The sequence below is a fragment of the Aythya marila genome, assembly GCF_965140915.1.
Source record: "Aythya marila genome assembly, chromosome: 3".
NCBI lineage: Eukaryota > Metazoa > Chordata > Aves > Anseriformes > Anatidae > Aythya > Aythya marila.
In genome coordinates, this window is record NC_139044.1 from 92849870 (window position 1) to 93078839 (window position 228970).

The 228970-nt window shown below is 39.3% G+C and overlaps 1 protein-coding gene across 1 annotated transcript; it reads right to left on the reverse strand.

Moving 5' to 3' along the window:
* Positions 1–121423: 121423 nt before the first annotated feature.
* PRIM2 (DNA primase subunit 2) lies at positions 121424–228384 on the reverse strand. Its single transcript, XM_082756528.1, has 14 exons — positions 228352–228384; positions 228012–228183; positions 227201–227304; positions 226820–226899; positions 223915–224035; positions 206311–206406; positions 205316–205453; positions 173323–173390; positions 165968–166040; positions 164820–165005; positions 144624–144750; positions 142877–142959; positions 128468–128536; positions 121424–121940 (listed from the first exon to the last, which is right to left on the reverse strand). The coding sequence occupies exons 2-14, from the start codon at positions 228163–228165 to the stop codon at positions 121713–121715; spliced, it is 1527 nt and encodes a 508-aa protein (XP_082612654.1). The 5' UTR covers positions 228166–228183; positions 228352–228384; the 3' UTR covers positions 121424–121712.
* Between the last annotated feature and the right edge of the window lie 586 nt (positions 228385–228970).

The window sequence follows — 228970 nt, forward strand, 5'->3', positions numbered from 1 at the left end:
GATATAACATATAGGAAGGCATAAATGCCTGTCCTAAATCCTTGTTCAAATATGTATTTGAAGAGAGAAGGTGGTCAAGGTATAAAAATACAACTCAGAAAAGGCAGGACTAGGAGAGAAACGTGAAATATTTCTTTCCAGTCCAAGCTAACCAGCAAGCAAGTTAAAGCTTGGTGAGACACCTGTGTGACAACCCTTTTTACAAGAAATATATTGGAGGATTTATCTAGAATTGGATGGAAAGCAGAAGGTGTGAGCACCCTTTAGCGTGTTTGAGTTTTCTTCTTTTCCTTCATTTCTGTGGACATATGTATTCCATTAACAGAACTGAAGTTTCCAGGGATGGGAAGTCCATGATTAATTTCTAATTTCTAATTTCTAATTTCTAAAGCTTTCATTTTTAAGAATTTACTAACTGAAAGTCTTGAACAAAAGCTCTTGTTGTCTTTTTTGAGATGCTTTTCCAACTATTCTTCATTAAATGATGTGCCGAGCATTGTCTGTATAGCTGCTTTTGGAGAAAACAAGGTTGCCAGGGCTATAAACCTAGAAATGTATCTCTTGCCATGTTAAATGTCCTTACAGCCTTACTTACCTGAGATACATTTAATCACTTCTAAGCCAATACTTCTCTGAAGCGGAGGACTGTCCAAAAATAAGCTAAAGAAAGTGGTGTAAACTGTTCTTTTACAAGGTTTGGGAATCTTTTTGAGCTACTAGTGTTATGGCTCATCATAAATAATGGTGATCAGTTAGAAACCAGACACTAAATGTAGCTGATCCAATCCCTGCTTCCCAAGGGTAGAATTGATCTTACCTGATATTAGCCTTATAAACATCAGGCATCATGTCTAAACTATCAGTTTAGGCTTCCTCTGTAGTCTGAGAGATGTGCTTTCAATGCATGATTCATCCTACCAGTTTTAATATGAATGAATGGAGAAGCACCTATCTTGCTCCTCTTCAAAGACAGGAGTTAATTCCAGTGTCTGTGCTTCTAACTTTTTGTAGATAAAAATCAGGTTGGATAAATCTAAGTCTGACAGATTCATGAACACCTTTAAAAGGATTTTTTCCTTCTAAGTACAGAAGGGCTGGATGTCTGAATCAGATAGTAAATCAGAAGCAAGGTATTTTTTAGAAGTGTAAATCACATCAACACACAGGGGTTTCATGAGAAGTTACACTAGCTAAATCCTATTAAAACAAATGAAAAAATAAATAAAAATAATCAAATAGTTTATTGAATACATTAAATTAGACTGAATGTAAGTGATTGAAATAAAGTTTAATGTATAATCTTAAACACATCTAGATACATAATGTGCATGTGTGTATAAGCAGATACGTCTATGATATCTTTGCATACAGTCAGTAAAAATAGGAGGCAAATCTAATGACAGAAGGTAAACATGCACTATGGATATTGTTTTAAAGTTGTTCCCTTGACTATTAAACATAAAATGTTTTGCTCCTCTGTATGGGAAGGCACACATCTGAAAAAGCTGTATTAATATTTCAGCTTCATTTTGAAAACTGGTATATGTGATTATACTGTGAGTTTTCATTTCCATAAAAAAATGGGCACCTAGAACTGTCACTACTTTGAAGAAGAAGAAATAATGCCTTCCCTTAATTAAAGTAACTCATATACAGCTATGCCTTTTTCCTTAAGTATATTGTTTTAATATAAAACTGATTTTCTCAACTCTATAGATGGGGCCAAGGCTTTCCCCTGAGCTCAGGTTAGCAATTTGAAAATCATTCAACATGACAGTTTGAACAAATTTAAAAGTAGAAGAACAGAAACACTCTTGTTCATCTCAGCAGAATTATTTATGTCAGAGCCAAAAACAGTTAATTTGCTGTTCAACAGAAAGATCTTTTATTTGTTTGTTTGTCACAATAGCCTAGTAAGTGTGACAAAGGGGATGAAAAAGAATAAATAAACAGATGGGTTATACTGAAATTAAGGTCACTGTGCATGAATTCAGAAGTAATGTGATCAAGAACCATGCAAAGACATGATTAAATTACAAGAGTACAGCTCTCACAAACATGTGGAAACAATACTTTTATCACACATTTTAACCAATCAGTTCTAGCTTTACACAGAAGGCTCAGACCTTAACTCATTAACACCTTAAATTGTTTTTAAAAGTATAAAACTAAAACAGACAAGGGTTAGAGAAGACATTTTTACTTAAACTAATTCCACAATTGTAGTGATGAAGACTTTGCAACTGGTTTTGGTTGATCTTTCACTACTATATGTGGCAAACAGAAAGTAATAACAAATAAATAAAATAAAATCCTCCTCTTAATTTCACATGAACAAAGGTCTGTCTTACCAGGCTGCCAAATAAGGATTTGCACCACCCACCAAGCAAATGAGTCCAGCCAAGAATAGTTATTATTTGTAACCAAATGCATCCGAAGGACTGACAGATTAGTTATCAAATTTCAAGTGCTTTGTCTAAAGCAGACAGGCTTGTTGGAACTGAACAACAAAGAAATGCTGGCCATTTTTTTCCTCAGAATTCCCAGGGCTTCCTAACTTTGGTTATAGCACAAAATAAGCTTCTAGTGGACACAAAAAAAGCAAGCAAGAATAGTAATTCTTGAAAAACTAAAGGAAATGGTATGCTTCATATCTAATTCAGGTTGTATTAGTATCTTGTAAGAAGATTTATCACCAATAGATCAATAGTTCTTTTACTGCTATTAATAGTTTAAACTTTAAGAAAACATTCTGAAATATTAATCAAGCACTGGAATAACTTGACATTTCAGTAGGGATATTCCATACCTGAAGTCGGCTGGGGGGGGGGGGGTGCAGAGTGGTATTTTTATATTTCTAGGAACAGGCAAAACATAAGTCTGTCAGGAAAGGCTTAAATAGAAGGTTTAAATAGTCCTGGTTCAGCTATGACCCAGGGGAAGGAATAGTGACTTTCTTTTAGATCCTATTTTCTGTAAGAAATTCATCCTAAAACTAGTTTTTCTTCACTTTAAGTAGTTTTCTAGGGATAGTAATGGCAAATAAGTGATTCTTCAGCATCTTTTCCTTGTTAAAATTTGTTTCATTGATGACAAGAGGTGAAATGGATTTCTGTTGTGAAAAGACAATATTACTAATCCAATTCTCAAAATCTACCATATATGTAAAATAAGATGATTACAGTAGCTTGTAGTCAAGAACACTTTGTTCACCTCCTTGTTGCTACAACATATCTCTTTTCAATTTTGGTTACCTTTTTTTTTTTTTCTTTTTTGTTTAATTTTCAGTTTTGTTTAACAGCAGCTACAACACAATAATATTGGCTGCAGAAGATTCATGAACCTTTTAAAATTAGTATATATTTGAGGGAAATGTTCCAAATTTATATTGTGGCATTACCAAATAAGATTATGTAATACTTCCATTGCTTTTGAAATTAATTTTCCTTATGTAAATTAAATCTTATAGATAAATATGCTGTTCAATGAAACAGACGGAATGTAGCCCCTTTAAGGCATAGATTTACACTTTTCTACTGAACAGATGAGATATTGATCCAAACACTTAGTTATTATTATTTCTGCTAGTCAGAGTCAAAGATGCCCCATTTCACTAGACAAAAATATGGCTGCAGATGCACAACAACAGGGAAAATGAATAAGTTGAAGATGGGGATTTTGATTTATGAAATAGTACAACAGACATAAAATGAGAATAAAAGATTACAAAAAGGAAGAAATAAATGCTTAATGGGGAACAGGTGGAGTGGAACACAGACCAATAGCTGAAAAATAACCCTTGATTGTTATACTGGAGGACAGAATCAGACTCAGCCAACCCAACTACCCTTCTTACTCCACAGTATTGGGCACATATCCTTAAAATTTAATACCATGGAACATGACCAATGAAGACTGAAAAATACAGGCCAACTTTAATAGGGTTTTCTTGTTTTCTGTAGCCCAAAGTGCCAGTAAAAGAAAAAAAGAAAGGCAACTAGATACTTAGAAAAACAAGCGAAAGAATACTAAACAGCAGGGGAGCACGTATCCTACTAATTTTCTTGACTTCCATATTATCCTTAACTCTTTTCTCCTTAACTCTTTTCCTTTTTCATTTTCTTTTTCCTTTCCTTTTTCATTTTCTTTTTCCTTCCTTCCTTTTTTTCCCTCTTTTTTCTTTCTCTTTTCTTTCTCTTTTCTTTCTCCTTTCCTTTCCTTTCCTTTCCTTTCCTTTCCTTTCCTTTCCTTTCCTTTCCTTTCCTTTCCTTTCCTTTCCTTTCCTTTCCTTTCCTTTCCTTTCCTTTCCTTTCCTTCCTTCTTTCCTTTTTGCTGCAACATGGTTTAATTTTTCAATTCAAAGAGTTATTGGTATAAAGCATGCCTCATTAGTTTCTGGGAGGTAGCTAGTCTTCATTAATTCAGTTCTCACTTCATTTGCTTTGCATACAGTCATAATTAGCTTCAGAATAACTTAGGTAACTTCAGCAGATTTATAGCCTCAGTTTATTCTGTGTTTGGGTTTTTCCTGTTTCAGTGTGTTGTATGGGTTTTAAAAAATCAAGAACAGCAACGGTTGCTTCAGGGAATAATTTCATGTTACAATTTTTAGAGCAACAATCTCTCAGCTACATAAATAGTTCAAACATTAAATCTTACACAGACTCAGATGATTTTTTCTTTAAAATGCACAGAAATTCCTATTCTGCATGTATTCTTTTCCATGTATACCAGTCTCTTTACATGGTCTACATGGCAGCAGAGGAACCCACCCACACTGTTCAGAAGGAATCATGTCAGTCATTTATTGATGTCCTTATAACTAAAAGAGGATATGGTTTATTTACTAGGGATGTACTGCTGTAGTAAGAATATATGCACAGCACCACTTTTAGTTCCAACTGGTTTACATATGCTGATAAGACACCATTCCTATTTTAAGAAAAGCAAAGAAGAAACAGCTGAAGAGAACACAGCCACGCTGTCTCCTGACCCCTGTGTAAGGTTGATAGGAAGTGTGTCAGTATGTCAGTATAACTAGTACATCAGCCCACCTCCCGGCTGAACTGATGGTCTCTTTCTTCTTGAGGCAATGCCTTATTCCACTAGAGTGGGCCATATTGACTGAGAGAAAGGGAAATAAATCCTTCAGAGAAGTCCCAGAACTTTTATATAAAATGTCACTGTCTTGGCACAAGTGCCAAGGTAACACCACAAGAAAGATGGAAATCTTCCAGAAGAAGGCACAGTAACTACCAGAGCTATTCCTAGAAATTTCTGATGCTGTAAAGGAGCTTCAATTAAAAACACATGTGGAAGAAATCAGGAGTCTAGTTCCCAAAAGACACGATTTGAGAACTGAGCCATTCAGAGCAGAGTACAAGGGAAGAAGTTATAAATACAGTAGATTGAGAATAATGCTGAAAAGGCTGTTGTTTTCCTCACTTAAATAAAAGTCACCCTCAAAGCTCTGGAACGTGTGTGTATTCACTGTGTGCATGTATTGTGCTATCTGGAAAGTCCACCAAAAACTCCAGTATTTGCCAAAGAAAACCAGAAACCTATGAGTTAATGCTCCATAGCTATTATGAATTTTTCTTCCTTAAAAAGCCAGTTCACATACTCTGAAAGAAAGTGGGATTCTGAGGAGGTTTTACCAATAAGCTGCAAGTTCAGTTCATAGTAAGAGAGAAGTAAAGTGGTACTGTAAATGTTAATAACCTGCCAAAGTCTTATTAATTGCTCCATGTGGAGTGCTAAGTCATGGCTTCTCTGTGGCAGTCCATATGCTGGAGATACATTAACTTCCAGAATAGTTCTCCCTGATGGTCAGCCAACATGTGAGCAGGCAACAGGGCCAGGCTGATGGTGTTCCCGGCACACTCCACACAACTCTAAGAAATTTGTTTTATTTGCTCTGCAGCACCATGTTCACTTTCCTCAAGGGTTGGACTCTCAGGGATGTCATCAGTCCACACCTCTGGCACTTGGCAAGCCAAAGCCCAGCACTTAGTGATATCCTTATATCTGTCATAAAACCCTTGGTGATTTCATCCTTCGTGTTCACGAGGATGATTAAATGACAACTTTTCAGCAGCAGGCCACCTTGCAGAGCAAATTGCTGACTAGGATCCAAACATGCAGCAAATTGAGCTGATTTAGTATGTGAAAGACTAATGCTCCTGGCAAAGTCTCATAAGCAGAAAATGTGTTGGAGCAGCTTATTGCGCCCATCAGATTTCAGACAGTTCCTGGTACCTGGAGGGAAACAAGGGCAAACTGTTTTCAGTAAACTCTGAGTAACCTGTCCCAGATGACTGGGTCTGTGATATCCTTACCATACAAAAGTAAAATAAATGTTTATTATATTTGACCTGCAACCTTGCAAGAACAAAATGGAGTCGAGCTGTTTAATCAAGGAGATGGGTAGATGATACAGTTTGTGATCTGGTTTGATGTAGAAATCTCAGAACTTGCTTGCCTGGTTAAGTGCAAGTAATCTTTGTATCTGCACATATCCCTTCCCTGCAGAGGGACTCTTTATCAAGGAGTGTAGTGATAGGACAAGGGGTAATAGCTTTACACTAAAAGAGGGTAGGTATCGATTAAGTATTAGGAAGAAGTGCTTTACTGAGAGGGTGGTGAGGCCCTGGCACAGGCTGCCCAGAGAAGCTGTGGATGCCCCATCCCTGGAAGTGTTCAAGGCCAGGCTGGATGGGGCTTTGAGCAATCTGTTCTGTTGAGAAGTGTCCCAGCCCATGTCAGGGAGGTTGGAATTAGATGACCTTTAAGGTGCCTTCGAACCCAAACCATTCTCTGATTTTATTATACATTTTTCTTATTTGTCAGATAGGTTGTTTTTTAAATATCTGGTGGCCAGGTTCTCTTATCAACATTGTACCATAGAACTCATTCTGATTTCATTCCCCTTTTGCCATAGCCTTTTGTGCTACAATCTCACTCAGCCACCAGGCCTGACTCCCCTTACCCTGGGGTGAGGTACAGGTTCCTTTAGCCAGCAGGTACGAGAGTACCTACTCAGCTGTGGGAGCAGTATCCTAATACTGGAAGGTGGCTGGCAATGGTGCTTCTCAGATTTCTAAGTGCCCAACACCACAAAATATTCAGAAGGAAATCAAGGTGCCCTTCTTAGCCTCTAAAAACTCCATGTGATATGCCTACTCATAATATGAAAGCCCTATAAAAATAACAAAAGTGTTACTAAAAGAAAATTAAAGAGGGGTGAATTAAAGGGTACATACAAACACACTAATGTATATAAAACATCAGATTGCAGTCCTGTCCTGACATATACATGTATGTGAGAACAGCAGAGCAGTGACAGTCCTTGTGAAAAATACTGCTCAGTTCAGTACTGAGTAATTCTGAGCAAATTACATTCAGTAATGTCTGTTTAAAATACGTCCTTAACTAATGGACATACTACCGGTAATGTCTCTGTCTGTTTAAGGTATGGGGAATACAGGGTTATCGTTTTTTGAGCCTGAGAACTGTTACTCCGGGTCTATAAGGAAAAGCTGCAGGGTAGCTGTTCTAGAATATCAAGAGAGTTCACCACAGGGACATTGCTGTTTTCCCAAATAAATGTCATGTTCTGCACAGGGTGGGGTGGAGCGCAGTCGGGAGGCAGGCGGGGAGACAGAGACAGAGTGCAGGGTTCTTTCTGGATATTAAAAGAAAGGCCCAACAATAAATAGCATATTTAAATAGCTGCTTTAAGAAGACAGAATAAAAAGAGGACTACAGAGAGCAAGTAAATCTTATGTCCATTCAAATTCTGGGAAGTTGTGCTTGGTCTGTGCAGCATGCTGTGGAAAATCCATCTGGGTTTCATCCGGTACTGCATGGAAGCAGGGGTCCCAGCATCTCTATTCCTCTTTCTATTAGATTTTCTTTAATATGCCATTTGTTGTTGGGCCTTTCTTACTGACATCTGCAAAAAGCCCTGCACCATCTCCCCACTACCCTCCCGCATCTCTGCCCCCAGCGCACAACATGCATCCAGACAACAGTTATTACAGAATAGCCGTGGCACTTTAAATTCATAGCCTAACTTAATGATTTCCCTATGCAGCAAGACGCATCTCACTGACAAACATGACACACAGTCAGAGGCTGCTGCTTACTGCAGAAAAGAAATGCCTGAAAACAATTTGAGAAACTTTAATTCCTGGGCCTGCAGAAGCTGGAACAGCCCTTTGTCAGTTTTCAGGGTGATGATCTTGCTTTTATCATCCCAATTATCCACTGCATAAATGGAGAGGTCTTGGGTGAAGTACCTAAGGTTGCCCATGCCTCATTCTAGCATGGAACCTTTCTTCTACAAACACTAAAAGAGATCATGATAGACCTGGCAGAATATGGGGACTAATTGCTAAAATAATCCATATTTTAAACAGGGGAAAGTTCTGAAAAGTTGTTGTTAATATGTGAAAAATACTATTCCTCCCTGCCTAATGCATCAATACAGTATCTGCTTCACATGTTTTCTAGTTAGAATACAGCAATGAGATGTACAAAGTCATCAACAAATATTTTTATGTGGATTTTCTCCAATTTTCCTTTTCTAATTTTTTGCCATTTAAAGATTCAGTCAAAAGACTTTAAAAGTTTGCTATAATAAGGCAAAGACTACTGAAACAGAATGTAGGTTCAACTTTAAAAGACTGTCTCTTAGTTTTTGAGAGATGCAACAAATTGCTTTAAAAAAATTACAAGCAATGCTGTGAAAGTTCCAACATCTGGAAAAGTATTTTTGTTGCTCACCGACATGAATAGTCTCTAATTATACTGAGCATCTCTACACCAAGAAGCAGGGTTTATCAGCACCAGACGCAGGGCCGCAATCAAATGTGCACTGTGAATTCTAGCTCCCAGAACTTAAAGATGCATTGAAAAGTTATAATGAAGTGTACAATTGGGAACATTTATTAGTGATTTTGTCCCAGTATGAGCCAAGCAATTGTCTGAAATCATTGGAAGCTGGTCTGTTGGCTATTCAAGGTCTAGACTGAAGAGCTGATTGAGCTTGCATATAATTTTTTAACTCCTTATGCTTTCTGACTTCAAACCAATAGGGATGTGTGCTGTATGATTGAGAGGAACTTCGACTAAGTGCATTCAAAATCTGCCATTATATCTTTATATAGTCCAGCTTTTGAACACTTCAGGCTTGATTTCCTGTTCTAAGTGGAAGGCAGCAACAAGACTGGAGGGCCTGGGGCCATTTCTGTTGCTCATTGTCATAATACAGCATGAAGCCAAGACATTTCAGCAATAAACTTGGGCCCAGATCCCTGTGGCCTCTCAAATCTTTTTTAGCCAGTCACTGTCAGCAGAAACACACCAACCATATCCTTACATCTATTTCACAAAGGTGTCTGAAAGAGCTTGAAATCTTTGCACTGCTTTTAGCCACTTAAGCATACAAATTTCCTGATGGCCATAACCATTTCATGTGTCCCTCTGTAGTTGTTATAAAGGTTTATTATGTGATGAAGAAGTGCAATATTATTGCAGTTCATTTGTCAATTGAAGGCATCAGTCTAAGCACTGTCACTTTTTAAGAAATCAGCTTTTAAGAAAAAGTCTCTTGTCATTAATAAACAGGTTTTCATGTAAGAGGAAGATGGAGATAACATTTCAGACACAGAATCACAGAATCACAGAATTTCTAGGTTGGAAGAGACCTCAAGATCATCGAGTCCAACCTCTGACATAACGCTAGCAGTCCCCACTAAACCATATCCCTAAGCTCTACATCTAAACGTCTTTTGAAGACCTCCAGGGATGGTGACTCCACCACTTCCCTGGGCAGCCTGTTCCAATGCCTAACAACCCTTTCAGTGAAGAAGTTCTTCCTAACATCTAACCTAAAACTCCCCTGGCTCAACTTAAGCCCATTCCCCCTCGTCCTGTCACCAGGCACGTGGGAGAACAGACCAACCCCCACCTCGCTACAGCCTCCCTTGAGGTACCTATAGAGAGCGATAAGGTCGCCCCTGAGCCTCCTCTTCTCCAGGCTGAACTCCAGCTCCCTCAGCCGCTCCTCGTAGGACTTGTTCTCCAGGCCCCTCACCAGCTTTGTCTCCCTTCTCTGGACCCGCTCAAGCACCTCCATGTCCTTCTTGTAGCGAGGGGCCCAAAACTGAACACAGTACTCGAGGTGCGGCCTCACCAGAGCTGAGTACAGGGGGACGATCACCTCCCTAGCCCTGCTGGTCACACTGTTCCTGTTTATCACCATCCAGTTTATCTAAGAAAAAGTAACCAGAAATTTGCTTGAATACCAAAAGAAATTGATTATACTGGAATACAAATTACCCAATACTGTTCAAAATTTCATGGGGAAAGGGGTGAAGTAGAGCACCAAGGACTATTATCTAAAAGGCAATTAAATTTCTGGATTTTTAAAAAATGACTACAAAAAAAATCAGCTCTGTGACCTATCCCTAATACAGAGACCATCTAACAGATATATTGCCAATAAGTGTTTTGCCACCTTTTTGAAGCTGATGCCCGTAGTTGCTCTCCACTGTAAGAAATGCTGGCTTGCCTCCCAGCCATGCAAACTAAATCATCGTTGCAGCTCCAGACGGTGGGAGGAATAATGCTGAACCTCCCACCCAAGGAGGGTGAGCTGGGATGGACCTAAAGGACCCTTAGCAAATGGACATCAGACTGCAGCTTTCTGGTTATTAAGCGCAAAGAAAGAAGGGGGTGAGGGACCCTGTGAATGAATTTGGAGAAAGAATAAGGGTTACCCATGCTGTCAAAATGGGCATAGGTAGATAATGGAGAGGCCACCTAGTATGTAACCTTCCAGTTGTGATGAGTTCTTTGGGTTAAGTGAATTGAAATAGAGAATAGTCTACCAAAAACCTAAAACAGGCTCTTAAAGTGCCATCCATTGACCAGAAAACCTTTCCTCCCCTCTGTGCCATTCCAGATGCAGAACTGATCTGTCCTGACAGCGGGGCTCCTAGCAAATGCCTGTAGATCCCATACCAGCACCAAAGCCACTGATCACCATCTCCCAAAGCCTTGCAAGTGATCCCCCTTCTAGAAGAGCAGGCAGAACATAGCCTTTATAAAACCAGCACCAAAAACCAAATAATAAATTGATATTCTTTCGGTCTGAAATTAAAACCAATTGCAGAATGGCAGAAATTTATGTTTTAAATTAGACTTGAATTGCTTTCAGCAAAAAGACATTTGAAAGCATCATGAGCAGACTGAAGGTTCCCAAGAAATGGCAGCTGCCAACTTCAGTAATCCTCGAATTGCTGCAGAGAACAAAAGAGCTTATCCCATTTGCCTGTGGAATTTGCCTGTGGAATTTGCCTATGGAAAGTCACTGCAGTCCAAAGTGGCTGGATGTGTGAGAAGCACATATTTTTAAATGAGTGTTAAGTGGGTCAAATTATAGACATGAAAAAAGCTTGATATTTCAAAGAACATGGAAATCTACCAGTGCAACTGAATGCAGCCTGTAGTACAAAACTGCAGATTTTTGTTCTACCAGGATTCAGTTTTATGAGTGCTTAATCAGTCACCCTAACAGTAAGACAAAGCTGTGAGCTGCCTTGCTTGCTCACCGGAGTGTGTTGTTGGCATTATCCTTTAACGACACAACAAATTTCATAGATGAATTCTGCTGCAAAAGCACTTTCTCTCATTTTCACCTTAAAAATAAAACTGTACAGTAATTAACTTCACAGTAGTTTCATTTGGCAAAGTAATACTGTACATGGAATAAAATATTCATTAATAATTGACTATGAAAACTGTAGTTAAAGTATGTGCAGCTAATTTAATAGCTAGCAGCTATGAGAATTCAGAGGGCATGGTTCTTTGCATAAACAAAATATTTCAAGCCAATACTGTTTGAGAGTGATTTTGTAAAGAATAGCTGTAGTAAAACTGCAAAGGGTCCACTACAAAAAGGGGTAGAGAGAAAATTACTGGGGATTCAGAGAGTACTATGTAGCATGCAGATTTTTTATCCATAATACACAAAACTTCTGAGAATAAGATCCTTGATAATGTCTCCAAAAATTAGTAGTATATTTCATTTCTTCAAAAGATTTCCAAAGAACAGCCATGGTTTCTTTTCAGTGAGGGCTCAAATTACAAGGAAACAATACTGCATTAACCATAATGAAATTTGATAGCAACCCATGATGACATGGTGGAATATAGAATGAAGCCACTGAAAAGTGTGCATTGAATCAAGACTTCTGTTTCCAAGTTAACACTTAGACTTATCTTTTTACACTGTCTTTCCAGTCCATTAAATCCAATTTGCTATTCCTTAATGGGAAACAAAACACATTCCTACTTACCACATTTGATTGTGATATGTTCTCTCTCACTCTCTCTTCTTTATTGTGAGTATCGAAATTTGCAAAGTAATTTTACTGGCTGTATTGGGTTTATGCAGCAAGGTTTTGGTAGTGGAGGGCTGCAGGAGCGGTCTCTGTGAGAAGAGTCCAGCAGCTGCCCCATATTAGATAAGGGTCAGTGACAGATGGTTGCAAAGGGACCCGCTGCTGTCCAGAGCAAAGCAAATAAGTACAGTTGTTTTTGCCTCTGTGAGAGCAGATTTAAGAAAGGGGAAGGAAAAAACAAATGCTGTTTGACTGCAGCTGGGAGAGTAAGGAGTGAGAACCAGCCCTGCAGTCTCCAAGGTCAGTGCAGAAGAAGGGCAGGAGGTGCTCCAGGCATGCAGTAGAAGTTTCAACACTTTCAACAGATTAAACAGACAGGATCCTGTTTGTCCTTAATAGTAGACACCATAGTTCAAGTCTAAGCTCCCACGGTAGTCTGTGGACATCTCCTATACAATTTGAACTCAAGATATTCTATAATTCTATAAAATTGCCTGAAGAGTTTCTGAGCTGACCAGCCCCAAGGAGATCTGTTCAGCTGACCACACAAATTCTTCCCACCTTGTCCAAAAACTGCACAGACTGATAAAGTTACACAAGACCTATAAGAGAGTCATGCAATTAAATGGTCACCTGTGTGTTCACAGATGCCACATGACACCCAATATATTTGCACAGGCTGAATGGACATGATGTAGGTCTCACAGGAGATCTTTGCCTCCTGGAGAGGCAGCTCAAGCCTGGGCAGCAAACCTCACATATCTAACCAGAACCAGCTGCTAAAACAAGGTAACTGAATCTCATAATAGATTGACACAGAGAAGGAGCTTAGACAGATGGAGTGCTTGTAGACACCTAAATTTAGATGTCTTATTTTGAATTAAATCCCACCACAAAAGCCTGCACGTGAAAACCAACTTCCCCAAATTTCAAACCAGATAAAGGGTTCTGGGTCACTTAACCACAGGAGAACCAAATAAGCAAACAAACAGTGTTCATGTTGAATAACTTTAAATCTCATATCCCAAACTTGCCTCTAGCCTTCAGGCCAAGTGTATATCCTATCAAGGACAATCACACCTGTCCCCAACTGTGCATCTAACATTTCTCAACTGGAGATACATGAAATCTTTTTACTTTATTTAACTCTGGAAAAAAGAAGTGAGCTTGATCTCTTGCTGGAACAAAAACCAAACACATCCTTTTATTTTTATTTTTCCTAGTTGTTTCAAGACTTCCAACTGCAAAAAGAGAGAAAAAAAAATCTACCCTCATGCAGTAAAAATAGATTCTGATTACTGAAATGGAAAGTTTGGCAACTGGCATTGAAAGGACTGTCTATTCAAATTCTTCTTCAGACAGCATTTCCAGTTACGAGGGCAGAAAATACTGCATGTAGGCATTTATAACTCTTCCATGCCATCATTATAATCACATTTCTCATTTACATCCTGTAAATTGAAACCAATTACAAAACTCACTAAAGGAAATACAAATATATACTCGTTGTTTGGGGTATCTATGAACTTACATAATTATCTTTCATCACATACACAGAGTCTTGATACAATTTCAAACATAAAGTAAAAAAACACTGTGGAGGTAAGTATTGTCTCAGAGACATTTAATAGCAGAAGAACAGAAGCTCATTAACAGTACCTGCAGCATACAACAATTTTGGAGAGTTAAATTTCCTATTGGAAATATGGGATGAATGTAGAGAACCAGTTTCATCATTACACTGACTTTTAACTAGGATCCTTATTCTTGGAAACTATCTACAGTTTTTTAAAGGTTTTAACTAGCCAGGGTATCTGTCACTTTCAAAAGAAAATTAAAGTTTCATAATAGGAGAAAACTAGAAGAATCATCTGCATTTTTAATATATTCATCACCTGCAAATTGCCAAATAGTTTATCATCCAGTGAGAAAAGGGGAAAAAGTCTCGTTCTTAAAACCAAATAGTTAAAGCAGAATAAAAAGAGCAGGAACTAGGCAGTCAGCCATAGCCTGATGCTTATGTAGCTTGCTACCAAGAAAAAGCTAATGCTACTCTGGTGAAAGATTCCCAATGATAAAGAGGTGATCTTCCTAACATCTCATAAACCCAGTACAAATCAGCAGCTTAGCAATGAAGAGTCCATGCAGTGGAAAGTTTTGATTTCTAAAGAGTAACCGTTGAATTTCATCCAGCTGGAGGTAGAGCTGCACAAAAGCAAGCTTCACTCCATTCACATGGGAAGTAGCATTATTTTGCTCCAAAGAGAAAAGCAGAGAGGATTTACTCCAGAGGAAATTAATATGTGAACTAGCAGGGCAAGCTGCCCGTCCAGGAGGCACAAGCATGGATGGTCCACATTTGCACCTCTGTTAGAAAACAGTTACTGGACATTACAGGAGAATTTCCAAGAGCTGAGATGAGACCATAACACATTGTTAAAGTTGACCAAGAGGAAAATAAAACAGTAGATTTAGTTTTCTTTCTTTATCAAAGTTACCTGATTTTTTTTTTTTTTTTTTTTTTTTGGCCGACTTCTCTTTGTTTATTCCCAAAACAAACAGCACTCTAATTACATCAAAAGAAAGAAAGGGGGAAAAAAAAAAAAAAAAAAAAAGAAAGAAAGAAAGAAAAAAAAAAAAAAGATAATGGATTATAAATGAAAGAGAACAGGATTAAAGTCCATTGCATAGCAAAAGCAGACAACCTGCCTAGCAGCAGGAGGTGATTCTATCAAGTGCAAAGATAACATTTATTCAGACTTTTATTCAGACGTATCTAAGGAAAGCTTTCATTTACTTTCAAGCTCCCAAAATAAAATTATTCACTATTTAAACAAGAGAGCTGATCAAGAGATTCCAAACTTCTAAACGTGATGGACTAGCAAAGATCTAACATTTGAAATTGCCAACTACACAAGGATTTTTGGTAGCATTTCAAAAGTTTCTGTTATACTTTATACACAAATTATTTTGTATATTTTAAACCTCCAGTCTTAAATGCAGCAATTTTTCTATGAGCTTAGCATAAAATAAAATCACATTTATAATTTGAGTGAGGGTCTTGGGATTCAGTGTTTCCAGGTACTCCTGTATCCCCAAAATCAGGTCAACTACTTCAGTTGTTTAGATACAGTCTCATCTTCCTTTCTCTATACTTTCCAGTAATGTCAATTTTTATCTTCTCTATTAACTAACACATTCTATAAATAATTGTGTCTATGAAACCCCTTATGATCTTGGGTTGAAATGCGTTCTCACTGTCACTTTCACTTGTGCATACTCTCTCTTTATGTATATGGATTTACGTGATTATTTTGCCTGAGAAGAGAACAGTTGGCCTTCAGGTGTTTGGCTCTCTTGAAAATGTATTTCCATGCTTCATAACCATGTAAAGTAGTTTTGTTTGCATATTCTCCTCTCAATTTGATTTTATTGAGACCAGAGGAATAGAATATGCAATACCAAGCTGCTTTCCTGATCCTTTTCCCTTTTTAAAAGGAGGACTTGTTTCTTCTCATTGCTATAGTTACTCAGCACAGTACATATGCCCTTTCAATTCTGAGTGTTGCTAAACTCTGAACAAAATGTGGTGGGGCTTTATCCTGTCAAATGCCATTCAAAAATAGCTCAGTATACAAATAACCTGTTACTGTGTGTCTACATTACTGGAAAGTCTATGTGTCGTGTGGATGGAGAGGCTTAAACCAAACAAGCTAAAACTAACATCTTCAAAGCTAAGTGGCCAATCATCACTCAATGTTATTTGATACTGAGATCATCCATGGGCCTCTCTGTGTATCCAGTGTACTGCACAGCAGCTAAAGAATCCCACTGTACACACAGGTGAACAAACAGACACAAACATAATGCCAGTTTCTTTTCTGTTTTATTAACAGAGCCTCTCCTGATGCTCGAGACCAGATTTCCTGACTGGTCAAAGGCAAGGCAGAAACACACAGAAGTCAATCAGCAGAGGTATTTTCTGGGATACAGAATATTCCCTCAGCCGAATATATCCAGATGGTCATTTAATACTCCATGCCAGTTCTATTCTTCCTGACTAAATCATTTCTTTACTTTCTTTGCTGTGCTGGCCTACTTCTGAGACAGAAGATGGTGCCCAGCCCTGCACAGAAATATCTGACTTCTGGGTAGACACTGGCTGGCCATCCATAAACATTTGGCAGAAGCAAGGTTCAGAGCAATTTGGGCTTCTCTTTGGAAGTGGATAGCATGGGGCCTTCCCAATCCATTTCCCTCCCTAATTTCTGCTATGCATAGGACTGATCAGGGACTACCTCCCTAGCTATAGGCATCTCTCTGTGCAGTACATCAATTCTCTGAAAGGATATAGTCCTTTTCAGAAGTTTGTCCTTCAGGGACACAGGGATGAACATGGTCATAAATGTACTACTGGGGTGTCAAGATGGGCAGGCCTGACACTAATCTCATACTGGAAATAATGTCCCTAACTACTCCACAGTCACTGCCCCATAGAAGAGGTGTGGCCAGCTTGGGTGAGCCCCTGCTGCTAGTGTCCTGTGGGCAGTGCAGCAAAATGGTGTAAGCTGAAACAAGTGGGCACTGCCATTCCTATGTCAGTGGGAGATTGGTCTTTGAGCACCTTTTATATTACACAGGTCTGCCCATACCTAGGGTTACTGTGAAAAGAACAGGGTAATTTCATGCACAATATATATCCACCATAATACTGTACATGTGAAAAACAAAATCCTGATTACCCACACACATCAAATTTGCATTTTGGGGCATGCAGAGATGAGCAGAAGCCAGGAACAGTTACTACTACTAGAAGGTTTCCAGACACTAATTTAGATTCGTAAGGAAGTTTTTGACATCCCAATGACAGCCTGCTTTTTGTCTTTTAATATTTCCCAACATGTTATTAAGACACTTTTTAATAGCAAGCTTCGCTGAAATTCTTGCAAGTCCCTATATTAATTATTGATACATCATAAAAATGGATATGGTGGGTATCAATATCTGCAGGTTTCCTGAAACAAGTGTGCTCTAGGCTCCCTGTCATCTCAGTGCAGCAAGAATGACATCTCCCCTGAGGGTCTAGAAAACAGTAAAAAATGCCACTGCTGAAGATGTGATCAATACATTTCTAAATCCTCAAAGGAATTCTTGTATGATTTATCCCAGATGGGCACAAAGTCTGTTTTATGTAGTTCATAAAGAACTTGGCCTTTTGAGGAAGCAGGATATCTGAATTTGTTACACAATGTTATCAAAGATCCACAGAAGTTCTGATGTGCTAGTAAACATTGGCATTTAATCTGTGTATTTCATCTTTTTATGTCTCTGCTATCATGTTTATCAATCATGTCCTAATTACCATGGCAAGGTTTCTCACAGTACACATTCTGCTGCCTTTAACTTTAGACTTGTAGCTTTTGCACTTGATTCAAAGCTTCTTTTAATACTGCTAATCTCCTGTGTTTGCAAAATACAAGCATCATGGGTACTAAATTTCAATCCTGTCAGGAATTCTGGTCTCATACATTTTCTTTTGAATGAATTCTGGTGTTCTTGTGCTGGTAAATGGAAAAGAGCAGAGGAATCACTGGATTAAAAACTTGTCTCTTTGATATGATCAGGTCAGGGTAAATTTTGGAAGACTGTGCCATCTGCAACTACTCGGTAACTTCAGTCAATCTTCACTGTCAATCTACTCACCATTTATCTTCTAGATGTCTCCTCCACTAAGATGCAAGCACAGCTTTCTTGCTTCCTTCTTTTATTACACACTACCACAACAGATGCCAACAATGCATTGTCTATTCGTTCATCTTATGCCATCCTTGGTCTTCCTCCCAGTACAGTTCTTGTTTTTGAAAATCTTTGAATGTGCCCCACTTGACATACTTTTCCTTCTTCAAACAGAAATTACATTAGCTATACTTGAGAAAGACATTTGTGATGACCATCATCTCATCTCCCTCTTGTGTTTTGTGAGGTTTTACTTCTGCATCTCTATTCTTAAGTGTTGGTTAATAGCTTTCATATAAGTCTTATTCTCTAAACTTCCTTTGTGGGACAGAGGATGTGGAGCAGTATACCTCCTCTCCTAAACTTTGATCTATGTAATTTGCATCTGGTACTACTCTACACTTTCCCAGATGAGCCTTAGGATTTTAACTTTCTTTCCTGCTGCCTGAAGAAGACAGGTGTGCACCCTATATATACCATGTTTCACGTTTATGTGTCATAAAGAAGTTATATAAACAATCTGCTGGCTAGGCACTTACAGACCCTGTCTGCCCTTTCTGGGAATGAGACTGCCTGTACTAACAACATCAAAGCAATGAAAACAACATCATTAAAAACAGTTTGGGGAAAAACAAAGGAGTACAGTTCCACACAAAAAAAAAAAAAAATTCCTCTCTGGCACTCCCAGTTTTAATTCCTCAGTACTCCAGTATTGAGTGTAATATAATTTTATTCTTCCATCTGTCTATGTATAGTATATGTGAAGCTGGGGACAACTTAGAGTGACTAAATCAATTTTGAAGTAGTACAGATGCATCTATAGGTGAGAGAATACTAACATATTCACCCCCTTGAGGTGTTCTAAGAAGCAGGTTTCTTCCATGCTTCAAGAGCCATTATTGAATATGGGGTGGTCTTCTGAAGTCCTGGCACCAAAAATGTGTTTTATTCTATGACAGAAAACAGCAAACATGAAAAGGCTATTTGAAGGCCTTGGGGATTTCTAAGCTTGGTATTATTTCACATTGTCAGCAAAGTTAAACTAAATGTTTCTTTTATAAAGTCCTAACCTCAGTTAAAACAGCAGCTTCTAATTGTGGGGGTTTGACACATAAATGACAAAACGTGATCCAGCTCATTTAACAATAAAAACAATATTGAGAGCTAAAATGATCACTATATTGGATATATTCATCCATCACTGTTCATTCAGTAATGTTTGATTAATTTCCCTGGCTATAAGTGGGACTTATTACTCCTCTGTTATGCACAAATGTTATAATTTGGAGGATAACTTATTGCAAACCTCAGTATCTGTGTGTTCCCTTGGAGAAATCCCAGGCAAACTAATGATTTTAATTTCAGACTCTCATTTCACTCTGCACTTTTCATTGCTGTGAGGGCTTTGTGATGATCTCAAAATGTTTACCCAAGCAAAACAAAACTGAAATTCACCTAAGGTACCCAGAAATCTACTGCAGTAGTATACTTGGAAAAAGTGTGTTATTTTGTTTGGTATTGTTGGCTTAATGAAATGCGAATGTGTAACCTATTTTATTTATTTATTTATTACCTTCATGTAAACCTACATTATCAATACTGACACAAAAGCAATATATTTTCAGGTCCAGAAGTAAAACAGTCCTCTTCCTGTAGCTAATTAAAGTCAGCTTAATGTCCTTTTCTTAAGCCATGATCTGTAGTAGGTTGTCCTATGGAATAAAATTTGTCACGTGTTTCATTACATGCAGCTGTCATTTATATTTCATCTTGTTATCTTCATAAATAAGCTGTCTTGCACATCATAAATATGTTACCATAAATAAAGATGTGAAAATTACCATAAAAGACGAATAACTCCCTTATATGGAATATGTGAACTTTTTATGAAATAATTTATCTGAGCTCTTTTTAATGTTGATAACTTCAGAAACAAAATGCATCACTTGCAAAATAATATATAAAGAGTAACAAAATGTCCTGTGTACCAACTCCAGCATGTGTATGGAAGAAAGGAGGGACACTAAAGTGAAAACTGAGAAAGGAGACAGCAGCATGTAAGTATTCTGGTCAAAATCAGCCATTAAAACCACTACTGAAAATAGTGTTGTTTTGTTTTCCCTCCAGTGTCAAATCTCACTCCTGAAATGTGCCATCTTCTAGGTAGCACAAGTTGTAAAACCTATACACAATAATTTTCTTGGCAGTCACAATTTAGTGATCTATTAAAATCTATTAAAGACTTATCTTTAGGCTCCAGTTCCCTGAATCCGTCAATCAGAGCTAAAGCAATAAAAGCTTGCTGAGGGCAGAGGCTTTGGGACTCATTTTCAGAACAGCTGAGCACCCTCAGCCATCAAAGTCACAGCTGCAGGTACCCAGCACAGTAAAAAAATAAAATAAAAATAAATAGAAGAAGACCTCTATTCTGTCTGCTGGTTTCTTTCTCCCGCACTGTCACTGAATAGAGAAAAACTTCTTTTGTTCCTCTCCCAATAAATCAACTCTCACATTTCCATAACTAATCTCACATTAGCTTGTTAAACTCAGAATCAGTCACTGAGCAGTAGCAACATATTTTGCTTGATCACACCAAAGAACTTGCAAATACTAAGGTAGACAGGGCAAGAGCTAGGAGTAGCCATTAAAATTATGTCATTGTGAAAAGGGGAGATCAGGTGAAGCTGGACAGTCTCCTTGTTTTGCCACTGAACCTACAGACTATTGAGTTAAAACCTTCATAGGGAATACTTGACAATAACTCATGAAGAAACTGTGTTTATCAGAAATGAAACAGATTTTATTTTACTGCATGGACTAAATTTGCATTAGGAAGAGTTGGAATGACAATATTTGGATTTGCATTTCAAATGTGCCTTTCACTTCTCCATAGATTTAGAACTGTTTATACCTAGGGTTATGGCTTAAACCAGTTTCGAGATATGAATCATGCCTGAAATTCAGATCCAGAACTAAGAACTGCAGTTCAGAGCTTGAAAATGCCCAGATGTTGGTTTTTTTTTGTTCAGTCATTTGGAGTACATACATGATTGCACATCATCCCAGCTAGGAACCTAGCTGAATGTATTTCCTCCTGCTCCAGGTGCTACACTGAGTTGAATATGTGTTCTGGTTAACTAGAAAACTTTCCCATACACATTGTGATGGGATTGCCAGAACTTCTGAGATGAAAGTCTCTGTTTTTGTTACGTTAAAAAAAAAAAAAAAATCTAGTTCTTTCTGTTGTGTAAGAAAGTTTGAAAAGTTTTTAAATGAAACTTCAGAACACTCTAATGTTTTAGAAACATCAGTACAAATAAATGGAACTCTAGGCTTATTATTACTTTTTACTATTATTTTGTTTTTGTTTTTTTAAACTTGTTAAAATTCATCTGGGAAATCTGTTTCACTGTTTGTACAAGATTGGTAATTCACAAGATTGGTAATAATGAAAAATACACAGAGGCTTCTTCATGCCAGTGAGTGGGAATACCAGGAGAGATACAGAAGATATTTACAGAAGATATTTTTGGATATTTTTGATACCTCTTAGCTAGGTAGTATAAATTGCCACTGGGAAGACAGCTGCTATGACCTGCCTTCACTATGTTTTATTTTCCTTTCAGAGCAGAAAAGAAGGCACACATGGTAGGCCTGTATAAACAGTGCAGCTTGCACCATGTATGTGAGTCCTAAAGTCCTAGTTAAAGACTGGCTAGAAGACAGCTAGCAGGGAGAGGGCTGTAAAGGGACATAAAGCCACTATTAATTTGTTACTGGTCAGCTGAACTATGGACACAACGAACTCAAAGACCAGAAATTGTTCAGTCAAATGACTGAACAATTGTTCATACCAAATGCTAGGGTGACAAGAAGGGTGAAGTAAATCCTGTGGAGAAGAAGACGTGATTTAGTTGGCAACAATAAATCCAAGAACAACACTTCATATTATTGGAATGTTAGAATCACAAGGGAAGGTCTGGAAAAGAGAGGTGAGTAGGTGGTATGGTGTGCTACATGGCAGAGAAAACATTTCTTGTGGAATAAATGAGGACTCTGCGCAGCAGGTTCTGCACATAGTGTTATACAGATCAACATGCTCCTAAACGCCAAGAGAGTCTAATAACGGGGTGTGATACAGACAAGCAAATCAGCTTGGCAAAGAGAATATGTCAGCCTCCTGTAATGAGATAAAATAAAAGCTGTATGTACAGGAGATTTGGTTGGGCAGGAGGCTGCCAGTGGCAAATGGGATTAGAGGTTCTGGCTGATTCAGATGATGATCAGCAAACACAAACTCTACCGCAGAAGTTACACAAGTTCACTTTGTTTTGGGAGAAGTTATGGGTAAAGGGATGAATTAATCACTTGTCTGTGATAGGGGCAGACGCCTATTGCTAGCTGTCAAACTGCATTAAAGTTACCTGGGGTTCAGCTGTCTCTTTGCTAGGTTCTACTCTGAGTCCTGAAATTATTCCAGAATACTGTCAGCTTGTTTAAACAATAATCAAGAGATAGGGCATTCATGTTCGGTGAAATTAAAGTTGTTGCTTATTTTGTTAATCTTAACCCAGCATGGCAAAAGATGGGTGGCCTTCAGGAACACGGTCTGCAGAACAACCTGATAAATCCTGTACAGTCTGCCGCAGCTGAGTTGTGCCTCTGTTAAATCTTTTCAGTATCACATGGAGCACATAGGCAGAATGCATGCCACTGCACAAAATGCCTGAAAACAGAAATATAAAAAATCTATTTAAAAATGCAATTGCTTGTAATGAAACCAGAAAAAAAAAAAAAAAAAAAAAAAAAAAAAAAAAAAGTAGAGGCAGTGTGCAGAGCTGTCAGCACCAGATAAACCCCAGGGATACTCTTGGGAGAAATATCTTTGTAATGACAGGCCTGACAAACCTATGACACATCCCAAAATCTTTATATGCTGTCAATGTAAGTGAACAGGGCTTGAATCTCACTGCACCACCCTTGTACACTCCCTCCTGGCACTGGCAGAGCCTGAGAGGCAGCTGGGGCTTGGCTCACTGTCATACGACGTGGAGAACCTTCTCTAGCCCTGGCCAGGGACAACCTGAAACTGTGTTGAGGTAAAAATGCTCATTTATTAATCCAGAAAGTCTATGGTGTGCACGTTCACAAATATTAATTAAGTACTCACAATTTGCTGTTTGGGACGGTCTCCTAGATTTCACTGTCCTGGTTTATGCAGAATTAAAAGCCTCATTCCCAAGCAACATTTTTAGGGGGACATTTACATTAACTGGATTTTGTCTGTGTATGTGTATTTCCATAATATGTGGTCACGACATTCTTTTTTATTTTTATTATTATTATTATTTTATTATTATTTCTGCTATTCAGATTGCATGGGATGTGGCTATGCAAACCGTGGAAGCCATAAACCATATAATCCTAAACCACATGGATTTTCATTTTGCCAACCGTACTCTTTAGAACCATCTCCAGGCAGGAATTTGCAAAGAATGTTCTGTGCTTGGTTATTCTGTCACAAGATAGATATGGCTTGAGTTTTGAAAACATGCTAAACTTATTTTCTTATTCCCTTTTCCTTTAATGTGGCCAAGGAAGAATTGCCCCCACAAGAAGCAGAAGCATGAAAGTCAAAAGCCATCAGTAACAGGCACAGACAGGGAAAAAAAAAATCATCTGCCTATTGGGAGGTTCTGGGAGAGGCTGGAGAGTTTGCACAGCAAGTCACAGTCATTAACTCCTTCCTCTGCTATGAGTACATTTGAGGAAACTGTAAGAACTGTGTCAAGGTCACGTTTACCCTGTTCTAATGAAGCAATGTATAAATCACAAATTGTTAACCATCCGCTGGGAATAAAAGTGTAATTTTTTTTTCTTAACAGCTAAGTAATTAAAAAGGCAAATGTGTTCCATATTGAAAGAATGTTACTATATTAGATAAGGGAATGGCCCATGACCATGTGACACTATTAATATGACCAAAAATGATCTGGTCTCTGAAATTACTTTATTTCCCTTAGCAGACTATTAATTTCAGGTTAGTAATTTAAATTGCATTAGTGTCTGACTGCTTAAAAGTGGCATTTCATTTCATTTTCAAAGTTGTTCCTCTTTTAATTCCTTCTCCTTCTACCCACAGGGTTCTGTTTATTTTAATTGGGAGTTACTTATGCCAGATTGTGTACCAACTCTCCATGACATTTTTTAAATAAGCTGTTCTTTTCAAACCCACCATACTGCGGAAAGAATCACTAGAAGTAACAAAGAGAATTTGAAATCCAATCTCACTTGAATGGAGAGTCTCTCTCTTCAAGCTGCAAAATGACCTAATAATTTCATAGACACTGTCTGCTTTTGCTTGATTCTGTCACCTTTCCTCATAGTTATTAGCAATGTCTTTTGCAAGGAGTGCTGGTAAAATCAGTGAAGGAGGCAAATAATACATTTTAGTTAAGTCATCTATTTTATACAATGGAGAAAACATAAGATGGCTACTTTCTCCAATGTGGAAATACAATATGAGACAATAATTAAGTGCTCCTATTCTATTAGTTTTGTCACAAAATTACAAAATACATTTACCTCTTTCCCATTAAAGGCAATATTTGCATTACAATTCAATTCTTCCTTTGCCACAGCATGTTTCCTTGGTAACCAAAAAACTTCCCCACAAGCTTCAATGAATGACGAGCAACACAACCAATTACTTTACAGTGATGTTTACTGAACAAGCAGCGCTTACCACCAGTAACCACACAGTGGTATCTAAGATACCGTAGTATTTCTTAATCAAGTGATAGGTGCTGATCATGTAAAAACAATGTGGAAGGGGAGAGAAAGAGAAAACTGACAAAGATTTGTAATCAGCGCTGAATGGGGAACATTTTGCTACTATACAGATAAAACAAAATCTGTCTTGACTTCCTAGGAAAGCTGATCTGGAAGAGAAAAATACCTGGGAATTTTTGCCAAAGAAGTGACTTTATCCCATCTTCAGTTTTGAATGAGGTGCTTATATTGGTACCCACCAGGTGTGCATTCTTGTATGGAAAACAGCAAATGTGTCAGCAGTGTATCTTTCTAGTGGATGAAATGTGACCTGCAGTTTTGTACTCCAATGTGTTTACATCTGAGTTAAATGGATACTGCTGGCCTACCTTAATAAAACAACCAACCAAAGGGTTAGCTCCCACTGTAACCACTGCCTGCATGCTCTAATGTACACCGTACAAGGTGCTTGATGAATCACAAGAAGTTAGAGACAGCCGGCTAAGGCAATGTCTTCTGACAGAGATTTCTTCAGGATAAAAGACCTCACTCAAGTAAAAGTGAGTTAAAAGGAGACAGAAGTGTGTAGGTATATGATCATAAATTAATCTTGTATGATTCAACAGCAGCACTGATCACTAAGATGCCATCCTTGTTACTCAGACCTTAGTCTTAACAGACACAATAAGGAGGAAAATCAGAATAGAGACACAGCAAAAATTGTTGTCTTCCAGGAGGAAGACTTTCCATTGCGATTGAATCCTGATGTATTCAAGATACTATCCAGGCTGGTAACAGAGGATTTTTTTCACCTTATACACGAAGTCTATTTGCATTTCAGGTTTGTTCATTCATTTGTTTTCAAGACAAAGTGCATAAGAGCCATTTAAAAATAATAGAAGTAATACCTTACAAAATAGCACTTTGATGTTCTTTAATATTTAGTATATAATTAATAAAGAAAACTGATGAATCCATAGGATTTGTGGAAACTTGTGTTCAGATACTCTAAATACACTTTAGCTCATGGCAACTGCAAGGTAACAGGTACCAGATTTTTCTGAAGAAAGATGTAAGTTCCATAGGAATCAAAGAAAAGAATGTGTTGCTTTTCCAACACCTGCAGTGTTTCCAGTTAAATCACAACCTCTGTTATGCCTCTTATTATAGCATTACTAAAAATAGTATTGATGAAAAATTATAGTACCGTTTTTTCCTGGCATATAATAGAATATATACTAAAGAATACCTACTGATTTTAAAAATTAGTACAAACACGTTGAATCAATTCTCCTCATAAATGCATGCAGTGGCATGATATGCCACTGCAGCTTTACTTACAGTTCTGAAGATTCTCAGTGATAATGGTAAGACTTAGCTAACTGGAAAAGACAGAAAAAAATCCTGTAATCAGCTTACTGTGATTAAATATCCATATAAGAAGTAAACAAATTCTTCTCTTTAAGAACAGCTTTAAATTGGATACACTACAGATCACATAACATCTGGAATTCTTCATTGATAAATGAAGCACTAAGCATATCCATAAAACATGCTCCTTTGATGAATTCAGATGCACGTACTGCATCTCAACACTCTGCTTTTGTTTGAAGGAACGTAATAACAGAAACTCGCCATTATGTCATGTGCATGTTACACAGTCCTAAAGAGACTAAAATACTGTACAGAAATGCAGAACAAACAACCCAAGACATCATATTTTGGTAACTTTTAGAAAGAATATGAGTAAGAATAAATTTGTTTTGCAACCCCAGATCTAAGTCATAGTACCTCCAATGCTAACTACATGTTCTTCTTATTTCAATAGAAGGAGAGGACTGGTATTATGGCAAGGCCATGACTGTGAGAATTTTTTGGTTGTTAACTGCTGTTAAAAATGTGATCTAAACAATAAATGAAATACGGTGCTGAATGCCCAGGTCTGGAGGCTCCAAGAAGTATTTCCAAGACTAAAATTGCTCCTTTTAGCAATGGATGGGGATCTGACACATAAACCTTTCATAAACCCTGAAAATCACCAAGTCTGGAGCTATCGAAGAGAAGTAGTTCTGTTTTCTAGCTGGTTTCTTACTTCTTAAAGGAAGTATCTTTGGTATTTTGCCTGCACAAAATTATACATAGCTCTTAATTATGTGCTTTAGAGGCCCCTGAGAAAATGGTTAAACTTAGCCAAAGCTATTAAGCATTAGTGGCTATTAAAGGCTGGTGAGTATTGCAGAGAGTTATTAGTTTCCTTGTGATCCTGTAACAAGTTTTTCACAGTGGCTGGCTTCTTTTGGTGAGTTCTTCTGTAGCTGTATTACTTATAATCAGAAACTCGACAAAGTGCTGCAGCGTCTAAAGGCTGGAGTGGGCTGGCATCATCTGTTCCTGACGACAGACAGGGGGAAATCAAACACCATATGCTTTAATCTGCAAAACGCCTACTTCCAAATCCAAGTGCCCCATAAAATTATCTTCCTGCAGAATTCAAAGTCATTTGCAAATCTGCTTCTGTTAAACAAGCTCAGAAATAAGATTAATGGAGTAATGAAATTAACTCTGCACCAAACCAGCTTTATCTTCTGACTCTTTCAGCAGGTTCTGAATTTCCGTGACTCCTTTACAATCACATTTTTGCAGGACTCTAGTCAAAATTGTTTATCATCTTTCCCGCAGTAAATACAGGTTCTCTCTTGCTATAGTAGCATAGCTCTGTTTGTGACATCTGGAGATTAGACAAAGTCAAACATCATTAAAAACAGAAAAAAATGCTTAGCTTCATTCTTTCATTGTTTCTTTAATTAATTCATGTCAATTGGTTTGAACATTTTAAACATATCCAAACAAATTCACAGATACCTTGGAAAAGTGATGCTTTTATGTCATATCACCAGGTTTTGTTATTAGCATCACTCTTGTTCTAATTACCAAATGTACGAACACTGCATGCTGCAGCCCCGCTGAGATCCTCTGCAGTGCCTAGAGGTGATACTACAGGAGAGACACAACTCGCTTGTATACTGTACCCACGTGATCTTTTATCGCTCCTCCGGTAATGAAGACTCAGTAGTAAATCAATTAAAAGTGTTAAAGCTACTGGTAGACTAGCAGGTAAATACTGACAATGTGGCAAATTGAGAATCTTGTTTTGGTATCAAGGCAAGAAGGATGGTTTAATGGAGGTGTAACGGAGGGCTGAAAGCTCTGTGTAGATACCCAAGGACAAAGCCACCCTCGGAGCACAGCACACAGGGATGCTAATTGGCTGTTGTGAGAATGCAGAAGGGAAGAACACCGAGTATGTGCTGCATTTCTTCAGCTGAGGAATGAGCAAATGCAGACTTCTGTGAAATTAATATATATGTGTGTTTCTTATTGTATTTTTTGTGGCAGTGTATTTTTCTTTTTTATTTTAACTAGATTTGCTTGAAAAGCTCATAATATTGGGGGGGGGGGGGGGGGAGGGGAGAGGGTGAAGCCAGAAAAACTTTTTGTTCAAGCTACATTATCCAGAACATTTTGTAGCTTTCCAAAATGGTTTATACAGGACAATACCGACCCAGGGATATATGGTTATTCCTTTTCTCAGACTGACACAAAAGCCTTCAGTTGGAAGGAAATTGTGCTGTGACTCATATGCCATCGAGTGACTATTTGTGAAATACAAAGGGTTCCATATATGATAATAAAAGAGAATAGAAAATTTTAAAACAAACAATTTTTATGGCATTATCAGCCCATCAGGAAGTGATTCAACTCCAGGAAGTCTTCATTTTTTATTTTGAAATCCGAATTCCTCTCTGCCAAACCCTGGTCAGGTTCATCTTTCATTTCTGTTGCAGCCGACTCAGGTGCCTGTGATGTGTTACACAACTGTTTCCCTTAAACCAAACTGAGCTTTGTTATCAGAGCTATGTGCAGAAACACTACTTCAGCCTAAAATTGAATGAAAATCTATTTTCAGCTTTTATATTGAGTACATTTACTTCTCCACTAGGATAAGAAGACTTATCAGAGGCACACAGTGCTTAAAAGAATTATTGATTTTTAGAAATTAAAGCCAGTTTCACATAGCTCTGGGCTTCAATGAGTCACAAAAGCCCATCAACAGTTAGCTCAGATCGTTTTTGTTCCTGGAAGACAGCGATAGGCTCTTGTGAACTGACAGGTGCAAATGTATGCAGTGAGAAAACTTCTGAAGTAATTTTTGAAGTGGGACTCTAAGCAGAAAGAGGTTGATTTTAACTAACCTACAACCAGCTCAGTACAGAGACAAATTTATATTGAAATGAGGTCATAACATGAGGGATGGCTGAGATTCAAACCTGTCGATGTTCATGCTAGATGTTTATCTGAACCTCTGGAGTCTTCAAAGCTGTGCTTTAAATTTTTTTTTCATGAGAACTGGCATTTTTCTCTTCTTGTGACACTTTCACCTCATAGTAATGCAAAAAATAAATAAATAGATAAAATCCTAGAGCAGAATCTCTAGGTCAGCACTTCTTCGACTTGATTATTTCAAGACATGTGAAGATCAAAAAGGTAGAAATACGATTTAAAAATGAAAGGAAAATATCTTAAGGAAATAAGATAATACATGTCTTAAGAACTGTGATAAGTTGTTTTGTATGTTTCTATCACATGATGACTCAATGTATTTCTTTAGCAGATGTTCAGTTACGGATGACTGTCTAGAAAAAACACTACTTTTCTCACACAAAACTTGTATCAGACCCTGCTAGAATTCGGACATATTGAAATATGGAAAATGTCTGTTTTCATACTCAATATGTGAGTAAGCAAAATGTTGTAATTACTATCATTAAAATTAAGTTATTTCTCAGACATAAGCCTCTGATTCCCAGTATCCCATCCTATATCAAAAAATCATCAGGTATTCTGGCACCACTGAAATGCACAAAGGTCCCTGACAAAGAGCAATGAAGAACTCAAGAACTCACAGGTGTTTATCTCTTCCTGTAATTTCTTCATTGCTATTTACCTCCCACCAGCAACAGTAGGCAATGTTTAGCAGTATTTGACAGTTTGGTCAGTGTTTCCCAAGCTGTGGGAAAAGTAGCAGGGTCCACAGTTTCATCTGTCATGAGTTAATGATGCATGTCTCCTGCCCAACTCTAGTGTCGAGCTCTTCCCCCTTTCCAGTTTGAGAATGTCCATAAGATCTAAAAAATGGGTTGAGTTTTCCCTTTCACTCATTATAATATTTTTTCTTGTCATAAATATTGTCTTCACAAGATCCAGATGTCATAGGATTCTGTTCTCAGCACACACACCTTTCCAGGCATTTCATACTCATGGGTGCTTTGTATGGTTAGGGCTGCTGTTGGTACCAGGCAGGGCCATTCCAGCAGATAGCAGTACCATAGGATAATTAAGGTGTGGAGGGACCTCAGGAGGTCTCTCCCACAGCTCTAAGCAAGATCAGCTATGGGGTTTCTCAGGGTTTCATCCAGTTGTGTCTTGAAAACCTCCAGGGACAGAAACTGCACTACCTCTCTGACCAACCTGCTCTATCACATAGCTGTCCTCATGGTGAATAATCTTTTCCTTTCTTTTATTTATTTTTATTATTTTGATATTTTAGTATTTTTTGTTGTTGTTTTCTTTGTTCTTAATCTGGCTCTCTCATATCCATTTATACCTCCTATCTTTCATCCTCTTGCCGCACAATGCTGTGAAGAGCCTGTCTCTGTCTTCTGTTGTTCTGCACCATCCTTGAGCCTTTGGACTTCCGGAATTTCTGCCATTTGTCCATAAAGCTTTGCTTAGGGTTCATTCATTTCTCATTACTTCTTTCTAAAGGCTGTTTCTCTTTTATTGTTGATCAAAGGAGGATATTTTTTCCCTCTGCCTTGCTGCACATACCAGTAAGTCGTATAATTTTTGTTGGGTCAAGGAAACAACCTTCTTCCTACCGTGGAAAAGTAAATTCTTAAATGTTTCTTCTCTACTACCAAGCCAAGAATTTTAGTTTGGAGTACCAAACAACTTTGGAGAAGTGCTGAGAACTCCTAGGCCCCATAAGATGAGGAACAATTTATTCTCATATCAAGTAGAAAGGTGCTTGGGTATGCTTCATTTTGCAGTTGCAAGAGACCTGCTGATGAGTTGAACTATGAATATAGGAGCCATCTTCATGCTTAATGTGCACAAGATGTTACTGGACTTCTTTCATTTGCAAACTTTTCATCATAACAGCACTATTGAACCTTTTAGTTTAGGATTAGAAATCCTAAACATGTAGCTGATGCTAATTCTCCTACTTCTCAGTTAGATGGGCTCAAAGCACATTCAGATTTTAATAACAGTTCATCTGAGAAGTGTTAAGATGCTTGCCTCATTTCTATGATGTTTCTTACCCTCGTTTTTGAGCTCCAGTCCCATGAGTCAAAATCACACCATTTAAAAACTCAAAAGCAAGCAATTACAGTTTAATCCTTAAATAATCTGTATAACAAAGGGATCTAGGACCATCTATAAAATGACACTTGAGGATTAGCTGATCCAGGTTATACACACTATTTTCAAAAACTCTCTTTCAGACCATATGCGTGATTTGCACACCAGTGTAAATCATTGCTTTCTCAGCAGTAACATTCCTGTAAACTGGTATTAATGTCAAATTTATACTCATAAAAGCATGCAAACTTAAAGAATAAATGACAGGCATTGATTTAATTTCTTATCATGCATATATTTGCATAGTATTTACAGATTAATAAATGAGGCATACCTCATGTGTAAATCAATATCTGCCCTCCCTGTACAGTGCAAACTTCATTATTCATGGTCTTACACTATGTTGAGTAAAATTTTAAAGATACATGTAAAACTGTTGTGGATTGCTTTGAAGGACATAGGCAAGGTCATTATCCTAGAAAGAGAGAACATAGATGCAGAGTATTTTATGAGTTCCACTCTGTTCTTTTATCCAGTCTTTCACATTCTTTTCACTGTTTCCAACCCTGTCAAACAGAGGTGAGAGCATCTCAAAGGGTCATTGTGAGGTGTTACTAGTAAATGTTTGTAAATGTCTGAGAAAATGATAATTATTTTACAGACATGAATGCCTTCTAATTTATAGTGTCATTAAGCCATTTCCTAACCTTGTAAATGCATATGAAGTGATTGCTTACATTTCAATGAAAGGGAATTGCATGAAAAGCAAAGGACAGCCTTTGTTTCCCATCTTCCCATAGAACTTTATCACTGTACATTGGTATCACATGATTCGTTTATGATTAATGTTATAGATTAAGACAGCATAATTTCAGCCCTATTCACTCCCTTTACTCAGACAAGACACTTTATGGAAGACATTCCCTGTATAGTGAAACAAGTTTCATAAGCTCATCTCTGAAAAACATATTGAGGACAAATAGGGTAAGGAGGCAGGGAGACGGAAGAACGTTGATACACTCAGCAAAACACAGCAACTGTTATGTCCCCAGAGGAACACTGCCAGCAACAAGAAGCTTCATCAACGTTTAGGTCATATTGGCATAACTACCACTGACTAACACTAGTCAGCTGTGTGGTGTAATGGGCACTGGACCAAGGCTATCCCAACTAAGAGATGGAACAGAATTCACCATGGCAACACTAAGTGTGCCTTTAGTCCCTATCCTGTTTGACCAGGCAGAAAAAATATAGGAGTTTTGGATATATATAGAAGTTTTCTGACCAAAACTACAGGAGCTTCATAGCTCCCTAACACCACAGACATTGTTTGAGCATCAGATGCTCCTTTCTTTCTTCCATGCTGAAATTCTTCATGTGTATTCCCCTCATGTTTCTCTCTCTCAGAGACAACCTCCACCCCAAAACTTATATATTCCCTACTAAGAAACTGGTACATCCCTAGCATTTTTTATGTCATGTGCCATACTGGCTAAACCAAACCATCTGATTTTCCCCATGCTTCCTATCCCATTACAATCCTAGTCTCCCCTCTGTTAGCTTAATCTGACTAAAGCTTGCACCAATTAAACACAAAGGCCCAGTAAGGACCAGAGGTAAAACAACAGGGAGAGGAACCCAGTGACCTGAGCAGTGGAAACTGGATTTTGCAGGGTCAGCTGCACGTGGGGCTACCAGAGGAAAAGGATTAACCCACTGTCTCAGGTAGGAAATTCACTGAGATGAGTCAGGCAAAGAAACTGCCTCCCAGGAGCACCATGCAAACAGAAAGGGATCATTGCCTGCTGGAGTATAGGACTTAGGGGATACAGGAGAATCTGGGATAGGAAAGGGAGACTTCTGAAACTGTGTAAAACGTACTACAGCATGTTTTAAGTCAATTGTGGCACTAATGGAGATGGTTTAGTGATGGGACTTGGTAGGTCAGGTTGATGGTTGGAGTTGATGGTCTTAAAGGTCTTTTCCAACCTAGATGATTCTAATATTCTGTGGTTATGGGATGTCTAGGGGAAAGACCACAGGCAGGGAAAGAAGGGTTGAGGTGAACCACAGAGAAAGAATCATGGGGTAGCAGTGAGTAGTGGGGACAAAAGAAGCCAGTCACAAAAAACAGCTGCTGATCAGTGCACATGACCGAGCCCTGTCCTTAGTCATGGTAGTCTCTCCTTTTTCCTTACTAAATCCCTTTTTCCAATTATCTTCCATATGGCTGCACTCTCTCTTGTAATCCTAACTGAGTGTTTCCTAACAACCTTCAAATCAGAGTGGCCATTGAGCAGGGTATGAGGTACAAGGGACCACAAGCCTAGCAAGCTCAGAGGTCTTGGGGTGAGCAACTGAAGGATGCCAGGGCCTGGGCACCAGCTTCTGAGTATACTGAGCATTTAAAAATGGCTTTTGGATAAACCCATAGCATTTCAGTGTGTGCGAAAGCACTGCTCTTTGTGGTAATTTCCATGGCCAACCATATTAGTAATGTGTATGTATGCTTCATTACTGGCTGAACTTACAGACAGGAATGGCAGCAGTCTGGCTCTGCTGAACTGGGCCAGCAGGTATCGCCTCAGTTCCCACTGTCACTGTCACTGGATTTGTCTCCGGTGGACCAGTAGGCATAAATCTCCTTAAGGCAAAAATCTCATAAATCTCCTAGATATTAAGCTGACCATACCCAGTGACCTCCAGCACCTTCCCCGTATGAAAAGGATGAATATTCTCTTCCCTGATCAACACATCAAGCGTCTACATGACCCCAGATTCTTGTGGGAAATAGCAAGTCATTCCAGTCTCTCCTTCCCACACTATGATCACATGGATCCTTTCTTCCTCCATAACTATGATTTTTGTGTTACCTTTGTAAGAGAGATGGAAAGAGCTGAGGTTAGGAATATCATCATGCCATGTCACATAATATGTTCCCACCAATCTACAAACACTATTGAACATTCTGTGCCCAGAACCTAAAATCCTGCACATACCATGTTTAAATTGTTCTGTTTTCCAAATCTTCAGTAAAACTGTCAGAAGCCAGCCCTCTGTATCTGGGCTAGTTCCTGTTATATTGTATGAATCAAAGATGTATTGCTTCCAAGCAGAGAAATGCTATCACATTGAACCTAGAATTCATTTTGCTTTTCCATAACTGAACAAAATGAAAGATGACAAATCTTTGGAGCTGAATTCTGGAGAAAAAAAAAAAAAAAAAAAAAGAGAGAGAGAGAGAGAAAGAAAAAAAAAAAAGAGTACAGAAGAGGTCATAGAGTCTTCTTTTGGGAACTCGTCTCTCACCTGAAAATGGAAGCTGGGAAGCAGGAGAGGATGCTGAAAGGGTAGGTTGGTCAGTTGCTAGAGAAAATGCAGAGGAAGCTGTGAGCCCTTATTGCTCAAGCCAAGCACAGAGAGCCAATGCTATGAATTTATGAAGATAAAATGGGACCAGAAAAACCTTCACCATGCCCTGCCTGATCCTATAAACCCTGGCACGTTGCACCACACAATCTAATCTTTTATAGTTGACAGCACTATTGGTTCTTCATAATATGAAAGAAAATAAATCCTCAAGAAAAAAAAAAAAAAAAAAAGCTCACATAAAAGCATGGTTTAACTTTTGTTTTACTTCTCAAACACCTTTTGCTCTCCCTGACTGATCTTAGCTTGATCAAATGGAAAACAAATCTCCACAGAAATAACACAGCTGTCTTTCTGGGCTCTCAGATCATTTGGAGGAAAGGAGAGGGCACTCAGAACTTACAAGTGTTGTTTTCTGGTTTTCTTCCCTCCTTCTCAATATCCCCCAAAACAAAGATTGGAAATGGTGGTGAAGCACTTAAAGGCAGGAAGGGCAAAACCTTCAAGTTTCTTAGCAAAGTAGAAAAGTAAAAAGAAGCTTAAAGAATACTAGCGGTAGCAGCAGCAGGGAGACTGAACCATAAAGCTTTCAAAAATATCTAAACATAAATTTTCAAGCATGCCTAATTTTAATATTCAGCCTTCAAAGGATATGGGCACAAACTGGAACACAAGAGGCCAAACTGGAACACAAGAGGCTATGTCTAAATATTGTGAAGCACAACTTTACTCTGCAGGTGATGGAGCACTGGCACAGGCTGCCCACAGGGGCTGCAGCATCTCCTCCTTGAAGATCTTCAAAAACCACCTGGACATGTGCCTGGGTGCCCCACTCTGGGTGCTTGAGCAGGGATTGGACCAGATGCCTCCCTTCCCACCTCAGCCATTCTATGGTTCTGTGAAATTTTGAGGCCACGAGGTGGGGAACAAACACAGTAAGAGAGCTCAGAGTTCTTCTGTCATTTATACGGGAGAGAATCAAGAATGAAAAACAAAAGGAGCAAGACAGCAGCCACGCTGTCTTACAGCAGCCTTAAGCATCTACAACTGTGCAAATGTAGGAGGTTGACCAAGGGACAGGGAAACAGGATGGCAACACTGCCCGTTTGATCTTATCATATTTCTCATACAGTATGATTGAAAACTACAAAAGCATATGGAAAATCTCTCTTTTGGGGGATATACTAGGCTGTGCATTGACAGAAACCTGAGACAGGAACTCTAAAACATATCACTAGAAAACAAGGGGATAAAAGGACAATAGGAGAGCATTGTCAGCGTCAAAGTAAAAGCAAGGTTAGGACCTAGGCACCTGCAGGAATAAAAAAATATTAACTCACTGCAGCCTACACAAGTGTACAACCAGCCTTGTAGGATACCACCAGCACTCAATTGCAACAGAGAGGTGAGTGGTGAGGTACAGAGCCTGACTGATCCTGTTCCAGCTGAGGTGTCATAAGGCTCTCAGAGGAAAAAAAAAGATTTCTTTTTATCCCTTGTTTCTAATGGCTATTTTTGTTATTGTTCTTCAGCAGCAAAAACAAAAACACTGAAAAACTGTACTGAACAGCAAACTAAAACATGCCTACGGCAAGAGACAGCTTTTTAAACTTCCGTCTCACTAGTGTCTGTCTATATGAATAATGCCACCGTGTCACTGCCTTTCCTGCATTCTGTTGCAGTATATTCTTTCCCCACTTTTATTATGCTATTCTATTTCAACTTGATGAATTATCTATATTACATTTTTTTGAGAAACATTCCCTCTAGGGATGGACATACTTAGTTTAGAAAGTTTCCATCATAAAAAAAGGAAAAGAAAAGGAGAAAAGAAAAAGAAATTTCCACATCTCCACTGTTTCTAAGCTACCCTTGGGAGCTGGACATAATTATCCACATTCTGCCATTGCCAGCCAATTCTTAGCAAAATCAGTGTATTTATGGGGGTAAAAAAAAATTAAAAAATCAGTGGTACTGAGAAGTGATGCTCAGGCAAGCCCAGACAGAAGGAAAAAGGAATTTGTTAGCAGAGAGCAAAAATGGGAAGCTGAAAACACAAGATGGGGGCCCAGTTAAATATTTTCATTGGCATTAGGATCGTTTTTGTCTTCTGTTCTCCATTGTCCCACAAGTGATGTGCTTACCCAGTCAATCAAAGACAACAGTTTCAGTAACATCCTCTTTGAAAGTGGTGCAAAATAGCTTTGAGTTCAAAATCTGTGACTCTGTGAATATAGTTTTCACTTTGTCCTTCTCAGTAACATCAGGAAAAGTACCTGCTAAGTCACTTCTTTTTTCTTTTTTTTTTCTTTTTTTTGGGTACATTTCCTAACAGATTTGGTTACATTTCTGCATTCCAGCAGAATCCACAAGCCAGGCACACATTGTTTGCTTTGTTTGCCATTGTTACAGCAGCCTATACTTTCATGTGAATATGGAAACCCATTCTCATGGTGTCAGCCTTCAATAGAAATTCAATGGGAACATGTAAGCTTCTGTTCTGTTGGGTTACTGCAGACACACTTTTATGCTCAGAGACTTGTTTTGTCACTGTTGTAGTTTTGGACAAGGAGATCCTGTCGACTTTTTTTATATGGGAGAAAGAAACAAAAAAAAAAAAAAAGTCATTTTTGGAAAATAAGTTCCACCAGCTGAGCTGGGTTTCAAATCTGTAACTAATATGCTACTGTGAAAATCTTTATAGGACTAACAGACTAATTAGCCCTTAAGGAACTGTAAGCCAACTTTCCTACATAGGATGATGCCAGGGCAAAGCCTTCTTCTCACCTTTTTCACTTACAGCTTTTTAATAATTCTTAATAATTAACTTTCACAAGTGCCTGTTTGTTTAGAACTAGAAAATGACTTCCTATGCATGTGCATGTTCAGTTAAAATCCAAAATATTCTGCAAACAATCTTCAAAATTCCACATATTGCACAAAAACATTACTTGTTTAATGCCACAAATTATTCCTTGTCAAAGATACAGCTCATTGCTATATGTTTCCTACCTAAAGGGAATGATCCACCTAGAGAGCCCAGTAGCTAAACAAGTCTGCGTGACTTAAACTGAAATGAGGTAGCAGGAGAGGTCCTGCAAACATTTCTTACTGAAGACCAATATGATAAGTTTTAGACTTGTAATCTAGCTATAATTTTGTCTCACCAGTTATTATATTCCTGCCAACCTTTCCTTTTGTTTTTCATTTCCCATGCTCTTCTGGAGAAATGGTATGGGTTTCTATTCACTTCTAAATAGATCTACTGAGTTCTCCATGGATTTGTGACATTCACAGGTATGTTTCTGCAGAGGCCATATGTTCTTGTTGCCCAGTTGCAATTTGGCTACAATAACGCTGAGACAAACATGGTTTCTCAAATGGCTTCTGTCTAAAAAGCAGAGCACGTGGAGATTTACTACTGTCTCATTGAGAAAAGATGCTCGTGTGTGTCCCAGCTACATTTATTGCTTCTGACAAGATTGGAGATGCAGATCACTTCTAGGATGTTATGATGGACCACAGAAAGGTCTAAAGCAGGGGAAAAATAGTCTTCACATCCTGTGGTTTCCTATCAATGAGGCATGTCCTGAATTACTGGGCACAATATGTTTTAACATAGGACAGAAAAAAAAAAAGCTCCATCAGCAGTTCCACCCCTGTTTTTCAGGGCCCCAAAATATGATACTCTCTCATGATCAAAAATAATAATAATAAAAAAAATATATAAAAGTAAAGTTATTCTTAGGTCCCTGCTATTTATCGACATTCATATGATTATGATCTGCTAAAGCACCTACCCCTATCCTATGAAGAAAGGCTGAGAGAGCCAGGGATGTTCAGCCTGAAAAAGAGAAAGACCCAGGGTGACCTTATTGCAGCTTTTAAATAATTAAAGGGGGGTTATAAAATAGAATAGAGCAGCTTTTTTCTTCGACAGATAATAGGACAAGGGGGAATAGTTTTAAACTAAAAAGGGGGAGATTTAGATTAGATGTTACGAGGAAATTCTTCACTCAGTGTGAGGCACTGGCACAGGTTGCCAAGAGAAGCTGGGGAAGCCCCGTCCCTGGGGGTGTTCAAGGCCAGGCTGGGTGAGGCCCTGGGCAACCTGATCTAGTGGGTGGCATCCCTGCCTATGGCAGGGGGAGTTGGGATTAGATGATCTTTAAGGTACCTTCCAACTGAAGTCATTCTATGGTTCTATGATTCATGGCCTTGAAAAGACATTTGCATTTAAGAAGAGGACTTTACTGCTTGACCTAGGAATTTCTTTGATGTAATCCCACACATTCCACATATTCAGAATATATATATTTATATTCAATTTTACTGAATAAATAACTGTAAACAGGCTGTTTCCCGGATGACTCCTGATGCGTATCACAATAGAGAGTTCATCGTCTACAGATCTTTTCCTCCCTTCTTTTAAAGTCACATTTTGAACTCCTTTTTCTGGTCTTTAACTGAAAAAGACTAAACTTAGTCTTTTTGTTTAGTTTTAACTAAAAAACTTTATACACAGGGCATCAAGGCACAGAAGCCCTTTGGCTGACACAAGATCTGTGCTCAGAGCTCACCATGCAATTCGATAAACTAGGCAGTAGTCCCTACTATGTATAGTTTGGGAACACAGACCTCATGGTAATGGCCATTAGCATCTAGATTAAAATTGTATAAAAGGCCATCCTTATAGGACAGTCACTGGAGGATGCCCCACTGTTCTTCACACCATACTGCTTAGTCCTTACCTGAAAGTTGTTTCTATTATGAGCATTTTTGCCATCTCCCCAAACAGTAGCTTTGGATGGATTTTTCCTGTATATTGAAAACACAGCCTATCATGACGTATATAAGCAAAGCAGTTCAACAAATTCAAAAAACATACCGTTGTCCAGGTTCACATCTTTCTTGAACATACAACAATCATTAGTTTCTTTGCATGGCAGGGGAGGAAGTGATACATTTTGGAAGTTCATACAACAGAATTCATTACTACATTTCAATGTTTTTTTGCACGTTCTCTTGGGATGACAAATTATTATTTCATTTAATGTGCTTATTCTTTACTGCCTTAAAAGAAATATCATATTCTTAGCTGAGAGTTTCATTACACATAAACTTGACTCTTTTGGTCTAAGTACCCTTATATTTCACAGAGGGGAAAAAGAATGTTTGGAGGCACCTTGTAACTCAGTTATTTTTTTCTTGACTAGGTGTCTCATTACAGATCAGAAGTCAAAATATGTTTTAACTCTGACTGCGATAGGTCTGTTCTTAGATGGAAGGCTACTCACTTCAGTCCTACTGACAGTCCTGGAGTGCAATTCCACCATTCCCCCCCTAAAAGAGAGATAGATTTTATTGTAATTATTGGGAAAGAACCCTAAAGAATCACTATTCACAGTCACTCTTCTAATTGCACCTTGCCAAAAGCAAGAACAGCCTGGAGGTATGGCTTTGCAGTGGGCTAGGTGAAGTTAGGTCCTCAAATTAACAGCTACCTGTAGGCTTACTTGAGGAGGCTCTATTCTCTGAGGCCATCTTTGCTCACTTAGAATTTTTAAGGAGATTCAGAGTCAAGCTTTACAGACTGAGACTAGAGAAGGATGCTGCAGCCCATTCCTAGTGGGAGCTCTACGCCTTTCAATTTCATACTTTATTCTTTGCTTGAAAAAGCCCAGCTCTGATGACCTCCGATTATATTGCACAGCCATTTCTTTTCCCATAACTTTGTACATAGTAGAATAGAGGAGACTAAAAGTTTTCAAAGGAATGATTTTTAAACAGGAAAATGTCTTTCAGTGCTGCACTTATGTGTTCTATATTATGTCCAAAGTTCTGGATGCATATGCAGAAAAATTCTTTTTAGCGTTCCTAATAAATTTTAATAGATACACAAAATAGATACACTTCATGATGAATAGCAAATTCCAAAGTAAACATGAATTTTAAAGTTATATTTCCTTTTCAATAAATGACCATCTCACAATATCATTGAAATGCATAATGGTCAACTAATGACTATTTCACAGTACTGCATTCAAACAGCAAAATGTGAAGAAAAAAAAATATATATATATATTTACAAGTTCCTAGAAGATATATTTTTCAAAGCCTTATCATCTTAACAAGAAATTTCATCCACACTGAAAGAGAAAAGGGGGAAATAGCTTAATACACAGGGTACTTTTCTGTAATATGATTTCTCAGCAGTCTCTTGGTCAAAAGAAATTAGAGGCACTAAATTTTATGAATTTCTTGAGAGCCTTTAACATGTTGTTCCAATTATTAAAGGTGCTAGGCCAAAATAATATGGATTACCTTTATCTTTTAAAGGTCCCTGAAAAACATTCAAGTATCTGATGTAGTCTTGAAGAAGGTAAAGTATGACTGTCTCCCGTAACCAAATTTGTCCCCTTTCGACTCTATATTCAGTAGCTACATCTGTTCTCTTTTGACCCATGATAAGGTAATAAACTCCCAGATCTCAGTGTGGCCTGTACTGGCTGAAATTATTGCAGTTTTGCAGTAAAGTAATTTTTCTAGTGAAACAACACTGCAGACTTAAAACACACAGAGCATATAAACCAAAGTTAATTGGGCATGTAATGGTTCTTGAGCCATAAGGTTAAGTAGTGAAAAACAAGGAGATAAACAAATCCCATACACCAGACTACAGTGGATGCCATGTTGCAGTTGATGTAATACACTGCTCAGCTTTCCTTCAGAATGAAAGAAGTGTTAAGGAGTGAAGTGGAGCAAATAATGCCATACGTTAACTGAAACAATAGTCATCGTATTAATTCAGTAAAGTGCTGTATCAGAGCAGCCCTTCTCATCTTGTTGGAATTTATCACAGAACTGTTTCACAGTTAGAAAATACCAGATTTAGTTCCTAACAAGAAGAGACATTAATCCTCGTGAAAAAAACCTGACCAAGCTCTCTATAGAAATAACACATTTTGCAATTATGATGCTGCACCACCAACTTTGATTTTAAGAGGTTGGTTACAACAGAGGTTCTTTCTGCACATAACACTATTTCCAGAACCAGCTATTCTGAATGCAGGAGCACAGTCTACTGCTAGCAGAACAAGGTATCACAGTTGTGGAGGTGTTTTTGTCTGTTACCATTTGCTTCTTTGCAAGGTTTAGGTTTTTATACACTACCAAAACAGTCCAAAAAGCCCAATCTAATTCATCAATTTTACTTATTTTTCCAAGGCATTTTCAGTTTCACTTTCTTCTACTAAAGCTATTATTTTGCTTTTATAACTGAAAGATATTCTTTAAGCACAGAAGAGTTTTACTGCTTCTTGGTAATACATATTTAGACTTCACATTGCTTTGGTTTAGGAGGTTTTGTAGGTATACATTTTCTAAGCATCTAAATATCTAAAATCTGCTTTCAGAGATTAAGGCAACTGGTCGACAGATACTGCCTTTTAGCCACCTTTCATCTAGGATTGGATTTTCTTGCTCAGCTTTAAACAGAAAACAACTTCTTATGCTTTAATGCTTACGTTTGTCAATTAAAACAATATAGTAACTGTTATAACCTCAACTACAACAACAGCAAACATTCCTTCTGTGTATCAAACCCAGGAATTTTTCAGTAATGTGAGACGATGTAATAGGTCGAATCATTCCAGAATGAAAATAATGATTTCATGCTACAGACAAGTGATGCTGATGAAGCAGTCACTAATCTTGAAAATTTAAGCCAAGCTGGAAATGCTTTCTAGACCTCTAGCATAAGCCATTTAAGGCTATATAGAGAGTGATTTATACTTTCATATAAAAATGCTGCTTGTAGCTATCACCTTCCCTTCTCTGCAGATTATTTTTATGCAGCTTGACACAGAGTGACATAAGTACTGTATTCTAGAAATGTGGATATATGCATTCTACTATATAAATGTGAGGAAAGGGAAAATCCAAACAGCCCTTAGCAAGCAGAGTGAGCAGGCATTCTACATAAAATGGCAGGAGATGCTGTCTTAGCTATTTCAAAATTCAGAAAAGGGGGAAAAGAAATTAGTAAAGGTGTCATGCAAAATATTCCAATGCCTGAAATTCCATAAAAGCCTCAAATTTCCAAACTAAAATTTTACACACACATGCACACTTTTTTACTGCTTAGAAATTCTGTCATTTTGCTGGACTGGTTGTTCCCTTCTCCTTTGGAGGGAATTTCCTCCAAAGTAGATATTCTTGAATCCAAAACCAAAAGGGACTTGATGTAATAAATACACAGTAAGTTTATTTATTAACTGTGTTGCTGAACATAATTATTAAAAGTGGGTAAAAGAAAGAAAAATAGTGGTGCCTTACTTTCCTTTTGCTGTAGCTCCAGGATTGGGACACCTTCCAGAACGAGAGAGAAGAGAAACCCCCATGAGGGCCACTAGCCTAATGGGGTGTTGGTCATAACTCCCTTACAGAAAAGCTACACGCTTCTGTGCAGAAAAACCTGCTTAAAACTAAAGGTGTTTTTCATGCCTCATTCACAGCACAATGCAAAGAGTTGCCTAACAATAGGGAGAGCTGGAGAGAGGGTTTCTCATTTTTGAGGGCGCACCAGGAAAGTGATCCTGCTTTCAAGTCTATACTCCCAGAAATGTTCATTCTGGGATGAAATAGAGGAATAATGTAGTTGGAAAGGCTTGAAGTTGTTTTTTCTCAAAGATAAATTAGGCATCTAAAGATCTCATCCAGTGCTAAAATGGTCTCTCTTACTCTCAGTTAGATGCAGTAGGGTCTTTTTTTCAAGTTATTTAATATCATATCCTTCTTTTAAAGTTACAGCTTCTAACTGCAGATAGCAGACACTATCAGAAATCATAAGAGCAGAGGGCTGAAAAGCACTTAAACCCAACATGATATTTTGAAGCATTCCTAGACCATCCCTAGCAGATGTTTGTTTCAGCTGTTCTTCAAATCCCAAATTCCACAAGCTCCTTAGCATAGCCTCTTCCAGATTTTCACAATTTTAACAATGAGAAAGCTTTTCTTAATATGCAGTTAAACCTCCTTTCTTCCAAATACAATTGATTTCTCTTTTTTGTGTTCCCAGTGACAACAGGGAACATTTGATCACAGGCATCATTATAAATACATTTAACATACCAGAAAATGTCTCTAGCCCCTCCTTCATCTTCTCACTTTTGATTTAAAAAAATAAATAAATAAATAAACAAACAAAAACTGCAGTTCCTTCAACCTTGTTTTGTTGCTTGGGTTTCACAAATCTCTCATAATTGCTAATGCTCTTTCTCTCTTTCACTCCAATTTGTTTACATCTTTCTTGAGGTTCACTGCACAACACTGGACACAGTTCTCCAGATAACCTCACTAGTGCCAAGTAGAGTGAAATAATTACCTCCCCTGTCTGACATAACCTCTTCTTTATAATAACTCCAGAATAAGGTTAAGTTTCTGGCAACAGCTTTGTTTCTCAGCCTTATTTGTATGCATCTCACATTATAATCCCCTGCCGTTATGAGAAGTACCATTGTCTACTTATTTTCACCCTTTAAGTGTTTTAATATCTCCCTCTGAAGAAGAATATCTTGCATTTGCCCTTATTTCATATTGGTAATACCACAGTATTGATTCAAACTATGAGCTCAGATGAAGGATTTTGTTGATGCCATTTTGATCCCTTTTCATATAACAATTTGGATGAAGATTTCATATATTTCTGTATTTCCTGTATATTCTTGGCATGATCAAGATCTAATCATCACATTTTCTTACTTCCCTCACACTCTTCACCCAACCAACCAACATTTTCATTCTCTCAGCATTTTTTCTAATTCTTGTTCTCTTTTACTAGGAAGAAATCAGAGGACTATTAATAATTTTTTCCTACCTTGGAAGGAAGGAAGGTCACCCTTGAAAATATAAATGTTACAAAAGGTACCTGAAATAAAACAGAAAATAACAATTTGCACCAAAAATGGAAATATATATAAACTGTGACTCAAAACTATTCCATTGATATACATTATTACCCAAAATTGATATACATTATTACCTGAAATGAGAGACTTTGTAGGTTAATTTGTATCACAGGTCTACTTAATGTAATATAGATGATGTTATATTGCTCATCAAGGAAGATGTCAATGAGCATATATGTCAATGAGCAAACTAAATGATTCAACAACAAAACTGACCCATTGGAAAGAGTTTTTTGAAGAAGAAAAGACCATAGATGCTCTAATGATTGACTTTTCCCTACAGAGCCAAGCCAGGAGGAACTGACAGAGAATTTATTTTGAAAATTTGCATTTTGATTATTCTTTTGACAATTGTTTTGAAATTAAATGGCACAGAAAGACGTTAGGAGTTTCTAACTAATGGGGAGAAATGGTTGCAAATACCAAGGGAAAAGATGTCTAGAAAAAATGTGAGAGTGAGTTAAGAGGAAAGGAGAACATGTGAATAAAAATAGTGGCACTTAAGAAGACAGCCTTCAACATATTGAGGCAATTTCAAGATAAAACATCCTGGGAGGATAATCATGGTGCAAAGTTGTTACAGAGACTGTGTTCCTTAAAGAAACTATATTAACAGCAAATATGCAAACAATCCCACCACAGAGGAAAGGAAGTATAGCCAAGAGACTGACATTGCTAAATGTCAAGAGCTCTACGGACTTCAAACACAAGGAGAAGATATACAGGAACAGTAATGAGGTCAGCTTAAAAAATCAATCAATCAATAAATAAATAAATAAATAAAAGAAAATTACACCATAAGCAGGGACTGTCCATGTCCCCAGACTTAGCCATTTTTCTATTCTGAACATCTTTCTTACCTAGAAGTTTTCTATACCAATCTGGATTTCCCTTACTGCATTTTTATGTTTTCCTTGTCCAACATGAAAAAACACTTTTTTACATCTTTTATTTTACAACTTTTTTTTTCTGTACCCCAAACCTTTTAGCTTGCTCCCTTTCATCTTCTCTTCTAATCCTTAGATTAAGGCTTTGCATTTTCAACATGGCATCACAACTTCATTCAGTTCAAGAGTTGCTATTCTTTATATTGTTTTAACCTTATTCAGTTTCTGATCCATATCTTTTCTGCTTTTTCTTTTTTTTTTTTCATTAAACATATATATGGAAACTCTACACAAATCACAAAATTGCGTATTTTGTCCTGAGTGTTTCCTTTGTGACATTTGGGAGTTTTGGAAGCATTAATTATGATTTCACCACAATACAATTATGAGATATATGATATTCTTTTTTCACTCAGTACTTGGGAACTTGAGGCATAGATATTCAAGTGAAAGTAGTTAAAGTTTTCATTGATTACTGATGCCCATGTTTACCAACATAGGAGAGTGACCCTTCATATTTCCTATGTGCTCAAAGCATAGTTCCACCAGGCATAGCTGGAGATGTTAAGTATTATCTGCTTTAGCAAATTTGTCCTACTGTGTAACACACTGAGAATGTATTCATGGCCTAAAGATTTAACTGACTTACCCAGCACTACATGGCTATGCTCCAGCAGTGAAAGGAATAAAACCTAGTTTTCCAAAACAGCACTCTAATTCCTTTAAATATTAATCAATGGCTCTTTAAGCAAAGGTCATATCACAGTGTATAGAAGGAGATCAAAATTTGCATGGGTAATCATAACCCTGGTTTTTGTATTCTGCTGTTGTAACTTCTACAGTATCCTAAAGAGTAGTCAGATGTTCTTGCTGTGCTCACTTCTAATACTTAATTTAGGATTCTGATTTTGGTTTAAAAGTCAGATATCCCAAGAAATTGAAATCTCTGTGTTCTGAACAACAGATAAAATTCTCAGGCTCCCCAGTATAGTTATCTTTGTATTGTATCCAGATAAGATTCAGTGTTGGACTGGTGGAGGATTTTCGTGATGTAAAATGTCCATGCTGTTCACATACCATGATGCCAAGGAGAGTCAGATTAGTAACAGAGCATGTCACTGGGGAGCAGATTCCTGACTCTGGAGTCAGAGAAATAATTTGCTTGTAGCTATGGAAGGGCACATTTCTTCCTACCAGGAAATTTAAACACAGACAGACAGATTCACAAAACCTGCTTATCACATGTGGTTCACAGCCAGTCCAGCGTATCTGCCAGCTTGTCCCTCCCCACGCTGTACTAAATGGGAAAAAATATAAACATAATGGATTTAGCAAACCCATCCTACCCACACTATGCAAAAGAGGGGGCATCTATAAGGAAGCAGTCAGCGTGCTATAGGGGACAGGCCATGCTTCATGCTTCTGGCTGTGTCTGAAGGGAGATGGCTTGGCCAGGAGTCCAGACCCCATCAACAGCCAAGGAGACACGGCATGTGGCACAGCAAGGCAAGGCTATTATCAAAGGCCTGGCGAAAGCTTAGGAAATCAGGGTCTGTCTATGGTAAAAAAATAAAAATCAAAATAAGAATAAATAAAAGAAAAGGTACTACAAGAAGTGCAAAGAGGCAGGAACAACTGGTGCTAGGCAGATCGGGAATAACAGCCAAAATAAAGCGAGTTTTGAAGCTGGAAGAGGAACAAGGCCTAGAGAGATGGGCTGGAGACAAGCTCAATAGCAGGGCTGGAGACAGCTCCCAAGGTCTGAGGGTGTTTCCTCCATGCACACACACTTACCTGCCAACAACCCATCACCAGGAGGAGTCATGGCTGGAGGACAGCACCCCCCAAGGCAGGCATCGTGGGCAGGAGCTCCCACCTACAGGGAACCAGCTTCTGAAACCATCCCCTCTAGATGGCTTTCATCTCACAGCATGTCAAATACCCAGCATCACACAGAGAGCAAAATTCATATTTGATGAGGACTTAGGCCCAAATACAAAAATGATCAACTGCATCAGTATGATGCATGCGTACCTCAAACACATCAAAAGTAAAAAACATGTCATAAATATGAGAAGAATAATTTCACTAGTTACAGGGATTACTTTTTTTTTTTTTTTTTTTGCTTTTAAAGAAGTATTAATTCCCTCATTCCTTTACCTTTTTTATGTCAAAACTGACACGGTAAAAGTGTTATTGAATCCTGGCAAAAACATCAGAAAAAGAATGAAAATGAGTAGAATTTTGATAATAGCAGCATCTGATCCCCAACATCACAGGAGAGTCAGGGAAGTAACTACAGTGCTGGAAAGATACTTTATATGAAAAGAATACCTTTTTTTTTTTTAGATCTAAGCCTTGCAACATCAAATAGAAGGAAATAACTTGTGTATGGCAAGGAAGCCTGTGTGGATGACAGAAAAATATCTTCACACATATTCCCAGCTAAATTCCAGCAGGAGCAGACACACTCTTTGTGAATCGTGAACAGGGTACAAAAAGAGAGCAAAGCACTTGAAATAAACTCAGTGCTACAGTCAGGACTCGAGTCCTGTACTCAGACTTGGCACTTTGTTTTCTGGTCTTGGTTCCACAGATTGACTGTTCCTCTGTAAAACAGACGCCTCAAAGGAGAGCTGTGCCACTCTGTACACTGTGTTTATGCTAGCAAGCTGAACAATCCCAGCAAATACAACCAGGCACTCAATTATCTCTCCAGGGAATTGTTAGCACTGGCACAGATCTGGTCTCTGCTTCCAGATGATTTCTGGGCTTAATCAGGAATTAGAAGAGGCCAAAAACCTTGCTCAATAGGCATGCTGGGCATCAGAGGAAAGATTTTAGTAGTGCGTTATTAGCAGGTCATTTCAAGTCAGTTGGTCTCAGTGCCAGACAACACTCTTGAACACATCTAATTTGTTAGTATAGGCACAGCCTGAGTGTCTGTAAACTGCTTTGATGCAGAATTCAAGGAAGCTGTGTGTACAAATCCACAGGCATCAGTAAGGCTGCAATCAGGCAGCCTCCAGTGACTCCAGTATGGGCAACCTCAGCATTCCCCAATGTGCCCCCACGGAAGGATGTGCCAAAGCAAACTGTCACAGTATTAATAGCCCATTTCAGGACAAAGTCATCCAGATTCATTTCAGCTGCCTTCACCCATGAGTTAAACTAATCTAGCTGGTTTTAAACTCATCTGTATTAGGAGCAGCTGAGCTACCATGGGCATTACATTCACTGCAAGAGAAAAATAAACCCCAGAGGACAGATTAAAAAGGCATCATGAGGACAGAAGTTTCTGACTCTTCTCACTACATGAGAGGACACCCACCTATGCTCTAAGATGGATCTGTCCAATGGCCAGAATAGAGCAGCAGCATACCTCTTCATAATTGTATGTTTTTCTAATAAAAGCTCTTCTTCAGGATAAAGAATTGAACTGAAGCAGGAAGTGGCAAAATTGATGTTACTGTATTTTTGTGCTGTAGTTGCAAAGTGGGTAAAGTACTTAAAAGAGAAACAAAGGTGAATATTAGCTGATTGCCTTGGGTAAAGTTAAGGGCATGCAAATTCGCATACAGCTTGATCATACCACAGAATCAGAGAATTATTTAGGTTGGAAAATACCCTTAAGATTGCCAAGTCCAACCACCAGCCTGACTCTACCAAGTCCACCACTAAACTATGTCCCCAAGCGCCATGTCCACACATCTCTTAGATACCTCCAGGGACAGCGGCTCCACCTCTTCCCTGGGCAGCCTGTTCCAATCCTAACCACCCTTTCTGTGAAGAAATCTTTCCTGATATCCGATCTAAACCACCCCAAGAGCAACTTGAGATTGTTTCCTCACATCCTATCACTTGTCACCTGAGAAAAGAGATCAACACCTTCTTCCCTGCAATCCCCATTCACGTAGTGGTAGACAGTGGGGAGGTCTGCCCTCAGCCTAAACAAACCCAGTTCCCTCAGCTGCTTTTCCTATGTCTATCTATTATAAAATTTGAAAAAACAGCATTTTAATATTTTTCACTAATTATTTGGACTTTCCCTATGTTTTAGGCATAACAGAGAAATAACTGAAAATTACAGAAATCCAAAATACATTACTTCTACAGTAATGTACACAGACAATGCAAAACAATGAACGTTGGAAGCTTTGCAAGTCTTTTTACATTGATTCTATTTCCATCCTTCTTGGCACACCACTGAAAAATAAAATCTTGTCATCACAAAATGAGTTTGCAGATTTACAGACCTGATTCAGACTCCTTTTATAAATGTCAAGGGAGAATTATACACTTCAACTGGTTTCTCCAACATCATTTTCAGTCAGATATTTTCAATCTGTAGAGCCCTAAAAACTTTTCAGAGAAATGTGAAGAACCTTGTAGAGCAAATCTAACCCTATTCTGGCTTGTTTTTCATGCATTTTCCAGATTCTTTTAGACACAGGCAACTCATCATCAGGTTTTAGGTTGCAAATCAATGATCAAATGGAAACCAAAGTGTGTCACCTTCCCATTTTACCATAAAAGAAAATTATTTAGGAAAATTTCAACAGCCAAAACAGCAGCTGTAAGTCAGCTGGGATCAGGATGGACCCAATCCATTCACTGCTTCACAACACTTTTGAATGACCAAAAGCATGAAATGTTCATGTGGTGTAATACAGATTGATTGAGTAATGTAATACAGATTGAGATAGGAGGGACACCTCCTACCAGATCAGGTTGCTCAAAGCCCCATCCAACCTGGCCTTGAGCACTTCCAGCGATGGGTCATCCACAGCTTCTCTGGGCAACCAGAAACCAACACGGAAGTCATTGCCTATGGGAATTCTCCACAGGATGGTAGAGCTGCAGGATTTACTCAGCAGAGCTGGGAAGGAGGCATTTGGGTTGTCTTTAAGCTGTGCATCATTTCAGCTTTATGAATGAGAAGCTGATATTTCTATAATGCAATTGGTGTAGGGCATCATAATTTCCTATTATACTCATAATTTCATATTATACTCAATTCTATATCTACATTCTACATTAAAAGGTGGCTTTCCTCCTCCATTCATATTTTCTCCAAAGAAATTATACTATTTTTCAGTGCTTTTTAATTCTTCCAGATGTTTTTTGGGGAGACCAGAAAACTGACCATGGCTCTTTCTGTTTATGTATGCATCCTTTTCACTCCTACAGCCTCCTACTGTGAGGTTTTATTTCGCAGAATTGAAAATGTCTGATGTCCTCCTTTCTCCAACCCATGGTTTCCCATCAAGATAAGTCCACTTTATCCACTTCAATCATTCCTGGCATGTACCTTCCTGTCCCTTCCCTATGTAGTGAAATACTACCTCTCTCACAAGAGTGATATATTCTTAGGGTTCCTCAGACAAGCAGCTCCTCTGCATGTTATTCCCCATTGTCAGGCTGGCCACAATCCGTGTCTATCTCTGGCAGACAGCCATGACTGTCCCCACACCTTCTTCTTAGCCCTCTAGTTCTTCAGGTTGCTGTCTGCCCTTTATATCTTTGCAGTGAAGAATATTGCCATCATCTCTCACAACCAAATGTACCCAGTTCAACCTCCAGAGTTCTCTATAAATACAATCCAAAGGGAAACAAAAAAAAAAAAAAAAAGTATCCTGCACATTTACAGCAATATGTAATTTGCAAGAAGAGACATTATAAGCACATTGTTTTAAATATAGAGCCTGATGTTCTTCTTGACTATAGAATACATTAATACTACAGAGCAGCAGGCAACACTGTAGGAAATAATGTCACAGTGTTGTAGGAACTGTGTAGGAAGTCGCAATGCAGCACCTTTCAGGAGGGGGAGGGGATTCTATTTTTAAACAAAACCAATTTTAGTCCTTCATACTCAACTTCTCACATCCGCATACCCACAACTCCAAAATGTGTGAGCCCAAGCCATCTGTCCAGCATGCAGGCAAGAGACCATGCACGTGCAGGTGCTGTGTCTAGGAGTCCTTGCAGTGAAGTGGGGATGAGGGACAGACAAGGGTTGAATCCTTCTCACATCTGGGCTTCATTTATGCTGGTGACCAGATGCTGGCTTTAGATATACCTTTTTGTGCACATTAGGAACTGGTGGTTTCTTCATCCCGATCTCCACCTCCCTGAGTAAAGAGAATTTGCTCTTTGCCCTTTGTTTCCCAGTCTTGGTGGGAAGCTGCAGACAGACGTGTGCAAGGATCTTGCTGAGCATCAACTCATGCCATTCTCACAGCCCTTCTCCTGACTTTCCCTCAGTGTCTCCATGCCCAGATATTCCCAGTCTTAATATTTCTGTAATAATTCTCTATAATGTCATCTACAAGAGAAAGCTTCTAGGATTCCAGGTTGCACTGCACATGTGGAATAGGGATGAGAGTTCAAGAATGGCTATTTCTTCAGAAGAAGATGCCTAAAATACCTATTTGGCATGTAGGTTGGATCGAATTTGTACCCAAGGACTAATATAATAATAGAGAACTCTGTCCTGTGAATCTCATATGCTTATTGCATTATTGCAAACAACCCGCTATGAGTAGCTGGAAACTGCAGAAATGCAGAATCAGTTTTTCTCTCGCTACTCTCAAGGTTCATTTATGGCTCTCAGAGCCTCTGTAAAACCTCATCGAGGGCAATGCATTACTTTTAAATAAATCGATTGTTAGGAAGTTTCCAGAAATAATCATAATTACTTTAGTACTGAGTAAGACAGAAGTTCCTATTAAAACACTTCCAAGCAATTCTTTCCACAGAAGACCAAACACATTGGCAAATAGGAGATTGCTGATAGGAAACAGTTATGCTTACAGGTCTCGTTATGTGCTTACAGCAATCAACCTAACACAGAAATTGTGAGCAAAATAGGAAACAGTCTTCTACAGTAACCATATGAATGCTAGAAATAAAAATTAGACCACGGATGACTACATTTTTCTGGCTTGCTCCAGATCCCCACTCCAGGAGACATCCTCAATTCCTGCACTCAAACTCAGTCTCCTGGACTATCAAGCCACCTGATACGCCCTAAACACTACCTTGAGATGCCAGAGATTTCCTCCTTCCTAATCCCTAACTTTCTCTTCCAAATATTAGCAACAGTCCTGCCATAAAATTGAAACTCACATTAGTGGGTATTACTTCCTTCTCACATATTGCTCATTTCAGACCTTGGCTTCTTAGAAGGAAAAAAAAAAAAAAAAACTTCTTTGCCACAGAGAAGTAATTGATTTCATTGCACCAGTGAAAATTATTCCTTTTTTCCTTTAGTTTGTTATTTCAATTACATTGATAGAAGAGCTTCTGACAAAAAAAAAATATATATAGTATTAATGCCTCTAAAAATTCAGCATTGAGTGCATTGGTGGATACCTCAGATTTCTGTGGAGCTGGTGCTGCTAATAACAGTAATAATGGGGAGGTGTGTGATGCTCCCACGGGAGAAAATGCTTCCCCAGGCTCCCAGACAAGCTCATTTGTGCAGGTGCATTTCCATTCTCTCTGCTTTGTCATCCTGAAACAGAAACCCTGCAGTGAGCTACCCTGGCAAAACAGCATTTGTTGGAAGTGAAGGACCATCCACCATCCATGAAGAAGAGAAAAGAATTTTATCTAAATATGTCAGTGGCTCCATGCATAGCCAGGGGATTGCCTGCATTCAACCCTCAATATGAATTTCATGCTGAGGTTTGGCAATCGGAGTGGTTCACATCGTGATTTAGACAGCTAAGGTCACTGTGGGGCTAGGAGGTAGCCTATGCCCACATTTCTGATTTCAGACCTTTACAAAAATATTTTTAAAAGGAATTGTAGTGAAATTTTAATAAAAAATGCCTAAACACATACAGTGGGATCCCTAGAGACCAGCACCCTGCTCAGCTTCCCACCTAAGAACAACTATCACTATGTGAAGCAGGCATTGTGCTAAAATAATGCTTCCTGTGTAAACTGAAATGGCCCGCAACACACCAGCCTCATTTAGTAAACGCTTCTTATATGTAATACAATAAAATATAATGGAAATAGTATCTAATTAACTTAATATAGAAGTCATCATGACTTTTTTACAATAAAGTTCTAAGGAAGGCACAATTTTTAACACAGCAGTATAATTATTAGACTATTTCCAACAACTGCATTTCACAGCTGCATACACATTTATTCGTATATATATAACTTACGCTTATGTATGATGTGCTGCAAGTTTATGCAAGAGAAAACATTTTAGTCAGAAAGAGCTGTGTCAGATGATCTCATATATTTGGTGGTAAAAGATCTGCTGAAGAAGTCTGTTCTCCAGATTACAAACTGGGAACCTGTCCCATGAAAGTGTTTCTGGCAAACAATTTGCAGTAATGGCATCCAACAACATGTTGCCATCCAGCTATGCAAAATCAGATGTCTGTGCACATCAAGGAGGACTAGAAGAAATGGCCCTTCAATCCTGATTTGAGTAAATACCTTAGATTTTTATGCAGTGAATCATCACTCCAGCCCTGCAAAAGGAAAGCATCTGCGGAGTTTAAGTTTTTAAACACTGTGCACGTGAAGTTTTCATCTGTATTGTACGTTTGTGCTTTTTTTCAGATGTTTTGTAACACACCTGGAAATGAAGACATTTTTGTTTCTGCACAGAACAGGGCTGCAGAGCAAGATTGCATCTGCCAGAAATGACATATCTGTACCTCCGTGCAATGCACTGACTGCTTGACAAACAGAAGCCATCCCTATAGTGTCATGAGTCCGTACAGGTGTGATGGAGTGCCACTCTTCATGCAGAGCTCTGATTTATCTGACTGCTGTGAAAAACACGCCCGGGTAGCAAGGCAATTTCCGGGCAGCCACCAAGGAGGAGCACACGTCATTCCAGCTGGGAACAACGTCAATGAAATTTCTGCTTGTGGCAGTGCCGCTGCCCACCTGCCCTGCTCACGTCACACTGACCAAAATGCAGGGGAGAAGGAGCCTAAAGGGAAGCTGGCTTCACTCCCCATGGGCACAGCTGGGTGTTTTGCATCCTTGGCAGTCTGTATTAAAATTGTCTTGCAGTCTGGGTAGCTGTGTTTTTAATGTGTACAAACAAGAAGAAACATTTGTATGGACCTGAAGATGAGCACTTTTAAAGGAAGGCATTTTATCAGAGCATCCTGACTGGGAGGGGATCCTAGTTTAAGCTGTTGAATATTTTAATAACGTCACCCTCGGGAGCAAAACATAGAGCTGACATTATTACGTGGGCTGGCTAGAAACCATTACAAGGATGGAAAATTTTCTCTCATATTATTCACTGAAACAATAAAAATGACAACAGCAAAAGTCACCTTTTTTTGCTGTAGATTCCTGGATGAGCTTTGTCAGAACTCGTGGTCAGAAATATATGACAATTTAGCATTGCAACGAACAGATGAAAAAAAAAAAAAAATACATTGCCTTTGCTCACATTTGTTTGCTTGCACTGAAATGGCAGCAAGTGTAAGAAGGAAATTCCAAGAACACTTCAAACTTGGCCAGGAGTTGACTTCAAACTTGACAGACATTGCTGCAGGATTTTTCTTTCTCCCTCTGGACCAACCAGGCATGAAGGGTGCTCAGCACCTTGCAGGAGCAAAGCTTTTCCTTCCTTTTCTTGCCATGTGTCTCTTCCTTTCAGTCTCTGCTGCCTCCATGCCTTCTCCTTGCTACGTCCTTATTCCTGACAGCATGACCGCTCTATTTAGATACATGTTCCAGTGCACATTGTAGGCAACCCCACTCTCACTCTAGCTATCGGTTTTCTTGTCAAAACACGTACACTTCACATTTTCTGTAGCTTTTGTCTAAGCACAGCAGTGCTCCCATGTTCAAGTGCCTCTCTCTATATCCTTTCCTGCAACCCTGCCCGGCTGCTAGAGCACTCGCAGCTCTCCTGGTGGGGACTGAGGAGCTTGGGGATATGGTGCTTCAAACATGTGCTGCTGGCTGTTATGTTTCTTACTCATGGTGAGCCCACAAGGTCAGGCAGGGGACACATGCCCAGGAGGAAGCATGTGTAGGATGATTCCCTGCGCTGTGTCAGTGCTTTTTATTAGTTACATGATATGATTAACAAAATTGCAGGTTGTCTGATGGGCAGCTCTAAATTAATCTTAACTTTTGGGTTGTATCAAGACACATATGCATATTTCTACTTCTTGTCTTTGAATAAAAAATGTGGAGAAAAATCAGATATCCATGAGAACCTAGCACATTTCTGTCAACCCATTCCACACGATCTGAAAAATATCATTACCATCTTAAAACACCTGTGCAATGACATAAAGTTCACGGTGTCAAGAACCATGCAAGTGTAAACCATCTTTCTCCACAGCTGCCACCTTGTGTTAGGAGAGCAAAGTCTCTTAGAACAGCTGGCAGCAGAAATATTTTTGGTCTCAAGTGTGCACAAGGCCACCTGCTTGTCCTCTAAACCAGTAGGGCAAAAACAATGCTGTGCCTCCTCGTGGCACTGGAAAGTGTGGTGGAGCGAGCAGGAAATCCTGAGCTGTAACTAATCCGACACAGCAATTGATTCATTATGTGGCCTTAGGCAAATCCCTGCGCTCCTCTGCTTTCATTTCCCCATCCGTAAAGTGAGAACAGTAGCGCACGCTTCGCAGGGAAGCTGCGACTGAGGGCTGCAGTGATGCCAGTGCCTCACAGCCGCTTCTGCCAAGGGAACTTTAGCCTGCCCACACAGAAAACAAAGCCAGTTCATTCCCATGGTGCAGGCTCAGTGGAGCAAAAACAGAAGTGTGTGGAGGAAATTACCAAATTAGAGAGCAGAAAGCAGAGCCTGGAAAACAGAGGCTGAAAAGACATTGCATTCAAAGAGGCACCAGCTCCTTTGGGAATCACTGAGCCTCCTCTGGCAACTCATAATTTCTGCTTTTTCTAACTCCTTTTAGAAGTTTTGGCAAAGTCCATGAGGTGGAAAATTTACCTGAGGTTGAATTTAAAAGCCATTTGTTGTGACTGTGATTCTGAAATCTAAAAGAAACTTTTTATGCACATATTAGAGCCAACATTATCAAATCCATAAACAATATTAATTTTCTGTGTATGACATGTTTCTCTTCTGACTGGCTCTTACTATCACCAAGCAGCCTTCATTTGTATAGAGTAGTGCAAAATGCAAGGGGTATTATCGAGAAGAAAAACACCAACAATTCAGGCACTCTATCAAAGGCTGTCATATATTAATCGAGGCTCAACCACGGCAAACAACAACATGTGCCAATGCCAGCAATGGGGGGGAAGATGCATTTACAAGATAAAGCTCAGCCTCCTCCATGCTAAAGCACCCACCAGAACAGATGAAGGCTGTGCATGACTGCTGCTGGGAAGGTTTACCTACAGCCCCAAGAGCGGGCCGTAATTGAAAATGTTTGTCCCATTCTCCGTCCCTGTGCGACAGGACAGCTGTGATATGTCCTCTGACTCTGCCATCCTCTGCCAAGTCAATCCTCTCATTAGCTTCCTTAAACACCACCTGTCCCTGTTGAGAAATTGCTCTGAAGCAACATCAAAGTGTCAAACTCGGTTCTTATTGGGAAGCTAGCTGCAAGCTTCACGGATGTAAGAGCAAGATGAGCAGCCTGAGCATTGACACGTATTTTGGCCATTCCCTGGACATTAATGACGTGATCTTATAGAACTAAAAACTATCAGGGCACTTATTTTTATGCTGGTTATTGGAGGAAAGGCTGAAATGCATTGTTGTGAATTATTCCCAACAGCTTGTCCACCATTTACACAGACACAGGATTTAATCAGTGAAGGAAAGATTTTCAGACAAATGTTTTGCACATAACTGTCCACTTTATAGGGAGTCATGAAAGTTGTATTTGATCTGATCCATTTTCCTCCTTCTCGGGTACCTCTTTACAGGCAGCCTGGATCCCTGTCAATGGCTTAAGAATGATCTTCTGCACTTGCCTGACACATATTGTCATTACTCAACTGATTCCCACAGATTTATGTTAATTACAGCCATTAATCTGCCAGTGCCTCTACAAGCCCATGTTCCTGCCTTCAGTATGTCATCCCTTTTATTTACATAGTCATCAGCTTTTTTTCTGCATAGCTGAGTCACCACTCCCCATAGAGTGACGACACTTCGTGTTTCTTTGAACTCTCTTGCTGACATCTATTCTGTACCTGCTGGATGAGTTTTGAGATGAGGGCTGCTGTGACCTTCTCTGGAGATCTATGCAAAACCCTCTGACTCTTTTTTCAGCCAAGATGGATCCATTGGCAGAGCAAGGTGGGGGGCATGCACCTCGAATTCCTGGCTATAACACTGCACAGAACAAGCCTTCGCAGGAATCCTACCACATTAAAATTGCTTTCTTATAGTAGAGAATTGCATAGTAAGTGTCCACAGCCCCACAGATACAGGCCTGGGCACTGCACTCACCTAGAGACATTAGGAGACAATTACCGTGCAAAGCAGGGAATTGCAATCTGACAGCACAGAAGTTTAATCATAGATGGTGCTATCTGTGTTAGAATGGATGGCACAGCATCATCCACTGCAGTGTCTGCAAACACAAACCCCAGCCTAGGTTAAATAGTCCTTCTCCTGTAATCTTCCCTGCAGTGGGATCTCCATGTTAGCTTGTGACAGGAATATGAGAGAAAGGGTGAGAGAAGGAGACAGCTATTTTCCTTCCATTCTATTTGATGCATAGAGTGTAGTTTTTCCTATTCTGTGTCAATAATTCATCACAATTGCATGCAGTGCCTCCAAGATCCACTTGCAGCTCGTAGAGCCCTGCAATGCGTCCTTGCAGTTTCACAGCAAATCCTCCTTTTGAATCCACAACACTGCTTCCCAATTCCCACACTGAGGGCTAAGGATGGAGCAGCAGATCACCCTGACCCCCTGCTCCTGCGTGGGCTCTTCTACACAGGCTGCAGCTCCAGCCCAGGGCCTGCTCCTGTGGGGGCTCTCCATGGGCTGCAGCCTCCTCCAGGCCACATCCACCTGCTCCACTGGGGGCTCCTCCACAGGCTGCAGCGTGGAGATCTGCTCCATGTGGGACCCATGGGCTGCAGGGGGACAGCCTGCTCCACCAGGGGCCTCTCCACAGGCCACAGGGGAACTGCTGCTGCGTGCCTGGAGCACCTCCTGCCCTCCTTCTGCACTGACCCTGGGGTCTGCAGGGCTGCTTCTCACTCCTCACTCACCTGCTGTTGTTGCACAGCAGCTTTTTTTTTTCCCTTTCTTCAATCTGCTAATCTGCTCTCCCAGAGGCCCACCGAACATCACTCCCTGGCTCAGCTCTGGCCAGCAGCAGGTCTCTTTTGGAGCTGTCTGGAGCTGCCTCTGATCTGACATGGGGCAGCTTCTGGGCTCTGCTCACAGAGGCCACCCCTACCCTGCTACCAAAACTTCCAAAACCTGGCTGTGTAAACCCAGTACAACCCAGCAGGCTCAAACTGCAGGAAAAGCTTCTTCATCTGCAGCTGGGGTTTGAGGACAGGCACTGCAGTACATGAGGATCTTCTAAAAGGTTAAGCAATTTATTTTTCCTGTCCATGAAAGTACTTGGGCTTTGGGAGTAATTCCCATCTCCCCCTCTGCTTCTGTGCAGCCCTGATACACATTAAAGTACTAACACATGGCTAATGCCGTTGCTAGCCTGGCTTATAGCTCTCTGCCTGTTTTTCCAGTTTCTAAGCATTAACCATCTTGGAGAAATGTGCCAAAGAAGTATTTGAAACACATTCAAAAATAAACAGCTGGAGCAATAAAGGGGTGGATGCACAGGGGCTACCCATTACAGTCCCTCCTACAAAATGCCTTGAAAACAAAGAAGATTAAGTTGATGGGCAATTACTTTAAAACTAAGATGCAGAAGGAGGTGAGGAAACCAGCGCATTCATTAAAACTGTGCAGGTAGCAGCAGGCTATTGTCAGCACCTAAATCATGATCTTTAGTACAGCAGTGACTAATGGCTTCATTTTGCCACAAGGACACAGTCAATAGCAAGGTGCTGTTGTACTACCATGAATACCATAGGATGGGTGCTGTGGTTCACAAGATGGTTTTTCCTTCCTAGCTCCCAGAGGAAAGGGGTTTACTGCTGGAGTGTATTTGTGCCAAAGTATCATACCCATGTTAGTCAGAAAGTAGTGGAAAAGCAATGTAATTCTGCCCATTCCTCTTCCCTTGCCCACTTGTTCCCAAAGGATAGGAAAAAAAGCAAAATGTTTTCCTGATTATCCCTGTCTAGCCAGACACATTTTCCCAAATAACAACATATGAAGTCTGCAAGGCAGGTAGCCCATAGGCACAAATCCAGATCTCTGATGCCTGAGCTGTCTAATGCTGTTCTGAAGGAAGAGACTTGCAACTCAGGTAGGATGTTGATAAAATATTACCATCATTCCTCCTGAAAGTGGATCAATTTATCACAATGTTGTTGGCTTTTATTCCAGAAATTCCAGATATAAAGTGAAAAATATCATGGTACTACATAATTTGTGGTAATAAATTAATATAATTACAGATTTAAAACCACCTATAAAATGCTCTTCCTGAGGAGAAAACAGGTATTTTTCTGCTGTTATGATATTCCTGGCAGTTGATAGAAATGCAAAGTTAAACAACAGAACCACCTTTAATTTCACAGTCTGTGATTCTTTCATAAAACTTTTAAAGATCAATTATGTCCCATCAATGCAGAAGTCAGGCTGAACTAAGTGATTTATGCACAAATAGCCTCATACAGGCAATGGGGAGAATGAGCGGTTCATCTGTTAAATGTGTATTCAAGGAACTGTTATTTTTGGCACCTTACTGTACCTTACCATTTCATCAATCTTTCCAATTCTTCATATTTCTATCGTGGCGGCATCTTGTTGTACACATAGCTCTGTGCAACCTTCAGAAAACATACGCAGCTGAATAAAACAGAAATTGAAATCAGGGAGCAATTGTTTACCGACGGGAGCGTGCAATATCCCAAACACAAAGTGAAAGAGGTGAATTAACATTTTTCAAGGCCACCTTCATTTTTTAGGTTTGTTTAATCATAAGAAAAGATGAATTTGCTTCCATTTCCTCTGGACAATAGAGGAAGTGTTTGGATTCCAGCAGAAGCTGGAAACATGGCTGGGCTTGACTTTTGAAGAAATGACATAGCAATAGCTTGTTGGGCCTTTAATTGAAATGGAAGGCTTGCCTAAAAACTAAAGGAACTCTTCCTCATCTGGAGCAGGGCTAAGGACCTGATACCCTGCTACCAACACTCAATCAAGTTTCTGAACACCAGTTCTCCAGCCAGCTCAGAGAAGCTGGAAATATCAACTAGCTAGTAAACAGTGTTAAGGCTTGTGTGCTCTGGTGAGAGCTGAAGAGAAGTGTGTTTGTCTTATTTTTGCTTCTATGGTCCATAGGAATTAGTAATTTTATCACCAGGTACCTCTCAGCACTGCCACAAGACAGCAGGCAGTGCCCATGTTAATGGAGCACACACAGGACCTGGCATTTCCCTTTCACAGTTTCATGCTGCAAAGGTAAGGTCAGGAGAAGAGTGGAGGGGCAGGATTTCTCCCAGACAGTGGCACAGCAGAGCCCTGTCCCTTTATAATGAAAAGCTATTTGTTGTCTATTCAGAGAAGTCAAAAACTATCGAAGCAAATTCCTGGCATATGCTGACACCTCTGTGAGTCTGAGAAATGGTCTACAAAGTCAGTATGGAACCAGAGATCTTCAGAAGTGTTTGGGGAGTAAAGCAGTACTCAGCCCAAATTCTAAAGGAACAAAGAAATCCTACCACAGAGAGAAGAAGGCAGCAATATCTATTCAGACAATATCTAACAGAGCACAGCAGCAACATTTGGAAATCCTTTTCACATTAAGGCTATGATCATCCAGTGGAGTAAATGAGTTGAGGTGCCTCTTTAAAAACCTCCCTGTAAAATATATAATTAGAGGACATTACAGCAATGAGAGCCTTATTTCACATCTAAACCTATTATCTACAGGACAGAGTTACAACAGAGTCATACCAAAAAAAAAAAAAAAAAACACTCCCTGGAAAACAGGAAAGCATAGATTTTTCTACCAGCATTGGGATGACCACGGGGCAGAGCATGAGAGAATCTAGAAAATATATTTCAGTTTGGGCCTGATTTATTATTATTTGTTTGTGGCTGAGCCCCTAAGCACTGCAGAAGGAAGACCTTTTGGGCTGCTTCCTACTGTGCAGGTGGATGGTGGATGGATGTCTCTGCCCTCAGACCAGCTCAGCGCTCCCTCTCATTCATAATGGTACCTGGGTGGGGAGACCAGAATTGACTATTTCAGTGGAAAAAAAAAAAATTAAAAAAAGGCATCCATAAAGGCTTACAGTCCTGTATAATACAGCAGTCACCAGCTCATAGAAGGAGAATGAAAGAAGCGGGGCCTGAAAATGGGAGCACGGCCTATTTTCAGAGGCACTTCCTCTGTCATGTCCTTACATGCTCTGAGCACACGGTACTCCCAGAACTTCATGTTTTATTGATCATCCCATTCTCAAGTTTAGCTAATGGATGGTACCAGTTATTCAACGTGTTGGTAGGGGAGAGATATTAATCATGCTTGAACGCAAATATGACTCACAAGACCATACTATTTGCAGATTTTATGCTCCAGCTAGAGCACTATAGACCACAATCCAAATACAGAAGGGATTATGAAAAACAGAGTAGAATGACTGACTCAACATGGCTTTGTATCCAGTAATGATTTATTTTCATTCAAAATGAGAACATAACACAGCCAAATGAAAGCTGTGGTTTTCATCCACTTTCCATTGGCATGAGTGAGGCATCTATCCAGCAGATCACTTAGGAGCACATTTTACTTTCAGCACACAAGCAGTGTAATGCCACTTTTACCACCCAACAGGGAAGCAAGAGCTTCTGCTTTGCTGGGCTGGGTCCTGAATAACCACTTAGCACACAAGACAAGGGAAAATACAGTATTTTCTCCTAGGTAGCCATTTGAACCTCTTCTTTGAGCAAACAGAGCACAAACTGAAAGTTCAGCCTAGCTGGCAGGAAAGCTCATTTTGTTAGTAATGGGAATTTAATCTATAGTAGGAATCACAGGCAGGGGGGAAGCAGGGACAAAATAATTTCAAACAAACCCACCTGAACACATGATCACAGCTCTCCGAGAGGCACCTTGCTTCGAGGTTCCTGGCAGTGATTAGAAAGGTTTTATTATTTTCCAGTGGAGAATAGCAGGCACAGGAAGGAAAGGGAAACCTTCTACTCTTCAGCCTGGAAGGGGTTGCAGCAAGCAGCTATGGGCAGCTGCAGCACAGCCACCCTTAACAGAGGCTACTTTGTGCAAATGAGCAGGCTGGGGGTGGAAATGAGTTTCTGTGAGGTAAGGGTATTAATCCTCTTCCTTCCTGGAAGGGATGAAGCAGGATCATATCTGAGGATGGTCAATAGTACCTACGGTGAAGAAGATGTAAGAGGCTTGAAGTCTCCGTGAATGTCACATTGCTTTTGTTACTATATAGTAATATAACAGGCAGGTTTTTTTCCCATTTCTCTGCTAGGCTGGGTTTCTTCCTGAGCTTACTCTTCCTTTCAGAATTTTGTCTCGCTGCCGCTCTGTTTTTCTTTGTAAAGGAGAAGAGCATCACCATCTCCTGTGGCTTAGGAAGGACTGTAAAACCCCTGATTTGAAAGGACCTCTGGGCCTGCCGCCTGGCTGCATCAGGCAGCAAAGGATTCACGTACTATTGAATTACGGTATTCTCTGGCCAAAGGAAGCAGCAAGGGAACACCACACTTGCTGGATGCTAGCACAGCTGCCAAAGCACCTTTTCACAGATTTTAAACATCAGCTCTCTCTCCTGCAGCAGCCAGGTTGCATAAACAGCACATGTGGTGCCTGAGCTTTCAAGCTGGCATCCACATCCTGAAAGCACTTATCGTGTCTTCTGGTGGTATTAGCCTAAAAGTGTATGTAAATGTGTATATAGATTCTTTCATTACTGAATTATGTCAGGCACACATACAGAAATGCAATCATCCCTTTTGCATGGTAGGCATGTTTACCTCACAACACAGACACCTGTAAAGTCCTGTGGAACATTATATTAATATTATATACTGGAGAACAGAATTGGGTTTTGTAGTACTTAAACATAAAATATTTATAGTTTTTCATTTTGTAATTATAGGTGCCTAGACTTTAGAAAATATTGCAGGTATACACACAAATATGACTCTTGGTGCATATTTACAACATCACATGAGTATGTATACTGCACATATAAAATCACAGGCAATATACATATATACATTCTCTGTAACATGAATATGTTATTATTTGAGAAGAGAATATAACAGCATGTTTCCAGGGAAATTATAGCTAGGGTCTTTAAGCACATCACTCCCCTGCTCATATGGAAAGTGTTTGAGGTAGCGGGGTAATGACAGTATGCTGAGACCTCACACTTGCATGCAAGACAGAAGTTTGCAACGATATCTAGGAGGACATACATTTTTCTCAGGCTTCTAGTGACTGCTGAGGAGCAGTCCCTCTCACAGAGCTGAAGCACTGCCAAGACACTGGTGACTCCAATCTTTCTTCTCAGCACATTCTTCCACCAAAATGAAGAAGGCAGCATTTTGAAGACAGCAATTAAACATTTCAAAAGCAGCAGTGATTCTACTCCTTCTCTTCCTCCTTTGACAACCATACACACAAACAAACACACATGCAGATTATCTCCCCTTATATTTATGAATATATTTCTTTAACACATGTACATACATGCTCAACATAGAGGGGCTTTATGGGAGTTAAGGACAAATGGTGAAAAGCATGTAAAAACATACACAGTTCTACATATGCACAGATTAGGACTGATTGCTATTCACAAGCAAATCAAATGCAAGTGAATGCAGAAAAGAGCACAAGGCTGTGTCTTTTACCTATTTTATTTATTTATAACATTTATGGAGGGTTTTGCCAAGCTAATTCTCAGTCGTTACTTGCCATTTTACAAGCATGTTTAACATCTGCCGTGTCAGGTAAATGTGTAGCTATTTACTCCTCTGTAGAGATGGTGCTGATTGCATAAAGGAGCAGGTGTATTTCTTGGGTAATGCAGCTGAAACAGAAATATTTTGTCCCAGGGGAAACCAGCCATGATGTATGAAATGTGCTGAGGACACAGGACGCAGTGCTTACTAGAAAAACCTCAACAAATTTCCCTGCAAGGTGCACATCAGGAGCATCGCCACCAGGTACTCGAACACGCCGTAATGAAATTACTGCACTGACAACAGCAGACTCAGTTCTTCAGATGGGGAGGCCAACAGTGAATTCCCTTCTCAGCATGAGAGTAACAAAGCCTTTTCTCCCTCTCACTCTCTGTCAGGCACACACACACACACACTTTGCAGACAACAGCCCCTTATATGCTGCTCTTTTCTTTTGGGAACGCAGACGTCCTGAATCTGCAAGTGTGTGCAGCTGGAAAGAAGCCAGCTGTACAGCTTCATCGCTGCCATGGTTGTGAACCAAGTTAACACCTATCACCTTCTGCTCCTGTGTTGGTACTGCCATTTGCTCTATAGGCTCTTCTCCCATGTTTGACCTCAGGTTACAGCCCCTACTCATCACTCTGTCTGCCTTGATGTTGTTCCTTTAAAAAACAAAGTTCTTCTCCCCCATGATAGGTGTTCAACTCCCCTTTCTCTGTTTTAGCTTGGCTTAGCTTTCTATTCATTTAGCCAGAAATAAAACCACCCCCAAGCCATAACACACAAAGGCAGCCTGTCTTTGGACAAAGTTATCCCAGATATTTACTACATAATTTGGTATCTCAGTCCTTAATGGGCTCTACTCTGACTGCAGGCAGATCTAGTCAAGGTGTGTTAATTAGCAAGCAGTCAGACATGTGCAGTATTGGCCTGGTAATTATCCACTGAAAATTTTCATCTTCCTAAAGTGTTTTTGAGCCCATCTAAATTGCTTCCCATCAGCCCAGCGGGGCTGATTCAGAGGTAGTGACTTGTACGATACAAAGAGGGTGAATTCCACTAATGAAAAATCCTCCCTGTGAGTAGTATGCAAATGGGATTTGTTTCATCCTTCAGAGTCAGCAACTCAAAATGCTGAATGGCTGCCCCACTCATTAGAGCAAAGGCATCATGCTGGATATATAAGCTGCCCTCTATCCCTGTTGTTATCCTCAGTAAAATTCACGCTCAGGAAGAACTGCACGGTAAATCTCATTCACTGAGAGACACAGCACAGAGGAACGAGGCTCTTGCAGAGAGTACATGTAGTGTCACGCTGCAGCTTTTTCACTTTTGAAAGCCCAAGTGGTTTCCAAATGCTGTACCTTTCCTTGTACACTCTGCTTGCACTCTGGAAATTCATAAAAAGGGTTTTACTTTAGAATTTTGCAGAAAGGGCAAGAAAATATTGTTTTGCTGTCACAGTTCAGTGTTAGGTGCTGCTCTGACTTAAGAAATTGCAAGAGACCATGGCCTTTTGCCTGATGGAGGACTTCCTCTGTGGATTTCTAACAGCTCTTTGATCTGATGCTTCACAGTGTGATACACGGATTGACTGCAAGACACAGTGATGCCACTGAGGTTTGCATGTTGTTTCACTGGTACAGAATTGCACTAGCTCCCTGTGTCTCCAGTGTCATTTAATTTGATGTTTCCTGAGCTTCTTCCCTGACATTTCCAATCATACAACAGATTTTTGTAGGGTGCAGAACACCAGATGGTTCTCAACTTTTTGCAAATGCAGTGGCTTACCATGGTATTTCTCATCTTTGTGGTAGTGCTTCCCTAGAATTGTCCTCCATATTTCCATCAATTCCATACAAGCACATTCAGAGATGAGAAGAATTCAGGAAAAGGAAAAAAAAAAAAAAAAAACAAAAAACCACTAAATATATGAGAACAGACCTTGCAGGAGGTGAGTTTGTCATTATTCTCTTTAATGGCATTGATTTCCTTTTCATTTTCACTGCTGAAGAGAAAGGAAGAACTGTAAATAAGAGAATAATGCTACTGTCACACTGACATACTGTAATGAACAGCACAATACACCATGAATGAAAAACACAGGAAAGCAGTTCTGCAAAACTATCATTTCCAGGGTCATAGGTGATGTATTTATGGAGTTTTATTTTTTCCTGGCTTACTGTGTAATGGAATCATTGAAATGCAGAAGCAGAAGGTGCTCAAGGGGTCATGTAGGACAGCCCTCAGTGAGACTTTTAACATCCTCCAAGGACGGGGAGTTTGGCATCCTGCTGCACCTCCCCTGGTGTTTGGCGAGCGAGGCTGCAGATGCCCCATCTGTCACAGTACAGGATGTGCTGCACCTATCCAGCACATTCCTTCTGCTCCCACAAAGCAGCCCTGGACCTGTGTGGGAAGGGTGAGCTGAGGAAGGCTTTGGCCCAGAGCAGATCACTGCTGCACAAGTGTCTCACCTTAGCACCCTGCTGAACTGCCTTTTGGGCAAGCCAGAGACAGACACCAGGCTGAATTCCTTGTTTGGCTTGCTCACCTGAACTTAGTCCAAGACAGTCTGTAATTGCATGTGTTGCATCAACTATAGAGAGAAAGCTTTTCCTAATATCTCAGCTAAATCTTCTCCTGAAGATTTAGACTAATTTATTCTGGTCTTTCTGCAGAAGGTAAACCACAGCATAAATTATGAGTTCCGGAGAGATCCTGTTCCTTGCTCCTGTCATACTCCAAGCTAAAGCATAACCCTAAGTGTTTTGAGACTTATACTTCTCAAATAAGACTGTCATAAACATAATCAAGCAAGAAGGCAAAGATAGAAAGCTTTGCCATTTCTTAATGAGTAAGAGGCTCGGAAACACCTCTTTTTCAGTGATGCCGTGAGACTCAGAGTAACAACCCTAAATAGTAAAGTCAGAGACAGCCTGAGAAGATGGCCTGGAAAACTTGTTTTGGTGATGATCTGTGACAAATAAAAGTAAGTCTGCTTGAATTGAAATATTTCCTGACATAACTATTAAGTGATATTTGAGTTCATCAATGAGTCAGACCCAAAAGGGATGAAGCTATTTGCACTTATTCAACCAAATCTTATTGAAAATGACCTTCATGAAAAAGAGCTTTAATGCTGCTGGAGAAAGAGGCCTCGGATGGGGGTGTTAAACACCAATGCAAGCTAGTTAATATGGGAAAAGAAAAAAAATAGGATTTATTTTGTAATTGCAAGAGAAGCACAGAGGATATTGTGAATTCTTCTAGGTTTCGGGAGGCTACCAGTCACAGTGACTTTGCCCCTCTTGTATCTACCGATCATATGCTCATATTTTACTTGATCCTGGTCACAGTTCTTTAATCCTTCTTATAGAGCAGACTTTACTGAAACAGATTATTGTACAGCAAGGTCTTTGCTATTTCCCTTGCTGTATTTATCTCTCCTGAGACTTGTGTAGGAAACTAATCAGAGCATCAGCTTCTTTCCATCCGTGCAGAAGCATGAAAGGTTATGAGTTTCACTGTTCGAGACTGCCTTACAGCTCAGTATTTTAAATGTGGCTATTTGAAAGAGAACTAAACCTCAGAAAACACCATAAACTTCTGTGAAGGATATGTATGCTTTTACAAGTTAAACCTAGTTAGCAAGACTGAATTACAGTTAACCTTAGTATACACGTACAACAGAAGGAAGGAGTAAATGCCTTGACACCACACTGAGAAAGGCCCTCACAAGAAAGGAGAAAAATACATATGTGAAATGTTAAAGTACTTGGAAGCAGTGAATCTGAGTATTAATGTCCATATGGGGAATTTATGTGATACTCAGATTCAGCTGTCCTTATGGGGTCAGATATTTTACACTACAGGCATAACAGTAAGGTTTTAGCTTTCATGCTCACTACAGTTTCTGAAGCTGGTTTTCTGAATACTTCTTTGCCTATCAAGCATTCACAGCCAGAGTAGGAATAAAGATCAATGTATTTTTAACTTACTTACACGGTACATTTGTTACAGATTATGCCATTCTGAAGACAGAAAACAAGCCTCAGAGCATGACAGTGAAGCAGACCTTCAACCAGAAATGAGTTCTGCCTATAGGAAAAGATGCATGAGAAAACACACATAGATGAAGAATCATTGTGTGTCGGACATTTAATCACAGGCAGAAGGAAAGCCACAAGGAGAAACAGCAATGATTTAACTGTACACCAACAAATACAAGCTGGAACTACATGAAGATCATCTAGAGACAACCCAAAAAGCTAATACACCAGGCAATCACTGGCTCTGAGCTGTCAGTGTGACTCTATGTTACTGGCCAGATTTTTGTAGAATAAACCTTCACGCAGCTGGGTTTACTTGTATACAGTGTTAGTTACCAAAAAAAAGAAAAAGGCAGAAAAGAGGACAGGTGTTGAGAGTAACTGGGCTGCCAGGAAGTTTGTGGGAACCTCATGGGCAGTAGCCTGGTCCTCTGGGCCATGCTGAACAATACAAAACATGAAGAAGAAGGGCTTCAAAAGCCTGACCATCACACAGAGGCCTGAGGTCAGGCAGATGCTGTCTGAAGCCAGAGCAGCAATCTAAGGGGTTGAAGCAGGCTGGCTAGGCCCAGCACATCAACAGGCCTCTACACTGGACCCAGCCCAGGCCAAGGAGTTGCGAGATGGTCGTGGAAGAAAGGGACTTCAACTCCTGCAGCTGAAAGCAGCTCCCCCAAGGCAAACCTGTGACAAGGATGTGTTTGGACTACCATACTGACTACTGCAAGATCATGCTGGTCCTGATTACATCAATGTGAAGCACCAAGTTAAAGCACTGTCTGTCTGCTCCACCACATGAAATGGCCTCCACAGAGCTTCCCGGTCCTGTAGATCACAACAGCACAGGGACAGGCTAAGGACATGTCACAGCCTTTCCCAGGCACCGTGATTCAAACTGACATACATCACTGAACCTCTCTCGCAAGCTGTTTGCATTTACAAAACGAGGAACTCACACTTGCAGTTCATATTTTTACTAGTTATTTAATTTCTGATGCTTTTCTCAGGTAGTTTCTAGATAACCATATTGCCTTCCTGCAGTATCCCAGTGTCTGGAAGGCTATGCAGTGTGTCTGAGAAGCAGAAGACAGGCTGAAGTCCAGCGCTCCCTCACAGAAGAGTCAATACAGCCGCATGATATTTGCAAGTAGTTTCAGCAACATAAAATGTAAGGGACATGAAGATGTAACTGAATGCTGCTAGCTTGTGCATGCCAGCCAAAATCAAACTGTCGCTCACTCCGGTGTATTCAGAGGCATTGCACAGCTTGTGATCAAGAAGAGTACATCAGCACCACCTCCAGGCAGCTGCCTATTTCCATAGATTTATGGAACAAAGAACAGCAGGAGAGGAAAAATCTGATCTCTGTGTGGGAAAACAGCAAAATCATGCTATCCATGCACTAATGGTAACGTTTTCAATTCAAGTAATAGCCTTTTAATCCCAGGGCACCAAGATGCATCCCTGATATGTGGGAGTGATGATCTTAAAGGTAGGTGATGCTTTAAATGAATTCAGGACACTATGCAGGGCAGGATGAGACATGAATGCACTTGAAACATGAAGACTAAGGTGAAGCAAGACCCACAACTCTCCCAAGAGCACATGCTGTCATCTGACAATCAAAGCACTCCAAAATTTTAGTACACAGGCCTGAAAGAGTTTTTTGAAATGTACAGAAACTCTTTGCAGTAAGAGAGTCTGAGTACATGCCTGCTTTACTTGGAGGAGCCTACTTACTCCTCAGCCCATCACAGCCCATTTTGTAGCCAGGACCGTGGTCAACTTAAAAAAAGCCAGAAAAGTAATGTCAACATTTGTCGGGAGCAAAGAGAAAAAGCAATCCAGAGATAAGTGCTGGCAGTTTCCTTTAAAAAGTGTTGGATCCCGTACTTGAACATGACAGCCTTGCAAAGGGCAGCAGGTTGATAATCAGCACTGTGAAGAGGACTAAGACAGCTTCCTAGCTGTTTCTTTGCACACTTGACAACGCAAAATGATGATGTAGGAGGGAAATTGCTAAAGCATAAAAGACTCCCTGACTCCTGAAACTTGCATGGAGAAAAAAAAAAAAAAAAAAAAAAAAGGACAGGAACTCTTTCAATACCAAATGAAATTATATTATACTTATGCCAGTTTTTGAAGTAGTGAGATTACTCAAACAGAAGCCCTGGTAACCAGGAGGAGGGCCAACTGACAGACTGAGTTTAGTTTATGTCTGGAGGAAGGACTGAGGTCCTCAAACAGGTAAAATAAACCTTATCATTTTTAACTAAAACTAAAAAAAAAAAAAAAATAAAAATAAAAATAAAAAAAAAAAAAAAAAAAAAAGATTGTTGGAAGAAATCCTAACTTCAGCGTCTCGGAAGGAAGCTGCAAACTTCAGCATTTCATGAAAGCTGAATAATGAACTCTCAGGATCTGCGCTGAGGGCTTCTAATTGAAGGGTTAGAAAACTCATTTTCTCACTCCCAAACTTCAGTGAAAAGGTTCTCAAGAGTCCTCTTCTTTTTCTGGCATATATAGCTCTCTTCACTTTCTTGTGGCCAAATACACTTTCTAATATACATCAATAGAAGAGCTATTTGCAAGTATTAGCAAGGGTTAGCACCTTTTTCCTGACACAGATGCAAGGCCTTTATTTTTATAATGATTTAATTTATTAGTCATTTTAAAGGTGATTTAAGGATAGCTTTTCTAAATTGCTCATTCACTGAAAAAAAATCATGAGTGAATTTGGCTTCTGTGGGCATACAGAATGATGCTCCAAGGACAGATTCATTCCCTCTGCTCTTCAGTCTTTTGAGGAAGAGTCACCCAGGCAAATTTCACTCTGGTGCTTTTAGCACTTTAAGTTCCAGTAAACCCAAGGAGAGAAGGGTTTTTCTTCTCTGATTCAGAACTGACTGAATCTTACAGATTTTGCTTTAAAAATTAAGCTGATCAGGGAATAAAACAATGTCTAAATCTGCTTTGAATCAGGAGAAGGGAATATTAACGTGAAATGTGTCACAAGCTTGTTTCTTACCTACCGCTCCCCGAGCATACTAAAAACATGATATAGCATCCTTACCCAAAAATCAGATGAAAGGGTCTGTTTTACTGGCCAGGAAGTTACCACAGAAGGAGGCCAGGCAGCACACATACATGGAAAAAAAAAAAAAAAAAAAAAAAAAAGTAGGTCAACCTCTGCTTAAGTACAATATTTTCACCTTCTATTAAAGCTTAATATCTCAAAGCCATATCAAATCAGTTTCTGGATGGATATCCAACATCTATTTCTAGTCCCAGACTTTTCTGAGATGTCGATACTGAACCTTAAAATTCAGGAGAAAGAAATGATTGTTTCCTGAGCAAGGCATGGCTTCATCTCAGGTGGCTATGTTGTGATGGTGGCAATCAAGATTCTGAGGCAGAAAACATTTTTCTTTACCATTCATACCCAATGTCCACTCCGACTGATCAATGTTTTCAAACACTGTGAACGCAGCTTTGCTTTGGTCGGTGCAGCAACACCTTGTGCAAAACTGAAGGTTTTACAGGACAGAGTTGAGCAAAGCTTCTTTACAGTTGTTCAAAGCAAATACCCACCTTTGGTCACCAGATACCTCGTTACAAGAGATGCATTCTTTCTATAAGTGCATTCAAATATATGATGATGTGCAGCATATGTTTGACAAGTGGGACAGTAGGAATTCACATTCCCAAGCTAGAGGATAGATGGTTATTCAAGTCTGTTATAGAAAGTAGAAAGTGAGCATTGGTATTATTTATCTTTCCTATAAAGGAGAAAAAGTATGATTATTAAAAAGTCTAGGTAGCTGGAAATTAATTCAGGAGACACACTGATAAACAGAAACACAGCCCATAAACCCTGCGCTTACACCACTTTCATAAACTATAAATAAACAATTTCTTAATGACAAATAGACAGATATAAGCATACTAGTCATTTTCTCTTAAAAGGGGCCTAAAGATCAGCTGAGAAGTTTGGCTTACTAAAACAAGCTCACATTTTGCAACAAAATGAAATAATTCAAGTTAGAAACTTTTAATTAAAAGAGCTTTATAAATTGCATTCATTATGTATGTTTGCAGTGATATATTTCTTTGTTCTCTGGAGCAATCTGTTTTCCTTGGTCTCTTTTTCTTTCACTTAATAAATTATCCTCATTTACACAAAATGTTAATGCCACGCTCTTTATTAATAGGATAAATATGGACTTCAGTAACAACAAATTATGTGGTGTCACTGTTAAATGATCTGCCCCTTTCCAGCTTAAGTTCACTGCTGAACACCAAGCCTGCCAATGGGTTGGCAGCTGCTGTTTGCAGCACAATGCAAGACTTTTAAGGCAAAGCTTTCGGAAATTGCTCCTTTGGGGTGGTCTAGCATCATCTGAGGTTTGCAGTGCCTGAGTTCGAAACAAGGCTGTGAGCACTCCCCTCTCTGCATTCACCTTCCTCCCACTGTGCTGCAGGGGATTAGGATGCTCAGGGAAGCCAGCGGCAGGGCTGATCAACTCTATTTCTTAGCTGATTTGAAGAGTTTGTCATTTAAACACGTTTAAGACATAGGCCCCCAAATATATTATGTTTTCTCACAGATTTTGGCTGCTACACCAGATGCTTCATCTTACAGAGACCACACAAAGACAGCTTGATGGAAAGGGGCAAAGACTGCTTCCATGGTAGCATTAACAAGCTGCAAGGCTTATGCAAAGCTAGCAGAGTGTCTTGCTTTTCTTATAAAACCTTACTGATTTTTTTTTCCTGTTAAGTACATTATGGCTCTAATAATAATTCTAGTCCAGCTGCTAAGCCATGCAGTTTCAAATCAGTGTGCTGCAAGCAGGGTACCTAATTCTGTGTGAGGGCACCTAAACACAGCTGGCTTGCTTTGGTACCGTGCACTTGGAAAGTCAAGGGAAATTAACTGCTTAGAGGAGGATTGCACTTGTCTCTAGTTAGGGAAATGCTGAAGCCTCCTGGGGAAATACTGTACCTCTAAAGGAATTGTTTTTCCTGCAACTGCTGTGTTAAATAAAAATAAGTTTAAATTTTCCAGCCATCATCTGGCGAGCTCTGCCTCGCCTCTTATTGTGCCACTGATATTCTGATCACCTTAAAGACACACACATGCAGCACAGAAACCCCCCTTAAGCAACAGCCCAGCCCTCTCCAGACTAGCCCAGGCTTTTACATTTCCTCAGTCTGTTGACAGGACTGATCTCAAACCATCTGGTGGCAATTCCCCTGCATTTCCCTGACCCTTACACACCACTTTCAGAACATAACAACAGTAGAGAGAACAGTATTAGTGTCTCCTGTAACGTGCTTAAGAATTAATGAGTCCTCTCATGTAAAACAATCCACCTGTTTCATCAATAAATTGTGGCATGTGTTTTAAAGGAAATTTTTGAGTTTGGCAGAAGAGTTTTCCTGAAGGCTGGACTTGTTCCCACTTCTGGGATCATGACACACAATCCCTACAGGTAACCTGCCTGCAGCTCTTCCGTTTTTATACAGTAGGTCAGCAGGATCCTTTCCAAACTTGCACCTTCCCTTGACATTGTTCCTTCACGCTGCCTCAAAACACAAGAACAAAAACACAAGACACAGCCTTCTGTAGTCAAAAACTCCCAGTTTTGGCACCCAGGTGGCAAAAAGAAGACAGCTACCTGATGCAAATACAGGGGACAAGGAAGAAACAATGGAAGGACTAGGTGAGGGCAAGAAATGGCTAGGAAGCCAGGAGAAGCTAACACTGAGGTTACCTGAGAAAGCTGAGAAAGAGCTTTTCCTGGGAGGACTTGAGAGGACTGAGGAAGAGACCATGATGGATGGGTCAAGAAGGGTCTCTAATCACCAGTGGAACTTCCGCTCCAAAATTCAGAAAATCCTCAGTCTCACCACACCCCTGATATCAGCCATAAGCTAAAAAGCACCTTGGAAAGGGCACTTTTCATTCTCCTTTACTGCTGGAAAACATAGACAATGACAATCTGAAGCAGCTATCAGTTATTCTAACACTAAGTGCCAAAGGTCTGTGCAATAGAAAGTTCCAGCTCCATCAATGGACAGTCCCTCACAAAAATGGAAACTTTAGTTTTTTTTCAGCTTTGCTTCTAAAAATTCCCAGGAATCGATTGGCATTTCATCAAAGATTCAGGAGGGTTTGTTTTTTTTTAAAAAAAAAAGTACAATTAAGGTTTTACAGACAGCATCACTTTCTGCAAATTCACCATGACACAGTTAATAACTACAGAAACATGTAATTATGCTTTTTAAAGGACCTCCCATATAATTTAGTGAATAAAATAGACAGTGCTCAACTAAATGAACAGATTTTGTTGTCATTGTTCAGTGTGATGCCCCAGACCTTGAATGCCACAATATTGTTTACAACCAAGCAGTTGGGATGCATCTAAGCTTCAATGTCTTCAGTGCAGGCATCCATTCCTGAGCTGGCCATCTACATTCACTTTAAAACAAAGAAGAGGAAATAGGCAGTTATAGGAAGCAATTCTTGAGACAAAGTTGAAAAGCCTCATTTAGGATAAGATAAATCATGTTCTGTAAGCGCATGCTTCTCATCATCAAAAGCCAACATCAATACCCAGTAGGACAAATTTACAGCCTGATATTTTTCCAGACTCCTTATGCATGGCTTTTAATCCCTTCAGTGGTAGTTGTTGAGTCCTCTTGAGATTTCTCTTGAGAACTGGACATGGATATACCCAGTCAGGTTCTAAAAACTGAGATCTTTATATCCAGTGGCCATTTGAGAAAGGTCAGTGGACAGGCAACAACTGGGAGTTTTGTGGCAGAGCTGAGGGAAGACCCTCTCCGAGGGCCATAGTATTCCCTCAGATAAGAAACTGTCCTTTCCCTAATTTACAGTTCTCTCAGCTTCAGTTTGAGCATTTTCTATTTGCAGGCAATTTTGCAACCAAGTGACCCTTAGGATGTAAGCTGTGCATGTGCATAGCAAAGGTATAAGACTGGAAAATGAAGGCTATATCAAGGGTATCGCATGCAAAGGCATTCCTGATTGCTTTAGGACTACTGTAGATGACTTCCAGAGGGTCAGCAAACAGACAAAGCTTATTTGCTCTGCACAGATGGCAAAGGTTTTAGAGCAATTTTCAAAGGTGTTTACTGTCTTCATCCCAACAGAGAAAAAAGCAGGCTGAAGAGCTGATCATATTGCAGCCTGAGAAAATATGGAGACAGACAAGACTATCAAGAGAGGGGTCAAGATCTGCAGTAAATCACCTGCTTAGTTTCCTTAAGGAATAGGGTTCATTCCTAGCCTACCTCTGGGCAGAACTGTCTTTTTCTGTCCTTGGCCTGATCCTAGACCAAAAAAAGCAATCTTTTTTGACCTTTACAGATACTCATTTAAATGTAATATGCATTTCTTTCCATTATCATCCTGACATTCCTTCCTGAAACACCCTGCCCTCTGCTGTCCTGCAGGCACGAGCCCTTGCAGAGGTTGGTGTTCATGATATCTGATTACAAAGAAATCAGAAGAATGCAGGAAGCATCAAGAAAATGAGTTGCCTAGTTCAAAAAAAAGTCTTTTAGTAAAACTCCAGACTAAATACGCGTTCAGCTGCACACCTCAGCAGAGCCAGTAACATACGCCTAAAAACAAGGTATGCAAATGGGCATACTTAGTTATGGAAAATGAGATGCATTAAGAAGAAAATTTAATGTAACCACAAAGCTAATGGTTTCTATCACCATGTGCTTGTTCATATTTCCTTGTGGCATTTTTGACATGAAGCTTAGTCTCGAATGGAAGAGATAAATATGTATTTCATTTGGCAGGCTGGCCTAGATAAACAGTATATCACTTTTGTGGATACAGATTTACAAATGTCTCTGGAGACTAGAAACTCTTGACAATCCTCAACACAGTAATTGATCTTGCTTGCTGGCCTTTTGCATTTATATCACTTTGGTCTCTTGTATGTTAAATAATTCAAGCATCTTATTTTCTGATTGCAGAGGTTTTTTTCAAGTGGCATGAGCCTGCAGAGTAAAGAAATGGTAACAGTAGGCTCCTGGGTGGTAGATCACTTTGGTGACAGCATTTTGTTCTTGTTGTGAGTGTGAGCTACACTAGTGCCTATTTATATTTTTCTTGAATAAATCCAAGTTTGATTTCCAAAGATAAAGACAGAAATGTTTCTTTTGTGGGGAAGAATAGTGGTTAAATGAATGTATTTATTTTTGAGGACATGAGTGCGTCAACAACACATCTAACCTTTACTAAGGAAGGGTACCTCTGCTATTCAGGTGAAAAAGCAGGTATCACTTCTTGTGCAAAAGCTTAATGCAACATAAATAATTAACCACTAAACGTGGATTCATTGAGTGCTTTCCCAAGAGAAGCTGTGCTTGCAGTATGTTTCACACCTGGTTTATGTTAACTCCTGTCAAAATACTCCTCATAAACATACGGAAGGGTCATTTTAATCCCCTGTAAGTAGATTGACTTGAAAGTACTCAGCGGAGGAATGCTGGTGACAACCAGTCAGCACTAAGCACATTTTCAGGATTTCTCTAATTAACCTTTCAAGCCTGAATGAGCTACTCCAGAGTAAATCTGCAGAAAATACAACTGGAAGATAACCTGCGATGTCCCTCAGCTTGTGCTAAATGAGCCTTTTGGCTCTTCCCCCCTGGGGCAGGACTTGCTATACAGAATTACACCCACCTGAAGGCATCCCTGCTCCTTACTGAGGAAAGCAGTGGGGCCATCACACAGGACATGATGGTAGGGGGGCTTGGGTCATCTTCCTACTGATCTTGTTCCCCTTGGACACTGGTGGCCATGCTTCACAGGGGCCTCCTCACATCTCCACACCACAGGGGAATTTCATGCTCCAAGACCAGTGCCTGCATACTTTGGAGGGAAGACAAAAAAAGCAATGCTCACATGTGGCCTAATAAATATTTAACAGCCCATTGCAAATTAACAAAAAATCCTAATGCTGCCCCTATGATTCTAAACAGATTTGACTGCAGAAAAAAAAAAAATCTGCATTCAAGTCTTCACATTCTTTTAAAGGCTACGCTAAGCATACAGCATACAAAAAAACATGGTGGAAGGTGTTATTTTTAGCATTTTATAGGCTTATTTTTGCTTCCTCAAGTATGTTTAAGATGGAGAGTAGAATATACATTACAGCATTCAAAGGGTATGTTCAGCTTGTGGTTTGGCAAAAGCCCTGCTTGGAGACATACTCAAGGTTTTCTGCCTTTGACAGCTTTATGCTCTTGTTATCAGCATGTTCATCTTCTCTTGGGGTTTTAGCATTCTGAATGTTCCTGCTACGGTGTCTTCAAATCAAAATAATGAGACACAAGCAGGCACTATCTTACATATGTCATTGTCGGTAATTGACAGGGACTGCTTACTTGCAGACCCTCATGGCTGTAACCCAGGCAAAGAGCTTAAACTCTGTATTGAACCATAACTCTAAATTTAGAACCATTATGGTCCTTTATTAATAATAGCAATGCTCAGCACTTGCGTATAGCTGTGCCTTTTATAGGAGAATCTTGAACGTGCACTGCAAGCACTAAATAAGCCACAAAACACCCTTGGGTAGTTCAGAATGATTATTGTCTCTTCATTTTACAAAGGAGCTTCAAGAAGTCCTTTTTTTTTCTTTCTTTCTTTCTTTTCTTTTTTTTTTTTTTTTTTTTTCATAGCAACCATTACTGCTTCAGCTAAATTTTTGCAAGAAATAAAAGGTCTGCCCAGCTAAGGCATTAGTAGGTTTTGTGGACCACTCTGCTTTTGCTCGTAAATTTTAAGGGCATGAGGAATGACTATGATCTTCAAGTCTGACCTCATGGACAATACAAGACTATCATTTGTGGGTGAAAAATGGAAATTTTCCACATCTGTAGAGCAGTATTATTTTCATACACTTACTACAGACTTTATACACTATAAACAGATGCCATACACACAGGCTTAGTAAATCAGTCCTATTAGAATCAAATCAGAGTTTTTGGTGACATGTCAATCTCTCTTATAAATTCATTTCACAGTTGACCTTCCTCAGCTGTGTACATTTTATTGCCAGACTCACACTGCTGCAGGGTGGTTTATTGAGAGTGGACTTTTTCCGTCCACCACCATGACTAAACACTGCAGAGGTTTGTTGCAATTAGAGTAGCATGAAGCTTGGTGTCTTATTGCCCAGAGTGAATTACATCCTTACTGTAAGCAGAATATTTAGTATTCAACAATAAAAGACGATAGATATCTGCAAGGAATATTTTCTAACAATTACCCTGAGCCACGTGCTCCCCATTAGCATAGAAATGAACTACTCTCTTTTGAGATAATGTGACAGAAATTCTACTACAGAGGTTTTTCTCTTTCTCCTGTTATATTTAACTCATTTCAAACATACAAGATGTGAGAACAAAACAGAGTGGGCAAGCCAAAGCAATTATGGTAATGCATGAGTACATGTATAAATTCACCAGAGAACAATAAAATAAGAAAAAAAAAATAAAAGATAAACATGAGAGGTACAGATATACTAGAAGAAGTATACACTGTAATGAACTGAAACTGTTCCTTTTACTGGTTTGCTTAACTCTAGAGAGGAATAATTCTGTTCATATGCTCTTCGGGGGTGGGGGGTACACCATATATCAATAACCAGACACTGTATTTTTAGCATTCAGAAGTGGCTTCTATTAGACACATATCAAGGATTTTTCCTATTTGGAAATCTTTTGTCTACTGTTGAACTAGTGACTGATGGCACGTCAGTGGAAAGCTCTATTGTGGACGCCAGACCAGGCTTTCTAAATATATCCCTTCTTCATCATAACTTGGCATTTTTTTAAAAGCAGCACTATAACAACAGTATTCCAGGTCTTGAGAGTTATCTTCAAACTGCTTGCAAATAAAACCCAGGAAATGAAAAGAGAAGATACAAAGAAATGAGGGGGAAAATAGTGCTTCGTACCCACAGCATCTTGCCAACAATTAGAAATGCTTGAGGAAGGTTATTGTCCTCAGTGGCAGACCTATAACTGGATATGAGTTGGGAAGATCTTTTTTATTTTAGTAGAAATGGGGCAGCAGCTGTTGCTGTTGTATCCTATCAGGTCTCACATACAGAGGAAAAAAAAATATATATCTTAACCACCAATCTGCCTTCCAATAAACCCTGGAACAAGAAAAGAAATGCACATAAGACATGAGTTAAAATCAATAGTTTCAATGTCCAGCAGAAAAGAAAGATATTAAAATTTTGATGTTGAACCATCTGTGATTATGAGAACAAAGGAAAGGTGAAGACAGGTGAGGACGTATTTCAGGGACTAAAAAATAATTGGAAAAAAAAAGTGGATGAAACTCTTTTGGGCTCTTGATGTACTTACATTGGACTGATAACCTGAATAATTGACATGTCAGCCCATGCCAGGATGTTTGCTTTCACAAGAACGGAGTTGTTCCTACAGTAAAATTGTCCTGCTGTTACTGAATTCTTCCTGCCCACTGTGTGACAAGGTTTGTTTCACTGGGGTAGTCTATTATCGCTTCTCAGTCAATGGTGCTAATTGCAGGAAAACTTTTCTGTCCCTCAAAGAGAGGGTGAAAAAGATATTATAAGACTAGAAGCATTTATGGGAGCTCTGAATGTAGCTGATGCTCGGCCTGGTTTTAATCACACCGTCTGTCAGATGAGGAATCACAGGTTAAATATATGTGCTTGACAGCTGTGGACAGAAGGGCTAAGACAACAGGACTTGTAGAATGAAAGGCTAAGACTACAAATTATTCCACTCTGTGAAATCAAAGTCTTGATAGCTTTTTGTCAGAACTGCTGAGTGCCTTTTCTGACAGGTCTCTTTAGGAGAGGCTGTCTCTCGAGAGTAATGGAGGTTGCACTAACTTTTGAAGAAGGTAGAAGTGGAAGTACAAGAATACAAGGGGCTTCTACACAGACAGAGCTGCAATAAAATTGGCATAAGTGAGCACAGAAAAGGGGAGAAATCAATTGTACAAATGATGCTTCTGTCTCTGTGCTTCTCTCTAGAAGTATACTTTTTTTTCTTTTGATGCATTTTGAGTTACAATGTCACTGCTTTTTTTCAGGTAGAGAAAATGCAGTTTTTCATGATCCTTCAGAATGTATCCGAAAATCAAATCATTGATAGCATAAGACACGTGTCCTACTAACACCAACACACATGCACACAATTCCTACTCCTATACATAGAAGACTCCGTCATTGACTTGTTACTGAGAGCTCCCATGAGGTCAATGAAAGTCTGGAAAATGTGACCATATGTTTCAGTCTTGCCTTTGGTTGGGTAGTTACTGACACCTTCCTTATCCAAGATTAAAGCTTCTTTATCACATTTTGTGTTTTAAAGATGTAAGTTATTTTAAAGTAATTGACTGAGCTAGTGATCTCTGGAATTAAAATAGATGTGATTTGCATACACATCTGCTTTGTTGTAAATTATTGGCAAGGAAAGGCAAATCTAAACTTCAGCTGCTTTTATCATCCCTGTGTTATATTTAAAATGCCCTCGGTGAGAAATATGTGAGTAATAAAATAATTTAACTGTGAGTTTCTTAACTATAGGAAAGATAGGCAGACAGACAGGATTCTTTCTCTAAATAAAAAAACAGGGTGCCACAACCATCCTGTACAGAGGCCACTTACTGATTGTTTCCTGTACTCAAAGGTTTGATCTTTTGGGTGATAATAAGAAAAGAACTGCAGCAGTGTTTCCAGGTATCTGAGAATGTTTCTAAGACATATTTTTAGGTTTTAGTTAGGTGTTGCTGAGATAGAAGTTAGACCAAAGGAGAAAAAGAACCTGTTGCGTATCTGTTCTTTCACACATATACGTTTATCCAAAATATATTGCCTGAACTTCATGACGTGAATCCTTTAAGCCTTGCTTGTGTAAGACTCTCTCAAGGTGAGTCAAATCCAACATTCAGAAAAGTTTCAGACCAGTCCTAGTGTTTCAATGCAATTCAGCTTGGAATGCACTCTGGCCGTTCTTAGGACATTTATATTGTAAATGAAGCTAAAGTTATTGATCAAGTTCAGTTTGCATAGTGAAATTCACAATGGTTTATAATAACAAGGAAAGCTTTCTGCATTTCTATCCAACATCAAGCAAAATTAGAATATTTCTTTCTTAGCCTGCCACTCAAGAATCCCCCCAGTTCTTTGACAGTAAGTTTTCGGTTTGATTTTTGTGTATCCAAAATCAAGAACTTCCCAGTGACCCTATTTTTAATATTATTTGACAAATATTGTTTTAATATTTTAATTTTAATTTAATATTTTAATTTTATTTGCCTATAACAGGCATCTAGCTCCCAACACATTTCAATCCTATATTAGTAGTTGCTGGGGAAAAAGAAAAAAGGAAAAGAAAAAAAAAAAAAGAAGAAGAAAAAAAAAACACCAACATGTACCAAAAGATACATAAGCTAAAAGATAACAGGCAGCCAAGGAAAACAAGGATGTTATATCTAAAATTGAGAGAGAGTACAATGAAAGGATAACAGTGATTATTTCCTGTAACAACTGTTTGAAATGTTAGGTATTTTTAGCAAGCCCAAACCAAAAAGAATATGAAAATCAGAGGGAAATAGTAAAAAGACCATGGGGAGCTATGAAAATTTAGTAAGAAATGGAAATGTCCAGAAAGAAAATTAAAGGCTACAAAGATGCTTCTGAAGAAAAGGGAAAGCCTGAGAGAATAATAATAATAATAATTAAAAAAAAAAATGAGGCCCGTTGTTAAAGTAGCCACAGGTGAAGGTTAAGCAGAAGCTGAGAGGGCAGATGTTCAGTGTCTGTCACTTCAGGTTAATTGCACATAATCATCTGGGTTACAGTGCCCACCACCTGCTTGTCAAGGCCTTCCACTGGCTCAAAACACAGATTATAAACCATTCAGAAAAACAGAGACCATCTCTGACATGAGATCTGGTAATTCTGTAGTTAGCAGAATGGAACGATGATTTCTGTTGTTGGTCTACCACAACAAAAGGACCTTTATTAGCTGTAGAAATTGTACAGGACTCTGCACTCATCGTTTACCCTGCACAGTTAATGCAGTGATTTTCCTCTTATTGGCCTACAGACTCTCAGTCAATTCATACCTCTAGGTCCACAAAAAGTAACTAAAGCCAGGATTCTGTTATGAATAGGCTAGTAAATAGACTCTGCAGGAATCCGTTCTTCTCCTGGGAAGCGCTGAAGCATTAATGCTTTGAAAAAAAGGTCTAGGCTACTGGTCTTTTATCATTTTGCAATAATCAGCAGAGGAGAAAGAGAGACTGTGCCTTCATGGGCAGTGTATGGTCTGTCCTTTGTTAGAAAGCTCAGGCACAGAGGAGGGCCCACGACCTCCAGGCACCTCACGCCAGGATGCTGCCTTCTGCCACTGCCTCTCTGCTGGTGGCAGAGGTGTGTCCCTAAAGGTGACAGCAAACAGGGTTAAGAACTGCCTCTGGTCTTCATAATTTGTGTAATTTCTATATTTTTGCTGCACACCTATACTTGGAGACATTATATTCTTCGTCTAATTGAATGTAGACGAAGGATATTTTCTTTGGCAGGGCTGGTGCTTCAGCTACCTCTTAGGGTGTAACAGGTGCTTGAGAAAGTGAATTGAGAAGAAATGATTGTGCAACATGTTGCTCTGGGGTGACTTTCTCTTGTTTTAAGAAACGCAGCCTTAGAAAACCATGGAGTAGGGCAGATGAAGGTGTATTCCAACTCATCTTTCCCCTTCACACTGGGCACTCATGCTGTGTTCATTTCACAGACTCAAGTGAAAATAAACAAAGTAGAAGTGCTAACTACATATTTATGGGAAACATGCATTTAATTGTGGGCTTGCTTTCAGTACTGATTAGTTTCATTTCTGTCCATTTTATAAAACCCTACTGCAAAAGATTTCCATGGTTTTTTCCCTGTATGTGTTGAGTAGTTCTTCACTGACTTTATTTTTTAAAAATGTTACTTATTATTAAACACCCAGAGGAGGAATTGCTACAGTGGTTTGTTTTGTTGTTTTGTTTTGTTTCATTTTTCATATAATACAGGGGAAAAAAAAAAAAAGAAAGAAAAAGAAAAAAAAGTCTTTTAAAAGGTCTGTTTTTCAAATAGTTAATATCAGATGTGAAAATAAAACAGAGTTCAGCTGTACAAATTTCTCTATTTCACTAAATAACAGAAGATGTGATTTTCATTAATGATATTATAAAATAATAACAATCTAACTTGAAAGGAACCTCAAGAGGTAATATAATATATTTCTTACCTGTAAGTAGGATCAAAAATACTTTTAGTATTCCTGGCAGATGTTTGTCTAACCTAATCTTAACAATGTACCAGAATGGAGCTCCCAAAACCTCTCTAGGCAACCTGTTTCCACAAATAAGCACCCCTTTAGCATCAGGGTCTGGGGTGGTTTTTTGTTTATTTGATTGATTGATTTACTGATTGATTGATATTTTACTGTCTTGCCTTGCTGCACTGAAAGCCTGTTTCTTTTTGTCCTATCCAGGGAGAACAAAAATTTTACATTTGGAAGGACAGTTTTTCTCTTATTCAGAATAAAGAATAAAATCCTTCTCTCCCTAAGAACATGAAGATGGGAACCAAGTTTTCATTCCTGCAGAATTTCACTTACCCTCCACAAGTTCCCAAAGATATTAATGACTATCAACCAGTTCTTCCAATATCCTGGGACAGAGTTCATGATCCAAACAATGTATTAAATTGCTTTAAGTGTTTTCCCACCTATCTTTCATGGGTCTAACCCAAGCTTTCATCCATTTATTGCTAGTCTAAATAATGGTTGGCCAAATGATGGTCTTTTAGTGAGAAATGAAGCAAAGAAAGCTTTAAATATTTCTATATTTTAGGTTTCATCTGTCCATAACTTTCTCTCTTCACTGACTGGAAAGTTTTCTTCTTCCTGTCGCACCTATATAATGAGATCTTTTTATAATGAATGTTTCTTGTTGCCTATCTTTGTAAGTCTTGGTCTTTCTGATTTTTTTCTCTTATTCTAGTTTTATTCTTTACAATTCATCTTCAATAACTTCACCAGATCTCCACATCTGCTCTTTTTAGACTCAGAATTTGCTTTTAGCTAGCTTTTTTTTCTTATAGCACTTCCTATTCTTCTTCCTCATTGAAATGATTCATACCCACACATTTAATACAGCTTCTCAGGGAACTGTCAACTATTCCTAACTCCTTTTTCCTCTCAGACTTGCCTTCCATGATTAGCAATACCACTGCAGCCGTAAATCTGAAACCACATGCAGAAACTTAACACAACCTTTGCACATTGCAAGGAATGAATTTCAGAAGTGAGAAATGACTTGCAGAACAAATATGAACTCCTTCTATATACACGAAATGGGAAAAGTCTCCTTTCAAATGGTACAGGGATTTGTCAGGTTTTGAAATGTGTAATGACAGGTTAATGTTACCTCATTGAATCCCAGCAGTCAACGGTGAGGAAAACAGACTTTTATCAAATATATTACTACAATTCAGGAAGCCACATCAAGAATTAGAAACAATTTAAAAGCTTAGAATGGTCTTTCTGAATGGCAAGAGGCAGCTTAAGAAAAGGTTCTGGTGCTAGGACATAGTATTCACTAAATGTCAGGATGACATGCTTTTGCTTTAAATAATAAATGTTAATTATGAATTTGCTTGACAGGTAATGGACAGTGTTATCACCAACGTATCTTTTTCATATAAAATTTGGGTGTTCCCTTGGGGACAGAATTAGGCCTCAGTAAAGTCAGTCCAAAGCCTCAGAGTTGCCTCAATGGCCTCTAGATCCACCTTTAAGATAATGTCAAGTGGAAATCTTGAAGACAAACATAATCAAAGCATGACTGAAGAGCTCTACAGCTGCGAAGACTTGTTAACTGAGTAGAGGTACATGGCATCACTGCTTAGATATATAGAAATAAATAAATTCTATCCTATAAGTCAAGTCTGGGGAAAGAAGAAATAGGTGCTGATGTAGAAAGATCTATGGAGCTGTTTATCCTGTTGGTGTTGAGCCAAGCTATGACTGTTGGAGAACATATCATTCAAGTGACTTTTATACTGCTGTATAATGGACTGATTAAATAGGCTTATAAAACATTAAAGAACACAGAAAAATGACTACAGATTAACAAAAAAGGTTTGGGCATTTCAACAAATCTTCGTGAAAGGAAAAAGGTGAAAAGTGATACAGACTTCTGCAGGAATCCAGGTAATTACATTTCTCATGTCATTGCCACCCTTACTGCCAGAGGATGACGGTGTATACATGGTGGTTGCTTAAAAAATTGAAAATGGAGAAAAGTAAGATGAAATTTGTCAGGAATCTTCATAAAAGCATGGAAATTTGTGGGATGCATTATAGGATCTGATTATGCATTTTCCAAAATAAGATCTTTTCTATTTTAACTGTGAAAAGGTGATATTTAGAGCATATCTCATCTTCTGGGCTCCAAACAGCAATGGATTTAGTCATAGTGTCAGATCTGTTTTGTGCCAAAAGCCACTTAGTCAACTACCCATCCCAGCCAAACAAATAGCTCAGAGCCTTTAACAAATAACTCACTGCAAACCAAAACATAAGCAGTAACAGCAAGATGACGTTACTCTGAGAGAACAGAAAACACTCAACTGCATCTGACAGTGGCTCAGCTTTCCTCATTAAAGTAACTATTTTGTCTTAAGTAACCATATTGTCTTAAAAGACAATATATAACAAAGTGTCAAACTGAACTAAAGAACAGAGCCACATACAGATTCTCTTTCTGAAAATAAAAATAAAAAGTTTGCATGAATTGCTGTCACTCACCTGTGTGCTATTATTCTAAGCTTAAAGAGAAAATAATGCTACAAAAAGTTGGTGCATAACATGTAGATATCTATTGGCATTGTTGTGGTCCACAATTTCCTCCTTAGCCACTCAGAAATAACTGAGTCAATATTAAAGATTCTGGGAAGACTGGGGGTTTACACAACTTCAGCATGGAGCTGGAGGAGGGGAGACATTTCTCTACCTAGGACATAAATGCAACTGCAAGTGAAGACACCTGAGGAATAACAAATTAAAGCTTTCACCTTATTTTTTTAAATGTCACATGGGTTTTTAACTTCTTGAAGAAAAAAAAAAAAGTCATTTCTGTGGCACCAGGTGATTGCAGTATGAGGCCTGAGCCCAGCAGCTTCAAGGGTTTCCTCCCCCAGTGGCAGGATGAAAGCCAAATTCCAATTACTAGTATGGAGTCCAAACTTATGTATAATGTGTATAATATGTGTAATCTACAGCTTATAAATATATATAAAATATCTACATTTCCATCTGCGCATTGCTTTTAGCTTTCCTATAGATAATTCTGAAACACAGAAACAACCTTTAGGGTAGTGGCTGTTCTTGGAAGAGTCACAGAGAGAATCATTTGGCTGTACTGGGTCTGTCGTTTTCTTTACAAGAGCATTCTCTATTACCCTGTCTGTCCATACAAAAGTCATGATCTACTTCTTATTCTTCTTTTATACTTATTCCCCCCAAAGTAATGTGTTTTAATTTAACTGTAGAAACTGTTTATGTTCAGCACACAGTTGTTAGTACCAGTAGCAATACTACCAGATGCATGATCACAGAATTTGGTCACCTCTTCTTGCAAATATTTACAGTAGGAAGAGTTATGCTACAGCATTTGGAAAGATATTCTGACAGTGCAGCAGTACTCACACTACCAGATGTTTATGATCAAATTAGGTAAAGGTTATATGTCCTGTGGGAACGACTCATGAGGAGCTCAAGATACTCCTGAGGCAAAAAGCTTCAGGTTACCTCTTCCCAGCCAACACTTGGCAACAGACCACGTGCACTTCCAGTCATTTGCATTGCAAAGTGAACAACAGGCATATAAATCAGTTAAAATCTCAGATGTTCACCTGACAATACTACAAAGAGTAGATGATTAACAACACTTAGCTATGACTTAGTGAGAAGTGGCATGAGTGGTTTTTTTCCACATTTTTCATTTGATATTTCATTTTTGTTTTCATCTCTGCTTTGCTTTTGCATTGTGCTTCGTTAATTGCTTCAGGAAATGGCTAGAGTTTATAGGCTGCCTGGAAACTGGGATGTTTTAAGAGAATGTACTGAAGCGCATTGATCTGAATGATATCAAATCTATTCTTTTCCGATGGTGCATAGCAAGTGACCTTACCTGATTGCAGGAGTCTACTGCTCTTCCATTAATAGTTTACAACCCGTGGTTCTAGTTTTCATCCATATTAAATATATTATAAATCTTTAACTTGAGAAGCAGCCAGCCAGTATGCAGGGCTCTGTGATGTGTTGAAATGCCTCTGCTGTTTGAACTCTGGTTAGTAAACTTCTTGGTTAAAATAATAATAATAACTCTATACAAGTCATCATGAATATATAAACATATGCACCCACCTGTACTCTATCAAACACATATTACCTCCTAAATATAGTGCAGCTACAGGACAATCTCAGCACACAGCTCCGTCTTTCACCATTGAGTGAATCACGTTAAATCATGACCAGCAGCTTCAGCAAGCAAATAACATGCTTTAACTACAAAATTACATTACTTTTGTCCTCTATTCTTTAGCTAATGGTCCCAAACCTCTGTATAAGTTGGTGCTTGGCAGCAAGCCTATGCGTACACACACACCTTGCAATAACAGGTGGAGCAGACACCCAAACACAGAATTGTCCTCCAGCAGGGCTGTTTGGTCTGAGTAACAGATACATTCAATTTCTTGTTTTTCATCTGTCATATCCTGCATTATTGTGCCTGTATAACTAACCAACATTTTCAGAAGATACAATAAACTCTTAAGCAAAACTGCTGTTAATTGCTTGAAGCACTGTTCACAGTGTGAGGGCATTTTTGTACTTGCCATTTGAATCACTTGGAAACAGACCACAGAAATTTGAGATTTTAGCTTCTCTCTTTGCTTTTGAAGCAACAAAGTGTTGGATATCATTAACTATGTGTAATATCTGTAATTTCAGATCCCCCCAAGGCAACCCCAAATCTCCTGAGGCACAGCCTGATGGAAAGGGGTTGCACAGAGCCCTCTCCCTCCCTCTTTGCTTGTTTCCACTACCCTTTCTGTTCTTAAAGATTCATTTTTGCTGTAAGTTCATCCTCCAGTGTCTCCATAGCTTTCTATCCCTGCTCTGAAGCCTGACAGGGGCAGATTAGAGTGGGACCAGGGAATGATGGCTTTGCTGGACCACAGCTAGCAACTGAGCAAAGCTGCAGCTGAGCCTCCCTTGTGCCCATCAGAATTAATAAGCCTGGCCTTGCTGGGTGGAAAAGGTTTGCTGCTAGAATAATCCAGGGCCCTGAGAAGCTGGCTTTTCCCACAGGCTTGGGAGCCTGTTACAAGTGTTTCAGTTTTCTAATATAAATTTTTTCATAAGTAAGTTTCATAACTTTCTCCATCAAAAACACAGGAGTTTTGCTAGTTTCGTGTATGCTTAGAGAGCTTGCAGGTAAGCCTGGAGAGGTCACAAATTCCCATTTTTCTGTTCCAATATCTGCTTTTGGATTAAATTTTGTAGGGGAGCTTAAACAACATCTTTTTTATTTTTTAAGGGAGCCTTAAAAATGCCTGAGCATACACACTCCTGGCTAACAAAATCCACCTTTGTTGGTACTTTGCATTTCTGATTTCTGGTGCTGTGGCACAAACTAGTTGCTTGCTGAGGGAATTATACACTCACAGAACATCCTAGTAAGTCTGTGCTGCTCAAAAACCCTACATAAACCAAAACTCCAGAGGCTTATGCAGATTTAGCTTCCTTTCTCACTAACCTTGTCAAATATGTGTGGGACTTTCCAGGTCAACAATTTAACACCTCATATTTTTAAAGGAGTTGCCTTACTTTATTATAGTGATCCCTGCCCATCACCAAACTTTGTGTGAAGACCAAAACTCTACTTTAATGCGAAAGTGCTGTTTTACCACTTTGTTCCCTGTAAGTGTAAAACTAGAGCAATGGAGGCTCATCTTTGCCCATGAAGTAATGGCATTATATTGATATGGGTGATCTTAAACCTTATCAGTAACGGAAAAAGTATGTGATATATATATGGAGAAACAACCCAATAGAAATTCTAGGCATAATATCCCAGACAGCCATTTCACAAAGTGTCTAACCTCAGTGAGCAACACCTTTCCTGTGACTTGGATGGAGCTGCCCTCCTGTACTGGACACGAGCTCTCTTGGCCATGTTCAAACAATTCCTGTTTTCCAATTAGATAAAGAAGGAGCAGACAAATATTCAGGCACAGCTCAGATGAAAGTCTACAAGTTCAGCTACTTCTCTAACCTCATTTCCATGATCTCTGTCTAATATCTGTCACCACTAAAGCAAGCTATGACAAATTGCACAAGCAGGCCCACACCAGATATGACCAGCAGCTAAACCTGCCAAACTTCCTCATCCACTCAGCTCTAATTTGTAATGAGTGCTAAACTCTTTCAAGTTCAGGAAAATACCCATTAGACATGTTCAGTTACAACCATTGATCTCTTGGTCTTATAAATATACAATACTGGGAGGAGACATAATAGTCTGTTAGATCATATCATAGAATATAATTTTTGGAAAGGATTTACCAGGAGGAGCTAAGAGAGGTTTAGGCCTTTCTTAAAATCTCACTAACTCCTAACAACAATATTCCTGCTACAGCACTAGCAACACTGCAACACTCACTGTCCAGCCTCACACCTCTTACCCAGAAGCTATGGACCTGTGACCATGAGAGCTGGTCTCAGGGGAACACATGCTGCCCCCTCATATGATCTGCATGGTTTCCTCTCTTTGGTCTCCCTGCATATGGGGAGACCAGAGGACCAAAAATACGACCAAAGTAAGAGGAGACCTCCTTACTGATGGACGCTATTCATAAAATAGTTTGTTTGTTTAAATAAAAAAAAAAATAAAAAGTAAACATTTAAGACTGGCCTCAGCCTCTACAATGAACTACTCCTGTGTGCTGCAGAGGAAATGGTCGTAAATGAATTGCTGCTGCAAATTTCCATAAATGACAAGCATATACAAAGTAGTGTCTTTCACATGCTTGCAAGTTTTATTCATCTTCAAGATGGTAGTGGTAGAAACAACAAAATGTTGTTTCTAAAACAACACAGCTTTGCAGAACAATTCAGTACAAATAGCATCAAAGGGTTTTTCACGTCTCAGTGACAAGATCTGGAGAGCCTGCCCTATCACTGGTCACCAGAGAGCAGCTTCCTCGTGAGGGAGCTGCAGGCCGCCATGAGGCCTCCCCTCAGCCTGCTCTGCACTGTGCTGAGCAAACCAAGGGACCTCAGATGCTCCTCATACGTCTTGCCCTCTAGACCCTTCACCTTCTTTGTTGCTCCACATGCAGCAGTTTTCCATTTCACAAATAAGGGGATGGGTATTTCTTACTCCAGATAACCTGAAACTCCTTCTGTGTTACTCCTGACTTCCATCACTGAAGTTTTCACAAACTTTTTCTCTGTTCCCTTACTGCCCTCACACAGAGGTAAGTGGGGGTTCAACCTGGCACCACCAACCAGATCTTATTTAACAGCTCACTGAAACTGCTGGGAAAATCAGAAGAAAATCCATTTCAGTCCTTTCCAGATGTATTTGCAGGGCTAAGACCAAGAGGAAAAATAAGCAGAAAAAATGTAGAAAATTCATCAGCAATGGGCAAAACTAAATCCAAATCTGAATACACACAGGAAATGAAATAGCTTCATAAGAATGTGCTACTTTTATATATTAGCTCTCCAGAGATAAAAATGCCCTTTAAATGTGAATTCTGGAAATTGCAGGTAAGCAACAAGAGAATGAAATTCCAGCTACTCACCTTGGGCACTAAGAGAAAAACTCAGAAAATAACAAACTGCCTCTACAGTCCCTAGCAGACTTACCAATACACAAGAGGCAGAGGGAGCTTGGTATAAAGGGGACCCCTTTCAAGGTCATGCCTGCATAATAGGGATATTTTGCAATTCTGTTTTCCTATATCCTGAGGCTATTCCACCTCTAGTCACCACAGAAAATGGCATGCTGCTACTTACAAAAGAAGAATAGCCCGATACAGTTTTATTACCATGCTCTGGTAAACTGGAAAGTAGAAACAATAACCTAAGAAAAGGAGGTCTTATCGTCTGAATGTAGACAGGCGAGTATATGAACAAGAAGCCAAAGAGTGTCTTCGTTGGAAAGCAACTGACCCTGAATTTTGATCCAGTTCAATGGTCGTAAAGGACTTTCACAGGACCTGCAGCACGCTGCAAGACAAAGAAAGAGGACATTAGATGGAAGAAAAGCATACAAAGAAAAAAATATTTGCTTTCATCTCACATATTAACACACAGCTTTATGAACAGACACACCTGGGAAAAGGATAGACATGACCACCTGAAATTACTCAATTGCACATCATTTCCCACTGCCAAATGGATCCCAGGGTTGCCCACCAGTTGAAGAGCCTCGGGTGCCTGGGTCACTCAGCACGACACCCCTGGTGACACTGTAAGGTGAAGGCCATCCCTTCTCTCCTCCACTGCTGCCCTATTGCTCCTGCCGAGTTCAGCAGCTGTTCAGCTCAGCAGCTCGTGGCATTGCACTAGGACATGGACTACAGACAAGATCCTGAATGAAACGACCCTCCCAGAAGAAGCTGTCTGATGGGCCATAAGCTTTGCTTCCAAATATCTGTTAAAAACATCTTTCCCTTCCCTATCAAGCCCATACCAAGGAGGACCATATAGCAGTGTCTGTAGGAATCAGCTGTGAAGAACAAGCTAGAGAAGTATATGAAGTGCTGATCACTCCAAGAGTAAAAAAAAAAAAAAAAAAAAAAAAAAATAGTTTTATGTGCAAATTAGAAACATTCCTGGAAGTATGTTTGCTCTGCAACACTAGAAGCTTAATTCATTTGATGATTTTGAATGAGAACAAGCAGAACTAACTATTTTCATTCTTAAATAAAAAAGACAACTGCATTGTATTATCTTCCAGTTAGTAACACTTGCAGAATAATTACACTGTGTTGTATCTTATTCTCTTAATGTATTTTTTCCTGAAGAAATAAAGAGCTTATGTGGTATAGTGATTACAGGAAAGCAACCACTTGTGGTCCACTGTATTCCATAAAAAAGCATAATTTATGATCACAATTTATTTACCAAGATTAGTTACACTAAGACACTAGGACACTAAGAGCAGAACTACATAATTTCCTTCCTTGGTGGTAGAGGATGAAGAAAAGAAGAGGAGTGAGCATTACAGCAGCATTGCTGAGTGACCCTGTCTGCATCACAGCCCTGAAGATTTTGCAGTCCAACACCAAAACTCTTCTAAAGCGTTTTTGGCATTTTACCCGTAAACGCACAATGTTTTTGAGCAGTAGCAAGCAGGGAAAGGTGCAAGGAAGAGTTTTCTACCTGTCATGAGAGAGAAATTACCCAAGGGCCACCATGCCAGGCCCAGTCAGAAGAGGATGCCTCCAGCACTGATGGAAATCATTCACAACTCTCACTTGCTTCTTTCCTTCCCCCATAAATAACAAGCACTTCATTGCCAGGACACTCCCAGACTTCTTGAAAACTGCTGGCATTTCATAGCTGAAGACAGGAAATACATGATGAAATGGGTCATTAAATAAAGCAGCTGCTTTTACTGTAGCACATTAACTTCTGTGTTATTCTGGAAAAATGCTTACGGTTGGGCTAAGAGTATGCTCCATTCCTCCAAAGGCAGCCACTGAGTTTAAACCATTTGTCAAGTGTTAAGTGAGTCAGATGCACACTATCAGAGGTCACAGACTGCCTCATACATTCATTTCCTATGAAATTATTTTTCTAGGCATCCGAGGTACTTCTTTACAATAACCTGTGCGTGATACCTGGCTCCATTTCTTGTAATGTCATATAGCACTTACTACACTGCCAACATCTCTAGCTGCCCACAGAGTGATTTGGAAGGTGGGGAGGTGACCGTCAAGGAGTAATAGTTCTGCTGAGGGAGCAGCTTCCTGGGTCTTGGAGCTTTGGGTTTTAGTTTTAGTGTAAACATAGCGCTGTTGTATGTCAGCCCAGACTTTTTTCTAACAGACATCAAAACACCTCATAGGAGTCAGAGCAAGTGGTGCACATGCGGTCTGGGAAAGGAGCGTGAGGCTTTTATTTTCCAGGAAGAGTCGCGGAATACTTCTTAAAGAAGGACAACAGAGAAAGACTAAAGGCAGGTAAGGTGGAGGGCAGAGGGAAACTCTCTGAAAGTGCACTCCACAGCATGCTCAGTGGTAAAATCAGTTTAATTTCTTTTAGCTTCTGATGAGACAGCAGCTTGAAGTTTGATTTTTTGTTTCTGATCAAGAAAGCACTGTGCTGATACTCAGATGAATATTCTCCCACCCAACATGCACTTCCAGTTTATGGAAATATAACTTTTAGCGTTTCAACTGTGTGTATGAAAAGTCATTTTGATGCCAGATCAGAGTTGCTTACCATTGTTTTGTTGGAGGTGTTGTGCTGTGTTTGTTTGTTTGTTGGGGGGGACCATTTGTGGCATGGAGTTTTTGTTTGTTTTTGGTTTTTTGCAATTGCAAGGTGTTATGAAAGTAGGAAGAAAGTAGCTCCACCAGAGGTTTGGGCAATAGGATTCTTCAGATAAATGTTCTTATTAAACAGATTCTGTACTGGGATGTTCTCCCCCTTCTTTTTAATCTATTTTTTAGTCCACCTCTAGGCATAGGTATTGCAATAGGCATCCATTGCACCCACTGTCCTACAGGAACAAGTCCCAGACACACCACATTACAAGAAGGAGAGTTTTAAAGATAAAAGGTGCAGCATTGCTATACACAAGGGCATTGCCCTACAGCCTGGGGTGCTGTCATGGGGCCCACCTATATATCTCCTCCTCCCTTGGCACAGAGGCTGAAAGCAGGGGCTAGAAAAGCCATTCTCATGAAAGGAGATCTGCTGAAACCAGCAGCCTGGCTTCTTTTAACCACTAGTAAGCCAGGAGCAGACTTCCTTCCCCACTGCAGCACATTTGTTCATTTGCTCTGTTTGACAGACCCATTTTCTCAGCATGGCCCAAGCAGCAGTATCGCCTCTCACTGCTGCCCGGGCAGGCCGGGACGCCTTGAACCACCCATGCTGATAACAGGTCTCAGTATTTCCTGCCGACTGCTACATCTTCTCACATACTAACCTCAGAATAAAGTACACTGTTCAAGGCTGTCCAAACTGTCAAAAGCAGCATATGTGGTCATGGCAAGGTCACAGTCATAAGCAGCATCGATCTACACCACTCTCTTCTCCTGCATCACTTCGCAGCTGAGGGGACAGTAATTAAAAGCTGTGGGTTGATACTTTTAAACCCTGCTATCAAAGGGGCAGAGTTCCTGGGCTCACAGCTTTCCACAACAAAGGAAATTACACCTTAGCCCTTAAAGAGATTAAACACCTGTTTCTCACCAATTTCAGAAACTTTAGTGATTAACCAGAAACTGAAGCTTACTCCAAGAAGGAGATTTACTAACTGCTGCTTTGGACTATTGAAATGTAAATTAAAATCTCTCAGGGCAGCATTCTAGCAATTTAATTTGAGACTGTGCAGAGCTGTGGAGGAATGCCAGAAAATAATCTCACTCTCCTTGTTAAAGAAAAAAAAAAATCCAGATTAAAATATGGAAGCTGGTTTGCTGTCATTTGTGCTCACTCCACGCTACCTGCGTCAAACAAATTACTGGTAATCAGGCAGTCACCAATACATCTCAAACTCTCCATGAATTTTATGTGCTTTATATGGCATCCCTAAAGCTCTTCTCCACATGAATCCTCCAAGGTAGAACTGAAGAGCATCTGTGCTTTACACCTGCAGAAAAACAACCACTGGTATCTGCACTGGAGCAAAATGGGCGAAGCTCTCTGCTGAAAGGCTGTGTGGGTATAAGAAAAATGTGTTTTATCTAAAGTCACTGAAATTGTTGGACACTGGGTCTGTGAACTGTGCAGGAGGGATCCAGATGCTGAGGTAAGCGTTCCTCTGCCAAATACTATCATATGGGATGAGAAAAGTGACACTTAAATTGGGAAAGAAAAAGAAAATTTGTCTTTTTCCCTCATCACAATAGAGGTTAAGCAAAGGAAGAGATCTGGAGGGAGCAAGTGCTCTTCAGAAGCCATTAATGTTTGTATTGGGTTTATGCAGCAGGGTTTTGGTAGCTGGGTAGCTGCAGGGGTGGCCTCTGTGAGCAGAGCCCAGCAGCTGCCCCATGTCAGATCAGAGCCAGCTCCAGCCGGCTCCAAAAGGGACACACTGCTGGCCAGAGCCAAGCCAGGGAGAGACACTGAGTGGGCCTCTGGGAGAGCAGACTGAAGAAAGGGAAAAAAAAGAAAAAAACATCCTGTGGAGAGCTCCCGCAGGAGCAGGCCCCGGGCTGGAGCTGCAGCCCATGGAGAGGAGCCCACGCAGGAGCAGGGGGTCTGGGGGGAGCTGCCACCCGTGGGGAACCCGTGCTGGAGCAGTTTGCTCCTGGGGGATGGACCCCGTGGTATGGAGCCATGTGGGAGCAGTGCTTGAAGAGCTGCTGCCTGTGGGCAGCCCCCGCAGGCTCAGTTCAGGAAGGACGGCATCCCGTGGGAGGGAATCCACATGGAGCAGGGGCAGAGAGTGACCGTGAAGGAGCAGCAGAGAAGTGTTAGGGACTGACCGTGGTCCCCATTCCCCGTTCCCCTGCGCTGCTCAGGGGGAGGAAGTGGAAGAGAGTTGATGGGGGGGGGGGGGGGTGGTAAGGTATTTTTAGTTTGCTTTTAGTTTCTCACTGCAATAAGTAACAAATTACATTAATCTTCCAGTGCTGAATCTGTTTTGCCCATGATGATAATCGTTGAGTGATCTCCCTGTCCTTATCTCAGCCCTTGAGCCCTTTTCTTTTTATTTTCTCCCCCCTTCCATCTGTGGAGGAGGAGTGAGAGAGCAGTTGTGGCAGCTGAGTAAAACCACCACAGTGTCAAATTTAGAATAATTAGAAAGACCAAACGTTCGTCCCCTCTTCTGCCTCACCCTTCTGTGTTGCCAGCACACAGGATGATTGCTGTGTGGGCACAGCAAGCCCATGGGGCAAAGATGTGATCCCACAGTTTATGGCAGCACTGCACACCAGGCTGCCCAGCCTGCTGTTCACAAAATGGCTGCCAAGGGCCTGCTCCACAAGCCATGTTCTCCATGCAATCAACACAAGATCCCTTCCTTAACTACAGCCACAATTTGGTGGTCCTGCTATGCTCATAGGCAAATTGTTATTGAGGTCAGCAGGGCTGAGCCAGTGCCACCTAGTGTCTCCTGGGAGAGCTGGGGTAAATTTTGGAGAGTGTTGAAAGAAATACTGTTAGAGGTGAATTTCGCCACTACCACCTTTACCAGCAGAAATAAGCCTGCAATCACAACTGACTTGTCCGACTGTGGGCTTAAATTAAATATGCTAGAAGTGCAGGGAACAAGAAATGCTCTGATTTATTGTAACAGGCACCAGCCCTCATTTATAAAAACTGGAATTTGTGCTGTACATTGGTTCAACAAAAAGCCTCGGTAAGTCATTCGCTATCCAATAGGTACATTGAGTTATCACATGAGCAGCCATTACTCAAGGTGACAGTCTCAGCACAACAAGCCCCTGTTGAGAGCACTTGAGTTTATGTCAACATGAAACAAATGAACCTAATGGATATCCGCCTGGATGAATCCAGCTTCTGTACTTAGCCACAAGCCCTACTGTACACAGTGTGGCAAATCGACCAAGCAGCCTATCTCCACAACATTACTCGCTGTGCGAAAGGACTGGCATTTTTTTTCTGCTTCTCTTCAGATAAGCCTGTTTTTGTTGTCGTCATTGACTTTTTTTGTGAGGTGGGAAGTAAGAATAACTCCTAACACCCACCAGTCACATCTGGCAACACGTTTAGAGTTGGGATGGGTAACCTTTCAGAAGTTTAACCAGAAAGGGGAGACAGCTTGGCTTTGATTTTCTCCAAAATCTATAATCTTTAGGCAATGCCTCTGTCATTTGAGAGCCTCCCCCCCCCCCCCCCTTTTTTTTCCTCGTAGTATGCAGGGAAAAAGGGGAGGAGGAGGAGGAGGCTGCCAGCATGCAAGGTGTTTGCTCCTTATTCATTTCTAAGACTTCCTCCATGGGGTCTGCTCTGCAAGCTATGGACCAAGCACCCAGTCGCATTTACCCTCCCTGCCCATGAAACACTGTTGCCAGCAAGTCACACTGGGACAAGGATGAGTTCGTCCACGGGCAGAAATACATCTCTGCTCCATGGAAAGACAGAATTTCTGAAGTGGGATCCACCATTGCTAGAAAAACAAGAGAGAAATAAGGATATTTAAGGATTCAAAGGGTCATAATATGGGAACAGAGAAAAGATATGCAAAAAGGGAGTGAAGGTGAGAGCAAAATTAAGATCTATGGCATCTTAATTCTAGGGAACGGTGCAAGTACCGGGGATGTCCCTGAAAGGGTACAGAGCTGGTGTGTGTAGCACACTGGGCACAGGCAGCAGAGAGCTGTGCTATTCTGTAGACTTACCTGTTTTATCAGACATCTTGAAAGGCAACTTTTCTACAGCTGCTAGCTGAGGAAGATCAGGATTTCCTCCCTGGTTCTCTGTCTTGATTAAGAGAGATTTCTTTTCTGCAAGCAGACACGTCTGTTGCTGAACTGATCCCAATTTTTTTTTTTTTGTCATAACCTATGGCTCAGCCTCATGGCGCAAAGAGAAGATTCATTCCCTAACCAGGAGCAGTAGAGAACAAATAGAACACACACTGGTTATTTTTCTGCTGCCAAAGTTACTTCATTGTCATTTTGTAATACACAATTCACTAAATTACACACGTAAATTTCCTTCTTCCTCTAAAGAAAGCAATGAAATTCAATGTCTGAAAGCAGAATATTTATCTTCTGGCTTTTTTACTGCACTTTCAGGCTTTTATATCTTCATATAAGAAGGAAAAAGAAAAAAAAAAAAAAAAAAAAAAAAAGAAAAAAGAACAGTAAGTAGCTAATGAGATTGATTTCCAGAGCTGTTATTTAATCTCTGGGTGTTTTCTCGCACTTAATACAACTTAGCCAGTCGGGAACAGTCACATTTTGCATTCATTAATCTGATTAGGGAGAAGAAGCCACTTCCAAGTGCCATGCACTCATCAGGGAATTAACCAAATTACCACAGTGGGAACCACCAGAGCTGTAACCACCCTACCAGCAGGACCCCAAGCCTCAGTGGTGCCACCACCACCAATTGGACAGCATCCAGAAGAGCCAGGAGGCAGCAAGATGCTGACAAAGACCTCCTCGCCATCACCACCACAAAAATGTCACCACCTGCAAGCCAAGAGGAAAATGATGCGTGTCTGCAGTCTTTTATCTGGGCCTTTGTTTGAAAGAAACACGAAGCAGATGGGGAAGGAATAAATCTGCAGCGAGAAGTGAACAGGGATAACAAACTAGAAGACAATACTGAACTCTGCTCTTCAGGGAGCAAGTTAATAATCTTATCTAACAATGTGTCCCTTCAGTGATAATACACGGTAAACAATTCAAAATCATATTAATATAAATAAGGAGTAGCTGTTACGGGAGCTCAGTTTAAATGACAAAGCCCTCTATTAGCATGAATGCATTAGTATCCTCTTCCCAGGATGTGTATCTAATTTGCAACTAAATTATTTGGCGGTTTATGCTGTATGTGACCCTGACCTGATGCTGCAGTACTCATACCCCTGGAGAAGAGGAGGTAGGAGGAGCAGGCTTTCTCCTGTACCACTACCAAACACCCTGGGACAGCAATTTCAGTACCTGATCAGGCAAAACTCCTTTAAAGACCATGGTCATTTGCAGAGAGTAAGGAGCAAGAGATCAGAGCTCTGCTGTGCAGCAGCTACAAGAAATGACACCGTGTTTCTGCCCAGAGATGGAGGACGCCACTCGCAGAAACCACAGCAAAATTGGTCGAGTCGTCCTCCATCCATCACAGCGCCCGCAGCTTCCTCCTCGAGGCGAGCAAGATGATGATAAATACGGCGCGAGCATCTTATGCTGTGTCTTTTTCCTCAGCCACAAATAAAGCTGCCGGCAGGATCTGCCTCCCCAGGAGTGAGTGCCAAGGAGAAAGGCAGGGAAAGCAAAGGGAGCTGCTTAATGGAGTGATGCCCACGTTCCTCTGCAGACATGATCCTACAGAATGGAGCATGCAGTCCCAATCTGGCACTGTTTACAAACACGATGCAGCTGGCATCCCTTCAATATCATCATAGCAGGTGAGCACATGGAGGAAATAGCATTTTTATTGACGGACAGATTGCAGTACTGCGTTACATTGGACATGCCATTAAAAAACAGAGAGAGCCCTGCCTAAAATATGGCAGTACACAAAGGTTAGCAGCACAGGGGTCGTTTTTATCAAGGCTAAGTGCACCCCATAAAGCTTTGCTGGAACAGCTACGTTGGTTATGAATGTTTAAAATATATATGCCCCATCTCAAAGCCTGCTTAGCTCTGCCTGGAAAACCCCTAGAGTAGATACAGATATGCTTTTATCAGCTTAGTTAGGCTGCTTGAGGAAACTGTAACAAAAGCAGCATGATATCTGCATCTTTCCTGCAGGGCTCAGCAGACACCAGCAGTGCCAGCACAGCTCCTGCAGGAGAGCTGCTACCAGGGTGAGCCAGTCCTGACACGAGCTGCATGTACATGTGCACACACGTGTACACGTACATACACATGCCACGGCCTTCAGCTGCTTCGAGGGCAGACGCAGCCCCCAGCAGCTCCTCACGGTGCTCACAGTCACCCCACTGCCACCTCCCTTTGTACTTTGGCCCTGTCTAAGCTCAGATCCGTGAGGTAGAAAAGGAATAAAAAAAAGTTATTATGCACGCAAAACGTCAACACTTAACACGGAAGATTTGGCAGGCATCTGCATTACATCTCTGCTCGTTACACATCTAGTTTGCCTTCACCCTGACAACTCCAAGACTGGAATCTTTGTTGTCTGATTTCTGCGCTAAGCTTCCATTTCTACAGCAACCAGCGCTCACGTACTAATCAAATGCCATTATTCATCAAATACCGCAGAGAGTAACTGTTCTGGGTTGTCAAAAGCAAGTGCTGAACAATGCCCCATGAAAGATTACTTCACTTAAAGGCCTTCGACACTGTGGAACAGCCAAATAAGTCTGCATGGGATGGCTTTCCTGTCTCAAAAATAATAATAATCAAAAAAAGGAATGTGAGGCCAGGTATTTCTCCAAAATGACTGCTATACCAATCAGAACGTGTAAGCAAAACGAAGGAGATAGGAATCCCCCCTGCCTCTTTCAGACCAGGAAATTCCCTTCAAAACCCATTCCCTCAGAGATACTTAGTCTGATTTGTAAATAAAGTGTGGCATTGCTCGTGAACATGGACAGAGAACTCCCAACATTTAGCTGACTAACGAAAACCTCTTTACTCCACCTGGACACCCTTGTTCATCACTGCTGTAGCAACTCATTTTTCAAGTGCTCCGGAGCTCAGGACTTCGGTAACAAATGGCCAGAGTGGAGAGCAAGGCTGGAAAGTAGCTCGCTGTCTGAGAAGCTGTTTTCTCCTCAGCAGAATGCACTAATATTTCTTCAGAAGAGAGAAATTCTTCCTCAGCCTCTCCCTCAGCACAGCAGAGTCCAGGGGGAGGAACCTGCAGAAGAAGCCCCCTGCCCCAGGCATTGCACTGGGGATAGGGCTTGGCCCCCCTCCACTGGCATCGCTGCTCCCACCAAATGCCACCTCCTGAAATGTGTGCACTACGCTTACAACTCATGGAAAGAACAAAAACATGAACCCTTAGGAACTGGAAAAGTGGAGGAGGGAATTATTAAAAAGTGTTTTTTTCATTTATTAATGTCTTCCAAAGTCTGAAGTAAAGATAACCTATATATATATATTTTTTTGCAGTTGCTCCAGCCTGCTCACATTCTCTCTTCCAATGTACTCTTAAATTTCCTTGAAATTACAATTTCCAAAACAGCATTTAAAGGCCACACTAGGTTCAGAACATTTTTTTTTTTTAATCATGAGACAGAATAATCTGTGCACCACAACAGATAAGGTGAGAAGGAGCCAAAACCCACTGAGGTTGAAAAATAACTCTAAAAGCTCCAGCAGGATTTGGTCCAGAGTTTGTCTTGCATTCTCACCGTCCGTCCTGAATGCTGCTGGCAGCAACATAGTGCAATTTCTCTTTTTTTCATAGCATGAGTCACATGAATTGACAAATGCTGCCTCATTTGAAATCCAGGTGTTTAGTCCCTGACTCTAATAACACTCTGCAGACTGATGACTGATTAATTGACAGGCGTTTTTGGGATACCTAGTGATGAATACCAACAGCCGAGTGAAATGTCAGCAAGAGAGTAAAATATATTGCAAGGCTTACGTGGATTATGAGAGGTTGTATTATCAAACAAGGGAAGGAAGTCAAGGGATAAGCAAGCGCAGAATCAGAGCAACCAGCAGGCTCGTGATAATTAAGTCCAAGGAGATAATTTTATAAACACCGATTTAACTGCTTTACTCAGATTCTCACCTTTTCTTGTATACCCAGCAAAGGTTTATTCAGAGACCACGGTAGCAATCAGCTCGAGTAAAAGTGGTAATGAGAGTGGGAAAGGGGCTGCACAGTGGAATAGTTAGGTTGAAGAAAAGCAAAATTACAATTTCCCTGCCGCCTGCTAATGACTTAATGACCCCAAATGAGATCCATGGGGGGCTCAAAAAGGAAGCTGCCTTTTGAAATTCAAGCAGGAGTTTCGTATCTATTATGCTAATTTCCAGACAATAATGCGGCCAATTTATATATAAACAACAATTTCATCTGTCATTTAGGGCTCATGTTGCAATCCTTTTCAGTAAAATATTATCAGCAAGTAAGTAATAATGTGCCTTGAGCTAGAAGCGTGACCTTGCTGCCATCCAGAAAACAAGCCATGTTAATATGCCATGAAAATAAACACATTGGTTTATGAGCAATTGCCTGTTCTTATGTACCTGTTACTGGGTACATCATGGGCACCGTCTTCCATTTTTTATGAGAATGGAAAAAAAAAAATCTGCTTAACAAAATTGTTCATACTTCACCACTGAATTTTTCCTTTTGTAAGGATGAGGTGAAACAACTGGTCATGGATTAGGGAGGGGATCAGAAAAAAAAAACAAAAAACACAATGGTAAGAAAATTACTGTGGACATGCAGTGTTAAGCCACCGTTCCTTGAGATACCCAAATATCCAGCAGTTTCCCAGCCACTATAGAGTCTGTACTGCACCCTGCACCCATAAATGAAATGACTGGCTTCTCATTTGCACCTTTTAGACCCTTAAGGAGTCCATGGAGTGATTTTAAGTCCTACAAGATCACAAGAGCAAGTTCTCATATTCTACATTTGGTTGGGTGAAGGATTCTTTGTTTGTTTAATTATCCGGAATTGCTAGACGTTGACATTTTCTAGATGAGGTTTTAAACAGGCTAAGGAGAGCGGTAACCACCAAAATCCCAAGGGCTGACCTGCGGTCTCATAAAACCACCACAAGCACTGCTGCCCTCAAGGGCTCTCTCGATCTCTTTGCCACATGCACAGACCCAGAACCTGAGGAGTTTTTGTAGCAGATAGCTTCCTGAAATATTTCCCCAAACCTTTTAATTTCAACACATGCAAATTTCCCAAACCCCAAAACCTCTCCCATTACCTGTAATAAACACCTGCGTACAGTTTTCAGCAAGCACTTCCATCCTCAGTTTCTTTTTAAGCTTAGAATTAATAACTCAGCTGGAAAATTGAAGAAAGCCTCAGTGTAGTGAGAGACTACAACTGAACAGGATGGTCATGTGAGAATAAATTCATTTTATTCTTAAACACTCTCAAGTCTGATTTCAAATCTAAGCAATTGTTTTGCTTTAACAACACTTAAATACCTATAATTACACATTGGTTTCTATTCTTCAGGCCATTTTATATGCGCATGTAAGGCAAATGCTCAGATATAAATCCCAGGCAGTGATTATTTTTAATAGTGCTATTATTTTCTCATCATAATCACTGGGGTACAATTCCTGTTAAACTATTCAGCATTCCTTGGGAAAGTTAAGTAAAAATCAATCTGATTTACTTTAAGGTAAGGGCTTCCCAGCTCTGCTCCCTCCCCCTTCTCTGCTCAAATAAATATAAATGGGTACTAGCTATGGGGAAAATCAATGAAATTATATTAAACTTGTAATTCAGCCAAGTGTCTGCAAATTCCACTAATTATTTATATTTTGAGCCCTGTGTTGATGCTGCTGTTATAGAAAAGCTCAAGAGCCCATCTCCTTAATGTAAGCAATATTAGAGGCTTTTACACCTCCTTTTCATTAAAGTTGAATCACTCTGTGGCCTAGTTACATGGTTTAAATAGTTTCATAATTTTTTACTGGAAATCTTGGAAAAAAAGTGCGGTCTTCTGAAATGCATTTCACGGGGTAGTAAATATCAGTAGGTGCTGATAGCTTAGTATGCATGCTGGATAAAAAGATTTGGGTGTTTGAGCCTTTTAAAATCATGACTGGCCATGTGTCCTTACTACAGGACTGCTCCAAAGAGCTCTTGGCTGAGGTTAGAAAGAAGCAGGTCTCTCCAGCCCCTGTACACCTGGTAAAAAAAAAAAAAAAAAAAAAAAAAAAAAAATTAAATTAAAGAAATAAATATTCTTTCTCCTTATTTCAGCAATTAGCCTGTGAAAGCAATTAGCCTGCTGTTGGTAGGCCCTGGCAGGGGTGAGGAAAGCCTTCCCGTTGACTTCAGGGCAGTGATTTTCAGGCGGTGATATGAAAAACACCAGTTCAAACACCTCAAAATCAATTCGGAGGCACGGGGCTGAGTTCACCCTCCCACAGTTGCTAAACACCCTGTGACATTTATTGGAAGAGTGCGGGTAACGATCTCGCTTCTTCTTGGCAGATTACATTCTGCCTCCACGAACTACCTGTAAAATTTCAAACGGATTGTACATTATTCATTTCCCATTTCAAAATGTCCATTATTAGTGAAAATGACATTTCGGTAGCAAGAGGAACGATTTCAATGCAATCTGCAAATCAACTAGTAAGGATTTCTGCAAAGCAGTTAGGGGAATTTCTAGCCTAAAAACACTATATAATGTGAGATTTCATCTTGACTGATAGACCTGTCAGGATTTCCATCCAAAAATACAGCTGCTTTTCCCTCCTTTCCACCCAACCCTTTCATGAGTTATACCTGAAAGTTATATTCTTGTATTTATTATTGGCACTCTGGCTATTTTCCCAATTTTAAACCATTTTGATCCTCCTGTTGTCCCACTCAGCAGAACAGATGCCAAGCAGGGCTGGAAGGAAAAGGACAAATCGATGCTGCATCTACAGTGCTCAGGAGCCACCGATGAGAAATGCAAACCCAATTAAACCTTTGCCTCTGAAACGTACCGAGTGCTTGCTGGGTAGAGGAGAGCAAAACTGTCCAAAGCTGAGTTTGGGTACATCACGTTTGGATCTCAACATTTCCTAACAAGATAGGCAAAATGGAAGACAACAAGTTATGAGGTCTGCCAAAAGGCCCCAGGGCATCATCATAAGCAGCAGTATGGCTTTCTCCTTTTCTGAGCTTTTCTTTCTTTTCTTTTTTCCTCTCCTTTCCTTCTAAGTGCAGTGAATTCATAGTTGTGTTCCAGTTTCTTTTCAACTATGCACCAGAGACATCATAAATAACAACCTTGCTGCCATCTCATTAAGACTCAGAAATTTTCCAGCCATTAAAAAACTGAATTCATTTCGCATTTTCAGGTCATGCTGCCTTGCTAGCAGCTCCCTCTGAGAGCTTCCCTGACATCCCAAGCTTACTGCAAATAAAATCAAGACTTTAATTCATCCTCTGTCTTCCCCCCCCCCATTCTCTGTTAGAAACGTGACCTCCACACCGCTGCAGTTTTGGCCCCGTACATCTCCAGGGTCAGCTCCAGTCCCCCTTCCCTCTTGCACAGCCGATGCCACTCAAGTCTGCTATGATCTATCATTCTTCTTTTCCTCCTTGGAGGCAGTTTTGTCCCATTTTGATTATTGCACTTTTCCTTCTGTGGCCATTTCCTCACTATTATTTTTCCCAGCCCATAAAAAGACAAGTCTCCATTTCTGCCTGGCAAATCCCCTCCAACCTAGCTGGTAGGTTAGGGTAATTCGTTAGTTAAACCGGGCGTAGTGTAAGTAATTGAATCTTGCACACATCTAACAAAATGCATTATGAAGGGCCAGCGTCCTAGCCCTTGTTTTGACCTGCGGTGTCTTAGGAAACAAATTCATAAAGCATTTAACTAGCACTCAGAGCCTTTGTGTTGGAAGCAGAAGCAAACGCAGCTGAGCTGTACACAGCCACCCAGCTGGGCTCCTCCTCCCCAGGCTCCAGACAGGCACGGGCTGCAAGCACGGATACACAGAGCAGTCGGAATAATTAGATACCCACAGCACTGCAAATAACTTAAATAGGGGGTTTCGCGCTCTGGAGGGGTGGGATGGAGCTGGTGGTGGCAGGTTTTTCACAGTGGCATCTGAACCAGTGATTAGAGCACACAGCACAGCAGAGAGTGAACGCGAGGCCAGAGCAGGCTGCACCACAGCACGGGGGGTGTGAAAGTAACACCAAATGGCAGGTGGAAACCCAGCAAGCCCCAGAGCAGCCCGAACTCCAAAACATTGCAGAACCTGCAGCTGGGATTGCCCCAAACACCCAGAGCTTGTAGCATCAAGGTGCTAGAGCAGGACACCTAGAGTATAGGGGACAGGGTCAACAGCAGCAACCAGGCTGTGCCTGCTGCACCAGCAGGAGCCTGCTGCATTTCTCAAGAAAGGAAAACGAACACATTTCACTCACTCTTGTCCCAAATTTCCAGCATGTCCCCACACAGAAGGTTCTCTGCCCGCTGCTGGCACTTGGATGCTTGCAGCTCTGCAGCTCAGATCCCATTCCCTCATCTCACAGGAACGTGTTCTCCTTTCCCTTTGAACAGCCCTGCAATCGATTCTCCTTATGGGTACTGATTTCAAGCTCTTCTTAAAATTTTGCACTTCAGATTTAAAAGCAGGTATATGCAAAAAAATGTTACAAAATTAGCAACTCTCCAAGCACAACCAAAGCCTCGAGCTTTTCATCCTTACCTTGGGCTCCAGCAAGCCGAGGCCTTCATTGTTCACTTACTTATGCAGAAAAAATACCAAATAATTCAAGTCTGGGAGGGAAGAAGAGTGAAAGGCTGAGGCTTGTGCTGGAAGCCGAGTGCTGCCCACACACAGCACCCCTCGGGCAGCCCGGCCTGGCTCCCAGGTCACGCTCATCGAGAGGAGTGCCGCACATTTTCTCCAAATATCAGGGAGCAATGAAGAGATTAATGAGGCAGGAAAAGCCAGCATCAAAAGCAAAAGCTGTTACTGCAGCATTACGGAGTTTTGGGCAGCAAAAGGTGCATTTGCATCCTTCCCTATAAACTTTCTGGGGAGAGCACGCCATTTGAGAGATGTGGCCAGGGAGTTCTAAATACAGGCCCAGCGCCACCAAAACTTGACCTTATCTGGCCTTGCAATCAGGTCAAAATTCTGGAAATATTTGGCCTTTGGGTCACACCTGGCATTCAGCCTCTGGCAACTTCTGGCAAACAGGCGGGATGACATTTTTCCCGTCATACTTCAATGGTTTTGCTACATCGTCTCCCAGTTCACCAAGGGAAACCCCATTCTGGGGCCTCTGACGGGATGTGAAACTTCCTTAACTCGGCAGGATTACCTCCCCGGTTCCCATTTACTGTATTATTTCTGTATTATGCACCTTCTTCCATGGCCTGAAGGTGCAGCTCTGCTGATCTTCTTTATTCTCCTTGCCATCCGTGATGTATCTCTCTGTAATGAGGTAGGCGAAACTGTCTTCCCCCTGCAGACTCCCAACTGCTTAAATATCGAGTAAATCAGCTAAGAATCATGTTTAGTGACTGCTTTTATGTATATTTATGCCTACGAGAAGCCATTTTGTGGCACATCAATGAGAAATATGCATGTCAGAAGGTAGAAGTCAGCCAGTTGTGACAAAGCATTTCTTTCTGAATTTCTGTTCAGCCATCACCTGGGGCTCACCACACTACCTGAAAGCTGCCACTGGTGGTGTGACCTCCTGAGCAATCCCTATCAATACTGCTTCTCACCCCATTTTTTAAGAAAAAAAGCAAAAGGCTGGGATAGCTCCCAAGCGTGCACCTCTCCTAACAGCTAAAATTCGAGGGAGAGGGCAAAAGACAGAGATGTCAACATATTTTATATGTTAATCAGCTGCAGAGAGCAAATAAAACGCATTCTGGAAAATGGAAAATTGACTTCTTCCAAATCAGCAGAGATTGCAAGAATATAGTCGTACTCTGGAAAGGAACAGAGAGCGCGTTGCTCTGCATGCAGGAGCAGCCCCAGTGAAAGGCAAGGAAGCTCCCGAGCCTGGATGCTCTTCAGCAGGCAAAGAAAACTCTCTCAAAGGCTGGGTTTATGGATAATGAAAAGTGCCTTCCCTCCAGCGTAGGCTTCAGGTGTTACTGAAGGGAGGAAGGTCAAAAAAAGACTTTGTCTCTTAGTTCCTTGTTTGGTATCTTTTTTGGCTCTTTGATATCATGTCCTTGGAACTGAATGCTCAAAAAGCAGCTACAGGAAACTCGGAATTTTTGTTTTCCTCCAGCCTTTTGTCAGGAAGAAAAGTGTTTGCTTATCGAACTACCTGTGGAGAAACACAAAGCAGTATTTCAATCACTCACCGCAAATCAGAAACACGAGGTAAAAGTCATACAACTGGGAGCCCGCTCAAAGGATCATAAACTTCCTTCTGTGACTCCATTACTCTGACAAGCTCCTGTTCCTGAAAATACCATTAAAAAAATACATTTCTCCTTTACAGCAATCCTAGAATGGCAGAAAGAAATTAATAAAGTAACTGGAGTACAGCTTTGAACCATTTTTCAGTGCTTATGAAATATATTGAACATATTCAACCCACAGCTTTGTAAAATAATAACTTAATTTTATTAACAGGAGACAGCACACGCTTCTCTTTGCTCCATGCATGTCTTTAACCTTAACCTATTAGGAGGACCATATCTAGAGGAAGGAAGATAATGAATAGTTCAGCCATTATGTCAAAAAGGAATCAAGTATCCCGTTGTCCCTGTTGGATATCCAAGTAGCCACAGATTATTTGTCATAAACAATCAGGTTGCATTATAAACTGATAAGCTAACAGGGGAAGTTTTCCTATTCCAACCAAATCTGCCAAGCAAAAGATATTTTTGTTGCTTTGTTTGATCGTATAATAATTTGCATATCAAAAATGTAAACAGTTACTTATGATTATAAAATAATAATTAAAATATGAAACAGGCCAGTTTGATGGCATCAGTTCAAAATCATTTGCTGCAGCACATAAGCCAGTGCATGAAATTTGCTGAAGCTGGAGTTTCCCTGGCTGTATACTCGCAAGACTGGAATACAAAATGCAGCCTTCCAAATTCAAACACGTTTATGAAGCCTAAATACCTGTTTTTAGAGAATACGAGATGTGTGATGCTCGGAACAAGAGAAGGCTGGTACAAAGTATACACAATCCAATTCCTTGGTCGATCAGTAATTATAAGAACAGTTTATATTTGGGGCATTTCATCTCATCTTCAAGATCTCTCGTGGAGGACTATGATGATAAAACACGGGGCTTACTTGAGCTCTTGCAACACTGAAATCAATCAAGTATCTGTATGCAGGCCAAAGGGACAATAAATCGTGTTTGTCACACCTACAACCAATTTTCTGAAAACAAAAGATGTAACAATTTACAGACCCTTGGATGCTCTATATTTATCTTTTGCTAGATGTGAAGACAGAATCCACCTTCCCACCAGCACCTTTTTTTTTATAAGCATCTTTTTTAATAGACCAGACTTTTTTTTAGCAGTAGATTTCTCACTGCAGCTGAAGCTTCAGCCGAGGCAGATGATGTTTGAAGCAGAGCACTCTGGGCTCCATGGAGTGGCCTCGATTATACTTCATACAAATGAAGTTATATTAATCTCAGCATTCATCATGAAGTATGACAAAGTTTAAAATGCCTCAGATTTGTTATGAAAAAAGGTATTATGAAAAATCCTTCCCATTACATCTGTTTAATTTACTATCTCCTGCATGTGTTTTCTAGTTACAAGGCATGTTTGTTTTCTTTATTGGTAAATATTAGAACAACATGAGAGATTAAATTAGAAAAAATGTGTGCTGTTGTGAACTCTTAGTTAGAGAATTACTTGTTTCTGCTGCATCGCCTCAATAACTCACTGATCTATACACCCTGATCAATATTCAGCCAGGTCAGTCACAAATACAGACCCTTACCAGGCAAAGGTGTTTGAGGCATCTCAGTTTCTGGAGCCAACAAAACACAAGAGTCGTTTCTCCACATCATGTCTAGACACCTTTGGATGCCCCCCATTGAAATTATGGGGTTCCCAATTACAGGCAAGCTAATTGGGAGCAGCTTTCATGCAGGTGTGATGTGAGATGTGAACCCCTGCCTCTGGATGCGCAATGAGACTCATTGGCCACGTTGCAACAGAGAGTGGATGAGCCTCAGGAGCACCAGGACACCACCTGGAGTAGAGAGGAACCTCCTAAAAAAAGGCCCAGGAAGAAGGAATATCAGAGGCATGGAATAACAACCACATGCAGAAATGCAGGACGACGCTTTGGTTTAGAAAAGCAATAACTGAGGAAGGATACAGTTGGGACGTGTGGCGTTGTGAAGGTGAAAAGAACAATTAGCTGCTGCTTCTCGTCATACAACATAATGATATAATCAGGCACAAAGCTTAAAATAACAAAAAAGAAGGTGTTTTGTTTTGTTTTCTCACATAATACCTAATCACATCTCGGAAACTATTATTACAGAAGTGTCTGAAGGTCAAAAATATGAACAACTTTGAAAACTGTTGCAGCAATTAATGGAAGACAGGTCCAGGAATAGCAATCTAGGGCTATCTATGGCATCTACTACACCCTATGAATCTGGATCCCAGGGTTTAGCCCAGGAATGATCACTAGGAGGCAGGTGGGACTGCCCGGAGCAGGATCGCTGCCCTCTTCCTTTTCCTAAGCACCCAGCCAGGGGCAGCGGCCAGGGATGAGATGTTATAGGGCTCACACACAATGCCAAAGCTTAGCTTTATCAGGTGGAAAGCACTCATCTCAGTTCAAAACGCTCAGGAAGTTCAAAGCAATCACAGTGAAAATTTAAGATTTGTCTATCAAAATAAAAAAGTACTCTGAACAGGCAGTAAGTACACATCAAGCTTGTTGTTACCTTTTTATGCTATGAGACTTAGAGCTGGGATTGAGTGGTTGCATGCACCTCCAGTATTGCTCGCATGAAACACAGAGCCTCTTTCAGGCAAGTCTTTCAAAACAGAAGGAGTCACGACTATTTGGTGTGCATAAAATTTACATATTTTTACTTGGATTGAAACCACCAGAGAAATCCAGGCTCTAGATGCTCTTGCTTGGTCATAAATGCAACCCCAAGCACACCAAAACCCGACGCATTAAAACAATCTTGACAAATAATTAGGAACTGAAAACCTGAGAGCTGACGTAGCTGAAATGACAAATTAGAAATGTCATCTCTCTACGCACGTTCGCCTAGTGTCACTCAAAGCCAATGTATTTTTACCCACATCAAATTAGAATTGCCAGCTACTGTGGATTTTTCCTTGGACAAGGTACAGCTGAGAGCTCTGCAAACAGAAACCTGACTCTAAAGCATTTATTAGGGAGCGATCCATAAATCATCTGCCTGTGTGATTAATGTTGGACATAGGAGCGGGGTGGTTGTTTGTCACAAGGCTCACCTGGCAGAAGTGTGTCTTCAGAAACCAAAATATAAAGACTAATTCCAAAAAGGGCAAGATCACGAATGAAGGTCTTGTCAGACACCAACGTATCCTTTTCACATACGCATGCAGGCTCAGGAGGTAGATGATCCTTGGGGGAAACAAATACAAATAAAAAAAAAGAAGCCTTTTGTCTCTTTCTACCTTTTGGTCCACCTGCAATCAGCCCTTTGCTGGCTGAGCCCCCTTCTCAGTTAATCATCTTAAACTCCTCCTTTCCCCTGGCAGATCTCACCACATCTGCATTGTTTTCTCAGATGCCTAAGACTTCATTCTGCTTTCCAGGCAGTGATTTTTGATTTGCTATAACTCACGGGCATCTGCTTTCAACATAATGTATGACAGAGCAGCAGCAGAGACAACAATTATTCTTCTCCAGCCATTGCTAGTTGAAATCAAGTCTGCGAAGCAATACAGTGCACACCTGACCCAAGATGGTGGATGAATTTTCATTTCCATGCACCAGTGACACCTTAAAATGACTGTTCTTAAGGTTATCACCAGCTGGAAAGGTGCAAACAATTTGCAGCACAGCCTGTACAGCTGCCTAAAATTCAGGAAGGCCCGGCTGGTTCTGGTTTCGAGGAACAGGACAGGCTGCAATCGGTGTCTTTCTGTTTTTTGCCTTATTGATGCGATGTTGCAGTGACAACAAATGAAGAGCTGGAACATGAGGGCCCGTGTTCAAACAAGAGCTTCTGCGTTGTCAAAGATGCTGCAAAGTCTGTGGGCAGCAAGAGAACTGCCTCCAGTACGGGAGGCGCAGACGTCAGCTCAGGGTTATTTAGCATTTAATATGATTTCGTCTGTTTTCCTCCTTTGTATTCATTGATTTGCAATCCTTCCTCAGTACCCATTTCTGCCACAATAGCTATGGTAAATTGCCAGCTTTTATTGGGTAGGCAAGTGGCCAGCTGAGACTGTGGACATAATTAACGTGGCCATTTTAGCAATTCACCTCAAACCTTCAGTTTATACAATGCATCTATGTAAAAACATCTTCTAGTCACAGTCCTTTGTTTGTTTTCCTCTCCTTCCCCTCGTATCTGTTACATTCACTCATCACAACATTGCATAATTTAAAACTGTAAGCTTTGAGGGAAAAAAAAAAGGCCTCTCTATATTCTGCAATGAGACCATGACCAATGAGACACCGTCATAACTGCGCCTCCAGAAATTAATATACATGGTAATAATGCTGTATTCTTCCAACCATTTCCTTATCATTTCCAAGTATATTTTTTCCTTATTATTTTTTAAGCAGTGATGGCAGCTGCTTTGATTCGTGTCCAAATGCCGACTTCCAAATGCCAGCACTGCACCTCTTTGCACCGTGCGCTCCTTACTGCATGCGCTTTTCTATAGAGAAAAGCGTGGTGCAGCAGCAGCAGATTAAATGAATCCAGATGGTTTTGATCCTTTTGATCCAGAAAGATCCTTTGGTTTTGTCACGCTCCAGACTGTCGGTGCTCTGAAGCCACAGCGAAGCAATTCCCAGCCCTCGGCACCTCAGTATGGCGCTGCAGATTGGCAATGGAAGTGCTGCTCTTGGGGTATAACGAGACTTTCAGGCAGTATCTGTTGACCAAAACACTGCAGCTCTGCTAAGCAGTTGTCGTCTAAGCAGCCTTTGACTTCCCACAGACTGATGAAGGAAGCAGATGGGCCTCCACGCGTTCCTGGGGCGCATTTTCCCTCTCCCAGATTCCCTGAACTCAAAACGCACAAAACTGGACAGGGACAGCATGAAGTAGGAGTGCTTCCATTAAGCCAGACCTATTCTGAAGAGCAAACCTGACATCAAAAACCCATCTGGGGACCTTTTCCGACCGAAACCCCTCTCAGAGAGCGTGCACAAATGGAAAGGCTTGCTGCCTGCCAAAGGAAAAAAGCTCTCAGGGCCGCATGGCACATCCATTAGTAGCTGTGAGTAGTAACAGCAGCCTGTAATCATTTGGGGTTTTGAAGACTAAACAACCAGGTTGAACGTCACGATCCTTTTGATAGTGTGACTCTGTGAGTTCATAGAAATGAAAGCCTGCACAGGAAATGTATTTATTTTGAGGTATCTGTATGCTAGCAAGTTATAAACACCCCTAAGAAGTCATCCAGGAGGACTGCTGTTTTCCTAGGGCTGCGACAGGTTTTTGATGCATGCAACTACCAGCCAACATCCAACCCTCTTAGCTCATTACCCCACAACCAGTTCTTCCACACATACAATTAATACATTGATGCTTCTATCCTTCCCTGCCCTATTCCAAAGCCGTCCCATGACCCCAAAGGCCAGGCCGAGCACCTTTCAGTGCTACCAAATACCCCAAATCATAAGAAAGAGCTGAAGCGATTACCAACAGAAACCTTACATGCCTCTCTCTCTTCCCCCACGGGAAGTTAAGGCTTTACCAGTCACAGATGTCCAAGAGAGCACAGCACAACATGTATTAGGCATTAGTCCTCCACCTGGCAGAGCAGACAGGTACAGGGTAACCCCTGGTTTAGTCGTTTTTCCTCCGCAGACACCATCCTGCCGTGCAGCTCATTTATGCCGCAGGTTCTGCCCAGCGAAGCACGGCGATGGATGCTCACAAACTAAAAACCATTTCCAGAGAGGAGATTTAGGTTAAGTATCGTCCCCATGTTTACATGCAAGATTCTCACCACAGCGAACCACAAAGACGTTAACACCACGATACGTGGAAAAGATTTGCTGAATGTATTTATTCATTTGGGGAGCAAAGAGCCAACGCCTCACTCATGAAGCAATCCGTCAGCGACAGCTGAAAATTAAAACTACAGATACAAGGCCCTGAAAAAACTCAGGAATACCGTGCAGTGCTGATGTTTTTAATGAAAATACATAGACATCTGGAATTGGAAGAAATGACATCATTTTTCAACTTACTGGTAGGAAGACGTGGTAAAATATTTCTGGTGTATTCCTACTTTTACTTCACAAAAATATTAACATAAGTCCCAAAGAAGGCTCCTGGTGTAGCTATATATTGAGCATGTGGCTTCCTGTAGTATCTCTGAGTTTCATAAGCAGTCGGTCAAGGCAGGCCCACCTGCCTGACCTGGCTGCACAGGGCTCAGTGGAGAAGGATGATGAAGAACAGGCTCTTCAGTCGGCTGCTCAGGCTCGGCAAAGTAGAAAGAGCCCACCTACTCCTTCATAACATCAGCTTAATAACTTTTGTTAAAACCCATCTTTACTAAAACCTAGAATGCATTTAGACATTTCTTCCAGGTTTAGGGACTACTTCAGGTCTTAGCAATTAGCCTCTAGTTACAATGGCTGAAGGTGACACCTGAACGAGTAACATTAGATACAGGAGTACTACTTCTTTCCTTTTCTTTTTTTGTTTTAAGTTACTGTTCTTGCAGGCTACAGAAATATCCCTCAGGTTAATTTTTGGTATAGAAAAGGAATCTTGGAGCCATTATCAATGAGGAAAATAGCGACTTGGACAGGTGCAGGACTACTAACACCAGGGGAAAATAATTAGCTTCTTGGGAACAACCTTCATCATTGGCAACAGGCTCCAAATGGCTTTAAGAAATTCTACGAAACTGTCACTAAGAAATGCAGCGTTCATTAAAGTAACTTATATGTGCTTAAAGGCACTTTCACAAAGCTTTTTTTTTTTTTTTTTCCCTTTTTTTTTTAATCTTAAAGCATTACCTAGAAATACTGGATCACTACAGCTAAAGGGTGTAAATAAAATTTTTGAACCAGCACTAAATTCTAGTAAGGGAATAAAGCATCTCTGGAGTTCGCTACACATTCAAAGATGAGAGCGACTACCAGCCCTTTGATAACCTGGATGTGAACCAAGAGTTCTGGCTGCCGGGTTTACTGCAAAGATTTGAGCAGCAATCCTTGAGGAACAAATTTAGCATGTTTTAAATTCTGCACAACAGGCAATTTAGTAAGTATTGAACCTAGCGTGGAATAAGACAATCACATGGCAAGTACATTGCCTGCAAAAATATCGAAGGCCCATTACCACCACCACTATTGTTTTTTCAGTCATGAAAACTGTTTATCAAAAGCACGTTATCAGACCCAGTTATAGCTGGCATACATCCATATGTTATAGAGAGGGATGATTTTGCCCTCTTGGAGCTCTGTTTAGATCTTGTAAGCATCACGCAGGTGAACTGCTTTAGAAGAAAAATCAGCTACCTGTAGGAAGCGAGTGGCTCTTCTCTGCTCAGCAAGCTGGCTTCACACTTGCCCGGGGAGGACCCTAGAGAAGAGTAAATGTCCCATCGAGTCTCCCTGATAACCAGTTTGGATACACCAGCTCCATGGCCCTGCTTTGGGTTAAATTTGGCCTTCAGTTTGGAAGCAATTAAAGCAGCTGAGCATTGTACTACCTGCATGTCTGATAAGGACAGCAAGTTTGGTTTGTTTGGTTTTTGCTCCAAAATTTTATCTTCATATACTCAGAAACAATTTGGAGATCGAAAGCAGAACCCTGTGTCTAGAACTGGCATAAGCTCATTGTCATGGGCTGCCTGGGTGGAAACTTCTGCAGAAAATAGATCAAATTTTACTCCGATGCTTTTTTAATGTGCATGCACTCATCATTTTACTTGGGGGAGGATGTTAGGTAAGCAAAGAGAGGAGTTAATTTCATATGGTGTGTGAACAATTTTGGAGGTCCTTAAATTTTTATTGTGTGAGGGTTTTTTCTAACTGGTGCTTGGGGATCAAATGAATGAAATGGCATTTTTTAATCCACAGTCACAAAACCCTAAGATTTCAAGGGGGAGGGCACCTTATATCTGTCATAAAATTCAGTTTAAGCAACAGTATGGAAATGCATAGAAAGTCCACAAAAATAAGTGATTTAGTTTAAAAGGACATTTAAATGTATTTTCCAATGAGTAACACATTTGAAATGTTTACAGTACAGAAGTCTAATTTTCTTCACCTGAATGTTAAAAAGGTGAGAAATATTTTTTCAAGGATTGCTTCTAAACATGAGTAGAAACAAGCAGAGAGAGGAGTACTGTACATCCTCATAGATGCTTACATTCAACAAATGAATATATATGTGCAATACCAACACATTCAACCGTATTACTATATTATATTATTATTAAACTCATATTACAAATCCTACAACTGATTTGAAATGGACTTAATACAATTTCCTTTTCCTATTTGTATGTTGATTCAGGTATTTATACTTGTTCTTCTTGATTTGTTATCATAATGATGAAATTTTAAGAAGCAAGGTTACAGCTACGTAAATTGAAACGAGAAGTTCCCTCGACTGTCAGAAACTGTACTTCTGTTAATACCAGATCCTGAAAAACACAGTCATGTAATTACCGCTTGGGACATCACAATCAACTAAAAAGAAAAATGTAATCAGCTGTAGGTGAAACTATTCTACCCAACAGTGCCTCCTGACAGAACAGAGAGAGTGTAAGCATCCCCTAACCCCCGTTCCAAGTCACAGTGACACAGCTCCTCTTCCCTTCAAAACCCTACAGCAACTACACCATCCCTTACCTACGGGACATGAAGAGATCTTTAAGTGTTTCTATTTACGTTCTAGTGGCAGAGATCAAAGCAGAACTTAGGCCATTAAGCAGGTTTTGTGGTATTTTTCCCCAGCCAAACATTTCTCCGAAAACTGTAGTTGGGCAAAGCACTGAAACCCTGAAGACCCAAAGACCGAGTGGCTGCATGAAGCTTTTTCTTTCTATTTAGGTTTCCTCTGTACTCTACCCAAACACACTGCCTCTGAACCAAGGGTGCTCTGCAGCTGCTAGGATTCAATTCTTATTAAACATTAAAAATAAAACCGAGTGTCATGGACTTCAAAGGCCAAAAGGACCACTTGGATCGTCCCCTTTGAAGAGTACAAGACAGACCAGTGCATTTCATGCAGTAGTGCAAGTATCAGGTTGACTCGAAGATTGAGCAAAGATATTTCTTCTGAACTGACCTTACTTGATTTTTACTGGTTCACATTTAAAGTGCTGCCATTCAGCATGGCACAGACTTGTCTTCCCTTTGTGTAACACCTCCCACGGTACAATTCTGACGCCGAGCAGAATGTAATGCTCTCCTGAAACATAAATAAATAGTAAAGTTATGCCATATCTGACTCCGCTGTATTCATGTCCTTGTCGTTATCAAATTTTCATCTTAATTAAGGTGTATAATTATATGACAGAACAGCTTCAGTTCGTCCGAGTCCTTTTGTGTCAGCTAGGAACAGCATCTTGCGATGCTCTCATTGTGGCATCCACTTCTGCTTCAAGAGATGTCGAGAGATCATTTGTCTTGCTGCTGGTTGCAGCCCAATCACCAAGTCCTGCTCTCCCCTGACAGGTGACAGAGCTCTCAGCAGCACCTTCCTAGCTCCAGCTATTGACCTACTTTTCATCTATCCAAAAACACTTCTAAAGATTTCTAGTGCTTCCTCTCTGTTATCAAGTTACAGCTTAGGTATCTATTCCTGTTCGTTTCCCAGCTACAATTCACTTCACATTATGCCAGCTTTTTTTTTTTTTTTTAACCATTTTCCAACCAAGTTACCTCCATAGATGCTTCAGGTTCCTTTTGCACCCACCATTCGTAACCCTTGTCCAATTCAAATGCCCCAGGTCCTCCAGCATTTAAGAGATTCAAACAAATCCCAGCAAATGAGTGCACTAAAGGACAAACTATGTTCCTTTTGAAGCACCCTCCTCTAAATGTAATTGCTATACATTTAGGATGACATTTTGTAAAAAAGGTGTTCTTGTCCAGAACATTTTCCAAATGCAGAGGTGTGTGTGTGTCTCCCCTTCCCTTAAAGCTACAAAATACAATGGAAGTTGAAAGAGCCACGCGGAAGGAGAGCTAAGACAGCTGATGCTCGTAAATAGATCCATCTGAAATACTTTAGAAATAAATTATTTCCAATTTGTAAAAGAGCAGGGTTTGTTTCTTTTGTATTCTGGTTGGTGGTGTTTGTTTTATTTTGTTTTTGACTACTGCATAATCGTATCAGTCAATGGCTTTCAGAATCCTTACCTTCTGGCTAACTGCAATTTTTAAATAGCGTTCCGACAATGCAGGATGAGTTTTCCAAATGATTGATTTGCATATTCTTACTGATTTTGCCTTTCCAGTCTCAAAGAGCTCTGTAATCAAGGAACAAGTGATTCTTATTCAAATTACAAGGCAGTAAGAGTTTAAAGCTCTGGGAGACAAATAATTCTTCAGTGTCCAGCTGCTATGAAGGAAGATTCTCATTTTGGGTTTTTACAAAGGATCAAACTCAAAATATTCTGCTTTCAAAGTCAAGATGGTCAAAATGTGTGAAATATGAAAATAAATCACCTTCAGCTGCTTTCAAAGAGAAAAAAAAAAACAACAAATTACAAACTTTTGCTAGTTACTTGTAACTGTATGCACTGATTTGTATGTTTTCTATTATATATTTTTATTACAATCCCCCTGACAGGCAATAAAAGGGAAGAAAATACAGTTCAAAGCAATTTCTAGTACCACCAGAGAGGCAAACTGGCAATAATGATGTAAACCAGTGGAGGACAAAGGCTTTGTCAAATCATTGCTGTTTGCTGCAATTCAGATGAAGATTTTTCATTCAACAGAGGATTTGTGAGATTATATTCTCCTCCCTGTAACAAGAGAATTGCTTTTAAATTCTGTGTTTGAGTTCCTAAAATAATGTTATGCTGCTAATGTTACAATCAATATAGATAGGTGAGCAAGAAGCCCACTCCCACCATAACAGATTTCAAAGCACAGAGAGAGCTCACAAACGAAGCACTAAGAGTTTTACTCATAGAGCAGGTGACAAATGTCATCATTAGCAGGGTTAGGGCAGAACAGAGATGGTTCTACTCAGTTGTAAATTAAAATCTGGGGGCCGTGGCTGGGACACGCTGCCTGCATCCAGTACACCTTGACCTGCTCGATCAGCTGTTCCACCAGGAGCATGAGGAGCACGAGTCACTTTGGAGGGCTGAAACAGTTTCAGTTCCATTAAAGGGATCCACAATGTTCATTAAGGCACTTCCAACTGTGATATTCAGTAATTCAGAGGATAGTTAGCACTCACGAGCACACTTCAAAACCTTAAGGTCCAGTTTCTTACCATCTAATGCAACCAGTGGAGCCAGAGATTAACATACACAGGTGTCTGTGCCTCCCTGCTGCTTGGGCCCAGAGCAAAAACTGCCCTTCAGGACCCAGCAAGCAGAGCCTTTTCTCAGGATGGACTTCTGTAACTCCTTTGGATACTACGTATTAAAAGGAGTAAGGTTTTTTGGTAGTTTACACAAAGCAGACACTAAATAAAGGAGTAATTCAAGAAAGTGAATCCTGGTTGTGAATGGTCTTCTAACAGCAAAAGATGCAAAAAGATTGACAGCTAGTCCAAAATTAAAACAAATAATCATTAGTCCAGCCACACCATTAATAGTCAAACATTGCAGAGAAAATAAAACCTCTAGCATAAGACAACTGTATTGGTTACATACGTATTTCTTTGCATCTCTCCCTGTTTTCAGTGGTACACGCACCTTGCCATTGCCCCTTGGGGTCCTAAGGTCAGCAGCATCCTCCTGCACGCAGCAAATGGTCAGGCTCCCAAGTTGTTCATCAGCAATCGCAGGATGCTGATGGTGGGGGTTGGTCCTTCTCCTCTTCAGCCTTCACTTGGGGGTAACGTTACACATTTCCCAAAATGCTCTGCAGACTTCTTCATTGGTCTAGCAATTTTAGCAAATTACACTCAAATACATTCTATATAGTGTGGTTTACTCATGTTGGATTCTTCTATTTTATTCTCTCATCTCTAAAACCTGTTTTGCACCAGTCTTTAGGTTGTATTTCTTCACGTATCAGCACCTGGCCACTGGTGAGATGTTCCTATCCAGCACCTCAGGTCATAGATCCAATCATTCTGCGAGCAATAGCTGCTTATTACTAGCCATTAGCTACAGAAACACACCCAAACTGTTACAAACGGAGGCAGTACAGCAGACAATTGTACAAAGCAAAACTGCTATTAGGCAGTTGCTGTTAGAGCTGAAACAAAGCTCCAGGTAGGCCAAGTCTAGAGAAAACAAGCCCAGGAAATCTTGGTACTGAGGGTTTGCGGAGTTTCTACAAAGCCTGTGGCCTGTCACTAGCAACAACATTGTATTTGCTTACAGGGCCTTACCAGCAGCTAGGTCACTCTCCAGAAAAGGGAGAAAGTCTTTGGCTTCTGCAAGATTAGTCAGCTGGTGGTGTCACTTTTTCTGGATTACCTTCTTCATACGGTTGTCTAAACTCTGCTTGGTTCTATTTCAAGCACCAAAAAGGCCATCGAAATTTGATGATGAGGTACACAAATAAGGGAATTGATTTCCCTCAGGTTCCTCACGTAGAAAACAGAGACTGGCTCACCCCCTTCAGAGGACAGCTTGAATCACAAGAACTCCTACTTAACTACCATACACAGACAGCTAAAAAGGAAATACCACAACCTTGTATTTTACAATTTATTTATTAATAAGAATCATATAAAAGTGACCAGAAAATGGGATATAATAATTAAACATTTTGAACAAACTCAAAAAACGCAAGTCAGGCAAAAACCACTTTAAGAATCAGGAATGAATTTTCATTTCCCATCCTTCGACACACTCTATACACCAGTATCCTAAACCAGCAACTGTAAGTACTGGATACGATTACAGCCTCGGTAAGTTTCTTTTCATCAGCCCATTCAAAGCACTAAATGCCTGCGTTTTCTAGGTAGTGAAGTGCATATTCCTTAGTATAAGGACACATTCAGCTAAAGAAGAAAGACAGAAAGGAAGACAAAAAAAACATAGCTGCTTAATCTTCAGTGAAGTATGCCTCCAGTCCCTCCAGTTCTGCATCAGCTGTTGTATTTGAAGAGCTAGGAGTAGAAGTTGAAGTCATGCTTTCCTGACTATTGCTTTTTTGTTGAGAGTTGCCTAAATGACTTGGTTCCTTCTTCAGCTCTCTACCACCAGTTAATAGCTTTTGACTCTCTGCAAAATACTGATTAGGATGATTCAAAGAAAATCCAATGTCGTCGAGCTGCACAAAATGAAAGGAAAAGTTATTATATTTCTGAAAAAAAGTTTTTTTTCATATTCAAGAATAATTTAATTAGCAACTTAGTAATAAGTTTCATTATTAATAAACTAAATATAGAAACTTAATAAGTTTCTATATTGTTGAAGAAAAATGCATCCGTTTGTCAATACTAGTCCAAGAAATATTAGGATACCACAGATTTATTTTCATCACAAAATTTCTTCCTTCACACCGGGGATAAAATTACTGCTTTGACATAATCAGACAGTATTTTAGACAGTCTTTCCTGTACTAAAAACAAACAAACCCATAAAACAATACAGGTAAAATAGTATACCTTTACAAATTTAGGACATCCAAACCTATACCTAAATCTTTATCTTCCTATGCTAAGAAATGGACTACAGGAAGCCTAGAATGCTGCAGTAGAGAATATAAATGGAACTTGTTACTACTGAACAATAGAAATGTAGAGCTTGAGCATCAATGTGAAACTCTCAATAGAAACCAGTAGCTTTGCCTCTTCACCTTTTTTCCCTCGGCAGCCACAAAAGCAATATTTACAAGGCAGCAGATTAAGACTGTTCCTGTGTGATGGAGCAGTTGTTGGAGAGGAGCCCACGCAGGAGCAGGAGGTCTGGGGGCAGCTGCCACCCACATGTGGGGGACCCGTGCTGGAGCAGTTTGCTCCTGGGGGATGGACCCCGTGGTACGGAGCCGTGTGGGAGCAGTTCTTGAAGAGCTGCTGCCTGTGGGCAGCCCCTGCAGGATCAGTTTGGGAAGGACGGCATCCCATGGGAGGGACCCCACAGGGAGCAGGGGCAGAGAGTGACCATGAAGGAGGCGGAAGAGAGGGGATAAGGGGGTAAGATATTTTTGGTTTGCTTTTATTTTCTCACTGCTCTAGTCCGTTACTAATAGGTAATAAATTACATTAATCTCTCTACAATGAGTCTGTTTTACCTGTGATGATAATTAGCGAGTGATCTCCCTGTCCTTATCTCAATCCATGAGATTTTCATTCTATTTTCTTCCCCCCCGGCTCTGTTGCAGAGGGGTAGTGAGAGGGTGGTGTGGCAGTGCTGAGCTCCCACCACAGTAGTTACCAGTGTTAAACCACCACAGTCCTTCCAGTGACAAGGACTGAGGAAATCTGTAAAAATTCCCAATCACAGGACACAACAAGCCAGAGACCAGGGATTTTCTGCTGCCACAATCTTCCCATTTTCCCAGAAAGGTGGAGTCGATTGCAAGTTAACGAGCAACTTTGCATGTGCACACGCACACATGAGGATACGTGCGGTGGCTGATTTAATATGCAAAACCATCAGCCTAAATTTCAGCCACTTGTGAAAAATCATAAAGCAGAGAATCAATGTGCGTCCTAAATGGGCTCCTGATTAAACGTATTACTGCAGCCTATCTTAGCACCATCAGAAAATGGCTGCACGTACAACAAAATCTAATTCAGGCATGAAAAAAAAAGATATTAGCAACTGTAGTAAGTGACCTTGGTTGAAAAACCCTAAAAATAAGTGACGGGCCTAGCACACTCATTTGGAACTCAAAATAAAAGGCACATAGCAAAAAAGAAACCTCAGACCAATACTGGATTTCATTTCAATCTTATCTGGATGAGTTTCATCCAGCCAGCTTTCATCCACGTCCCAATTTCCATTATCTGGGAACTAAATTACGTCTTTACACCAAAAAGGCTTAAAAATACGCAATACAGTAAAAAGCTGGTTTTCTTAGGAAAAGCTCTTAATTATCTTTTTTTTCCTTAAAATCTCAGTTTTCTTCAGACCAATTTAAGGCTCATTTTGTAGCTCTAATTCTGTTCCGTGGCACTTTCCCCAACAAATTAGAAGGAGCTGTAGAAGCAGCTCATTGTACAAATAAAACCCACAGCCACGTTTCCAGAGGTGACTGATGGCATTTGTCTATAAGCTACTTACTGGCTGTTAGTTAAAATTGTCGTATGATCCCACGTACCATTTCTCCTTTCTGAATCTAATTGCTGCTAAAATAAAGCTCTAGTGGATGAAGTTTAGACAATGCTATTTTAATTAAAAGGATTCTGCCCGACACCTTTTTTTTTTCTTGAGATGGAAAAGAGAAAGCTTTGTTCGTAATCATCATTATCCTTTATGATAGTGCAAAATAATTTTGTGTAATTTCCAGCAGGTTTCAGTGAATACGTCTCCAAACAAAAATATTCTGCTCTGACTGAAGTACACAATAAATCTTGACCACAAAAATGGAGGTGAAGCATACAGAAATTTTCTTGACTTTTTACATTAGATTTGCTCATGCAGGTTTTAGTGTTTTAGGTAACATACACTAAAAAAAAATACAGCAAGTTGAAAACCTTCATCACTAACTTAGTAAATTTCTGGTAACTTACAGCTACCAGAAGCAGAGAAACTAGATTTCTCTATCAGTTTATCCATTCACACCTGTAAATCCATCTGGAAGCCACTATGCCCAAAGAAAAATGTATTTTCTGGGCAGTCAGAAATTTAAGCTCGCAGAGTCTATCGATCCAAGTGAAAAGACCTGTCACTTCAGACAGAACTCTTTATTCCATCCAGGAGCTGATGCTATCACAAGACTGTTCTTGGATTCAACACATTTTGCACATACTGACCTTCATCCAAATTCCAGTTTTACAGTTCTGCTATAGCAAATGTTGTTTTGAAAGAAATTGAAGCAATCGCTTTGTAGCTATGGTATCTTTGTTTTTTTAACCAAGAACTTTTAAAACGATAGCTGACATTACAGAGAAAACGTGGAGCAATCATGGTGTTACTGTAAGTGATATCAATCAACCAAATACTTTCTTTTAAAAAAAAAAAAAAAAAAGTCCAATGTTCTTGTGATTTGATGACAAACTAAGAAAAATGGTCTTTGACTTCAATTTTTTCCCTTTTTTTTTTTTTTTAATAAACTATTCAGAAGTGATTCCTTGGCACCAGAAAGGTTGCTAAGTGTGCCAGATTTCATTTGCTCTTTAAAAATACAGCAAGACTGCAAAACATCAGTACTCAGGAATAAAATGTTGAAAGATGAATGTTAACATATAAATAATCAGCTGTACAGCAAGTAACTAGCACAGCAACACTCATGCAAATGAGCTTAACTAATTCATTTGGAATCCAACTTAGTAACGCAGACACTAGCCAGGTAGGTTTTCTTTTTCATAATAGTCAGTCTCAGATCAGTACAACTGTGAGTTATTTACAATCAAATTTCAAAGCACTAATTATTTCTACAGGCAAGCTGTCACAAGAACATTAATTTAACCCACTAGTAGTTCACAGCTGATTCATATCCTCAGTCTCTTACTTGAGTATATGTATGTAGTCCAGATCAAAATTGTTCATTGTGGAAATATTTTTCTCTATTTTGAATTGTTATTCAACTCTATCAACTAAATTAAAATAAAATCTATCTGCTTTTGTAACTGTGAAAGGCACTCCTCATTACTGTGACTATTTACTTTGGGTAAAAAAAGCAGCATTTATTTAGGTATGCCATAACCAAATGTTGAGGTGCAAAGCATCTCCCCCATCCTCCCCAATTAGTTGTAAACATTCCCATTCTAGTTCAGCTGGACTTATTAAGACTGACTTAGTGTCAGGCACTACACTACTGAAGCCAACAGCAAAACTGCTGCCAGCATGAGAATAAAGTGCAATATAAACCTGATAAATGATGACGGAGAAGAAATGCAGAGAGCTCTTAAGTAGACAGTGTGTGACTCTGTGAACTTAGAAAAACATCACCTTAATTATGCAAGTCTCTAATACAAAGCTATTTATGGTATAAGTCTAATCTACATAAGCACTATAATCTCTTTGGAGAATCATAGGTAACACAACAGCTTTGCCTAAAATGTATCAAAAACTTCCTTTATAAAATTCTGATCAGATTATAAAACTGAAGCTGAGAATTCTCCAGCTAAACCAGTCCATTATTTCTGGAAAAGTTTTACTCAAGGCTGTTCACCTATTTGACAAAACGATAACAATCAACCTTATACCCTTGATTCTTCAGAAGTTTCTTCCACTGAAAAGCTCTGCTCTTCATATACAGGGAAGCAAAGGTTATATTGCTTCATTAGCTATCATTGATTACAGAGACACTTTTTTTTTTTATCCTCCCCATGAAAATAAAGTTACTAAAACATGTAGTTACAGGACAGAAAAATCATTCTCAGCATATTGTTAATGAATTTAGCAGTTAAATTTTCCAAATAAATAAATAAATAGATAGATAGATATGCCCACATAAGCATGTGACATTCAAACTGCTGAAAGTGACTTTCTGTGCATTCAGCTTTTGGTGCTGGAACAACAATGACAGGAACTAACAGCAGGAACCCCAACAGCATCTGACTATGTTCTGCCTCTACCAGTTTTGAAGCCACTGCTTTCACTGCATTCTCTTAAGTGAACTTCAAGAAAATTACCCAAGTTCAGTAAAATTACTTAGTGGACTATAGAAAAATTAGCAGGATTAAAAATTCAAAGACCTATCACCTCAAACCCATTCAAGCCACCTTAAGAAGTAAACAATAGAAGGGGACCTAACACACCATATTGTTCCACATTGAATTGTTCCATTTACTTATGTGGACAGCATTCCCAATATCTCCATTTATAAGCTTTTACATGTCAGAGGATCTTCACAGGGGGATTTAGAAAGCAGTAAGTTATTCCATGTCTATTAAACATGATTTTGTAGAAATGAATAAGGATTATTAGGGCACCCAGCTGGACAAAGAACTGGACAAAATCTTTTTCACTAGGTTGATCACCTGGGCTGAAAATGATGGCATGCAGGCTTTGGGATGGCAGGACTTTTAGAAAGCTCATCGTTTAGAGATTCTAGTTCCTTCTTCCCCAAAAACAAAACATGACAAAAAAACTACAGTTCTTGGTTAAAAAAAAAAAAAAAAAAAAAAAAAACATATTAAAAGAAATTGTGCTTATGGCTTGAAACCTGTCCATAAAATATACTTATTCCCTGGAGGCTACATTTACATCCAACCTATGCAGAAATTCTCAGGAAAGTTCAATGCATGAAAAAGAACAATCATAATGCTTCCTATTGTTTCTTGGGAAGATTTTGATAGCCTTCAGGACGGAGCTGTTGTTAGATGACAGTTTCATTTCTACATGAAATGAATGAAAACAGAACAAATAAGATGAATCTCCAGCTAAAGTATGAAACAACAGCAAAGCAGAATGATGATTTCCTTAGCGCAAGCAGCGAAGACACACATTCATATTACCCAGTACTGAAAAAAATAAAGCTTTGTGGGAATTTACCATAGGACAACGGAAAGGCAACTTTACTAAAACACAACACATATTCAGCACTGTGTTGATTTATTCTTCGGTGAATACCGACCTTGGGTTCACAGTCATCTTGGGAATATTATTTCTACCGCCTTAGCCATACACAGGGTACATATTATCTAAATTTCAAATAATACATAATTTTGAATTTCTTTTCAGATCATTACAGCCATTTTATCATCTTTGACGGTAAGATAAAGTGTTCCTCTCAAATTACAGCTGCCAAACTGCCAATACTGCATATGGCTTCAAAGTACACTTATGCTACATATTCATCCTAATGATTGCTGGGAATTTGAGGAAACAAGCAGTTCCATCTAAATCAAATGTGAAAACGAATAAGAACAAAAGAAGTCAACAGCGAATGCCTCTGGGTAGGTCATCTAATCCTCAACCAGATTTTGAACAAGACTATTCCACATTCTGATATTTGAAAGGGATGTTTTTAAGCTGTGGAGAGGACAAATTTATAAGAAGGACTGCTCTCTGTTGTTTTTTCTCGACAACAAAGAACCTCAAACCAATGAGAAAACTATTTTTTGAATCAAGAAATCATGCAGGAGGTATGTTACTGCCATTCTCTGTCTTACAGTTTTGTGGATCTTGCTTTAATATTTTATAGAAGCTTATGATCAAGCAAGTGGGAAAGGTCTGTGAATGTTCAGTTTGCTTTAAAAAATCATCACATGTGACCAAAGACATGATAAAATATCAAACGAAAATAAACAATATTAACTCTGTAAGTGGTGGAAGATTAGAGTTTCAGTTACATTTGTTAGATCGATTCTGTTTATTTTTTAAGGTGTATCTCAAAATACCAAACACGCATTATGGGTTAAAAAGAACAGTTTGTTTAAAAACAGGGTATTGAAAAAGTTGAAGGGCTTAAAATAGACAAAATTTAACATTTTTGACATTTTTAGGAAGAAATCATAACCTTTTACTGTATCTCGTAACATTCAGGATAGCAAATAACATCAATATGTGAATGTAGGAAATTACACAAGAATATGAGAAATTATTGAAATGAAAGCCAACTAGGCAAGACAGCTGATGGATGTGAAAGCTGCAAAAAGCCTCTGGATTTCATGCATGATTTCCATGGCCTTCCTTGAGACAAAAATGGTGATTATAGTATAACAAAAATTAGTAGCTACTTACATCGTGTGTCAATTCAAAGTACTTCTGACAGGCCAACTGGTAATGCATGCCCTTCACCAAATCCAGGATCTAAACAGAGGAAGAAAAAAAATTTAAAGCTTCAGAGGTAGCACAGACATAGAACCAGAGAATTCTGCATCTTGTTGATGTTACCATGACAAGGTAAATATCACTCTTCTCAGCAGACATGTATAATACCTCGCAGGATGCTGCAGCACATGACATCTTTGACTCGTGTATTCTATTAATAAGTGACAGCACTTAGACACGCTGTATAGTTCTTTAAAAACACCCCGGCCACATTAAAAACAAGATAAAACCCCAGGAAGATACGTCTGGTCCCTAAAACTTAATTTTAATACCCTTAACTTCAAAAATGAGTTGTATATATATTTTGGTAATACAATTGTGACAGTTATTGCCGAACTATCATATTGCAACATCTCTTCCATAATTGCAGACATAAATCTAGTAATTCAAGTGGTTGAAGCATGAAGCAATCAAGAGCACACTATTTGTATTTTTATTTTCCACATTACCAGCTTGTACAGATGCAGAATGAAACGCAACTGTGCTCCCATCAAGAAAATTTAATGCAAACCCTTTAGACAAGTGTCTGTGAGAGGGGAATGCTTCTACCTTCAATCAGATTTGTCCTTTTTGAAATGTAGTTATTTCTAGCCAGGCTCAGCAGAATACATGAGTGAATAGCCTGTTTTCAACACCTATTAGGAAAATCATGCCATCTTTTGTAAATACAATTTGCTTCCCAATTCTACCGCATGTAATCTCTTCTGTGCTGTATAAAGTTCCATTCTTATCAGCAGCACGCAATGCTGCCCGAATTTTTATTTATTTATTTAAGTTTCATCACCTCCTCCCTCCTTCATAGAAGCAAAACGTATGGGCGCTCTGCTTATCAAACAGAGAAGATTGCTGGAATTAAGAGATAACCTCACTGGAAGGAAAAATAGTTTTCAAGAAATGTTAATTTCAAGGCCCTTTCCCAGGTTTGACCTTTGTGTCAAACACAGCAATACACTCCGGCTTAAATCCCTGCTGCACTCATTATTGGATGCCGCCTTGTATTTATTGACAGATATATAAATAAATTACATTTGCTGAATGGATAAAAATGGCAACACACTGCCAAGAAAGTACTTAACCGCATTGTTTCTCTGTTATAGTTCAACTGATTACATTTCTATGCCTCTTGCCACTTCCTGTTAAATCTTCTGTAAAAGATCAAGACCAAGGCCAGCCAGGCAATGAAGTCTGAAATTTGGTACTCTTAATACACACACACATATACACATACAGATATACACACATATATATATCCCTCCCTTTAAAAAGGACTGAAAAAATTAGTGTCACATTAAGCAAAGGGCTGAAGAAAATTTGTCTATTCGAAACCCTTCAATTCCATTTTGCCTTACGTCTTCCTCTGCCTGTTCCTTACAATGAAATCACTACTGTGCAAAAGAGCTCTCTCTATCTTCAAGTAAATGCTCACAACATCGTATGTATGCATGTATTTAAAAAAAGAAAAAAAAGGTTTTTAAGTAAATTTTTAAGTAAAAATCCCAGATTTTTACATTCACGTGTATTCCAACAGGACAGAATGGTTAGAGCAGTTTTCATTACACCAAAAAGCCATTGTGCCCCACTGTATTTTCCTCCTGATTCAGAGTCACGATCGTAAGACCTACGGGTCCACTGGCTAGCTGAAAGAAACATTTGCCCCGAGTTATTTCCTGGGATTCAGATTTTTCTCAACTAAACCTTCCGGCTGGAATAAGTCAACTAATTCAATCTAGCTCATGAGCCCTTATGGTCTCCTAAGAATTATTCATTTACCCAAGATTACACCTCAATATAAGTAAACAGTTCAAAACCTCAGGTGGAAATGCATTTTGAGACTTAGAACCGAGTGAGCCAACAGAAGCTGTCTGAAGTATCAGCAACTTCTGAGTATAAAACCTCCAAGTTTAAAGATAGCGAGGTTATCTTCTAATTTAAGAGAACTTTTAAGAAAAGTTGATCGGTTACAAGGCTAGTAGTCACACTGCAGCTTAACTTTGCAATTCCAGACCACAGCTACAGCTGCTTTTTGCATCGATGCTACCATTATCCAACTCTCCTGAAAAGCAGAAAAGGCAAGAATTATCAAAGCTGGCTTTTGATTCACTAACTCGGTGATTCACAGGATGTGAGATCAAGCTGCTGTTGTTGTCTCCGACGGTTCAGTGCAAAAATGGTAACTTCAAGTGACAGATCTCAGAAGAGGGATCACTGACACAGTACGGATGACGAGAGAATGAAGCGGCACTTATAAATAAATTCCACTTTTGCAGGAGAGATTATCCAGAACAAACTATTCTGAAACCAGGCCCATTTAAGCCCTGACCCATCCTCGGGAAAATCTTGACCCATCTTTAGAGTGAAGAAGAGTACTCCGTCGAATCGATACTGCTGACACGTAGCATTACCAGAGTTGGCCTTGAGGAACCTAAAACTCTTAAGGAACGATTTTGCAATTTCAATCATCACTTCCCACCTTCACTGCACTTTCACCAAGGACCTACTGTCCCCACTCCCTCCAGTCTCCTCCTCAAACCTCCCAGAGGCTGCTAATCTGTCACCACACACTTTTTTTTTTTTTCTTTTTTTTTTTGCTGCACTAATACAAAGACACACGCAGCTTGGAGTACAGCTGTCAGGGGAACCCCTACCTTCACCTCCCTGTTGAAGTTGGCAATTAGGCCTTCGTAGCTCTTCTCACCACTGCCAGTGCTCCACAGATCAGCATGCAGGCCAGAAGAGAGCAGGGACTTCCATCCAATCTCTCAAATCAATGTACCTGGTTGCACCAGTAGGTGCACTCACCTTGCATTATTCCTACTCCTTTCCCCTCTCCATCACATCACCTCCTCATCTTTGGCTGTTTAGCCAAATTTCAGCCAAATTTGACAGGTAGAGATGACAAAGCTAGACAATTCCTACGTGGTGATTAAAAACTGTGGCTGGGTGTAAAAGCCAGACAAACATTTGTGACTCAGTCAGGGAACAGCAGTTGTAATTCAGCTCCCATCCCTTCTGAGAGGCACACAGAAGGCAGCCAAAGCATAAATCTGATAATTGGCACATAGCTTTACATCAGTCACATCACATGAAAACAGATTAACTTTTTTTTTCTGTATATGATGGGGTTGAGAAGTAAAGATTACAATCAACATACCCGAAGAAGAACAGCTTTAGTAGATCAACTGGGTATTCTGAGACGAAATAAAGAGTTAATAATGGCAGCAGCAGAACCAGCTAGGAAAGAGTGCTCTGTGGGAGAGGAACAAGCAATGCTCTATTTAAATAAAACAGAATTATCATTCATAATAAATATTATCGTTCCTACTACGATTGTGCTCGTAATGAAAGCAAACTTGCAGCTGCTTTTCGCTGGTGCTACCCAGAAACAGACCTCCACTCAAAACTACCTTAATTACCAGCAGCAATCTTTTGCCTCCACATATATTCAGACATTTACACTAAATTGCTTTATTTTGCAAGTAACGGTACATACTCAAGGACTCCTTTTGTTAGTTCTTATGTGCCTTTTCTTTCCCCGCCATCTGCAACTTGCTTTTGTGATGGTGCTTTACTGACTACTAATGAGGTTAAGATGATGTTTGGCAGCTGCATGCAGCCACCTGCTTTATGGACCTTCAGCTTTTACAGCTAAGATGCTGCAGAGCTGGGTAGTTTGAGCTCTGCAATTATCCATTGTTAATTTCACTTATTCAAAGTTAGTTTATTTTATCTGAAAACGGCTGAATTACCTTATATTTTCCAAAACCGAAGTCCTTCTGCTGTAGATTCAGTTAAGCGTGACTCATTTCTAACCTTCATTTTATTTCCAAGGTGACTGAAGATATGACGGGGGGCATCTGCTGGAACATATCTGAACACATTCACTTTTTATTCTGTTTCAGGTCAGTTTGTGACCACCTGAGCATCAGTCCTGCCCCAAGACTCCACACTGCACTTCACAGAAAAATCTCTTCTCCATTTTTTAATACTTCTTTTATATTTTAAACTGACTGCCAGCAATTTTTGAAGGTTTTGTTTGTGTAATGTAGCATAAATTTTCTCACATTTAAGTTCTGTTTTCCCTCTAGGACTCCCTCGCAGGCTGGAAGACCATTGCTACATCCTTGCCAGAGCTCCTGTTCCTAACTTACACTCTGTCACTTGTCCTTTTGCAGTCAAAATACCTAATCTCATGGCACTCAGCATCACACAACAGCTCAGCTTCTCCCCTGCCACTTGCATCCCAACCATGAAGTAACAAAACTTAATCCAGTACGCTTTGCAAAGGTAAAAATAGAAGGCAGTCATGACCTTGATGGAGGTATTTTATTAACATCTCTTAAAAAATACCTGTACTTTTCCCCCCTCCATTTTTAATGTACAGGCTTTCCAGCCTTAAGTTCTTGTTTTATGTATGACAGTGGGGAACTCATTAAACACTTAAGAATAAATGAATGTCTGAATGAGAAGAAAACATCAATATGTGACTATATTTGTTGCAGCAATCCCTGGGCAGCTTCTTTAATGAAGACAGACATTAATTTAAACCGAGTTAATCATCTTAAAAGGAAACAGCTCTAATGCCAGTTGTGTTTGTTTGCTTGCTTACTTTCTCAAAGTTTTACACAGCCTCCTGCTGAAAGATAATGGTGTGAACATCAGGTGCATTAACCCTTCTGCATTTGAGTATTTCATTTCTCCGATTTCAAAAAGTTTTGAAAGAGCACGTTGTATAATGTACATTTGTAATCGGAAATTTGGGACTATGTTTCTGTGACACATTTTCATTTAACTTGACAAATCCTGTACGAGTTCACGGCCACTTATTTTAAAAGCCAGTGCTGCCTGTTTTTAGACTTGATAGATAACCCATGTTCCTGTATAGCAAGGAAAAGCTCGGTCAAAGCCTGGACTGTTATCTAGTGTGAAAGCAAGCATCTGAAACACTTCAAAATCAAAACACCTTACAAAATAAAACTTTTACTTCACGTACATTCTAAGTTTACAAAGCAGCAGTTTCAAGAACAATGACCTAAGACAACTTGCTTCATACGTATTGTTGTGTTTTCATGTCTACCTGTATTCTCATCCTGAACACTGCATTTAAACCTTTGATATCTTCTGTGCGATTCCTTGTTCCTCCTTTCTGTTCTAAATAAAAATGTCATGAGCAGTTTAATACTCCATAAATTGAAGCTGCTGAAGTGTAAAGACAGATCCTAATTCTGCCCCCTCATTCCTGCCATCTCCATTTTAATGACAGGCTGAAAGTGAATCTCAGTCCTCTTCCCTTTGCCCAGGTTGGATAATTTTTTGCCCAGGTTGGATAATTTACAGGTGGATAATTTTTTCATCTATTTTACCATGTAGTCATAAGGCCGGCATGAGGGAAGGAATGGAAACTCAAGAAGCACAGACAAACAGAGGGTAAAACTGCCTTCCATAGCAGCAGGACTAATTTAGGCTAATAAGCACGTGGTTCTGAAGTCTAAGATTTGACTAGTGAATTTAAATACTTTAAATTGAACTTGCTGAAACTAATGACATTCTTCTCCAACAGTGGGAGAAAGTGTGCTTTTTACTCTAATTTTATTATTATTCGCCCTAACCAGCACGTAATTCTATTATTCTAAAAGACAAATTTGATTGTGTGCTAGTGGAGGTTGCCCAGAGAGGCTGCGGAGTCTTCCCGGAGATCTTCAGAAGCCACCTGGACATGGGACCGGGCACCCTGCTTGAGCAGGGGTTGGACCAGATGCCTCCAGAGATCCCAGCCAACCTCAACCATTCTGTGATTCAGTCATAGACACTCTCATACCTACTGACCATGAGTTTTTATTACATTATTCTGGTGGTTGGAACATCAAATCCAAGTTTTAAAAAGTGTATTTTCTAATCCAACCTTTACTGGTTTCCAATATAATAAAACATCGGTCTTAAGTACTTAAAACCATGTTCTACATATAATGAAATCCATGCATATACTGACTACGCTGTATTCTTAAAGCTTTTTGATATCAAGCAGATTAGCTATGCTCCTCACTGTGTTTCTGTACCTTTCTTGCATTCTCTTAAGTTTTCTCTTTCTATGCTGTTTCACTCACACAAGCCAGTTCATCAGTCCATCAGTTCGACAGTTACTGTCAGTTACCGGTCCTTCAACCAGATTTTAGAACAACCCACTCTTATTTCATTACATACACCCTTTTTAACAACAAAAATCTCACCCTCACCTGCCAATAGCCATATGTACCTTCTCACTTCTAACATTTGTTTCAACTTAGCAGAAAAAAAAATGAAGATTGGGAAAACTAAGTCTGAAATGCTGTCAACTGAAATGTTTAGAATAGCTTTAACCCATGTCATGAAATACTTAAGACATTAGGTTATGTCATGCTAATACTCTCCATTGATGGTGTCAGTAATACTAACACCACAACACCAACAAACATAGACAAGAAAAGCCAAGGAAGTTGATCAAGACACATTTTACCTGAATGATAAGAATAGAAGAGAGTTTTAATATTGGAAAACAAAACTTACGTAGTATTGCCTAGATAGATTTGTATTTGTATCTGTTCAGCTTATACGCCAAAGTAGTCCTAGTGAAATCAATAAGCATGCTCATGCTTGAAAACTAAATAAAGACAAGGCACATAGTTTAGCTGAGGAACCACAAGCAAAGTACAGTTTCAAAATACCATGACTACAGAGTAAATCAGATAAAGTATAATCTCAGATGAAATGCGGGAGACATACTCCTAACATAAAGCTCTTATTTTCAAAATAATGGAAAGGCTGAATGCTGTCTCCTATCAATAACTGGTCGCCGTATATGGAAAATATATGGAAACTTTCATCATTCGTATTTACACAAATCTACACCAGATTGCCACAAAGATTTATTTTCACTAACGAGGTTTCCTTGACATAATCTTATTCTCAGACGCTTAAACTGTCCACCTGGAAAGATTTAATCGTTTCGAAACATTTGCAAATTTAGATGTAGTAAAGACAATAACCAGCAATTCTGGAAACCAAACAAGCAGCCTTAACTCATCTTTTGAGAGATGTGAATGATGTACAACTTCTAGATCAAAGGTGTAATGCTTTTTAAAAATTTCTTGGCAGCCAGTATGTAAGGATACCCTATTTTAGGACTTGAATTTTAACTGATTAATTTACTGGGGAAGAATCCTGCCACAAAAAAAAAAAATCTCACAATATCTGTGCTCTAAGTAAAAATGTGAATATTTGAAAAGAGTTAAATTAATAAAGTCCCATATGATATCATCATTAATTAAATATTTATTATAGCCACAAGTCAAAACAGACTTAATATTGCAATTGCTAAGAGAATTTTTGAGGAACTTTAATGCACCAAACTCCACTGTGATAGCAAAACCAGTCTCATGTGAGATTAGTCTGTGTCAAGAGTATCAATGGTTCTTGTGGTTTTGTTCCTGTTTTTATAAATCTCCACAATAAATAATAGGTTAATAACTATTAGTAATTCTTACTTGAATGATATCCTCAAAACTCACAGAAACACTGCCAGCACTAACTGTGGTTAGGGCAAAATTCTTCAGCTGCACGGGAAAACATTTTTACAGCTAGGAATGATCTGAAACTTTTCTAATATTAAACTGTCAGAAGGGGGAGTGTGATTTGCCCAGCCATGGCTTAACTAATTTATACCTCTCCCTTTTAACACTCCCCAATCCCCCAAAACATCAAACTTGTCAGAAAACATTGGCCAAAGTTCAATGACTCATTTAGAATCTTTAATTTAATCCAATTATGGAAAAAAGCGGCTTTTTAAATTAAGAGAATAATTCTACTAGAAAGAACATTCTTTCTTCTTAAAGTTATCTATCTTCTGTTCATTTACATCAGCATTTTTTCCTAAAAAAAAAAAAAAAAAAAAAGTAGTAATTGGAGCAAAAGCAAAAATGAGTGTAGGTCTCCTGTTTCTCCTTACTGCAGAACCACAAGTTTTTATCACCTTTTGCTATTGTGATAGCAGTGAATTGGGAAAAAGACCTGAGCAATTTCTTCAAGAATATATATTTTTAAAACAAGTCTAAATCAAAGCCTATCACCACTATTTTTCCATTTGAGATATGTCAGCAACGCATTATAGTGCATTTAACATAGCACCAAAACAGATGCGTTTATCTTGCATATGCTTTAATCTTCGTATTCTTCAAATTGATTAGTTTTTCTCAGAAGCGGTTTTGTAAAGATTTTACCTGATTAGCAGTATACCAAAAGACAGAAATGAAATGTAGTCCAAAATATAATGCAAATACTATGCAATCACACATTAGATTGTCAGCTAACCATATTACTCCTCCAAGAAGCAATTTTTAAACAAACAAAAAATCTAATTTCACAAATACAGAAATAGTTTATCCTAAGGAAAATGTGAACTAAATACAAGTCAAATAATTTGGTTCTTGGAATAAACATCAGGATTAATTCTTTCTGCTTCAGGGTATATAATAAGTAGGCAAGACCTGGGAGTCACTTCCTGTATTACTTCAGAAAGATCATTTTTTTCTGAGATTGTCTCTGCTGAAGACAGCCTCAGAAAATCCAACCTGAGATGGCTGGCTGGACCAAGGTACCTCACATCAAGCAGATTTACACCTTCAAATGTCTCCATCACTACCAGCTCTGCTACAAAAGGACTGCAATGGAAGCAACGCTCAGACTGACCACCGACTCATGTCAGGTCTGGCAGTATTTACTCTGCACCACAGTCCCAAAGTCCAGCTTTTCTGTTTCACACCTTGCCTCACAGTGCTTCAGGAAAGCACTGTGAGAATGGCTTTTGTTCCCACCACAGACCAGCTGATTGCTTTATTCATATGAAAAACCTCAGGAATTTCCTGGTCTTATGAACCTTTTAGGAAAAAGAGTACTTCTTATCGCAAGAGTATGAAAGACAGCCCTAGAAAGAGAAGATTGAGAACAGCACAGGAAAACCAACCTTCTGAGTAAAATCTCAGCCATACAAGCATGACAACAGCTTACCTTCTGGCTCGTACAATAGCCATAAGGAACAAGCTTCTTAAACAAAGACATGGATAGTAATTCATGGGCTTGAAGTTAAAACAGATGAGCACTCTGAAACATCAGATTAAAATCCCAGAACTAAACTCAAGTTGGAGCACAGGTGATTTGGAAAGAACCTATAAAACAGAAGGCATAAACCAGATACAGGATGGGAAATGCATCCAAACGGTTGCTGCTTGCATTTATTTCTGAAAAAACAACACCCACCTGCAGCCATCTCTGAGCAACTTGGGATCAACTAAGACAGCAGCCTGGTCTTCATTTCATGATTCAAGGACCTCTTCACATAAGCTGTGAAAGTTGCAGGAGAACTGGGGAAAAAACTCACTGATGTGGCTGTTGGTGTACTACAAATCCACATCTGATGGTCTAAAGCACTGTTAACTCACTTTGTGGAAGATAAACCACCACCATCCAGGAGCCTACATCCCCTCATTGAACCCAGCATATTCAGGAATAAATCATAGTTCTTTGTGTTGACAGATGGCAAAAGATTATTGAAGAGAAACACTTCAAACATCAAAAGAGCATGGGATGTAACAACCCCTGGGACCCTAATCAGCAAAAAATGTCCTGAAGATTAGCTTGTCACCAGGAGCTCGATGAACATTAACAAATGTTTGAACAAATGGGAAGGAATCACACCAAACAACAACAGTTCTGATCCAGATCACTGTGCATGAACTGGAGATAATAAGGGTTCAGCAGACAGCTATAAAAAAGTAAGAGTCCCCCAACTAAGAACTGCAAGCCTCCATGCACTGCTGACAAAGATGTCACCTAAGTCTCCATGAAATTCAAACTTTAATATCTATATTCATACTTGAACAAATTAAAGCTAAGACAGCAGCTCTATTTCATTTTGGGTACAAAGTAGCCACTGATGGAAAATTCTTTGTGCGTGGCCTGGGCTGCCACAGCTTCTCTGGCACCTCCTGATGAGGGAAGCTCATATTTAAGGCAGGCCTGATGAGTTTCCAACCAACCTTAGTTTCACAATGAGAAGTTAATCTCAATAGGGAACAGAAACTCTCGAACTGTCAACCCCTTAAAGCAAGCTTCTGCGTTCAAGAGAGAAACATCTCCTACCGAGACATACTCCTCTCACAAACACCATTTACCCAGGAGAGGGAGTGCCCCGGAGCGTCAAGTTCAAGAAGAAATACAGGACAGTATGTCACAAAATGCTTGGTGAGCATGTGAGAAGAACTCTAGGCGGCAAGCTCGGCAGACCTCGTGCCCCTGTACACAGAGATGCTGCCTGAGACCAAGCATGGAGATGCCTTTTGAAAATCTCATCTGTTTCCATGACAATGGCTGCATAACAGATTCACACATTGTCAGATAAACACAGGAAACATTTTACAGCACAAACCATCCACCCAAGGGGTCTCCTGGGTATAAGCAGACACATTCTTAAAAAGAAGCACGTCTTATGCTGATAGCATGTAAGGAATCTAGCTCTGGAAACATTTTGTTTAGGTGAAAAATGTATTAACTGAAAAAAAAAAAAAAGGTTAATCTCACGTTAGCTTGAACCAACTCTTATTTACTCAAGTGTTCTCCCAGCTTACATCTTGATGGTGATGCTGAGGGAGTATCACTTGCTGCAGTGGTGATAGTTACTACCTTGTTTTTCAGGTTCGTAGTGATGCATCCTTCCCTCTACTCCTCAGAGGAGGCTGCAAACAGAAAACCTTCTCTTTTGCATAGGGTAAGGAGCTCATAGCTGTAGATCCTACTAGCTCTTGTGATAATCCAATTAATTCTCCTCACACACAGCACAGCGGAGAACGATTCCTTGACCTCCACAGGGATGCGCTAAGCCACTGCATTGCTAACCCCTTCTAGAAATGGTAGGAAGGTTACTTATTAGTTGAACCAGTAAAACTCTGAATATAAAAAGAAAGAGCTACTTCTGACATTGAGAACACGAAGTACAGGTAGGTGTTTTGGGAAAGGGAGAAAATTTTAATACTAGACTTGTCTGGGGAAGTGGGGATCTGCAGGACCTTGGTAATGGAGCGGGTGGATATCATATTTGCATTACCCACTTCAACCAAGCAATGAGGCCTTTGGGGCTGAATTCTCATTGACATGCCGACTCATCCTCAAACAACTTTGTCAACACATCCTATTGATCTGGGTTAGATAAAAAAGAAAAAAAAAGTCTGTTATGGGACAATCCCAAAAACTCTCCAGGAGGTCACTGGATTGGATCACCCATCAGTGGCTGAGAAAGACAACTGCATTAATTTGTCTGCTAAATAACGAGAGTCCTAATAATGAATTGCTGACAGATGGGTGCCACATCCACATAAAAAGAGCAACAGACTTGTATGAAGTGCAGTCGTTTTCTAACAAAAACAGGTATCATGTCCTTCCACGTGTGGAGGCAAAAAAAATAGCTGAAACCGTAAAAACTGAGGGGTGGCAGACAATGGTGTGCATGTGCAGGGGCAGGGATAAGGGGGTGGGAGGTAAACCTCCAAAACTGAACTTCCAAACTGTCAAGCACAAACCTAGCTAGCTGCAACTGGTATGAGCCGGTTGTGAATTTTGATAACATTTGAACTAAACAGAAGTGACATGTTCCAATTTTCCAGTTAATAAAGAGACATGACACAGAACCACCAGTTAGGAAGCTGATTGCATATTTTGCAGGCAGACTATTATGATGAAGAAAAATAGGGACTTGGGAATGCAGAAAGAAGAGGGTGAAGACCCTGGGAAATTGGGGATTATTCTAGAGATCAAAGATGCATGGTGATAAATGCCAAATAATTCCCTGGGATCACAGCTTGTAGTGCCTGAGACTCTTAAATGCAAGCAGCTACAAAACCGGTATTGATGTGGCTTTCTGCCTGATCCTCCCAGACCAGCAGTGATTTCCCTGACCTGACTAAACACAACACCAGAGTGGGGAGCAAAAGAGGGCTCACATGAGATAATCAAGCACGGGTATAATTCTGATCTCCTTGACTCTGAAAGGTTTCCAGATCCACTACAGGTTATTTACCGTGTCTCACCTGTGGCACCAGCACACACATCAGCTGATGACTCTACTCCTGTGCACACTGTCATTAAATGGATGCGAGAGACTTCGTACACTGCAGGCACCTGAGTCCTGGAACACTGATGTACAACTCTGACTCCTCTCGACTTTGCTGTCCTCTGTGTGAGGCCACTTTAGTATCCTCTCAGCCCAGAATAAGGCATTGAGTACTACCATAAACCATGCAGAGAGAACTGAAAGAGCACCGCAATACGTGCATTGATCTGGTTTTGACATCACTGAAGGGAATTTTTCAAATTGTGACAACCTGCTTGTCTAGAACACACAAAGCAGCAGAAAAAAATGAATGAAGACATTTAAAGACAGCCAAAAATTCTGAAACAAAGCAAGGAACAAGTGTAAGAAGAGATGAGCCGCAGGAAAGACACTGTTTATTAAAATATGTAGCTGAAAGGTCAAGCTCTGAATCATTCATTAAAAACATAAATCTGTTGAGTTTTAAGAAAGATCTGACTGATCTGGAGCTAGCAGAATGTCTAACAGACTCAACGAGTACATACAGTTTGAGTGAATGTCAATTTTGAGGCTGAGACACTGGAAAAGCAACTATATCAGAGGTTTCAGAGGATCAACAAACCATTCACCCCTCCTAACCATTCACTGCAGTAAAGGAAGAAATCATTTCTGACTCCACTGGAAGGTCAGCAATGACCACCAGCAGTGGAGAAGACTCTATGAAGTTGCAGTCTGGACTGAAGGACTTTGAGTTATTGGTCACATGCAATGGGGGGTAGCAATTTTAAGATAGGTAAAAGCTCTTGGAGACAGATGTGAAGCAATCCTCATCCTCCTCCTGAATATCTCAAACTGACTGATGTAAAATATCAATTTCTAAAAACCCAGGCAGAGCCAGCTTTATTAGTGGATTTTGTTTTGTTTTTATTACTAAGAGTGGCCACTGCAGAGCCCTGTACTCTCAATGCACTTAAACTCACCCCACAGAGTTCCTAGACTAGCACTGTGTCCTTTTCCAGCCACTGACAGAGATGGTTTCTCTTACTCAGTTTTGATAAGAAAATTTAAGATTCGTAATGAGTCCCAATAATACTTTACAAACAAACAAAAAATTAACAAATGAGCTAAGGAATCACGTTAAATATAAAGATCCTACACCTCATTGTGCAAATGCACTGAAGAAATAGCCTCAACTGAATCCTACCCATGCATAGCAAAAACAGGAAATCCATACCAATCTTTCCAATGATTAGCAGGATAAAAATCTCAGAGCAGCATGATTTTTGATGCATATAAAAGAGAGAAAAAGCCAAAAGGTATCTCTAGCGCCTGTCAGATATATGAATGACAGTTAATACGGTCCAGGAGAGAAAGAAAGGAAAAAAAATCCAAGAAAAAAAGTCTGGGGATTTCTAGAATTTGAAGAATGACTTCCCATGAACAATACAATCTTTTAAAGTATTCTCTTTTAATCTATATCCTGATTACTTCTTCCAAGGGAAATTACTTTAAATGAAATTGCACATTTTTTTCTAACTAGTTCAACACTCTGTTGGTGCCTGACCAGCAATGGTGATAACTCCACATGAACAGAAGATATTTTTCTACAGACTTAATGTAGATTTCAGGCCGTTAATATACATGACTTTTTCCTGAACTGTCTCAGCTGAGCTCTAACCTGTATGTCTCCCTCCAGTGAAGACGACAGCATTCTATTATATCCTTAAACCTCCTGCAAGAAAAAATGAATGGGAGGTTAAGGTCCTTCAGTACGCACGTGAAAAAGTTCCATTTTCTGCATTGCCCTTTGTATACATGGCAGGTTATCAGTTTACTGTTACCTTTTAAAAAGCTGCTAAAATGTGTTAAATTTCACTAGGCATCTCACAAGCTGTTGTTGTCTAGGGGAAGTCAGCACAATGGATGCATGGGTTGTTTTTTTTTTAATGTTTATTATAGGAAACTGTGACTAACATCCACTATAGTAATAAACCAACTCATATTAAGCAAAAGAAAAAGGTGATGACAACAGTCAACACATCAATGGGAGCACTGAAGCAAGAAAGACAAGATTCTGGCTTAAGCCGTCTTTAAGAAGAGATATTTTACAAACATACTGACAAATTGCATGCAGTGTTTCTACACCGATATAAAGTACAAATGAAAAACAGGGCCTCATTAAAGGAAGTTCCAAACAAAAAATGCCTTACCTGAGCTATTCCACTGGGAGGGATCTTGTATGACTGCAGCTTCTGCTTCAGTAGCTCAGGCTCACTGTGGCGGAATGGGCACCCTGACAGTAAAAACAAGGAAGCTCACAAACAAGGTTGTTTACCCAAGAGTTAGCAGAGTAACACACTCAAGAGACCAACTAAACTGTTTCTAATTGTCTAACAGCTTATTAATAAAAAAGTTAATTGCCCATATGTGCAATTGCTTACTTTTTCCTTCCCTTTTTTTTTTTTTTTATTATTTTTTTAATTAATTAGTCCACTGCATAGTTAGTAGGGCACCAGACTCTCAAAAGTTACACAAAATATCTTAACATAAACAGGCCACAGTTCTCATTCTGTGACAGGAAAAGAGATTTTTAGTTCTTTACTGACAACGATAGCACTGGTACATTTAAGAGCTGTGAAAAAAAAAATGGAAAAGACAATGATAGTTAACTTGTCTTTAAAGCACAGTTCCTTCTAAAATATTACTTTAGAAAGTTCCACCACCTTGAATAACAGTTTGTTTGTTTGTTTGTTTTGTCCCAGAATTAGTTCTGAGCGACAACTGAAGAAATAACTAGAATAATAACACTAGAATAACTGAAATAACACTGCTGCAGCTTTTCCTTCTTTACTCACACCAATATAGGAAGTTTTAATGTACCCCAACAAGCTTAGGAATTTCTGTTCACTTTAATTCATATCTCAGAACCCCTCCAATTGCTTTCCTTTTATAACATCTATATATTTAAAGTCTCCTTGCACTGTGCAACACAATACATATAGAGCCAAAAGCTATCAAATGCAATCTAAAGAGAACACTTGAAGACCTTGATCTTGAAAACAAATACGTAATTTAAGAGGTTACAGGAGTAACATGACAGACACAATGCTCAAATTTGTCAGACACTTTGCCAGATAATTTGTCAATGGAAAACTATAATGTTTATGGAAAACATAATCTTACTCTGAAGCAAGAGTTTCAAGAAGCAAATTCCAACTGTAAATTCTGTTTGAGTAAGGACACAAGTTTTACAAAAGTGATTTTTCAAATTACTTCTGTATAAATGATATTTGAGCCTAATACTACGTACCCTATACAATCACTACTATGACCTCTGTTTGTAAAAGGATAAGCAATGAAGTTTAGCGTTACAAATGATAGCAAAACAAATTGCTTAAGTATTAATTTCTTCAAAATGTTGGAAAACATTGTGAATTTAGTCCTTGTTAGGCTTCCCTTTGCAGTATCTAATGTTGCCTGGGATGTGTGTAAAAGCCATCACTTCTACAGTGATAACTTCAATGCTGACAGTCCTTAAGAGTTACAAATATCAATACCGGGTCATTTATAAATTTACACTATCCTACAACTAGAAATGACAAATCCAGAAGAGCCCTGAATGTCCTAAACTTCCGAAAACCAAATGAATTAATATAAGTAGAACAAAGTTGCCAGGTTGAAATCAAAGCTTTAAAGGAATTTACCTTTGTTTTCTGACACACAAAGCGGGAAGAAGGGTAGCGAAGGAAAAAGAACTAGAGTACAAAACAGAACTTCTGTTGACTGATACTATTAAGCAAGTAAGACTAATCACAAGAGTAACAGAGAACAGCAGTGACTATCTTGGTTAGTAGTCCAAACTCACTACCGCTGGAAAAAAATGAAATCCATTTGACTCTCTTCTTTAGCCAAAGAAAAGGCTAAAGATTTCCTTTTCTCTTTGTTTTGAGAACTCACCATGATAATCGCCTTGACTCGGAGGATTGGACATGATAATCTTCATGCAGCTGTATGGGGTATAATCCGTTCTCTTTCCTTCTTTCCCATAGCTGTGGCGAATGCTGTAAGCATATCCTTTGTCAAACTAAAAAAAAAAAAGTATATATACTTATATCCTGTGCCAGGTTCTTCACTCTGCTAACAGAAATGCTGGATTATGAAGTCAATCCTCCAAACCTACTCAAATCGGGAAAAATTAAAACAGATTTGTTTGCTGCTAGCTTTGATTTTTATATTACATGAAGTTGTATATGCACATATGCATATCTTACATACTCATCAGAAGAGAGATAAGAATTAAGATCTTTCAAGCTGACGCAGTAATCATTAAAGATTAAACAGATCAAAGATCAAAATTGTGAACCCCAAGATGTTAGTAAATGGTGAAGATGTGGCAATTAAAAACCTTTCATAAACGTCCATAAAATAATTGTTTTATCATGGAGAAGTAATAGAAATTCAGATTTCCTTACTCAGGTTTGCATTCCTGTTCCCCCAAAGCATAATGCTTCACCTATAGTTTGTTTCAGCACTCAAGTTCAGTTTGTTAGAGTCTAAAATTAAGAGTGCTTTGCTTGAGAAAAAACAAATTTTTAGCATATCTCTTTTGTCCCAAAATCAACTCCCAACTCATACCAACTCCTGCAATAAAATTAAAAGTTCTAAAGAAACATAGGGGTAAACAAACATTTATCTTGACAGCCAAGTACATTGCTCTCAGTATATCATTTTAGGTAGGTCCTGTGAAGACTGAATAACACAAGCTCATGCTATTTTACATATGGCCGTAGCTGACGTAAGATCTGTGGTAGAATCAGAATAATTTCACACACGGTTTCCATGAAGCTTTATTAGCTACTGTGAGCCATCAAGGAACATCTGTTCAAATACACGCTCCTAGAGGAACTGAAGTACAAGTTAGAGACTTCTCATTAGCAACTTTTTTTTTTTTTTACAGGATTTTGCCCAAAGTATCACAAAATAGTTCTTAAAAAATAAATAGGATGAAATAATGAAGCTCTGTGTGCAGAATTCACTTCTGCCTCTCAAAAAAGCCTCCTTCTGCCTCCTCAAAAAAGCTACAATACATAAAAGAACAACTGTGCTCTTTAATGCTCCAGCATTAACTTTACATTTAATTCAGACAGAGAATTTCACAAAAACAATTCCTGTAACAACTTGTTTTCTTGTCAAAAACAACTTAAAAACCATTTTAACTCCAATATTTTACCAACATAGGTCAATACAGACAAAAATTATTCAAGCACGTAACAGGTTAACTCTGATTGTTTAACAGATAAGAGCAATTCCCTGCTTGGTCTGTGGATTTCCAGTGGTAATTCAGAATATTCAGACATCTGTGAAATTCTCTTGACCTGCTAAAACTCATAAAAATAGAAAAGATGGGGTATGCTTTTCTTAATATAATATTTGAATGGTTTTGACAAAATCTAACTATATATGATGGAAAACCTGTAACATAATACCGAAATATATAATAAATATGTTGAAACATATACACAAGCTTTGAGGATAAAAACCTAAGTTGCACTTGATTTTGGGTGGGTAAAAAAAGAAACTTCTTTACCTAGACATTGCTGTAGTCGAGTTAGTACAACAATATGCAGCACTCACTCCAAATCAGGCTTAAGGCACCCAAACCACTGAGCAAACAGTGACTAATTAATCCTCACTATATATTTGACAAAGTGACTTTATTTTAAAAGAGCACCAAAAACCACAGATATATCAAATCCATAATGTTGTGTTTTCCAGCACAGCCAAGGCAGGCTGCAGCACGTAGGGATATCCTGTCAAGTCAACCCTTCTATCCAGGGGAGAAAACAAACGTTTGGTTGAACAAGCACTATTTTTGCTTACGGTGAAGCGCTGGGTTTACCAACAGTAATTATTTAGGCAGAAGAGGAAGGCTGCAGGAGGATGTGCTGTAGGCATGTGCATGCCCTCAGGAAGGGCAGGTGCAGGAGGACTCCCTCACCTTAGCAGCGCAAGCAGCAGCTGCTGGCTGAGTGCTGCTGCTCCTGCAGGAGCTGCAAAAGCGAAATACAGCCTTTGCAGCTGGCAGCTTCAAGAAAGCCTAATACAGCAAAAGACAGCGTTATGATGGAGAAAATGTGATGTTAGCACTTACATATGTGCATACACACTTAGATATAAATACACACATGCTAGTACATATGTATCAGTGCACAAAACTTCATTGGGAGCTGGGACTTGGTATACTTACTCTTTCAAAACTCCTGAAAAGCAGCAAATATCAGACACAAAGATGTGCACGTTTTAATTCCCAACCTCTGAAAGAATCTGTTAAGCTAAATGTCAAGTTTGTGATCACACAGCCACATATATACTTCCATCCAGGAACTCTGGAACCTTTCCGCTTTCTTGGAAAGGATTGGATGAATGCATGTTTCATTTGCTTAACACAGGGTATTTGAGTAAGCAAAGCAGATAGGTTTTTGTAAGGCAAAAGCAAATCTTGCCTGCTTCCGGATGTATTGCTTAGTTTGCCAGAAAATTAACAACCCTCTAACAGCGCTGTATACTAAAATCTCGAGCTATACTTTTCACATCACTTGTCTTAATGCCCACAGAAACTACTTTTACTACCTAACTCATTATTTTATGCTGAGAAGAGGCTTTTGCGGTAAATAGAAACAACAACTACATAATAACACAACATGGCCTTGGGACAGGTTGGGGATTTTCTCATTGCTTTCTTGTAACCCTGTTCGGATCTTTTGAGGCCATTTGATATCAGTTCCATTACACCTATATGTGCTTTGGGCCAGGATTACTTTTATTTTTTAGTAATATTATAGTAGAATAGTAATTGGAAAATTAAAATGTATAGAAATACACATAGCATGTGAAGTTTAAGATATCAGAAGACTGAGTCATTTACTTATGCAGGTGAGAATCCTCTCGGTGCTGAACAGAGAGTCATAAAATGCTTTTAAAAAAGGCAACTTTATAAACCTCATTTTATTTTGCCATTGTAATCGTGCCACTTTTTTAATGGAAACACTAGTGATAAGAAAGAGAGAAAGAAATTGCGCAAAGACATTTTTGCTTGCTTTTTTTTCAGTAGTGGCCATTCTTCTGAAATTAATGCTGTAATGGTAACGGGCAACTGCTGGCAATGCTCAATCTCTTGAATTCATTACGAACTGCTTAAAATAAGTATTGTTCTAAAACTATTTTTTAATTTCAGAGAACGCAAAGTATTTTTGTGGCTACTTGGCAGATGTAAAGCTGTCCAACACCAATATTGTACTTCTTGATCCACCTTTACTATGTGACACTTCTGGAATTAACCATAAGCACCCCAGTGCTCCTGAACAGCCCCTTTCAATATCCATCCTCCATACTACAGAGCCTTCACGTGCAAACCAGTTGTTTCTCTGAAGGAGAAGGAATCTGTCCCATAGCAATGGCTTGCAAATCTACTTCTTGTCTGTAAGAGAAGACAATTGATAGTGACAAACACTTGCCCAACTGTGCACTTGCTTATGCACATTCATAACTGTCACCTGTCCTCAGAGCCTTTGCAGCAGCACAGGGAAGGAAAGAAATGAGAAGGCAAAGGAATCGTCCCTTCTTATTTATTCCAAACCCCCAAACAGATGTTGTATGATTCTCCCAGTTCCTTCAACAAAACAAGGTATGTGCAGAACACACCGTGCATGTCAGTGTTTGCTGGGTCATTCTAATTGCTTATAGATAACTCATTTTTAAACTATTTCAGAAATAAACATGCCAAAATTGTAAAGCTACTATTACGGTACAGACCGACTACGCAATCTACCAAAAGGTCATTATGACAGAAAACTATGAAAGGTGAAAACTCAAAGTGATTTGAAAAACCACTTTTTTAGTGATGGCCCTATAAAAACGCTCAAGGTTTTTATTGAAGCCTGAGATGAAGTTGCTCGACAATAATGACGCTGCACAAGTGGGTACATCACCTCCTACCGTGTGACAGTTTCCACCGAGACAAAAGAAACAACAGAGCAGTAACACTGAAGTAACACCGTTATATTATCAAGTAACTACATATACTAGACCACCTACTGTTGGGTATTACTTTAGAATGGGGATTCTCTGCAACTTTTTACAGTATGGCCCACAATTCAACTACCTAAACTATTTTTTCCTCTATTTAGTTTACTTAGCCCTGAGCTTTCCAAACTGTGCAAGGCATTTGTAATTTATTTCCAAGTGCTGGGTCGACGGGTCATGGTTTTAGTGGCAGAGGAAGCGATTGAGAAGTATGTCTCATTTAAATAGCAAACTGCTTCACCCTAAAGCCAAGAAGACGAACCAAAGACAACCTTCTATCAGATTTGTCACTTTGGTGCTGGCATGCACAAATCTCTGGATTAACAGCTGCATGCATTTTTTTTTTATTTATTTATTTTTCATTTCAGAAGATTGCAAATCAATTGCCTGATGTTTAACTTGTTCCCTAAGATATAAAAATTTCTGGGGACAGCTCTTCTCTTTAGACATAGCTGTAGGATGTCTGGTCTGAGATAAAGCTGCCCACCTATATTCTGCAGTGCGTGTTTTTATGCATCAGTATTTGTTGTGATGAGCTGTGGTGTCCAGTGCATGGTGCTGAATGTACTAATGATCATCCCAGGCATCCTAACACAAGCGACACTGAAGTGTTCTTAGACTTCTTCCTACAGGAAAGTTAGCTTTTAGCACTGATGGACAAGGCTAAACCAGTGGTCCATAAGCCAGAATCCAGGAGGCTGGAGGACATTTCACTGGGAGTACGTGTGTAATACAGCAAGGAACTCACATTCTGCTTTTATGTGGTATATTTACAGAGGCATCAGACTAAGGCAGATGAATTTGCCTTAAAACTGTTAGTTAAGGCATCCATGCTGTATTAGATTTCCTTCACTAGAAGATGTGTATGTTTTAAGTTAAGGTATAAGTAAGGTATATGTAAGATGATAAAAGCCTGATTATATATATCAACATATATATATATATCAACATATATATGTTCCATATATACATATATGTTGATATATATATATATATATATATATATATATATATATATATATATACACACACACACACACAAACTACAAGTTTGCAACTGGCAAAGCCTAATATCAGATCACTATGTTCTAGGTAAGAATTTATGGAAATGTTATTTTCATTAGGTTTGATCACATAAACATGAGATACCAGGGTGTGGAATGGCAATGTCCATCATACAGACCATATGGCAGGTACATGCTTTCCTTTGAAGAAAAGCTTTGTTAAAACAAAACAGAGAAGCATGGCTTGTGTGTGCCTTAGTTATCAATTAGATACAACTGAAGACAACTTCAAAAGAACAGAACAATTACATACAACACTTGCAAAGCATTTCAGCCACTGCAGAGTAAGTATCATGTCATAACCGCAAGTTACTTGGCTTATGTCACTTGTCATATTTGCATTAAGAATATCCAGAAATAGCACAAAGTCCTCCATAAATGTTGTCATTTGCAAACTAGGTTACCAATTCAGGTATTCAGCATGCATATTAACACGGGAAATAATTTGCTGACAGGTGTTCCAAGCACTGCATGCTCGTGTTCACACTTCAGCAAAACTTTCATGTTTCAGTTTAACTACTTCTATATACTCATGTGAGTCTTTATGAGTTTATTCCTTAAAGTCCTGGATATTTATTTATTTAAAAAATCTCACAACTAAGCAAAATGACCGCAGCAATTTTGTCTGGCTTCTTGGCTGACCACCAGATTAGTTCCAGCTCTGCAAAATTCAAAGTAGTAATGCTGTTAAACCATTTTGTTAAGCAGCCGTTGGGTAACTTCTTGTCTAAAATTGTTGAGCCCGTATGGATAACAGCTTCAAATTCATAAATTTATCGCACAAACTTGTGTATCTTGTGAAATAATTGATTCACTTTTCATCCATTCCCTAGGCAGTCACTCAAATCATTCCCTAGGCAGTCACTCAAATCATTACTGTTGACGCTGCTTAGCTGGCACATCTTTGTCCTTTTTTTTTTTTTTTTTTTTTCTTTAAGCTCATTCTTAAAATAACCTCAATTTGAGGTTATCTTTTCCCAGGCATGGCTTTCATTTAGGAACATAAATAGGTATTTCGCCATCTGCCAACTACTGAAAGGTTCCATTTATGCTAAATTCTCAACCTGTAGCGCAATTTCTATGCTTTAAGGTACAGATCAGAAACCTCAGCTAAAATTGAGCTGGAAATTTTGAATATGCTGTGAGGCAGTCATTACAGATTGATTCACATCAAGTACGAGACCCCTCTTCCCCTCCCATTTCAGGTTTTTCATATCTGATGAGGCAAGAAATGCTCTGCCCTGGAGGTGCCTTCATCTGCTAGAAGGAAATCAAGAAGTTTACGATCAATTAAATTCCTTGTGTAGTGCCTACGAGTGTAAGCTGCACGACTCATGAACTAGTTTTTGGGCTATCCCAGGCTACTCAGGCAAAAATACATCCATGCAGTCTTTTTAGCAGTAATCTAAGTTTGCTTTAACAACTTAGCTAAACATATGCTACTGAACATAGAGGTGTAAGCTCTTTGCTAATGTAAATTAAACAACCACATTAAGAAATAATGTATTTTGTGAATTAAAATTAAGAAAACAGAAAAATCAAAATAAGAAAACAAAAAATCAAATTATAAAATGGTAATTTTATAATTACCATTTGGTAAGTACTAAGTTTTGGTAGTAGTAGTAGTAAGTTTACCACTACCACTTGGTAGTGGTAAGTTTTGTTGCTTTGTTTTTAAGTAGAAAACATTAAATAAATCTTATTTTAAACATGAATGAATCTGCTGTATTAAAATGGCAGTATCTGACAGCACCACCACAGATAACATGCTTTTCTTAAGCATCTATAAAAAATGCATCAGTACAATGTATAGTACCAATACATTCAAACAAATGAACACTCAATAAACCTCATTATTATTATTTTTTAAATCAGCAGATTTCTGTAGGCCATTCCCTGTGTTTTAAAAGGGACTCTCAAGTCCTTTTAATATTAGAGGACAATCTTGAATCAGTTACCAAATATTTACTCCACAAAAGGCTTATTTAAGAAAGCTTAAAATGGGATGAAAAATAATCCCTTCTTTTTATGAAAGGATTTTATCTTTCTGTCAGACAGAATTTACCACAGCATTTTGTGTGTACACTTATGTTTTATGTGGCTATATATTAACCATGTTTCAAAACACAAAGGTTTTCCAACCTACAAAGAGCAATGACAGGTCTCTCTTTCCTAGGTCCTGTACACGCTGCAGGGCTGAGCTGTCTGAAAGGATGTGAGAAACCACTGGTCACGACGTGAGAAATATATGAACATAATTACGTGTTTATAAACATATAGATAAATATAAATACTTCCTGAATATCAGAAAAAAATGAGAAGGTAACAAATCTTAAAGTGACATCACTGGTAGTTAAAGCAGAGCTATATAATAGCCAAACTTCACAGTTGACTGAAGTATTGGGGACCTTCTGGGGAGCAGAATGTCTCAAAGCCAGCAGCACCCACATAGCCACATCCATCGCACCACATGAGGCTGAGATCATCTCTGTAGTTCCACCAGAAATTTCACATTTTGGTAGCTAAATGGAGGCCAGAGTAATTAGGGATGCTTTGTTTGTGAGGGTGAAGGTGGTAAAAGGGAGCAGCTGAAGAAGAAAAATTTTGTGTTTCATCTTTTATACAAAAATAAGCTTCTAAATCAAGGGAATCCATTCAGTTAAAGAAAAAGAAAAAACACTTTTCCAGTACTCCATGATTTCCAAGCACAGCAATGCCATTCACTGATTTTTCTGATGTTCTTTCAATCAGTGTTTCTTGCATTTTGATGTTCAGGGATGTCAGCTGACGGAATTTCTAAGTGTTTCTTTCAGCAGAAGGTAAGCAGTAAACCAAGAGCATTGTTAATTTTATCAGAAGTGGTCATCAGAGAATAATCTTCCCCAAAACACTCCATGGCAGAGAACAGAGAAAGCATTATCACTGGAAGAGATGTAAGCCTTGAGAGACTGCAAAGCGGACAGAAATGTGGCATGTAAAAAGGACGAAGCAAGTTAAAGCGAAGTAGAATAGTAGCTGACTTGGTGTGCATCTATAGGAATAAGATCCAGCTCCAGACATCTAAATCCAGACATCTCCCACTGCTGTCGATGGAGGTCGATGCAATCAGGAGCCTGGGGAGCAATTCGATTCGCCCTACCCTAGGCACCCAGAGGCTCATTAAATGAATCATCTCCAGACACCACTGACCGTATTGGCTAGATCCCTATTGATCATAATGGCAGCTTAGGATCCTAGTGTAAAGAATACCTATACCAAGGAAAAAATAAATTCAGCAAGTTTCTATCACAACTAGGAGAAATCCATACTTACACGTATACCGCTGTAGCACGTATTACAGGTTTTAGAAGACGATGGATGAAGACAGGCCAGGGCCCCTCGCAAAGTCTAAAAACTAAATTCCTACTGCTCATCCAAGCTCTACCAGTACTCTATAATCAACAGGGGCTTTTTATTTTTATTATTATTTATGTTTTACTTAAGCATAGTAAACACATAAAGCATTTAGTCTCATATAGCTCATGATTTCTTATAATATATACTGTGACCTCGATGAGCACATACAATAAAAACTTGAACATTTAGGGAAGAAATGGTGAAGAGAACAGATTTTTATTTTTTTTTTGTAGATCTGTCAGCACAGAGTCACACTGTCATTCTGTGAGGAATCCTGAAAGGTGTCCAAATGGATTCTCTTTCTGAACGGGTTATAAGACAGGCCAGAAGTAAAATGCAGGACTGGGACAGCAGGTTCAGACTGCACTCTGACAGAGGGAATATTCCCAGTAGCCTGTCAGAACATTTTAAAGCTGGGGATGAGAAGGCGTTCGGCAGAGCAGACTGCACTATGCCAGCATGGCAGCCAAGCAGACTTCAGGAAAGATTCAGAGGAGAGCCACTACTCTCAGCTCCAGCCAGCACCCAAGATACCTGCAGTCTCCTTCTGCTTCACAGAGAATAGTCCAACGTGGATACTAAACAAAAAGTTAGCATTTAATTCAAAATGTGTGGCAAGCTCCTTTGTTCTAATAATAATTTCAGGAATGAGATAGAGTATACCAGAAAGCAAAGTCTCCCAAGCAGCCAGGCCACAAACTGGAACTTTATGAGGTTATGACGACTCCCAGAGTTTGAGGATAACAAAAAACAACTCACAAATGAGAGAAGCTGAGGAAAAGCTGGCTCAGCCACTCCAGTCAATCAAAATTGACAGGATAAGATATTACTGAATTACTTCATTAAATTATTACCGGATTTCCTTGCAAGCATCCTTGCGGTACAGGAAATATCTTTTATATATCTACGCTCTTTATGTCTTATGTTTTAGGAATCCTTTACATATGTATACTCAGATCGGAAAGATATCAGAAGACAACTTCCGAACTGGCTGACAAAGACACACAAGAAGCAATGCAAAATTAAAGTGTGCTCTCTTCATTGATCATGAGATTGAGTGGTACGTTGCTGCTACCATCGAGTAAAAACAAGCCTGCCAGCAAAGCAGTGCTCGTTCATTAGAAATCTATGAGTGACCCAATCAAGTGATATGCAAGAAAACCTAGGAGACTGAATTTTACTGTAAGCCTCAGATCTGCCAAAGAGGCAGCAGCAAGGAGATCCAGTGACTTGGGATGGAGAATATCCTTTCTGTCAACCCAAGTAACAAAGTTATCAAAATGTGCTACAGCTGTGGCAAAAAAATAAATAAAAAAACACAACCCACATCTTTGCAGTTACTGTTATACCCCTTAGACAAGGATGATAGCGTCAGAACAGAAGGGCATCATATGCTCAAACACATAACATCCCAAGACACCAGCAAATCCCTAGTATAAGCACACATTACAAAAATGGGGGAAAAAATCAAATAGTTCTTAAAACTATGAGGAAGCTAACTAACGATTGTGTTTCCTCAGATAGATATGTAAGCCTTATGTCTACCCTTGCAACATGTAGGCTTACCTTTTTTTTTTTTATAGAGATATAAAAGACTGAGAAAAACAAGGGGCTTAGAGATTCGCTATTTGCCAGCCCTTTTGAGCAGAGTAAAGCAGCCATCAGAGCCCTCCGAACAGCACGGTTTGGCTCAACAATGCGGGCATTCTCCCTGTGAAAACAGATTCCTTTATTAGCAGGACACCAAAAGACAAAAATCACATATAAGATGGTGATCAAAGGAGACTGAAGTGTTCAAAACCACCGATGTTAGTCCTTACTGTCATAAGCAGCACAACTGCTTACATATACAAACCTCTCTTCTATCTGATGTGCAGAGCATTGGAACCAAGAGCTGAACTCTAGACTTTGTGGGACAATTTGCTGCATTGACTGACAGAAGAAAGCTTGTTTTAAACCACTCACGACTATTTTTCCATCCTTTTATTTTGTTAATTCATCATTCATTAAAAAGATGACTTGACTACAGAGAAAAATGCAAACGGGAAGGTAAAGAAACTCTACTGACAGACTGCTCTGAAGTGTTTCAGAAGCAACATACATCTGATTCCTTAGTGCCTGCTTCAAGGTCCTACAAACAGGAGAATACAATTTCTGGGAAATAACTAAAGTACAGGAAAGACAGCCTAATTACTGTAATACAGCTTAAAAAAACAGCCTTTCTTTTTAAACAAAACTATTTCCTCACTGTTATTGGCCCAGTTCTCAAGCCTCAAGACTAACTCCAATAAAATCCATCAGAAAAAAATAGAAATTTAAATCCAAATTTACACCAAATCCAAAAGGAATATGGACTATAGAAAGACCACTAGCTTCTGTTCCCCTATGTACAGGGGGGTAAAAAGTACATATATTCGAGAGAAACACTGTGTTTTCCCTGAAGGGACACAACAGGAAAAGCAAGAGCATAACACATTATGCAGAATTTTGTTTTTCAGCTAAACAGCACTGTACATTACAATATCAAATCAGTGTCTTACTTTCAAGAAGTAGTAACCTCTCTCATCTTGAAATATCCTGATCCTAGTAATTTACCTTTCTCAGACTGATATAGAAAATTTCTGAAACATAAATAGTGCACAGCACAAGTCACATTTAAAGGAACTGTCTTGTCTTTATTCATGAGCTTCATTACATTTCAGAAGACACAAGGCACAATTGTTAAATCAATCCTGAAAGTAAAAAATACCTTACATCTAAGCTTATGTGGTATATCAGCAGATTGCACATCGGATACGTACAACATGCTGCTTTTCTAGATGACTGAATAGGAAACACAGCCACAATTTGCTGGTTGAATATAGATGTATGGAATATGACAGTTATGTGATGTTACAGCAATGACGTGGACATTATCAGACGAGACAGTACACAGGACTCTGGCTTTTGTTTTGGAAGTCAATATATACAATTACAGCAAAACTGAACATCTAATAAAATGATTTTAAATTAGTTTCAAGCAATTATATCAAGATTAATAAAGTACTCTACCAAACCAGTATTTTTCTGTTCAAAAAAACACAGGAACACAACTGGAAGAGATCTGGCACGTCACTCAGTTCCTCCTGGACATTAATAAGAAGATACAGGTGAATAGATTTGCATCTCAAAAGACATGAACGTCTGTCTCAGAAATTGGGGTAAACAGCCAGAAAGGCTCAATGCATTACGGAAACATGCAGCAGGTATTTTTCAGCAGATTGCTCTAAAGATAAAGCTGTACTGTTAGGAAGGTATTCAAGACAGCCTGCCAAAGAACTTACTTAGTGATACTCAGATATTTCACAATCACTGAACTTATGGCAACCAGACAGACAGATCTATCACTTTCCTTGAAATGTCACCGACGTACTAACTTGCTGCTGCTGTAATGGCTAATCAGATGGAATCCTTTTCTAACAAGTACAGTCTTTCTACAGTGATAATAAAGCACAAGTCTGAGAAGCGGTTTGAGGCTACAAAATCTCAGAAAATTAAAAAGTCTGGTTTTAACATCCATTTCTATTCACACAATTCGGAAAAGATAACATAGTAGGGACAGAAATGCCCCAAAACGTTTATTCCCTGGAAATATGTCAAAAGGACTAGATTCGGTTCTAAATTAGTTTTACTACAGGAAAGATTTTTGTTGCTTTCATTCTTGTCAGTGCAAGAACTGTATCACTAACCTGTTCACATGCTAGATTAGCAAATAATCTAGCAAATAATTTCATTGCCTAATAGGTAATAAAGAAAACCAACCCTATCCCTCTTTACAGTAGAAAGACCAATTAAAAAAACCACTATGCCAGTAGAATAATTAGTATCCTGAAACTACGTTCTTCTCTGCCCCTAGGACATGCCACAGGCTGAAAGACAATCTGAAGTTTTCCCTTATAATGCAAGTTAAATGATGAAAACTGAAAAGCAAAAGTTAGGTAGATACATTTTTTAACAGGTTTAAAAAAAAAAAAAAAAAAAAAAGTACTTTAAATTGAGCAATCACAGAAAAATGTCACCATAACTTTGGCCTCGCAAGGAAAAAGAACTTAAAAAGAACTTAATTAAGATATCTGGTAGCAACTCCAAAAAGTATTTTGTTTTCTAGTATATCCTCATCAGTCATGGTCTTTTTGAATACCATCCGTGAAACAAAAATATGCTGAAAAATAATGTATTTTTATACCAGCTCCACTTCACCTGAGAGTATTGCCTTAAAAATTTTAATGTATTACACAAATTTATTTATTTTTAAGTTGTTTTTTTAAACAAAGTCTCTATAAAAAAATACTGCCATAAAGAATACATGTTAAATATAAAATGACAAATAATGAATCAGATTCTTGTCAATATTCAGTTAGCTTAGACAACCTTAGGGTACACCAATATGCTGATGAGTAATTTAAGGCCTGAGTAAAGCAAGTTTCAGAGGAAAACACACAGAAGCATGATTGAGTTTAATATGCTTCTACGTTTGCTACAGGGCATAATTAAAACTACATCTCTCTCTCAAATCTACATAATTATGTCCCAAAGACACCTTCCCTTTAGTATCCATAACTTTATTGTTAAACCAGGAAAGTCCTTAGGTTTAAAAGGTCACACAATAATGTTTAAAATACACCCTTAAAAGGGTTCAAAAGAACCTAAGAAGTCAGCTTTTTGTTTGGATCTATTCCTTTTAGTGCTCAGAAGTCCAAACACACGGTAGGCAAAACAAAAGTTTACTGCACCTTGAAAAAAAACGACCCCAAGTGAGGCTGCAGGTTATTCCCCATCAGAAGTACAGGGAATTGACACAACAGCTACCACTGGGAAAAAGGAAATTGAAGGTGGCTAATTTTGGAAACATCAGTAACTCCTTTAGCTGATATGAAAATGAGCCATTAATTCACTAGGGGGACTGTCCCATTACCAGTGTATATCCCAACAGCAAATTTAATAACATCAAGGCTAACTAGTTCAATTTAATAGTACACCACCATGCACCACTTACCATGTATTGCCATTCTTACTGGAATTTTAAAAAAACTTCTGAATGTAATTGAATCATGTACCATTCATATATATCGATATATGTATATAAAAGTCATTATATAGAGATATATTCATATATATAGTGTTAGTTGTAGGTTAACAGTACCACTTCAGTGATGAGCACATACGTTATATACTGGCAGAAACGGTGAAAGATTGATTACTTTCATCTTGCTTTGCTGAAATAAGCGGTGGGACTTTACTACCATGTATCACAAAAGCTATACAGGGCTTAGACACCTCATTTTATATTCATGTCTCATTTCTCATCAACTGACTTCTTATATGTCAGCCGGAGCTATGATGTACTTCGTTTAGTTGCTCAATTTGGAAAAAAAAAAAAAAAAAAAAAGTAAAAGACTAAGAGAGAGACAGCCATAGAACCCATCTGTATTACTAGTTTAATAAAAAGGTCAGAGCAGCAATACCTACAAGCTTGCATATATTTGTGCGAGGGTTGTGAATAATGTAGATGTTACTCTTAAATTCCTTTGCAGCAAAGTCAGGTTTTCTTATATGTCAGAAAAACAGACACTGTATCAATGGCTTTGCATTATCTGAATTATGACTCGTGCATTCAGTAAGCATGCAGTAATGTCCATAAATGCAACCAGGCACGTTATTTAAAGAATAGCAATTCTCTACTTGTTAACTCCTAAAGTTTTAATAAAAATTGCCATCCAAAGCAAACAACCTGAAACTATTTTGATTTGATCTCACAACGTTTAATTAAATGGGAAGCAAAGAGCTACCTCTGGCCCTAACTAGACGAGCTGGTATTCTGGAGTCTTTGCAGAACAACGCTGTCCACAACACTGAAGAGAAATAAATAACAAAGACAACACTGACAGTGACTTCCTTCCAGCCACAGGCCAGTGATTTACGTTTATAGCCACTGCTAATACGCTTCACAACATCTGATACAGTCAGTAAGGAATCTTTTCCTTCCTATGACTTAGCAGGATCTGCAAGAAGTCATTCACATTTGACCACGCTTCTGAGAAATAATCAAAAGCAAGCACCAGGAGCATGCCTCCTTGGTCCTCCTACTTCCAGAGCCCACAACAGATCTTTTTCTGACTACTTTCTTCAACAGGTATACAAAACAAACTGAAGAAATCAAACCATGTAGACCGGTCTGTCAGAAATGCACAAACAGCACTCATCTGAGTGTTTCAAACACTGCTCCACAAGAGAGAACGGAGCAGAATGCCAGACAGCATAAATGAAGGCTCACAGGACAGGAAGGGCAAAAATCCCCTCTGATAAAACACAACTTTATCTAAAAATTATATACAACACCAGGAATCCCGCACAGATTTAACATATTAATTTTGATATGCTTATCGCCAAAAATAACCACATTGTAATGGCAATTGAAACACTTCCATTCAGCTGAAGGAGGGTATTATGATTCTTTGGACTAAACGTCATGGCCACACAACAGAGGTTCTGCAAGAAATTCTTAGTTTGACTTGAGGATTTTCAATTATTTGTGTGGAACTGCTCACTGCTTCTTATTAGAAAGCAACCAGAGACAAAGGGAAGAAAACAAAATCCTCTTCCAACTACAGCCAACAGGGATGTTGTATTAATTCACCTTGAGTCAGATGCAACAACAGCAATCCCTGCATTTGTGGTTTCAAGTCATGCTTTTCGTTCTCGTGTCTAGCTGTATAAATTCTGACTATAAGACAAACTCACAGACAATACCTCTCCTGTTTATTGTTTATTATAAAACCAACTCCAGACTCACTTCTTCAGCTGAGATCACACCAGCTAATCGATCCCAGCAGCTGTATCTCTTTTCACCTGAGTATCACCTTCAATGCTAGCACGGTCCCATTCGAACAATGCACCTGTTAACCTCCAGGCTTCAATTAATATGCAGAAAAGATTAAGTGAGCTATATGAAAGGAGATCTCGATTGATTCACTGCCGTGAAGCTGTTTTCCAGAAAATAACAACCCCTGAGCATTCAGTCTATGGACATCTCTCTCTTGGTGTTTAGTGCATCAGAAGCTGAACAGCCTTTGCAGCATTAAACAGGAATCTTGGCCTGTTTGTTCACTCCAGTTTTGCAAAAGTTCTCTGATCTCGTAGATCTGGCTGTTCAGAAGAATGCCACAAAGCGATATACTAAAGAAAAGGAAAAAAAAAAAAAAAAAAGACAAATACACAAAAGAACTCAGGAATAGAGAAATCTGAAGGTGCTTTTACTTCATCCTTTGAGGTTGAAATTTAAATTGAATGTTTATTTATTTATTTATTAAACTTTAAGCCTAAATGCACAAGATGCAGTTGGAGCATCTGCTTTCTCAACCCCCCCAACAGTTGTATGCTACTGTCTTCTTTTTTCTTTAAACTTGATTTGAAAGAAAAGACAGTGCGAATTCAACACTAAGTTTGGGAATCAAAATGAGACATTTAACTGAAAATACATTTTCATGTTTCTTCTGGCAATTAAATCACTTAGCCTAGTATTAAAGCAGCTTCAAGAGCTAACTTTGTAGAACACAAAAAGCATCTGAAAGCATATAGGAGTGTTTTGACTTTCTTTATGCTCAGTTATACCATGTAAGCATAGCTGTTCATATAATAGTGTTATGACTACAATGTCATTTTTGCCAATACAGAATAAAAGTGATTCACCCAAAATCTTTAAAGCTCGTATGCTCTGTCTCACTACAGCTAGAATATTAAATGATCATTTCTAAATAATGAGAGAGGAATACAGATAGTAAGTGGTTATAATGAAGATAATTTCTGCAGTCACTAGTAGAAATTTGTAGGAGTTTAACCCAAAAATATAGTTCAATAACGAGCTTGACCATCTACTCCTCCAATAGCCAATGCAGGCAAGAGCACCACACTTAGCTATATCATCAATACTTTGTTACCACAATAAACTCGTGCATTTTCCACAGATTTCACAGGGGTAACACTTTACAGGTAATATATGCAACATTTATTACATTTTTGGTATCCAAAAAGACAGCAAACATTCTCTTCAAGTTCCGTGGTAGCCTTCACACACCTCCGGGGAACGCAAGCTTAGCCATCTATTTGCATCAGTACTACTGATGTACAAGGAAAGAGAAAAGCTCAAATTTTAATCTGCATAGAGGAATTTCAATCTGATTTTTGTTTTTCTCTTAGATGCCCAATATTGTGGCTTGCTGTTAAACATATCACTGGGCTCTGGCAGATTTGTAAAGTTTAAATAACTCAAGAATAAAAGCAAATGACATCCAATTAGAGAATTATAATTGAACATGACAGAACAGAGATCCTTTTCAGATTTGTGAATCAAAACATGTTCCCAAAATAGTAGGCTCCATTACCCAGTATAAAAGGGACAAGTAAAAAAAAAAAAAAAAAAAAAAAAAAAAGGAATCTAGCTGCAAATCAACCCTCAAATCTCAAGCAAATGAGAAAGTAAAATACCAAAATCAAATGCAATCAACTTACTGATAAAGAATATATTCCAGGGGATTTAAGAAGGCAGAGGTTGTTTTAAAGACCCACCACGTCATTCTGTGCATTACAAATTCCACTGTGAAGAGTTGTGCATGCTTAAAAAGCACTGCTCAGCACATTATCAGATGCCTACTTCTATTTTCATGCAAAAATATGGTTTTGTTTTTATATTAAAAATGTACAGACCTACAAAGCATCCTAGCATACACACCTTGGATCTGAATGTTCTATTTGCTTATTCCTTATGCTCTTGTCTCCCTCTAGTGGCTGGCCCTCGCAAAAAATTTTGTCTCCCTTTGATCAGGTGTATGTGTGCAGAATCACAGGGTACTTCAGCCTGGAAGGGATCTCAGAAGATCTCTAGTCCAAGCTCCTGCTCACAGCAAGGTAGCCAAGGGATCAGACCAGGCTGCTCAAGTCTTTGTCCAGTTGGGTCTTCAAAACTTCCAAGCATAGGGACTGCATGCCACAAACAGTCCTCATTTTGACTGCAACCTCTGACAATAGGAGTATATGAAAGGTATTTAACAGGCTTTTTAAAGAGGCAAGAGGAGTGAATTTAAAGGGGATCAGATATCATAATCCACCCTGAGGAACCCCTTCATGGCATTTCTGGTTGGCTCTGGTGGTAACATTAGCCACCAGCTGCCTGCTGTCAAGGTAAAGCCCTCGTTCTGGAATCCAGATCCAAGGACCTCCTAAGATCACCTGGAAAAAAAACATGAAAGAGCCAGGAAAATCAGATGACTGGAACCAAATGGTATAACCATTCAGTCAGAAGTAACACAGCTACCACCATTTGACAGCTGATCTGATCATCTGAACAATAATAATTTACCATTTAGGCACTCTTAGCCTAGCAATTTGCAGAATAATTTTAATTACAGTGCCTAAAGCAAAAGCATATTTTATTTTGTGCTCTGCATTTGTCTCTGTTGTGACCGTGCTAGTACTCCACCACTTTCCCCCACACAGAGGATCACTACCTGTTTCAGCTCATTCCTTGTAGTCTCTACAAGAAGTACAGCAATGTGGTTTCTACAAGCTGTGAGAAAGGAAACTCGGGATTGAAAAACAGCATGTTACTGCCTCTTCAAGATTCATGTGAACACAATTTTGAAATCATAACCATTTGCAGAGAATCGAACATTCCCCTCTTTGCAATCCACCACCCAGTTATGAATAATTGACCTTAATCTCTAGCAGGATACCATTCATATGTCTTCAAAATGCTCCAGTAGGACAAAACAGTATAATTACCTCTATTCAACAGGAAAGGAAATATACCATGATTCAGGAAATAAAAATGTCAAAAGAAGAGAATACTGATTAGAATGGCATTCATCTTCATTTTTTCTAGGACATTAAACATTATATAACATTTTACTACGAAAATTTCAGACCACTGACTTCAGTTATGGATGTGAAAAGTCAGCTTTTTCTTTCCACCCCAGTCTGAAGTTGGTACCTAGAACATGAGCAGAATTATAAAATAGCAACCTGCTTGTGAAAAATTGAGTAATTATAACCCCTTGCTTCATTCATAACATGCTTTCAAACTTCCACAGGTAAACACAGGGTCATAAAACTTGACTGAAAACAGGACACAAGATGCATGCACGTCTTCATACATGTGCATGTGTCTGGTGTCAAAGCACAAGCAGGTGGAATCAGACATTCCACAGTTCACACAGTATTTAAGTCGGAATAAATGTAGGTATTTCCACTGTTTTTGCTTCTGATGCTGATGCCTTGATTTTATCAATTTCCTTTAAACACAGGAAACTACAAATGAGAAGTCTGCATTTTCCTGAATTCAGCAAGTAGTTAATTGGAATTCAACTGCAAAATTAGTTATTACCTAGTTTGAAATCTTTTCTTGAACCCTTTGTACAGGATTACATCCTGGATTTCTTCTCTTTTAATAATACACCTATTTCCTCTTAAATCATGTCCCAATAAGGGAGACAGATTTATGGAGATTTAAGTCCTTATTAAAATCCTGTCTTCACATCCCCTCCCCTTTCTGAAAAGTTCTGCAGACCAGTTGACCTATCTTCCGGGACTTGAAAGAAAAGATGAAAACCAGAATTCATTATAGCCAGCACTCCTGGTTTGCCCCGTACATTTTTTAAAGAGACAAGTTCCAAGAACTTAAGCTAACAAAAAATAATCTGACAAACACTCCCAAATACGTCATAGTATTCTGGAAAGCTACGATCTCACAACATTAAATGCAAAGTAACATAGTCCAAACAAGACTGACATAAGGTGTAAAACACCTGCTCTAAAATCACACTCTCAAATCCTGAATGCCACATGCCACAGGCCAAGCATACAGGTAAGTCAGGACACCTGCTTGCTTTTACCTGTGTAAACTCTAGACTGAGTACAACAAGGAGCAGGTCACAAACCTCCAAAAATTACCGTATTTTTGTCATGCTCTCAAAGCACACGTATGTCGCACTTTCCTCCTGCATGATAATCTCAGAATTATTGGCAAGGGTTAGGCCCCTAATTTGTCAGCAACACAGCCTATGGCACTGAACAGTGTTTTCTCACTATTTCTTTAAGCATACCTTTATTTCACCCACAGTTTCTTTTTAGACTATAAATTCGCTGATGTAATCTTACCTCTCACACAACTGTCCAACTGATTTTATTTTTATTAACCAATAAAAGAGGCTAACCTCTCCTTGCAGACAGTACTGTTTCTGGTCACTCACCTGCATGGGGAAGTGAATCAATTTAGTCACACAGTACTTGTATTTCATACACAACACTGGTTTCCCAGTGATTAAGTGGAAAAACAAGATTTTCTAGTTCTCATCTAAAAAAGCCTCTGGCTTTGTGGCTAGCCTGCTTTTGCCATGCTTCACGAGAATGACCAAAAACTTAATAAAACCATAACAAAAAAGGGAAGAACTATTTTAAAAGACAACACTGTACCTTTTGTAAAATTATCTTCTTTAATAAGCACCTATACAAATACCTAGCAGACATGCAGAATAACTACATCCTCACACTCGTATGTGTTTTTAATTTGTTGAATTACCTTGTCTGCATCTACTTTTCCCCTGATAAATTCCTTCTTCCAGAACTCCAGTGCCTGCTCCAGAGTCAAACCGATGCCTTTCAGGAAGAGCCCGTACTGCATACGGCCTCCGTGCCGGAGATGGTGGTTATCACGCAGGGCTCTGTGCAACTGCCGCATGCAAAGTGGGAACGATTTCACAGAAAGCTGTCAAGAGAAAAAATGGTTTAAGACATACCGATCATTTTTAGGATATAAGCTTATTGTGATGAATCATTAGCTCCACTTGAAAATGCCAATGGCTGAGAAGATACGGATGTGCAGGGTGCCTAGGAACTAATGATAACACAAAAGTGTCATTAAACTATCAAATACAACAACCCTCTTGAGAAGAAAATCCAAAAGACAGTAGCACTGGTAGTAATACCGAATATCTTCTGCCCAGTGTAACAAAGGCATAATTGCTGTCAGGAAAGATACATCCACAGTTATACTTCAATGCTTCTTGCTTCTTCCTTATTTTAGTTTCTGGAATGGCAAGGTGACTTGTGTTTGAGATTTTTGGTTTTTTGTTTGTTTATTTGGTTGGTTTAGTTTTTATTTGTTTGTTTTGGTGCTGTGTTTATTTGTTTAAACATCTTTTAGAAACTACAAGCAAGAGTAAAATCCATTGCAGCTCATCTACAGACTTTTTATCTGAAGAATATTATTTCTTATAAAGCAAGACCTCAGAAATGAAAAAATGTGATATCCAGGTTTACCGGGGTTTTGCACCACCAAAGAAACCTTGCCATGGATACTGAAAACAAACTATTTCTAAGTTCAGATAAAAAAAAAAGACTTGGAATAAATTTAAGTTGCAATATTGTTAAGTATGAAAATATTGTTGAACTCTGTGATTATGTTAGGCATTTGTGAAAGTACACACAATTAAGCAGCAAATTAAGCAAATTCACTATAGCTCCAGTCTAAATTTTGATTAGATGCACTTTCAGTTAACTCTTCCCTTTTAAAATTTATCTCGACTTCATTTAAGCCATTCTCAACAGTTACACAACAAATACTGAATTTAAAAAAAAAAAAAAAGAGCTATATTGCCTGTACATAAGGAGTTTGACCTTAAAACATATTGAACTTATTATATAACTCAATAAGCACAGAGGACTTACAGCATCGATGTGTTCTAGAGAGATTTTTCCAGTGTTTTTTTGTGCACTGTAATCCGGGCCAACGTAAGAATGGCTGGAAAAAAAAAAAAAAAGCAAACAGTATAGCATCATTTAAAGCTTTCACCGTTCAAAAAAAAAGTTTACAAATTTAAGAAGAAATTATTTTACCAATTAAGGGCTACAAATATTTTACAGCAGACAAAAACAGGAACAAAGTAATAGACAGTTATGTAAGTAGTTTGGATTTACAGAATCAGAATTAAAAGTCCGTACGATCAGTCAGTCCCTTCCTCTATCTGAAGGGAGTGGTGAGAGGTCATTCAGAATTTAGATCACAGAATCACACTGTTGTTGAAGTTGAGACTTCTGAGGATCATCTACTGCAACTTCCCTGCTCAAATCAGAATTAAATAGAGCTGGTTGCTCAGCGTCTCATCCAGCTGAGTTTTGTGCAGCTCCAAGGACAGACTCCCCAACCTTTTGGGCAACCTATTCCAGTGTTTGACAACCCTCTCATGTAAAGTGTTTTCTTATGTTTAAAGGGAATTTCCTTTATTTCAGTTTGTGCCTCTTGCCTCCTGGCCTATCAGTGGCTACCACTGAGAAGCATCTGGCTCTGTCTTCTTTACACCCCCATAAAAAGCATCTATTTATACATATCAGCAAGACACACACACACACCCTGGACCCTCTCTCATCCATGCTGAACAATCCCAGCGCTCTCAGCCTTTCCTGATGTACATTGGGAAGCCCAGGATTGGACTCAACTCTCCAGAATTGGCCTGAACAGTGCTGAGCAAAAATGAAGGACCTGCTCCCTTGACCTGCTGGCAGTGCTCTGCCCAATGCCACCAGGAGACAGTTTTCCTCACTTCAAGGTACATTGCTGGTTTACAGTCAGCTTGATGTCTATCATGACCCCAAAGTCCTCTTCTGCAAGCCTGTTTCACAGCAGCCTGTACTGGTCTATATGGAGTTATTCCTCCCCAGATGCAGTGCTTGGCATTTCCTTTTGTTGAACTGTTGACCTTGAGGGGATTGCTATCATTTCCCCAGCCTGTCCAAGTTGCTCTGAAATTCTTCTGCCTGCTACCTTGCTACTTGTGCAGCATTAAAAAACACTTATCTATTGCTATGATCATTTCCTGGGATGGAAAAATAAAAACTAAGCATCTGCTTCTTAAGTGTACCAATAAAAAGCTGAGAAGGCTTTTACTGCAGTACTGACATAAAACCACGTTAACTGCTGATAGCTCACTGGCCAAGATAGCACAGGACGTGGTACGAGCTGCCTCATCTTTCAATCATATTCTAGCAAAGCTACTTCTGATACCCGAGCTAAGCTCAAGTAACCCTACATTACATCAGGCACATAGACACCATCGCTGAAGTCATTTCAAATCAAACACAAGCACCATTAGGTGCCCAGCTTTTGCTTTTAACTATACAGACTTCTTGAACGAGGATGTGCGGTGCTGCAGAACAGGCCAGGAGAGATGGCCACAGCAGAACCCTGAGCTGACAATACAGCAGGCAATAAAGCAACCACAACGTGTCTTTAGATACAGTATACTGGACTAAAAAAAAAACAGTGCAAACTCTGGGTAAGAACACATTCCTTTGATTTCGTAAATAATTTGCAAAGATCATTTCATAAACTTTCTGGAGGCAGAAAGAGATTACCTCCTGAAAAAAGGAATTCAGCTAAATGATGCTCCTAGGTGTTACTGATTATTTTGCAACCCTTCTACATTGTAATGCATGAAAAACATACAGCTGAGGGTTGATTTTACCACAGTGCAAATCACTTGCTTAATTATATGTGTATTCATTGGTTCTTTAATCTCGTTTTGGTATAAATTGGAGCACTAGACAAGCTTATTGTCCTTAATAGTTGTTGTTTTTCATTACACAACAGCGGATAAATAATGTAAAAAGAACTTGAGCTGTGTATGCCTATTATTACTGATGTTACTGATGCAGTAGCTGCATTTCCTTGTAGAACCACATCTGCATCACTTTACTTAGACAAGCTACAAACACAACAAAAATCACTGTCCCAAAGATATTACAATCTAAGCACGGAACAACAGAAAACTGCTGTCGCTTTGGCAACCTCGTTTTATTTTGTATTACAACCGGTTAGGAAAGTGACCACTCAGTCACTTCTCACATCCTCATATGTGTGCTGGTAACCTCAACTGCTCTACCATTATCCCTTTTGATTATCTGCTTGTACCCTACAGTACTTACTACGATCATACCAGTAGAGGCATAAAAATTACCCAGCTAAAGACAACCGCTTCCTAGCAAGCTAGAAAAGATCAGCCTCGGGAAGAGAGGCTTCAGAAGTCACTGCTGAAGAAAGAATACTGAAGAGTGAATATTCTTTGAAACTTCCTGACTCAAAGGCCAGCCATGGTAAAACCACCAAGTTTTTACATGATAAAAACACCTGTCTCGAGGAAGCACAACACATCAGAGCTTTTGGATTTGCAGCTTTGTGTAACAGGTCTGATTGTCTACAGCAGGACTTCTGTCGGTCCCTTGACTTCATCACAAGAAAACAACGCTTTCCTGTCTTCATTGATTGCCATTATTTTCTCTACAATCCTACTGAAAGCCTCAACAACCTTCCAAAAAAAAAAAAAAAAAAAAAAATTAAAAATACCCTTTGTCCTATGAATAATGGTCATCATTTTTTCACACCACTAAACATCGCCAAACAGCCTCCCACATCGGTTTGTGTTGCTTTTTCAAAACAGACAGGCTTCCAATCACCCTCTCTTCTCTTTTTTTTTTTTTTGCTTCCAGTTTTCTTAGCTCTTGTTCTGGACTTTTTTTTTTTTTAATTCCATATAGTTTATATGGGTACTTTCTGATCAGATTTTACTCACCTAGAAATATTTATAGCTCTTCGTAATTTCTTTTTGTGGCTTGCTGGAACATAAGCAGGCAATGTCTTCTCCTTTCACTTTAAAATAGCCTTATTTTTCCTCCATAGAGAAATTCCTGCATCTCTCCATTCTGCCTGATTCAATCACACAAAAACCGTCTGAAATCCAAAAACCTAGTAACCAAAAGAATTCTAAACTTACCTTGCAACTAAAGATCAATACCAAGTTCAAATAACAATTCTGAATGGTTTGAGTTTTTTTGTAATTCTTCAGTGAAGTTCTGTTGTTCTTTTTTTTTTTCTTTTTAATTAACATATGTGATGTTTTTAGATGTAATCTATTTTTAGACTTTCTTTCAAAAGTACTCCCAGGACATGCAGAATAAAAACAGGCATTCTTTTCTATTAAATTTGTATAGAATATAAGGATAATAATACAACTGATTCAAAGCCTGCCTTCAGGCAGATTGAAAAAGAAGAAGGAAAGAAAATGCAGAGTCCTGTACAGGAACAAAGTACTGCAATTTGGGGTCAAAAAGCAGAAACAGTCAGTAGTTACAAGGAACAAAACTGCTTCTATTAGCATTTACACATTTTTTCATTGTAAATTTATGTTCTTGCACAGGACCCAGCTCTAAATACATTCTCAATACATTTTACACAGGAAAGCAATTACAGATACATATTTTGTAAGCATTTTAGGAGACAAAAAATATTAAGTTTTGTAATGGCTTTGGGAAGCGGGTCACATCCTGCAGAATTATTAGAATAGTAGTGATGCTGGTTTGGGCAAACAATGCTAGGAAACATTTAAGCCATTAATGCAACACCATCTGCAAAATAATTTTAAGAATACAAAGGAAGAAAAGCTTGTAAGTATTTTTTTAATTTACGCAATTCACACAAAACTGGTTGTATCTGTGTAATCCATATTATTCTTTGTGTCTGCCTTCAGGAATTCAAGAAATAGGGGGGAAATCAAAATTATTCATAATTCTTGACTAATATCCAATGTGTTTAAAACAGTAAGACACACAAAGCCAAAATGTCATAAAAGATAAGGTGGCAATGCTTAATATTCATATAGTTACAGATGTATTTATGATAAGTAAGCCGAGAAGAATAAAACTGATAACTAATGCTACCGTTGTAGGGTAAAATTCTCCTGTAATACTGAATTACATTTCCTGTAATACTGCACGACAAACTATTTAAAGTTCCACTAAGCCAAATAAAATATGTGAGCATTAAAAAAATTGCAAGACTACCCAATGCCAGTTTTGTTGTGACAAAGTCAAGTGCAGTTCATGAAAGAGACCCACTGAGGAGTCTAATGACAGAAAACATTTCTGAAGATGCCTGGGAACACTTGAGGGAAGGTGAAGACCCTGAGCTGGAAATGGCTGGAGTTTAGGACACTGCTGTAGGTGAAGGAAGAGAAGTGCTACATTTGCTTACTTCTTGCTTTATTTCATGATTTAAGCATTCCATTTGCTGGGAGTTAAATTCTCAATGACTGCTCAAACATGCATGTACATTTGTATTGTTATTGACCAAGCAGAAATCTCCATTGTGTCCACATTTCCAATAGTAGAATTTCTGTCTTTCAAATAAACACCTGTAGGACCATTCTGGCAAGTACAGTGTTTATGACACCACAGGATGCAGTGAGGATATGAAGGACACACTGCAGATGTTAATGATAGGAAATGACACCAGTCTCTTACAGTGTGCATCCTTCTCTACTTATGAGAATTAGAAGTGAGAAGGAGGGTGGACATGGGGACATAAGTACTGTGCTATTCTTTTTTTTTAAAAAAAAAAAAATCTAGTCTTGCAAAATAACGGGTTTCTGCACTGCCTTTGAAAACTATAATTTAAGAACAGAACTAATAGAAACATATAAATGTTGGTTGTAAAGGATGTCGGAAGACCGTTTAGTTCCACATCCAACTTTAAGCAGGACTATGGCCAACACCAGTTAGGTCAGCCTTGGCTTTTTCTAGCTAGGTCATAAGAATTTCCAAGAGTAAGATTCCCCATCTCTGGGCAATGTGCTGCATCATAATGCTAGTAGAAAGATTCTTCCTCATGCCAGATCTGAACTCCCCAAGCTGCTTCATGTGACCACTGACATTTGTTATACCGATAACACCATCAAAAATTCCATACTGTGCAGTTTGCCCTTAGAGCTGTAGGCTGCTATGTGATTATCGCTAAGCCTCCCTTCCACCAGATTAAACAAAGCCAATTCAGCCTCTCCTTTTAATTCATGTACAGGCACAGTCCTACAGTAGTTTGATGGGATTACATATCACAACTTTTGTCTGTCTTTGAAACTATGCCTGCTGAAGGTTTTAAACAGTAACGTCATGACCCTGTAATTTTACCATAGAACTTCCTTTGAATATAGGAGCTACAAAAGTGTTCTTCTTCTGCATTTCGTCAAAGTTCCCCTTTCTATTAAAATAGCTAGTTTTAGCAATTCAAATCTCTTCGTACAGCCTACTGTGAGCACATGAAATCCCTAAACATCAAATAATTTAACTTTTTAACTAAAAGGTGTTTTAACTACAATGTTCTCTTCCCCACCCACCCGCCCCAGTCTAGTACAATCAGTATTAAAGAGCGCCAGTGAAAGAGAGTATGACAAAAACAACACCTAGGTTGCAGATAAAATATGTATTTAGTCTAAACTAGTCCAATCACAAAACGTTATGCCCATTTAAAAAAAAAAAAAAAAAAAAGCAGCATGGATTAAAATGCCTACGCAGACTTAATCCACAGTAAGGTAACCTCTTTTGAGGAGTAGCTAATTTAAAAAGTCACGAGCAGATACGAACAGCTGCCAACAAATGTGCAGTGCGTTAATAACCACACAATGCTCTCTAACTTTCAATTGTGTGCTCTTTTCATATGTTTCTATCTCAGCTTTTGCTCCCCTGATAAAGCACAATTGGCACATGCCGAAAGTAAAATACTGCTCTAAGAATTCACACACTGAAGGAAAACAAAAGCCTGCAACTAACTAATATTCTCCTTTTCTATGAGCAAGATAAAGAAAAAATTAATCACGGATTCATGGAAATAAGTAACAGAAAATGCCTATTTGGTCATCTGTTTGTTCACTGCCAAAGCCTATTTTTCAAGTTGTAAGGCTTGATGTACCTTATTTATTTTAGAGGAACTTGCCAGAAGACAATGAGGACACATTTGTGTAGGTTTTTTTTTCAACTGAGGACAAAATGTACTGGGAATAGCTCCTCTGTTTTCATAAACGTAAAATAAGATTACATCACCAGGTACGAAACATTCATATTAAAGTTAGCATTAAAATGTGCAAAAAATGCCTTTTTTGCATAAACATGGGATTTCAGGTTCTATGAAACTTCAGATTCCTCAGTAATTACTCCTAGAGAGCATAATTTATCAAAAGTTAACCTAATAGCTCTTCAGGTTCAAATGGATAAAGGTATGCCACTGAGGCTTGTTTTGGAAAATCCCAGCAAGATGTATAGTAATAAATCCATGAAAGGTTATTAGCATTCAAAAGTAGTCCCTAACCAGCAGAGTAACAGTTACACTGCACTTTTTTCGCTCACTGCTCTTGAACAAAGTTCAGTTATATGTCAATAAGCTATTTTTCCTATTCTCATTTACACTAAAGCGATAAAATATGAAGCTGTTCTTAAGTAATAAAAACGATGAAAAAATTTGAATCAAAATAAAATGCTTGTGTTTTTTAGGTACAGATACCTGAAGCAGCAGAGCACCACAGGAAACGAACAGCATACTAACTAGGTCTGCATCCTAATTCAGGTACAGTGCTGGCATGATGGAGCCTGGCTGCTTCCATTTCTAATTCATTTAGCATCATTTCAGTGACCTTAATGCAGAGCTGTATAACATTAAAAACAGAGCTTTCATTACTGACGTTCAATATTCTACCTTAAATTTCTACCCTTAGAGATTATAAAAATTGAACTGCAGAAATACGTGAGCAACCCAATCTAACTGGATTGGCTCTGAGCAGGGGTTTGATAATGTGATCTCCTGAGGTTCACTCCAAGTGAAATAATTCGATGATTCTAAAACAACGCAACTCCCTCTCGTTGTATGGTTTTTGTCTTCCTCCATACTACCATAGTAAGAGAACTCTCCCAAACAGCATAACATGGTAAAAAGCAATCACATTTATAAGACAGATCTATGCTAAACCTGAAGAATATCTAAAAAAGTATTTTTTCTTACTTGTCTGCAAACACATTCAAAGAAACTAGAATGCTTCTATCCTTTCCTTTTTTTGTTTGTCTTAGTTTTGGTTGTGTTTTGTTTTTTGTTTTTGTTTTTTTTTTTTTCCCCAGTCAAAACCAATCACACAGATAAAGCACCTGAAAAAAGCTGTAGGTTATTGTACTGTATGAGTAGAATAAGCCTCAGTGCTTTCTGTTTATGGTACCTGAGATGATTAAGCAGAGGTTGTAGTCTCTCGTCAGACTGTATGGAAGGCAGTGATCGTGCTGTCAGCTAGAAGAAAAGAGAAGTTCAATTAATAAAGCAGAACTTTAAAAAGTATAGCACAAGGCAGGAATAATGCAAGAAATCACCCTCTATAGCCACCACTTTAAACATCATTCCTAAAACATACTTTCTCCTACTAAAAATTATTTGGCACAGCCTTCCATTATCTGAAATTAGCAGAAATGTTTATAGATTAACAAAGTTAAACAGTGAAAAATAGTTTTACTATTTTATTTACTAAAACTACAATGTTATTTGAATTAAATAGCAAGACATCACTAGAAGTTGAATTCTTTTTCCAACCATTTTTGGACTAAAAGTCATATTTTACCTAGACAGACTTCTAGCAATCATGTAGCGTAAATATAGTCCATTAAGCTGTGTTATATACAGTTTACATATGTGTATAAAGATTTACTTAACATTTATCACTTCATGACTTTTATATAGATGTGCTTCTCTGTGCACACAGTTATTGCTTTTTATGGGAACCGTGTATTTTGCAATAAGATCCAAATATGCTTTTTTTTCTTCCAAATATTTCAAATAACTAGTTAAGACATTAATTTTTTCTGAACAAAATATATCTAGTAGCATATAGATAAAATACACATTGCAGTATTTAATAATATCAGTTAATTGGCATATTAAAAAATGCATGTATTAAATTTGCCTGATATTACATGCGTATCAACCTTTACCTGTAAAGGCTACGAGACAACAGTTCTGATAATGCTGATGTCTACATAACATAATATTAGTATGCCTTTCGTGATGCTATTGCTGCCCAGTTGGGTTATATTTTGAAAATTATCTTCATACAAATGTAAAATGTCAACTTATTTTACGTTACATGAATCACCATCAACTTTTAAGTATTTCACAGGTAACCTAAAGTAACATACATACAGTTATCCATACATCTTTTAAATCCTTAGAAACAAACCCAGACTTGTAGCACCAGCAATGCAGCTCTATTTGTGTTTGCTGGCTCCAGCACACAAAGCAAAGCACTGAAGTAGGAGTTCTCCAAAATGCAGCTCCTCTAAGCCTCGGGTAACCCCAGCACACCCATCTGGTCCAACTGTTGTCATCAAGAGTCTCAGCAATCCATTCACCTTTACAACAGGCTGGTACCTTGGCAATTTAAGCATTACCTGTATTCCCTTACTATTCTTAAGCTAGGTTGAGATACATACAGCATACTACAAATTCATTAAGCTTTATGTTATTTATTCAGAAGTTTATTTTGAATAAAAACCTCATTTTCTTACTGTTGAGTGCTAGAGGCCCATAAAGTGCTAACTGAAATACTAGTTATTCCATATTCATGCCCTCTATAACAACAATCTAGTTTTGGTTTAAACACACCCAGACAACCAGAAATTTCTGAATAAAACTTGGAAGCCCTCTAAAAGCTGGTTAAGTTATTACACTGTGCTAAAAACAGAACAGAGTCTGAATTGCCTGAAACACCAGCTGCTTCTCTTGCTATTAATACTTAGCTGATACACAGAACAAGATTTGTGTGCGCACTCACACACACAGATTTTTACCTGAGACAAGCGCATAGTGTTTTTCTCTATACTGTACCAGGAGAACAAATTTTCATCTGAAACATCACCGAATGTATTGGCATGGCTTGCTTAGATCATTGTTTAGACAACTAATCCTTCATACTACACGAGGAAAAAAACATTTTTTTCTTGTTTATACAAACAGCAGACAATGTTTTTGAAAGCCACACTGGACAGTAGTGTAAGAAGCAAACACCTTTCAAAGCACAGTGAAATTCAAAAGCTGAAAAAATATTGATATTGTCAAAGTTATATATACCATAAACTAAGTCACATATAAATGTTATTGATGAACAGAGAGACGCTGTCTTAAAATTCATTTGGGAGCCTTGTAGGAACTGAGGTAGAACCAAGGACTGGCGATCTCTGGGTTTAATCAAGTTTTACTTTGATGTTGCAGTGAAAGAATACAGAAGTGGCCTGTGCAGCCCGTTTCAGGAACCACTGCAAAGGGCATAATCCCTTTATCACTGTGAAGTATAATCCCTTCGAGTCACAAGAAAATCCACACCAACAGTGTTTTCTTCTTTTTTCCTTGTCTATTTTTCCCTCTGTGATTATGGAATCCCCAAGTGTTAGCAGCAAAATAAATCCTGATTTCCTCCTTTATGTTGCCTGGAAAATCAGGATAAAGATTTCTGCAGAATATGCCCCTGTGAAAATGAGATCATCCATCTTTCCACGATTACAACACACACTTTGTTAGGTTCATTCAAGTGTTTATTTTCAGGAAGATGTGGGATCCTCACGACATTTCCATCTAAATCATCTCCTCAACACAGTCTGCAGCCATCAGGAGCCTGTTTTGGTTTGCCAGGTTTGGTTCAGGACAGGACGACCAACTAAATATGATGTGCTAAATGCTACCCTTACCAGGAACACTTCAAGAGAAAAAAGGAGGAAAAAATTATACTCAGGGGTGTTTCTATGGATGATTCTGCATGGACAAAGAGAACAGACCCCAAGATATCAAGCCTTCCTCTTATTCCTTATTCTAGTAAATAAAAGAAGATGCACATGGATCCTGCGTAAGGACAAAAGGTGGGGGAAAAAAAAAGAAGAAAAGAAATGAAAAACCACTAGAGGACTCTCATATGAGACACCATTGCAGGCAAAGCTGATTTGTTCAGCTGAAACTTAAAAGAGATTACCAGCCTGAAGCGCTGCCATCACTCCTGTCTGTATCTCTTCCAGGACAGCGAGGTATTTCCCTTGCTATTGGTATTTCCCAACTGCTACTCAATCACACAAACGAAGAACAAAAAATGAAAGCATTAAAGTGTTGAGTAAAACATTCTCACACATCGGAGTAATATATTGTGAAGGAAAAAGGAGGAGATTGATGTAGAACAATCCATCCTCTGCTTTGAGCAGATGACTCGGTAATGCCTGTATGAAAACATACCGAGTGTCAGAAAAGGAGCGCTTACAGGTTTGCTTACAGGTGTTTCATCCTTTGCAGAAATAAATCATCTTGTTAGCATCACCTTTCTTGAAACAGTAGTTTAATTTAACCACAAAAGCATCTTTTAAAACTACAGAAGACGTATTTTAGCTTGCAAAACATCTCCTTCTGGCCAAGGCTTAAGATCTGAGCACCCTGCTAGGGTGTAGGTTGCTCTTTCCACCCTATCTTTGAAAAATGGCAGTACACTTTTGTAGATGGCCAAGTTACCTGGCTCTTTCCTGATCCTCGGTTCTGGGTGGTTTTGTTTAGTTGTGTTGTGTGTTTTGTTTTGCTTTCCCCTGAAGAGCACTGTAATTCATGTCAACGTAGCAGCACAGACATTTCTTTATATTGCAGCTGCCAGAAGAACCCACTAAAGTTTTATGGTTTGTTCTTTTTTGTCGATTTCTCTTAAAATATTTTTTTATTGATACAGCACGTTTTCTGTTAACTTACCTGGATTATAAATATAAAAGGTGAAAATCTTGTAAGGTGTAAGGTCTTCCCGCACAAGCAATTTTTTTCTGAGCCACACTGTAAATACAATTAGGTTTTACAAAGGTGGTGGCAAATGAACACCAGTGGTTTTGAACAGCTAAGAATTATTGTAGAATCACAGAGTCTTTTAGGTTGGAAAAGACCTCCAAGATCATCAAGTCCAACCATTAACCCAGCAAGAAATAACCAGCTAAGAACTGTCCTTTTTCAACAGCAATTTGCTACAAGAAAAACATAATCCCAACGACAGAATCCCAACAGATTCTGCAGCTTTTTTTCCATCACTCTGAAACCAAATTCTGACAAATTCTCGGAAGCACAGCCCTGCCTTCACCTACATTAGGCATTGAGCACAGAGATCATCTAAAGAGGAGGAAAAAACATGCTATTCAATGTGAGATACATAAAAGACATCAAGACGTTGTCAGGTTAGGAACATAGCTCCCACTCTAATCATGTGGAAGCAGTTTAATTTCAAGAGAACATAAAAGACTGCAGACTTCAGATATTCCCAGCTGAGAGACCAGGGTGATGAGAAGAGCAGGCAGAGCAAGCCTCGGACATGAGGGCATCTCACAGCTGACCCAAAATCATGGAAGCTGTCAGGAGAGACGCAGATCATTAAGGCAAACTAAGCACCACGTTGTCAGTGTCACAACATTTAAAAAGGGGAATGGAGGAAGAATACTGAACAATGAGGGAAAGGAAAGAATAAAGTGAAGGCTGAGACAACCTAGGTCCAGCTTCATGGGACCCTCCCATAATTCTCGCCCCCATCTCTTCAGGGGAGAGGAAAGAAACCACAATCTTCAGGCATTTGAAATAATCTGAATTTCCAAGAGGCAGCTTTCTACAATTTTGACAAAATTCAGTCATCTTTTTATACGACCTGGTGAAAGCACAAGAGTAAGAACCTGATTTTTATTTTCTATTGAGCTCTGTGCAACAGCCACCTCTCCAGCGAGCGCAGTGCTGTGTTCATGGCAAATGAACAAAATGACATTCCCATACTGCTCCAAGAAGGCAATGGTTTGAGAATGTAGGAAGGAGGCAAGGACTGGAAAACTATATAAATATAGGAATTAGTTCAGATTTGGTTGGGGTATTTCAAGCAATAATAAGGGCAAAAGGATGACAACTCATAGGCTGGCATCTAAGAAAGAATTTGTAGTTTCTTCTTGCCCCCGTGCAAACTTGAACCAGCAAGTTACTGAAAACTTCGTACAAAGTTCAGAAAAAAACTGACACAAAGCCTGTTCAGTAGCAGCTCCACACGCTATCAGGAAGGCGTTTTTATACACAGCAATTAAGAACAAGATTACCATGACTCAATTAACTTGTCTCCATTTTTATGAGTGTGAATTTCTTGATTTTGAGGTTATGATGTGAGAGCTATTCGCTCTCTAAGTGATTTTCTGTGCAAAAAAGATAAGAGAATTTTTATTTTCACAAAGAGTTTGCTCTCTAGGCAAGATGTCCTAATTAGCTGCATTGCACAAGAAGATTTTAATATGCTGTCAGACCATTTGATGAATACATTTTTTTAAAAAATCACATTAAATTGGATGTTATTTTGCAAAATGACATGGAAGGCTTACAAGGAAAGCACAGCAAGAAGGGTTTTGACAAAGGTTACTTTCAGCTGAAGCTAGTGAATTACTCCAAGCTCCTTCTACAGTAGCCAGAAAAATAAAGTTCTGTTGGGAGGATGCATCAGAGACCCTGAAGCGTACATTATTACCCAGAGTATTGTCTTAGCAGCTAGCAAGTAATCCCAGAACAAGAAGGGGTATCTCAAGACATGCTGTTCGCACACATATCCACCACCAGTGATCTGCCCGTACACAATTAGCCAAGTCCAACTTTCCCCCTTTAACATGAGAGCTCCCTGTGCTGCTGTTCGTGCTGTTTCCTTCATGTTGAAACGAATGTTGTATAGGCAGGCTCGGCGTCCTTTCGCCTCCTCAGATGTTTTCAAACCCAGACAGGCAAGACCATAAAGCACAGGACTCCTATTTAAAGGGTAGGCATTAGGAATCTCAACAAGTGCTCAGTCCCTGGATCATTGTCCTGCTTTTCTCCCAGGTAAATCCCAGAATCATAAAGCTGCTCAGGTTGGAAGGGACCTTAAAGGCCAGCCAGTTCCAATCCCCCTGCCCTGGGCAGGGACACCTTCCACTAGACCAGGTTGGTATTATCCACTGAATGTTCTGTACCATTAGTATAACAGCTTCTAAACCTAGGTGAAAACCACCCAAAGATCCCTAAGTCTTGTTCTCCACCCATATAAATTTATATTTTTTAAAAAAGTAGGCTCAAAGTTGATATACTATTAGCAATAGCAAGAAATGACAGCAAGTCGCTGCAAGTGCCAGGCTCAAAAATATAGTTAATTACCCTGAACATCTATTAGAAAATCTTCCTTCCTACACCTTTGATTCTCAGCTATTTGTTCCCACACCTATTTGTTCCAGATGAGTCCAAGCTTGGAGAATAGTAAAGTGAAGAAGAGAGAGAGAAAGAAGATTAAAAAAAAAAAAAATGAGTAAAATACAACGCTATAGTAGTACCTGCAGCAGTAACACATGCAACATTGCTGCAGAGAATTAGAAATTACCTTTCAAGAAATCAAACAGTTCTGTTATAGGCTGGTAATTCAACACCGGTTTACTTATTTATATCTTTCTCTTGAATTTTTCAAAGAGAGATTATGTTTAGAGATACCTATTTAACATTACATGGCACACTAAAGAGATGGCTTGTTCCGGTTAAATTAATACGAGACAAGCTTTATTCAAAGATGCATCTCCAAAGAAAAACACAGGAAATGGTTTGATTTGAGTTCTTTTCAGATGTTATCATTCCTACAGAATATCAGCTTTTATCTAAAAAAAAAAAAAAAAAAAAAAAAAAAAAACAAACTACATAGTTTGTTACTGACAGCACGGTACAGCAGAGAGGTAGGAATATAACCCACCTCTTCCCATTCACCAGGGATAACTGAAAAATGAGGGAGGGCAGTAAAATGTTTCCTGTGAAAGTAACTTACCTTAGCAACTTTTTCTTTACCCCTGACCTACCTCTGGAGTCTCAGGTTGACCAAGAGAAAAAACAATATGCAGGAGATGCTCAAGACACTTTTGGGAGCCTTTCCTCCATCGCCTCAATCTTAAGATACAGAATAGCTTCCAAATAATGCTATGGAAACATCTAAGTTGTTTTTAGAGACTGTCATACCATTCACTGCATTATTACTGATGCATTATAGATGAAAGTACTCTGTGCATTTCATAGTATTTAGGATCGACATGCATGACATACATACCCAGCACGGTTACAGTAAATACCAGGCCTCTAAATCTCAGTTTTCCTTATGCTGAATCTACCTATGTATGTTTCTCAATGCATATATTCAAAACCATAGCTTTTAGTTTAAAAAGGAAGAAACTATGATATATTGACATTTTTCTTCAGACAAAGCTCTCAGATGAAAATCTTTCTCCCTGAAACCTACTTTCAGACACAAACACTATTTGTTGTGCCTTTTTTATTCCACAATACAGCCTAAACAGTCCCCTGTTTCATGACTAATAGTCATGAAAAGGCTTCTTAATAAATCTTTCATTAAAAACATTGTTAATGAATAGGAATGCATAAACATTAAAGTATCTTCACTTTTAACAAATCTGTTTTAGATAGTGATTCCCTTAACAAGTAGTTTTCAAGCTTATGAACGCTCCAATATTCTTATATGCTGTATGTTAGTGCCTCAGACATCAAAATACTTGCTTTAAGTTGCCATATAATTTCTAGAAAAGCTTCAGACTTCTGGGGAAGCTTTGAAATTTTGAATTGCCTTTTGAATTGAGATTTCAGAACGACAGCTTCACGTGGTCTTCTAAAACCACACCATTTCACCACCACCACGAAACCACGAGATTCTTACGTTGCCAAAACCCACGGACTCCATTTCATTGCGTTTCCCTGTAACATCCAACAAAAGTTGCAGGCTGCCTCGTATCAACAAGACCTGATTGATTCTGAAACATCAACTATCCTGCTAATGCTGTAACAAAATGTCACAATGCAAATGCTATGCAGCAAGGGAACCTGGACCAGGAGAGCGGCGTTTGCATGCTGGCATACCGCTCCACCTAGACAGTTGACATTTTAGCACTGATCAATTTTCTTCGGAAAAAAAAGTTCAGGTTTAACCTTTCACAACAGGCTGCAAATCTCAAGTGTTGTACAAAATTAATAAGTAATTTTGCCGAGGCTTTTTCAGCTATTAGAAGTTATTTCAACAGCACTTCCACTGAAATATGCTCAATAAAAAGCAAAGCAAACAATTAATACCACATTTATCCCATTGGAAGCGGTAGCACAATCTGCATGGAAGGAGATAACATTTTTCAAAACTAACAAAAATGTTTTTGACATGAGAAAATGTTTTTGCAGGGGGCCAATCGGATTTAGCACGTAAAGCATTTATTTTCATATTGCACCACCAAACGCACGGAAGAAAGGAAATAAATAATATAGATTGGAGTTCCTGGGCTCTTAGCAGAAATGTAACAACTCGGTGACATTTTCAAAGGACGGGACAAAGATTTTCCTCATGAATCTCCAGTGATTGATACAGGTATCAATACGAGGCTGAAGTTTGTTTGTTTTTTTTAATTAAATGAATCTCCCAACACTTCTGTCTCGCCCCTTCACAGCAGCACAAACCAGCCCAAAGCAACTCAAAACGTAGAGTGGGCTTTGATGTTTTGAGGAAAGCAAAGCAAAGGCAACAGCTAACTCAAGATTTACTTTAAAAAGGGAAATTCAGCTCAAGATTTACTTTAAAAAAAGAAATTCAGGTCCTAGGCCTTAGCATTTTTTTATTTTACTCTGAAAGGGGGAGGGAGGAGAGAACACTGTTGCCACGAACAGTGCTGAAATGCTGTACCTAAGAATCGAAAAGCTCTATGTAAATAAAAAATACAGCCTAAAATTCATGTTTATATACTAATAAAATTAATGTCTATTTATTTAGGCAGTCAACTCAAGCTGCCAAAGGACAGGTGGCTCCATGGCAGAAGAAACAAACCAGCAGTCGTGAAGACCTTGATTGCCAGCATGTCCTAGATACTTCCCGAATACTTGAAGAACTTTGAAGAGACCGAACTCGACTAATTTCAGCTCAGCGGCTGCCGAATGCGTTCAGAATAATAATTAATGTTTTCCTGAGGCATTTGCGTCTGAAAGAAATTGATTTCTTTTTTTTCCATTTGCAAGTGTCTAGCTTTCATATTCACATTGTGGTATAAATAACATCTGGGTTGAAGATTAATATTTAGTCTTTAAAGCAGAGTTTTTTCAATAATTAAACCTTGTTTAATTGGTAAGTGAACTGTTGCTAGTTTTTGCATCATTACTTGTGGAAATACTCATTTCGCTTGCATGTCTGGGCACAAGTATGTAAATTAACTCATCTCATGTATTTTTTTGCATTCTAATGTAAAGCTAAAGTTGACAGATACCGAGATTCTCATTAGATATTTTTTCCCATAAAACAGATTACAATATTGCAGGAAAAATGGAATTAATACAGTGTCTTTCAGGCTTTAATTATATGGAGATTGAGGTAGCCACTCAGAAAGCTACCTTGTCAGCAAATCCCAACCTTCTGGTAATGCTGCTTGCCAGAACTAGGACGATTCTTTGGGAATTTCAGCAACCGTTTCACCGCTGATTTGGCCTTTACCAGTAGCTTGCTCCACTTTTAATTCAGCCCTCAGTCTTTCTGCTATCTAGTTCCAGATATCTAGTGGTTTTAAAACTAAGTTGAGTGCACTAAAGCATTGGTCTTCACAGCAAGACTGGAAAATAACATCATTTGCTTTAGATCACCACCAGTTTGATACAAGCATTTCACTTGCCTTCAAATATTGCTTACTGCTCTTTGGCTGCATGCAGATTTTGTTTCTTTTTCTAGCAGTATTTCTGAGGAGAAGCTTCTGACTGCTGTCTTGATCCCAGTTCCACAGACAGAATATCCCAGCGCTCCCAGTACTGGGATCTGTTCTTCGGTTCATTGCTGCTGTAATTAACCTCCTTCAAGAGAACATTCGTGGCAGTGGGGAGGAGGGTGGTTTCTCTCACAAGGCAGTGATTTCCTCAAGGTCTTAACATTATCACTGTGAGCCTTCTTCCCATCATTCAAGAGAAGAAAATTAAGAAAAATAACATCCCTGCATAACCCAGTAAAAAAAAATAAAAAATTACTAACCAGTATCACAGAGGAAACAATTAGCCAGAAAGCACGAAAGACTCATTATTGCTTCATTAAGCACCCTCATTAAGTCACATCAGAAATCATGACAGGTTTTTCAACCAAAAACTGCATTAGTCTAGCACTAATTCTACACTCAGTAGCACTAAAACTGTTTTGAGAACAACCCTAAACCATGCCAACAAAGCTTCTCCAAAGGCAAAGACCAAGAGAAGAAACTAGCACCTATAGCCCCACCCAATCCACACCATTAAGATCTCATTTTCCATAGTCATTAGCACTACAACGTGGCTTCATCTACTGCTCTGCAAAGGAAGCCATCCCAAAAAAAAAAAAAAAAAAAAAGAGTTGAAAAGGTATTACATATTTATCATTAATCTTGCCAAACTGTTACTAAAGCCCTATGTGGTTTGGAAGGCAGTGCAGGAAATAAATAGGTCAGGCACTGTATAAAAGTCACAGTTTTATTATCTTCAGAGATTTCATTTTCTTAATAGGATTTTACTACTAGGAACCAATTACTCCATCCTTGTGTCTTATTACTGCACTCAAAAAAAGTTTTCCTTACGTGTCAAAATATGGTCCCGGTTATTTCATGCCAGAGCTGGCCTGAATTCTCGGTGATTTGCTCTACGACACCGTGTGGACTTCTTGTAGCTACAGCCTGTAAGGAAAGCTGTGCCGTTTCGGAAACAGCCTCAGAACTGAAAGCTGCGTCCAGTATTTTCGATGACAAAAAGCACAGGAGATCAGCCAAGTTCTGCTGATCCTCTGATCTCAGCTGCCCACGTATCAAAGATGGTCAAACAGAATCCCAGCTGTTTAAGCCAAAAAACCCCTTTGTAATAAATTAGCCCAGTACCAGGTATTTCTGAACTGCTAGCAGCATCCCTGCTTTCCTTACGAGATCTCAGATTCTCGGAGCATCCCCAGAAGTCTGCATTTTTCACCGGTGACGCAGAGGAATTTTCACAGGTACCGATGTTCAGCAATTGCAGCAAGGCTGTTAAATGCTTACTCAGGAGTTATAAACAAAATAAAACCAGTTGTTAGAAACAAGAGAGCATCTTCCTCTTAGATTGGTTTCAGAGAAAAATAATTAACTAAAAATAATTAGTTTACAAAAACAAAAATACTTGTTTTTAGGGACCAGAATTATTTACCCAGTCTACACTGCCCGAGGCTATGTTCCTATTCTGCCTTTAAATTACAGTGAAGACCCTAATATCTAAGGAAAAAGGATTCCACCACCAATCATTTTCTGTTTAATGAGCTGGTCAAATCTTCATAAATTACTCTTTTTTTCCTTGAGAAAGTTACTCCACCACTTCAGATAAATGAAAGTAATCTTTTGTAATACAAACTTTTTCTTACAGTCTGCGCAATGCCAGCCTCTTACTTTCAAACCTCAAAAGAAGGCGGTTCTGAATTTCAGTGTTTCATCCTCTCCACACGTGGGTACTGCTTGGAAATAACTGCTGCACTGCTAAGATTTAGAAAACATCCATCTTCTAAAAGGAAAAAGGCATTCGGAACATTTTTGCTTAGTTGCACATATTTTACAATATTGACTTTTTTTTTTGAGGTAGAATCAAATGTTGCCAACCCTTCAAAGAGTTTTTAAGCTCCAGCTCCCCATATGTTCAAGTATCAGCTACTACACTCTTATCTATAGTAAATGCAGCTGAAAACACGACAGGCACTCCCATCTCATGCTCCTAAAAAAATACCATAAATCTGAGCCTACTTACCAGCATTTTTAACTATTTTACTTAATCTCAACTCTCAGTTGCCAGCAATGACATTTCCCAGGTATGAGTAAGACTTAGTGTATAAATATTTTCTCTCCAAATCAAAGAAGGACATTCACATTACAGGAAATCACTAACAAAACACATATTTTTTTAAAAAAAATCCTTTTTAAAATGTTAATCATCCAAGTTTACAAATACTACATGTATTTTCCTTCTGAATAAAAACAGGCTGCCGTAAGAAACACTACCCCCAGGTTTCAAGTGCATGAAGCAGAAAACAGACTTCATAAAAACTAATTAACTGGTATTATGGAACACAACAGCATTTCTTGAGAACATAAGTAAGGTAGCAGGACCAGCACTGCATAGAATCACAAAACGGCCTGGGTTGGAAGGGACCTTACAGACCACCTCGTTCCAACTTTTTATAAGCCCCCTTTAAATACTGAAAAGCTGCAAAAAGGTCACCCCACAGCCTTCTCTTCTCCAGGCTGAACAGCCCCAGCTCTCTCAGCTTTTCTTCACAGGAGAGGTGCTCCAGCCCTCTGATGATCTTTGTGGCCCTCATCTGGACCCGCTCCAACAGCCCCACATCCTTCTTGTGCTGGGGGCCCCAGACCAGGACGCAGCACTCCAGGTAGGGCCTCACAAGGGCAGAGCAGAGGGGCACAATCACCTCCCTCGCCCTGAGAACAAGGTGTTCAAGTGCAGCCAAAGCCCAGGGAACTCTTCCCAGCCCACCAGAGCCAGGCTGCTGCCAGCACCTGACCCCAGACCAGGCAGCAGCAAGGCTGAAGAACACCACAGACCCCAGAGCAGGCACCACGCACAGACAGTGTGCATACAAACCATACAAACGGCCTGATCCATTGGCATGTGGTGGCTAACCTCCGTGGCCTGCTGTAGCTGGCTGCGATCTTCCCAAAAGATGCTCCTCAAAGCCCTGGAAGCTGGCAGTGAAAATGCTCTGCCCTCTTTGCCACAAGCACACATTGCTAACAGTCAAGTTAAGTCAAGAAAAATCACGAAGTAAATGCCATGACAACTATTCTGCACGTTTTTCCCAGACAAATGAGGCTAGAGTGCTCTTGCTATTTACACTCACAGATGAGTGTTAGAATTAATAACTTCTGACCATTTTAGCCAATCCCACCAGGTTTGAGCAAGAAAAGAACCCAAAAGAGACCAACTCCTGACAAGTTTCTTGGGAAAAATACTAGGTGAGAGACACCGGCATGTCTCAGAACCAAACACAAACTGTACAGAGTAGCAGACTCTGAAAGGAAAACGCATCCTATGTCAAACAGACGAGAATTTCAGAGCTGACAGTTCGGTTTTGTGCTGATACTTCAGAGTTTAACAATCCCAGGAAACAGCCTCCTGCCCAGATAGCACATAACTGCAAAGAACAGCAGACAGAAATAGAATAACTAACCAGGACCTGAGGTGCACCTCGCACTTTTCAAGGACGAACTTCAAGAACAGGACCCCAGCAAAGCATCAGAGGGCACTACAAACAACGTGTAGGACCCTGACCCTCACCAGCCTGTACTTTTTGCAACTATCAGCTATCTGGAAGAAAGCCTGAAATCTCATCTTTAGCGTATCTGCCTTACTGTAAGATGACTGATGAAATAATTAGACCCCAAAAGGATACAGGTGCATCGTGACTGCAGCACAAGGGCTGTAAAAAGACTATCCAGCCTGTAAACCAACAGTGCATAGAAAAGATATAAGGGACTGGAGCAAAAGAATGCACAGCTCAAAGTAGTGCCAAACCGGGTATTATTATTGCTGTGCTTTGCGACAGAAGCTACATTACAGAAACGTCCTCAAATAAAGGTGGCATTAAAAAAAGTTATGAGGTATTTCTGTTCCTATTCCCAAAACATTCCTTTTTGAACAGCACCAGCACCTTTTTAAAAGCAAGGTCAACATACAGTGATCCAAAATCTGCGAGTATCTTTTGTATTCTCAGTCCAGCGCCCATCAAACCGCAGCTTATGATCCATTGGGAACAGCCCATGAGAACTGGCCAAGTGTTCGATGGCACCAGACAGGGGAAGTTTGGTTCCTCCTGAATTGCAGCAGTTCGCTGCCCCTGAGGCACGGGCAGCTGAGCAATCACAAGGCCCCAAAGGATCTAAGCTGCTCACAACTCCTCGTAGCAAGCTCTCGTGACAGAAAATCCTTGGAGATCTTCAGAAGCCACCTGGACATGGTCTGGGCACCCCGCTCTGGGTGTCCCTGCTTGAGTAGGGGTTGGAGCAGATGCCTCCAGAGGTCCCTTCCCACCTCAGCCATTCTGCGACTCTGTGAAAATAACCTGGGTAGAGGATGGCTACCTGAAATAAACAAACTGATTTATAGATGGTTCAAAGTCATTTTTAAATACAGCATCCAAAATAATGTCTGCATACAATTCATTGGGAAGTGACTAGACCTGATGGGTCAGTCATTTCCTCTGTAGTTTATCATCACCGTAGTAACAAAGAATCACTTGTCAATGAAAGTTGGCTTACTATTTTTTTTAAATTATACATCTTTAAGATTTATCTAGCAGTAGTTTGGTTTTGTTTTTTAAGAGCAAAAAGCTGTAAATACATCAGCTGCCACAATGAGACATCATCAAGACTTGGTAACACCTTCCTTTTCAGAACAGCCGTTATTAGAAAAGCAGACACCAAAAAGGCTCGGGTCAACTTCTCACTAAATTCTGTCAGATGTGTTTCGTTTTTTTTGTTTGTTTGTTTGTTTTTTCAATACCCAAATATTTTCTGATTTCCTGAAATACACTGATGACAAGTTCTACTAAACATACTTTCTATAGCGCTAAGTACATTCTTGCAGTTGGATTTGACGATCTTCATAGATCCCTTCCAACTTTTGTTTTCTGTTCCATCATCCCTATGAACGTAAAAATCTGGACTCCAAATCAGCGCTGTTCTTGGACTTTAATTTCTCTTTTTACTTTGCTCCAAGAGTTACTGAAAATCGTGTGAAAAGCCCTACTCTCCATCCTGCATAACAAAAGTAGCTTCTTTTCACGCCAACTTATGACCTCCTCAAGGCTAAGCCTGTACAGAATATGCAAGCAGGAGAAAAACCATCTGGGACAAGAGCAATAAGGTTACTGAGGTTGGGAAAATAAAATTGTTTTCAAATCTGTACAAGAGAGAATTGAAGAGATTAGGAGAAAACAGAAAATAGCTCTGACAAAATGCCAATCACAGTCCATATATGACACTGTTTAAGGAAGCAAGGATTAATGGGAAATTATTTGTCTAAAAGCTTATCTCTGCTCTTAGAGGGCAACTCGGTAAGTCAAAATGGAAGGGCACACACAACCAAACACTACTGTATTTATTATTATCATTATTATTATCATTATTATCATTATTATTATTATTATTATTATTATTATTATTATTATTATTTCAACCCTTCTGCACCTCATGCCTTTAATGGGTGACAGATGCAAGTAGCTGTACATTGCCTGAGCCTGCCTGGAAGCATCACTGAGAAGCTGAGACCTTGCCTAACATCTGCCCAGCTCTAATTTATCAGATGATTCGAGTACACGCTGGGAAAACGAGGAGAGCACAGATGACTACAATGGGGTATGCTTGGAAAAATAAACTCTGGACTACATTGCCTTGCTCTAATGGTCTAGGTGCTCACACAACAAAAACAAAGGAGTATGAATGAACTCTTCCAGCTTTACGTTCTTATAACACATCTGATAGCACCTCAGGTAACAACCAGCAAGTGGGCTTTAGCTATGGAGAAGGGCAGAGGTAACACCCCAACCAGGCCACTGACAACTTACACCAAGTGTCTAAATCATAAAACAACAAATTAAGTGAAAAGGAACAGCCCTGGAGGTGATAACCATCAGCTCCAACACCACAAATGGCTGAACCCATGGGGGAAGCAGTATGCATGGAAGCCAGGCCACCAGCCAAGACCTGGATGCCTTGAGCAGCTACAGGGCCCTGTTTGGAGCCCATGGTGCCAGTGACAGCTTGACTTGAGGAGAACCCACCTTGTTTGATACAAGTCTGTATTGTTCAAAGAATGTGAGAGAAGGTCACAAAACAGAAATCCTAAAGCAATGTGATGGGTTGACCTCATCTAATGTTCAACTCCCATGCAAGTGCTGGCTGCGGTGGGGCCATTGGAGCCAGCTGGAACCATCGGTGTCTGGCATGGGACGGCCCCAGCCCCTTCTGGCAGGAAAGCGGCTCCCCACTACCAAAACCTTGCCACCTACGCCCAGGGCAAACAGAAATCATTATTTGCCTGCTATAAGCTTCCCACATAGTAAATACAATTTAATATTTATGCAACTGAATGGTACAGTTCAGCATTTGCAACTACCTCAGTCCTAGGATACAATTCTCAATTAAGGTCCTTCCTCAATTAAGGGGAAAAGCGTTTTGCAAAGTGGGAAGAGATTGACTTACTTTGGGGTGCGGAGGTGATTTGTGCGTTTCTTCAACCTAGAAGCCAAAACATCAACGGAGACCCTCCCAGGGTCCCAGATCACCCTCCCATTTCTCTAATAACCATACAAGCGGACCCCGAGGCCTCTAATTCACATACATAAGAGACAGCTTACTGCAGCTGAACATTTCTCTGTACACATTAGTTTGAACAAATACCCTCTGCAGAAAACAGTGAAGAAAATAAAAGGCAGCATGCAGTATTAATAATTTAACATACTGCAATGTTTTTAACTATGTGTTCAAAAAGGCGTATTATCGTTACGCTATTTTGCAGGGGTTTGATTTTATCAACTCATCTTTTAGCACTAACTTCAATGAAATAAACTGTAGGTAAACACAAAGCACAAAAACTGTCCCATCAACTGTCCCCTGATCCAGCAGTGAGACATACCTGCAGCTTTAATAGCAAATTCAGTGGTTATACCGAGAGACATTTCATTTTCCTAAATTAGCATTTCCTTTTGATTGAAGTTTTAAATACTAAAACAAAAAAAACCTTAGCATACAAGTTGAAAACATCTCCAACTGATATTACAAGCATTGAAATGCCCTGTAAGGTGTATCAGGAATGGTGATTAACTCCTTCTGTAAGCAGAAACAGCATTTCACCAGGACTAGCTTGCAAGCTGGTCTCAGCTCGTGCGGTGCAGTTGTGTGGTTGGTTTAGAGCCACTCAGTATGCAGAGGACATTTCACTTCATCCCGCAGCTAAAGGAAATTTCTCTTTTGAATAACAATTAAGTAATCACACCTGACACTGCTCTTCAAGAACAAAGGCTTTCAGATTAATGGGTCTGTAGTCAGCAATGGTCATAAAAAAGCCTTTTCAAGTGCTTGAAGCATCTCCAGACACCACGGTTTTTGGAACCCACCTGGGTCCTTCTAATCTAATGCTGCTTAACTGAATCATAACAGGGCTGGCTGTATTTCAGTTCAATGCAGAACACAAGTATAGGCAGCACACAGCTAATATCTGACTCAAGGGTCACAAACATGGTTTATAAATACAAGATACTAACTGAAAAAACAAAGGAAAGCCAACTTGTAACACTAAGATCTTCTGGTTATGATTTATAAAGTCAGATTCTGTTCCTGAGGAAGTACTGTTTCTCTCATTACTTCCATTACTCTGAGAAAGACCATGGCAAACTGCAGGAGGAAACTTCATTACTGGAGGAAAACTGCAGAACTGAACTATATAAGAAGTGCTTCTTACAGACAAATTATGCCAGCAAATGTGTCAAATATGTTTTCAAGTCTATTTCATTGCTTTATCTTGCCACAAGGGCAGACAACTGAAAAATCAGATAAAGATATATAAACCCAAACGGCTGAACACATTCCAAACGGATGGATTTTTGTTACTCAAGCTCCTACCAATTCCTGGCTTTACCAGCTAGAACATGGGCAGTAACAGGCTTCCAACCCACTCCCGATGTGTAAAACAACCTAAACTTACACTGCCTTTTGAATCCGGTGGGCCTGAGCTGAATTGAAGGCAAATCTGAGCTATGTTTGCACATGTTTCAGCTTACACATAGCAAAGCCATTATATAAGGAATCATGCTTGAAACACAGCTGCCTCCATCCATGCTAGACAAGCACAGGCCTCACTAGGGATACCATTAGAGATAAATCTGAAGGACAAAGTTATGTTAGCATGGAACTCTATCTGCTGCTACTTCCCTTCACTATTCAAAGTCATCAGCCAGACCGTGACATAACACAGATGTGGCTCTACTACTTTCAGCTCCCTATGTAGCTACTTCTATTTTTTTTTTAATTCTTAAAGCTTACAACAGAATTGGATTTGTTGCCAGGTGAGAAATACACAAGGACAGACCTGATGAACTATTCCAAACAGGATATGAACGTGTGGGAAATACGATTCTAACACTAGCACTTTATTTGTCAACTGCCTTGGTAAGCTGATTTGAAATCTTTTTCTTGGCCTAGCAAAAGAAAAAAGACCTGGTTTCACTAACCAATCAAGAGAAGGTGATAAAACATTTGGAGGAATAAATGCAGAACTTTGCAGCAACGGCTTGCAAAGCTGAGCACGAGAAGTCCACTAAAACACATAATCTGGCACGTCAGATGTCTACTGCTGAAGAAGCCACATGAAGCGACTGTATAAGGGAAGGTTAATAGAAGAGTCAAGAAAATTAAAAGAACTTGTGCAAAACTTACTAACGTTCATGTGCGTGAAGGTATCAGAACAAGGAGCAGTGACTGTACAAGTATGCAGTCATACTGCATGTGGAAACATAGGGTTGCATACAGGTATGCACATCCATATTGAACACTGAAACACACAAACAGATCAGTTTTAATACTAAACTCTTTTTAAAAAGACTATCCCAAACTCTAATAAACCTCCCCAGTTGCCAGTATGACCCAGTATGACACAGTTGAAATTGAAGGCCTTTTCCAACCTCTGCTTGCAAGGCCCCTGCCCGTCATGGGTGGAAGACAGGGGACCTATGGAGGTCAGGTCAGTGAAAAAACACAACAGCTCCAAACTGGGGTTATGAATGTTACATCCTCTCCTTAAGAAGTTTAAGACACAGCTTTGTGATTCTAGCTAAAACCTGTAATATTTCTGCATGTTATGTTTCCTGCAGAAAAAGGCAATTTCATAACTGTGCTGACAAGAATAAAAAGATCTGGCACTGAGAGCAGAATCACCACGATGCCAGAGCATCAGCACTACTCTGGAGTTCTTCAGGCAGTATAAAATGTAGTAAATCTCTGAATAACCAACTGGTGAAGCGCTATCTGTAGGGACACAACATGCTACATTTGCAAGAGCATCACAACATACACACACAAACCCTTAACCAGTTACAGAAGATTGTCTAGATTATGAGTTAGATTAAGATAAGGTATGATGACTAGAACAACATCAAGACCAAGAACAAAGCTGTAAACACAGGATGTCCCTTACAGCCTGACGTCCAGATGATGATGCATCAGCAATAACAACACTGCAACACAGAATATCTCAGGTTGTAGAAGCCTTGAAGGAACCCAGAAGGACACTGAAGGAAAACGTCCACATAATAACCTTAAAAAGTCCAACAGACAAGAAAATCAGAAGACCAGAGTTTTCAAAACAGATGAATTGCTAGTTAAGTAACACAGTTTCCTGTTTTATGGATAAAGAAATTAACGCTATTTGGAAAAAATCATTATCTGGTTTGAAAAAAAAAAAAAAAATCTGAGAGAAAGAATCACTGATTTCTTAAAGATGATACAACACTTCTCATGTAAATGCTTAAAAAAGGAACAAGAAATGCCGACTTAGCAGGAGTGCAACAAGACTAGGAACAAAGTTAAGTAAGACACTAACAGAACAAACAAGAACGGGAATTGCCCACATAAAATGCTAAGCAACCTAGACAATTAATAAGAGAAAAACATAATTGCTCATTTATGGTCAGATTTTAGTTGATGTTAAACCTCATAAAAAGAAATCTCATGACTCCAGGATTAACCTCTGTCGTCATAACATTAACTGGACAAAATCAGTGGTACCTAACTGACATGGAAAACTTCAAATGCACCAGGTGACATCTGATATAGCAGATTTAAAAATAGAATGGCTACACATTACAAAAACATAGAAGTCTGATAACTGTGAATGACATAGGCAAGCAGATTCATTATGATACAGTTAAAACATATTCAGATTTTAAAAAGCTTTTACTTATCCTGTTACTTATTAGCTCACACTGACAGATTCATAGAAATGAATCACAGAACAACAAATTACTGACATTTCATGGAATGTTTATTTGCATTTAGTGGATGCAAAAAAATAAAAATCAACCTCATTTGCACACATTCTGCATTACACCAAATACAACACATTTTTCTTGAGAATTAGGAACTTTGTCCAATGTCTTCCCTCCTCCCTGTGTGTAGCAATGCAGTTGCAACACAGAAAAGCTACATTTCAGGCACATGTTTTCTGTATAACCTTGTTCAGCACTCTCACGGTGCCCTCTGATGGCCAAGGCACAAGGTGCAGCTCTAACCTCTCGGGCCAGTTATCTGGACACGTACATACAAAATAACCATCGTGGAAGGGGTGAAAACAGTAAGAAGAACGCGTTGGCAGTTTGACTGTGAGACTGGATGCAGCAGCAAGACAGAATCTTGCTACTGCAGTTTAAGTCAGTTTGTAAAACATGAAACCAATGAAGTTGTTCAAAACTCCGCACTCAGCAAGCAAAATATCTGATTAGACTGCAAGAGATAAGAACAGAGCTGCAGTGACCTCAAAAGAAAGCTGGTACGTAGCGTTAACTTTCAGGTCTTTGTCTGGGTTTGCATCCGCTTTTCTGAAAGGTTCCTTGAATGGAAGCCTAACGCAGAAAATGATGCTTTCACAGAGCTCACTTCAGAGAAATGAATAAAGACTGCAGACAAAACATTAATTAAAAAAAAAAAAAAAAGTAAAGCTAACAGAAAATTTGACAGAATTACCTATAAGTAGCTTGCAGTTTCCACCCTTTGTGTTTCGGATCCTGCAAATTTAGAGAAGCTTTTAGTTTAGCCCAATCATGCAAAGAATTATAATTACTGTACCATTTCCAAGTAATGCTCAAACTGTGTAACTAAAGGTGGTAGGCTGTGGACTACACTTCCCAAGAATTACTGTCACCTCTGAGCTGTTGAGTTGTTACCCAAAATCGCTGATGTAACCAGTGCTGACTCCAAGCACTGCAGCTTGGAAGGATTTCTCATCATTAATTGCCCCTCAAATTATTATTTCAAGCATCTCTGCTCTTCTGACAATAGCATAATGCTGGTAAAGCCTGCAATAAGAAAAAGATGTAGATGAACAGCAGTGCTACCCACTAGTTTTCCACTAGCAAGTGGATGACAAGAATTGTGCCTTACACCCAAGTCTAAATTTAAGCAACTGCCCATCAGCAGATAACCCACAATGTTTCCCTTTCTTCCTCCCAAAATAGCTTCAGATCAAACATTCAGATTGGTTTTTATTGTATTTTTATTGTCCACACATTGAAAGACTTAAGCAAAAAGAAACCCAAACCTTTGGGATTAACAAAGCTGGTAACAAAACAACCTTCACTTCATTTTGGCAGCATCAGTAGGAGAAAAAAAAATCATGTTTTTTTTTTTTTTTCCTATGATTTAAGAAGCTTTAAACACTATATCCACATTTATTCCCTTTCTTTCACATGTACCTTTACAAACAAAGGCTGTGGTCCATAACAAACCGTGTCATTTCGCTTAACTCGTGACAGATTATAATAAAAAAACCCTTTGCATTCTGATATTTGTTCAAGACAAAAGAGCATTTAAATTAAACATCAATCCTTAGGGTAATGCTACTATTTAAATACAATGGATTTTTTTTTTTTTTACATAAAAATTGATTTTTTTTTTTTTACATAAATACAGAAAATTATAATAAAAAAGATATTTCACAAGCTACAATGTAAAATTGAAGCCGTACATCTGCATTCGTCCATTTCCCTGATATTTCCCCATATTTTCTGCTATTCCATAACTCAAGATGCCGAGCAGCTAATTCAGTGTCCTTTCAAAATCTACAGAGCACATTTTTCACTTCTATCCGGAAACTTTCCTGTAACCCTGGATACAGAATAATCCTTCATTACCTTTCAAAATCCATTTTTACTATAGAACATGTATATTACAATATTTTATTCTTTTTTTTTTTTTTTTTTACCTCTTCCCTCAGAACAATGAGGCAGCACCAGAGGGATGAGATGGATCCAATACATGGAGATGGCACACCATGATCCCCACAACAGCCCGTACAGGCTGCCTGTAAGGCATCAGGGTGTGTTTTTCCACAGCATGCTCAATTTTTAAAACTATTCTTGGGGCAAAAACTCTGGGTAAGTGCTGTATATCAATAGGTCTGTGTTTGCTTTGTTTTGAAGCAGCAGCAGCAAGCTTTGCCTTTTTATTGTAAAATTTCTGTTTAATTATGCTGCCTTTGAAACACTCTACTTTCCTATTACCAACCAAAATTATTCTGACAAATATTCATTTACAAGAACCACAAAAAAAGGTCCATTTCCTCTCAAGCCTAACTATGCAGATTAGCAATTATTTGCAGAAGAAATCCATTAACAGATGAACCTCCCTGTGGGGAACTGCAGTAAAATGGAAAGCCACACAACGAGACCACCCAGTGCAGCAGCACTGACAGCGACCAGCACTTCTAAAAAAAAAAAAGTCATTTCACCTATATATAGAAGTTTAAAACAATACAAAACAAGTTTGAAAAGCTATTGTTTTTCTTAAAAGTTCAAAACACTAGAACCGTGCAATCAGTAAAATTAGTGTTTTCCTTAAAAAGTGTTTTTCTTCAAAAGTCCTACAGCAGAATTTCTTTTCAATAAATCTTGGTATAGCCATTTCTGAGATAAGACTCTTAATTTTTTTTTCTTTCACTTGCTGCTTAAAGGAGTGCTCCAACCTCTGGAAAGCCTACATACTTTGTTAATTAAAGTGTCATCTGATACAACAACCAGCTGCTCAATTTCGTATCTAACTTTGAGCTACTAACATTAGTTTCCCATTCTTCCTGCAGGTTAAAAAGGAAGGGTTTAGGCTGTAGTCCTTCCCCCACAGCCATACGATCTTTATCATTAGGAGTAATGGCAAAAAAAGACACGTTAACATCTCAAATACAATGTGCATTCACTGGTTAGGGATATCATAAAACATTACATACAGAAACAGCCCCTCTCCATAAAGTAAGGCGAAATATATGCCAAAAAAATATTTAATTGAAAGGTAGTTACTACAATTTTTAGACGTTTAGCATATTTCTCTTTGCCTGATCCATAGACTTAAATGCTTCAGAACATGCCCTCTTCTTGTCCTTCTGCATTCTACGTTTATTGCAGCCTTTTTTGCTTTTAACCCAAGAAAATTTGGCTTCACACAAACACGACTGCAACCAAAACTGCAGACACTACAGCTGAATTTAGGTCTCAAAATAATTTGCATATTAAATCTGGTAGCTTGCCGGACTCCAGCTCTTTCTTCAGTGCCCAGTCTGACACGCACTGCTGAACAAGTTGATTTCTACAGCTACAAGACTTGGTCATTTCGCTGTGACTATTTGCAACAGCCAGTCTTATAAGCATCTGTATTTGGTGGGATATTAAAAACAGTTTATAAATAAGGTGCAACTTTGGGGATACCTGTTTGGCAGGCTTATAAAAATGCATGATATGCTACCCAGAATGTAACATCTAACCGAGGAACATGAAAAACACGGGTTAGACAATAGAGGCGATGAATAATGAATGAATACAGGTGCATCTACTCTTTATGTTTTTCCCGTGATTATAGATTTTTTGAGGATTGCGTTGCAAAGCTTTCAGAAAGTTTTTTTTCCAGAGTAGCTTTTAGCAAATAAGCAAAACAGGAAAAGAATCGCTTTGAAAAGCAAACACAAGGTGAGCACTTCAAAACATAATGAAGAAAAACAGAAGCACAAAACAAATTCTCGTGAACTACTGAGATTAGCAGAACAGAATGGATGATGAGCTGAAGCAGGAGGAAGAACTCCAGCTTTAAGAAACAGGCAAGTGATGAGATGAGTTGGTAGAGCAACTAGACAAAGAAGCAAGCAAGAATAAGAGCATTACGTACATTCTCTTGAAATGGGAAAGAATAAGTAAGCTAGCATAAGTACTTGGAAGGTTTAAGCCATAAACAATTTGAAAGTTTAGGACAAAAGTAGCACACACTTCAGAAATGTCATAAAAAGTAACTGTCAGGACTTGACCATGTTTGTTTAAATGTTTCAGTGAGGTAGCAATATTGCTTCTCAACAATCACCAATTTAAGAATCCATTCTTTAAGCCCAGTGAGTAACTGTTCTCTTCTAAAAGCAGCCTATCAACTACATCACCTGAAAGAATTGGTTTAGACAGAGAGTATCAAAGATTGATGCTCCTTTATAGGATTCTGCAGAGTTGTATGCAAAGATTTGATATATTCATTCCGAGAGAATTTTATGATTAATTGCGCATGGTAATGGTAGCTAAATTGTGCCTCTTGAATCATATACAAAACTGGTAAGTGGTTGAAATTTGGATCTCAATCATGGGATTTCTCATCTCTATTGATGTATGGGCTCATGAGCAATTCAAAGCTCAACTAGAGTGGAAGGGATTCAGTTAGCATTGTTGAGACATACAAATTGTTTTCCAGTGGAAACAACTGCATATGCAAATCAGTCTCAGCCCACAGTGAAACACCAGGATGCTGAGGAAAACACGAGGTACATCTTCACTGGCAGTTTAGATGGCTCTCCTGGTCACTGGAGTCCTGCTCCATTCGTGGTCCAAAGCAAACATCAGCTAGATCACTTGCCAGCTCCCTTCTGAAAAGTTAAGCAGTTTTCTCCAAGAAAAAGGCAGTTCACAAGGTAACTTGTCATTAATTCTGCTGTAAACCAACTCCAGACAAACACCACTTCTGCTATCACTTAGATATTCTATGGGTCTCAGGCAGCCATAAGAAAAAAAAAAAAAAGTCAGGAGAAAACTTCAATTTCTAACACAGAATCATACTAAAAACAGACACTTGGGTCTACTTATTGACCTCATATGCCTCTACAGTTCATTCTTACTGACTATAATGCACTCTAAAATTACTGTTTCAGCATGTTAATAAATTGTTAGATAATTGTTGTCCTGTGACATTAAATAAACATTATATTAACTGAGGTATTTCCTGGTTATCACCTCTATTACACAAAATAGACATAAATTGTAATTGCTGCTTGTATATTCTATTCCAAAAATATTTTTCTGAAATTTAAGGAGTAACTAAAAGTTAAGCAAACCTTCCACGCATTTCAATTCATGTACACCTTGATTTGCTATTTTACTACCACAAAATACTTCAGTTCATTTGAGGATGGGATTAGTTCCATCTGAATCAAACCAAACAAGATCCATGCAAAGAGACCACAGCAATGGTTTAGACAACAAAGGCACATTTAGTATTTACCAAAAATCTTATACTTTGTAGTAAACCCAAGTAGCAGATAGGAGAATTAGGAAGCCAAAACACTGAATAAAGTCAATTTCATTTAGCCTCCTGATGTTTTTAATAGTTACTTTAGGCTAGAAACCAATACGTTACTAAAAGAAACACATCCTTCAATTAGTAGAAGGGATAAAATGGCATATAATGATTTCAGAGAAAGAGTCAACAATGGAACGATTAAGGGGACGCAGTAAAATGTCCGTCCACAAGGAAAAGTGCAATATTTTCACTACCTTGCAGGTATCTATTCTGCATACAGGAACGAGGTCTCTGACATAGAATCACACAAGCAAAGTTGCTTCCCTTGATTGTCTTTCTCTCAGCCCAAACACCACTATTTTCTTTAGTAGAACTGTTCCTTAGACAACCTTACAATAAAATATTAAGAAACGAAGACCAGCTTCTTCTCTGCAAAACTCTCACAGCAAAACTTTCACATGGGAGATTCAGAGGACAAAGTCACTGTAATCACATTTTACACTATGGTGCCAAAGTTATTACCTTACTAACCTTGTATGTGCATATTATAAAAATCATCCATTTATGTTACGGTGAATTACTTTAAGTTAACACTGGGAACACAATACCTGAAATGAATTTCAAGTGACAAGACCATCATTAATCATACCTTTTCAGCATTAATGCCACTACATAAAGCCTTCTGCTTCACTGCTTGAAAACGTACATGTTTTAGGATGAAAATGTTTTGCAGGTGGTGTTATGGTGGTGTAAAGAACCTCCTAAGTCCCAGATTAGCGGGTTCTTTGAACACACTGCGTACATCAACCAAAATTGTGTATTTGACTGATGTTTAATTATAAAGGACAAATCACTAGAATTATTAGTAAAACTAAAAGCAACTTACTTGATCAATATTTCTAACAATTCTGAAGATCACACCCTAAGCGGCGAAATGAATAAACAACAAAAAAAAATAGATAAAAATTGGAAAAAGCCAGCGATGCCTTCCTTTTGCACTAAGCCCTCACAAATTGATTTGTAGACATTTGATCAGATTAACAAGGTCACACTGCAAGGTAAAAAGCGTGCTCTTATCGAGTTAGGAGGAAAACATGCTATCAAGATTATACATATCACAACAGGAATCTTGAATTCTCACAGTTTATTTTTAGTCAATAGTTTAATTTGCATAAAGTTAGATCCTATGTGATGTTCTCATGAAGTATTTTCACAAAAGCAACTTATTGCAGTAGACTTATAATACAAAGACCACCCAAGCTATATCTTCAACTGATAGGCTCGAGATGGGAAAAAGGGCCTGGGTTTAAACACGGGTATGGCATTCCACTGAAAAACTGCTATCAGGCAATGAGTGTAAAGCTCGGTTATTGCTACCAAAGATAATTACAAGTCTTTGTGAAGTAAACTCTTCAAACCCACAATGAAATCATTCATGTTAAACAGGAATATTTACATTTTCAAGCATTTGCTTATAGCTTAACAATGTAACATTTAACAAGCACTAAAACTTAAAGACTAAACATTCTCAGAGCTGTAACACTCGTTATGATAAAAATTACATTATGATTCACTCTAGTTCAGGCAAACATCTGCCATGAGCACAAGCATCCCAGTCAACATCAGGTTTTACAGTATCTATTATCCCCATCTCTGGAATTTATCAAAGAACTGCTTCAGCAGAGGAGTCAACAACACCGGGAAGCTGAACTAACACTGCTGTGTGTGCTGGAACCAGAGTGCCGAGCTTCCTTTTCTCTAGTAGCCAACTTCAGCAGGCCTACAAGGCCAGGGACTGAAACCTTTGGTTGTGGTGAGCTGTCCTCAGCTACAGGCCAGCTGCCCACCCAGCCACTCCTCACTCCCCCTCCTCACCAGGACAGGGGAGACAGCAGGATGAGAGGGCACTGCTGTACCGTGAGGGTGAAACAGCCCTGGAACAGGTTGCCCAGGGAGGCTGTGGGGTCTCTTTCTCTGGAGATATTCAAAGCCTGCCTGGATGCCATCCTGCTCAACATGCTCTAGGGGATCCTGCTCGGCAGGGGGGTCGGACTGGGTGATCTTCAGAGGTCCCTGCCAACGTCGGCTGCTCTGTGATTCTGTGAAAAGGCTCATGGGTCAGGGTAAAGACAGGGAAATCGCAATACAGGCCAAACAGACTTGACTTGGGGAAAATTACTTTAATTTACTGCTAATGAAAAATGACTCACATAGAAAAACAAAGACAGGCCTTAAACCTTTCCTCCCCTCTCTTTCGAGATGGGCTTCACTCCTTCAGGCCAGACTCCTGCCCCAGGCAGAGCAGGGGCGGCTATGGTCAGTAAAGACCAGCTCCTCTCCGCTGCTCCCACCCTGTCACATTTTAATCTTACTCTGGCATGGGCTTTCTCCCACTGGCCAGTTTCTTCAGGAATAATATTTTTAAGAAGTATTTATTACAGCATGGGCTCTGCCAGCTGTAGTTCCTTCAGGGAATATCCCCCTGCTCCAGAGTGCGGTCCTCCATAGATGCCATGAACATCTGCTGCAGTGTCACAGAACTCATCCTCTGACCTTGGCATTCCCTCCCTCGTGCCTTTTGGTTCTCTTTTACCCTTCCTTAAATACATTCCCCAGAGGCACCACCATTTTGGCTGCCATGCCCTGCAGTGGGGCTGTTGGAGCCGGCTGGAACCAGCTGGGGCCGGCACGGGGCAGCCCCGGCCTCTCCTCACAGAGGCCGCCCTGCAGCACCCTGACACGCACACCCAACTCACAGCTTTAGTCAAGACTACCCCTGTTCTTTTCAAAGAAAAGAGCATTTTACATGCTCAATCTACCACCATAATCTATATAAAGGATCCTGTTCAATCACACAGGAAGACAGGCTATACCTGACACTAAGTGGTACTATTAAAAAGGTAGTTCAAAAAACCTAAATGCACCTTTAAAGATGATGTCAGTCCTGGGGATGAGACATGACAAGGACAAGGGAGCTCATATTGAATACCGCAAGGCTTTCATCAGGTGGGAGACACGTCCATCCGTACAGCCATTTTGGTTAATCACACAAGACTGCAATTGTGGAGGCAAACTTGTCCAACATCAACTCCAGTAGAAACAAGCCAGACAACTGCTAAAGCAGTATGAAGTCAAATTCCAAGTTGTTTGCTTCAAGAAATCAGAAGTTAGAGCTGCTATCCTGTCCTGGTTTCAGTTAGCACAGAATTAATTTTCTTCCTAGTAGCTGGTGGAATGCTGTGTTTTGGCTTAGAATGAGAAGAGTGCTGATAACACCCCGATGCTTTAATTGTTGCAGAGCAGTGCTTATACTAAGCCAAGGACATCTCAGCCTTTGCTCTGTCCTGCCAACGGGCAGGCTGGGGGGTGCAGTAAGAGCTGGGAGGGGACAGACCCAGGACAGGTGACCCAAACTAGCCAAAGGGGTATTCCATACCATCTGACGTCATGCTAAACAATATATAGGGGTGGCTAGCCGGGGGGAGGGGGCCGGACTGCTCGGGGTTAGGCTGGGCATCGGTCAGCGGGTGGTGAGCAATTGCATTGTGCATCACTTGTTTGTACATACTATTATTACTTTCGTATTATCACCATTGTATCATCATTATTATTATTGTTATTATTATTTTTGTTATTTTTTTTTCCTGTCTTATTAAACTGTCTTTATCTCAACTCACGGGCTTCACTTTCCATTTCTCTCCCCCGTCCCAGAGAGGGAGGGGGGAGGGTGAGCGAACGGCTGCGTGGTGTTTAGCTGCCGGTCGGGTTAAACCACGACATATCCTCAAAAAAGCTCCAGCACTGCTAATAATTTCAGAGCCTAAGTTCTCTGCGTCACCGTAACTGAAATTAAAATCAAAACACAGCACAGTATTACTGCAGAAACATTTGCGTGTCAGCGTAAACCCAGTGAAGTCTTCATGAATAAAACATAACGCAATTTGAATTAATAAAAGTTTGCTTGAAGTTATAAAACAAATGTAGAGCTAATATTACAACTTAGAGGAACAACAGAAAATATTTAGGCTTTCTACTGTTTAATCATCATTAATGGGACAAAAGCAATCATTTACCAATGGATGGGTCAGAAAAAACAGAAAGATGGGCCTTGCAGTATTGATTTTGCACATATAATGAGCTTCAGTTGCATTTGGAACCATCAAAAAGGCTTGAATAGTATGAACTCCCCCTATTAACGAGCCTCAAAGAACGGAGGCATACTCAAGATGTTAAACCTATTTTGAACAGGATGAAACAACACGACTGCTTCGTGGAGGTGACTAGTAAGCAACTGAAGCATAACTCCAAACAAAATGAATTTGTGTGAACATAAAACCTTTTTAAAAGTACATATTGTGAGTTATTTACTATTCTCTCAGACATCAGTACCAACAATTTATTCCTTCTGTTCACCCAGATGCTATTCCCCTTCCTTCAGAAGCCTGGCCAGAACCACTCCGTAACACACAGGTGGGCAGTGGCCTCAGCGGGCACCACAGTAAGGCTAGGCCACCACTCCAACCATTCAGTGCTTTGGTGAGCTGAGAATAGTAGTGTTCACACTACAAGGCCTTAGGGTATAACAGCTTCAGAGCATCTTAGAGAAGGCAGGGCAGGCCTTCATCATCAAATAATTGCTGTATATATCTCCTTCCAAAAATGTATGCGTGTAACTCCTTGAGGGTAACACCAGAGAACCTCCTGGTTCCAAAACATACAGAGTACATATAATCAGTGACACCATTCAAACGACCAAAAATTAAGAAATCATGCTTCTTTAGCATTTAAAAACTGAATGGCTAATGAGAACCATAAGCACAGAAAGATTCCTCAGAACTACATACCTGAAAGAAAGACCATCTTTCCACTACCTGTGTTGAGGGCATTTTCTCCCTTAGAAGCTTGTAACAGACAGTCCAAAAGCCTAGGAGGCGAACTACCACATAGAAGATAGAATATTTAGCCTAATTTTTTAATGTTACGCAGTGATGGCAAATCCCGTCTTTAGAAACAGCATCTGAGTCTAATTTGGATTATCACATCATTAAGGTCTTTAATTATCAAATTCTAATCAAAGAAGGATTGTCTATAAGAAAGTTCTGAGAACAAAGCATAAATAACCAGATGATGCAAAAAACGCTAAAAGAGACTCCCAAAAGCATACATACATATCCTCACTGTAGTACTATTGTCAAATCCATTCATTAGCAGACAGATTAAATGACAAATCAGTGATGCTGTTTAGTGATGCTTCTTAGCTATGTCTAGCCTTTATGCACAACTTCTGTACAAAGTCATGAAGAGCTCCACACAATCACAGAGCCTGAATTCAGCATGTTTCTTGATTTTCTTTGCAGCATCAGACATACAAACACCCATGTGCTACAAAAGCATTGCTAAGCAATGCTAAACCAGCTATATAGGAAGAACTTAAGCCCAGCCCAAATAATACTTCAACAACTACTTTTCACAAATGCTACTAAAAGTGTGTGACTGTTATAATTTCAATAGAAATGCATCTCTTCACTTCAGGTAATGCTGAGCAAGAAAGGTGCTTTGCTACAGGTTATCCTCTTAATTCCTTTGTTGTGGAACAGCAACTACTATCGCTTTTTATGTAAAAAGACCCTTTATGCACAATCTTTTCTTTAACAGTATATTCTTACATTTTCACCGAAATGTTTGTGTGTTTTTTTTTTTTTAAACCATAGCATTGCACAAAGCATATGATATTGCAGAAAACAACTTCCAATCACAAGTTAGAGAGAAATGTATGCTTACATGAAAATAGTGTAGCTCCAAAATCTGAAACAGAAATACTTAGAATTTTATGTGGGTGTAATTGATCTGTTATGGTTTTGTTCCATTGAAAACTACACTAATTATCCAGCCACCAAATGTAATACTCCAGTTGTATATTCAGTTGTTTGATATGACAGAATAACGTTAGATTGACACCTGTAGAACACGTTGGGTATTTGGCCTTCATTTCCAAAAGACTAAATTTAATAGTATCACCAACATCCCTCACCAGTGCACTGTACAGGTTAAAATTTGCTGGAACAGCTTATTCGATGTACTTTCACAAACTCAATTAGCAATCAGAAGCCCATGACTTCAGTTTTGAAATAGGACAGGAATCACTAATCTATTATTTCTTATTCTGAAAATATGGGGAATGATAATAAAAAAAAATTACATCATAAAACAAAAAAAATAATGCAAGCCTGAAATAACGCAGTAACTTTAAACATACCAGTTCTATAGAAGATAATGATAAATACCCATGAGAATGTTAATATTTCTAAACTATGATTATGGGGGATAAGAAAGAAGTAGTTCTTTATTATAAAGCAGCTATTGGCTCTAATGAGTTAATCTGGATTAAATGAATTCCATATAAAGTAGCCTGGAAAATCAAAGGCTCATGGGGCATCAATCAAATCAAATCAAAAAAAAAAAAAAGTTGCAAAATCTTGTGGAAAACATTGATACAAAGAAAACAGTTGTTACTGGGGTAATATTTTCAGTGAAGTATCACAATACTCGTATGTAGGAAATAATTTTAAAATCCTCTACTTGAAAATTCTTTACAATTAACATTGTAGGTATGATAAATTCCATTTAAAATTAAGAAACTCAGCTTATTCTCTCAGTTCATTACTGAAGGGCTTTTTTGTTTTGTTTTGATCTGTAGGCACTTTTGATAGAGTTTGATAAAAACAAATTGATATGTTTTAAATCCAAATGGCTACTGTTCAAGATTGTCATTAAACAATGCAACAAAATTTGTAAAATCAGACTTACCGCCAGTGCTTTAGATAACTTTTGTCTGTAGTTATTCAAAACAATAGCATCAATGTCCTTAAGAGGCACAAATGCAAAGCCATCTTTAATAAACACTCTTCTGGCTCTGAATAGATCAACAGCATCTGAAAGTCCAACCTGAGAAAGTGAAGAAAAAAAAAAACAAAAACTGTAGAACAGCAAAAACAGTGCAGTAACAATTAGTACAACCCTAGGATTCAATATGGACCAGTAGAGCTTTAGGTCATTCTGTGTCTTTTAACCAAGCTCTAGGCAAAACACAAAGATTTCTGAAAGCAAATGTTGATTTCTGATGGAAAAATATTATTTGCTTACAGAAAGTCATACAACTAGGCAATACAAGCTACCTTAGAATTTGTATCTACAACGACCAGCCTGAGATGAAGTTCAGCAAAGGCAAATACAAGTTCCTGCATCTGGGATGGGGAAAACCCCAGTGTCAGTACAGGCTGGGTGTAGACGTGTAGATGTGGTGCTTATGGACATGATTTAGTGGTTGACTTGGCGGTGCTAGGTTAACGATTGGACTTGACGATCCTAGAAGTCTTTTCCAACCTAAACAATTCTGTGATCATGTAACTTTCCATCACTTCTTTCTTCTCTTCTTCATCACTTCCACAAAGTATTTCCCACTAATACCAGACTAAACCTAGTTTCAGTAATGCATATTTGAGAATGTCTCAGTCGTGACAGTCTGTCAGCCAGTTAAGTCAAGTGATGTGTCTGGGACATGTTAAAACAGAAGACCTTCTTTGTCAAGAAACACAGGGGATGACAGAAGATGTTAATGGTAGTCTGAAGCTCCCTTCATTCTCCCTCTACCCTCATACTGACGTGAAAAAGAACTCTCATTAGTCTCAGTTAATTTAGATATTTTGATTTACTGTTCATAATAGTACTGTATAACTTTAAAATTAGTAACTCCAAGTTTTAAAGAGAACGTAAGTTTGTTGCACTTATTTATATCTACTTACCTTATAGAACATTTGTTCTTTTACTTTAGTCATAGTGAAGCCAGGGGTTGATGCAGACAGTTCATTTGCCAATTCATTTTTCAGGTCTTCACTAATCTAAAATAAAAAGCTTCTTTTAAAACCACTGAAATACTTCAAATACACCTTTTTTTTTTTTTTTTTTTTAAATGAACTAAAAGATGACTTGATCTGTAAATATATCATTTTTTTAGTTGGCAAGAGAAAATGAACAATTACATATTCAAAAAGTGATCTCTAATAATTAGGCATAAACCAGCAAAGCATTAGTGGTCAATAGTGTGAAATAACATTCTTTCTAAAGTAGTAATGCAGACTTCAAAGTATAATACTTCACAAAAATAATACTTTATACATTAACACAAGTACAAAAAAAGCATGCTTTTCAAAAATGGGCCTCTCCAAAATCAGCCTCTGTGGTGATCCGTGCTTATATCTAGATTTACTGCATTCACTAAAACATAGCATGGTAACTGAATGACAATTGGAAAGACAAAGTTGTTTTACAATCCTAAACAATTATCTTACATTTTTTTAAGTACCAGTATCAGCTCATTTTTAAAACCAGAGTTTTAAAAGATCACAGACATATGGATTTTTTCTTCGAGAATGAGAACAATGGGACATTTATTGTTCACCATGTGTTAGTGCTTTCACAGTTTTAGAGAATTACGCAGCAATACTCTAATTTAACATCTTGAAGTACTTAGAAAAAAATTCTAACTTGAAACAAAAATCATGAAAAATACTACATTTCCTAACAGCAATTTATTGAATACAAATATGCAAATATGTACACATACAAATACATATTATGCTCTTCAACTACTTAATAAAATAGGTTTTGAATAGCACCAAATATGGGAGAAAAGCCACACTTAAATTAGAACAGTTTAATGATTCCATCTATGCATAATGTGGTCAGCAAAATAGAAGAATGTAACTTGGAAGGCAGAGGAAATACAGAGTAGCATTATATTTCTGCATATGAAAGTCTAATAGTCAGGAAAAAAAGAGCCCATAAGTAAATCACTTTTCTTTAACAAAGTAGCTGTACCAAAACAATTGATAGAGTTTGTAGAAATGATAAAGGAAAACAGTCTACACCAACACTCTCATTAATGATCTGATTGTTGTTAGTCTTTGAGAAGAACAATTCCAGCTTTTAAAGCACAACACTCTGAAAATCTACACAAACATCACTGAGTGCTACCAAAACATTTCTACTACTTTTAAACGATGTATTTCTTGGGTAAATGTAATTATCTTGTGTCAGCCTAAGTCACTGTATCGGCCTGCAAGCTTTCACCCATTATAGACCGAAGTTCCAGAATAGTGATTTCCATTTTTCAAACCTAACAGTTCTGTGATTTCTAAATATATGGTACAGTTGAAGATAGAAATAGCTTGAGAGCCCAGTCTACCATGTCCATGTCATTCCAACCCCATAGTAAAACAGTCCTTGAAAAAAAGCAGGACAATATATCGCTTCTTCTAGGGTAGTCTCATGGGAGGGGAGGGGCAGCCAAGCCAAGAAAGTTTTGTTTGGCTGGTTGGTTTGGGTTTTTTGGGTGTTTTTTTTTTTGTAGTGGTGGTTTGGTTTTGTTTGTTTGTTTAAATAGAAAGCCATTAAAACACGGTGCACTGACTTTTATAGACAGGACTGCTAACTGGGGGAAGACTGAAAACAGGGAAAGGCAAGGACTGCTTTCTTTTGCTTTTTGAAACAATCAATTAGTTGATTTTAATCCACAAAGCCATCTTACTCCATATTACCTTCAATTTTAATTTTTAAAATATACCTATAACAATTATACTGACTCCATCCAAACCTCATGAGTTGTCCCGATCCTTCTTTATTTGTAATCAACTGTCTAAAATTTGTGCAGATGCAAATCCCAATGATTGCACATTTTTCTTGCATCTCACCATCAAAAAAAAAAATAACACTGTTGGGTAAGAGCGATCCTGGTGAAAACTCCAGAAGAAAACAGGTTAATAGGCCAGGACTGAAGTCTTGGATAAGTTTATTGACAGCCCTGTCCACAAATACAACCATAAAAAATAGTTTTTTAAACACTAATAAATATTATTATTAAACATATTTATTTTAATAGTAAATAATACTTACGAAGCTGTTAAATAATTTACTTCTCAGAGCCTCCAATATCTTGTAGGTTAGGAAAACCATTTCAGTATTCTACAGCAGCCCTACGAACACTCCATCTCCCTTTTTGACCGAATTCCCCTTGCTCTCCTTTTTTCAGCTAATGGAGAGCAGAAGAGGAAAGAGGGATATCCTTCGCCCTTAACTAAAGCTGGGTGAAAACTCCAGAACACATTAATGGCAGTTAAAGCGCATAAAAATAAAACTTGCTTCCCTAAAGAGTGGAACATTAAAAATAACCTTGCATAGGCATTAAGGACTGCAATTTTTTAAAACATAAAATAATTTAAAATTGATTGAAGGCGTGTTAGGAATGTTTCAACAATTCGTGTCCATAAAGAACAGTCCTGTCTGCCTCTGGGCCCTGCACTGGCAATTTAATTCTTGAACCACAAATGCAGTATGTCCCAGTCTCCCCCTCATTCTAGTCAATTTATCAAGTCTTCAGAAAATACTCCTCAAATTTATGAACCTGTTTGCTTTTGTTATTCCGGACTTCTGTTTCTAACAGTTACAGCCTTTTTTTTTTTTTTTTTGTCTTCTTCGAGATTAACTTAACACTGCTATAGGTGTGACTGTCCCTGTGAATGGCTGGTGAAGAATGTTTTAATTACTGGTGAAGTGTCAATAAGAAAGCTGTTTGTGTTTGTATAAAGTCTTTGATGTCTGGGGGTTTCAGAACAACTGATAACAACTAGTGACTGTTATGGGATACTATGCAGGCTTCTGATATCTGGCCAGGTGGCCAAGAGATTAAGAAGAAGAAAAAAAGAAGCTGAAGGACGGCTAGGAGACAAGACCTGCAGGGGATGCTGTATAAACTTGACCCGGTGCCAAGGAGTACAAAGGGGAAGGACAAGAAAAAAACTTGGAGAGGAAGACTACGAGCCGTCAGCATGAAAGACCCCTAGAGACCCCCAGAGGGACCACCGGAGACTGATGCGCATGCTCCAGTAGGAGGGACTGGACCCCGGAAGCTAATTATAATAACCCATTTTTTTTTAGAAGTAGTAATGAATATGTATTAGTCTAGGAGCATAAAAAACAGCTACTTGATGTAACTGGTGTGCGTCCTGGTGGAGCGGAGACTCCCGGTGCACCCAGCGCTGTTTGCTTACCTCTATTCTTTTATATTCTTTTAATAAATCCTATTTTTTTTATTTAATCCTATTTTGAAGACTGAGCCATTTCTAACAGGCGTAATGCCATGAAAGTAACTACCACATTATAATCTAAAACATAGGTGATACATACACATCTATACATGGAGCATCATGAGACATATATCCCATTTTTTCTTGGTTCGTGCAGGCTGGAAAAACTTTCATTTCTTTTAAAGCAACACTATGCTTTGTACGTTCAGTAATTCTGTATCTAAAACGCCACCTGCATTAATACATTCCAGTAATCATTAAAAAATTAAGACACTTAAATACAGCTTTTAAGACTCTAATCAAGATCAGAAAGATAAACAGACTGCTTAACTTTCGACAGCACTCAAAGATGTTCACAGACAAAATACTGTGATGTTCCAGAGATAAAAGAAGATCAACAGAAGCCTTCTGAGGGTGGCACAAAAAGGAAAAAAAAAAAAAAAAAGGCATTAGCAAGCAGAACTGGGCAGATTTTACTGAGCAATTCTGAATTTTAAGTTGCACAAAGCACCCAATCCGACCCAAAAGCAAAGCACCAAGGGCTTGTTCTCCTCCCCGTAGCCACGCAGCTCTGCCCTCTCCTCGCTCTGCCTCCGGCACCCAGCTCGCCCTCCGCACGGACCTGATGCAACCTGTGTACCCACAGAAAACAACTCACCAGCTTTGCCTGCCGGGCTCACTGCCAGTTTCTTAAACTGCAACTGCTCATTACCGAGTCTGCCCAAGGCAAAAGCAAGAACAATAACGCCAGGAGAAGGCTTTTCCCTTTTCAGTGACAGCAGGTCACATACCGTAGCTTGAAACGGTTCAGCAATTCATCGCAGGTCTCTGAGACTTAGAAAAATGAGAAAAACCAAGACATAAAACAAAAAAAGGCAGCAGCATGAGAAGGAAATAAGGAAGGAAACAATGATCTAGGACAAGGTGCATTGCTTCCAGTTTTCTTGCTTACTATATACAGTTTATTCTTTGATTTTGATCACAGAATTATCCTGGAAACAGAGACACAGAAACTCAGATTGAAAGATGAATTATTCAAGATGTAGAACTTGCTTAGACAAACTTTAGCGGTGAGGTTATAAAACAAAAAAAAACAACCTTCAAATAAATGTGATATCCCTACTGTTTTAAGGAAGAGATAAAGACACATTCACCCATTATACTACTGTGCACCACGCTTCCTAACTGTGCTGTTACTGCATCTCCCAGGAGAGAACAAGAACTTCTCTTCCTTTTCCAGGACTCAGCCCCAGGTATTTACAGGCACATCACTGGTGTCTATGGAGAGTGCAAGTTTTAAAGCTTGCTTTTAGTTACTGAGCAGGTAGTGCTTAAATAGTGTAATGCCCTTCTCGAAAAGTGAGAGTGTCAGTCTCTCGGTATTATACTACAATTTTAAGTATCAAAGAGACAAAACTATCTTTCTTAGTCAATCTTTTCCATTAGCACACAGCACTGCACAAAGTAAGCTGCAACTAGAATACAACCACACTAGCTTAGATACTGTTTAAAGTTTAAACTTAAAGTGTATTCAAGTAGTTAGTTAATAATAACTTGACTATGGAAGGAAATCATGCCCAAATGTCCTAGAGCATGAAAAGCCTGAAATAAAACATTCCAGAGGCTCCCAAATCTGTTGGCCAATCTCACAAGGCTTATTAGGAGAGAAAGTCCATTTTGGCCAGACATAGATGAAGTGAGAAGAAATTTCTATTTCCCATGGTACTCGAACCAGTTCAGTTGCTGGCATCTGTATAAATATAAAGGGCTGCACTTGCCTTTATGTACTCTTATACATTCATGCAGTTGTATTTATTTCAAAGACTACAGTGGGTATGGAAAGACATTTTAAGGATCCTTCTCAACTACAAAAATCCTTCTCTGAGTGAAAAATTTCCTTCTAACCTCTAATGCAAATCTCCCCTCTTTTAGTTAAAAAACTTATGTTGAAAACTTATGAGAAATATGGCAACAGATTTTCCGCTGTTTACAAATCAGAAAGCTAACGTCAGACTAATTTTACAGAAACTTGTTAACAAATGTTTATCTAGATTTAATCACTGGATTAGCAGGGAAGAGCATTTCCGTGTTTGCAGAGGCTTTTATGAAGCTTTTATCCAAAACACCAGTGAGTAAGTCATACTTGCAGCTTAATTACATACTGCCCAAATTATCCTATCAGCTTTCACACAGCTGTATCAAAGAACAAAATAAACATTTCCAAATTTACTGCACTCACTGCTACGTGAAGAATACATTCATTTTGGAATCCCTCTTACCCACTACAAAAAAAACTTGACAACTTGACACTTAAGAAGAAAGTAAAGGTTTTGGAGTAACATACGGATACCATTAGGGGGCAGGGGGAGACCAGCCGCTATTGATTGCCCAGTTTTCTTTTCCTTTATGGCCAAACAGAATGACCAAAAGATTTATAGAAAGAGAGAGGACACTTTGTGAGATCCTCCTCCTTGTCCACAGTAGGTTCCTTCCAATAAAACCCAAAATTGCCACTTGCTAAGAACTGAGGATCTCCAAGGATCAGGTTAGGACTCGCTGTTTTTTCATTTCCAAGCCATCAGATAATGGCAGTCTAGTGTCACCTGGTCAATCGCAGAGTGTTAGAGCACATCAGCACACAACTGGTGCCCGTTCCCCTTCCACCTCTCCTGCCATAAGCTGAAGAACATGGTGTAGAAGACGCCAATCCTGCCCTGCATTTCTGGCACAGCTGCCATTTCACGTCCCTTCAGGAAGCCAGGCTTGCAGCAGAACACGAAGCAGCTCCGGATTCCAACTGTACTCCAAGCACTGTCTAGTTGTTTTCAGCTAGATTAAGTGGAAGAATGTATTTATCGTCTCATTTTTATAGCAGCCTTTTCTGCAATTTTTATTTCCAAGCACATAACTTTTTCAAAGCAGGAAAAATCCATATTGCAAAGCAAAAAGAGTGTGCACCGTATCCAGTACAGAAGAATTCAACCTTAAGTAAGGCCTTTGGAGTCTACTGTAATCGAAATGATGAACTGCACGAAGCGGTTTAATAAGAATCACGGTCCACTAGAAGGGGCATAAGTGACTTAGCTGTATGGTTTGTGTTTTAGCTTGACTTTAATTAGTTTCACGAGTCAATTTTAAGCAATAAAAGCTAACTTACAAGGGTCCGTTTAGATTTCGGCAGATAATCAGCATCTGTTTCCAATCAAACTTCGATGATTACCAAATTAAAACTTTTAATTAGCATTTTGCATAATTTACGTAAACTGTTGTTTGTATGTTTACGAAGGTGAAAAGGGACGTCCCCGGCAGCTCTATATTCCTCAGTCACATTTATTCCTTATTTAATTCCACCATTTTATAGTACATCACCAACACCATATGTGCAAATAAATATATGCAACTAGAATTACTGCAGCAAAATGGTTGTTTAGTCGTGGAGAAGCTAAGCCGTGCTTATAGTTCAAGGGATCATTAAAAGGGTAAATAAAGACCTCTCCTCACTCATCCTGTCAATACAAAAACAGTGGCAAGTGCATGTTCTGCCCTCCTCCCATTCAAAAATTCCGCCTCTTAGATTTACGAGATGTGCTTATATTCACCTGGGAATTAAGATCTATTAAAAATGTCTGTAAGAGAATACTACAATTAGCTTTAAGTCTAAACATGGCCATTTTTTGTCTATGTTTTTACCTCATCTCCCCAACCTTATAACATTAACTCACTAAAAAACTCAAGCTGCTTTGCAGTCAAGCCTATTATTTTAAGATGAGCTGGGAATAAGGCATACAGCCGGTCAGTAAGACTGTTTTGGAAAAACCACTGCTGTGCTATTACTTTGTGAACAGAGCTGCCAGTCGGACTTCCAAACCTGGGACTGCAGCAGAGCAGCCCAAGAGTACCACCTGCTGGCTGAACTGGCTGATTCCCCTGCTGCTAACAGTGCTGAGGAAGGAGGGAAGGAGGTCTCCTGGGGGTCTTCTTCCCCTAAAACATGACTTCAGTCAACTGCAAGTAGCCATAGGCTTAAAGATCAGCACGTTTCTCTCTCTATCAGGGCCAAGAACCAATTTTTTTTTTGTCTGTGACCACGGAGCCGGTTGTTTTCACTCGATTTAAGTCGAATCCATCTTCTGACCCTCGAATGATTAAACAGAGAAATTACTTCCTTTGCAAAGAGGTACTTGAGGATGAAAAGTAACCTGTCACATTTTTTTGAAGTGCTCATGGTGTAGGTTTCACTGCCTTAGCAAACTCCAGCACTTCAACCATCCTTAAGCTTTTCCGCATACAATTTTGTTTCTATTACAACTTTAAGTGTGGCAGAACACATATTTTTAGCTTACAACAACAACAAGACACTGTTCCCCACTCAGCCATGCATTTTTTCTGACCTTTGCTAACACCTGTACAAATATTGCTGGCTTTCACACAAATGGAAAAAAGATCCAAGTAGCAGGAAACAAAGGTAAAATTCTGAGCCATTTCCCTTACAAGCACAAACTGCAGCCTACTTGAACACAGCTACTGCTTTAGCTTGACATGTTTCCATACCATAAATTTAGGCTTTAGACAGTTTTTACTTTTAAGCATTCCTCCCCGTTCTGTTCGGGAACGGCAGAAATGTTATTTGAAGCCTCTGAAATGCAAAGCTATAAACCCAAAGAGAAGAACATCACGGTTTATACACCTGGCATCAAAATGACTAATTACAGCCGTGACCTTTCAGTGGACAGACACAATATTGACTATTTTTCTTCACCTGTATCTGTACTTGAGGACACAAACTAGTCCCATTCTCATTAATCCAAATCTGACTTCAGGATCTTCCCTGCCTTCTAAAAAGGCGGCCATTAAACATCTTTCCACGAAGCTACACCACAAATATTTATCCATCTGCCCCACTACTGAGATGAATGCTTTCTGAAGAAAGCATAACAGTAATAATCAGAAAGTCTCTCACAGGAATGCTGTGATCATAAAAATGGAAATTAAAGAAGTTTAATTTCTGCCGATTAAAGCTGCTAAAAAAAGCACTTTAACTTCAACATCAAAGAAGCACAATGGAAAAAAAAAAATAGCTCCACTAATGCATTTTGCTCTTTCCTTTTATTTCGCAGTTCTTATTCTTTCCTCTCAAATGCCAGCGATGCATACAGAGCATGGGCTCCCCCAGCTGCCTACTCCCACATGCTGTTCCTTCCCCATTACTGGGATACAAAGCATTTTGTTAAAACAGCGCATTTCATAACAGCAATAAAAAAAAAAAATAGTTATTTCTAGGAAACTGCCAGTTGTGGTAAAATTAAAGCATCTATCCTAGAAGTTATAAAAAAAAGACGTAATCCTTCTTTAGATTTCAAGAGGCTTTTCAGAGGTAAAGGAGTTCTCAGATGATTTAAACAGGATCTTTCATGCTCTATGGAGAGGTAACAGCAACAGAGAAAAACATATCAGAGAAGAAAGCACGCTTTGAAGTTTATCTTTCTGCGCTGTGCAGAACAAATAACACAAAATAGAAACGTTACAGGGAGTCTAAATTCAATTACACATCATCCTTATACAGCAGATAAGGACATGATTGTAATTCTTAATTTTCATTTTCCTGAGGAAGCAACAACAAGGAGCTACGTTTCGAGGAGCCAACAGCCTGAAGACAAGATGAAAGAACGGTCACAGGAGATCAGAATAATCAAGGCAATCACCAGAATGTCAGTAAAATACATTCTGAGATCAAACTTTACATTTTATTCTGCATTCCAGTATATCAAGTTCAATTCTTGGAAAGATACATCAATAAAACAAAGCATCTGATAGCACAGGTGACAATTATCGGCCCACCTGGATGTGTCAAAACCAACCTGTGCTGAGCCAATCTCGCTGCCTCCATGAGAGTGCAGCAGAACCTCCGGGATGGGAAAAATGCAAACATTATATTGTGTCCAGAGCCCTTAAAGTCACTCTCATCTGACACTTTTCACAAGCAAATAAAGCAGATCAAATGAATCTCCTACAACCTGGGCACAAAACCAAGTGGAAAAAGCATGCATGGAAAAATTGACCTCAAAAACAAAAAGGTGGATTAAGCCAAATTCTGCAAGCATCCATCCCAGTACTTGCTATTTGATATTTTAGTTACCAACCCGGTCATTACAACAGGAACAGGGTACACTTTAATTGCCATGAGACCGGGGATACTGCAAGAGCTCTAGAGAACGGGATCAGAAGAGAGAATCTCCTCTAAAAACAAAGGCTGTATTTCACTACAGAAGTTGCAGGGCTCTGTCTCTAAGCCAACTCTGTACAAACAGGAAAAGCTGATTGACTGGGTGCTCTGAAAAAAGGAGTTGAGTGAAAACTCCACCTCTCCAAGGTTGGGAGCTGCTCTATTATAATATTGAGGATTTAAAAAAAATAAGGACGATACATGAATTTTGTCTCTGTAACATTTTAGCATTAGTAGTGGTTCAGCTGGAATACTGTGATCTGGGAGAGCAGATTTAAGAAACAGGAAAAAAAAACTGCTGTGCTACAGTAGCAGGGAGAGAGGAGTGAGAAATGAGAGAGAAGCAGCTCTGCAGCCCCCAGGGTCAGTGCAGCAGGAGGGCAGGAGGTGCTCCAGGCACACAGCAGCAGTTCCCCTGCAGCCTGTGGAGAGGCCCCTGGTGGAGCAGGCTGTCCCCCTGCAGCCCATGGGTCCCACATGGAGCAGATCTCCACGCTGCAGCCCGTGGAGTCCATGCAGGAGCAGGAGAATCTCCCGGAGTTTAAGAGCAAAATCAGGCATTGCTGCTACAGAGCTTTGTACACAGGAAGGATGAATGCAAAAAAAATGAGCTGGGTCAGTTACAGAGGGTTACTTTACAACTAAAGAAACAGAAAAAAAAGAGAAACAGAAGAGAATGATAAAATGAGCATGGCAGAGCCATTCCAGGAACTAGAAGCTAAAAGCCCCAGAACACGGCAGTTGTCTAAAGACAAATTAGACAGTTCAGTGACAGCCCCTACAGTGACACTTCTATGAAGAGGGCTGCAAAGAGGAAGGTTCTGCTCGTTGTCATTTTAGCAAACAGAAGGACCGAGCAACAGCTGAGGACAAAGTCAAACGCATGGAAAGAAAGAAGTGTTAATGATTATAGGAATTAACATATAAATTAAATGGACAAGGACTGAAGAGAAGGCCAATTTAGACTTCTGTTAGTGACATTTCCTTCTAAGGCAATATTACTCGAATACTAATGCACAGTAACTGACATGTCAGTCACCAATCCAGGGCACTCTACTTCTAACTACTGAGCAAACCCAAAATACCAGTATGGCTAGATACTTTTTGACCCAATTTCTCTTTTAATGCTTTAAATGACAAGTTGGCATATATAAAAAGAGCAAAGAATACTCTTTTAGAGTATTCTCATCACTTACAAAACACCTTTAAATGGCTGAAAGAAGCTGAATATATTAGAGGTCTATTTTTATTTCAGAAGCATGCAAACACCCAGCCTGAAGTCTAGGAGTTAACCATGTAACGTGGTGTGCACAGACACAGCTTTGAAGGGAAAGAAAAAGATCAACAGCAGAGAGTGAAGGAAAAAATGAATTTATTCCACTTTTATGGCTTCAGGTTGTCATCAATGTGATTAATTAATTTGCCAGTTGTGGGTCCCATAATACATGAACAACAGCAAGCTCAACACCTTAATTCAGGAATTTCTAGGAACACCACTGATGCAGCCACCTTGTGGCTTTCCTTAAACTTACAGACACGCTGAAAGCTCTTCAATAACAACTTGGTATAATGACAATTGCCATAAATATTCTCATAACATCAAAAAGCCAATCAAAAATTCCAATCAATAAACTAGGATTTAGCTCACACTATGAAGGTCCAAAAGCAGTATTACAGTAAAAAAAAAGTCTAAGAGTAGTCATTTCTCAAGGGCTTCTGATACAGGTACATATAACCATCTACAAGTAAGATATGAAAAAGTTGATGCAGGTGCAGGGGGAAGAATGAGGGGCACAGAGAGAGCAGGGCATGTGAAAAAGCAGAGCCAGCAAACCCCAGTGATAAAGGTTCGTGACAAAGCAGGGCCTGGGCATAACGTCATCAACTGACTCCAAAGTGGTCATATAGCATAATCTGGCAGAAACACAATTGGGGACCCCTAAATTAAATAAAGGAAAACATCAGATGTCACAAGAAATAAAAAAATCCCAGTTAACAACCAAGCGTCATTTACCTGCAAAAACACATACTTTATATAATTATTTCATATACTGAAAAACTTTGAGATTAAAATACTTCCTTCCATGGCTATAGTATTTAAAATATTCACTACACTTCCCTTTAAATATCTTTAAAATATATTAATAGCTTTTGCTGCCTGAAACTGTCAGGCATCACAGCTGTAATTATTCATTTCTAGTAAGATTCTAATGGTTTAATCTCCTAAATTAATATAAATCTGAACTGCACACCTGTGTTTGTGTATACTCTTTGATGGGCTCTGTCACCTTCAATGTCAGCCTTTAGATCCCCTGAGTGCTGCTTAAGGGTTTCCCATGCTCCCTATGTGACTGACTTTACACACAGACTAACGTGCCTTGAGAGCTGAAAATTACCTGCTATAGGTAAAAAGCTCCTACATTTATTTAAATAATGGTAACAGCACTATCCCTTCAAAACCTTTTTTCTTTCTTTTATTTATGAAATATACGTACATTGTGAGTCTACAGAACAGACTCGAAACACACTGAAATACCCCAATTCATTCCGTGATTCTTCTGCTATCGTGGCAACTATTCAAAATATCAGGGGAAAATAAACTTAAAGAGTACAGGCCAAAAAATAAGCAAGCTTTAGAAACATGGAGCTGGTTAGCAGGTATTTCTTGTACACTGGGGGAGAAAACTATCATTGCAGAATCCTCTTCTCTCATTGAATGTCCCCTACTAAAGTGGCAAGAAATGCAGTAGACAAAAACACAAGCAAGAAGCTCTCACATCTCAACATACTCAAAGGCTGAGTGCGTATTCATGTGTTTTCCACTCTCAGGAACACAAGAAAATGAAACTTCTACCAAACAACATATCACAGAGTGAGTGTATGTGTATAAAATCATTTATATTTGCCCCCAAAAGTTCTAAGTACTTTCTGAAGTTCAAAAACTAGATTTCTTCCCTGTCTTTCTCCTCACTGGAAAGAAGGCTATGTTGTAAACATTGCTTTTGACACCATGGTTCAACTCGAGCTTACTTCCTGAGAAAACACAGGCTAAGTTCTGAATTGAGTCGATAGCTGTCAAGACAATTTTGTGGGTGAAGCTATTCATGAAAGGCATGCAAATGATTTTCAGATAGAAATCTTCTTCAAAATTTAATCAGTTTTAATTTTTAAAAAGCAATCGAAAATGCAGATACAGCTATGAAAGCTCATGTGTCTGAACAGCACAAATCTGAAATCATTTATTTTCTAAAAGCTGTCGGTATTACATTAGATAATAAATAATGGAAATGAACCAATTAAGACAGCTGCTCCAAGATACTACAAAGCATACTAGTTTTTTTTAGTACAAATTATTTTTGTACTATTTGCAGTCAAAACAGGACTTTATTAAAGCAATCTTTCTTTTTTTCTGCCAAATAAGCTGTTTTATATTCTGATTAAGAGCCAAAAACTTGTTACACTACACAAAACAGCACCAAGTGAAGGGAAATGGCCTCAAGTTGCACCAGGGGAGGTTTAGGTTGGATATTAGGAAAAAATTCTTCACTGAAAGGGTTGTAAAGTATTGGAACAGGCTGCCCAGGGAAGTGATTGAGTCACCAGCCCCGGAGGTATTCAAAAAACATGTAGATGTAGAGCTTAGTGACATGGTTTAACGGGGGGTTTGGCAGTGCTAGGTTACAGGTTGTGCTTGATGATCTCAGAGGCCTTTTCCAACCTAAGTGACTCTGTGGTTCTATGAAAGCTTTAGACAAAACAGAACAAGAAAGCAATTTCATTACTGTCCCAAACTAATGCCAACAACTAAAAGCTGAAGCCAGTTATTGTCAGAGACACAGAATAATGGTCTCAGCTTCTGAGAGGCTGTAAGTTTGAGTTTTTCAAACACAAATCTTAACAATAGTAAAGTTTCAAATACTCCTCATCAGTCTCTGTTCTTGAGCACAACCTCAGTCCTTGCCACCACAGTCCTAACAATCTCTTTTTACCTAACAACCTCTTGCTTAAACAGAAGTAAACCACTGCTGCCATCGAGGTAATGCTTTCCCCCTCTACCATTTACAGCTAACTGGAACCGTGTTAGCTGTCCAAGGCTCCAGCAGGATCTCAATCACAGTAAAAGCCTACAAACATTTACAGAGTTTAAAATAAAAGTGTAAGCAATTAACTAATAGCATGCAAATGTTGTAATAAGGAACCAAATGAGGCTGTCATTTCATGTGATGGTTCAACGCCAGTTAACAGCTCACCACTAACCAAAAGAAAAAAGACAATAACGAGGTCTATCAATCCTGCTCATCCACTTTGACTCTTGCCTTCCTTTTACCCTTCTCCTTTCTTGATGTTTTATTCAAGACCACACGCACTACCTCTCGCCCATGCTGGCATAAGGAGGCAGGATTATATATGGTGCTCCAAAATGTTACGTGCTTAAAGTGTTGAGCACTGAAAGCTCAGTTCCAGTTGCTTGAGCAGCAAGTCCAGGAATCTCATACACTTACCTGCCAGAAAACATTGGGAATAGCTTTGACCAACAAGTGATTAAAATGCAATCTACCTTCTAGTAGCTCACAAAGAGTGTCTCAAAGATACACTCAAAGCAAGCTTAGAGTTTTTGAGAAAGCCCAGAGGTTTCAGAGGTTTCTCACGGAATCACTGAGGATGAATGGACTAACTCAATCCAGTGACAGCTTTGTAAAAACATCTCAAGAACATGTTAAGTTCCAAATTTCCATAACAGACTGTTAATGTTTGTGGTTTGTTTTGTTTTACACAAATACGGTATAAATTTTGAATGATCATAATCCTATGCATGTTCAAATACAAATTCATTATGCCAATGTCATTATATTTCTCTGAATACTTTGAACAGTTTATTGTCTCCCATTTATAACTAATGGGCTTTTTTATAGTCAGGTAAAACTCCACAGAGCAAATATTTACTTACTGAAATAAACCTTTTCCCAGCTATTTAGCTCCATTAGCGATGTAAGTGTCAATCAAAATGCACAAAAACCTTACTAAAGTGAAGACATTCATTTTCATTGGATTTCATTTCCATTTTTATTTTCAGAAAGTTCTTGCTCTTTGATTAAAATTCTCTTTAATCGTGAAATCAATCCTATCAATTCAAACTCTTCACAGCTGTCATAAAAAATTCAGAAAGCCTGGTATTTTTTCTCCTAGCTATTAACATCTTCATTTTTCAAAAAAAAAAAAAAAAAGAAAGCTAGAGAGTGTCTATCTTCAAAGAAGATCTTAACAGCTGCTTAAATATTATTCCTGACTGAGACTGAAGACTTCTTGATTCTGTAAAGCAGTAATTCCCGATCCAAAATTCACACAACCTCAGGAAGCAGTCTGCAGAACCTCTGCAGGAAGTTGTAAGAACACACGTCTTGCTTTCTCATGCACGTAAGCAAACACGAAAAGGAGAGAAGTGACACTTACTGAGTTCTTTATATTTACCTTCACTTTGTGCTGTAAACGAAGACAACTGGGACCAAACTGTATAGGACAATCCAATCATTCCCACTCCACCACAAAAAAAATAAAAAACGACTGGTTCTTCAATTAAATACTGAGGAACCGCTTCTTACAGTGGTTCTTAGGAGTTGAACTAGAGACACTGCTATGCCAGACTAGATCAAGGTCTGAACCTCAGGAGCTCTGGTTTACCCGAGACTACAATTCTGAAGTGCAGAGCCATTATCTAGAAGTTGCAACGTGCCATCTTCTCTTTGGAAAAGTTTAACTAGCTTTCACAGGCTATCTTAAGCAATTAAAATCCAACAGGAGAATTTCCATCTGTGTACCAAGACAGAAACTGAGTATTAATTTCAGAACTTCCTTTCACTAGAGAGGACCCCTATTTCTAACAGGTGGAATACAAAGCTTTACCTTGCTCTATGCACAGCAAGGCATGAAAACATTGTAACTTCCAACAGAAAAGTATGAACAGGACAGTTCATCTTTAATTCCCTTCTAAAGCCTTTTACAAGGACAACATGAAGAGAATACAGTTTTTACAGTGGCTTTATTTTTAATGGTTCCTACATACCACCAGAGGTTAGACCTCTCTCAGATATGTATGGCAATCTTTCACACATGACAGAAGAGGATTTTCAATGAAATGATGCTTTGTTGCCTTGCTAGGCGTAAGAAAGGAATACCTTCTTCATCATTTCAATAAACTGAAGGCACATTCAATAGCACAGAATGAAGCCATACTCCTAGCTATTTCCAGCAGCCTGTAAACATTAATTTATTCTCACAAACCTGAGTGCTGAAACTGTGACAGGACAATATGAGACTGGGGAATAAGTAGCAGAAATACAGCTCCACAAACACAGCGTTTGCTGAAATGTCTGCTGAACCAAGGAATGACATTTATCATAGTCTCAGAAAGACCCAGGAAAGCCCACGAGCCACTCTTTAGCTAAACAAATTCATTCTCAATACTACACAAGTCATCTTTCATCATCAATATGTACCAGTTCCACATCTTTCAACTCAGCAACACAATTACACATAAAGTCAGCTACATCTTAGAATATTTAAGGGTGTTGTTGTTTTTGTCTTTTTGATTAAGTAATATTTTAAGAGAATTTTTGTTCAGTGTAGCGACGATGATACATCTTTTTTATTTATTCTGAGAACTACAAGCAAACCTGGAGCTTTCTAACAAAGTAGTTTGTGGCTGCCATGCAGAATTCTATTGAAATCATTAATCCAGAAACTGCAATATCCATTTTCCATTTCAGAGTAGGAATAAAAAGAACAGAAAGACAGCAAAAGATTAATTTCATCCCATAACAAGATATCAGGTTACAAAGTATCTAATACCAAGAGGAATAACTATATACAAGTCAGATTTCCAAGGTTCCCCACTTGCTAAAATATTTTAAATATCTGTACGTTCATACCCTATAATTCATATTTATGCCTGGGTATAAAGTTTGTATAAAACTTATTTATTTGTACATTAATAGCATTTGTTTTAAAACTGTATATAAATTCTTCAACAACTGCATCTAAGAGCTTAAATAAAAAGTAAACAATAGCTTTGGTTACACATCTACATTCCAGTAATTTGCAGCAACAAATAAGCAGAATCAAACTGATTTTAGCATGCACAAACATGCAACCATGTGTTACAAATCCACTTGCACAACAGAAACCTGTTTTTTTCACCTATGTGGACACTTATGCAGCAAGTTGCATTCTTGAGCAATCCATACAGGATTTTCTTAATTTCATTATAATATTCTAATGATGTCCTCAACAGCTTTCTTAAGCATTCCTTGAAAGCATTTCTTTTTAGTTTTCAGTTTTCCAGGTTTCAGTATTCATGAAATGGCAAGATTTACAAAATCTCCAGATCAGTGTAATTTGTTTTGGTTGCTAAAGCAAGAAGCTGACGTCTTAAGATTAGTAGACTGCAAAGGTTCTAGAACAAAGTTTATTAACAGAAGACATATGCTGACCAAGGCTATTTCCCAATTTAAGTAAACTGATGAGAATGGATTGCACAGTACGTACCTCTGGTTAGAATAAAACACAGCCATCACATTGTCACTGAAACCTTTAATAAGAGGGAAGCGCATTTCACACAATTCATCAGTAACACGAAAAAGAAAGCAGGGTGATTCCAACCTGAGCTGCTCTGACTGACACTTGAAATATACAAATGCCTTACCTGAACAACACAGTAATCCATCTACAATCTTGATTCAAAGATACCTCCTATAAGCTTTAGTAAAAAATGTTTAACTTGTTTTCATAATTACACAGTTTGCAGTTAAATTTTGTTTGATAAAGCAGACAGAGCTCCTTCGGTTGCAGCACAAAATTACACCACTTAATCCTCATTTCTGTGCCAAGACTATTCTCCAAGTTCAGAAGGAGTTCCGTATGGTTTTTTTTAAGCCTCAAGTTCACACTTATTTTTTAAACAGAAATACAGAAACTACCTTTAAGAAAAGTTTTAAAAACATCAGGCACACACTACATAACACAAATCCAGAAAGTAACATACTTACAGCTTCAAATTGTAAGTTAACATGCTCCAGGAATTTCTGCCTTAAACCTTCGGTCAGTTCATTGAAGCGGTAGCGAAAGAGATCCATTTCTTGTTGAAGAAACCAACGCCTGAGCTCCTCGCTGCAGAGAAATGACCAAAACCAGCGTATCTTTTCTGATTGTGTGTTCTCTCTTTCAACATAAAGCAGATGTCAAGCCCAGTGAACACAACATTAAATGCAGGACTGACTTTGTCATGGGCCCCGCAAACTGAGGAGCTTGTAAGAGAAGGCAAGAAACCTTCAGGAAGGAGCACTTAATAAGAAAAGACTTTTGAAGGGACAATACCTAACGAAGCATGACTGTGCACGTTTCGGAAGAATGGAGGTAGTCAATCTCAATACAAAAAACTGCTCTGCAGGTATTGAAGTTGTTAGCCTCTTTTAAATGGTATATTAACCATCTCTTACCTCTTTTAGTCTCATCTTTTCTTAGTTGTTCTAGATAAGGATAGCCACCCACAGATAACATTCTCCTTAAAGGACAGCTTTTCTTCTTCCCCATGGCACAATATTTTTTGGTAGCACCATTAACTTCACAATTCATCTAAGGATGCATTACAAAGCCTACTCCTTTTAAATATTGCTTTTGGGGAATCCCCTAGCTGGAGGAACATGCACACCTATCAGGAAAAGCTGATGCAAACTTGTACCCCTGGGTGGCACTGTTGGACCACTAGAAACTTAGAAAGGGGCTGCAGCAAGAGAACACACGCCTGGCAACACACCCTCTGCCAGGCCACAGGGAATTGAATCAAGCTAGTTTGCAGTTATGCCTATTGAAGCACACTTTTCAGACACCACTTGCTATATGAGTAGCTTTCACCACCTAATCTAATGATTTGTGCCAAGCTCATTTTTTTCTGACCTAATACAGTAAAATCCTACAGAGTAAGGTATTCTACTCGCCTCCCAAATTTATCTTTTGGAGAACATGACAGTTTTGGAGCATAGAAATAATTCATTCTTGCAATACCTGCTTTTCAGGACAGAATATACAGGATGCAGTGGCATGTCATTGCTTATGATACCATTTCCCACTTTCTGACGAAGCACTAAGTCCACCTTCTCAAGAAAAACAAAAGAGCTATTTAAAGCAGAAACCCTTTAGCCAGCTTCTTTACTGCAGCCCTGTATCAAGGCTACCTGCATACAAACATATGAAAATACATTTGCAAATTAAAGTTCAGAGTGCCTTGGACCCCAGCCAAGCTTTCCCCTTCCCAAGGGGTTTTTCCCCCTAGCATACCAAGCCAAGCTCTGTCCTGCTGATTCTGCAGCCCACCAAAATACATATTCATTTCTGCACCACATTTCACCCTCAACAAGCTGCTCACCTCTGACCTGCCCTACAAGCCCAGCTCTTAGGATACTTCCTCTAAACACTGGGTTTGAACCAGGTCTCCCATTTCCCAAGGAAACACCCCAACCAAATGAGCTATCATACAACAGATGAGGACCTTCTTTTAAAAAGAAAAGTCATAGAGAAAAAGAAAACTGTCCAAATATCTGCATCTGGCGTTAATTCCAGGAGATTCCAGAGCAATTTTTAAGAGATGAAGGGAAAATCAAAAAGAACATAAATACTAGAAATGAACTAGTTATTCATAATCCCATACATATATAATAGAGAACAGAAGAAGGAATTTCACTTGTAATTGTGTTATTCATGTCATTTTCTTCTTTCAGGATTATGAACTATGCCAGAGAAGGGCCTCACCACGGGCCACAGTGAGGTTTTCTCCACCTGGAGGCTTCTGAGGCCTCTGCTCCATCCCATTCTGCTCAGGCAGGCTGTAGCCAACTATGTGCAAGGTGCCTGGTCTGCTCTGGTCTGTTCTCCACCACTCTACATCAAAACTCTCACCTGTCCCAGGGCCTATTCCAAGGCAAATCTCCATCCATTTCAGCTCCATCTCTTTGCCTAGAGCTCAGTCCCTCCTCGCTTTCCTGGCCTGGTCCTCCCTTACAGCCTGTATGCATCCACAGCAGCAATTCAGTCACCTCAGCTATCCCAGTAACACAGTACACGTTCTACCACTCTCATCAAATTTAAACAAATGAGACTTCATTAAAGTGCAATTGAATTAGTAATTCAAGCCAAACACATTTGGATTTGCTGGTTTTAATTATAAAACAGGACAGCAATGGCAAGGAGTTAGGAGTTCATACTGATGCATATGATACTGATGCATAACAAAGCTGCTAATAGACATGAAGCACCAACAACCTCCATCATCCAAAGGCTGCAGCTGAAACAAAACAAAAGCACCTGACAGGACCAACTACATGCCTCAGATTACACGTGGCCAAAAAAAAAATACAGTATGCGAGCATCCAAAAAAAAGCATCTTTCTTTTAGAAGGAAAGAACAGTCAGTGGAGAAAGCCTCGAACTAAAGCAGTATTTTTAGCTTCCCTAAAATAAGGCTCTCTTTTGACAATATTAGAAAATCTATTACATAGCTCTTTGATCACTAAGAACTGCTGCATATGCTTCAGCTGTTTAAGTTAAATTAAATTGTGTATAATTGAAACAATGACTGATAAACTGCTGTACTTTATTCTCAAAAAGAGATGCCAGAAAGAATAGGCCCAAATCGATGTTCAGTGTGTAAAACCCAGAAGTTTATATATTACAAAAATAAAAAATAAAAATTACTTCAAAATCTGGACATTAATCTTAACCCTTAATATGCATTTTCATCACAGTTGAAATGCTTTTAGAAGAAAAGCATGATTGAACCTCTCTGTTTAGTAGCCACTCAGCTCTGTAGTATCTATAAAACCTATGATAAAGTAATGTAATCTAGCATTTCCATCTAAAGTTATTAATAAGACTGCAGAGCAATCCAAAAAGTACTTACGACTGACAATAAGCAAGGCGTAGTATGAAATGAGAGATATGGTCCTTTCTTCTTGCATCATAATCATCCTCTGCCAAAGCCTACAAAAAACATTATTTCAGAGAACTGATCTCTTACAGATTAAAAAATTCACAATTAATCTATCACGGCCGTTTAACATACTTACACTCACATTTAGGACACCAAACACAAGACTATCAAAGAAAGGGATGGACAAAAGAAAAATACCCATACCCTTGAAGACAAACTAGAACTCTGACAGAATACCAGAATTTAAGTTTTACGAATAGTATTTCATCACCTGTATCCTTATTCAGAATTTCCGAATGGTATACAGAAAATAGTGCAAAAAAAGAGTTCCTCTTTTTCATTTATACTTACTCTGTAGGGAAACTTAAGTTTGCGGAACTCGGCCTCCAGCTTCGTTTTGTACAAATCGCTACTTCTTACATGGCTCACACCAAGGTTTTCGACTACTTTAAGCACTGGAAGGAAAGAAAAAAAAAGTTAATATTAGAGACAACACCTTGAAATAAAGTCTTACTATATCATGACTTGAGAAATGAACAGAAAGGTAAGGCCACATAAATTGCTTTTTGTGGTAAGGCAAGCAAAAGGTTACAAAGTACGGAGGACAGAGCGTGACCCACAAGACCTGCACAGCTCACCCAACTCCAAGACCCACGCAGTCAGTACAGAAGCAGAAACACCTGAGTGATGGATCAGCCTAAGAATATCAGTTTTCATAGTACTGACTTAAAAAAAGCTCGGCTTCAACTGTTTGGGGGAGTTCAGGGGAACCCTTACTCACAACAGCTTCAATCGCTGCACTGAGAGACATCCAGTAAAGATATCTGGAAACCCAGAAACTGAAATATTCTTATAAAACACAACCCTACAGTCCAAACCCATAAACCCTGACTGGTTACATACTGAACTTTCACTGTGAAATCAACTGTAGTTCAAAATATCTACAGCACCATGTCTCCCGTTAACAGGGGTGCACTTTAGCGTGCGCGGGCTGCCAATTTCTGTCAGTAACAGCCAGACAGGGTACATCAGGTCTGTCAGGAGGACATAATTACACCAAAAAGAACCCAAAACCCCACATAGACGCTTAAAAAAAAACAAGTGAGGCAGGTTTGGGCCGGCACCCGGGGGCTAACAGACGTTGCCCGGGGACCCTACTCACGCCTCAGGCGGTCGACGGCGAAGCTCTCAAACTCGGCGAGGGAGATGCTCTCAGTGGGGGGCTCCTGGTAGAACTGCAGGCTGTGTGGGTACGGGTCCCGCCGGTCCCCGGCCAGCCGCGTGTGCCGCTGCCGAGCCCTGCTGCTGAACTCCATCCCCGCCGGCCGGCAAGCCTGCGGGACACACACGGCCGCTCAGCGACGGGGCAGGGGGGGAAATGGGGGCCGGGGAGGGGACCCCAGGCCCTCACGGGGACAGAGGACAAAGTCCTGGGCCCCGTCCCGTGTCCCCCCCATCCCCCCGGGTCCCGTTCCCGCCGCCATTTCGCGCCCCCCCCCCACCTGCTCCCGCTCCGGCCCCGCCGCGCTCCGGCTTCCCGCGCACCGTCCGCCCCGCCCGCTTCCGTCCCGTCCCGCCCCGTCCGCCCCTGCCCGCACTCAAGATGGCGGCCTCGGCTACAGCCGCTCTAGGCGCTGAGGGAGCTGTGTGGTGGCTGCCTCAGCAGGCGTGGCGGGGAGGCTGGCACCGACAGGGGTTGCTGACGAGTTTAACTGCGGTGGCCTCGGGGTTTTTCGCAGTCGTGACAGGATTTTTGGTCGTGCGTGTGTCCTGCACGGCGGCTTTGCCTCATCCCCTGTGCAGCTGGCCCTGGTGGTGATGGTGGCGGCAGGAGGTGAATGCCCCGTGGTGGCACCCTCTGCCCCATCCTCACCCAGAGCGACACACTTTTCTGAGGGAAAAACATAAAAATAAAAACCGTAAAATGTAAAATATTCGTCCACTTTTTTAATATTCTTCCTTTTTTTAAAAAAAAAAAAAAAAAAAGAATTTTCAGGAAATCTCATGGATGACTTTGTCATGCCATGCCATGGCAGTAATTTCCACAACTTGTCTGTCCTGAGACATTTTCAATGTTCTGTATGCTAAATATCAGTATAATCAGGTGATTCCCTACAAGCC

What these genes read in the sequence shown, in the direction of transcription:
- PRIM2 (XM_082756528.1), bottom strand. Translation starts at nt 228,165, where the DNA reads ATGGAGTTCAGCAGCAGGGCTCGGCAGCGGCACACGCGGCTGGCCGGG. An exon ending in CGCCTTGCTTATTGTCAGTC is followed by an intron (nt 224,036 to 226,819) that starts GTAAGTACTTTT and finishes ATTTCTCTGCAG; the next exon opens with CGAGGAGCTCAGGCGTTGGT. An exon ending in GAAAAGTAGATGCAGACAAG is followed by an intron (nt 144,751 to 164,819) that starts GTAATTCAACAA and finishes TTTTTTTTTTAG; the next exon opens with TTTGACAAAGGATATGCTTA.